A 271,755-nucleotide genomic window follows, 5' to 3' on the forward strand; every position below is an offset into this window, starting at 1 on the left:
ATCAATTTTGTGTTCACAAAAGGTTGAAGGAAGGACAGAAAACTCCCCTCCCTAAAAGCCACAGGAGCAGCTGGCCAGCAGGGGCCAGGGCGGTGACTCCTCCATCAGCAGCCACTGAGGTAGGGTCCCAGCACCACACATGCTGATGCCAGGCCCATGACTTCCCTGCCGGAGGCCATCATGTCACAGGGACATACAGGTGCCTGGACCCGTGGTACAGGCCAGCAATGGAGCACAAAGCAGCACATCCAGCAGGCGCACATACAATTAAATAGCATGTTTAATCATCTCACAACAGACTGTAGTGCAGTAGTATAAACTGTAAGTTTCTTTTTAAAAAGCCACTCCCCCAAAGCTCCCATTCCTCAACACCCAGAAACCATGGCTGAGGAAACCAGTGACAGGGCCGGAGGGATTCAGGAAGTTTCTGTTCCATGAAGCTGAAAGTCTTTCCAGGTCAAGGTTGCCTTATGAGTAGCCAAGAGCCCTAGGAGGAGTGATGCACACACACTCACTCTAACACACACACACACATACACATACACACACACACACACATATGCAAGGGACACAGAGAGAAGACACTCGGACAGATGGACACAGAGGAGACCGCCGTGGGACAGTCACACACGTGCACTCTCATGCCGTAACATTCCAGTCTGTTGGTGGCTATCTCCTCTGGGCACAGGGAGTGGTGGCCTGATCCCTGAAGCAGCCGGGGTGGTCAGGAGGAAGAGGGTGGCAGTCTGGGTCCAGCCTGGCTACTCCGACACAACCGCCCAGCAGCCTGAGGGGCCCCTCTGCATTCCTGAAACAGCCAGCCCTCCCCTAGCCCAGCAGCGGTGGTGAGGAGGGGGCACCACCTCTTCTGGGCCCAGCAAGAGGGCGCACTCAGTCCCAAAGACGAGAACAAAGAACATGCCTGCAGGCGGGCTTCTGGAGCCCGGGGCCGGCGGCGCTTGGTGCCGTACCCAGGTGTGGAGGACACAGCCAGGCCTCGCTGTGCAGATGCCCCGGAAGCAGCCACCCTGCCAACAAAGAGCTGGAGAGGAGGCCAGGAGCTGGCAGTGTCCATCCTCGGAACAGAGGAGGGGTTCCAAAAAGGGAGGCCCTGAGGTGAGGACATTTTGTGGGACCTACCAGACGGGTTTAAAGAGGAAACCTCTTCATTCACAGCTTCATTCAGGGGTTCCCGGAGAATGTCTCTGGATTCAAGTACCAGCAGCTCTAGTTGAGGGTATTAGGGTGGAGTGACCAGCAGACGCTGGGAGAACAGCTGCCCTCAGACATGGGAGGTATGAGAACCAGCCTGGCAATGCTCTGCACCCTAGCACTGCCAACCCCTCACCTGAGGAGACAGACCAGGTGGCTACAAGATCTCCTCCCGTGGGCTCCTGGCCTTAAGCGGGGTCTGCCCGTTGGGCACGGAGCCGTTCTGACCATGCAGGAGCTTGCCCTTCTCTCGGTCTGGCCATGTGAAGATGGCGTCATCACTGTCCAGCTCCGACTCCGAGTGCATCAGGCTGCTGCTCAGCATTGGGCCTTTATGTTTGACACCTGCAAGGGAGTCAAGGAACCCAGCGTCAGGAGCACAAATCTTTTCTTCCTTGAGCCACACCCTGCACCCTCCTCCCAGCCTGAAGAGGAGCCGAGGGGCAGGGACAGTCACGGTCCCCTCTCCTGAAAAGGAGGCTTCCCAAGTCCTCCCAGCCCTGGCTACACGGAACAGCCCATCAGGGAAGCCTCGGAGAGCGACTGATCAGGTTCCAATGGGGATTCTTTATTTTCAGCATCTATTAGCTTTGGTTAGTGCCACCCAACAACATTCTCTTTTCTCTCTTTTAAATGTAGAATGTTTTATCATCTCCCTTTATGCGGAGGGTGGAGTTCTGTGGGGGGCAGGAAATACAAGGAACAAGAACTTAGGCTCTAGAGAATGAGCTTTGTCACTGTACCCTGGCTCAGTATGGATGTAAAGTGCCTGCCAGAGGTGCTGACACTGAGTGAGGACACAATTTCATTCTACGTAGACGTTTACTCTGGCTTCGCTGAGAGGGTACCAGGGGTGGGAGAGCAGGCATGTGGCCCGGAGAGGCCTCTGCTGCAGAGCCTGACTGAAGCAGGGACTGTCCCAAGCCGTCAGCTGGTCAGAACACACAAACGAGGACCCATAAGAAGCACCTGAGGTCAGAAAAGACGCCTCAGATTTTTTTTTTTTTTAATAAATTTATTTATTTTTTTATATTTATTTTTGGCTGTGCTGGGTCTTCGTTGCTGTGTACGGGCTTTCTCTAGTTGCGGTGAGCAGGGGCTACTCTTCGTTGCGGTGAGTGGGCTTCTCATTGCGGTGGCTTCTCTTGTTGCAGAGCACGGGCTCTAGGCGCGTGGGCTTCAGTAGTTGTGGCTCACGGGCTCAGTAGTTGTGGCACACGGGCTTAGTTGCTCTGTGGCATGTGGGATCTTCTCGGACCAGGGCTCGAACCCGTGTCCCCTGCATTGGCAGGCGGATTCTTACCCACTGCGCCACCAGGGAAGTCCCAAGATGCCTGAGATTCTATAAGTCACTGTAGTTACCTTCACTACTCATCCTTATGGCTGCAGAGGCCAGACCATACCACGAGGTCTGGTAATAGCTTTAGGGCAGATGCCATCCAATAGCAAGATGGCTGCCCTCTGGCTGGTACAAATACTACTCCAGAGTAAGCAAAAGGTAGGCTGAGACAGCAGAACTAGAAGTGGGAATTGCCAACATCAAGAACCCAGCTTGGCAGTGTTCTGGGCCTGGCATTGCCCACCCCCAGGACCTAACCTACCTCCTTTCTTAAAAAGGGGACCAGGGCTTCCCTGGTGGCGCAGTGGTTAAGAACCCTCCTGCCAATGCAAGGGACACGGGTTTGAGCCCTGGTCTGGGGAGATCCCACATGCTGTGGAGCAACTAAGCCCGTGAGCCACAACTACTGAGCCTGCGCTCTGGAGCCCCCGAGCCACAACTACTGACGCCCGCGCGCCTAGAGCCCGTGCTCCGCAACGAAGAGTAGCCCTCGCTCACTGCAACCAGAGAAAAGCCTGCACACAGCAACGAAGACCCAACACAGCCCAAAATAAATAAATAAATAAAATAAAAATAAATAAATTAAAAAAAAGAAAAGGTGACCAGTCAGGTGAGCTGTGTTTGAACCCTCATCCTCCAACAATCACTCTCCCTCCCCCTGGTCCCATCCAGATCCCCAGTAAACACTGAAAGAAGGTCCTGGGATGATTCTCAGGCATTCTGCCCTTTCCTGGTCAGACATGACTTCAGGCTGTGAATGATGAGGGCATCTAGACTCTGACTGCACCTGTCACTCGGGAACCACAGCCCCACAGACCTTGCCCGTGTGCTGGTCGTCTGTGCAGTGTGCTCTGGGGCCCAGCTTGTCCATCTCAGGGGCACAGTTCTGGGACACAACTCCCACTGATTCTCAGGACGGCAGAGCAGCAGGGCCAGAGAAGAACACCAGCTTCCCAGGCTTTTCCAATGTGGTAGGGGACAGTGGCAACATAAGAAGCGTCAAGACCAGGGGAGCGTCAAGGTTCTCAAAACCTCTGTTTTGCCCCTATAGATGAAATACCCTTTGGGGGCTTTCTCCTCCAGCATCCAAGCACTTGAAGCTTCCCTTGTTCCCTAAAGCCCTTCTGGGCCATAGGTGCGGAGGACAGGAGCCTGAGGGGGGACGTGTTGCTGGCTCCAAAGTACACAGCACTCACCCGGGCCCTCCTACCTCTAGCTCCCGCTCTGCTTGAAGAACTGAGTGGGATTCATCCACTAAGCAATACAAGCTGGGAAGCTGGTTATATCAGTGGGTGCTGAACTCATACATCTCCTCTGACTCAGCCATCCCGTTCCTAGGTCTACACCTAACAGAAGTCCATGCACAGGTCCACCAAAGGACATGGGCAAGAACGTTTACAGCAGCACTCCCCATCATAGCCCAAAATGGAAAGAACTCAACTGCCCATCAACAGTATACCTGACAAATAAATATATTCCTACAAAGGAAATTACTCGGCAATGGGAATGAACGAACTATTGCTCTACCTAACAACATGGATGGATGTCCTAAATGTAATGTTGAGGGACAGGCGCCAAGCCCAATGATTCCATTTATATAAACTACTCCAAGATACTAGAAGTAAATTGGGGGGAGGCAGTGACTGGAAAGAAGCACAAACGGGGCGCTTCTGGGGGGCTGATTACATGGGTACATTCACTTATGAAATGTGCTTATGATTTTCTGTACACATTAGACTGAATCACAGAAAACTGCTATTTTTATAGGTCAAAAGTCAATTATCAGTAATCTTATATGGTTCAATCTAATAGACTTCAATAGAAAGTCTTGAAAAAAAGTCAACAGAATAGCAAAACCAAACCAAACCAAAAACCACAACTGCTGAATGTAAACCACGTCTCCTGAGGGTGGGCATCTGTCCCACTCCGCCTGCTGGTCTTCGGTGCCAGTGGCTCCGAGCTCACTCAGGTGGGCCCCAGCCACTTCCAGTTCCTCTTCCTCCCAGCAGCATCCGTTTCAGCTCACTTCCACACACGTCACGCTCCACTAAATTCACTCTTCTTCCAGCTGAACTTCTTCAGTTCCAGACCTTATACAGCTTGGTCCTGAATCCCATTCTCCTCATCCTACTAGTGACTCTGCTCTGGGTTGCACCCACTAATCCACTGCAGAGCCCAGAACAACAGCCGGGACTTCTGGCCTGGTCAGACCCACACCAGATGCAAGGCGACTCTCACCGACCGCCTCCTCGTGTGGACACCGCGCACAGAAGGGCCTGCCGACCCTCATCTAGTCTCATCTTGGTTACCTGGGAGCAGCTGGCCACCTGCAGCCCTCCCCGCTCCCTCCCTTCCCCCACAAGTCTGCCTTCCCATCCTGCCGTCACCCAGCAGGCATCTTAAGTCCTTTACCCACTACTCCCTCCTTCCTGCGCAGGAACCTCACCTCTATCTTCCGCACCTCTGCCCGCAACGTGCTGCTGAACCCCATCCACCCTGTCCTGAATCTCCACTTACTTGCTCAACTTCGAAAAGGACTTTTAAATATTTAGGGCCTCCATTGTCTCACCACCTACGTACTTCCTAAATAAACTGCACTTTGACTTCTGCCATGTATCACTCACCATCTACTCCAGTTCTTTAGGTGACCAGAAACTTCTCCAGTGTCGTCACTGCCGTCATCAACAATTCTTACCCTTTTCTTCTGCAGCAGCAAACATGCTGACTCCTCCCTGGTGACACCCCTCCTCCCTCACCTCAGCTCCTTAGCCCTGGACTCTTCTTTTGTCCCTCGACACTCTCCCCAGAAGGGATGTGATCTACTTTTGCGGAGCCGACCGTCACCAGCATACAGAAGATTCCTATCCAGTCCTGTTCTGCTGAGTTCAATTTAATTCGTCTTCTCTTACCCAAACTGCAACGACTGTCCTAATTCTGTCGTCAGGGCTATCAGTCCCTGTCTCTCATGTCAGAAGGCAGCCTGGACCTTTCCTGTCCCTCCATCCCACTGATACCAAGCTGTCTGAGCCATCATCATCCCTCCTCGGACCATCGCAAGAATCTCCTTGCTGGCCTCCACCTGTAATCTCCTCAATGAATGAAATGTTGTCACTAGACTAATTTTACTATGCCAGTATTTTCAAGATGTCACTTCTCATCACCATCAGAATAAATGCTTAACTCCTTAGGCTGATGTTCAAAACTCCCCATAATTTCATCCTCCAGCCTCATTTCCTCAACCCCATTCATAACTGTTCTAAACCAAATGATCTTCTCTAGTGCTTCTCCTGCAGTCTTTTGCATCTAGGGTAATAAAACCACCCAATCCACAGATGCTCAGAGAAGATGCTTGGGCACCATCCTTTACTTCTCCTTTTCTCTCACCACCCCTTGGAAAACATATCATGAACCTCAGCAAGCCTTCCCCCAAAATGTATCTGGAACCCATCTGCCTCTCTCCATCTCATCATCTCTCCACCATAAGGGCATTCTATCTAATCTCCTCTCACCCACTTTTGCCTCTCCAATTCCTTCACATAGCAGCCACAGTTGTCTTTTTAAAATGTAAATCCAACTGCACCATGCACCTCCTTAAAAAAACTACCCATGGCTCCCCATTGCTCTTAGAAGGAACCCACAGCAAGGTCCCTGCTCACCTGTCCAGCCTTGTGCCACTCACTCCGTGCTCACCATGTCTTCTTCAAATGCCCTCTCCTCATTCCAGCAGCTGCGCCTTCACCAGCTTTGCCTGCAATCCTATTTCCCAGAGTCTTCACGTGCCTTACTCTCCTTCTCGTCGTCCCTTGGGTCTCAGCTTAAGTGTTATTCTTTACAAAGACCTTCCATTATCACATTTTGTATATTTGTGAATTTGTTTGTTTAATGTCGGCCTGACATAAACTACACAAGAGCAACGTCTTTCTGTTTAGTTCACTGTAATATAACCAGTATCTGGCATAGGGCCTGGCACACATGTGGGAGAAAGAGAAGCACGACTTTGATTGGCAGGTTAAGGGAAGGATGAGAAAGTGCTTTCTGGACAGAAATATGAACCAACAAAATTTGTTTGGAAAAGAGAGATATCAGCAAGGAGGAGGATCTCAGAAAAGCACAGTGACGTAAGCTCACCAAGGCCATGTCTACCCGACCAAAAGTAAGTCGCGAATGACTTCAAGGAGTGGAAAAACCTTGCCAGAGCAACATGAACACAACCTTGGCTACCTTGCGGACGGTGCTGTGCAACGTTCTCCCCTCGAGGCCTCATCCTCAGTATCCTGTGTGGCGCTCTGGCTGCACGTCTGTGGTTCACTAGGCCCCAGCCTCCAGGCACCGCCCCACAGTGTTCCCTAACCAAGCTGCCTGGGTGCTGATAGAGCCCAGACTGCCTATGAGCACTTATTCTCTTCTCATATGTCTTCTCCCTCGCTACAGTGAAATTCTGAGGGCAGAGCCTATGGTTTAGAACTCTCTATAGTCCCCTTACAGCCTCTCCTAATACAAAGCTTTAAGTATGAGAGACGTTTAATAAATACTTTGTATAAAAACAGTTCTACCTGCAGAGTGTTCAGGAATAGCTCTATATAGAGTCCAGCTCCCATAAAGAGATGAGGCCTGTCCTGTGGCATCCATGATGAATGGGAACCTCACCAATGACCTAGTCCAGACAAGGACGGAGGGCCCTCTACCCACCCTGGCCCTCCGAGCCCCATCACTGAAAGCCGTCTTAGTGCTTGTGCAGCTGGAAATTCTTTGGCAGATGAGCCCAGTGCACCTGGAGCCAGCAGGGGAGCTGCCCTCCACCTGCTCTAAGACAGTGATGGAGCCTGTGGATCTACCTGACAAACACTGGAGAGAGGAAGATGGGAGAGGATGGCTGGCTGGCAAGGAGGCCAGCTGGCAGACACTGGCTTTGATCTCTTCATGGCCTCACCTTGTCTGCCCAGAAAGGACAGACTGATCAGGAATAAAAGACCAAGGTCCCTGAGCCCGACTGCAGGGGCAGCTTGAAAAGCTCAACTCCAGGCAGGAACCCTGAGGGGAACGAGCAGACAAAGGAAAGCAAGAGGCTGAGCCCCTCGGCACAGTCAAAGGACCACTAAGAAGTGAGCCCTGGAGTCCGAGCTTGTCCAGTGGGCAGCTTCTGCCCCAACAGGGCAAAGCCGACCCTGAGCCCTCATCAGGGAGGGGACAAGATGCTTTTCCAGCACAAAGAGCTGCCAGCAAAAACACATTTAGGAGGGACTGGTGATGCTGGTGGCTCTTCAGGGAGAGTGCACCAATCTAGACGCCCCCGGTTCCCAGTTCCCGGGGCCACTACCTGCTCGGGAGGTTGGCTTCAGTTCCAGGCTTTCCTGATCCGTGGCATCCAGGATCCTGTACTTGCTTTTCCTCTTAGGTTTTCCTTTTTGCCTGAAAAACACAATCCCCTGCTCAGGAAAGAGGTTCTGTGTGAGGTTCAGGTAGCCCACCACAGGGTGGCAGCCAGACTGCATGCAGAGCCCTGTCTTGGGGGATGCTGCTTAATGGAAGGGCTGTTTCTCCTTGTTTCTCAGCTGGGAAAGGTAGCAACTGTGATTTGTTATTCAAACAGTCCTCACCAATTTGGGAAAAGGTAAAGGAAACATTATCATTTTATCATGGACTCACCACTCCACAGTGGCAATGAAGGAAGGATAGATGGGTTAAAAATGTAAATAAAATGACACTCCTATGCTTGAAGGGTAGAGAGTGGAGGAAAGCATTAAACCAGCAAAACGTTGTTAATGGTGGTTGTCTTAGGCTGGTGGGAATTTTTAAAAATTCTTTTAATTTTCTAAGTTTTATTGTGAGATTATATTGCAGGTTGAATCTCAGTTCTGCCATTTATTGACTGTGTGTCCATGGAAAATGTCATTTTCCTGAGAAAAGGCTGTTATGCATATTAAAAAAGATATTACACCTATAAAATGTATAAAGTGTTATACAGGGGCTTCCCTGGTGGCGCAGTGGTTGAGAGTCTGCCTGCCAATGCAGGGGACACAGGTTCAAGCCCTGGTCTGGGAGGATCCCACATGCCGCGGAGTGACTAGGCCCGTGAGCCACAACTACTGAGCCTGCGCATCTGGAGCTTGTGCTCCGCAACGGGAGAGGCCGCGACGGTGAGAAGCCCGTGCATCGCGATGAAGAGTGGCCCCCGCTCGCCGCAACTGGAGAAGGACCTCGCACAGAAACGAAGACCCAACACAGCCAAAAATAAATATAAATAAATAAATTTATAAAATGTTATACACATTTTATACATTTTTGCTTGGTACACAGTAAACATAGAAATGATACCTATTATTAATAATTAAAAACATAATAAATGTTACCATTAAATATTGTAAGACTAGATAGGAAGACTAAATGAAAAAACCTAAATAAAAAAAAAACTAAATTAAAATAAAAATGTAAATTAAAAAACTAAATGAAAGACTTAATCATGACTAACTTAAGTCTACAATTATGTAAAAACATGTACACGCGAGAATCCCAAACTGAAAGGGAGGCAGACAAATTAAGAACCCATGTGCTACAGCTACATGTAAAAGAATGAAATCAGAACACTCCCTAACATCATACACAAAAATAAACTCAAAATGGATTCAAGACCTAAAGGTAAGACCAGACACTATAAAATTCTTAGAGGAAAACATAGGAAGAACACTCTTTGCCATAAATCACAGCAAGATCTTTTTTGACCCACCTCCTAAAGTAATGAAAATAAAAACAAAAATAAACAGATGGGACCTAATGAAACTTCAAAGCTTTTGCACAGCAAAGGAAACCATAAACAAGACGAAAAGACAACCCTCAGAATGGGAGAAAATATTTGCAAACGGAGCAACGGACGAAGGATTAATCCCCAAAATATACAAACAGCTCATGTAGCTCAATATCAAAAAAACAAACAACCCAATCAAAAAAATGGACAGAAGACCTAAATAGACATTTCTCCAAAGAAGACATACAGATGGCCAAGAGGCACATGAAAAGCTGCTCAACATCACTAATTATTAGAGAAATGCAAATCAAAACTACAATGAGGTATCACCTCACACCAGTCAGAATGGCCATCATCAAAAAATCTACAAACAATAAATGCTGGAGAGGGTGTGGAGAAAAGGGAACCCGCTTGCACTGTAGGTGGGAATGTAAATCGATACAGCCACTATGGAGAACAGTATGGAGGTTCCTTAAAAAACTAAAACTAGAATTACCATAAGACCCAGCAATCCCACTCCTGGGCATACACCCTGAGAAAACCATAATTCAAAAAGACACATGTACTCCAATGTTCATTGCAGCACTATTTACAATAGCCAGGTCATGGAAGCAACCTAAATGTCCAACGACAGATGAATGGATAAAGAAGATGTGGTACATATATACAATGGAATATTACTCAGCCATAAAAAGGAACCAAACTGGGTCATTTGTAGAGATGTGGATGGACCCAGAGACTGCCATACAGAGTGAGGTAAGTCAGAAAGAGAAAAACAAATATCGTATATTAACGCACATATGTGGAATTTAGAAAAATGGTATAGATGAACCTGTTTGCAAGGCAGAAATAGAGACACAGATGTAGAGAACAAACATATGGACACCAAGGGGGGAAAGGGGTGGTGGGATGAATTGGGAGATTGGGATCGACATATATACACTAATATGTATAAAATAGATAACTAATGAGAACCTGCTGTACAGCACAGGGAACTTTACTTAATGCTCTGTGGTGACCTAAACAGGAAGGAAATCCAGAAAAGAGGGGGTATATGTATTCATAAAGCTGATACACTTTGCTGTACAGCAGAAACTAACACAACAATGTAAAGCTATATCCCAATTAAAAAAAAAAAAAGAACCCATGTGCTAAGGTGGTGAGGCTGAGGTGTGGAGTATTAAAGGCCACACACCCTAGAGATAAGAGCCAGGTCCACACCCCAGGCCCTCCCACTCCCACTCCAGCCACAGCCACGTTTTCCAGGTGGCAAATCACTGCAGTGACAGCCTCTCAGCCTAAAGGAGTGTGCTTCTGCCCTCAGGAGTGTCAGAGGTAAGGAGAACTTTTCTGTGCATGCCGTGGGTGGGCCATGGCATGTAACAGTGACGGGAAGGGAAGAAACCCAGGACGCAGCGCCCTCAATGTAGAAGGTGCCAGATACCTCTCTAATGAATAAATATGTAATTAGAAGCCTGAACAAACTTCCAGGCAAAGTCCATCTTACCTCTTACAACAACAGATTACAGTCCAGGAGAGGATTCCCAAGGCAACAACAATGACAAAGGAAGCAATGATAACATACAACACGCTCCACTCTGCCAAGAGAAACAAAATATTAGGGCAGTGAAGAGAGAGGCTATAAGGGAGGTCTGGGCTGCCCACCTTGGGCAGGAGATGGCTTCGCTCTGTAAACAAGGAGGCCCCCGGGGCTCCCCAGGGAAGGTGAGACTTTGGAGTTAAAGGCAGCTGAAACTTTAAACCTTATGAATTGCCCCTGTTTTCTAGCTGGTGCTCTGAGACCCTGGGGCAGTGGGGCAGGTTGTAAGGAGCTTTAACAGAGGGAAAGGGGGGAATGGAAACCTATGGGCTTCCATGGGGCCAGAGTAGGCACTCCAAAAAGACAGGAGGCCTTGCAGCTCGTCTGATTTAGGCTGCATTTTGTAGTTGGTTTGATTTAAGCTTGTTTCTTCTTAAACAACTGCTTCAGGGAAATTCCCTGGCAGCCCAGTGGTTAGGACTCAGCGCTTTCACTGCCAGGGCCCAGGTTCCATCCATGGTCGGGGAACTAGGCAACTAAGATCCCGCAAGCTGTGCTGCGAGGCCAAAAAAAAACAAAAAACGAAAACAAAAAACTGCTTCAGAGCTTTCCTCTAACCTTGAGCGAGTGTGGAGGAAGGAAGTAAAAGTCCTCTGCAAACAGAAAATACGCAAAGTTCTTCTCCTTGCTTTTGCTCATCTGCCTTGGAAACACCGACACCCACCCACTCAACTCAGAGCCACATTCAACGCCAAATCAGCTGGCACAGTTCCAAGCAGAAAACTCACCACAGTTGCTATCTCCATCCCTCAGCTGCACCTTGATGAAATTCTCCATCCAAAAAGGGTCACAGATACAGCGTTTGGTGAATGAATCACAGTGGCCATGGTCAGAACAGTTCAACTGGCATGCTGAAAGTAGCAGGAAAGGGAAAAAAGTCAACGGGAGTCAGAGCTGGGGGTTGACCAAATTCCAGTGCCCATGAAGATACGAAGGGATCCCCTGCTCAATGGCCTGTGATGACATTTCCTGGAGACCTGCCCCAAGAACCGTTATAGCTGGACACAGTGCCCATTATTATCATCATGGATAAAACTGGAGCAGTTAGAAAGGCTCCAGATTGTTTTTACTTGCTGTTTCTCCACATCAGCAGTTCTTAATCTTTCATGTCCCACAGACCCCCTTCTCTGAATAAATGCCAAAATAAAACACATAGTATTACAAAGGAAGGCAATTATACTATACATGTTTTTGAAGTATTTAAGAATACAAAACTTTAAAATAATATGTGTCTTTATTAAAATATTAAGTAACAAGATCTAGAAGTGTGTCTAACAACTGTCATAATTTTGAAGTGGTGATGAGTAAAAATGCTATTTCATTATGTAGTATGATACAAAATTATCTGAGATTTCTATTGCCTTAAAGTCACATGTTCTGTTAATACTAACTGAAGTTTCTTGCCTACCTTCATGATTGAGGAAAACAATAAATTTCAGTTAGAGGTTCGTGAAAATAAAGATGTAATTTTTTTCCCATTCAAACTCACAGCCCCTCTGAATGCTATCTCAGGGGCCCATGGAAGGTTAAGAAGCTCTGCAACGAGTCGAGACTCTTTCAAAAAAAAATGGTAGTTGAGGCAAGTGATTATCTCCTTGTTCCCAGAGAACAGGAAATGAAGCCCAAGGACAGCAGGGACTGACAGGTGAGCTGTGGACACTGGGTGGACTCTCGTTCCCGACTTCCCAGAATTACTCACTGACAGTATTGATTTCCAGGGCTCTGAATATCAGAAAGTCTGCCTTTTGCTTCCGCAGCTCACTCTTGAGCATCACTGCCACCTCATGGCCTTTGAAGATCTGGTGAGGAGGCTCATTTTGAACAAAAAATACCATCTTGGTGCTGCAGAGACACGCAACAGTATGAATGAGCTGAAGCTGCCAACACGATAGCAGTAGGTATCATTTGCTAAGTGCCTTCTGTTTGTGCCAGACCCTGTGCTAAGTGTCATACACATCCTCTCACAGGAAGCCCGTGAGAAAGGGGTCATCAGCATCATCTCCATTTTATAGAGGACAACATTGGGGCTCAGAGGGGTTAAGTAACTTGCCCAAGGTCACACAGTTAATTATGGCAGAGCCAGATCCCAACCCTGATATGTCTGACTCTAAAGCCTATGCTTTCAGAAAAGGCCTAAGCTGCCCCAACTAACAAGAAGACCTATTCCAAAAGGTAACTGGAGGCCAGAAAAATGGGGATTTGGTTATGGGTACATCCCTGCTGTTAGCCTTTTAACAGCTAAGAGTGTGGTGCTGTTGGGTTTGTGCCTGAGTTATCTGTAAGACAAACCACAGTGCTTTGTAAAATATAAATTGTTGGACAGCATCAAAGCATTATCCATAGGTCAAAACATAGCCAAAATGATCATTACTATGACAGCAACAATAAAGACCCTACACAATGGTGTGGCCGGTGCAAGATTATGTTATTCTAGGCCCAGAATCTGTTTGCTGTCTGACCGTCAATTTCTGTCCAAGGTAGACCATGTCTGAACTCACTTCTGGGTGGCACAAAATCTGTTCTCTCTGTCTTGGTCTCCATTTTTGGCAGCCTGCTTCGTGACTCCGTGTTAGTCTCACAAACTGAACTTTCCCAATCAGTGGGTCACACTGGGTTTATAGGTGAGCCCCAGGTATTGATCCCCACAGCACACAGGGTGGCTGGGTGGGACCTGGGTATCCCAGAGGCCCTGGACCAGCTGCTTCCAGTATAATTGTCTATTTATCCCAAAGTGCCATATAAACAGCATCATTTTCTATGGGTGGATTGACATGAAAGTTTGGGAAGCCCTGTCCTAAAAGACTTTTAAAAGCTTGCTGCATAGTGAGGCTAACAATGGGGTATTATAAACTCCAGAATCAAGAAACAAACCTTTTCCATAAAAGATTTGTGGTCATTTCTCATATATACACTACTACATATAAAACAGATAACTAATGAGAACCTACTATATAGCACAGGGAACTCTACTCACTGTTCTGTGGTGACCTAAATGGGAAGGAAATCTAAAAAAGAGTGGATATATGTATATGTATAACTGCTTCACTTTGCTGTATAGCAGAAACTAACACAACACTGTAAAGCAACTATACTTCAATAAAAATTAATTTAAAGAAATACGTGGTCATTTCTCATATTTTCTCCTAGTTACCTAATTCATGCTTACAGTTTCAATTTCTGTCTATATACAAATAACCCTCAAATCTTTGTCTCCTCTTCCTATGTCCCTCCTGAGTGACCAAATCTGTATCTGCAAATGCTTGCTAGAATATCTATACCAGATCTTCCACAAGCATCTCAAATCCAAAATGTTCCAAAATAAACTTATAATAATCACTAACTCATTATGTGTTAGAGACTACACAAACATTATCTTATGTAATCTTCAACAACCCTGTAATATGGGTGCTAGCATTTTTATAAGTGAAGAACGGGTTCGGAGAGGCGCAGTAATCTGCCCACTGTCACAAAGCTGCCACTAACAGAGCAGGGCTCAGAAGCCAGGTCTGCCAGGTGTGAAGCCCATGCTCTTTCCCACTGTAACACACTATCTCCCTCCAATCATATCTTCCTCCTGAATTCCTCAGCTAAGCCAATCTAGGCCAAGCCCGAAACCCAGAGTCACTGCGATGCTTCTCTCTTCCTCGTGTCCCAGATGCAGTGACGGCAAGTGTGCAAGCAAACCCTTCCGCAATGCTCTTACCCGCACTCTCGCTAGTGTCTTCCACTGTTTTGTCCCAGCCAATTCCCACCAGCTTGATCGATCCCAGCAGCCACCTTCCCTTTTCCTATTCCCAGGCTGCTGAGCAGAGGTTAAAAAGAAAGTCCTAAACATCATGCTGTCTCTGACCCAGTGAACCCTGACTGATTATTAGATTCCCTGGGGAGTTTTAAAATTTTAGGTGCCCAGACCTCACTCCAGACCAACTGAATCATAATCTGTGGGGGTGAGGCTTGGGTAATGGTATGTTCATAAAAGCTCCAGGTGATACTATTATGCAGCTGGAGTTGGGAATCGCTGTTCTCACCTCATGTCTCTAACCTTGGTTGAGACCCCAATATTGCTCAAAGCCAGCATCCTTTCCTGGAGCTGCTGTTCTCAACCTTTACCACTTTCCTCAGGCTGCCCACCTCATTCTCACCTCCTCAAAGCAGATGGCCTTGCCTCCAGTTTCAGAGAAAAAACAGGACGTTGGTACCAATACTCTCAAATTTCACCCTTCTCTACTTCTGAATTCACCCATAATAGCACATCTTCCCTCCTTTCCTCCTACCTCCAGGGAAAGTCCTGCTCCTGCTCTGCCCACAGCCAGCGCCCCAGACCTACCTCCATTTATAACCCGCCTCCCCAGTCTCCACCATCTACCTTTCCTCTGCACCTTCCCCTCAGTCTATAAAAATGTTCAAGTATTTCCTATCTTTAAAAGGTGTTCTTCTGAGCTTGTCTCCCATACTGTTTTCAACACCAGCCTCTTCAAAGAGGCATTATACTTACCATCTCTGTATCCTCAAACTATGAAAAAAATTTTCTCCCAGCATCTAAGTAAAATGATCTCACTATAGTTCTGATGATCTACTAACTACAAACCCAAAAGCCTGTTCTGCGTGCTCACCACACCTGTCTCTATAGCACCTGAATCCTTTGGCAGCCCCCCCTTACTGCCAGCTTGTCCCTTAACTGCCAGCAGACCGCTCCCACCTGGTTTTCCTCCCATCTCTCTGACGGCTGTTTCTTAGTTTCCTTTGCTGGCCCTTCTTTCCTTGCCTCCCCCTTAAATATTGATGTCCTCCAGAGCTCTGTCCTCAACCCTCTTGACACTCCCCAGTGTGACTCATCCGTCCTCATGGCCTTAATGCCTGCCTGTATGTAGTGACTCCCTATCTCAGGCCGTTCCTTCCACCTCAAGTTCCAGCCTATACGTGCTACTACCTGTCCCTATGTAACCCATAAGATACCCCAAATAAAACAATCAAAACTGAACTCATTATCTTTTCTTTGAAACTGGTTCCTTTTGTATCCCTAGTCTGTTAATGGCATTCACCATCTATCTAGGCATCCAAAAAAAATCCTTATATTTGATGGCTCACTCACTTTCATTCCACAAAGGTCACCAAGTCCTACTGATTTACCTCTGAATTTCTTTTAATTTCCTCTTCTCTTCTGCCATTTCCACTGCCACTACCTCAATTCAGGTGTTATCACCTTTTTTACTAGACTAGTCCAAAAGCGTCCTGATTGGTCTCCTAGCCTTTGGTCTCTCCCTACTGTTTTTTTTTTTTTTGTTTTTTTTTTTTGGCCGAGCTGTGCAGCCTGTGGGATCTTAGTTCCCCGCTGTGTGCCATGCGGGATCTTAGTTCCCCAGACCAGGGATTGAACCTGCACTCCCTGCAGTGGAAGCGCGGCGTCTTAACAAATGGACTGCAAGGGATGTCCTGATCTCTCCCTATTTTAGTCTAGCCTCCACACTACCGATCTCCCTAAGGAAAAAAAAAATCTAATATCCTTGCTTCAAAAACAAAACAAACAAAAAATTCACACATATAAAACCAACTAACTTGAGTCCTCCTATCCAAAGTATTAAAACTAAACTGCTTGGCTTGCTTATGACTGTTCTCAGTCTACAGAGCCAGCCTTATTGTCCCCCATATCCTAGGGCCCAGTAAATGCTCTGAACCCCAGGACTTCTTCCAGAGGAAACTCCATACTTTCGTACCACAGGATCATTGCTCATGCTGTTCCCCTATTCTGAATTTCCTCCTAGTCCTTCTATGCTTGATCAGTGCAAGTTTTACTTCTGGAAAATCTTTGGACTACCTCAACCCTCCTGGAAGAATTAATCGCCCTTGCCTGTGTCTCCATGATTGTGTTACCTGAAAACTGGGTTCTCTACGTGGTGTTGAGCCAAAAGACACAACCAAGCCAAAAACGAGGAGAAGGAAGACTTTTATCACTTGCGGCAAGTAAAGAGAACACCGGGATCTTTCCCAAAGCAGTGTCTCCGTGAGCAGCAAAACTGCGGAAGCTTTAAGCTCAGGGTACATGCATATTCGTGAAGGGGCTTGAGCAGAGGAGAATTCAGCATAGAATTGGGACAAAAGTCAACAGAGTCCAAGCTTTAGCTGAGGGTCATGAGGGTCAGAAAAGGTCAATATCATCATTCCTTAGGTTCCAGTTGATCTGGTTGTCGAGTACTTCAGGCTACCTTTACCACTGAAACAGAACTGGGAGTCTTTACAACTGACTTACTATTTTTGCTATTGTTACTTCTCTTGCCTGAAAAGAGTCATTTGTTCCTGCATTCTTTTTTGTTTTGTTTTGTTTTGGCCACACTATGCGGCTTGTGGGACCTCAGTTCCCCAACCAGGGATTGAACCAGGGCCAAGGCAGTGAAAGCCTGGAATCCTAACCACTAAGCCACCAGGGAACTCCCTGTTCCTGACTTTTTTTTTTCCCTTAAGATCATTCATTACTGAGACCTGTTCAAGGGCAAGTACTGTGGCCAGGCTTAGGTCACAAAATGGCTTAGGCCAAAAATGGCTTTGCTTACGTCAAGAAAGCCGTGCCTGGTTCTCTTTCCCTGGGGAACCCCTACACTATCTGCTTACAATAGCACTTATTCTGTCAAATTCACCCTGTACTGATGCTATATGTTAACTTGATTATCTCCCCTACTAGACTATGGTCTTCAAACATCATAGACCTCTTCTGACCTTGCACCCTGCTGCAGTGTCTAGTACAGAGCCCATTACCTGTACTAGAAGAGTACATTTCTTCTTCATTAAAAAAATGAACACCATGAGTGGTTCCTGGTCAGAGAGCCCACCCTTCTCTACCTACCCACACTATTTCTCAGCTCAGTCAAGAAGCCCAGGGGACCCCCTGGTCTTTCCTTTTCTCCCCCCATTCATTGCCCAGCTACCTCTGCTCCGTGTACGGCTGAATCTTTTGCACAATGATGTCGGAATCCAGCACCCCCAGGAGGACCCCAATCTGGCGGATGAACATCCCCTTCAGCCTCTCAGTTAGCTGACTGACGTTGACATCCAAGATGATCTCCACCAGGTTGTTTTTCCTGGGATCTGGAAAGCATGTGGATCAGTCATGGCTTTAGAAGTAGGAGAGTTAACATAGACCTGCCACTGTGCATGTGCTCTGGCCCAGGAGAGAATGTGGTGAGAGCATTCAGAAATGCAACTGCCCTCCTTCAAAATGGAAAGGCACAACAGTGAATTCCCCATTGCTTTGTCCTCGTCCCCAGCAATCTGGGGCTGGCTTGGAGAGCTTCGGAAGCATTCCTGGTCTCTACACCAACCTGGCAATTACCACACATGTGCTGGGGACCAGGCCGAAGTGATGGGGTTTAGTGAAGGAAGTGGGGAACAGAGAAACACTTCAAGGTTTATTTTAAAAGTCTCTGCCCAGTTGGCTTTGCTGAACTCTCCAGGCCAAGTGGCAGGTATCTAGCAATCTCTCCTGATCCAATCTGATTTTCAGTAACTTGCTGTACTTTGTCTACAACAATGGGAGGGAAATTTTCCATCTCAACAATCTTATGGGAATGCATCTGCCCTACAGTGTTGAAAACCATAAACACAAAGGAAATACAGGCGGCCAAGAAACAAGGATTTCCTTAAAACAACATCACAACTGGACGATGTTTTTACAACTCTAGAACTATAAGACCATTGTGCTTTACACTTTTGATTAAGTCCTAAAGACTATTCTACACTTGCAAGTTAAAAGTGACTATTCAGAATACCTATTCACATACTTGGATGCACCATTTGCCTGTCCTGATGTATAATTTATATAATTAGTAGACTATCTGTGATCTGATTTTAAACACAGAAGGGACTTTACAGTGTCTTGGCTGTTGTCCTTCCGAGAGGTAGGACAAGGACTGGAAGACCTGCCAAGATCCCTTCCCATCCAAGACATCTGTACATTAGCTTGGCCTAGATAATAAAGAGTAGGTTTAAAGTTAGTACCTTCTCATCAGTTGTTCAGGAATTTATAAAGCTCTACCTCACCCTGTACTCACTTCCTCCCTATTACCAAATTAGCCTCGATACAAAACAAAAACATGGTTCTATTTAAGAAAGAAATTTTATTTCTGCAAATCTTAAAAATGTAAAGGATGCCAGCTACTTTACCTTCCCTGGGGGTTGTCAGATAAAGCCTGAGGCTCAACTTACAAAAATAAATCATTTTCTGCAGCTGGGTGCTGAGAAGACATCATGACTCAAGTTATTCCTGTGCTCAGATTCCCAAAGCACACTGAGTCCTCTCTCATCAGTCACACGTAGAGGAGAAAGTGCTGGAGTAGGGGCCCAAAGGCCTGGCTCTGACACAACTGCTGTGTGAAGCTGAGCAAGCCCTGCCCTCTCTGAGTTTCTGTTTCTCCATCTGAGCTAAGTAGGGGGAGGTCCATATTTCTGCGTGGGTAGGAGAGGTCTTGTTGGAACAGAAAGTCTCTAAGGAGTTCTTAGCTTGGGGGTTCTAGATTTTTTTAAAGCTGGATATGCCATCTGGCTCTGTCCATGCTGGGGGAAGGGTCTCAAGATCGAGGCCCTGCTAGGCTGATCCAGCAATTCCACTCCAACCCCTCACTAAATGAACTCACCAGGTTTCACCTCCACAGTGGTCCGGTCTGTGTCACTCTCACCCTTCGCATCAGTCACTTTCAGGTGAAATGTGTAGGTTCCCTCGACCAGGTTGGAAAGAAAGAGGACAGGGTGGTGGTCAGAGTGATTTAACACCTCCTGTGGGGTTGAACGACATGGCTGTGTGGCAGAACAAAACCACACTCCTTTCGTGGAGTCAGCTGTTGCATCTGTCATAACTAAGTCCCCTCTGGGCTAGACGGCTTTGACTCGGGGCAGTTCCTGCTCTATGATGGCACTACAGCCCACAGCAACCAGAATCAGGGAAAAGAATCACATTCTGTTCCACACTAGCTTGAGGGGTGACCCTAAGCAAGTCATTTAATCTCCCTGGATTTCAGAGCACAATCCAGGTTTGACATAAGAGACCGCTTGGTTAAAACAGATACTGGAGTGTTTAGCTCAGCCTCCTCTCCTCATCGCACCACACTGACCTGTGTAGCTCTCCACCTGCTGGCACACTCACCCCTGCAGCTGGGCTCCCCTCGTCTCGAGTCCAGAGGTAGTTGACTATCCCCTTGTCATCTGAGGACTTGGAGCCGTCCAGCTCTGCTGTGTCTGTGGGCAAGGTAATTACCACATTCCCAGTTATCTTGGCTGTAGGTGGTTTGTTCATTTCTAAACAAAGAGAAACCATGGAAAAAAATGTAACATTCAGAAAAAGAAGAAATGCTTCTCGTGATGCTTATAAGGAAATTAAACTTCAAAATTATCTTAAATGGAGAACTGTTTTAAGTGCTTATCCATGCCAGCAACTAACAGTGTAGAGTTAACGCCACCAGTGCCACAGGTCCTGAGGCTCCAGTCCTACCCAGAGAAATGTTCCCCTGACATCAGTACAGTAGAAGGGACAAGTATAGTTTCCTCTTGTATTCTCATAGCAGCCTCCCCCAAAGGAATCCATTTCTCTGCTTGGGGATATATGATGATTGGAAACGAAGGCCTAAAGTGGATTAAAGCCCTGAAGTTCAGGTTTCATCAGCTGATACCACAAATTATCTTCAAAATATGGCTGAAAATGTTATTCTCTGAACATCTTTTTTGACTCCTTCCTTAGCACTTTAATAGAGAAAAAGAAGAGCGACACTTTTCTTATTCTGGGCCCCACCTGCAGCTCTGTGTACTCAGTGTGTGCTCTCTACTCACTGAGTTCAGTATACTGTGTTTGGGGATCACCTGCATATCTGATAGTTTTTCCTACCATCAGCTTATAGACCTCTCCCAAGACCATCACTGATCACTGTGCCTGCAAACCAGAGCAAGGCCAATCCACTTGCGTTCAGGTTGGCCTCAGCGTGCATGCTCCTAGGATGCGCATAGGAAGCTACAGTGCAGGGCAGTCATTCTAAGGTCTGACAGCAGGTGTCACTGTAGCCAGCAGGAGAGTCACAGAAACCCCAGCAGCAGAGGCAAAATAAAGATACAGGGCTTCCCTGATGGCGCAGTGGTTAAGAATCCGCCTACCAATGCAGGGGACACAGGTTCGAGCCCTGGTCCGGGTAGATCTCACATGCCACGGAGCAAGTAAGCCCGTGCGCCACAACTACTGAGCCTGTGCTCTAGAGCCCATGAGCCACAACTACTGAGCCCAAGTGCCACAACTACTGAAGCCCGCGTGCCTAGAGCCTGTGCTCCGCAACAAGAGAAGCCACCGCAGTGAGAAGCCTGCGCACTGCAATGAAGAGTAGCCCCCGCTGGCTGCAACTAGAGAAAGCCCACACGCAGCAACGAAGACCCAAGGCAGCCAAAAATAAATATATTAATAAATTTATTTATAAAAAAATACAAAGGAAAAAAATCTTAATTCTTTCCCTATTCAACTGAGAAGGAAGGGAGGGAAAACAAGAAGTTAAAATTCACCTTAAAAGTCGAGGGCTTCCCTGGTGGCGCAGTGGTTGAGAATCTGCCTGCCAATGCAGGGGACACGGGTTTGAGCCCTGGACCGGGAAGATCCCACATGCCGCGGAGCAACTGGGCCCGTGAGCCACACCTACTGAGCCTGTGCGTCTGGAGCTTGTGCTCCGCAACAAGAGAGGCCGCGATAGTGAGAGGCCCGCGCACCGCGATGAAGAGTGGCCCCTGCTCGCCGCAACCAGAGGAAGCCCTCGCGCGGAAACGAGGACCCAACACAGCCAAAAATAAATAAATAAAATTTATTAAAAAAAAAAAAAAAAGTCGCTCACTCAAAGGCTGTTGTAGAAAAGCAACTAACAGCTACCCTAACCTCTAACTTCCTTCCCTACTTTGTCTCTAATCAGTTTCTGCAACCAAACAAGAGATGATGCATTCTTCAGTTATCTGACCCAGAGGCTGCTGCACCAACCCAAGGCAGTGAGGTACCTTCTTTGACAATGACATTCACAGAGCTCTGGCTTTGCAGGTTCCTCTCATCCTTGACGGTCAAGGTGAACACGTAGGTTCCCACTTGCAGCCCAGTCACAGTGGCGACACTGCTGTTAGCATTCTCAAGCTGTACCCCGTCAGGTCCCCTGGACAAAGAGAGAAACCAGAGGGTGGAGTTGTACCTGTCTACTGCTCTCCTGTCCCCGCAGGAGCAGACGATTATTGCCTCAGCTAAGACATGAACTATTGTTTCTCACACCTTGAGAGGGCATGTTTAAAAATATTCCATTTGGACAGAGTGTCATTTGGCCCCAAAATACAGGCTACCTGCTGATCAGAAAATTCCATTCACCAGCTTTCAAACACATCTAGCCTTATCCTTTGTAAGAGCTTCTAGAACATTCAAACTCTTTGCTGCTCCAGTAAAAGGAAGAAAGTGCTCTGAGCAGGTCTCTGATCAAAAGAATGATTTAAGAGTGATGTTTCTGAAAAGCATTTCTGGCCCAGTGGTTGGTTCAGCTCTTGCCAGAAAAGAAGCAAAATGCATTTCTTAATCACATGCCAAACTCCCTCTTGCTGAAAAGTCAGGGAAAGGAAGTGGGCCAAAGCTACAGAGGAACTCTCCGGGAAAAACCATCCTCTTCTTAGCAGTTCTACAGGCAAAACTCCCTCCAGCTCCTGGACAGGGGCCACAGAGGACCCAGGATGCCCCGTAGCTTTCCTTCTCCCCCGTGGCCTCACGCTGCAGCAGGTGAGCGAGCTCTGGGCCAGTGTGTAGGCACAACACTGCACATGTACCAGAAAGCCCTTCTGCTCAAGGGTCAAAATGCCTCGGAGCTTTTCTTGACACTGCAGGACAACCAGAGAAACCTGTAGACTCCCAGGTTTTGCTCTGTTTTGTTTTGCTGTTTAAATGTATAACCCTGACCCTAGCAGCCCCCCCTTGAAACAGATTCTCCTCCAAGAAACTATGCTAAGGATTATTTCTGCTGTAAACACTAATAAAACTCAACTAAAAGGTTTATCTGCTGTATCTTCAATAAACAGTTATAATTAAAACATGCTGGGTTGAGGAAAATTAGGTTCTCCAAAAGATAGAAACGAAAGCTAAGGAAAATCATTTCTAGAATCCAACTCACTAATCGTAAGTCAAGTGCTTTTACAAGTCAAATTACAGCCCCTCCCCACCCATCTCTAACATCCTAGTCAAAAACAAAAGCAAAAACAAAAAACCCAGTCTGTCCTATGGTTGCTACCTTTGGAAATTGGGAATGCTTTTAACTCTTCCTTGGAATTGCTTCCTGTGGGATCCTGCATATAATCTGAGTTCCATTTGTTATGGTTTAAAGGAGCTGAAAGAAACTGTGAGAACCAGGAATGGTTCGATTAGGTAATTAAAATTTAATTAGTATTATTTTGGTTATTGCCTTTGGCCTCTGGCTGACATAAATGGTATATGGTATCTTCAAGGAAACAATAACAGAGTAATGCTTTCATTTTGGAGATGAATTTTCAATTCTTCTCAAGAGCTGCTCTGTCCCATCCCCCTGACAGCCTTACGCAATTAATTTTGAGCAACAGTATTTTTCTGCTCCATTACCCCTTCCATCCTGCCTCTCAAGTGTAATTAAACTATGCATTTCAGCAAATGGATTGTACCTGTAAAAGCACCAGGACCACAAAGTACTACCTGGGGACAGCTAATGGTAAGCATTCTTTTTTTTTTTCTTACAAAAATTATATTTTTCTTAGAGTTGAAGTTTGGGATTGCAGATATTTCTTTCTCAGTAATCCCCCTTGGATAAGCTAATAAGAGAAAGTAAACTCTTAAAAGCAAATAAAACCTTGCTCTTCAAAGGTCTGGAGCCCTTGCATACATAAGGATTTTGTGTCAATACTCACTGTGTTTTTTCCCAGAGATATGAGATAATTTTCTGATCATCTGAGCTTTTGCTGCCATCCAGGGTTGTGCTATCCATGGGAAGGGTCAGCTCTTTATCTGGACCTGCATCTGCCTGTGGAGGCTTGTTGTTTTCTAGAAGACAAGAGACCTGGAGTTCAAAAGCAGGCAGTCCCGCTGGGAAAGGAGAGGAACCAATTGGGACATATGTTCTGGAAGCCTCAAGGACTCTGCTTCTCCACTCATAGAACTGTCAGATACTGTGTGAGGTAAGGGTATGGTCAGGGAGCTCGCATGAAGAATATAAGACTGAAACGTATAAAACAACTCTGAAGGAACATGGAAGAATATAATGAAGCTACAGTTCCATGCTAAATTTGAAGTATAATGCTATAGGAGTTCAAATGAGAGGGTCTGAAAGATAAGGCAGGGCTTTCTTGAGGAAGTGGGCTTTAAGCTGGCCCTTAAAGGACATGGTGGGAGGAGTTCCCTGGTGGTCTAGTGGTTAGGATTCGGCGCTTTCACTGCTGTGGTCCGGGTTCAATCCCTGGTCGGGGAAGTGAGATACTGCAAGCCGCAGCCAAAAAAAAGAAAAAAAATAGGACATAGTAAGATTTGAGCTGGCAGAGACTCTATCTGCTAGCTCCCCTTGAAGGCACAATAACTAGCCAAGAGCAAGGGCACAAGCGAGGCTGTGAAATACTCCTTCTCTCTAGCTATGAAGAAAGCACTAGGGGAATGGACAATAGCAGCTGCCAGGGGCTTGGTGGATTGGTAACTCCCACTTCCACCCTCATAGAGCTCAGAACCCAAGCCCTCTTCTCCCCACAAGGGCCAAGGGACCAGCCAACAGAAGAGCCTGCACCACAAGGTTAGAACTTACCAGGCTGCACAATAACAGTCACTTGAGCGGTGGCCTGCTGTCCTATTGTGTCAGTCACTGTGAGTTGGTAAGTATAGTCTCCTTCTTGCATGGCAGACAGCTGCAGGGTCGGTGTTCTAACACCCTGGGTATATAAATACAGACAAGTGGGCTCCCGGAATCACATCATACAAGAAGTCCTACTCTGGTCTAAATGGTTTACCCAGTTTTCTAAAGCTAGGTTGGTAGTGGGCCATTACCTCCCAATTCAACATAATTACTGAATGCTCAATCAGACACTGTGGGACATCTTGTTAAAAGTTTCACCCTTCAAGGAAATAACCCTCTGACGCAGCAACAGTTTCAAATAAAGTCAGAGCTCTCACAAGGTAGGCGAGTACAGGAAAATGTGCAGAGATAATCAAGATCCATTTCTATGACCCAAGCAGAAAGAAAACCATGAACATATAGAAAAATAACACAATTTACAAAACAATGTTCTTCCTACTGAAGCCACACAGCGTGATCCTAACAAAGCTGCCTCGATAAAACATGGCAGCAATGACTCAAGATGCTTTGTAATGCTGTGCGTGCCCTTACAGGTCTGTACAGATTCTGCAACAGCGGAGAAACCTAACCTAATACCTTGCAGACATTTTATTTGGCCTTAGGGTTCTTAAAAGTTGGAAAATTTCACATAGAAGTCTAGGTTTCTGTCTTGTCTTGAAAAGCTGGAGGACCTAGCAACACGGGGACGATACTCCAGCGTGGCAACAACCAGCCTGACTGGAGGGCTGCTGACCCCTTTGGTCAGGGCTTACGCCCTCCGGTTTGCCACAGTCCCCATCCAGTTTTCTTCATTTACTTATGTTACCTGCCTGGTGACAGATCTAGTCTCTTCTTAAATATCTCCAGAGAGAAGATGCTCACCATCTAGTCAGGCAATCTCCTCCAATTTGTAATAGAGCTCACTGTGTTAGTTTCTGCACCCTTCAGCAGAAACTAACACATTTTAAAGCAACTATACTCCAATAAAAATTAATTAAAAAAAAAATTTGCACCCTTGTAGCTTCTAAAGAATTTGACTCCCTGAAATTATCCTAGAGCAGCTACCAGTCTTTTCCTCTAATACTAAACATTTAAGATAAGGTTTTTGCTAATATGTTAACTAAAGGCCCCTTAATCTTTCTAGATTTTTTAAAAAATTCAAATGTTCTATTCACTAATCTGACTTTGGTTATTAAGATGGAGAAAAACAAGCCTTGGATGGGTGACCCAGTCCAGCAGCTCTAATTCCCTGGGCAAGAAAAGACAGAAACTATTCCCTCCTACCTGCATCTCCATCACTTTCCCTTTGCTGTTTGGGCTGAGTGACCACTCATAGCTGGTGATGCCGTGATCATCAGTGCTCTGATTCCCAAAGAGGGTGATGGAGTTTTGGGGCAGGGTGATCACTTGGTTGGGGCCTGCATTGGCCACAGGGGGGTAATCCACAGCCTTGTTCACTGTCAGGCTTGCAGTGGTAGAGTTGGTAGCTCCATCAGAGTCTACTACAGTCAAGCTATCAGGAAAGAGAGAGGAATGCAATCAGGGATGGTCTTAAAGAAAGAGGAATAAACATGGAAGAAATGAAAATCAAGGCTAAAAAATACCAATGTAGCAGGATTACCAATCGGTAACCAATTCTAACCCATTCTTTTTGGAAAGTTAGAATAATACTAGAAGCTAACACTGACTGAGGGTTTACTGTGTGCCAGGCACTGTTCTAAGCACTTTATATCTCATTCAATCCTCACAACAGCTCTATAAAGTACTATCCCCATTTTACTCCTTATACATATGAGGAGACCGAGGCAAAAAGAGGTAAAGTAACTTGCCCAAGCTTGAAAGCTTGAAAATAGTGGAGTCAGGATCTAAATCTAGACAATATATCTCTAGCACCATTTCACTCTGCTGCCTGCATGTGTCTGTGGCTGGGACCTTTATAAATAAGCATTGTCTGATCTGGCCCTCACAACAATCATATAGAATAGGTATCATCAACCTCACTATTATAGAAGCATTAGAGAGGTAAGAAACCTGCCGAGAGCTAAACAGTGAGCCAAGATGCAAGCCCAGTTCTCTGACTCCAAAGCCCAGAACCAAGTCTTAAGAAGCAATAATCCCTGGCCACTATTCCTATGGGGTTCAAAGACGCTACACTAAATAAAGCAAGCTCTGACTGCAGCAGGCTCTCCTCCCATCATCCTGTTTTGGCTGTGTACACAGCACAAGAATGGACTTCCTGGGCAGACAGCCTCTAGGATGGACCAGGAGGGCTAGCTCCACTAAGATAGGAGCCTGAGATGGAAATGAATTCTCCTACGCAAGCATCCCACAGTTTGTGCCAGTGTGAAAAAGAATTTGCAAGAGAAAAAAAAATGTTCATTTGTAAGAGCAGGCTTCTACCTAAATGATGCCTTCCAGCTGAACAGCCTAAAGCTTCTCTTGCCACCTCAAAATGTGAGCATAAGCAAGCAAGGAGGTTTGGGCTGCTTCCATTTTGCTGACAGAAAGAGGAAAAACATATAAAAGACATGTCGTTTGTTTAAATCTCACAACCAGCCACAGAAAGAGCCAGACATCTGTGGGGTTTTTATCCCACAATCTCACTTTTTACCTATGGTCTTAAGGGGACTTCTGATATTACAGCCTTTAGAAAAAGAACACAAAAACATCAGACACACAGACATGTGCAAATCAGCAAACATCTGAAAAAGAAAAATCCACAGAAGTTTTCCTCTCCTTCCAGTTTCTCTGTTTTCAGTTTTTTATTTTTTATTTTTTAACATGTCTTATTTGTCTCCTATTTCAGAACAAAAGCAAGTTATAGACAGATGGCAAAATGGCAGCTGCCCATTACGCTGACTTTCACCTCAGACAGTCCCTGGCTTGCACGCAAAAGTTCTGGAACCAAACAGCAGCTGACCACAGGGCTGGGGAAAGAGGCCACTGCCATGTAAAAGCAGGGGAGAGGAAAAGGTAAGTGGAATCAAACAGATTGGACCTTAATGCTAATCAAACCCAATCCCATCATTTCATGGACTGAGGCTTAGAAAAAAAGAACTGCACCCAATATCCCATTCACCCAAAACGCTCTAGGTTAACATTGTGGTTAAAAGCTCAGACTCTGGAATCATACAAGCTGTGTGACCTTGGGCAAGTTACTTAACCTCTCTGTGACTATATTTCCTAATCTGTAAAATAAGAGCCATTATAATATCAGGTACAAGGGTTAAATGAGCTACTGCGTGCAAAGAGCTCAGAACAGTACTTAAAACAGTAAATGTTCAAGAAGCAGTAGCTATTATTGTTACTATTTCAAAACGGATCATCATCGCCCAGGCTAAATTCCATAAATGTTAAAATTCCTATATTAGAAATCCAAGGCGAAAACCAACTCACATTTCCATTTTAACTCAGTGAGAAGGCTCCTACCTTGTTGTAATGGCAGCTACCCTTCATTCACTTGAAGTCTTGAGTCAATGAGAGGGCTGCTAAGTCAGAACTTGTATATTTATTTATATGGTAGGTGCTGTGCTAGGACATTCCTTGCTGCGTCTCTGGTAGTGTCTAAAACGTGATTAATCTCAGATCCAGTGGGGAAGACAGATACCCATGAACAAGCCGTTGCACCATGGCAGGCACCACATAGAGGCACAGAGTGCAACAGGGAAAGAGGAGGGACATACCCTCTCCTCTCTGGAGGGATCTCAGAGAGCCTCACAGAAAACTGAGGAGGTCCTTAAAGATAGGCGGAGTCCCAACAGATTGAGAAGGGCATTCAAGGAAGCATAAACAAAATATACATAGGCCAAGTCAAGGAGCAGAGTAGAATGAGTCCTGACTTGGGGATTAGAAAATCTGCATTTCAGCTCTAGCTGTGTGACCTCAGAGAAGTTAGTAAATACACCGAGCCTCATTTTTCTCAGATGTAAAATGAGGATGGTATAGTGTACATATGGTGTTTGCGTGACACTCACGTACGAGTGCTTCGTAGCCTACAATGAATAATGCAAATATAAGGAGGATTACTCTAGGGTCAGCCTCACACTCATTAATCACAGTCTAGTATATCAACACTAGTTCCCAAAAGAACTGACTTTGAATCAAATTCTCTGAAAAGCCCCAACAGAGAAAGATGCTACAAATCATATTCAAATAAACCACTAAGTCAAAAGTAAAGATTTGGATATATCCTAAGTTGAGGAAGCATTTCCCAAAGGGGAGAGATGAGAGTAGATTCCTTCTAGATTTTTCCAGAGAAAAGGCAAAGGAAGATGGGCCCTTTCACTTAATGACAGAAATTCTAAAAAAAGGTTTGGATATATGCCAAATAAGGCTTTGAGAAGGATTAGCTGTGTGGATCCTGATCTATTATGCAAGGACCTTTGCCCTAAAAAGTTATCACTACTGTGACCACAGTTACAACATGGCTCAAAGAACCAGTAGAACCAAAGGCTATATTATCAGCCAACTCTACGGGGAATTTGACATCTGTCAGAGTGACTCCTATAAGAATGTAAAACCCACAAGGGGAAAAAAATGGCCTATGGTAAACTTGAAGGATCCAGATTTACCTGAAAGTGTAGTTCCCAGGGACGAGCTTACTTAGTTTTAATATGGCCGTATCTTCAGAAATCTTCTCTTCTCTCAGAGGTCCCTTAAGTTCTTCCCAATGGTACTGGACGATTTTATCATCATCCGTGCTTTCTTGAACATAAAGAAATATCAGTTACAGCATGAGAGCACTGGGTCTTAGCACTTATCCAGTTTACACAAACCAGGGCAACTACCCAGAGATTTGAGGCTAGGAAAACTTCATGAAATTACAGACTATCTCTCCAGAGTGTTTCTTCCCTCGGATTATTGGGTCATTCTGCCTCTCTATGAATATTCCACTGCGTAGTTTTCCAAGGACTCCAACACAGGCAACCTCTGGTTAAAACGTTACTGTATTAAGTATATGTATAAAAAAAGGAGAATCAAAAGGTCTTAAACACATGAAAAGATACTCAACCTCACTTAAAAAAGAAATGCAAATTTAAATTACACTTGAGATAGCATTTTTTTAACCTCTCAAATTGGTAAACACCAAAGTTTCACAACACATTATGTGGGTAAAAGTGTGGGGAAAGAGGCCCCCTCATAAGTCATAGTGGAAGCATAAATTGATACAACATCTATAAGGAGCAATTTGGGAAAATTTATCTGTGTCCCTGTAATTCCTCTTCTAAGAATTTAATCCTTCAGATATACTTGCACTTGTGTTGTGTATCTGTAGGACATTTAATATTTGTGTTAAATGTCATGCTTACAAGATTATTCACGATAACGTTATTTGTAATAGCAAGTCAAAAATAATCTAAATGGTCATCAATAGAGATTGAAAACAAGTACATATTCATACAATGAAATCATATATTCATGTCATGGAAGGCTATGTAATCATTAAAGGAAAAAAAGAATGAAGAAGTATTGCATGTATTAATTCAGAAAAATTCTCCAACATATAGAAACAAACACTGTACGTAACAGTGCGCGTAATGTGTGTCACAAGGACAGTATATGTATTTTCTCATATACGCATCAAATATCTCTGGAAAGATACATAAGATAATACCATTGGTTGTCTGGAGGAAAACTGGATAGTTGGGAGACCGGGAGGGTAGTGATTCTTTTCACTGTGTACCTTTACATATTATTCAACTTTGATCTAATCAAAAATATAAAATAAAATGGTACTAAGTGAACCCTTTCTGCCACTCTCACAAGTGTTTCTTCCTATTCTGCCTCTTCCTCTTGGCCTGCTACTCTTCTGTCCTCCTCTTCTGGCCAGAATCACCTACATGAAAGGTTTAACCCGCTGGAGGTCCCTCTGCTAAAGCGGCAGCTGCCTCTGCCACAAGCCCCTGTTGTGCCAAGACACTCAGAGGTGACAGGGCCTTAACGGGCCTCCAGAGAGACCAAGCCAATGCTGGAGGGCGACAGGCCCGAAACCTCTTGCACACACAGAGCCAAGGCCCAGAAATCCTCTCATGTCACCCATCAGGTGACACTACTCTGAAGGGTGACATGTTAACAATGGGCCCAGGCAGGGGTGTGTGCTCCATTCTGTGAGTCTCTCCAGGAGAAGGCTGACGAGAATCTTGCTAGGCAGTGATGGCTGAGTGAGAGCTCTTTGTCAAGACTCTCAGTTACTTATCTTGTCATGATAGGAAGGAGCTTTGTTTCCATAGCTAAGGATGGCAACTCCAGGCAAGCGAATTTGAAAACCAGCAAGTTTCAACTAAAATAATGCTAAATACATGAATAATCCTACTTTCTTACCATCTCAGGGCAGAACTATTACTGCAGACAGCCCACACGGGGATTTTAAACAGGGCCTGTCTGGTTTTTACTTCCTAATCAATTGCTTCAGATGGTTGGTCTTCCCCTAACACGGCCAAGAAGACTGGCCTAAACAGTATGACAGTAAGACATAGCTGGCCCCAAACCTTCTACCAGTACACAGTGAAGGCTCTTCTAAAACATCATGCCTAGACAAGTACTCACGGCTGCCATCAATGACTGTAGAAGTGGTTGGCAGAGAGATCTCCTGGAACTGTGGTGACACAATGGCAACAGGAGGCCGATTCTTACGGGGCTCTGCAAGAACATGACCCACAGTAAATTGGAAGAGGGTCTTTATAAATTATAGGAGAAGCAGGCCATATCTGGGTGGAGCATAAGTCAGTTTCTATTACATAACTGAGAGCTGAGCATCACCAAATGGGAAAGTCACAAGATCAGGCTGCCATTCTAACCTAAGACACCTGGGAGTGTTAAAGCCTCTTCTAAACCTGACGACTGCTAAGGCCATGCCCTGCGCATTCTTTCAATGCTCATGTCCTATCTACTACATCAGAAGTACTATAGCAGCAACTGCCTGCTTTCAAGCAAGCTGAGCAGAGGTGGACAACAAACAAGCTTTGTGAACTAGGAATTGCCCAATATGTAAATATATTACAAAAAAAGAATGAGAATTTAAAACCCCTAAAATCAAATCTCCATCTCCTTGGGAATCCTGCAGAGGGAGCAGTGGAGACACGGCCAGGGCTGGGTAACATACCTGGTTTCACTGTCACATTCACATAGCCTTCCCCGTGGGCATTTTGACCATCTACAATCACTTTGAATTCATACAGGCCTGGAGTGAGCTGCAGAAGTGAGAGAAGATCTTTTAGACAACCACAAACAGCAGCAATTATATTTAAAATAACATATATATCTGAATTTTCCAATGCTGTTTCTTGAATTCTCCTCTTCTTGCACCATTTCCAAAATGGAGAAAGTAAACTAGCTGAAGATATGAAACAATGAATTATAAACTAAAAAACCATAGGTTTTCATGTGAATCTCATTACTAGCTGACTCGGAACAACAGAAGGGATTTCAATATCTCTGTACTCCCATTTTCTTTTCAGAAGAACATTAAGGGTCCAACCATCCTACTTCACAGTTATGAAATTAAAACAATCATCTCTGCAAAGAAAAACATTTTGTAAAAACACCAAATAGCTCTCAAATATCTGAATATTTCCCCCTCCTGATTTCCACTAACTGTACGAACATAACGTAAAAAAAAATAACCCACAATCCCATTGTCCTAACACCCCAATTAATCACATTTTTCTTATTTCCTTCTAATCTTTTACCACATCCAAAAAAAGAGCTATAAACAGTACATCTGTTCAACAAACATGTATTGAGAATCAATTATATGTGGTCATTGTCCTAGGCTTGGGGTTTGGAGAGGAATTAGATAAGGTCCCTACCTTTGAGGAGCTCATATTTCAGTGGTATTCAGGGCCTAGCTAAAATCACGATATATCAAACTTTTTATTATTCTTTCTTCCATTCATTTAGCATGAACACTTTCCCTATTAGAACAGTCTCTTAGTCATTTTAATTTTTTTAAATTAATTAATTTATTAATTAATTTAGTTTTGGCTGCATTGGGTCTTCGTTGCTGCACACAGGCTTTCTGTAGTTGCGGCGAGCGGGGGACACTCTTCGTTGCGGTGAGCAGGCTTCTCATTGTAGTGGCTTCTCTTGTTGCGGAGCACGGACTCTAGGCACACGGGCTTCAGCAGTTGCGGCACACAGGCTCAGTAATTGTGGCTCACGGGCTCTAGAGCGCTGGCTCAGTAGTTGTGGTGCACGGGCTTAGCTGCTCTGTGGCATGTGGGATCTTCCCGGACCAGGGCTCGAACCCACGTCTCCTGCATTGGCAGGCAGATTCTTAACCACTGCGCTAACAGGGAAGTCCTTAAATAGTCATTTTAATGGATGCAGAAGAGTATATGAATAAATGTGCCATAATTCACATAAGCATTTCACATTGTTGGATATTTGGGTTGTTTCCAAAATTTTACTATTATAACTAATGCTGTGGTGAACATCTTTCAGCTAAAATGATTTTTTTCTTTCTTTTGAATTATCTCCTTTGGGTAAACGCTAACTGAATGCATGGAGCATTTCTGACCACTTCCTTCTTCTTGTAATGCTCTCCTTCCTTGGCTTTCACTTCTAGGCCTACTCCTCATTTTCTTCCATTTCCTCTTCCTTCCATACCTTTAATGACAGTGTTCCCCAGGATTCCAATTGCAATCCGTTTATTACTTCACGCTACACACTCTCTGGATGTTTTCATCTATTCATGGCTTCAGTTGTCAACTATTTGACGCTGGTGCACAAATTTATCTCTCCAGCCCAGACTTGCATCCTGATCTCTAGCCCCTTACCCGCAACTACTTATTGGTCCCTCCACTCAAATGTTTCACAGGTACCTCAAACTCACTCTGTCCCAACATGAATTAATTATCTGCACACCTCTTCCAAACCTGCTCCTCTTTCTATGTTCCTCATTTCAGGGAATATCACCACAAATATACCAACATCCAATGAGGTGTCTAAGCCAAAAGGCTAAAATTATCCTGGACTTCTCTTCCTCAACACCTCCACCCAATTAATTGATCACCAAGTTGACCTCCATAATATTTCTCAAATCCACCCACTTCTCTCCATTCACACTGTCATCACCTTAGTTTTTAACCATTCATCATAGCACAGTTGTTAAGAGCATGGGCTTAGAGATGGAAAGTTCCAGTTCAAATCTACCATTTAATAGCTTTGCACACTTTGGCCAAACCACTTTGTTTTTCTAATTTTTAGTTTCGTCATTTGTAAAACAACTATTAATATTTACATCTTGGGGTTGTTAGGAAGATTAAATGAAATAACTGCATAAAATAATTAGCACTGTTTCTGGCACATGGTAAGAGCTCAATAGGTGGTTTTTAAGTTTTATTTTATTTATTTAGTTTTTTTTCACTCAGACTATTATCATCTCACACCTACATTTTTCAATAGATTCCTCCCTGGTCTCCCTAGTTTGAGTCTTATCTCCTCCAATCTGCAGTCAGGGTGATCCTTCTAAACTGAAAATCTGAACATGTCATTCTCCTGCTTAAAACCTTTCAAAGGCACCATATTCCCTCTGGATAAGAGTCAAAGGCCTCACTCTGGCACACACAAGGCTCTGTGCAATCTGGCACCTGCATCTCTCCAACTTACTTGTGCCACTGTTCCTCTCATACCATGGGGTCCAGTCAGAATGAACCACATAAAATTCCCTTTTTCCCACATTTCTCTCTATTATTTGGCCCAGTAGGCATATTGCTTCCTCTGCTTGGGGTATTACAACTCCACCCTTTACCCAGTAAGCCAGTCACCTTTCATGACCCAACTAGGCCAACTCTAAGAAATTTTACTCTAACTCCCCAGGGCTTCAATACCCCATGCACTGACCTAGTGTACTCCTGTTATAACTACCTGCTTCTGGTCAGTAGCACCTACTAGACTGTATTTTCCTTAAATGTTAATATTATGATTAATTCACTAGTAAATCCCCAATACCTGCCACATAACTAGTATACAATGAACAGCTGTTGAAAGAAAGAGAGGAAAGAAAGGAAGCAAGGACGGACAGAAGGAAGGAAGGAAGGAAGGGAGGAAGGAAGAAAGAAAGAAAGAAAGAAAGAAGGAAGGAAGGAAAAAGAAATTGCTTGGCCAAAGAATATGAACATTTTTATGGCTCTTAATAACTACACTGAATCCTAAAAAAAGACTGAGCCAATTTACACAGTCATGTGGCCACAAATAACCTAGCTTATCTCCCAAATTCTGAAATCCTTATGTTACCCTTAAAAGCTGTTTAGTGTGTATTTTCAGCTATCACCACTATGCTTATACAATATTCTCACCATAAATGAAAATTTGAGAATCACACACTAACAAATACTGGATGTCAGCCAGCCAGACTTTTGGCGGATTTGCTTCTGAAAGACTGTTCTTAAGTTAAGTGTGGACAGAAAATTCTCTATTATACATGTTAGAAAATGGTCAACACCTCTACCCCATCCCTGCAAATGAGAGGAGGCAAATTCACCTTGGATAGTTTGAGGATCTGGGAATGTTTCCCTTCCATTTCTCCACTGTAGTCTTTAGGATGAGTAATCAGTTGCCAGTCGTAGGTGTAGGTTTCTCCTATAGAAGGGCAGTTACAAAAATCATGAAAACACACACCTACACACAAAGAGGGCAACCACATAGCCTGCGAATAACAAAATTTTTCTAAGTCTTGACAAGACCTTAGTTTTCAAGATTTCACCCCAAAGCCAAAGGGAAAACAAACATTCTGTTGAAAGAAAAGGTGGATTCTGCTGACTCAACTACAGTTAGGGCTTCTTCCACTCTCTCCCAGCAATGCTCATTCCTGCTCCATACCCATGCTGCTTTCAGCCAATCCTCCCCAAAATACCAGGTTGCTCATGGTATGGCATCCCAGTGAAAATACATGCCCTACCAACCACTATGGATGAACTCATTGGGAATAAAGACCATTTTCTTGCAAAACTTCTTTTGCAACAAAGAACAGCAATGACTTTTAAATAACATGGTTCAAAAATACCTTTTTAAAGAGTGCTGGGCTTCCCTGGTGGCGCAGTGGTTGAGAATCTGCCTGCCAATGCAGGGGACACGGGTTCAAGCCCTGGTCTGGGAAGATCCCACATGCCACGGAGCAACTGGGCCCGTGAGCCACAATTACTGAGCCTGCGCGTCTGGAGCCTGTGCTCCGCAACAAGAGAGGCCACGATGGTGAGAGGCCCGCGCACCGCGATGAAGAGTGGTCCCCGCTTGCCGCAACTAGAGAAAGCCCTCGCGCAGAAACGAAGACTCAACACAGCCATAAATAAATAAATAAATAAATAAATAAATAAATAAATAAATAAATAAAGAACGTGAATTTCTTTAAAAAAATAAATAAATAAATAAAGAGTGCTAACAATGCTCGTCTCACTGAGGTCATCACACCCTGGTGAGTTAAAAGAGCCACTTCATTCCTGCTGAGCTAAGTAACACACTGCGGAAGGTGGTAAGGGATGGCCCATTTAAAACAGTCCCCACTGAAATTAATTAAGATCAAATGAAGCATTAAATGGTCCTCATTTGTAGCTCAGACTGTATGACTGGGTAGGGTGAGGATAGAATCCTGTTATCTAAATGGAATCCCTACCCAGTTAAAGTGGTCTTAAATATTTTTTGGAACAAGATGCATTTATGGCTAGGAAAGGGTGGGATTTGGTAGGAAGGTTTCATTTAATTTACTACCCAAAAAGGGAAAAATAAAAGGCAAAAAAAAAGAAGTCTCAAATGCTTACAGAGAACTGGTCATCTTTTTCTTACTTCATGAGTTCAAAAGTTAAAGTTAACACACAGAACTTAATTCCAAACAGTCTTAAGACTAGATTTTACTTTATAAGCCTGAGATACAAGATCTATTACTCTTCCTTCCTCCAGAGAATACTAGCTTTGTTTTGGCCAGTTGTCAGCCCCAGGCAGCTCTCATAAATGTATACGTAGAAGTTAGGTTAGGTGAGGAGCAGGAAAGAAGAAGTAGAAGTAGGACTGGTGCTAAGAGATGACATTTCTTGAACTGTAGTTAGAAATTTTTTTTCCCACACAGAAAACAGACTCACACTAGCTTGGGAATTGACAATTTTATAACATCTAAGGCTAGCAACACAAATTTCAACAAATGACAATACTCTTAGAACAGAAAAGCTCAGGGGACGAATTATGCCTTACAGACAGGAATTTGCCCAAGGGTAGGAACAACTGAGTATAAGTCTGTTAGACAGAATGCTGGTTTTAATGATTTAGGGCAGTGGTTTTCAAATCATGCCTCTGAACCCTAGAGGGATCCTGAGAGGTGCTGCAGGAGCTGCCATAGGAGATGAGAGGGATGAAGAACAAGCAGAGCTGGTCCTGCCTCATCGTCCCCAACCTTTCAAAGTTTGAAACCATCCATCTCATGTATCTGATTAAGACTGAAGAAACTGGGGAGCGGAGAGTTGCAAGAATCTGTTTTTGAACTGATGTGTTTTGGAATACTGATATACAAGGTGATATCAACTCACAGAAATGTATATGCAGATAGGGGTTAGAAAAGAAAATACAGTAGAGCCAGGATATCTTTCACAAAAGAGTGGAAGCAACTGCAGCTCAAAGCAGTTCTTTCTTTACCTGCATCTTCAAAGGCCACCAAATCCATTCACCTTAACTTAGCCCCAGAGGAGGAAAGGAATATGTTTCTCTATAGGAAGGTGGAATGAACTGATAAGGAAAACTCAATGTGAGGGCAGAAATAAAGAACAGAGAGGGCATTTAGGTTCTGGAAAAGTACTTTTTGCATAAATACACTATTTGGTACTAGGCCCAGAAAGTAGGGATATTGTGTTGGAAACATGTGTACCTAAAATGGAAGGACCCCATCCTGAATACAGTAAGGCATTTTGCTTAACTAGCCTTACAATGAGCTACTTGACTAACCTTATAATGAGAGTTAACACAAAGCCAATGCAATCATTTTCCATCAACATATGCTTCACTTCATGTCACAGATAATCTTAAGAGAATATGTGTTTATAAGTCAAACTTTGTTATATTAACATGTACTTCAAAGGTTAAAGGGATGCGCATATTACAAAAGTTTTCTTAAGTAATAAATTAATCATCCCCTAATTTATATATTTTATAAATTTGAATATTGTATATTACATTGGGCTTGTCTTTTTTTTACGTGACAAATCTATTAGTAGTAGTCTTGAATAACTTCTCTACAAGTTCTGTATCTGCTACTTACTAGTTGTTTGGCCAAAATAAACAGGTTAACCTGAGTCTCAGTTTTAAATGGGCATGATAAAATCTACATTTAATGAGCATCAGCTATGTGCTAGGCACTGAGGTATATAGGTACGTTATATACCATTTCATTTTGCCCTTAAAGTAACCTTATGAAGTAGGGATTATTATCCTCATTTTACTGAGAAAGAAATGGAAACTTAGAGAAGTTAAATAATTTGCTTAAAATCATTCAGCTAGGGCTTCCCTGGTGGCGCAGTGGTTGGGGGTCTGCCTGCCAGTGCAGGGGACACGGGTTCGAGCCCTGGTCTGGGAAGATCCCACGTGCCGCGGAGCAACTGGGCCCGTGAGCCACAATTGCTGAGCCTGCGCGTCTGGAGCCTGTGCTCCGCAACAAGACAGGCCGCGATAGTGAGAGGCCCGCGCACCGCGATGAAGGGTGGCCCCCGCTTGCTGCAACTGGAGAAAGCCCTCGCTCAGAAACGAAGACCCAACACAGCCATAAATAAATAAATAATTAATTAAAAAAAAAAATCATTCAGCTAATGACTTGGCTGAGCTCAGATTTGAACCCAGCCTTGACATCAAAGCCCATGATCTCAAACATTATATTGCCTCTCATATCACATAAATATTTGTGCATGTTCAAGCTATATCTTATTCTCATAAGACTTTTACAGAGAGTAAATGTATGTAGATTCCATTATGAATTAAAACATTACACAAATATAAGTGGATGTTTTACCTGCATCTGGCTCTTGGAGAACATATGCATTTAACTGAACTTCATTCTTAGGCAAGGTAATCTGGACACTGTTTCCAGCAGATACCACCAGTTCCTTTATAACTGGAAACGAAGAAAATACACAAGAGATAAGAAATTAGATCCAGACTATCTCAATTCTCTCCTTCCTTTTGTGGCCAAATTTCTTCTATAAACAATATTCAGCTACTGCCTTCATTTCCTCATTATTTACCCACTCTCTAATCCCCTGAAATGTGACTGTGCCCCCACTTTTCCACCGAAAAGGATCCTTAGAGGTCATCAACAAACTGCTCCTTAGCAAATCTAATAGCTGTTTCTCAACCCTCATCCTTCACCTCTGTGGTATCTAATACTGCTGACTGCCTCCATCTTAAAACTCGTGGTTGGGCTTCCCTGGTGGCGCAGTGGTTGAGAGTCTGCCTGCCAATGCAGGGGACACGGGTTCGAGCCCTGGTCTGGGAAGATCCCACATGCCGCGGAGCAACTAGGCCCGTGAGCCACAATTACTGAGCCTGCGCGTCTGGAGCCTGTGCTCCGCAACAAGAGAGGCCGCGATAGTGAGAGGCCCGCGCACTGCGATGAAGAGTGGTCCCCGCTTGCCACAACTAGAGAAGGCCCTCGCACAGAAACGAAGACCCAACACAGCCATAAATAAATAAAATAAAAATTAAAAAAAAAAAAAAAAAAGGACTGGCGAACTTATAAGAAGAGGAATCTCTGTCCTCTGTCTCCCTCCTTAAAACAAAACAAAACAAAACAAAAAACTCGTGGTTATCATGACACCATATTATTCCACTTTCTTCCTTTCTCTCTGGGTTTTTCTCCACTGTATTTTAACTATGATCTTTCCCTAAGCCCTCTTTATATAGTACTTTCCACAAAATTCAATAAACAGAGTTCAACTCTGTTTCAAGGATCATCTTTACGCTGATACATAACTTTCTAGTAAAATACATATATAAAGTTCCTAGAGGAAAAGGCAAGTGTTGGCCGCAAGGCCAGCCTTAATTTTCTTTCCATTTCAATTGATACAGCCATAGACTTAGATAATTCCAAGAATCTTAACTGGTCTTCCCTCTGCTAGCTCTCCCCATTCTAATCTATTCTGTCTCCCTAAAACACCCATCACCATGAATTTTTCTAAAATACTCACCCACCATGATACTCTCCTACTTAAGACCCCCACTCCCACACCATGTTTCAGTCCAAATTCCCAACCTGGCATCAGAGATCCATCATCATCTGATCACATCATCTCACCCTTCCACCCGATTCTGCCTCTAGTTATACTCATTTTCCCTCTTGTGCTCCACAGAAGTCTACTCTTGGGGACTTTGCTAAAGCTTTTTTCTTCAGTTGGGGTGTGTGCTTACTTTATTATAAATACAGTACTTTGTTTCTAGCTTAAAAGCCAGGCTTCTCTCCAAAAAATCTTCCCAGACCATTTCAGTTCGAACTGATCTACTTCCTGAACTACTCTAGCATTTTTGGAACATCCATATCAGCTAATAGCTAGATACTATATTTCTGCTTTTCACCAGCTATTCCATACATGTCAAAGTTTCTCAACTATGGCACGACCAATTCTTTGGACCAATTCTCTGGACCACGACATTTTGGACCAATTCTTTGTGTGTGTTGGGGTTGGGATGGGGGGAGATTGTCCTGTGCACTGTAAGATGTTTAGTAGTATCCCTAGTCTCTACCCACTAGATGTCAGTAGCACCCCTCCTCCACAGTTGTAACAACGAAAAATGTTTACAGGAAGTTGAGAACCACCGATTATATAAATCTTATTTCTCTAACAATAATTGTTCACTAGGTATGAGACCTAGGAACTAGAGAGCTTAAAGCAAACAACTGGCTGGTTCACCCATATTTCAAGACTGGAAGGTGAAAAGGGTTTCCTAGACAAATATGAAATTTGAGATTTATCTGTCTGCTTGGGAACACTGCACTTGGGGAGAAATGAAACCATCCATTATGGAAGCTTCAGCATTTAGACACTCCAGGAGGTGGAATAAGAATTTCTGCAGTAACTTTCAAAAAAAAGAAAAAAGAAAGAAACCACTATACTTAGAGAAAGTATAATGGTCAAAAATACAGCGCAGGCCTTCCCTGGTGGCGCAGTGGTTAAGAATCCGCCTGCCAATGCAGGGGACACGGGTTTGAGCCCTGGTCCGGGAAGATCCCACATGCTGCGGAGCAACTAAGCCCGTGCACCACAACTACTGAGCCTGAGCTCTAGAGCCCGCGAGCCACAACTGAGCCTGCATGCCACAACTACTGAGGCCTGCATGCCTAGAGCCTGTGCTCTGCAACGAGAAGCCACCGCAATGAGAAGCCTGCACACCACAACGAAGAGTAGCCCCCACTCACCACAACTAGAGAAAGCCCGCATGCAGCAACAAAGACCCAACGCAGCCAAAAATAAATAAATAAATTTATATATAAAAAAAAAAATACAGCGCAGCCCAAAACTTTCACAATTACACCAAAAATTACAACCATTCTGCCTGAATACAAAAATTACTTTAGTGCCTCAGGATTGAAACACTAAAATTTTATGTTATATTACCACTGAAGGAAACCTTAGGAAATTAAAAATTGGCAAAAATTCATTTTCACTGGCTTTGCTTCACCCTGTTGACTTTTTCAGGGGATAAAGATCAACTTAGTTCCCTTGATTAAGCATTTCCTCCTAATGCCTTAGAACGGAACTTATGAAGCAGACTTGTTGTTAAGGCAACACTGTATAAATCTCCTTCCTATGAGTTGCTTTAAAAATAAAGATGCAGAATTCCCTGGCAGTCCAGTGGTTAGGACTTGGTGCTTTCATTGCTGTGGCCCCAGTTTGATCCCCGGTCAAGGAACTAAGATCCCATAAGCCGCATGGCACGGCCTAAATAAATAAATAAATAAATATTTAAAAAATAAAAATAAAGATGCTATCGAAATCACAGACAGAAATATCTGACCCACAATCACCCATTCAGAAGGCAAACAGTTATACAGATCCGACTCTTTCTTCCCAGTGGCCTCTGCTTGCTTGGCTCCTTGAACATTACTTAATTGAATCTAGGCACAGTGGAATTTGGCTCTCGAAAGAGCCTCAAAATACCCATAGGCTGGAGCTTATTGAAAAAAGGATTGAGAGACCAAGTCCTATGATTACAGGGACATTAACAGGATTATTATTTTTTTAACCTACAGTATTTAAAAGTCATGCCTCCCTCCTTTCTTTCCACGGAAAGGGAACACTTTGATCAAAATCTCTATTTCCCCGTCCTATCTCCAAGGACAGAAGAAAAGGGCCTCACCTGGGTATGGTGCTGAGGTGCTCTGGAAAGAGGCCTGGGGGGTAGGGGTGGCATAACTGTAGGAAGGAGCCACTGGCAGAGGGGTAGCAATTGAGATTTTCCCAGGGATTTTTACTTGCTGAATGGTAGGAGTAGCACCCGGGTCCTCTGATGCCTCAGGTTGAACTGGTACACTTGGCCAACCAGGAATCTTCGCAGTCAGATCTGTGGTTAAGGGATTAGAAATTGTATCTGTGTTGTGGACCTAGAGAAATGCAAAAATTCATTTGAATAGGCAAAGGTTATACAGCCAGTTTTTTAGGTCATGTCTCATGAAATAACTGCATGTTAAATTTTTTTTTTGAAAAATGCAAAACTGTCAAAAATATTAAAGAAGCTAATCTTACCACCCAAAATGGTGTTAAAATGTTGATATAAATCTTCCCAGTATTTTTTTTCTACGCGAAGAGTTTTGCTTAAAACAAAGTAGTAATAATTACACTATGTATACTTTTACCTTCTTTTCTCACTTAATATTTATATTCAATCTTTCTACAAATATGTATTAAGCACCTATTACAAAACAGGCCTGTGGATCCAAAATATAATTAAAACATAATCAACAAGTACATAATCTAGTGGGGAAAAAAGGACTAGAAACATAATAAGCCAAAATGGTAAATATACCTATAAGAGCTATGACTGAACCAAAGAAACTTCAGAGTACTTCTCTTTCTTGGAGAGAGGAAGCATGAGAAGAAGGATGGTTTAAATAAATAAATCAAGACCTTCTGGAGGTGGAGAGTCCTGAGATGCATTTTAAAGGGTAAACTAGGGGAGAGGCTGAGGGGAGAGATGAGTATAAGCACAAGAAATGAGATTAACATGGCTAGTGTTGGGAAATGAGAGTCATAAGCAAAGTGAGAGGCAGGGAGCAATAGAAGATGAGCTGGAAAGACAGTGAGGGGTCAGACTAAAGAAGACATTAGATGCTACTTTAAGAAGCCAGATGATGATGACAATTAAAGAGTTATATACAGGGAAGTGACAAGGTAGGTCAGGTTTTTGTTTTAAATGAATCATTCAGGTTGCTGCACAGTGTATGGGTTTGAAGAAGTAAGACAGCAGCAGGAATACCCCTTAGGAGGTTACTGCATTCATCCAAATGAGAAATGATGAGTGGTTAAACAGGGTGGTTGTATGGATTTTTAAAAATCAACTAATTGAAGTGTAATACACAAAATAAACTGCACACATTTAAAGTGTATAGGTCAATGAGTTTTGACAAGTGTATACACCCATGTAACCACAATCAAGAGAGAGAACATTTCTATCAGCCACAAAAATTGGTTCATGCCACAGACTAATTTCCAGTAATGAAATTATTAAATCAGTAATTAAAAAAACTCCCAATGAACAAAAGTCCAGGACCAGACAGCTTCACAGGTGAATTCTACAAAACATTTAAAGAAGAAGTAACACGTATCTTTCTCAAAATATTCCCAAAAATTGAAGAGAAAGGAACACTTTTGAACTCATTCTACAAGGCCAGTGTCACCCTGATACCAAAAACAGACAAAGCCACCACACAAAAAAAGAAAATTACAGACCAATATCACTGATGAACATAGATGCAAAAATTCTCAACAAAATACTAGTGTACCAAATTCAACATTACATGAAAAGGATCATACACCATGAGCAAGTGGGATTTATCTCAGCAATGCAAAGATGATTCAATATCCACAAATCAATCCATGTGATATACCACATTAACAAACTGAAGAATAAAAATCATATGATCATCTCAATAGATGCAGAAAAAGGTTCTGACAAAAATTCAACATCCATTTATGATAAAAACTCTCTAAAACTGGCTATAGACAGAACATACCTCAACATAATAAAGGCCATATATAACAAACCCACAGCCAACATCATACTCAACAAAAGACAAGGGTGCCCACTCACACTACTTTTATTCAACATAGCATTGGAAGTCCTAGCCACAGCAATCTGACAACAAAAGGAAATCAAAGGAATCCAAACTGGAAAAGAAGAAGTAAAACTGTCACTGTTTGCAGATGATATGACACTGTACATAGAAAATCCTAAAGACGCTACCAAAAAACTATTAGAACTAATAAATGAATTCAATAAAGTTACAGGATGCAAAATTAATACAGAGAAATCTGGTGCATCTCTATACACTCATAATGATCTATCAGAAAGATAAATTAAGAAAACAATCTCATTTACAAGTGCATCAAAAATAATGTAATACCTAGGAATAAATCTAAACAAAGAAGTAAAAGACTTATACTCTGAAAACTGTAAGACATTGATGAAAGAGAAAAGGGAGCCCTCGTACACTGTTGGTGGGAAGGTAAACTGGGGCCACCACTGTATAAAACAGTATGGAGGTTTCTCAAAGAACTAAAAATAGAACTTCCATACCCAGCAATTCCACTCCTGGGTATATATCCATAAAAACAAAAACAAGGGGCTTCCCTGGTGGCGCAGTGGTTGAGAATCTGCCTGCTAATGCAGGGGACACGGGTTCGAGCCCTGATCTGGGAAGATCCCACATGCCGCAGAGCAACTAGGCCCGTGAGCCACAATTACTGAGCCTACGCTCCACAACAAGAGAGGCCGCGATAGTGAGAGGCCCGCGCACCGCGATGAAGAGTGGCCCCCGCTTGCCGCAACTAGGGAAAGCCCTCCCACAGAAACGAAGACCCAACTCAGCCATAAATAAATAAAAACAAAACAAAACAAAACAAAAAACAAATTCGAAATGTTCAATGCAGCATTATTTGCAATGGCCAAGACATGGAAGCAACCTAAGTGTCCATCAACAGACGAACAGATAAAGAAGATGCGGTATATATATACAATGGAATACTACTCAGCCATAAAAAAGAATGAAATTTTGCCATCTGCAATAACATGGATAGACTTGGAGGATATTATGCTAAGTGAAATAAGTCAGACAGAGAAAGGCAAATATTGTGTGATATCACTTATACGTTTATGTGGAATCTAAAAAATAAACTAGTGAATATAACAAAAAATAAAGTCTCATAGATATAGAGAACAAACTAGTGGTTACCAGTGGGGAGAGGGAATGGGGGAGGAGCAAGACAGGGGTAGGGGATAAAGAGGTTCAAAATTCTATGTATTCTATGTATAAAATAAATAAGCTACAAGGATATATTGTACAACACAGGGAATATAGCCAATATTTTATAATAACTATAAATGGAGTATAACCTTTAAAATTGTGAATCACCTGAAACTTATACAATACTGTACATCAACTATACCTCAATAATAAATAAATACATAAATAAATATTATGAGGATAAAAAAAAGACATTGATAGGAATTCCCTGGCAGTCTAGTGGTTAAGACTCTGCACTTCCAGTGCTGGGGGCGTGGGTTCGATCCCTGATCAGGCAACTAAGATCCCACATGCAGCACGGTGTGGCCAAAAAAAAAAAAAAAAAAAGACATTGATGAAAGAAACTGAAGATGACAAACAAATGTAAAGATATCCCATGCTCATGGACTGGAAGAATTAATATTGTTAAAATAGCCATACTACCCAGAACAATCTACAGATTCAATGCAATCCTTATCAAAAACAGAACAAAACAAAAAACATTCATTTTTCACAGAACTAGAACAAATAATTCTAGTATTTGTACAGAAACACAAAGACCCTGGATAGCCAAAGCAATCTTGAGAAAGAAGAACAAAGCTGGAGGTATCATGCTCCCTGACTTAAAACTATACTACAAAGCTACAATAATCAAAACAATATGGTACTGGTACAAAAACAGATACACAGATCAATGGAACAGAACAGAGAGCCCAGAAATAAACCCATGCTTATATGATCAATTAATCTACAACAAAGGAGGCAAGAATATACAATGGGGAAAAGACAGCCTTTTCAATAAATGGTGTTGGGAGAACTGGACAGCTAAACACGAAAGAATGAAACTGGACTACTTAATCACACCACATATAAAATTAAACTCAAAACAGATTAAAGACTTAAATGTAATACCTGAAACCATAAAACTCCCTGAAGAAAACACAGGCGGTCAGCTATTTGACCTCAGTCTTTTTTTTTTTTAATTGGGGTATAGTTGGTTTACAATGTTGTGTAAGTTTCTGCTGTACAACAAAGTGAATCAGCTATATGTGTGTATATATATATCTATATATATATATCTATATCTATATATATATCTATATATATATATCTATATATATATATATATCCTTCCTCTTGGACTTCCCTCCCACCCCCCCATCCCACTCATCTAGGTCACCAAAGAACACCGAGCTGAGCTCCCTGTGCTATACAGCAGGTTCCACTAGCTATCTATTTTACACATGGTAGTGTATATATTGACATCGGTCTTAACATAATATTAATATTGATTTTTTTTGGATATGTCTCCTCAGGCAAGGGAAACAAAAGCAAAAATAAACAAATGGGACGACATCAAACTAAAAAGCTTTTGCACAGTAAAGGAAACCATCAACAAAATGAAAAGGCAGCCTACTGAATGAAAGAACATATTTGCAAGTGATATATCTGATAAGGGGTTTAATACCCAAAATATACAAATAACTCATACAACTCAACATAGAAAAAAAATCCAATTAAAAAATGTACAGAGGACCTGAATAGACATTTTTTCCAAAAAAGACATACAGATGGCCAACAGACACATGAAAAGAGGCTCAACATCACTAATCATCAGAGAAATGCAAATCAAACTGCAATGAGATACCACCTCACAACTGTCAGAATGGCTATCATCAAAAAGACAACAAATAGCAGGTGTTGGTGAGGATGTGAAGAAAAGAGAATCCTTGTGCACTGCTGACGGAATTGTAAATTGGTGCAGCCCTTATGAAAACCAGTATGGAGGTTCCTCAAAAAATTGAAAATAGAACTGCCATATAATCCAGCAATTTCATTTCTGTGTATTTACCCAAAGAAAATAAAAACACTAATTTGTGCCAACAAACACATGAAAGGACGCTCAACATCACTAATCATTAGAGAAATGCAAATCAAAACTGTAATGATGTATCACCTCACACCAGTCAGAATGGCCATCATCAAAAAATCTACAAACAATAAATGCTGGGGAGGGTGTGGAGAAAAGGGAACCCTCTTGCACTCTCGGTGGGAATGTAAATCGATACAGCCACTATGGAGAACAGTATGGAGGTTCCTTAAAAAACTAAAAATAGAACTACCATACAACCCAGCAATCCCACTACTGGGCATATACCCTGAGAAAACCATAATTCAAGAAGAGTCATGTACCACAATGTTCACTGCAGCTCTATTTAGAATAGCCAGGACATGGAAGCAACCTAAGTATCCATCGACAGATGAATGGATAAAGAAGATGTGGCACATATATACAATGGAATATTACTCACATAAAAAGAAACGAAATTGAGTTATTTGTAGTGAGGTGGATGGACCTAGAGACTGTCATACAGAGTGAAGTAAGTAAGAAAGAGAAAAACAAATACCGAATGCTAACACATACATATAGAATATGAAAAAAAAAAAAAAGGTTCTGAAGAACCTAGGTGCAGGACAGGAATAAAGATGCAGACGTAGAGAATGGACTTCAGGACACGGGGAGGGGGAAGGGTAAGCTGGGACAAAGTGAGTGGCATGGACATATATACACTACCAAATGTAAAATAGATAGCTAGTGGGAAGCAGCCGCATAGCAAAGGGAGATCAGCTCCATGCTTTGTGTCCACCTAGAGAGGTGGGATGGGGAGGGTGGGAGGGAGAAGCAAGAGGGAGGAGATATGGGGATATATGTATACATATAGCTGATTCACTTTGTTATACAGCAGCAACTAACACAACATTGTAAAGCAATTATATTCCAATAAAGATGTTAAAAAAAAACCCACTAATTTGAAAAGACATATGCACACCAATGTTCACTGCAGCATTCCTTACAACAGCCAAGTTATGAAAGCAACCTAAGTGTCCACTGATAGATGAATGAATGAATGAAGAAGTGGTATTATATATACAACGAAATATTACTCGGCCATAAAAAATGACATCTTGCCATTTGTGATAACATGGATACATCTAGAGGGTATTATACTAAGTGAAATAAGTCAGACAGAGAAAGGTTAGCATCATATGACCTCATTTATATGTGGAATCTAAAAAACAAACAGATAAACAAACAGACTCACAGATACAGAGAACAAACATATGGTTGCCAGAGGGAAGTGGGTTGAGGGGTGGGGGTGAAAAGGGTGAAAGGGATCAAGAGGTACAAACCTCCAGTTATAAAATAAATAAGCCACAGGGATGTAATATAAAGCATAAGGAATATGATCAATACTATTGTAATAACTTTGTATGAGGACAGTCTGTCACTAGACATATCGTTCCATAAAGTATGCAAATGTCAAATCACTATGTAATACACCCAAAACTAACGTAATACTATATGTCAACTATATTAAAAAAACAGTTGGTACATGCCCCTTTGCAGTATATTCCTGCCTCCAGCCCCAGGCTCAGACAACCACTGATTTGTTTTCTGTCACCATTAGTTAGTTTGGGCTTTTTTTGTACTTCATATAAAAGGAATCATATACAAACTATTTTTGTTTCTGGCTGCTTTCACTCAACATAACATTTTTAAGATTCATATCAGTATATCAATAGTTCACTCCTTGTTATTACCGAGTAGTATACCATTATAGAGATATACCAAAATTTCTTTATCCATTCATCTACTGATGGAGGTTTAAGTTGTTTTCAGTTCTCAGCTCTTATAAATAAAGCTGCTATAAATGTTAGAATACAAATGTTTCTATAAACATATTTTAATTTATCTTGGGTAAATTCTTAGAAATATTTATTGCTAATTACATATATGTTTAACTTTATAAGAATCGGTTAACTATTGTCCAAAGAAGCTGTACCATTTTGTATTTCCACATGCAATGTATGAGAGTTCCAGTTGTGCCACAAGTTCACCAATACTTAGTATTCTTGGTCTTTTTTCTTTTTCCTTTTTTTGTCATTCTCATGGTATCTCACTGAGATTTAACTTGTACTTTCCTGATGACTAATGAGGTTGAAAATTTTCTCATATGTTTATTGGCCAGACATATATTTTCTCTGAAGTTTATTCAAATCTTTGTCCATTTTTTTTACTTTATTAAGATATAATTGACATATAGTAAACTGAACATATTTAAAGTATACAATTTGATAAAATTTGACATGTGTGTACACTTATGAAACCATCACCACAATCAAAACAATGAACATATCCATCACTCCCAAAGATTCCTCACGCTCCTTTGTAGTCACTTCTCCTCCCCACTCCCACCTCCAAACAACCACTGCTCTGTTTCTTGTCACTACAGATTAGTTTGCATTTTCTAGAATTTTATATAAGTGGAATCACACAGTACATACTTTTTTTGTTGGTCTGGCTTCTTTCACTCAGCAAAATTATTTTGCTATTAATCTGTTGCTGTGTGTACCAACAGTTCTTTCCTTACAGTTGCTGAGTAACATTCTACTGAATGCTACAAGTGAATATACAAATATATTTATACAAATAAAATATACAAATATACAACTATATTTGAATATACAAATATATTTTTTCGTTCAGTAATGATGGACATTTGAGGTGATTCCAGCTTTTGGCTATGACAAATTGAGCTGCTATAGATATTCCTCTACAAGTCTTTGTATAAGCATATCCTTTCATTTCTCTTGGTTAAATATCTACAAGTAGAATGCTTGGTCATATGGAAGATGTACCTTTAACTTTTTAAAAAACTGCCAAACAATTTTCCAAAGTTGTGCCATTATATAGTCCCACCACCAGTGTGAGCATTCCAGGTTCTATAACCTTGCCAGAATTTGTTATAAGTCTTTTAATTTTAGCCATTTTAATTTGCATTTTTCTAATGGTGAATGATGTTGAGCACCTTTTCATGTACTTTCTGGACACCTGTATAACTTCTTTGGTAGACTATCTGTTGAAATCCTTTGTTTCATTATTAGTTTTCTAACTGAGTTACAAGAGCTCTTTGTATATTCTAGAAACAAGTCCTTTGTTAGGTATTTAATTTGGAAATACATTTTCCCAGTCTGTTGCTTGCCTTTTCATTTTTCTTAATGGTGTCTTTTAAACAGCAAAAGCTTGTAATTTTGATGAGTTCCAATTTATCAGTTCTTACTTTTATGGTTCACGATGTTAGTGACTTATTTATTTATGTATTTATTGACAAGATCACAAAAATGTTTTCCTGTTTTCTTCTACAAGTTTTATAGTTTTAGCTCTTAAATTTAGGCCTACAATCCATTTTGAGCTAGTTTTTCTGTATTGTATGAGGTAAGGGTCAAGGTTCATGTTTTTCCATATCACTATCCAATTGTTCCAGCACCATTTATTGAAAAGATTATCCTTTCCCACTGAATTGCCTGGACACATCAACTGGCCATATTTGTGTGCGTGTTTCTCTGGAGTCTATTCTGTTTCAGTGGTTTAATCTACCTTTACACCAATGCCACTGTATTTTTCCTAGCAGGCAAGTAACTTATCTGGATTTAATCTGTAGAGTTTGCTTCCCCTGCAATGTGCAGAAACTGATATCTCTTTGTAATTCTTGCAGCTACTTTTTCAGCCTGGTCCCCTGTAGGTTTTCTTGTGAATCTGGTAATTGGCCAAGAATTTGGCCATAGATTATACTCACATTCAGGGCCTGTTCTGACTGAGATTACTCCCTAATTTTTCAGTCTTAGAGTCTGTCCTCTGATACCTCAAGCAAATAAAACATCAGATTTCTGCCACCTGAGTTACACATGGTTGGGTAATGAATTCAGTTAAAAAAGCAGCAAACTCACAGAGCTCACCTGGTTTAGGTTCTGTCTTTCAAAGACAGGACTCTGCCTCTCTGATCTCTGTATGCTTTTTCACCAGGCCCTCTGGAATTTCTCCATGTAGGTGTAGTTTAGACGTTCAGCCAGGGGATTTTAGTGGGGTTTATGGTCAGGTTACGGGTTTCACCTTCTTCTGTGTTGTTGGGTTTTTTTTAACTTTCAAGAGCTCCTCCCCTTATGTTTCCAGGTAATTTTTCTACCCTGAACTCTGTTCTTTGCCACCATAAGAAAGTAAAACTGAGGTTTTCCACTGCCACTTTCCTCTGCTATGGGGGTTGATGAATGCCCTCAGGCAAAAATTTTAAAAAGCTGCAAACTCACAATTCTTATCATTTCCAGTTAGTGTTTTTCAAGAGTAAACTCTCCTCTAGCTTCTTTCTGCTTTTGGATACTTTCCACTTTATTTAAATATATTTTTTACATATTTTATAATTATTATCTGTGGGAAGGTTCAGGAGACTGCTTTACTCTCCACCATTACTGGAAATTCCCCCTGTGGGATGGATTTTAAAATATTAAGAATCTAATATTTATGAAGCTGAAATGTATCTTGGGCTTCAGGAAAAAAATCTAAGGTGAATCCCACGTTTCTACAAGGATATTAAAATCATTATTATGATTGGATTCCATATGTTCAAAAAGCTTTAGGAAAGACTGCATATATTAAGTAGAGACATGGAAGATATATTTTTAAAAGACCCAAATAAAGCTTCTGGAGATGAATATTACACTGTCTAAGGTGAAAAATACACTGTAAGAGATTTAATGGCAAAGTAGACAATGCAGAAGAAAACTCAAAGACATATCAACAGAAACTATTCAAAACAAAACACACAGAGAAAAAAAAAGACTGAAAAGAAATGAACAGAACATCAGCAAATTGTAGAACAAATTCAAGGGGCCAAAATGTTTCTAATTGAGTTCTCAAAGGAAGGAAGCACAGGGACTTCCCTGGTGGCGCAGTGGTTAAGAATCCGCCTGCCAGTGCTGGGGACACAGGTTCAATCCCTGGTCCAGGAAGATCTCACATGCTGTGGAGCAACTAAGCCCATGCACCACAACTACTGAGCCTGCGCTCTAGAGCCCATGAGCCACAACTACTGAAGTCCACGCACCTAGAGCCTGTGCTCCACAAGAAGAGAAGCCACCACGTTGAGAAGCCCGCACATTGCAACAAAGAGTAGCCCCCACTCGCTGCAACTAGATGAAGCCGATGCGCAGCAACAAAGACCCAACGCAGCCAAAAATTAATTTAATTAATTAAAAAAAATTTTTTTTAAAAAAGGAAGCACAGAAAAATATTTGAAGAAATAATTTCCACATATGATAATAACTATAATTTGAACCCAGATTTGAGAAGTTCAACAAGTTCCAAGTATAAGAAACATAAAGAAAACTACAAGTAGTAATATAATCAAATTTCTTAAAACAGTGATAAAGAGAAAATCTTAACAGGAGCAAGAGAAAAAAGACACATTATACATAGAGGAACAAATGTAAAAATTACAGCAGATTTCTCAATAAACACAAGCAAGAAGAGATTGCTATCATATAATATCTTTAAAGTACTGAAAGCAAAAAAAAACAAAAACAAAAACAGAAAACAACAAAAAAACCCCACAAAAAACCAAAATCCCTGCCAACTTAGATTTACTTAAATAGTGAAAATATTTTTCAAAGACTAAAGTGAAATACTGAATTTTCAGACATACAAAAGTTGAAAGAATTTATCGCCACAAACCTACACTACTTGAAATGATAAAGGAAGCCCTTCAAGATGTAGAAAAATGATACCAGACGGAAACCTGAATCTATACATAGTAATAAAGAGCACTGGTAATAGTAACTAACTCAGTGTATATTTTTCTTATTTTCAAATCTCTTTAAAAGATAATTGATCATAAAAGATAATTGACTGTTTAAAGCAAAAAAAGTAACAATATACTGTGGAGGCTATAACATATATAGAAGTAAAACGTATGATGACAATAGCACAAAGGCCAGGAAGAGAGAACGGAAGCATACTGTTGTAGGGTCTTTACACTATACATGAGCTAGTAAAATATCAGTTGAAGTTAGTGCTTGATAAGCTAAAGATGTATGCTACAAACTTCACAGCAACCGCTAACACGGTAACACGACATAAAGAATTATAACTATGTATTAATTTCTTTGTTGTTGCTGTAAAAAATTACCACACACGTTAGCAGCTTAAACCACACAAATTTATCATCTTAGAGTTCTATAAGCGAGAAACCCAACAAATACAGATCTCACTGGGCTATACCAAGTGGTTGGCAGGGATGTGCTCCTTTTTGGAGGCTTTAGGACAGAATCCATTTCCTAGTCTTTTCCAGTTTCCAGAGGCCAGGCACTCTCTTTGGCTCAAGGTCCCTTTCCTCCATCTTCAAAGCAAGTAATGTTACATTTCTCTGTGTCCTCCATACATCTTCCTCTTCTACTTTTAGAAGAAGGACCCTTGTGACTAAAATGGGCCTACTCAGAAAATATGATAATCTCCCTATTTTAGAGTCAGCTGTTTGAAAACCTTAATTCTCTCTGCAACCCTAATACCTCTTTGCCATGTAACGTGACATATTCACAGGTTCCTGGGATTAGGAAAGTGACATCCTTGGGGGTGAGGGGCGGGGGTCATTTTTTTGTTTTGTTAATTAATTAATTAGTTTATTTATTTGGCTACGTTGGGTCTTCGTGTTGCTGCACACGGGCTTTCTCTAGTTGTGGCGAGCAGGGGCTACTCTTCGTTTTGGTGTGTGGGCTTCTCATTGCGGTAGCTTCTCTTGTTGCAGAGCATGGGCTCTAGGCACACGGGCTTCAGTAGTTGTGGCGCGTGTGCTCAGCAGCTGTGGCTCATGGGCTCTAGAGCACAGGCTCAGTAGTTGTGGTGTACGAGCTTAGTTGCTCCATGGCATGTGCGACCTTCCCGAACCAGGGCTTGAACCCGTGTCCCCTGCATTGGCAGGCAGATTCTTAACCACTGAGCCACCAGGGAAGCCCGAGGTGTCATTTTTTAACTATCACAACTAATAAGTCAATAAAAAGAGGTAAAATGGAATGAAAAATAATTAATTCAAAGAAAAGCATAAAAATAGGGATAAATGAACAAAGAACACATGGGACAAACAGAAAACTAATACTAAGTAGGTAGATTTGAATCCCATCACATCAATAATCACATTAAATGGTCTAAACACTCCAAGTAATTGACAGAGATTGTCAGATTGGATAAAAAGTAACACCCAGCTCTACGAAGCCTATAAGAAAGCCACCTTAAATATAAAGACACAAATAGGTTAAAGGTAAAAGAATGGGAAAAGATATATCTTGCTAATACTAACCAAAGAAAGCCTGACTGGCTATATTAATATCAGACAAAATAGATTTCAGAGCAAATAATACTACCAGAGATAAAGAGGATAAATTTTATCATGATAAAGGGGTTAGTTCATCAAGAAGACACAACAATCCTAAACATTTATACATCAAATAATAGAACTTCAAAGTACATGAAGCAAAAGCTAATCTAACACTAAGGAGAAACATATATCTACAAATATAGTGTGATATTTCATCACCTCTCTAAATAACTGATAGAAATTAATAGAAAATAAGCATATAGAAGATCTGAAGAACACTAACCAATTTGATCTAATTGACATTTATATAACACTTGCCCAACAATAATAGGATACATATTCTTTTCACGTGCACTTGGAACATTTACCAAGATAGACCATATTCTCAGCATTGAAACAGGTCTCAATAAATTTAAAGAGATTCAAGTCATACAATGTTCACTGGCTACAATGGCATTAAATTACCAATCAATAATACAACAACATCTGGAAAATCCCCCAAAACATTTGGAAACTACATAATATACTTCTAAATAATCCAAAAGTCAAAGTAGTAGTCAAAGGGGAAATTTAAAAGTATTTTGATCTGAATAAACTGTAAACACAATATCAAAATCTGTAGGATGTGGCTAAAACTATACTTAGAGGGAAATTTATAGCACTACAATACCCATGTTAGAAAAGAAGGAAGCCTCAAATCAACAACCTCAGATTACACCTTAAGAAACTAGAAAAGAGCAAATGAAATCCAAATTAAATAGCAGAAATGAAACAATAAAAATTAGACAGAAATCAATAAAATAGAAAATAGAAAAGCAATAGAGAAAAAGAAATGAAACCAAAGATTGTCTTTGAGAAAACCTAGCCAGTCTGATCAGAAGGAGGGAGAGATCCATTTCTTAGCCTTTTCCAGTTTCTACAGGCCACGTACTCTTCTTGGCTAATGGTCCCCTTCCTCCATCTTCCAAGCAAGCAATGTTACACCTCTCTGTGTCCTTCCATAGTTACATCTTCCTAAGATACAATAAGTAATTGTATTGCTATACACTAGCAACAAACAGAAACTGAATTTTTAAAAATATCAATTATAATAGTATCAAAAATGAAATACTTAGGGATAATTCTGACAAAAGATGCATAAAATCTGTACCCTGAAACACACTGCTGAGAGAAGTTAAAGATGACTTAAACAAATGGAAAGATATACTGTGTTCATGGATCAGTAGACAGACTCACTATTATTATAAGGCTATGAATTCTCCCCAGATTGATCTACAGCCTTAACACAACCCCAATCAAAATCCCAGAAAGCTTTTTAACAAGAAATTGACAAGATGATTCTAAAATGTATATGGAAATATAAAGGACTTAGAAGAGCCAAAACAATTTTGATAACAAAGAACAAAACTGTAAGATTTACATTATCTGATTTAAAGACTTATTACAAAGCTATAGTTAACAAGACAGTGTGGTATTGATGTCAATATAGACAAATAAATCAGTGGAACCAAATAGTGTCCATAAATAGATTCATAAACATATGGTTAACTGATTTTCAATAAAAGTGACAAGCAATTCACTTGCTTGAAAATGGATGGTAAAAATACGGTGCTAGCACAATTTGATACTCATATGCCAAAAAACAAAACAAAACCCTCCCATCCACAGCTCTCTCCATGCACAAAAAAAATTCTAGACCTAAATTTAAAACCTAAAACCATAAAACCTTTAGAAAACTTAGGAGACCTCTTTCTTAGATACAATATCAAAAGCATGATCCATAAAAAAAAATTGATACACTGGACATCATCAAAATTAATATCTGCTCCTCAAAAGACACTGCTTACAAAATGTCCATTGACAGATGAATGCATAAAGAAGATGTATACAATGGAATACTACTCAGCCATAAAAAGAACAAAATCATGCCATTTGTAGCAACATGGATACAACTAGAGATTATCATACTCAAGTGAAGCAAGTCAGAAAGAGAAATACAAACACCAAATGATATCACTTATATGTGGAACCTAAAATATGGCAAAAATGAACCTATCTATAAAACAGAAACAGACTCACAGACATAGAGATCAGACTTGTGGTTGCCAAGGGGAAGGCACGGAGGGAGAGGGATGAACTGGGAGTTTGAGGTTGGCAGATGCAAACTATTACATTTAGAATGGATAAACAAGGTTCTACTGTATAGCACAGGGAGCTATATCCAGTCTCCTGGGATAAACCATAATGGAAAAGAATATTAAAAAAAGAATGTATCTATCTAGCTATCTATATCTGTACATATATAGATAGATAGATATGTAAAACTGAGTCACTTCGCTGTATAGCAGAGATTGGCACAACACTGTAAATCAACAATATTTCAATTTAAAAGTCAATTTAAAAAAAAAGACACTGCTTACAGAATGAAAAGCAAGTCACAGGCTGAGAGAGAATATTTGTAAATCCCTTATCTGATAAATGACTTACATGCAAAATATATATGTGTGTATATATATATATGAAAACAGCCCAATTATTTTTAATGGGGGAAAATATGAACACTTTACCAAAAACATATGGATGGCAAATAAGCATATGAAAAGATGTTCAACATCATTAGTATTTAGGGAAATGCAAATCAAAACCATAATGAGAATATGGGGATATAGGTATACATATAGCTGATTCACTTTGTTATACAGCAGGAACTAACACAAAACTGTAAAGCAATTATAATCCAATAAAGATGTTAAAAAATAAATAAATAAAATAAAATGGCACTATAGAGATACCACAAGGGAATAATGAAAGAAGCATTAAAAGTACTAAAAAGCAAAGCTTAAAAAAAAAAAAAAAAGAGATACTATTACACACCTATTGCAATATCTAAAATGAGAAAGACTCACCATACCAAGTGATGGTGAGAATGCAGAGCAACTGGAACTTTCATACATTACTAATGGGAATGTAAAATGGTACAACTGTTTGGGAAACAGTTTGGCAATTTCTTAAAATATTAAATATAGACCTATAATATGACCCAGCTATTCCACTCCCAGGTATTTGACCAAGAGAAATTTAAACATATGTCCATACAAAGACCACACAAATGTTCACAGCAGCTTAAAAAATCTGGAAACAACCCAAATGTCCATCAACAGGTGAACAGATAAACAAACTATGACATGTCCATACAATGGAACACTATTCAGTAATTAAAAGAACCAACTACTGACACATACTACAACAACGATGAACATCAAGACATTATGCTAAGTGAAAGAAGCCAGACACAGAAGACTACATGTTGCATGGTTCCATTCACATGAAAAGTCCAGAAAAGGCAAAATTTACAGAGACAGCAGATTAGGGGATACCTGGGGTTAGGGGTGGGAGTAGGAATGGCACAAGGGAACTTTTGGGCAAATGAGCACCAGGGAAGTTTTGGGGGTTATGGAAATGTTAACTAACTGGTTGTGGTTACGATATACAACTCTATACATTTACTAAATTGACTGAATTGTACACTTATAAGGAATGGGTTTTATGGTACGTAAATTATACCTCAATAAAATTGTTAAAAAGAAGAGTACAGAGGGGACTTCCCTGGTGGCGCAGTGGTTAAGAATCTGCCTGCCAATGCAGGGGACACGGGTTCGAGCCCTGGTCCGGGAAGATCCCACATGCCACGGAGCAACTAAGCCCGTGCGCCACAACTACTGAGCCTGCGCTCTAGAGCCTGCGAGCCACAACTACTGAGCCTGTGTGCCACAACTACTGAGCCCACGTGCCACAACTACTGAAGCCCGCACGCCTAGAGCCCATGCTCTGCAACAAGAGAAGCCACCGCAATGAGAAGTCCGTGCACCACAACGAAGAGTAGCCCACGCTTGCTGCAACTAGAGAAAGCCTGCACGCAGCAACGAAGACCCAAAGCAGCCAAAAATAAAAAAATAAAATAAATTTATAAAAAAAAGAGTACATAATGTAAATATGATTCTGTTTATTTAAAAACCCTAGAAAATCTATAATAACCTAAAGCAGATCAGTGGTTGCCTAGGAATAAGGGAGGGAGTGGGAAAGACATTACAAAGGGACAAGAGAAAATTTGGGGGGTAATGATATGTTATCTTTTTTGTGGTGATGGTTTTATGGGTATATACATATGTCAAAAATAATCAAATTGTACTCTTTAACATATACAGTTTAGGGAATTCCCTAGTGGTCCAGTGGTTAGGACTCTGCGCTTCCACTGCAGGAGGCACAGGTTTGATCCCTGGTCAGGGAACAAAGATCCCGCAAGCTGCACAGCGTGGCCAATAAATAAACAAATAAACCATTAAAAAAAAAACATGTAAAGTTTATGATATGTCAATTATACTTCAATAAAGCTGCTTTTAAAAAGTATGGTATCCACAGAAAAGCAAACATTCCATTCAGTGTAGCTGGAGTGGAAAGTAGAAAGGAGTAACAAAAGAGCCATTCATGCAGCCAAAAATGTATTGTTAATGGCTGCACTATGTCACTTTCCCCTTATTAGATTGACTGCTTCCACTTTTTAATTAAATAAATACCAGCTCACCATTGTGAGTGAAGCTCCTTCTTTATTAAGGAATTACTGCTTTAGAATAAATTCCCAGAAGTAGAAGCAAAGGAATATTTTTAAGTAGGGCAGGCAGATTTATATTTTTAAAGAAAGTTTGTTTATTATTATTATTATTTAGTTATTTTTAAAGAAATAGGAAAAGGAGATATGGAGCAAATTATTTTACTTTAGAAACTATGAAGTAATACTGAAAATTTTCAGAAATGGTATAGGGTCAGGGAGACTTGGGTGGAATTTCCTTGGGACAATTTTTTCTGGCACTTGACAGAAATCATAAAAACTAATCCAATTGTGAACAAACCATAAGTCATAAATCATGCCCCAGATGGATACACCTGTTTTTTCTTCAAGGAAGCTTTATTTAGAATGATGCGGCTTCCCTGGTGGCGCAGTGGTTGAGAATCTGCCTGCCAATGCAGGGGACACAGGTTCGAGCCCTGGTCTGGGAAGATCCCACATGCCGCACAGCAACTGGGCCCGTGAGCCACAATTACTGAGCCTGCGCGTCTGGAGCCTGTGTTCCGCAACAAGAGAGGCCACGATAGTGAGAGGCCCGTGCACCGCGATGAAGAGTGGCCCCCGCTTGCCACAACTAGAGAAAGCCCTCGCACAGAAACGAAGACCCAACACAGCCATAAATAAAAATAAATAAATAAAATTAAAAAAAAAAAAAAAGAATGATGAAAGGTTTCTATTCACATTCTTTTTCTCCATCTCTTCATTTCTCTCTCCCTCCTTCTCCCTCTTCCTCCTCTCTCCTTCTTCCCTGCCTCCACTCTGGGGCTACCCTCTCCAAATACAGCAAGCCAGCCCCAGTGATTAATACCATAATTCAAAATGACAAAAAATATCCTCCATCATGAGCTATTCTGTTTTGAGTAGGAGCCTGCAGGGCACACACAGGATGTTCATGCTTATCCAGGTAGTATCACCACAGACCAGGTAGGAGCCCTCCTTGGTAAGACACATGCTACACTAGTGCCTACTTAATATTAAAAAATGACTCACAAAAATTCAGCTTTCAACATATTTTTATTTGAGACACAATTGTATTAAAATAAAACAAGGGACTTCCCTGGTGGCGCAGTGGTTAAGAATCCACCTGCCAATGCAGGGAACACGGGTTTGATCTCTGGTCCAGGAAGATCCCACATGCCGTGGAGCAACTAAGCCCATGCACCACAACTACTGAGCCTGCGCTCTAGAGCCCGTGAGCCACAACTACTGAAGCCCTCATGCCCTAGAGCCCGCGCACACAACTACTGAGCCCACGTGCTGCAACTACTGAAGCCCACACACCTAGAGTCCGTGCTCTGCAACAGGAGAAGCCACCGCAATGAGAAACCCGTGCACTGCAACGAAGAGTAGCTCCCACTCGCTGCAACTAGAGGAAGCCTGCATGTAGCAATGAAGACTCAATGCAGCCAAAAACAAAACAAAACTATTATTGTCACTAACAAAAATCCTACTAGAGGAAAGACAGTATCTTTCTGCAGTAGCAAAGCCAGTGGAGCTGAATGATACATCCCAACCCAATTCTCAATAACATCCCAACCCATATTCTCAGAATATGGCAGGGTTTATCTTTGTAATAGTTAGTTACAAAGTTATGTCTTCTCAGAATCTCCTTGAGAAACTAAGACCACCCATGAAAGGAGAAAGGGGGAGGGAAGACAGGAGTGTTAACTAAGATATGGCTGGTTTTGAGACTGTTTTTCCTATGGCTCAAGTTCTGCCAATTAGCAAGGAGCTGTTAATGGATCCACAACAAAACCCTCTTCACTTCATAACTTAACTTACAAAGTAGTCAACAAACACATTTTCAAATTCATTTCAAACAGTAAAAAAAAACAGATAATCACATCAACAAAAGACAAAAAGCACATGATCATCTCAATAGATGCAGAAAAAGCATTTGATAAAATTCAACATCCATTCATGATAAAAACTCCTACCAAAGTGGATATAAAGGGAACATATCTCAACATAATAAAAGCCACTTATGACAAACCCACAGCCAACATAATACTAAACAGTAAAAAGCTGAAAGCCTTCCCGCTAAATTCTGGAACAAGACAAGGATGCCCACTCTCATCACTCTATTCAAATATATTGGAAGTCCTAGCCACAGCAATCAGACAAGAAAAAGAAATAACACGTATCCAAATTGGTAGGGAAGAGGTAAAATTGTTATTATATGCAGGTGACATAATACTCTATATAGAAAACCCTGAAGACTCCACACAAAAACTATTAGAACTGATAAATGAATTCAGCAAAGTAGCAGGATACAAGATTAATATACAGAAATCTGTTGCATTTCTTTACACTAACAATGAAATTATCAGAAAGAGAAGTTTAAAAAATCCCATTTAAAATCACATCATGTGAAGACCAGATACTATAAAACTCTTAGAGGAAAACATAGGAAGAACACTCTCTGACATAAATTGCAGCAAGATCTTTTTTGATCCACCTCCTAGAGTAATGAAAATAAAAATAAAAATAAACAAATGGGACCTAATGAAACTTAAAGGCTTTTGCATAGCAAAGGAAACCATAAACACAGCGAAAAGACAACCCACAGAATGGGAGAAAATATTTGCAAACGAAGCAAACAACAAGGGATTAATCTCCAAAATATACAAACAGCTCATACAGCTCAATATCAAAAAAAAACAAACAACCCAATCAAAAAATGGGCAGAAGACCTAAACAGACACTTCTCCAAAGAAGACAAACAGATGGCCAACAGGCACATGAAAAGATGCTCCACATAGCTAATTATTAGAGAAATGCAAATCAAAACTACAATGAGGTATCACCTCACACCAGTCAGAATGGCCATCATCAAAACTCTAAAATAATAAATGCTGGAGAGGGTGTGAAGAAAAGGGAACCCTCCTACACTGTTGGGGGGGGGATGTAAATTGGTGCAGCCACTACAGAGAGCAGTATGGAGGTTCCTTAAAAAACTAAAAATAGAACTACCATATGATCCAGCAATCCCACTCCTGGGCAGATATCTGGAGAAAACCATAATTCAAGAAGATACATGCACCCCAGTGTTCACTGCAGCACTATTTACAATAGCCAGAACATGGAAGCAACCTAAATGTCCATCGATAGATGAATGGATAAAGAAGATGTGGTACATATATACAATGGAATATTACTCAGCCATAAAAAAAGAACAAAATAATGCCATTTGCAGCAAACATGGATGGACCTAGAGATTGTCATACTGAGTGAAATAAGTCAGACACAGAAAGACAAGTATCATATGATGTCACTTATATGTGGAATGGAATCTAAAAAAAAGGGTACAAATGAACTTATTTACAATACAGAAGTACAGTCACGGATATAGAAAACAAACTTATGGTTACCAGGGGATGGGGAGGGGGATAAACTGGGAGATTGGGATTGACATATATACAACATCTTATAATAAACTATAATGGAAAAGAATTTTAAAAAGAATGTAGATACATATATTTTTATATATATATATATGTATAGATATATACATTTATACATAACCAACTCACTTTGCTGTACACCTGAAACTAACATGATAAATCAACTGTACTTCAATAAAAAAAAAAAAAACCCATATAATCAGATAAAAGAACCAGAAGATGTAGAAGATTAGAGGAGAAAGTGTGCAGGTATAGTGAGAAAAAAATAAGGAAAAAGTATTATGGTTCAGGCACTAATACTTTTGAAAAAGGAAAAGTACAATAGCAGGGATTTTTGCATACCCACACACAACAAGGAAACAGGCTGCCCAGTTTTTCTCTTGATGCAACAAGCCACTCATGTAAGATTAGAAAGGCGGGGGTTGGGGGGTGTTGAGGGAGCACTTAGTGAATATATGCACACAGTACAGGAAGGGCCTAGGTCAGTGACGGGTGAGAAACCCACAAAACTTGTCCAGGCCAGAGGGCTGGAAGGGGGTCTGGGGCTGAAAAATCTTTGGTGTCTGCTGCTCAGATAACTGAGAATGAGAATCTGGAGAAAACTAGGTCCTGAGAGATTCCAAATTTGTCAGGAAGTAATAATAGCCAGAAGAATAAATGAACCCTTGGCAAAAATTTCACAAGCCTAAAGGATTAAAGGGAAGATTTTAAAACAAAAACCAAAAGAAAGCAACCAAGCAAAAAACCTTAAAAAACAAACCAAAACAAAACAAAAATATAGATGAAGGGAAAGAGAACTGCTTGGGTTTCTGTCCTTGGTTATGCAAGGCTCTTCTCTGTTGCTGCCCACACCCCACGCCTCTACCTTGGGGTAAGAGGTAAGTAAGTTCCAACCTTCTGTAAAGTCAGCACAAGAGTTTTCCTTGGGGATAAAAGGCAGCAGAGAGGTGTCCAAGAGCTTGGCCCACTTATCCTTCTCAGTCATCTGTTCTACAGAAAGCCACCGGCTTGCAGGGGTTGAAATGCTGTAATATTGACTAGAAACGGGGAAATGGTGCCAGTAGAGAAGGGAGCACCTCAGTCTTTCTAAAGTCAAACCTTACGTGTGGGGATACCTAATTGGACCTTCATTCCCTGGGCTCAAAGAGAACACTCCTCCTTTCACAAAGCAGGATTGGCAGCAATTAATTGCCAGTGGCTCAACTCCTCATACTGTAAATGTGCCAGTACCCAATTAACAAGCCTTCATGCTCCTGCCGCCAACAATTCAGAGGTTCATGATACAGAAAGGATGAAGTACTTAAACCAAGCAGTACAAGCTTCTCCTTCTCTAAGCTGAGAAAGGGGAATAAATTGATGACATTCCTTTCCACTTCTGGAATTGCTGAAGGTCCACAATACCTACTCTTGAATGCAATATATATGTTTTCAAAAGAATGAAAAATGCTACTGACAACCCCATGCGTTTGCAACTCTGCAGGTATTTCAGGCAAGACAAGAGTAATTCATGATACAATTTCTTCCTCCTTTGGATGCAGACTTGACTTACCTTAGTGAAAACAGTACAAACTAAAATTTTAGTACAAACTATTGCTGCTAGTCAGTCATCCCTAATTAGAAGGAGATCTGCAGTGCATACATTTCTTTTACTCTCCCTAATGTATTGAGCAGAAGTTTGAACTCCAAGTCCTCTCCTAAAAGAAATGCCTAGCAATTAACTATTCTGAATGTACAAGGAGTTCCTACCACCCTTCCAGAGCTATCCATGGCCTTCAGCATGAGAATCAAGCTCCTAAGCATGGCATATAAGGTCAAATGTAACTTGTCTGGATCTGAAGACTTCACTTTGCCCCATTTTTCAGCAATGCTTGCAGTTCCCAACATGTGATGCCAAATGCCTATGTGCGACACTGCACAAAGACCACTCCCACTCCTAGGGCTTCAAAGTTCAAGTTCAATATTCCTCCCCCCATGTCCACCCACTCTCCATGTTAGATCATAAAGCCTGAGATCCTGTTCACTAGCAGCAATTTATTGCCACTGCCTATGACTGGTGAACAACAAGAAAAAGAACTCCCCAGCCAACACAACTTCAGGATCCTCCCTCCAGCATATACCTGAATTTCGTAAGGCCTAAGTTTGAGTTTTTATCATCTTCCAGAAGACCGTCAGGCCTAAATCTACAATAGTTCTAATTTTACTGGTCCAATTTTATTGATCATAATTATCCTGTAGTGTGCTAGAGCCAGGTCATATGCCGACTGTGTTCATCTCTGCCAACTCTGTGCTCAGTGACTTCATGTTGGTAGCTTGAAACTGGTCACGGTGGTAGTATTTACACCATGAAAACTGGCAAAGTCTACAACTCAGGGCTTGACTTTGTTTTCTGGGGGAAAACCCAGTTGTGAACCATTTACCACACCACACTGTTATCCCTACAATGATCTATACTTCCTCTCCTTTAAAACCCAACCTCCTTTTCTTCCAAATATTCAATTCAAATGATCAGAAAGTCACCTTGTACGCTCAATCATTTCATGTTTTGTTCCCTATACCTCCTGCAGGAGAGGCTACGTAAATTTTCAGGATCTGGTGCAAAATGAAAATGTGGGCTTCCATGTTCAAAAATTAAGAATTTCAAGCTAATGAGAGTAGAGCATTAAATCAAGAACAAGGCCTTTCTAAGTGTGGGGACTGCACAGGTCACATGCCCATAAAGTGATCCCTGACCTCCTACTTTTTTTTTTTTGGCCGTACCACATGGCACGTGGGATCTTACGTTCCCCGAGCAGGGATCGAACCCAAGCCCCATGCATTGGAAGCTTGGAGTCTTAACCACTGGACCACCGGGGAAGTCCCTGACCTCCTATTCTTAAGTGTAAGCCTGCCCTCCCCTGAGGATATTGTTTCCCATCTATCTCTGCAATATGATGGCTACTTATTCTCCCACGTTTTAGGATTAAAGGTAGGTTGCTATTTTATTTGCTCCCCTTCTCAATGCCTTTGCAAATCATTACTCTTCTGTCTTCTTTGTAAAAACCTCTTCTCCTTTGCTATCTTGCTGCACAATACTTCAACTCTCATCATAGCTGTCATCTCTCAACTTACTCATTACTCCTTCTACTTTACTGATGGCTTTGACATCTGGATCTCAAAATTCCTCTTCACTGCAAGTCTTGCCTCAAGAGTAAGCAGATTAAGAAGACAGACTCTGGATAGAATCAGACTGCTGGGTTCAAGTCTTGGTACTACCACATATAGCTATGTTGCCATGTTCCTTAACCTTTCTTTTCCTGAGTTTCCTCATTTATAAAATAAAGATGGTAATAGTAATTCACAGGATTTGTTGCACAGATTAAAAGGGTTGATTCATGTAAAGGGTTTGGAATAGTACCTGACATAGTACTAAGTACATAGTACTTACTAATAGTAGTAAGTACTCAGTAAACATTCGCTACTACTGCTGTCATCATTATCATCATCCTTATTAAAGTCTATCTCAATGTCTACATGGATAATTCATTCAACATGTTCTATGAGCTCCTGTCACCAATAAATTTCTTCTCTGCTCTACCCCAGCAACTCTCTTCCATAGCTTCACCCTAGATCCTCTAATCACCATATCTTCTCCACATCCAGAATATTAAATTCAAATATCTCACTCTCTGACGACTACCTTCTGTCTTTCCAGCACATTTACCTGTCCCCCTATATCTGCTTCCCATCATCGAAACCTCTGAATGCCAAACTCCTCTACTGAATGTCTTTCAGCCCCTCCTATTTTTGTCTCTTTTCCTTTCTTCTTATATCTCTCTTTCATCCACTCTCTTGACAACAACCTCAGTCTCAACGCCCCAATTTCCTTCTATACAAAATTGGCAAAGTTCTAATCTTGGATGAATCAAACTATCAGCCTTTTCTTGACAGGTTTGCTGAGAGCTACTGAGGAGAATCATACAACTATAATTATAAATTCATGGTCTCCACCTTCAATGCCACCCAGCAATCTTTCTATTTCCTTACCTAGTTTACCATCTCCTGCCCCTCACAATGGCCATTTCAGGCCTTTACCACTCTCTCCAGACCGCTCATTTTCCTGCCTACTACCCACCTAACCCCACTCCACCTACCTCTGCTTCTACTTTCAATAAATGATCTATCCCACTTCAGAAAAAACAAGAATGAGATTAGAACTACCACAATTTCCTCCTATCAAACCTAAAAGTCCACCTTAGCCGCATCTATATCCACCCATTTCTTCCTTCCTATCACAATGAAGGAGATGTCTCTCCTCCTGCTTAAGGCTAATCTTGTGCTCTGTGCTCTGGATTCTTTTTTTTTAAATAAATTTATTTATTTATTTTTGGCTGCATTGGGTCTTCATTGCTGCACGCAGGCTTTTTGTGTGTGTGCGTGTGTCACGCACTGCCTTTTTTAAAACTTTTTATTTTGCAAAGTTGCAAACATAGTACAGAGTTCCTAAATACTCTTCACCTTGTTTCTCCTAAGGTTAACATCTTACATATATATTGAAGCCAGAAAATTAACATTCATATAGTACTGTTAACTAATCACCTTATTTGAATATTGCCTGTTTTCCACTGTCTTTTTTCTTGTCCATGACCCATCCAGCATCCAACACTGCATTTAGTTGTATCTCCTTTGTTCCCTCCAGTCTATGACAGTTCTGTCTTTCTTTTTCATGATCTTGACATATTTTAAGACTACTAGTTTTGTAGAAGGTCCTTCCATTTGGGTTTTTTTTTTTTTAACATCTTTATTGGAGTATAATTGCTTTATAATGTTGTGTTAGTTTCTACTTTATAACAAAGTGAATCAGCTATACATATACATGTATCCCCATATCTCCTCCCTCTTGTGTCTCCCTCCCACCCTCCCTATCCCACCCCTCTAGGTGGTCACAAAGCACCGCGCTGATCTCCCCGTGCTATGTGGCTGCTTCCCACTATCTATTTTACATTTGGTAGCGTATATATGTCCATGCCACTCTCTCACTTCATCTCACCTTACCCTTCCCCCTCCCCGTGTCCTCAGGTTCATTCTCTATGTCTGCGTCTTTATTCCTGGTGCGCGTGGGCTTTTTCTCTAGTTGTGGTGAGAGGGAGCTACTCTTCGTTGTGGTGCGGCGGCTTCTCCTTGTGGTGGTTTCTCTTGTTGCGGAGCACAGGCTCTAGGCACGCCGGCTTCAGTAGTTGTGGCTCACGGGCTCTAGAGCACAGGCTCAGTAATTGTGGCACTTGGGCTTAGCTGCTCCGTGGCACGTGGGATCTTCCTGGACCAGGGCTCGAACCCGTGTCCCCTGCATTGGCAGGCGGATTCTCAACCACTGCGCCACCAGGGAAGCCCTGTGCTCTGGATTCTAACCCACCTGCCTTATAAGGCATGGTTCTCAAAGTGTGGTTCCCAGACTAGCAGCATCAGCACTCTAGGAACTTGTTACAAATGCAAATTCTCAGGCCCCACTCTAAACCTACTGAATCAGAAACTTTGGAGCTTGGGCCCAGCAATCTGTTTTTAACGAGGCCTCCAAGTGATTCTGACACTTGTTAAAGTTTGAGAACCTCAGCTCTGAGGGAATATTTATCATTTATCCCCTTTCCCGTATCTTCAACTGCCTTCTTTAGTGAGATGGTTCCCTTGCCTGAAGAGCCTCCTACTTGATTGCTCCATGTACATTCTTGCACTTCTCCAGTCTACTCACCACACAGTAACATATCTGATCATTTCATTCCCTGCTTAAGATAAACTAATACTTTAAGAAGGTCTCAAGGTTCTGCACACCTCTGAAGCCTGTTCTTTCTCCACTAGCTCTCCTGCTCTGTCTGCCAAGCAAGACCAGTCTCTCCCAACTTCCTGATCTTCCAGTGTTCTAGGGCACCTAACAGACTTTGAAATTGTTATTCCTTCTGCCTGAATTACTCTTTGCCTGTTTCTTTTCCGAACTCCTACTTCTACTTTAAGTATCAGCTTAAGCTTTCCTTACTTAGGGTGGCCTAACTTTACCCCTCAGTCTCGATTAGGTCTCCATTAGATGCTCTTATAGCACTCCACTTACCCTCTCATAATGTGCATCCAGCTTATAATTATTTAATTATCATAAATGTCATGTCTATTTTCCTTGTCAGAGTGTAAGCTCCATTAGCACAGGAATCATGATCTTATTTGCTATAATATTCCTAGTGCCTTGCTTTTAGTACAGGACCTTGCAGATAGTAAATGTGTAACCAAGCCTTTGCATACACTGGATCTCCCTCCAGAATGTTTTTTATTACCTTTAAACCCCTAGTGAAATCCTACACATGCTTCAAGAAATAAGTTAAGCATCTCAGTGAAGTCTTCCCTGTACATACACATCACCTGCCTGCTCAGGAGGATCACTTCTTCTTTTGTGTTCCTACTGTTCTTAAATCAACTAATGCAATAATTATATACTACCATAAATACCCATCTTCATGCCTGAGTCTCCACTAGACTGTAAACTCCCTGAGGGCACAGATCATGTCTTGTTTACCTTTATATCTCTAGCGCTTAGAAAAGTACCTGACATTTATAATAAATGTCCATAAATGTTTATGGGCATGTTGAAACTAACACTGTATCTCTAATATTGCACTGAAAGATTTTTTCTTAATATTAAATCTGGGTTCCAATTCTAACTTTGTTATTCATTAGCTGTATGATCAAATTGTTTAACCTCTTTGGGCCTCAGTTCCCTCACTAGTAAAACGAGGCTAATAATACACACTTGGAAATACTGCTATGAAAATTAAACAAAATGACATAATATAATGATTAGCACACACAGTGCCTAGCATGTAGTAGCCTCCCTACTATGGCTTCTACTTGATAGAGACAACTAGGACAAAAAAATACAAAAATTAGTCACAGCAATCAAGGGAGAATGAGCACAGAGTGAGTCATTCCTTTTAATCATTCGCCCAGGAAGATGAACAATGAAGAAACATAATAAGCAGAATAAACTCTACCGGTGGTATCTCCCTTGGCATACAAAGCTTGGTAAGAATTCACCCGAGACCTCTTGGCTAATGGCCACATCCAGTTCCCCAGCCCGGCAGGTCAGGTCTTAATCTGCAATACCAGGCATGGTTACTTCAGAGTGGAATAGAAACTACCTCATAAGGAATGTGTTTACAGGAGGGAGATGGGGGAGGAGGAGGAGAACTTGACTGCAACCACATCAATCAAGTGTTTTGCAATCTGGCAGAAAACACTGCAGAATTGTTGGTGGAGACTAACACCCACACAACTGCACTTACCTGTAGCCAAGAACCAGCTTAGACTAGATAATGAGCAGCTTTCTGCTTTTACCAAAACAATGGTCAGACTTGCATGGAAAGAACATCTCTAAGGTCAAATTACCTTGAACATCTGGGCAGCACCACCTACCAAGATGACACCAAGCAGCTTTATACATACACTCCTCAGCCTATGAGCACTGCCCACAAGCACCAGCTTCATAGCTCGTGTATGCCAAATGTAGAAGCAGATTAACAGTTTCTTTGCTCCTTATTCATAATATGCTTACCTCTGCAGAGCTAGTGGTATTCAGATCACCTCGTTCATTCATTTTAGAAGGCTGTGTCACTGTAGCTACTTCTTCACTGGGACTCTCTCTCTTCCGAAGCTTCCTGATGAAGCTCTGTTGGTCACTGGAAGATAAAGTAGGTCTGAGTGTAGTTCTGGGTGGGCTCTGCCTCCTCCAAGATACCCTGCTCCAACCTAACCCCAGAATATGTGGTACATCATCTTCAGGTAGAAAGTCCAAGTCATCTGCAATTTGGAATTTTTTTAAAAACACCAGCATAGAATTGGAAGAGTCTGTCCTAAAAGTCTGGCAGCTCTGGGGCGTGCTGCAGTCTGCCTGAATGCACATCCCTTCTAACCACCAAAAGGCATGACAGGCAGAGTCCTGGCAGCAGGCAGCCCAACATGTCTGGAGAGAGGGGGTTCCTTCAAGAAGCCAGAGGTGATTTTCTCCCCCAGATCTCAGGCCAACTCCAAATTGTGTCTTCGCCTGCTGGCACCTGCTCTCCTTGGCATCTAAAAACAAAGAAGGAAAACATTTAAAAATGAAATAAAAACAGAGACTACAGCTCTGTAAAGAGTCCTGAATACCAACATTTGAGGCTATTTTGAAGACTGGTTTTTAAGAGGGTGGGAAAGCTGTCTAGTAAGTGGAATAAAAGACACAAAAGAGAGAGTTTTTTGGCTCAGGATATTTTAGCTTGTAGAAGTACTGCTCCACATTCATCACTGGCTCCCCTCCTCAATGAGTCCCTTGCATGTAGACCTTTTAAACAGAACTCCAGTTCATGAAACAGAAAAAACAAAACAAAAGAGCTCTTCTGATGTAAGTGTACTGAAGGATGGGGGCAGAGTCCCACCACTTGACCTCACATTCACCTCCAAGGCATTTCTCAGGGACAGTATGAAGATTATGGGACCAGAAGAGCAGCCAGCTGAAGAAGATGGAGTACTCTGCCCACTGAACTGGTAGCAACACAAATTGAGTACTCTTGACCTATTGCAGGATTCAGGTTCATCCATTCTCTAATCAATGGTTTGCCAAAGTCAGGTGGTTTTGCATATCACAGCATCAACCAGAGCAGTAGTCAGTCAAGCTTACCAAAAATTTTAATCATGAGAGGTATTCTGCTAGAATGAACTTCTTAATGATAAGCCGTGTCATAATAAGAAATATTGGAGGCTAACACAACATTGTAAAGCAACCATACTCCAATAAAAATTAATTTAAAAAAAAGAAAAAGAAATAAAGGAATAGAAGTACAACAGTGACCTACTGTGGTTAACCTAGATAACATGGGCCAAAATTCCGGCTAACGTCGCTTACAGATAAACTTTTGAGCCATTGAATGTTTTCAGGCATGGTATTGATTTTCCTGAAATATCACCTCATTTGTGTTTTCTTAGACGAAATAAAGTCAAAGCATGCTCTGAATTAAAGTTTTTATACAGAGTTCATTTTAAGGTCTCAGTTATATAGGTGTCTGTAACCAACTATGGTCAGGGTTATACAAGGCCAGACCAGGATGAGGCAAGGGAGATGCCTCGGGCACACTCTTAAGAGTACTCACTCTTAGAGTCATGAAGTGATCACTCTTAGAGTCATGTAAGTGCAGGGCTGGCCTACCCCCACCTTTTTTTAAAAAATATTTATTTATTTATTTATTTAGTTGCATCGGGTCTTAGTTGCGGCATGCAAACTCTTAGTTGCTGCATGTGGGATCTAGTTCCCTGACCAGGGATCGAACCCGGGCCCCCTGCATTGGGAGTGCAGAGTCTTAGCCACTGGACCACCAGGGAAGTCCCAGCTTACCTCCATCTTGAGAGTGTTTCCTGAAATTTCATACCCTAGGTACCTCTTTCTTCACCCTAGCCCTCGCCCTGGGGTTATAACATAAAATTTTATTGTAGAATTACATATAGAAAATATGTAGTAGAATCAAACCACTGAACAGATGGATAGTCATGTCTGCATGTATACATAACTGAAAAAGGGCTATGACTGACTAAAGCAACAACTGGATAATCTGCCAAAGCCATCGTGACTCCCAGGAAACAATTACTAAATGTGGACACTAGTCAACTGAGAGATAAGAGAAAAATAGGCAGCCTTCTGGATTATGGAGTCAAGCACTATGGAAGCCAATCTGCCATTGTTCTTTCTTTCTTTTTTTAAATTTATTTATTTATTATTTATTTATTTTTGGCTGCGTTGGGTCTTCGTTGCTGCACGCAGGCTTTCTCTAGTCGCGGTGAGCGGGGGCTACTCTTTGTTGCAGTGTGCGTGCTTCTCATTGCGGTGGCTCCTCTTGTTGCGGAGCACGGGCTCTAGGCACGCGGGCTTCAGTAGTCATGGCATGTGGGCTCAGTAGCTGTGCTCGCAGGCTCTAGAGCACAGGCTCAGTAGTTGTGGCGCACAGGCTCAGCTGCTCCGTGGCATGTGGGATCTTCCCAGACCAGGGATCGAACTCGTGTCCCCTGCATTGGCAGGCGGATTCTTAACCACTGTGCCACCAGGGAAGTCCCTGCCATTGCTCTTTAAACAAAAAGAGAGAAACATGGGCACCAACCTAACATCAAACAAGACAATTTAGAGGCCAGAAAAAAATAGAACTTACTTAAGAAAAGATGAATAAATAGAAACTATGAAAAAAATGAAGTTACCAAAAGCTATGGAAATGCTCATTTCCTCATCCACCTTCCTAAACAATAACCAATGGTATGAATCTTGGTAACAGCTGAGTGTACAGAGTTTGTTGAAATCAGTAAATTGTTACATCACTAACTACTGTCAGTTACCTTTATATCAACTTCCCATCATTCATCTCAGAAAAAGTCTCTCATATTTAATATAGTGAAAAGGTCCACAAAGATGAAAATAACTTGCAGTTTTCTATAAGCCACTATTTTTTTTTTATTGAGATGATCATATGGTTTTTATTCTTCAATTTGTTAATATGGTGTATCACATTGATTGATTTGCGTATATTGAAGAATCCTTGCATCCCTGGGATAAATCCCACTTGATCGTGGAGTATGATCCTTTTAATGTGTTGTTGGATTCTGTTTGCTAGTATTTTGTTGAGGATTTTTGCATCTATAATCATCAGTGATATTGGTCTGTAATTTTCTTTTTTTGTAGTGTCTTTGTCTGGTTTTGGTATCAGGGTGATGGTGGCCTCATAGAATGAGTTTGGGAGTGTTCCTTCCTCTGCAATTTTTTGGAAGAGTTTGAGAAGGATAGGTGTTAGCTCTTCTCTAAATGTTTGATAGAATTCAACTGTGAAGCCATCTGGTCCTGGACTTTTGTTTGTTGGAAGATTTTTAGTCACAGTTTCAATTGCATTACTTGTGATTGGTCTGTTCATATTTTCTGTTTCTTCCTGGTTCAGTCTTGGAAGGTTATACCTTTCTAAGAATTTGTCCATTTCTTCCAGGTTGTCCATTTTATTGCATAGAGTTGCTTGTAGTAGTCTCTTAGGATGCTTTGTATTTCTGCGGTGTCTGTTGTAACGTCTCCTTTTTCATTTCTAATTTTATTGATTTGAGTCCTCTCCCTCTTTTTCTTGATGAGCCTGGCTAATGGTTTATCAATTTTGTTTATCTTCTCAAAGAACCAGCTTTTAGTTTTATTGATCATTGCTATTGTTTTCTTTGTTTCTATTTCATTTATTTCTGCTCTGATCTTTATGATTTCTTTCCTTCTGCTAACTTTGGGTTTTGTTTGTTCTTCTTTCTCTAGTTCCTTTAGGTGTAAGGTTAGATTGTTTATTTCAGATTTGTCTTGTTTCTTGAGGTAGGCTTATATAGCTATAAACTTCCGCTTAGAACTGCTTTTGCTGCATCCCATAGGTTTTGGATCGTAGTGTTTTCATTGTCATTTGTCTCTAGGTATTTTTTGATTTCCTCTTTGATTTCTTCAGTGATCTCTTGGTTATTTAGTAACGTATTGTTTAGCCTCCATGTGTTTGTGCTTTTACGTTTTTTTCCCTGTAATTCATTTCTAATCTCATAGTGTTGTGGTCAGAAAAGATGCTTGATATGATTTCAATTTTCTTAAGTTAACTGAGGCTTGATTTGTGACCCAAGATGTGATCTATCCTGGAGAATGTTCCATGCGCATTTGAGAAGAAAGTGTAATCTGCTGTTTTTGGATGGAATGTCCTATAAATATCAATTAAATCTATCTGGTCTATTGTGTCATTTAAAGCTTCTGTTTCCTTATTTATTTTCAATTTGGATGATCTGTCCATTGGTGTAAGTGAGGTGTTAAAGTCCCCCACTATGATTGTGTTACTGTCAATTTCCTCTTTTATAGCTGTTAGCAGTTGCCTTATGTATTGAGGTGCTCCTATGTTGGGTGCATATATATTTATAATTGTTATATCTTCTTCTTGGATTGATCCCTTGATCATTATGTAGTGTCCTTCCTTGTCTCTTGTAACATTCTTTACTTTAAAGTCTATTTTATCTGATATGAGTACAGCTACTCCAGCTTTCTTTTGATTTCCATTTGCATGGAATATCTTTTTCCATCCCCTCACTTTCAGTCTGTATGTGTCCCTAGGTCTAAAGTGGGTCTCTTGTAGACAGCATATATATGGGTCTTGTTTTTGTATCCATTCAGCCAGTCTATGTCTTTTGGTTGGGGCATTTAATCCATTCACGTTTAAGGTAATTATCGATATGTATGTTCCTATGACCATTTTCTTAATTGTTTTGGGTTTGTTTTTGTAGGTCCTTTACTTCTCTTGTGTTTCCCACTTAGAGAAGTTCCTTTAGCATTTGTTGTAGAGCTGGTTTGGTGGTGCTGAATTCTCTTAGCTTTTGCTTGTCTGTAAAGCTTTTGATTTCTCCATCAAATCTAAATGAGATCCTTGCCGGGTAGAGTAATCTTGGTTGTAGGTTCTTCCCTTTCATCACTTTAAGTATATCATGCCACTCCCTTCTGGCTTGCAGAGTTTCTGCTGAGAAATCAGCTGTTAACCTTATGGGAGTTCCCTTGTATGTTATTTGTCATTTTTCCCTTGCTGCTTTCAATAATTTTTCTGTGTGTTTAATTTTTGCCACTTTGATTACTATGTGTCTCGGCGTGTTTCTCCTTGGGTTTATCCTGTATGGGACTCTCTGCGCTTCCTGGACTTGGGTGGCTATTTTCTTTCCCATGTTAGGGAAGTTTTCGACTATAATCTCTTCAAATATTTTCTCTGGTCCTTTCTCTCTCTCTTCACCTTCTGGGACCCCTATAATGCGAATGTTGTTGCGTTTAATGTTGTCCCAGAGGTCTCTTAAGCTGTCTTCATTTCTTTTCATTCTTTTTTCTTCATTCTGTTCCGCAGCAGTGAATTCCCCCATTCTGTCTTCCAGGTCACTTACCCGTTCTTCTGCCTCAGTTATTCTGCTATTGATTCCTTCTAGTGTATTTTTCATTTCAGTTATTGTATTGGTCATCTCTGTTTGTTTGTTCTTTAATTCTTCTAGGTCTTTGTTAATCATTTCTTGCATCTTCTCAATCTTTGCCTCCATTCTTATTCCGAGGTCCTGGATCATCTTCACTATCATTATTCTGAATTCTTTTTCTGGAAGGTTGCCTATCTCCACTTCATTTAGTTGTTTTTCTGGGGTTTTTTCTTGTTCCTTCATCTGGTACATAGCCCTCTGCCTTTTCATCTTGTCTATCTTTCTGTAACTGTGGTTTTTGGTCCACAGGCTGCAGGATTGTAGTTTTTCTTGCTTCTGCTGTCTGCCCTCTGGTGGTTGAGGCTATCTAAGAGGCTTGATGGGAGGCTCTGGTGGTGGGTAGAGCTGACCTATAAGCCACTATTTTATTTAATTTTTTTTTAATGTACTGTAACCTCCACTTCTGCCCTTGAAGGAGAAATTGCCATAGGACTTGCTTTCCTACCATGAGAAACTAGAAAACTAGACAAAATATATGAAACAATTGTTTTTGTACACTGAACAACATGTGGTCTGGGGCTGTGATCCCAGAGAGAAAGGAAATAAACAAGGGTGAGCCCTAGGACCACCTTGGCTTTCCGTTTACAGGATAGGCATGCTGCAGACTGTGGAACAGGAAGAACCCAAGCAGAGTAGAGTGGTCTTGCTGAGTTGAGGAAACAGAGTTCAGGGTGACTATGATAGCTAGAAACTACCGGAAAGGAGGAAGCTACATAGAGAAAGACCTCCAGACAGCTGGATAGTGGTTCCCTTGGTATAATACTAATTTACACCAAGTGTAGGTTAAAACTGCATGAAAGTTTAGAAAGTATTTTGAACTAAATGAAACTGAAAACAGAACATATTAAAATTAGTGGGATGCAGGTAAAGCAACGTTTAGAGGGACATTTATCGCTTTAAATGCTTATTTTAGAAAAGAAGAAAAGTCTAAAATCAATGATCTAGAAAGACATATAGGGAGAATGCCATGTGATGACAGGAGTGGAGACTGAAATGATACAGCTGCATGCCAAGGAAAGTCAAGGATTGACAGTGACCACCAGAAGCTAGGAAGAGTCAAAGAAGGATTCTACTCAGAGTCTCAGAAGGAACCAACCCTGCCAACACCTTGATTTTGGACTTCTAGCATCCAGAACTATTGGCCTAAGCAGCGTTCTCTGCCCTTGCATGGAAGAATACTTCAGAAGACAGATGGCTCGAAGACTACCAAGAGCCTAGATCTAGGGATCCTTGACATTTGGGGATGAGGCTATGGCCTCTACCCAGATTGAATGAAGACACCTGTGTGCCATTCAATGGACATGTACAGAGATATAATGTTGGCAAACTATAGGAATCTGTTGTTATGGGGTTTTTCTCTCTTTCAAACCAAAATTAATAGCCCAACTGGAGCAAGGGGCAGAGCCCTGAATGGAAGTGTGAGAAGCTCCACCAGGTACCTGTGCAGTCCAGGCGTACTGGTTTGAAACAAAGATGTCAGCCCTAAAGCAAAATACTTCTGAACCGTCTGCTCTGAAAGGGCAAACAAAAAGTGTCATAATTGATATAGGCCTGAAGTGGGAGGACAGAAGCTCCACAGAGAAGTCGTACTATAATGTAGGAAAGTCTTCAAATATAATTCCTCCTTTATTAGACACCAGAGATATCATACTGGTAAGAAATCCCATAAACATAAACAATGTTTGATAGCCATTATGAACAGCTCATTTCTTTTAATCATCATAAAATTCACATAAGAAAACAACCTTATAGATGTACTGAATGTGGGAAATTCTTCAATAAGCATTCAACAATTATTAATCATTAGAGAATTCATTCTAGAGAAAAACCCTATAAATGCAATGCATGTGGAAAAGCTTTCAGAAAGAACTCTATCCTTTTAGGTCATCAGAGAATTCAGACCAGTCAGAAACCCTTACAAATGTAAAGACTGTGAGAAAGTCTTTGCTCAGAAGGTAGCCCTTACTCATCATGAGAGAATATATAGTGGAAAAAGGCCTTTTACATGTAATGAATGTGGGAAAGCTTTCAGGGATAACGCAACTGTGTTGGAACATAAGAAAATCCATACTGATGAGAAACCATACTGGTATGATGAATGCGGAAAAGCCTTTAGGAAGAGCTCAACTCTTATTAATCATCAAAGATGCATACAGGAGAGAAACCCTATAACTGTAGTAAATGTGGAAAATCTTTCAGGTATACATCCTTTGCTGGACATCAGAAGACTCATAGTGGAAATAAACCCGACTGATATAATGACTGTGGGAAAGCCCATATGAAGAGCTCAGTTCTTACTGGACATTAGAGAAACCATACCAGAGAAAAGTTTTATAAACAAAATTAATATGGGAAGACTTTTCCCCAAAGTTCAGCCCTTAAACAACATAAGATAATTCACAGCAAAGAAAGAGCCATGAAATGTAGTTATTGTGGTAAATCACATAGAAATAGTTTATTCCTTCTGAGCATCAAAGAGAAGACATTCAATAAATTATACATCTAACAAAAATATTCTGTGTACCTCTATCCTGGAGAACTTCCCACTTGTGAGGATTTCATTATAGTATAGTTTGTACTGTAAAATATTTGAAGAACCTAAATGTCTATTAATATAGAAATAGTTACTGCAGAATACTATACAGCAAGTGAAAAGAATTAGGTAAGAGTTCTATATGCAGCCAAAGAAATATCCCCATGATACCTTGTTAAGTTAAAAAAGCAAGTTGCAGAAAATTTATATATTATGGTCTTATTTATATTCTCTAAAATGAAGCTTTTTTGTTTGTAGATATATGCATTCAAAAAGATCTGGAAAAATAAAGGCCAAACTTTAACAGGAAAAAAAACAATGATCTTATGCTTTCATCATAAAAGACAGAAAAAAAAAGAGTAAATTATATCGAAAATAAGCAGAGAAAGGAAAAGATAAAGATAAGAGTAACCACTGAAACAGAAAACAAACAAAAAACAACAGAGAAAAATCAATGAAACCAAAATCTGGTTGTTTGAAAGGTCAATAAAACTGAAAGCTCCAGTCAGACTGATAACAGAAAAAAAGAGAAAAGTTACAAATTGACAATATCAGGAATGAAAGAAGGGTTATCATTACTGATTCATTAAACCAGGGGAGCCAACTATGGCCCAAGGGCCAACTCCAGCTGCTGCTTATTATTGTAAATAAAGTTTCACTGGAACATAGTCACATTCATTTATTTATGTATTACCTATGGCTGCTTCTGTTCTAATGGCAGAGTTAAGTAGCTGCAATAGAGTTATCTTAAGACCAGTAAAGCCTAAAATATTTACTATCTGGCCTTTTAAGAAAGTTTGCCAACCCCTGGTGTAAGAGAATATACTTTTGTTTGACTTACTATTTACTATTGAGTAGAGCCTAAATTTACATATTAACTTATAGAAGAGATAAGTTCCAAATGACTTTGATTTTTATAGAGATGCAAATTATTTCTGTCTGGTGTGAAAGATAACCTCAAAGCTTTAACTAATAAGGCGCCCTTACTTCCCATCTAGCTATTATCCTTATCTCCTTATTCATTCATCCATTCAAAAAAATTTTTGTTTTAGCTTTTTTTTGGTCGCACTGAGCAGCATGTAGGATCTTAGTTCCCTGACCAGGGATTGAACCCGAGCCCCCTGCAGTGGAAGCACGGAGCCTTAACCACTGGACTGCCAGGGAAATCCCCAACAAATATTATTGAGCATCTGTTTCATGCTAGGTATCTCTTTGATGGAGCTTATAATTTAGATGGGGGAGACAGTGATTAAATAGACATAATAAACGTAGAACTGCAAACTAATGGAGTGCTATGAAGAAAAGAAATTCAGTCTTTACAGAATAAAGGTAGCTAACTTTGGAACTTATTTATCAGATACATTATCATATATGTGACATGATATCAAAGATAGTTACTGTACATTGTTTGAAAGGAAAAAATTGGAAATAACTTATGCATCCCTCAACAGAGAACTGGTTAAATAAACTAAGGAAGATTTATGCAGTTGCTGGGATGAATAAGGCCACTCTCTATAGTCCTGATATGAAATGATGTCCAGGAAACATTAAAACATTATGTGGAAAAAGAAAGGTACATAGCAGTGTGTACAGTATGTACAGTATGCTACAATTTGTGTGTGGGGAAAAAAGAATACAATTTTGTGTGTCTGTGTCTGTGTGTGTGTATATATATGCATAGACTATTTTTGGAAGAATATTCAAGAAACTGGCATGGTTGCCTTTAGGAGGGGAAACTAGGTAGATGAGAGACTTGTTTGTTCACTAAATACCCTTTTATACCTTTTGACTTTGTACAATGTATATGTATTATATCTGGAAAAATAAATTTTAAAAATATTAAAATTTTCAATGGCTTCACTCACTTGAATGAATCAAAATCCTTAACATAACCTAAAAAGATCTTGTATGATCTGGACTCTGCCTACCTTTCTAGCCCCACCTTGTATCATGCTCTCCCTCCTTCATCATGTTCCACCACCAGACTTCATTCATTCCTCAAATGGACCACGCTCCCTCTCCTAACTGGGCTTTGTACATGCTGCCTCCGCTATTTGGAATTTTCTTGCCTCCTTTCTTTAACCAGTTAACTCCTCATACGAGGTTGCAGTTCAACCATCATTTCCTCAGAGAAGCCTCCATGCTAAGACAGGTCTCTCTAGTACACCCTTTGGGCCCTGTTGCCTCTCTCCTTCAAAGTAATCATAGCACTTATAAAGTTACATGTATTTGTGTGATCATCTGTTCAATGTCCTTCCCCCACAGCTTCACTGTAAGCTCCAGGATGAGAGGACCACATCTGGCTTTTTTCCCCCCTCACCACTGTATCTCCAATTCTAGCATAGGACTCGGCACATTACATTGTAAGTGATCAAAAACCCTTTTTGAATGAATGCACAAATAAATGCATGTATGCATGAAGGAAGTATTGAAAGAATGAACAAATGAACTGTCAGATGGCCAGGTATTGAGAGGGTCATACTGAAGACATCCAGGCTGATGGCAGGATTTTTTTTTTTTTTTTTTTTTTTGGCTAAGTTGGGTCTTTGTTGCTGCGTGCAGGCTTTCTCTAGCTGCAGCAAGCAGGGGCTATCTTCACTGCGGTGGCTTCTCTTGTTGCGGAGCATGGGCTCTAGGCGTGCAGGCTTCAGTAGTTGTGGCTCACAGGCTCAGTAGTTGTGGCACACGGGCTTAGTTGCTCTGCAGCATGTGGGATCTTCCTGGACCAGGGCTCGAACTCATGTCCCCTGGATTAGCAGGCAGATTCTTAACCACTGCGCCACCAGGGAAGCCCTGATGGCAGAACTTTGAAAAGAGACGAGGTCCATATGCCACAATAAATGAGAGAGGGTGAATGACAGTTGGTAGATGAGTAATGATTAGGGGTAAGAAGTGTTATAAACCTCAAAAAGAAGACGTTTTTACATGAAAGTGGAGGAGTAATGTTCAAGAAATAACAGTGAGGAGTCAGCTCCACCTCCAAACTCAGAGGTAAATGGGATATCGGAGAATGAGCAACCACTGCCTGCAGGCTAGAGAGAGAAATAGGTATTTCCCCAAGAGAAAGCCAGGTCTCAGAACATTCTCTCTATCCAAGGTCCTGACTGACGAGTTAGAGTATAGAGAGGGTTTAGTAACTCAGTGGATTCTTGTCACAGTTAAAAAGTTAGGAAGGGAGGGGTGGTAAGTGCCAGTGAGTTGAAAAGCACAAATTTATATGGGAACGTCAAATCAGACTCACACAAATCGTAATGGTTAAGGCACGTCATAGCAAGAAAAAAAGAAGACGGAAAAATATGATGAGGAACTGATGACAGGATGGCTGCCTATCCATCCTTGGTATAAAATGGTGAAAGCTTTCAGGCAAGTTACGGAGGATGTCTTACCAATGGAATGCAGGGGAGAGGGGAACATATTTAGACTCCAGGGAAATGGTCAAGGGGATTTATGGAGATTACAAGGTCGAAGAGAAGGTAGCAAAAAATTCTAATTCCCTAGTTGTTACCAGCAGCTCTGGTTAAATTAAGATCTTGAAAGAGGAGGAGATAAAAGCAGGTGGGGAGGACTTCTTTTGCTTCCATGGCTCCGCAAAGAATGTCGCATAAGCTATACAACTATCTGGTAGTATAAAAGAGAAATGTTTCATAACCCAAACACTCTCCCTGCTTTGTGAGGTGACCTGGAAGCCTCAGTTACAGATCTCATCCACTACTCTGGGCTGGAGAGAACATGTTCAACGAGGGAAGGAACAACCTGCGGGTTCATACAGGATGTTCCAGACTCTCCCTACTTCACTTATATCTCTTGATTTCCATATTCTCAAAAGTATTACTAAAGCTTAGTAATGGGTAAGATCTCTGATTCTTGTGAGTCTTATCTGACAATTTGATCCTTTGTATTAGCTCAAAGGAATAGAGCCTGGGAGAGAACAGATGATCAGAAGCACTTATATCTTCAACAGTGACCAGGAATAACTGATGAGGAACTGATGACAGGTAATGTCTGGGGGAGGTTAGCTGGCTTTAGTGTTGCTAAAAAAATTAATCCCAATAGTTCCCAATAAGGGGAGCAGGTACTCTGATCTGTTAGTTCATATGTTCAGTTAGTGGGAATTTGAGGGTTTTTTAAAAATTAAATGTTATTTAATGTCGCTCCATTATGTGTTCAATAACAAAAATGCGGGAGAGGGAGCAGTTCTTTTTCATCTATTCAGTGGATCATAATTCTTCCTCTTAGATTAAAAGACAAGGGTTCTAGTTTCAGCTCTAGATCTATCACTTACTAGTAATTTAACCTCTGAAAAGTAATTTAACCTCTCTGAGATTCAGTTTTCATTATTGTTACTCTTGAGAAAAAGGATGCATCAGAGGAGGAAGCAGGGAAGCAGTGGTAGAGTCAATATTGGATTCTAGAAGTAACTTGGATAAAAGGTAAGATGAAAATAAGCTCCAATTTTAGATCAGTTCCTCTCCTGCCCACACGGCCATAGCCTGGCTCTGCTCCCAGGGCCTAAACAAAATATTAAATCCTTACCAAAAAGGGCTTACAGTTGGTAGAATCTTAGACTTTTCCTTTGGGAAAGTCTAGAACTCACTGTTAGTAGGAGCACACAGAAAGCTTACCCAGGGTGAAAACAGGAAGGCAGAGCCAATCCCTTTCTTTCTAAAGTCTTGACAAAGCAGAGAATACAGGTCTCTCATATGAATTACCTGGAGGATCCCCAAAACAGGAGGCTCTGGAACTAACAATGCTTACTTAATATTACCACCTCTCAAAAGACAGAATTCTAATAATCTGGCACAAAATCTAGACCAGGTTTCAGAATTCCAAGCAGCAGAGTAGAAAAGCCTATAGAATATAAGAATTATTGCCAGAAGGAAATTCATCAAATACTTTTAGAAAGCTGTGAACAACTCTGGAAATATTTAGACAGTGCTGTTGCCTCCAGCATTCTTAAATCGCAGGTAACAAGCTTGACTTCTCCAGCTAACTTGGAAACTGTGCTGGCTGGCAACCAAGAAGGAAGTAGAGACAGAATGCCTGCTATCTTAGGAACTATACGGTTAAGGTCATTTGGGAATTCATACTTTAACCAAATTCATCAAATAGTATCCCAATGGAAGGTCTGAGATGGTGGGAATGGGAGTAGAGAAAATGCCCCACTGGTATTATTTGAAAAAAAAAGAGCAGCTGATAAATTCTCCTGGGAACTGGGGGTGGGGGGGTGCAGGGGGAACCAAGTTTCTGTGGAAAACTATACACAGTTAAGATATTTTATAGGCAAAATTTGCACGTACTTTTTTCTTGAGGGGGGGAATTGCATCTTTATTTTCAATTAAGGTATGAAAGCATTTCCATTGATTATGAATATAGACAACAAATCACAGTAGTATCAGATGTGTGACTTTGTCACCAAGGGAAACCACAGATGTTCTCATGTTCCAATTGTCATATCTCAAAATATTTCATTTCAAAATTACATTAAAATTACAGCAGTTATCAGACCTAAAGCTACATCTTTTTTGTTATTACTAGAGCACACATACTACTGTATCACAAATTAGGCCTTTGAATATTATGCTAACTGTATATGACAAATTGGGTTATTTTCTATTTTCATTAACTTTTTTTTTATTGGAGTATAATTGTTTTACAATGTTGTGTTAGTTTCTGCTTTACAATGAAGTGAATCAGCTATATGTATATATATATATATATATATATATATATATATCCCCTCCCTCTTGGACCTCCCTCCCACCCATCCCCCATCCCACCTATCCAGGCCATCACAGAGCACCGAGCTGAGCTCCCTGTGCTATACAGCAGGTTCCCACTAGCCACCTATTTTACACATGGTAGTGTATATATGTCAGTCTTCATCTCCCAATTAGTCCTCCCCCCTCACCCCTCCGGTGTCAACATGTCCGTTCTCTATGTCTGCGTCTCTATTCCTGCCCTGGAAATAGGTTCATCTGTACTATTTTTCTTTTTTTTAATTTCTCTGTCTACCTATCTACTTATTTATGGCTGCGTTAGCTCTTTGTTGCTGCACGTGGGCTTTCTCTAGTTGCATGAGCAGGGGCTACTATTCGTTGTGGTGCGTGGTCTTCTCACTGTGGTGGCTTCTTCCGTTGCGGAGCACAGGCTCTAGGCGTGCAGGCTTCCATAGTTATGGCACGCAGGCTCAGTAGCTGTGGCTCGCGGGCTCTAGAGTGCAGGCTCATTAGTTGCGGCACACAGGCTCAGTTGCTCTGCGGCATGTGGGATCTTCCCGGATCAGGGATCGAACCCACGTCCCCTGCACTGGCAGGCAGATTCTTAACCACTGTGCCACCAGGGAAGTCCTGCACTATCTTCCTAGATTTCACATATATGCATTAATATACAATATTTGTTTCTCTCTTTCTGACTTACTTCACTCTGTATGACAGACTCCAGGTCCATCCACATCTCTACGAATAACCCAATTTCACTCCTTTTTATGGTTAATATTCCATTGTATATATGTACCACATCTTCTTTATCCATTCATCTGTCATTGGACATTTAGGTTGTTTCCATGTCTTGGCTATTGTAAATGGTGCTGCAGTGAACACTGGGGGTACATGTGTCATTTTGAATTATGGTTTTTCTCAGGGTATATGCCTAGTAGTGGGGTTGCTGGGTCATGTGGTAGATCTATTTTTAGTTTTTTAAGGAACCTCCATACTGTTCTCCATAGTGGCTGTATCAATTTACATTCCTACCAACTGTGCAAGAGGGTTCTCTTTTCTCCACACCCTCTCCAGTATCTACTGTTTGTAGATTTTTTGATGGTGGCCATTCTGACTGGTGTAAGGTGATACCTCATTGTAGTCTTGATTTGCATTTCTCTAATAATTAGTGATGTTGAGCATCTTTTCATGTGTCTCTTGGCCATCTGTACGTCTTCTTTGCTGAAATGTCTATTTAGGTCTTCCGCCCATTTTTTGATTGAGTTGTTTTTTTGATATTGAGTTCCATGAGCTGTTTGTATATTTTGGAGATTAATCCTTTGTCCGTTGCTTCGTTTGCAAATATTTTCTCCCATTCTGAGGGTTGTCTTTTTGTCTTGTTTATGGTTTCCTTTGCTGTGCAAAAGCTTTTTTTTTTTTTTTTTTCCTTTGGAGATTCCCTCTAGGTCCACTTTCTGGAGAGTTTTTATCATAATTGGGTGTTGAATTTTGTCAAAAGCTTTTTCTGCATCTATTGAGATGATCATATGGTTTTTATTCTTCAATTTTTTAATATGGTGTATCACATTGATTGATTTGCGTATATTGAAGAATCCTTACATCCCTGGGATAAATTCCACTTGATCGTGGTGTATGATCCTTTTAATGTGTTGTTGGATTCTGTTTGCTAGTATTTTGTGGAGGACTTTTGCATCTATATTCATCAGTGATATTGGTCTGTAATTTTCTTCTTTTGTAGTATCTTTGTCTGGTTTTGGTATCAGGGTGATGGTGGCCTCATAGAATGAGTTTGGGAGTGTTCCTTCCTCTGCAATTTTTTGGAAGAGTTTGAGAAGGATAGGTGTTAGCTCTTCTCTAAATGTTTGATAGAATTCAACTGTGAAGCCATCTGGTCCTGGACTTCTGTTTGTTGGAAGATTTTTAGTCACAGTTTCAATTGCATTACTTGTGATTGGTCTGTTCATATTTTCTGTTTCTTCCTGGTTCAGTCTTGGAAGGTTATACCTTTCTAAGAATTTGTCCATTTCTTCCAGGTTGTCCATTTTATTGCATAGAGTTGCTTGTAGTAGTCTCTTAGGATGCTTTGTATTTCTGCGGTGTCTGTTGTAACTTCTCCTTTTTCATTTCTAATTTTATTGATTTGAGTCCTCTCCCTCTTTTTCTTGATGAGCCTGGCTAATGGTTTATCAATTTTGTTTATCTTCTCAAAGAACCAGCTTTTAGTTTTATTGATCATTGCTATTGTTTTCTTTGTTTCTATTTCATTTATTTCTGCTCTGATCTTTATGATTTCTTTCCTTCTGCTAACTTTGGGTTTTGTTTGTTCTTCTTTCTCTAGTTCCTTTAGGTGTAAGGTTAGATTGTTTATTTCAGATTTGTCTTGTTTCTTGAGGTAGGCTTATATAGCTATAAACTTCCGCTTAGAACTGCTTTTGCTGCATCCCATAGGTTTTGGATCGTAGTGTTTTCATTGTCATTTGTCTCTAGGTATTTTTTGATTTCCTCTTTGATTTCTTCAGTGATCTCTTGGTTATTTAGTAACGTATTGTTTAGCCTCCATGTGTTTGTGCTTTTACGTTTTTTTCCCTGTAATTCATTTCTAATCTCATAGTGTTGTGGTCAGAAAAGATGCTTGATATGATTTCAATTTTCTTAAGTTAACTGAGGCTTGATTTGTGACCCAAGATGTGATCTATCCTGGAGAATGTTCCATGCGCATTTGAGAAGAAAGTGTAATCTGCTGTTTTTGGATGGAATGTCCTATAAATATCAATTAAATCTATCTGGTCTATTGTGTCATTTAAAGCTTCTGTTTCCTTATTTATTTTCAATTTGGATGATCTGTCCATTGGTGTAAGTGAGGTGTTAAAGTCCCCCACTATTATTCTGTTACTGTCGATTTCCTCTTTTATAGCTGTTAGCAGTTGCCTTATGTATTGAGGTGCTCCTATGTGGGGTGCATATATATTTATAATTGTTATATCTTCTTCTTGGATTGATCCCTTGATCATTATGTAGTGTCCTTCCTTGTCTCTTGTAACATTCTTTATTTTAAAGTCATTTTATCTGATACGAGTATTGCTACTCCAGGTTTCTTTTGATTTCCATTTGCATGGGATATCTTTGTCCATCCCCTTACTTTCAGTCTGTATGTGTCCCTAGGTCTGAAGTGGGTCTCTTGTAGACAGCATATAGATGGGTCTTGTTTTTGTATCCATTCAGCAAGCCTGTGTCTTTTGGTTGGAGCATTTAATCCATTCAAGTTTAAGGTAATTATTGATATGTATGTTCCTATGACCACTTTCTTAATTGTTTTGGGTTTGTTTTTGTAGGTCCTTTTCTTCTCTTGTATTTCCCACTTAGAGAGGTTCCTTTAGCATTTGTTGTAGAGCTGGTTTGGTGGTGCTGAATTCTCTTAGCTTTTGCTCTTCTGTAAAGCTTTTGATTTCTCCATTGAATCTGAATGAGATCCTTGCCGGGTAATCTTGGTTGTAGGTTCTTCCCTTTCAACACTTTAAGTATATCATGCCACTCCCTTCTGGCTTGTAGAGTTTCTGCTGAGAAATCAGCTGTTAACCTTATGGGAGTTCCCTTGTATGTTATTTGTCGTTTTTCCCTTGATGCTTTCAATAATTTTTCTTTCTCTTTAATTTTTGCCAATTTGATTACTATGTGTCTCGGTGTGTTTCTCCTTGGGTTTATCCTGTATGGGACTTGCTGAGCTTCATGGACTTGGGTGGCTATTTTCTTTCCCATGTTAGGGAAGTTCTCGACTATAATCTCTTCAAATATTTTCTCTGGTCCTTTCTCTCTCTCTTCTCCTTCTGGGACCCCTATAATGCGAATGCTGTTGTGTTTAATGTTGTCCCAGAGGTCTCTTAGGCTGTCTTCATTTCTTTTCATTCTTTTTTCTTTATTCTGTTCCGCAGCAGTGAATTCCCCCATTCTGTCTTCCAGGTCACTTACCCGTTCTTCTGCCTCAGTTATTCTGCTATTGATTCCTTCTAGTGTAGTTTTCATTTCAGTTATTGTATTGGTCATCTCTGTTTGTTTGTTCTTTAATTCTTCTAGGTCTTTGTTAAACATTTCTTGCATCTTCTCGATCTTTGCCTTCATTCTTTTTCCGAGGTCCTGGATCATCTTCACTATCGTTATTCTGAATTCTTTTTCTGGAAGGTTGCCTATCTCCACTTCATTTAGTTGTTTTTCTGGGGTTTTATCTTGTTCCTTCATCTGGTACATAGCCCTCTGCCTTTTCATCTTGTCTATCTTTTTGTGAATGTGGTTTTTGTCCCACAGGCTGCAGGATTGTAGTTCTTCTTGCTTCTGCTGTCTGCCCTCCTGTGGATGAGGCTTATTGTGTGCAAAAGCTTTTAAGTTTCATTAGGACCCATTTGTTTATTTTTGTTTTTATTTTTATTACTCTAGGAGGTGGGTCAAAAAAGATCTTGCTGTGGTTTCTGTCAGAGTGTTTTTCCTATGTTTTCCTCTAAGAGTTTTATAGCGTCCTGTGTTACATTTAGGTCTTTAATCCATTTTGAGTTTATTTCTGTGTATGGTGTTTGGGAGTGTTCTAATTTCATTCTTTTACATGTAGCTGTCCAGTTTCCCAGCACCACTTATTGAAGAGGCTATCTTTTCTCCATTGTATATCCTTGCCTCCTTTGTCATAGATTAGGTGACCATAGGTGTGTGCGTTTATCTCTGGGCTTTCTATCCTGTACCATTGATCTATATTTCTGTTTTTGTGCCAGTACCACACTGTCTTGATTACTGTAGCTCTGTAGTATAGTCTGAATTTGGGGAGCCTGATTCCTCCAGCTCCCTTTTTCTTTCTCAAGATTGATTTGGCTATTCAGGGTCTTTTGTGTTTCCATACAAATTGTAAAAATTTTTGTTCTAATTCTGTGAAGAATGCCACTGGTAATTTGATAGGGACTGCACTGAATCGGTAGATTGCTTTGGGTATTATAGTCATTTTGATAATATTGATTCTTCCAATCCAAGAACATGGTATATCTCTCCATCTGTTTGTGTCATCTTTGATTTCTTTCATCAGTGTTTTATAGTTTTCTGAGTATAGGTCTTTTGCCTCCTTAGGTAGGTTTATTCCTAGGTATTTTAATCTTTTAGTTGTGATGGTAAATGGGATTGTTTCCTTAATTTCTCTTTCTGATCTTCTGCTGTTAGTGTATAGGAATGCAAGAGATTTCTGTGCATTAATTTTGTATCCTGCAATTTTACCAAATTCATTGATGAGCTCCAGTAGTTTTCTGGTGGCATCTTTAGGATTTTCTATGTACAGTATCATGTCATCCGCAAACAGTGACAGTTTTACTTCTTCTTTTCCAATTTGGATTCCTTTTATTTCTTTTTCTTCTCTGATTGCTGTGGCTAGGACTTCTAAAACTATGTTGAATAAGAGTGGTGAGAGGGGACATCCTTGTCTTGATCCTGATCTTAGAGGAAATGCTTTCAGTTTTTCACCATTGAGAATGATGTTTGCTGTGGGTTTGTCGTATATGGCCTTTATTATGCTGAGGTAGCTTTCCTCAATGCCCACTTTCTGGAGAATTTTTTCATAAATCGGTGTTGAATTTTGTCAAAAGCTTTTTCTGCATCTACTGAGATGATCATATGGTTTTTATTTTTTAATTTGTTAACGTGGTGTATCAAATTGATTGATTTGCTTATATTGAAGAATCCTTGCATTCCTGGGATAAATCCCACTTGATCATGGTGTATGATCCTTTTAATGTGTTGTTGGATTCTGTTTGCTAGTATTTCGTTCAGGATTTTTGTGTCTATGTTCATCAGTGATATTGGTCTGTAATTTTCTTTTTTTGTGGTATCTTTGTCTGGTTTTGGTATCAGGGTGACGGTGGCCTCGTAGAACGAGTTTGGGAGTGTTCCTCCCTCCGCAATTTTTTGGAAGAGTTTGAGAAGGATAGGTGTTAGCTCTTCTCTAAATTTTTGATAAAATTCACCTGTGAAGCCATCTTGCACTTACTTTTAACATTCACTGAAACTAAAATTCTTTTCTTGAAATTTCACAATTTTATAATATGGTCAAGAATCCATTCAAAGCATTCCTTTGGTAATTATACCTGCAATGAACTATTACCAAGCAGCAAGGCAAAAGCTTTAAATTTGGTGCTTCAGGCAGTGACTGAACTATGGCTCCACACCATCTGTCTTCCTGAAGCTATCATCAGAAGTATGCATTCTCTCAGAAGCAGTAGGTCTCAGCCAATATGGCTGCCATATGAAAATGAGACCAGCAGGCATATTGTCAATCCAAAAAACAACTCACAGGAACTGTTCAAAAACAAACCACCTCAGGGGGCAGCCTCCACCTTCCTTTTGACTATCAGCATGTCTGTCAGCTGCACACCCACTAATAAACAAATACAAAAATGGTTCCATGTTACTCTCCACACCAGTTCTCTCCTGCAGGGGGTTAACATATTCAGAAAGCAAGGCAGAGGGGGTAACTAAATCCTTTGAAAGGCACAATCAGGTATGAAGTTTGGAAAAAGCCAGGGTAATGCCCATTGCCCTCTCTCTTCCTTTTCAAAAGGGCCAATACTTTTTTCAACTGCATACAAGTTAGATTGAAAGGTGGCAGTAGCCTCACAAAGCAGCCCTTAGAAAAGAAAATAATTACTATCGCCCTTGCTGTGTGCCTAGCTTTGTTAAGAGCACAGTTTGTTAAATGTTATGGTTTAGGTGATTTGTTGGAACTAAACTACTGCTAAAGAAGAATCAATAGTCTTTAAGTCCATATTCTGACTCCTTTCCCTTGACTGGAAAGTTTCCATTTTTCCCAAAGACCATTCTGATCAAAGGCAAACGCTCCATGGAACTAGCTGCCCACCAGGTACCTTTCAGCCACTATTCACATTAACTCTTGATTGTCTGCTAGGTGGAAAAACAAGCTTCCAAGGACTCAATCACAAAACCTGAGCCTTTTAGCACTTCTCTAGTTAAGAATACTTAGAAGAGTAAGTTCTCTTCTATGAGACTGTCAATAAAGAAGCCTCAAAGGTACTGGATTGCGGCAAACTGCTGAGGAGAAAAACAGTACCTTAACGTCTCCTTAGAGGAGGGCAATATTTACAGGCAAAGGAGGGGGGAAATGTTCTTTTTATCTACCTATAACTGTACTTTACAGATTAAAGGAACTATGAAAACCACCCTCATTTAATCTTGGTTTAATAAGAAAATACATCCAGCCTCCAAAGTGAGGTTGGAGGTTCATACAGAACCCTCAGAAAATTACATAAAAACATTTTATATCCAGAAGAAGATCCCATACCAAGATTAACACCCTTATTCCATCGCACCCCATATTCTGACCCCCACCCCACAAGTCTGATTAAGACTTTGGCCTCTGAAATAAGACTGCCTGGGTTTTAATATCAATCCAGTCAACTTACTAGCCGTGTCATCTTGGGTCAAATATCTTGGTTTCTTCATGTGTAAAAATAGGAATGATAACAGGGTTATAATAGATATAGAAGGAGATAAGCTATGCAAAGTACTTAACACAATGCCTGGCATGTAGTTAAAGCTCAGTAATTATCAGCTGCCATTACTATTTGTTGTCGTTACTGCACTTCATTTCAGCTCAGGCACCACTTCTTCCAGAAAGTCTTCCTTGAAAGCTTCACCCAAGATTCCTCTCATCTGCATATCCTACATATACCTCTACCATAGCATTTCTCTCACTGGATCATATTCGTTTGTCTACCTCACACTCTCTGCCCTCTTTAAGTGCTAGGGTTGTATCCTGTATCTCTGTATTTGTAGGCCCAGCAAAATGCTTGGCACATAGTAGGCATTCAAAGAATTATCTGTTAATTTTTAAAGTTTACCCAACATTTAAATAAATTTATGTTGTTTTTTTTTTAACTAACAAAATCTGGCAAAAGACGTCAGTTCTAATACGGAATTACTTAAGTTTTAGTCAGATTCTTAATGTTATTGGCTAAAAGAAGGGAGGGACAGGAGAGAAAAGCAAAGTTCCCAGTTCACTAAGAAATGAGAAAGACCTTTTTGAATCAAACTGGGGAGAGCACTGAATGGGAGGTATGATGAGAGATGTGCAAAATGAGAAACTAACAAAAAGCCAAATGGATTAAAAAGAGATAAAGGAATCTAACATAACCAGCTAGGAAACAGCCTTTCCTGCCTAAACACTGAACTGAAAAATCTTTTCAAATCACAAAACAATCTTTCCTCATGAAAGGACCAACCAAATTTTAGTTCCCTGAGCTATCTACTTCAGACCACTCCACTTCACTCAAAGGCAAGATAGGCTTTCACCATGGAACTTTCAGAACAAAGCAACGGTGGAGAATAACTTCCCAGTTCACCCAGGCAAATATTCATCCATCACTGATGACATCTAGATCCATTCAATTTCCCTTCTCCTGAGTAATGAGGAAAAGTAAAAGAAAAAAACACATCTAAGTTCTGGTCACCTGGATGAAAAATGGAAACCAGTCTATCACAATTCTAATGCCTTTAATTTCTACCTGATACTTATTAATAAATCAGAAGTTTGCCTTAATTGGATATGGTCGCTATAAAGTTTCAAAAGACCTATCTGTTAAGGTTTAGTTCAAAGCCATTTTCACAACCAAGTCATAAGTGAGAATACTAATCGAAACACTGGTATAGCTGAAAATAGCTCTCCTACCATAAAGTCACCTGCTCAGAAATGAGCCAGTCATCAAGGGCTTTATAATATTTAAAAGCAGATTGAAGGCAAATGATTAAACCATGTACTTAAAAAACAAAACAAAAAAAACTGTGACTGGGGGTTACAGTGCTGCATATAATATTCTCAGAATCTCCTGCTTTGCTTTTTCTCCCACCACTTTATGACTAAAAGACTATGGAGAATCCTGTCAGCAAGGAGAGCACGCCTCCAAGCCACAACGTGAAGGAGCCCACACCTCTCTATGAAACACTGTCTTCGTACTTCAAAAAGCACAGGTATCAAATGATAACAGATAAATTTTGGCCTATACATAAAAGTGGTCCTAAGAAGAAAGACTTTTTTTTCTAAAGAGAAAAGCCCCAGGATATGATGTCATGAATCTAGCAATTCCCTATATAGCCCACTTGTAGATGTTATTGTTAAGAACCTGCAGTTGATTCCTGTCTCTGACTGCAGGGCGGATAAATTATTTGCATTCACAATCACACCAGTCTTCTTTGGAAATCCACACAGTAAACCTTGAAACAGAGCACTGTTTTGTTTCGGGGGAAGGTTTTTTGGGTTTTTGGTGGGGTATTCTTTTTTTTGGTTTTCTTTTCTTTCCTTTCCTTTTCTTTTTTTTTCCTGGCTGGTTTTGTTGTTTCTAAAGAGAAGGTCATTTAGAGGGCTGCAGCAGAGATATGTAAATTAAATAAATCAGCAGTAAGCTTGAGAAGAAATAAGGAAATAATATAGCAAACCATGAAGTGTTACTTCAGCAGATATGGCCAATAGAGGAAAATTTTATGTCAATTTATCCATTAAAAATCTCTCTTTTTGGAGTATTATGTAAGTCTCATAAAAAAAAAAAAAAAAAACCTGCAGTGGGCTGAACTGGGACATGTGAGGACTCAATACAACCAAGCTTCAGATACTTAAATATCTCATACCACTTTTTGCTTATAACAAATAAAATGCAGAGCTACAGATGCTTTCTCATCTGTGTGTAAATGAAAGCGAAACTGTACGAGTAGTTAGTATTCTTAGAATTTTTAAGAGCCAGTTTATTTAAATTAAATCAAAGCCAATCTGTATCTGTACAGAAATAAAAATAAAATTTTCTTAGGGCTCTTATTCTCTAGACTTTACAGAGCTGTATATACTCTTCCCTCCACCCCTCCCTCTGCGATAACGAAATGAAAGAGCTTTGCAGGTTAAAAACCACTTCAAATGAATCTGAGAGAAGGAAGTTTAAAGGGATTAGAATATCACTTGTCTCACCAGCCTGCTATAGAGTAGGGTTCAGCTCTTCCCTGCCCCACTCTTTGTGCTCCCATAACACGTCGTGGAATTTACCATGGTTTTTTATGTTTCTACATCTATCTCTGCCTCCATAGCGTGAACACTCTGATGGCAGGAACTGGGTTTTATTTAGCCAGGGACAGCCCTTGTTGACAGGAATTGTATGTACATAACACCTAGATACTAATTATCATTAAGTGATTTGAATTAAGCATCCTAGAGAAGGTATTAAAAATGCAGTAAGCATATTTTAAGGCACTGAATATGACCACACATATAAAGCACCAGAGATCACAAATATTAGAAAAGTGTAATCTAGTTAAAGTCATCAACATAGCGTAGCACTGACATTCAGATAATTTGGCATTGTTTGGTTTATTTACTGCAGATGTATGGCTTTCAATAACTTCATTTTTATGACATGTACATACACGCACACACACAGACACATCATTCTGTCTTTCTCCTATACTTCCATTGTCAAGTTGATTGTAATTCACACATTCCACGGACAGAAATAAAAATCTGGGCAAAGCGGTCAACAAACATTCCTTACTATCCAATTATCTAGTACAGACTCTGTCTAGCCACAGAGAAACTGGCCTTTCCTTATCCTCACCTGTAAAATGGCAATATTTCTCTGCTGCTTAAAAGTGACATTAATTCTAGGCAGGGCAACAAGGATGCCCAAATGCGCCTGGTCTCTCTGTCTCTCTCTCTCACACACACATACACACACCCCGCACAGGCACACAGAGAAACCCCTGAAGACACACCACACACAGAGGGCCTTCATTCTTTGCCTCTCCCTCCCTCCTGACAGAGGCAGCCGCTGCCACATGAGACTCGAAAGAGTGGGGGCGGAAGAGCTCAATCAAAACAGCTTGGGGAAGGAAAGGAGGGTATGCTTGTCAGCGAAAGTCTCCGTGGAAAAGCCAGAAAACCTTCCCTTCCGCCCTGACTATCCTGGGCAAATAACCTTGCTCAAGATCTACTTACTTGAGCTTAGAGGTCAAGCCCTCCCTTTAACCTTTCAGAGAAGAGGTAATATGAAAATTCACCCCATTATTTCAAAAGTGCATTATGAGAAATGTCAGGGTGCAGCTTATACACATACTCTGGGGAGCATAGCTGAGAGCAATTTTGAAAACCAAGCAGTTAGACAGGAAGAGCCAGGATCTTCCGTCAGGCTGGGACAGGGCCTTTGCAAGAACAGAAAATCTCCCTTCTACCAGGTCCAGAGATGGCTGGTGCCATGGCGGCCTCCAGTAACTGAGCAGAGCAAGCAAGCTCTCACAAACAGAACTTCCCCAGCGATACGCCTGAAACTACAGCCACAGGTTCACAGTGGTCATCTCTGGCAATGGGATTCACAGGATGTAGTTATTTCTATCTGGAATAATCGTTTCCTAAACTTTCTACATTAAGCATGTGTGACTTTTATAATCAAAAAAGAAAGGGTTAAAGAGGAAGGAAGGGAGGGAGGGAGGGAAGAAGGAAGAAAGGAAGCAAGCAAGCAAGCTAGAGCAGCCAGAGAGACTGATGAAGTAGAACGCACAGATAGAAGAGAAGCTTGGCACTGCTTCAGCACAGGGGGCTGTTTTCCTTCAGGCCAAAAGCCACAGACTGACCCAGCAGGATGCAACTTTCTCAGGTGGAACCTAGCTCTTCAGCTTCTCTCTACAAGGTTGCTTCATTTATTCTGATTAAGACTCACTCATTCTAGCAGGCCTACTTCCATAAGCTTCCAGCTGACTCAGGTTGCCCACAGTTAAGGACAATAAGCACTGAGTTGTGTAAAAAAAAAAACCAAAAATCAAAAAACAGAGGAGCCCCTTCTTAATAGGCAGAATGGCAGTCCCTTTAAAGTTTTAAACCTAAATCTGAAATTAGAGTACAGAAGTAAAATTAAATCAATATAAACTTCCCATCTCCCAGGTCTGGTGATACGAGTGATTCCCTTTATTACCTAAAAGTGAGAGAATCCATAAGCATTTACTTTAAATTGCTGCTCGATTAGAATCAAAGCATAACGTTTAAGCCAGTTGGAGGAAAGCAAGCATTCCTAAAAATCCTGTCATTTGCTGGGAGAGTTTTAAAAGGAGAAATGGGATGAGCTACACTAGGCATCCATCTTTAGGGGCAGAGTCTGCAGTTGGTGGAGCTGGATAGGCCTTGGCCAGCATTCCTCTCTGCTTCTGTTTCTCCTAGAACAGCACCTGTGACAGTTAACTCATCATTCAGGAACATTCATAATTCCATCTCATCTCAGGGTATTTTACAGTTTCCTTTTGTGACTGACCAGAGAAGTTCAAAATTTATATAATTTGGTGCTTGCCTTGCACTGTAACTGTTCACCTGAGGGCCTAAAGTAACAAACCTGATGCAAAAAATATTTTCAAGAGCTGACTGGCTGGGTATGTCTAATACCCATGAAATCACCAGAGGACACGCATATACTTCCAAATTGGGGCAAGGGCTGCAGCTGTCGCACTTTTTCCAAATCTCCAGATAACCACCTCACTGCTTATTCAGGGATGTGGGTTATTAATGGTGGCAAGAGTGGGTTGGATTGAAAGGAAAGCTGGATATACTGCATTAATAGACAGGGGACTCACCTACATAATTCTTAGCAGAAGGTTACTCTTTTTTTTTTTATTTATTTTTGGCTGTGTTGGGTCTTCATTTCTGTGCAAGGGCTTTCTCTAGTTGTGGCAAGCGGGGGCCACTCTTCATCGCGGTGCGCGGGCCTCTCACTATCACGGCCTCTCTTGTTGCGGAGCACAGGCTCCAGACGCGCAGGCTCAGTAGTTGTGGCTCACGGGCCTAGCTGTTCCGTGGCATGTGGGATCTTCCCAGACCAGGACTCGAACCCGTGTCCCCTGCATTGGCAGGCAGATTCTCAACCACTGCGCCACCAGGGAAGCCCAAGGTTACTCTATTGAGACCAGCTTGAGACATCAAATTCCCTAGTCTCTTAGGATTCTGCAAGTAAAACTGGGTCTCTCCTGTCATTGAATTACCTTGAGACCCTCAGCCTCTTTGAAGGGAACCTTGATACCAGTAACATCGTCCCTCTTGAAGAGAACTTCTGTTCCCTAGTAATGGCTAAGGAATCACTAGACTGCAAGCTCCAAGAGGGCAGAGACCATGTCTTTCTTACCACTGCATTTCTAATGCCTAGGATAGTAGGCACCCAATAAATACATTTTGAAGGAAGGAACTAACTCTGCAAGCTACTTCTGACATAAAATCCAAAAAATGCTATTGAAGTAGCCCCAGGCAAAACACTGCCCTGACTAAAAGACAAAGCCAACCTGGCCTAGCACAAGAGTTTGCCAAACATGGGCATATCATCAGTGTTGGGGGAAGTGAACCAGGGCTGAGGGCCAGATGGTGTCACGGCAGCAGAACAAAGTCCTCTTCCAGAGGAAAAGTATCCCTGGCTGAAGGAGGAAACAAGTAGCCAACAAGCAGTCGTGCTCCTTAGCGGCATGTTACAATTACAGGAAATGCACAACACAGCCCACCCTGTCATGGGCTTCAACCAACCTCAGGCCTGAATGGAGGCCTACTTCTCCTGACAATGCAGAAAGGCCAGCTGCCTACAGTATACTTTAAAAAAATGTGGGGATTGACATCCCACTGGACAGAGGTTTAAGAAGCCAGCAGAAACCTCAAACCTACTGCCTACGGGGTCATCCTGGGATGAGACAAGAGTCTAACCAAAGAGGATTTTATGTCATCACATCATAATGACTACTACTAACATTTGCTGAATTGTTATTTATGCACCTGGGAGTAGGCTAAGCACTTTGTGTGAACATTTCATTTAATCTTCGTAACAATCCTATCAGAGGTACTGTCATTCTTGTTTTGTAGATGAGGAACCTGATGAAAGGTGGGTTTCAGTAATACCACCCAGTATATAATAGAACCAGGACTCAGATACAGGCTTGTCTGACTCCTGAGTCCATGCTCCATGCTCTTGGTCACCCTGTCTCCTGTTTCTTGCTCTATTGATGAACTAGGTAGGTGGTCAAGACCAATTCTTACAACTCCTCTCTAAAACATATCCAGTACTGTCTGGAATCAAAAGTGGCTAAAGGATCTTAACCACACGGGCTGACTTTTCTTATGGAAGCTCTTGGATGGAGGATCAGAAAGAAAGTTCAAAGGGCAGGAGCTGTGCATTTTAACCCAAACCAAGAGCTGTGCATTTTAACCCAAACTCTTCAATACTACTCACCTGAGAAGAGATGTCCAAAGAGTAACCACACACATAGTCTTGATCATGTTCCTGCTGATTCCACACAATGTCTGGACCAAGGCCTTGCTTTGGTCCTGCAATTATTCTGTTTTTATAAATTCCTCCACTACTGTATTATTTCCTCTCTGAGGAATTCCTAAGGAGAGTCAATTTAAGACAGCTTTTAAATTGAATTGGATTTACTGCCCAATTATGCCATTTTCTTAACCCTCTTCACTTTATCACACAAGTTAGGAAATAAGTCTGTGTTTGCATAATGTTTCTAAAGGGCAAAAGAACCCACCAAAATTATAGTTTTCCTAGCTAGAGAGAAGGACTTAAGATGATTATCTTTTACTGAAGAGTATTTAAGCAAGAGACAATTACTTCATTTCATTGGGAGAGAAGCTAACTTTAGATAATTCTGATTGGTCTTACCGAAGTCAATTAAATTGTGATATAAAAAGATCCCATAGACTTGCTCAATGCTAGCTGAATTTTAGAATCAAAAAGCTTGCATGGTTTATGTTAGCAGCCAGAAAACTCTACCTCCCCCAGCTGCCATGTACTCAAGTCATTATCACAATCTGAGGAGACAGATTTAGGATTAATAATTTATTACCTTCCTGTAGTGCAATGCAGTTAAGAATATAGGACAGTTTGGCAGGAGAAAGTTCCTGCTGAAGGCTCATCGCTATGAGGTGTATTCCATTAGTCATCCACCTTAAATTAGGTGCCCAGCAGATACAGAAGAGCAGGGATATAATGCCACCTAAAAAATCTCTGGAAAATGCTTTTCTCCTAAAGATAAGACTGATGCATGTTCAAAATATATTATTCTCTTCAAGGAAAAAAGATACCACTTGGTCTGACTGGTACAACAGGGGCTACAGCCCTCAAAGTACAACTAAAAGGTGGGGGCAAAGGAAGAAAGTGCGTTCAGGTGCCTTCTGTCTGCCAGGGGCAAATGCGAGCAGTTATAAGAACAAAATGGGAATGGCAACTAGTGGGGAAAAGACCTCTTGCTAAGCCAGAAGCTGTCTCTGTCCCATCTGCAGTCTCTGTGGGGGCTGAGGGTGATAATTAATCTCTCCCATCCAGAGTTTAGGACTAACTAAAAAAATAAAACATGGCAGTTAGAGGTAGATGGAGACCAAAATATCATCTCTGTAAGTGTAAGGTGACTGGAGAACATAGCTTAGATGTACAGTCACAAATGGGCTTCCTAATACTTTCCTACACTGAATTAAACTTACCAATTGGACAAATGCAGGCTGTCCTGGCATGGGCAGACCAGTTAGAGCATGGCAGGGTGAGAACACATGAAAATCCTGAAGACTAGCCATTCCACACAACAGAATTCTTTTCCAATATCACCAAACAGAAAAATCGTTCCTCCATTCATGGAGAGAGTCAGAGAAAGGTGGGAAAAAAAGAACAAAAATTACCTTCCTGGGAAATGAAGTGCCCACTTAATTGGCCAAGACTGAAAAACAGAGTATGAAAGATTGATTCTCCTTAACATGTATATTCCAAGGTGGTCCTATTTCTAGCATTATTTTTAGGTTAACCCAACAAACCTTTATTGCTACCTACTACATGCTATATGTTAGGTATGTAACTATGAGTAAAACAGTTTCATGAAGTAGACACATAAGCAAGTAATCATAGTAGACTTCTGCTCCCAGCCATGATGGAGTAACTGGTACCAGACTCACCATCTACCATAAATAACTACGAAACTGGACAGAATACTTAAGACAATTGTTTTCCATAAGAATATAATAGTCAGTGCAAGATTACAATCCCTGGGAGAAGGGAAACTTGAAGTGAGCCCCATAATTGCCCAGTTCTCTTTTAAGGGACAGCTTCTCAACCACAGCACAGAAAGCTGGAACCCAAACAGAACAGAGGGTTCTCACCAAGCTCAAGGAGCAGAGATCTGAATTTGGCTAGAACTTGAGTGGTAGGACACTGGAGAAGGAGCTGTGAAAAGAGGGGATCCCAAAAGGCTGAGGGCTGGGACATAAAGGCACAGGTCTGTCATATACTAGATGTTACATCGATGAGAAGGAAACAGAATCACTAGAGGTCAAGCAGTGCTGGGGTAGGAGGTAGGAGCATTTTAGAATTCCTGCTCTGCCAAAGTGAAGAAATCACATGAACACCACAGACCAGCAGACACTAGAAAGGCCTTCAGGAGTAAGGACCACATTCTAGGGCAAAACCTACTCTGAACCTCTCCTCACAAAGCCTGAAACACAGTATAATATGGCATAATAATAGAAAAATATATAGACACTATGAGAACACTAAAGAACAAGTTCAAATCAAGGCTTCAGGGGAAGCACCAGAAAGGAGCTTATGTTTACCTGAATCAGAAAACATCAGGCAGGGACTTCCCTGTTGGCACAGTGGTTAAGAATCCGCCTACCAGGACTTCCCTGGGGGCGCAGTGGTTAAGAATCCACCTGCCAACGAAGGGAACATGGGTTCGAGCCCTGGTCCGGGAAGATCCCACATGCCGCGGAGCAACTAAACCAGTGCGCCACAACTACTGAGCCTGCGCTCTAGAGCCCGCAAGCCACAACTACTGAAGCCCACGCGCCTAGAGCCCGTGCTCTGCAACAAGAGAAGCCACCGCAGTGAGAAGCCCATGCACTGCAACAAAGGGTAGCCCCAGCTCGCCGCAACTAGAGAAAGCCCGTGCCCAGAAAAGAAGACCCAATGCAGCCAAAAAAATAACTAACTAAATAAATAAATAAATAAAATAGAATTTTTTGAAAAGACCCAACGCAGCCAAAAATAAAAATAAATAAATAAATTTATTTTTAAAAAAAGAATACATCAGACAGAATGGTAATGGCATAGGCAGAGGAATGGAGTACTCTATGTGGAAACATGAAACAGCACTCTATGAAAAGCGATTTGAATGTGGAAGAGAAAAAGGAGTATAGGATGCTTCAGGGATTTCTACCTAAGAATATGAGTAGAGGTGATCTTTGCACCGCTACAGGGAATAAAGGAGGAAGAGGGGTAAAAGATCGTGAGTTCAGTCTTGATATATTAAGTTGGAAGTAGCTGGGAGACATCCAGTTGGAGATGTGTGACATACAGGTGGCTATGTGGTCTGGGGCCCAGGAGAGAAGTGAATGAACACGTATAGACTTGGGAGTAGTGAGCACACAGGTTACAATTATGGGAAAGAATGAGATTGCCCAGGGAGAGCGCACGAGCGCGAGACAAGAAAGGGTAGAAACAGAACCCTGAAGAACAAAACATTTAAGGGACAAGCTGAGAAGGGAGTGAGGGAAGAATTAGAAAGTGCGATGCATCAGCTGTAAGGGAGAGCAAAGAAAAGCATGGTGCAACTTAAGGCAACTGAGGAAAGGGTATCAAGAAAGTAGTCAAAGGTGTCAAATGCAGCAGAGATGTTAAGTAAGGTAAAAAGTAAAGGTGTCAAGCTAGGGAGGTCACTGGTTACCTTGGTAAAAGCCAAGGTTTAGGCAGAAGCCAGACCTCACTGGATTCAGAAGAGGACAGAGGTGGGAGAATAGAGACAGCAAATGTGGTCTGCTCATTCAGAAAGCTTCCCTGGCTGGGAAGGCTAAGCCAGGAACCTGGCTAGAGGTCCCTCACAAAGAACAGTGCCTGGCTCAATAAATATTTGTTGAATGAATAAGCAATAATAATAAAAATACAACAAATAAATGATCTGTACCCATCTGGTTGTTTGACCAGTCCTTGTTTCTAACTGTATCAGTTTGTCTGTCTGCAAACTGGATATGTATTAGGCCCAAGCCAAGTTCCATTTCCTTCACAAAGCCTTCCCTGATTCTTCTAACCTTCAACAACCTCCTCTATGACAATCAAAAAACAGACACTAACAAGTGTTGGTGAGGACATGGAGAAACTGGAACCCTAATACATTGCTGGTGGAAATGTAAAATGGTGCAGCAGCTGTAGCAAACAAAAAGTTAAAGAGTTACCATATGATCCAGCAATTCCACTCCTAGGTATAGATACAATGAAATACTATTCAGCTAGGAAAAGGAATGAAGTACTGATACATGTTACAACATGAATGAATCTTGAAAACATTACCCTAAGTGAAAGAAGCTAGACATAAAAGGCCACATATTGTATGAATCCATTTATATTAAATGTCCAGAATGGGCAAATCCATAGAGTCCAAAAGTAGATTAGTGGTTTCCAGAAGCTAGGGGAGGGAGAAAGAGGGAATGACTACTAATGGGTATGAGGTTTCTTTTAGGAGGTGAGTAAACTGTTCTGGAATTAAATAGTGGTATTATATCTCAATTAAAAAAATAAATAACCTCAGCTAATCTCTTACTACAGAACTCCTAAATTCTACCCATCTACTTAGCCCTACATCTACTGATTTGTATTGAGTAAAATTACTCTCTCCAGTGAGAGAGAGGTTCCTTGAAGACACAGAGCCTCATCAATTTTCTCCTGGACTACTATTTCATTAGCTTCCTAACAGATATCCTTACCTCTAGCCCTGACCTCCCTCCCCTTTCCATCTTTCTCCCATCCCCACCACTACCATTCTTCCATATTCCAGCAAAAATGTTCTAGAAATTTACCAGTATTACTCTTCTGCTTAAAGTTTTCAATAGCTCCCAATTTCCTAAGGCAATGCTCTCCAAAGTAGAGTTTTTGCTTACCAGAAGTGCACAAAACAAATCATTGGGATATGAAAAGAAAATATTAAAACTATTTATATTTGTTTTTGGCATCTCTCATAAACAAAAGACATTAGTACAATGGTGCTTGTTATAATGTATAAACAAACATAAACTGGGGCACATCTTCAACTTTTTTTATGGATATAAGTACATAATCAAGAAAATCTGTAGACCATCTGCCTTAAAAGATTAAAATCAAAGCTTATTTCCATGGCATACAAGATCCTTCATCACCTGGCCACCATCTACCTCTTCAGGAGTTGCCATTCCAGCTTTGTTCTTTGTATTCCAGCAGCACTAAACTGTGTATAGAGTTACCTTTATTTACCAAGCTTTTTCATAATTTTGTGCTTTTGCTCTTACAATCCCACTGCCTGGGAATACCCTTCGAATCCTTCAAATTCCACCTTCAAAATTCTGTTCAGGCATCAGCTTCTCTGGAGAGAATTCTTCAGTTCTCCCCCTTCATCTCTAAGCTAAATGCTTCTCTGGTTGCAGTAGCACTCAGGGCATGATATCCCTCTATCTTTTCACTTACCACATCGTAGTATTTATACATCTATCTCCCTCATTAAACTGGGAGTTCTTCCAGGGCAGGAATTGTGTTGTACTCATCTTTATTACCCTCGTGCTTAGCCCAGGACCAAACTCCTAATAAGTTCTCAAAAATTGGTTCTGAATTGGATACTTTTTCTCTGTACTCAAAATACTTATTAACTAACTCTGTAATCTATTTCCCAGAAGCAAGGGAATAACAGTAAAAGTTTTCATAGCCAATTGTTAGCTTCTGGAGTACATTAGCCTCAATGACCCTCCTTGGTTTAGGTTTCCAATGCTGGTTCCGGCCCTCTCCTGTGCATGCACATATATAACTCTTCAGATGCACACATTCTTTCTTTAGATGTTAAAATATTTGTGAATATTTTAATCAGATCTTGTTGTTCTCAAAGGCATTATGTCTCTTTAAAGTGCCTTCACATACCTCTGCCCCGATTGTGTTCATTTTAAGCTTTAACTCTCAAATGACAGATTGTGTTGATTTTAACGTTTAATTCTCAAAGGACAATTCCCTTATTGCTAACTTATTATTCAGTCAACAAACATTTTTATGGTGCATCTACTATATGTCAAGCCCTTGGTACTTGCTAGGAATAGCTGGCGTGAGCAAAACAGGCAAAATCTCTGCTCTCAAGAAGCTGACAATCTATTATAGGAATTTCCAAATTCTTGGGGTCACTTCATGTTTTTCTCCAGATACTGATAATCCCCAGGTTCAAAATGTTATTTTAAGCCATGTAACAATAAAGTTAGACAGAAAAATAGTAATTCAATGGCTCACAAGGAAAACACAGAGCATCTTTTATCAAACTGTAATCACTGCTTCCTAGCAGTGCGCTCCAGCATTGAACCCAAAGCTGAAATAAAAAATAAGCCCACTATACATAAGTCAATGGGTACCTGGGGCTCTCCCAAAGATGGAGAAACTGCTAAGTGATAAACAGAAATGGGGATAATTGGAGAGCTGCTTTGTTTTGTTTAGTTTTTCAAGAATAATTTCTATAATCCATGAGCTAAAGACAACAGCAAACAATCAAGAATGTATTTTATCAGGGAAAACGTAAGAGCTCAGATAAAAACTGAACAAATTCATGAGTAGATAAATACTGACTCAGGCTACCAACAATAGGTTTTTGCTGCTATTGTTTTGTTGTTGCTTCTTCAGATAGGTTTTACCCCCCCCCCCTTATAAAAAGAGTTAACTTGTACCCTGGAAAACACAGAAAAGTATAAAGAGATAATAATTCCACTACTCAAAAAAATATATAAACATTTAGTTATATATCTTGTTCCAGACTTTCTATTACATAAAAATATTTTTTTCTTTTCATAAAATTGACACCAACTTTGAATATGAATATGCAATTGTATATCATGCTTTTTCATGCTTAACATTAGGAGCATTTCCCATGTACTCGTTCTTCTAAAATGTGAATTTTTAAGTCAGGTAATACTCCACCATGTGGACATGCCATAATCTCACCACTCCTATTGTGGGGCAGGTTGTAGCAATGTTTTGCAACACAGAATAAGTAAGTGTTGATGACTGCTCTCATTCACAACCATCTAAATATGTCCTTGAGGTAAATTCCTAAAGGGGGAACTATCAAGTCAAAGAATATGAACTTTTTAAGGATCTTGATTTATGCCAAAAAGTTCTCTGTTCAAACTCTCCAGCACAATAGGAGGGCAACCACATCACCCCTTGGCAGCACTAGATATTTTTACTTTGATTTTCAACAATATGATAGGTTAAAAAGGATTTCTCATCTTAATCTGCAGCTCTTCGGTTAGTAATGAGAATGAACATCTTTTTTTAATGTTTTATAAATCATTTTAATTTCTTATGATACTCTGCTTATGTCTCATTCATTTTTGCTATTAGGACACTGTGTTTTTTTAAAAATTGATGTAAAAAAGCTCTGATAAATTAAAATACATTAAAAAATCTGTCATGTATTGCTTGCATGTTCCCTCAGTTTGAACACATATGGCTCTTGGTTCTTCCATGATAAAAGCTTCAAACTTTTCTAAAATGGAACTGGTACAGTCTAATTCCCATCAGAACCACTCCTACCAATACCACCTTTGCACCTTTATACTCAATCTGTTCCTTAGGGTGCTGTTTTGAAGCACCAGGCTCAAGGGATACTAAAAACTAGACCAGTGAGACCACAGTACCATGTTTAACCAACTAGCTTGGCAAATACAGAAACACTCAGCAATGCTTCTTCCTCCTCTATACTCAGACTTCCTCAAATAACAAGCTCATCCTGGTTCAGGGCAAAAAAAACTGTCTTTGGTCCTCCAAAAGATCACCTGTGGTTGGAAGGCAGCATAGCAGAAGAAAAAAAGCGTGAGCTCTAGAGTAGAAAAAGCTGCGTTTAGATTCCTGGCTCCGTCATGGTCTTGCTGTATGACCTTGGTCAAGTCATTTTGCCTCCCTGGGCCTCAATTTCCTAAGTACAAAATAAAACTATCTGTTTTCAGGTTATCATAAGGATTAAATGAAACATGTAATGTTTACAACCAGGGGTCTGGTATATGGTAGGTGCACTTCAAAAAGTGTGATTTTCCTACTCTGATGGTGCTAAATCAGTTACTTATTTAATTCAAATGATCTTACATAAAATGTTGGCTTGAAATAGTTAGCTGTCCCAGCAAAGCATCATCTGGGTAAAAAACATTTAGGTCAGCTTTCTGTCAACTGCAATTTCCACTGCTATAATTATGCAATCATCAACCACCACTGCAAAACAACAAAAACCCGAAAGCTGATGTTACTGAAATTGTTAAATACAGTAATTACTTGATTCTCAAGATCACGGCCACCAACTCCTTTTGGAAAGCAACAGAAACTTTTCTAATTATGGGGGCAAAAGACGGATTAGTTGTCCCAGACAGTGGTCTCTACAACAGAAGTCTTTTGGTCATTGCCCAGAACAGCAACATACTGAGAAGTCATTCTCAAATTGCTGTTTCCTCACATTCCATACTCTGAAAGGAACAATGTCAACAAAAGAACCAAAAGAAAAAAAAAGACAGAAAAAAAGGATATTCTTTGAGATTTAGCCTTTGTGGCACTTTTTCCTGGCAAGACGTAATAGACTGTTGAAATAATCTCTAGGAGGAAAGCATACTTTATAAAATCTATCAGCATAACCCCATTCTACGGAAGAAGCAAGGAACACATTCTCCTTCTAAGTATAGAGTGTAGATTCCTTCAGGAAAGGAAAGAAAGCAAAGTATCACTTATGTTCAGAGAATTGTACTACACGCTTTAATTATATTACGTTTTAAATCAAGTTATGAGGTAGGTCTTATGTTTCCTTACAGACAATAGGTAACTTGCTCAATGTTTTATAGTTATTAAGTGGAAAGAAACATCCAGCTCCAGGACCCAGGTCCTTCTAACTTTGAAATCTTTTTCTTTTCATTACATCTTCATCAAATCTCAAAATGATCATGCCAATTCTCCTTTACGAGAAATAACCCAGGGACTTCCCTGGCGGTCCAGTGGTTAAGACTCCATGCTTCCTCTGCACGGGGCACGGGTTCGATCCCTGGTGGGGGAATTAAGGATCCCACATGCCGAGTGGCAGCGGCCAAAAAAAAAAGAGAGAGAAAGAACCCAATTTAAATTTTGGTTTAAAACAAAACAGACAAATAAACCCAACAAACTAAGTGTCCACCTAAAGGATGACCACTTCTGTCAATTAGCAGGTTGCTTTTCTGGCTCCTACTAGTCTTTAAAATGAACTGAAAGACTCACACTGAGCACCCTTTTTTAAAAATCTTAAATATATAAAGAAAATGGTACCTGTTGACAGCCACAGAGCACTGAAGCAGAAGCAAATATAAAACAGGTACAAGCTTCTCAACCACTTCACAGATGTCTGCCAACAAAATCCTGATAAAATCCAAGAAGCACGGCTTGGCTTGATTCCCAGCTTCTCCATGGCCTTCCAGACAGGCAGAACCAGTCCACTAGAAAGACAGAAAAAGAAGAAATTATATGCCAAGTAATTAATAATTGATTCCTCGAAATGCAGAGTGCTAGAGAGTGTGACAGATTAGGGAAAAGGGAAGTTTCAAGTTTGTCTTTCACTGCTCATACCTGCCTATAAATTTCAAAGCTGAGCTTTGGCGTAGCCTATAATTATCAGGATAAAAACATAGCTAGGGATATGAAATGAATCCACTGTAAAACTGAAACACTTTATACTCCATATTTTCTAATCTAACAGTTAATCGTCTATGTGGAACAATGGAAAGCATACCAGACTGAAAAAAAAGATCTGAATTTCAGTTCCAGTTCTGCTACTAACAGCTTTGTGACTTTATACAAATGCACTTTCTTACCTATGAAAAGAAGAGTTTGGAGCATCAGAGGTAAACTAATCTGAAGGCTTTTCTAGCCATGTTTTTTAAAAATTTTAATGTGATTGTCTTTAGGCAGGGCAGGCACTCTCCAGTTTGCTACTGTCCCCACCACTCTTATCTTTAAAATCTATCCAGTTTACACTTTGATGTCACCTCCCTGATCCTTAGTATCATTAGCAATTCCTGACTTAAATTCATATATCCATTCAACAAGTATTTACACAGCCCCTATTTTGTACTAGGCATTGTGCTGGCTACTCTATAATCCAGAGACCGAATGATTTAGGTCCCTTCCAGAAGAAAAAATGACTTTCCATCAGTTTCTTCTCTCTTACACAACTTCCCTATATTGTATAAATTATTATATAAATCTTGGCAGTATTACGAGGGTTGACTGAGTTCTGAAGAAGCAATTTAAAAATCTTCTGTCCCAGACTTCCCTGGCAGCACAGTGGTTAAGAATCCGCCTGCCAATGCAGGGGACATGGGTTCGAGCCCTGGTCTGGGAAGATCCCACATGCCACGGAGCAACTAAGCCTGTGTGCCACAACTACTGAGCGTGAGTGCCACAACTACTGAAGCCCGCGTGCCTAGAGCACGTGCTCCGCAACAAGAGAAGCCACCGCAATGAGAAGCCCACGCACTGCAATGAAGACTAGCTCCCCCGCTCGTCGCAACTAGAGAAAGCCCGCGCGCAGGAACGAAGACCCAAGACAGCCAAAAATAAATAAATAAATAAATAAAAATAAAAATAAAAATAAAAATCTTCTGTCCTAAATATGCACCTGTCGTCCACATCTGGAAAATGGCACAGACTGACAACCCCAGCCCCAGCCAGCACTGTATGGGTTGGATATCAATACTGATTAATACCAGGAAATAGACAAACACACACACAGAACTGCAAAACTAAGGTACAGCCCACCCAAGAAAAAGCTTTCACTGAGCCTTAAGCAGCTGAAGGACTTCATCATTCTCATTCACTTCCATCCATTCTTATTTCTAGCGGTTTGTCATTGTATGTTAGGGAGCAGGGGGCAGAAAGGAAGTGTGCAGGTCAGACACATGCTCAAAAGATTATGAAATGGAGCCTAAGTTAGAAAGTATATCCAGCAACTTTTCTAGCCTCCCAAGATGGAATGAGTGTGCATATGTGCGTGTGTGTGCGCGTGTGTGCGTATGAATCTTACCCAACACATTTCTGCCTACCACAAAAGGATTTTAAATTCAAGGTGACTCAACACCTGTCATCCAGTGTGGCAGGTGGGCGATAGAAGCATCAAAGAAATGAATAGGTTTTGAAATGGGAGTAATAAACACCACTGGATTAGCAGGCTGATTAGAAGGGCAATGTCTCACAAACTATGCATGAGAGAGAGGCAGTTATTTTCATGTGAACTCCCAAGCAGTCATTCCTCTGAAACCTACAATTGCCTAAGGGCACAAATCACTGCTAGGGTCCAGTCAAAGGCTTGCTGACCAGAGGCAGGAACAACACCACATCACCAAGATCCAAATGGCTTGTTATAGAATCAAAGGGAAACAGACCAGGGAGAGAACACACACCCCCACAATACTTGACAAATGAAAATCTAGAAAAGCTTGCAAGAGTTCTGGCATTTAGGGCGTTACAAGTACACCCGAAATAAAAGCACTCTCTGTTGCAGCAGCTGTTCAGACAGAGCAAGGGGTAATGTTTACTTAATGCTTCAGGTTGATGGGGGATGTATCATAGTTCAGTCTGTCAGCTGAATATGTGGAACTCCATTTATGTACCCAGAGATAAGATATGTTTGAACAACGACAGAGCACGTCTGAAACAGCCTATTCAACTGGTATGAGTAATTAAGAATAAAGCTCTTAAAAAAAAAAAAAGTCTCAGATATTTGGGAAAGTTACAGAACAGACTGCCATGAATAGCTTTGCTTATATTTGCAGACACTGTTTTCCAAATAGCTGGAAAAATGAACAGATTGTTCTGGGAGGTCGTGTTTCCAATTTGTTCCTAGCTTCCAGTCTGTTCATCAGATAAGAAAGCACAAGGAGAGTCAGCTAATACTCTTCACCAACTGCATCTATCGTCGATTGCGCACAACCACGGTGAGAGGAAAGAAAGCAAAGCTTTCCTGGAATCTCGCCTGAGGTCTTTTCTCTTGACTTCCTTTATTTCACCTTTGTGCTCACTGCAGCCACCACAGGACCCCTAGGTAGCGCATAATTTCCAAGTCCTGAATAAGGCAGGTTTCGCATCGTAATTTACTCGTAGTGCTCAGCCCCGCCCCCCTCATTCAGCATCAACTTGCTGTCTTGGTGGGGAGAACAAACACCAGAGACTGAAGCTAGGGGCTAGGGAGAAAGAAGGCCAGCAGCGTCTCGCGGCCGGTCTGTCTGTCTGGGGATGGAGGGAGCCGCAAGACCAGACCCGGGCCCGAAAGAAGCGGGGTTCAGCCTGAGACTCGAGCTCCGCACCTGCAAAGACAGAAGCAGCTGGCTGCCCTAGCCGGGCCAGGAGCGCCACCTCCGGGTCCCAACACCCGGCCAGCGCACCCCCAGAAACAGCCCGTCCCGCTTGCCTCTCCCCTGAGATCGTGGTCCTCGGCCCGGCAGCCAGCCGCCCCCGGCCACCTACCGGGGCTCAGGGCCACAAAGCGGGGCCCCGGCTCTCGGCGGCCTCCGCCTCCTCCCGGTCCATGGGGTCGGGGCCCCAACCTTCGCTCCCCTCACCCAGGGGAGGAGGAAAAGGAAGAAGGCAATGCGGGCTCCCCACCCGGACAGCTCACTCTCGCCTCAGCCTCCCTGGACAGCGACGGTGGCCGGAAACGCCGCCCCCTCCCACCTCCCGGACTCAACCCGGAAACACACTCTTCATGCTAAACAAGCCCTCCTGTCCCCCCGGAAGCTCAATTCCAGCCGCGAGCCCGAGGGGGAGGAGGGGTAGTGCTGGGGGGCAGAACTACGCACGAGCGAAGGAACCTGGGTCCCCAGGCTGTCGCCTCCCGCTCTCCAGAAGCGGTCTGCACCTTCGCCCGCCCTGCGCGAGCCCCAGGCCCCAGACTCGGGCAATACCCACAAGCAAGATGGCGGCAACGGCAGCACCCCATACGGCTTAGCGCCCAGCTGTGCCATTGGCTAGAGCCTGGAGTGAGGCCGCCGCGGATTGGTCGAGAGTGCTGCGGGGGTGGGGGTGGAGCTGCAGCAGCCAGGAGCCGGGAGTGGGCAACGCGGCGTGAGCAGCGGCCCCAGGCTCCCGGAGCATCGCGCTCGGAGAAGACTTCGCCGCTCGGGGCCGCAGCCTGGTGAGCTCAGTCCCCTACAAGCCCTCCCTTACATCCCAGCCGGGGCCACTCCGAGCCGGCGCCTATCGATGCCGACAGACCCCGGGGACCCTATCGCGACTCCATCGCGCCATATCGCGACATCATCGTGCCTTGTCGAGACTCCATTTTGCCACAGCCCTTCTCAATATATAGCTATATCTTTTTTAAAAATTTGCCCTGTCATCTTTGGGGGCTGTCCCCTGTCGTGATTTTGCCGTGATCTCTCCGTGACATAACCGCGCCATCGTGAAGTGTGATCTCATCGCCGCCCTGTCGTGACTTCATCAATGTCGTGTTGTGACCTGGCTGCGGCGGGACAGGTGGTGACCGTCAGGAACCCTCCTTCCCTTCTCATCTCCCCATCTCAGCAGCCCCTCTTCGATTATCCGGCTTTTGGAGTCTCCGTTGTCCTGGGAGCTACCCGGGACCCCTTCTTGCTTCTCCAGCCCCTGCCGGCGTCCACAGGCTGGTAGCCGGGCAGGGAGGGTGAGGAGAGGGAGCGCAAGGGGTTAATTCTGCTGCTGCTTCTGCTGCTCTGCTGCTGCAGCTTCTGCCCGAGGGAGGGAAAGGAGAGGAGGCAAGGAGCCTGCGGGGGCGACTGAGAGCCCTGGCTGGAGGGATGGGGTCTCCAGAGGGCCCTCTGAGCTTTCCCTGGTCAGCACCTTGCTTCCCCACTTCTGCTGAAGCTTGTCTCCTGTCTCTCCTGAAGAAGGGAGGGGAAAGGAAACCTAGGATGCCCTTTTCCCTCATGCCAGCCTGAGTCCGGATAATCGAACTTCACCCGTGTATGTCTCCATTCCTGTCTGTCCTCACCACTCCCTCCCTGTACGCCTGGTGGAGGGAAACAACACCTGGCCTCTGGTGCCAGGGAGCAGCTGAGCAGTGGGGCCAGCCCCCTCCCACCCCCAGGAGATTGGTGAGGAGAGCTGTCCAGCTGAGCAGCAGGATACATGGTCCTTCTTTCCCACTTTCTGGAGGTGACCTTGGACCAGGGTCCCTTCTTCATCCCTAAGGACTTGAGGGTCCAGCCCCTTAAAGGGGCTCCCCCAAGGGAGGTCAGTCCTGAGGAGTCCATCCCTCTTGATCCTCCCCTCCCTCTGTGCTAATCCCTCCCTCCCTCCCTCCTCCACTCCCACCCCCACCCCTCCTCTGCAGAGGGATGCTCAGTCCCTCTTGTGTTCACAGTTGGGCAAGGCGGGCATCATGGCCTCGGATTGCGAGCCAGCTCTGAACCAGGCAGAGGGCCGAAACCCCACCCTGGAGCGCTACCTGGGAGCCCTCCGTGAGGCCAAGAATGACAGCGAGCAGTTTGCAGCCCTGCTGCTAGTAAGGAACGGACTGACAGTTGGGAGGTGGGAAGGGCTGGGTGGTTGGGCTCCCTAGGAATGGGGTCAACAAGTCCCCAAGGATATATAGGTGGTGCTGGTAACCCTGGAGGCACCAAAGAAGGCCCAAGGCACCTACCTGTGGACTCATTTTTGCTCCCCTGAGTATGGGAGCAAAGGGGAGAATGGGGGTGAATAAAGCTTGTGGCCCTAGGAGCCTTGGAGGAAGCTGAGTGGGTCTGCTCTCTGGGGCGTCCCAGAGCAGATGGGAGCTGACTCATAGGGTTACAGCAGCAGGTAGTAACTAGTGCAGAATACCTGAGGGCTGGGGATGTTTGTTCTGGAGGTGGAGAGAGTAGCAGGACTGGAAGTGACTGGGAAGGGGTCCTAAGGGATGGCCAGGATGGGTATGTAGGTTGCGGGTGAAGGATCTGGTTCGGGGCTTAGCCCTGGAGGAACCCAAGCTGGGGACAGCAGAACAGGAGCTGCAGTGCTGGGAGGGGGGGGTGGTGAAGGGAGGAGGGAGTACAGCCTGCTTGTTTGCCATGGCAACAGGGAGAAGGCTCCAGAGTCAAGGGCTCACACTGCAGCAGAGGAGGTGTTTAGGTGAAATGTAAGAGGAAATGTTTTGACAGGCAGAGCAGGGAGACACAAGAGCCATTTCCCCTGCGAAGGTGGCGGGAATGGATCAGAGACTTCTCTGGAGAGAGCAATTAGGGAGGGACCCCAAATCCTTGGAGAATTTTAAACACTGAGTTCTAAGCCTCTTCCAACTCAGGATGTGGGCATCTAGCTTAGACATCAGGAAGAACTTCCCAACTAACCAGGTAATGAAACGGTAGAATGAGTAGTTGAGGAGGACCTGACCTCCCTTCCACAGGGATCACAGATGAGGGATCCCAGAGGTCACACCTGTCTGCCTCTGGGGAGAAGGAAGGAGCTGGATGAAGTGATCTCTGGGAGACCTCCTGACCCCAGAGTGAATCTTGTTATATAACCTAGTCCTGCTAATGGTCAACCCCCAGAGTGCAAGGGACAGTCTTTGCCACCCCTTCCTTTCATCCTGCTGATAGCACATACCTCCCTTAGGTGACCAAGGCAGTCAAAGCAGGTGACATCGATGCCAAAACTAGGCGGCGGATCTTTGATGCTGTCGGCTTCACCTTCCCCAATCGTCTCCTGACTACCAAGGAGGCGCCGGATGGCTGCCCCGACCATGTTCTCCGGGCCTTGGGTGTGGCCCTGCTGGCCTGCTTCTGCAGTGACCCTGAACTAGCCGCCCATCCCCAGGTCCTGAACAAGATCCCCATCCTTAGCACCTTCCTCACAGCCCGGGGGGACCCTGACGATGCTGCCCGCCGTTCCATGATTGATGACACCTACCAGTGCCTGACAGCTGTGGCAGGCACACCTCGTGGGCCCCGACACCTCATTGCCGGTGGCACCGTGTCTGCCCTGTGTCAGGCATACCTGGGGCATGGCTATGGCTTTGACCAGGCCCTGGCACTCCTGGTGGGGCTGTTGGCCGCTGCTGAGACACAGTGCTGGAAAGAGGGGGAGCCTGACCTGCTGGCTGTTTTGCGGGGCCTCAGCGAAGATTTCCAGAAAGCCGAGGATGCCAGTAAGTTTGAGCTCTGCCAGCTGCTGCCCCTCTTTCTGCCCCCAACAACTGTGCCCTCTGAATGCCTCCGGGATCTGCAGGCCGGGCTGGCACGCATCCTGGGCAGCAAGCTGAGCTCCTGGCAGCGCAACCCAGCACTGAAGCTGGCAGCCCGCCTGGCGCACGCCTGCGGCTCCGACTGGATCCCAGCGGGCAACTCCGGGAGCAAGTTCCTGGCCCTGCTGGTGAATCTGGCATGCGTGGAGGTGCGGCTGGCACTGGAGGAGACAGGCACAGAGGTGAAAGAGGATGTGGTGACCGCTTGCTATGCCCTCATGGAGTTGGGGATCCAGGAATGCACCCGCTGTGAGCAGTCACTGCTTAAGGAGCCACAGAAGGTGCAGCTTGTGAGCGTCATGAAGGAGGCCATCGGGGCTGTCATCCACTACCTGCAGCAGGTGAGGGTGCAGTGCCCCACCTGAGGGGGCCCAGTGTGGGAGGGGGAGTCAGAAGGCAAGGGAAAGGGGGAAGTGAAACCCCGAACCTGGGTATATGGGGAGACAGAGAAGACGCACCTACCTACCTACGGAGGGCTGATCCTGCGGCACTCCAGGGAGTAGTGTGTGGCCAAGCCTCCCTCTCCTTCCCTGAGCCTCCACACAAGCACCATACCACACGCCATATGTGCACTCCCATCACAGTACACACACGCGCGCACACAACACAGAAACCTCCTACTCACAACCCTCCCCCCAGTCCACACACACGAAAGTGAAGCAGTCTGTTTTGTTCAGTCTCCAGCGTGGCCTTACACACATACACATACAAACTTGTCACAGTACAGGGAAAAGGAGCGGGGCTGCCTGCTTCCTGTCCTCCGTGGAGGGTCTGCCGACTCCATTTGATCACCTGCCCCAACATCCCCTCCTCCCTCCTGCCTGAGAGTCCAGCTCGCCTGTCCTGCAGGGGTTCCCTCAGAACTCCGGCCTCTTCAGTAGCCTGCTCCAGCCGCATACCCCACACACCGTGCCAAGCTCCCATTGTCTCATTCTTTCTGATTTAGCCCAAAGTGGGGCTTCTCTCCTGGCCTCCCACCCCAGGTCAGAGCCACTGTAGAGGGAGTGTTTTCTTAGCTTTGGACCTGTGGGTCTCCTTCTAGCCTAGAGATGCTTTAGAGGCTGAGTCCCAGCGAGTGCAGGGGCATGTTGTCTAAAGTCCAGTTCCCTCAGCAGGCGTGCCCTGAGGGCCTGCTCTGTGCCAGCCCCCCGTTGAGTGTGTCCCAACCATGCGCTGGCTTCTGGGTACACGGGGCCTGCCTTTGCAGGGCTCACAGGCCAGAATTCCCTTCTACTTGTGTTATTCCTAGACTGGCCGGCGTGCTGGCCAAGCAGGGGAGGTTCTCTGGTCCTGCTCCATCTCAGGGGAGTCCTTTGGCAACAGGTGGGGCCAGAGAAGCAAAAGGAGCCCTTTGTGTTTGCTTCCGTGCGGATCCTGGGTGCCTGGCTGGCCGAAGAAACCTCATCCCTGCGCAAGGAGGTCTGCCAGCTGCTGCCCTTCCTCGTCCGCTATGCCAAGACCCTCTACGAGGAGGCCGAGGAGGCCAATGACCTCTCCCAGCAGGTGGCCACCTTGGCCATCTCCCCCACGACCCCAGGGCCCACCTGGCCAGGGGATGCTCTCCGGTGAGTTTGTAGTTATGGTCTGTTCAGCCAGAATGTGCTAAAGGAGTAACACAGGGATACCTCCTCTCTCCCCAAACGGGGCTGTGCCGGGCTTCCTGATGGGGGCATGAGATTTAGTAGTATTTCTGTTTGTCGGGGGTGGGGTGAGGGGTTGTTCCCTCAGGACACCTGGGCTTCCTAGTCTCACTTGCCAACCCCAGGTTACTCTGTAAACAGAGAACTGCTATTGAGCATTGACTGCCTGCCAGGCATTTTACTGTACCCTTTACCATTTTGATCTCATTTGGTCCACGCAGCAAATCTAGGACAGAAGTCTCATCCACATCTTCAGGATGAGGAAACTGAGACTCCAGGAGGTTAAAGTAACTTGCCCACACTCACAGCCCAAGTTTGAGCCCAGGCCTGTGCAACTCCGAAGCTTGTGCTCTTTCTGCAGTGCCTACAGAGATGTGTTCTCCTTCTCCCCTACTTCCCTTTCTCTGAGATGGGGTGCCCCCCCAAAATGGAATCCTGGTGCCTTCATTTCTCCCCACACACATCTGTCCCTTCTACCCCCCCAGGCTCCTCCTGCCCGGCTGGTGCCACCTGACGGTCGAAGATGGGCCCCGGGAGATCCTGATCAAGGAGGGGGCCCCCTCACTTCTGTGCAAGTATTTCCTGCAGCAGTGGGAACTCACATCCCCTGGCCATGACACCTCAGTGCTGCCCGACAGTGTGGAGATCAGCCTGCAGACCTGCTGTCACATCTTCCTCAACCTCGTGGTCACTGCACCGGGGCTGATCAAGTGAGGCCGGGGAGGAATTGGAGGAAGCAGGGGTCCTGCTCAAACTTGCCCCAAATCTCAGTCTCCCACTTTGCTTCCCTGTGCCCATGGGTTCCTATTAGTGTTAGAGTGAAAGGGTCTCAGAATGGAGAGAGAGCCACCCCACACAGGGATTTGGTATATGTGGAAGCCCTCTGGGCATGTATGTCTACCTGCTCCAGCCATAACCCAGTCTCTGCTCCCCAGATGCCACGGATGGGGCCCAAAGTTAACTGTTCACCCTGCTGCCTAATTCCTTGCCAAACCCTGGCCTGGTAAAGCTGGGAGCCCAGCATCCCAGGTTTCCGCAGGGCTTGGTCTGGCTCTACTAATCTCCCGCCTCCCATCTTTCGCTCCCTTTCTCCCCAGGCGAGATGCCTGCTTCACTTCTCTAATGAACACCCTGATGGCGTCGCTGCCCGCACTAGTACAGCAGCAGGGGAGGCTGCTTCTGGCTGCCAATGTGGCCACCCTGGGCCTCCTCATGGCCCGGCTCCTTAGCACCTCTCCAGGTAAGCCCTGGGGACCCAGTCCTAACAGATGGAAGCAGAAGACCTGGGTGGACCTGCTAATGTTCTGGGCATAAGTCATCATTTTCTGAAAATGGTTTTACAGAATTTTCCAGTCAAGGAAATCTCTGAAGTGCACCTCCCTCCCCCGCCCCACCCCACCCCACCCTTCTTCCCCAAATGATAACATTTTCTTCCTTCTGAAGCCTTTTAAGGCAAGGTCTGGTGGGTGTAAGTACAGGCCCGCTCCAAGGCACAGGCATAAGCACCTGGAATCCCCAGCAGCCCAAGGAATCTGAATTCTGTGTTTTCAAGGTGGAGCCGCCCCCTCCTAGGCCTTGAGTCAGAAACATGACTTTTCTCCATTGAGGTTTTTCTGTGCTCAGCACCGCACCTCCCTCGTGACAGGCTTCAGCGCTCCTGTGCACTTACCTTCCCCACCTCCCACCTCACTCTGGCTGCATGCGGTGGGTAGGGGCATCCACTTCAGCCCCCTGCCAGCCCTCTGTGTCTCCCACTTTGGCCGTGGGTGTCTGCTTGGGTCCCTCTGTCCCTGCCTGTTCCCTGTACCCCATCTGTCAGGTTGGAGGAGCTGCACAGATGCCTGGGAACAGGGTGTAATGAGCCTGTACCCTCAGCTGCCTCTGTTCCCTGTGCGGGGGGGCCCCAGTAGGGTACCTGGCAGCTGGAAGGGGAGCACGTCCCAGTAGATCAGGAGCTCCCCTCCTCCCTCTAGCCCCTGAGCTCCCTCAGATCCAGGCTGCATCTCCACAGCCCCTGAGTAGAGCCACAGTGCTGGTTCACCCACAAATGCCACCAGGTTAGCCTAACAACCTCGGGAAAGCATCTGCAGTTCAGGAGGCGAACCCCTGCAGGCAGGCGAGCCAAGCCTGGACCCCAGCCCATGGTCCCCTCTGGCACCCTCTTCTGGCCTGAGAATCAAATGGCTGCACCCTCCTCAGCCTATAAAGTGCTAGGCCCAGCAGAAGCTCCCGTCACTACTCAGACTACAGGAGGGTCCGACCACGAGTTAGTGTCCCAAGATTATTACATTTCATTCTCACGACAGAGTTCTAAGATTAGCACTATTGGCCCCATTTTACTAGTGAAGAAACAAGACCCAGAAAAGTGAATTAACCAAGGTCACACACTGAAGTCAGAGGTAGGGTTTGAACGCGGGCAGGCTGATTCCAGGCTATGCTTCGGCTCCTGAGTGTGCCCACCAGGAAGGGAAGGGGCTGGTGAGGCAGCCGGTTCATGCCCCCCTCCCTCCTTGCCTTCCAGCTCTTCAGGGAACACCAGCATCCCGAGGTTTCTTCGCAGCTGCCATCCTCTTCCTGTCGCAATCCCACGTAGCACGGGCCACACCTGGCTCAGACCAGGCGGTGCTGGCCCTGTCCCCCGACTACGAGGGCATCTGGGCAGATCTACAGGAGCTCTGGTTCCTGGGCATGCAGGCCTTCACAGGCTGTGTGCCCCTGCTGCCCTGGCTGGCCCCCGCCGCCCTGCGCTCCCGCTGGCCACAGGAGCTGCTCCAGCTGCTGGGCAGCGTCAGCCCCAACTCTGTCAAGCCTGAAATGGTAGCTGCCTATCAGGGTGTCCTGGTTGAGTTGGCACGGGCCAACCGCCTGTGCCGGGAGGCCATGAGGCTGCAGGCAGGCGAGGAGACGGCCAGCCACTACCACATGGCCGCCCTGGAGCAATGCCTGGCAGAGCCCTGAGGGGGCATCCACTGGGGACAGAGCCGGGGGCGGGTGGCAAGGAAAGGGGGGAGGAGGCATCTCCCCTGAAGCCCCCAAATTGGACCCTCTCCCCCAACTTCCCCCCCAAACATCCCAGCTTTCTGGCTTTTCCGAGGGTAAGGGCATGGTGCCCATCCTTCAAGTGTAGGGAACCGCGTCACGCCCCCTGGGCCCGCTCAGGGGCAGGGATTGGCTTGGAAATCAGCATGGCTGTCCCCGCCAGGCCGGGGGAGGTTGGAGCAGCCCGCAGGGAGGGGGGCACTAGGTGTCATTGTGCCCGATGTCTGGCTCCCTCGCAGGAGGGAGGCCCCCAGATGGGACAGGGCTGGCAGGAGCTGGCTGCTTCAGCCCATGTGCCCTGCCGGCCAGGGCGTGGGCTCCCCTAGACTGGTGCCCCTCTGGACTTCCAGGTCCACGTCCTTTAAATTGGCCACTTGGTTCTTGCACTTGGCCCCCTTGGGCAGAGAGCAGGCTCAGGCCCTTGACATCACAGTTCTTCCTATCAACTTCAGTGACCCAGGGTCTGAACTGCCCCAGCCTTCCAGAGCAACCTGGGGCAGACAGCCCTGGTGGGGGGGTCGGGAAACCTCCTTCCGCCTGAGCTTCCTTGAGGGGACCCAGGAGCCCTTGGATCCTGGTCTCTAAGCTTTTGTGTTGTGTTGCAGCAGAGTGACAGTGAGGGTTGGGGAGTTATTTATTTTGCCTGCCCTTATCCCTGCTTGGACACCTGAGCATCTGATCCCTGTCCCCTTGATGCCTTCTGGCCTGGCTGGAGCCAGGAACCGGAGGGATGCTTTCCCAGAATCCGCATGTTTCCCTAGTGACTGCACCCCATCGCCATCGTGGTGCCTGGCTTTAACTCCCACCCCTGCTTGTGATTCCTCTCTGCAGGGAGACGCGACTGGCGGCTCCAGCAGGGACTACCTTTCTTATGAACCTGATCCCTTGCTTCCCTCTCCCCTTCCCTCCCCCAGTGCGTTCTGTGATCGCCCAGTTCAAAGCTGTGCACATGTGGACACTCAATAAATGTTCATTGGTGACAAGATGGCTCCCGTGTGGTTTGTCCTGCACCTTGTTCCTTCCAGGCCCCAGCAGCTCACAGCACACATGCTCTGCGAAACACACTTCACAAGTGTGATCTCATTCAGAGATGACAAGAATCCAATCCTCCCAAGAATCCAATGAAGCAAGCGTCATCCTGATTCTCCAGGTGAAGAAACTCAAGCAGGGGTAGGTGATTTGTTCAAGGTGTTACAGCCAGTACGTGCCAGAGTCAAGACTCCATGTGGGCCATCCAACTTCTCAGCCCACACCCTTCAGTGCCAGATCAGGTGGCAAACTCATATGTTGATGTGGCAAGGCCTCTGCGGGGGCTCTTGTGCTCCTGTGTACAAATGAAGTTCCGCCCCTCCATGTCAGCAGATTGTGGCCAAGTAGCACTGCCACATCCTCCAATGTTTAACAGGAAGTCAGAAGTCTTAGTGTTTATGTGAAATCTGATTTTGAATGTTGATATTTTTAATTAACTCAGTACTACCCCAACAGAACATCTGCAGGCCAAACGTGACTTTCAGGCAACCAGCTGTTTACTTCTGTTCTATGCCAAGTGAGAAGGGGAAGGGTCTGAGAGCTTCGGCGGAGACTGGACCCAAGTACCCACTGCCTCACCAGGCCTGAACCAAAGCTGTAAGTCTGGAGCCAGACCAGCCTCTGGCCCACGTTCTGCAGACTCTTTTCCACCTAGCCCCTCAAGCCTACAAGCATTGGTTGAGCACATCCTAAGTGCCTACCTGTGGTTGGCTATGCATAGACAGGAACATTCATTTATCTATTGGATGTACTGGAAGTCATGTCCTCGGCATGGAGTCCCTGAAATCCCTGAAAAATATGCCTGGTGTGCCAGGCTAATCAGTTTGGATGTGGGGTCATGCTGAGACTGTGGATTTTTGAGCAGGTTGAATGTGATCCATTTGCATTTTAGAAAGATGACTTCGGCTGCAACAGGGATGACTGCGTCAGGGAGCTCAGAGAGGAAGTAGTAAGTCTGAATTGAGCCAGTGGCAGTGAGGGTGGAGAAAGTATAGGTCAGAGTTAGCTAATTGGGCTTGTGATTAATTGGAAGTGAAGAGGGATAAAGAGGGAAGGATGACTCCCAGGTTCCTGATCTGGGCCAGTGACTGGATAGTGGGGCCATTCACTGTCACAGGGAACACTGAGAGAAAAACAGGTTTGTGTAAAATATAAGCTCATTTTGGTAAATGGTGAATGCATATAGCTTATATCCAGGAGGAAGTTGCTCTCTGCAGTCTGGAGCTCAGAGAGAGGCCTGGGCAAGTGACAGATTTAGGAGTTGTCAGTATAGGGGGTCCTTAAAGTCATGGAAGTGACTGAGATCATCTGGGGAAGTGAAAAGGGAAGAGAAGGGCCCCATAGCCAAAGGCAACTACCCTTGGTCCTTGCTCTCAAAGTACTCTCCCTTGTGCGGTGGGGAGGAAAAACCCTGCATAAAGCCTCAAAATGCAAGGCAGACTGAGCTCTGTACTTTGGTGAGGGATGGTCAGAGAGTTCCTGGCTCTGGAATGGGGAGGGGACTAAGCTAGCAGTGTAAGACCAAGTTTGCTCCTGGTAATTCAGCAGCAAGGGAGAAAGGGGGACCTGAGCTGCAGTTGTGAGATCTAACCACGAGGTGGCGCCTCAGCATCTCCTTGTGCCTGATTTCCCCCACCCTGCAAACAGCCCGGCCCAGAGCAGAAGGTTGTCAAAGGCTGGGAGGAGGGTGGCTGTGTCAACAATACAGGAGGCCGGCCTGAGTCTTTTCTTAACATAAAGTCCAAATGCAAACTCAGGGCTTCCCTGGTGGCACAGTGGTTAAGAACCCGCCTGCCAATGCAGGGGACACGTGTTCGAGCCCTGGTTTGGGAAGATCCCACTTGCCGCGGAGCAACTAAGCCTGTGCGCCACAACTACTGAGACCCGCGTGCCTAGAGCCCATGCTCTGCAACAAGAGAAGCCACCACAATGAGAAGCCTGCGCTCCGCAATGAAGAGTAACCCCCGCTCACTGCAACTAGAGAAAACCCGCGCACAGCAACAAAGACCCAATGCAGCCAAAAATAAAATTAATTAATTTAAAAAAAAACCCCAAAACAAATGCAAACTCACTTTTTGAAAAGAGAGGGAAAGATTTGAGCCTGGGAGAAGAGCAATAGGCCAAGTATGCCAAATGGGAGCCCATGTATGTTTGAACATGCATGCCTATGTGTCAATATATGTCCTGTGTTCCCATGTGTCCCATAAGTGTCTCTGTGCCCTCTGTGTCCAGCAGTGTCTGCACAGGTACCCCTGTGCACATTCCAGGGCTCCACATGTGTGCATGTGTTCCAGAGAGTGGGCAACCAACAATGCCCACCTCCATGCCTCAGAAAGTGAGGCGCCCCTTGGTCCTGAGCAAGAAGGGCAATAGAGTCTGCAACCACAGGACCCGGAAGCTTGAGGAGCCCCCAAAGCAGCAGCAGACCATGCAGAACATCCTAGTAGCCATAAGCGAAATCATTCATTTATCAGGTGACTTCCCCAGATTATACCTGGGTTCTATGTCTAGCTACCCAGGGTCATGTTCACATGGAGGCTTCCTAAAGGATCCCTCAGTAGGCTGAGGGATTCATAAACTCATTCATTCATTCATTCGTCATTTATTAATAAGCGTTTGCTGAGCACCTGCCATGTACCAAGCCCAGCGCTAGACTAGACATATTTTCTCTTTCTCCTTTCATCTTCTTCTTGTGAACTGGTTCATGAGGCAGGAAAGGAAGATTAGGTTCAGCTGCAAGGAGCCTAAAATGCTGGTTACGGTGTTTAAAATCTTTTTCCCCAGATGAGCCATGAGGAGCCGCAGGAGAGTTTTCAGTCAGGAGGTAACATGGTCCAGTCATTTTTGTGGAAGAAGAGATATGAATGAAAGCAGGAGACCATTTGGGGGTGGGGGGTTGTTGCAATGGTCTAGGCAGTGGTTCTCAGACTTGACTTCGCTTCTGAGCCACCTTACAGGCAATGCCTGGGCCCCACTCCCAGAGTTACTGATTCAGTAGGTCTGGGTGGGGTCCACGAACTGGCAAGTTCTTCTAACAAGTTCCCAGATGTTGTAGGTGATGCTGGTCCAGGGACCACACTTCGAGAACTACTGGTCTATGAGGAAGAGTATGGTAGCTTAAGATGCTGACAGAGGATGGAGAGAGATGTTTAAGGATTAGAAATGACAACACTCTATGAGGATTAGCTTATGGAGGTGAGGGAAAGGACAGAGGCTGGGATGGCTCTTCTTAATTTGAAGGATGGTGGTGCCATTTAAAGAACTATAGAACACAGGAGGAGAGGCAGGCTGGGGTTGGTGGTGGGGGCGGAGGAAATGTTGAGCTCAGTTTGGGCCTTGGAAAGTCTCAGATGGCTGCAACAAGGTGTCTGGAGGAAATATCCAGCTGGCAATTGCATCTATGGGTCTGGATTTTTGGTGAGAGATACAGACTGGAGATAACAAGGTTGGGAGATAACAGCAGACAGGTAGTCATTAAAGTCTTGAGAGGGGATGAACTCACTAGTGAAGAGTGTAGATAGGAAGAAAAGGCAGAAGCTGCAACTCTGGGAATGAATAACTGACCTTAAGGATGTGGGTGAAAAGAGGGGAGATAGAAAAGGAGACTGGGGGACTTCCCTGATGGTCCAGTGGTTGAGAATCCACCTTCCAATGCAGAGGACGTGGGTTCGATCCCTGGTCGGGGAACTAAGATCCCACATGCTGCGGGGCAACTAAGCCCATGCTCCACAACTATTTAGCCTGCGCGCTCTGGAGCCCACGCCACCACTAGAGAGAAGCCCGCGTGCCTCAACGAAGATCCCACATGCCACAACTAAGACCCAAAGCAGCCAAATAAATAAATAAATATTTTTTTAAAAAAAGAAAGAAAAGAAGACTTAGAAATGGTCAGATTAGAAAGGAGGAGAAAGAAGCAAGAAGAGGTTGTCTTAAGCTGCAGGGAAGTAGGGTGAGGAAACCTAAGGAAGTCACTGGGCAGGCAGCTCTTCCTGTCATTCTGGCCTTCCCAAGCCTACTGGAGAGAGCAGGAGAGCCCCAGAGCTAGGCACAGGCATCATCAACCTCGCTGCTCCTGGACGTCTCCCAAAGGGGTCCACCGACCTGCATGCATTCACTGTCACACATACACCAGTCCTGGAGCCTGATGTCTAATGTCCTGTGGCTGAAGTTGAGGGTCGGGGGAAGAGGGGTCTCACCATTGACTCACATATCCACACATATAGACACACACACACACACACACACAAACATACTCTTGACCTCTGATCTGTCCTAGGCATGAGGTTGCAGAGCTGCCCAATTTTGCTTCGTTTACCACCCTAGCTGGTGGTTCCACCTTCTGGAAAGTTCTTAGTGATGAAACCTTGCCTGCTTCTAGCCTCCTCATTCCCCCAAAGCCTCCCAGGCTGAGATGACCCAGACCTGAGCTCTGCAGCTGCCGTGTGCCTTCTGGGATGCCCTCCTCAAGTCTCTTCCACATACCTCCCATGGGTTAATGGTGTCACCTCTATCTCCCTTTCTCCTCTAATTTAGCTCAATATTTTTACCTTTACTTTCTCATCTTCCACTTCATTAGAAAGGGGCCTAAGAAAACATCTCGTCCTCTCTTCCTTCCCATACCTTTTTTTTTAAATAATTAAAAAAAAAATTTTGGCCATGCCGCATGGCGTGTGGGATCTTAGTTCCCTGGCCAGTGATTGAACCCACGCCCCTTGCATTGGAAGCACACAGTCTCAACCACTGGACCGCCAGGGAAGTCCCCCTCCCATACTTTTTTTTTTTTTTAAAATGAGGATCTTGAATCAGATGCGTATGTTTGATTTATTTATTTATTTATTTATTTAGGCTGTGTTGGGTCTTCGTTTCTGTGCGAGGGTTTTCTCCAGCTGTGGCGAGCGGGGGCCACTCTTCATCGTGGTGCGCGGGCCTCTCACTGTCGCGGCCTCTCCCGTTGCGGAGCACAGGCTCCAGACGCGCAGGCTCAGTAGTTGTGGCTCACGGGCTTAGTTGCTCTGCGGCATGTGGGATCCTCCCAAACCAGGGCTCAAACCCGTGTCCCCTGCATTGGCAGGCAGATTCCCAACCACTGCGCCACCAGGGAAGCCCCCCTTCCCATACTTTTTTATTGTTATTGTTGAAGTTGCAGAAACTGAGGTCAGAGAGGAAAAAGGTCTTGCCCAGAATCACACAGTCCATCGGAGTCAGGACTAAATTCTAGGCACCTGAGTCTAAGGCAATATAGAATAGTAATTCTGAACCCAGAAAGAGGCTAGAGGCAGACTACCCCAGCTCTGCCACTTAACTAGCACCTTGATCTTGGGAAAGTCACGTCACCTCTCTGTGTCTCACTTTTCTCAACTGAGAATGAGGGTGATAAGGGTTTCTATCTCATAGGGCTGTTGTGAGAGTTAAATAACTCAATACTCATCAAGTACTTGGCATAGAGTCTGGCACACTCTGTAATGTTTGCTGTGATTATTTCTACTCTGCCCTGGTCTGAGCCTCTTCCTTTTTTTAATTTTTATTTTTATTACTTTTTTTTAGCACCTTCCATCTGCTTTCTTAATTCCCATTCCCCTTAGCATTCCTCTCATTTCCCTTTCTGTAATCCTTGTCCCTCTGTTCCTTAGGAAGGGAGGGTTGGGTTTTGAAGGAAAGAAAGATAGAGTGACGCAGGAAGTGGAACATGCTTGAGAGCCAGCCAGTGCCTGCCATGGTAACACACAAACACACAGCCTGTGCATATTAGTGTGATGATAGCACACGGTCCACATGATGTCAGTTACACACAGCTTCACTCAACATCCTCTGGGTATGACCAGCCCACACTCAGTCAGTCCAGGCCCTCATGGCTTCAGAAATATCTTGAGCCCTTCTCAGGTGGAACTCATGATGCCCAACCCCAGTGTCAAGCAACTCTCTCTGTCGGGCCAGTTTGTGTCTCCAACTTCCTCAGACCTTGGCTTGGCAGTGGGAGTTACCAGCTGGGGGAAGCCTGAGTGAAGTAAGCACCCTCAGAGGGGCTTTGATCCAGAAACGTGCAGAGAGGCTGTGATGGCCCCCAACTCACACACACACACACACACACAGGTACTGACATATGTGTGCATATGAGCCAGCAGGCTTGAGTCTGCAGCTCACAAACTTCTTCCACCTTCAAGACTGCCCACCTCATCCATAATCCGGTGAGGCGGTCAGAGCAAGGACTGATACCCATTTTACAGACAGGGAAGCTGAGGCCGAGGAGGAGTAGTGCTTTGCTCAAAGGCAAAGGTGCAATAGAGCCGAGAGCAAACTAGGGCCCTTATGTCCCAGCCTCGAATCCTTCTCTGTTTCAAGGTGACTGGGAGCTTCGAGCCTAGAAAGCGATCAGACCAGCGCGGGTTGGAATCACAACCCTATATCTTTCCCAGGGGGTTGCGCCAAAGCCACGCCTCCTCTTGGGCTGTCGCTGGGGAGCTGGGAGAAAGCGGCCCTAGCGTGTCTCTTTAATGCGCGCCCCCGGAGGCCCGGCGCGCCCCCGCCACTATAACTGGAGTGCATGGAGCAAGCTGCGTTCAGAGGAAGAAGGGCGGGTGCTGGGCGCCCATTGACCGACTTTTCCAAGTGCGATCAGCGCCCGTCCGGCCCACATCCCGCCCCCATGGACCCGCCCAGGGGCGCCCACTGCTGAGGACCCGATGCCTGTTGGGCTCGGGGCTGGGTTGCACCCCGCCACCGCAAAGTGACCCCCCGCGGGCCGTGCAGGCTCCCAGCACCTCTTCCCGCAGAGCTCGCCGTCGGGCGAGGGCTCCGCCGCCGCCACGCCTCGCGCCCCGCGCTGCCCGCCCCATGCTGGTGCACACTTACTCCGCCATGGTGAGTAGTCTCGGGCCCGGGGACACCGGGGCGTACCGGGCCGGGGATCCGGGAGCCTGAGTGCTGAACCTTCCGAACCTCCTCCTCCAACGAAATTTCGGAGGGAGGGGGCCACAGCGACTCCGCCCGCTGAGAACTTTGCGCGCCGGAGACCGCTGTCCCCAGCCCAAGGCTCCCGCGCCCACGGGTCATTCAGAGATAGACCTCGGGCCCCGGGAAGCGGGCAGGACGGCAGCTGGCCCCTTGGGAGCTGCGGAGGGTCCTTTCGGGCTGGGTCCTTTCAGCTGCCGATGGGTCGCCTAACGCGACGCTCTTCTTCCCCAGGAGCGCCCCGACGGGCTGGGCCCAGCGGCTAGCGGGGCCCGCCTGTCGTCGCTGCCCCAGGCGGCCTACGGGCCGGCGCCGCAGCTCTGCCACACGCCGACCGCCACCGCCGCTGACTTCCAGCCGCCCTACTTCCCGCCGCCCTACCCGCAGCCGCCACTGCCCTACGGCCAGGCGTCCGACGCCGCTGCCGCCTTTCCCCACCTGGCCGGGGACCCGTACGGTGGCCTGGCGCCCCTGGCACAGCCGCAGCCTCCGCAGGCTGCCTGGGCCGCGCCCCGCGCCGCCGCCCGCGCCCACGACGAGCCGCCCGGCCTGCTGGCGCCGCCCGCCCGCGCCCTGGGCCTCGACCCGCGCCGCGACTACGCCGCCGCTGTGCCGCGGCTCCTGCACGGCCTGGCCGACGGCGCGCACGGCCTGGCCGACGCGCCCCTCGGCCTTCCCGGGCTGGCTTTGCCGCCGGGCCTGGAGGACCTGCAGGTGAGGCCCGAAGGGTCCGGGATGGGCCAGCATCCGCTGCGGTGACTTAGGACCTGGCTGGAGGCAAAGAGTGACCAATGCAGGAACCCGACTTTTCTCGCAGCCTGCCACTTCTTGCTCGTGACTCCCAGGATGCGTCCCACGTCCTGAGTTAGACGCTGCCTGGCCTTTCGGGCGGCCTGGCACTGAGTCCGTGAGCAGGTGCCTGGATGGCGGCGACCCTTCGCCGAGTAAACGGGCAGGGGCTGAACCACTTCTGTCTCTCTCCGCTGGGCAACGTAGGGCACCTATGCCCAGTCGTGGTCTACTGGAGCAGCCTGTGCCTGGAGCGAAGCGAAGTGGAGGAGTTGCCTGTCTAAGGTTCAAAAATGCCCTTTTTGCACGGCATGGCGAGGCACCCAGGGCTCCAACTCAGCCGCAAATGGTGGAGCGCCGGTGAATCCTGGTCCCGCCCGTCGCCGGCCGCAGGCGACGGGTGGTGCGCGTTGGGTGAAGCAGACAGGACAGGGAGCGGGGACAGCAGGGGCTTGGGAAGCGAAAGGAGACTAGATCTACAAGCGTCCTTACCACCACCCTGTCCTATTTGCAGGCCATGGACGAGCCGGGAATGAGCCTCCTGGACCAGTCCGTGATCAAGAAAGGTAAGGAATGGCATGCATCTGCCAGGGCAGAACCGGGCGAGATGGTGCAGGCCCCGGCACACAGACCCAGTTTCTTCCCCTGTGGCGTGTCCCTCCTGTGTGTCGCCAAGCTCAGTGGCCACCGGTCACTCTTTACGGCCCAGTGGAGGGGCTGCGGAGGCTGCAGGCCTGGCCAGAGCTTGGGCACCTGCGGTGGTTGGTGAGTTGGCCCCAGAGCCGGCAGTCTGAGGTGGGCGGGAGCCCCACCACACTCACTTGGCTGGCCTGGCCTTTCCCCACCAAGGTGAGGGCACTCTTTTGGATCTGGAGTTAATTTGCAAAACGAGTTAAACCACTTCTCTGTTTCCTAAGAGGTGTTAATGGGAGTGCTATTCCCATGGATGTTGTTAAATGATTTCCACTTTACCAAGCCTTACCATTTCCTAGCCTGTCTGGTGCTTTCTGCCCCTCCCTTCCTAGCAGGACCTTGGGGGGCCTTGAGGTTCCCCCCTCTTTTAGCAGTTTAGGATTAGGGGAGCTGGTGTGTGACTATTGTGTCGGGCTGTGTGCAGGAAGGTCAGGGCCTGGGTGTTGGTGTCTATGTGAGTTTGGGATCCTGTACATGTCTATATGTTGCTTTCCTAGTATTTCTTGGTGTCTCTTGCTGTGAGTGTGTGACGAGTGTCTGTTATGTTGGTGTAACTTCCATGTGTATGGGGGTCAGGGTCCCTGTTGTATCCCAGAATTTGTTCTTTGGCACTGAAGATCTTTAAGCATGTAGGGTTGCTCCCTGTGTATTTTCAGGATGTTTGTGTCTCTCTGACCTTGGAAAAGCTAGGGGTTTGAGATGTGCCCTCCAGTGGATTTTCGGGCTTGTGAGTTCTGACTGTGACAGGGAAAGGTGAGAAAGACAGAGATTCAGAGAGGCCCAGTGATAAATTTGGGGCAGGTGCAGAGAGGAATATGGAGGCACAGACCAGCCCGCTGTACCTGGGGCAGGCACTGCTCCCCCCGGGATTGGCTCAAGTTGTTTTTCAAACGAGTGAATTCAAGCCTGGGCTCTGTTTGCCCTCCTTGAGTCCCGGGGAGGGGTTGGGGGGAGCTGGATTTCAGGAGTTGAGGCTGAGTTACCTGGGGCTGGGAGTTAGCTGGACCACCTGGTGTACGTGTGGGGAAGATGAGGAGACAGGCCTCCCAGAACTTGGGAGAAGGGGGCTCCAGGTATTGGGGCTGTTACCTGGAGCTGGGGGTTTGGGGAGGCTGCCTGCGGTCCGGGCAGAGGTGTACACTCAGAGCCAGCTCCTTGCTGGCGGCCGCTGCCTTGCTTTAGTGGATTTTTTTGAACCCAACGGGAGAGCTCGGTCTGCAGCGGCAAGAGCCTGCCGCTGTGCTGTCCACCCGGAGATTCAACCATGGTCTTGATCCCCAGTTCTGACTCCTGCCCTGGCTCCGCAGGCTACGGGGGCTCGGGCTCACTGACTCCCTCCGGGAGGCCAGGACCTTGCATTTTGGGAAGGAGCTTGGGGATTTCTGCCCTGGGGGAGGGTAGAAGGATCAGGTGAGGCTCTGAGTACCTTAAACCCCAATCCCCTGGCCAGAGCCAGGACAAAAGACTGGCTACCAAGAAGGAACCAAAATTGCCTCGAGTTAGTTTCTCTCAAAGGACATCAGCTTTCATAAATCCCGGGTCCTAGGGGTGCGCCGGGATCCCCAAAGAACACAGTGAGTGCAGCCCGGACTGTCCCGAGTGCTGCGCACAGGCTCCGGCGGGTGGGGGGTGGACGTGGGCGCTGGTGCTGTTCGGGATGTCGCCGACACGGGCGCGTACACCGGCCGGACACCAGTGTCAGCCCGTCGGTGGCCCAGTGGAGCCTGGCGACCTGAGCTGGGGACTGCGCCCTGGGGGCCCCAACCCGGACGTCGAGTCACAGCCCGGAGCAATGCAGCAAAGGGGGAGGGGCGAGAGCCGGGGGTCCCAACGGCAGGAAGAGGCTGGTTCCTGAGTCTCGAGCTTGTCCTTCGGCTGGCGTGGCGAGCCTTTGAGGAGGAGAGAGGGTCATTGCGGCAGAGCCAATCTGCGAGGTCGGGACCTCGGGGCGGGGTGCGTGGGCAGGGGACCCAGCTGTGGCTAAGCAGGTGGCCCGGTTGGAGCCCTGCGCCCTGGAGCCTCCACGCCCCACGCGGCGGGTAATTTTCGTTCGGGCCCTCCGCAGTCACTGCGGAACTCCGGCCACGCCGCCAGCCACTCGGGCGCAGTTGATTAGCGTCCTTCTTCGCCCTCAGGCCCTTCTGAAGGCATCGGGAGCCCCGGTCAAGTCCTGAAGTCCTCTGGCACCTGCCAGGGGCGGTGGAAGACCATCCCACTCAGACCCGGGCCCTGGAATTATAGAAGGTCGTTCTTGGCTAGCTGAAGCAAAGGATTCATTCCTCCAGCTCCTCCCGGCCCTGGCGGGAGGGGCAGCTGTGTCACGGGCGGTTGGAGTCCTAGGTTGTGAAAGGGAGGCGGCCCCAGCCCTGCACCAGAAGCAGCCTTGCTACCGCAGGGAGGCCTCGGGTCTCGACTTCGACAGTGCGTCCAGGGAGGTTGTAAAATCTTCGCTACTCCACGCAGGGGAGGGGAGGCGAAGTCCCCGCCCCACCACACACTTCCAGGTCGGCAGCCCGTCGTAGCCAGGGTTGCGTGGGGCAAGGATGGCAGATGGGGCTGAGGCTGACCCGAAGGGAAGTGGGGAGCCCTCAGTTTTCTGCCCACATTTGTCACTTTCAGTTTTGTGACCTGTCCTAGGGGCATAGAAAGCAGGCGGGACTGGCCTGAGAGACAGACATGGACAGGAATATTTCCCAGCCAAGAAAGGCAGTGAACAGGGTCTGTATACCTTGTAGTAGGAGCTCAGAAGAGGAGCAGTGAGTGCCTGAACTTGGGAGGCTTCCTGAAGGAGAGACAGCAGGGGGCTCAGTAGGTGCTCAGGAGATTTGTTGAATGAAGGTTTTGAAGTCTGAGTGCATTTGGAGAGGGGGTGTACAAAGGACCGAGCTACTTTCACTCCATTAGGAACAGCACGTGCGTATGCCCTCTCTTTGGAAGGCCAGACAGGTTTAAAAAGGTTAAAAATCTCCGTGGGTTTCAGGCTATACAGTCACAGCTGGAGGGGAGTGGTTTGGGGATGAGAATTGAGATAGTCCTCCTTTCCTCCGAAGAGAGGAGGTAGTTGCCTAATTGGGGGTGGGGAATCCCTCTCCGCTGGGCTCTGTTGTCCAGTCTCAGGACAGGGGATGATGTATTCTCTGCTCTCCCTGGATCTGAGGAAAGAAAAGGGAGATGGGGAGTTTCTGGGATTCCAGGTGAATCTACAAGCAGGGCCAGGACTGGGGTGAGGTAAGTGAGGAACTCACTTGAGGCAAGATTTAGGAGGGCGCCTAAAAGCTCAGTAATCAAGATAAATAATACATCTTAGTGCAATATGTTTAAGATTTTTTAATGCAAAAAATATCCACAATAAACGAAATATCAAAATTTTACGTAAAGACGGAATCTGACCCTGCACTTCTACAACCCTGCCTCACTTGCCTCCCAGGCTACCGTTGGCGCCAGAATGAGACTAAAAAACCGGTGCCCATGCAGATAGACTGTGGACTGTACCTGAGGGCAGCATAGAGCAGGGCAGTGAACCGTAGCAGTTATATTTAAAAGAAACCCTCTAGGGGAGAGGGAAGAGGGGAGGTGGAAGATAGGAGTAGGGGATTAAGAGGTACAAACTTACTATGTATAAAGTAAATAAGCTTCAAGGATATATTGTACAACACAGGGAACATAGCCATTATTTTATAATAACTATAAGTGGAATATATCTTTAAAAATTGTCAATCATTATGTTGTACACTTGGAACTTATATAATATTGTACATCAACTATACCTCAATTAAAAAAATAAAAGAAACCCTCTAGCGGTTGGTGAGAAGGAAACTTAACCAGCAGGTCCCACTGGGGAGATGAGGGGACTCAAGTGGGCTGGGAGGAGGGTCACGACCCCTCCTGTCTGCCTTCCCCCTTCCCCCCAGGCTTTGGACCAGTGGTACCTTAAGTGTGATCTAAGGGACCACATGCATCAAATCCCCAGGGGTGCTTGTTAAAAAATGCAGATTTCCTGGACACCATTTCACATCTCCTGAATGAGAATCCCTGGAATTATGGCCCTGGAACTTCATTTCTTTAACTGATTGATTGAAGTAAAGTGTACATACCTGAAATTCACCCATTGGAAGAGTACAGTTCGATGATTTTTAGTAAATTTATAGAGTTGTGTAACCATTACCACAGTCTGTTTTTTTTTTTAAATGAATTTATTTATTTATTTATTTATTTTTAAATCAACAAGTATTTATAGCCTCTTACAATTTCTTTCTTTTTTTTTTTTTTTAAATCATCACCTTTTTTGACCAGGATTCTTTCTTTCTTAATTTATTTATCTATGGCTGTGTTGGGTCTTCGTTTCTGTGCGAGGGCTTTCTCTAGTTGCGGCAAGTGGGGGCCACTCTTCATCGCGGTGCGCGGGCCTCTCACTATCGTGGCCTCTCTTGTTGCGGAGCACAGGCTCCAGACGCGCAGGCTCAGTAATTGTGGCTCACGGGCCTAGCTGCTCCGCGGCATGTGGGAGCTTCCCAGACCAGGGCTCAAACCCGTGTCCCCTGCATTGGCAGGCAGATTCTCAACCACTGCGCCACCAGGGAAGCCCACCACAGTCTGTTTTAAGACATTTCTAACACCCCCCAAAATTCCTCCATTCCCAATTGTAATTAATTCCCACTCCAGCCCTTAGGCAACCACTGATCTGCTTTCTGTCTACATGTTTGCACATACTGGACATGTTATATAAATGGAACATATAAATATGCTGACTTTTGCATCTAGCTTCTTGTACTTATAATGTTTTTGAGGTTCATCTGTGTTGTAGGCTGTATCAGTAGGTCACTCCTTTTTTATTGGTTAGTAGTACTCCATCATGTGGATGTAACACATTTTGTTTATTCATTCATCAGTTGATGGACACTGGGGTTGTTTCCACTTTTTGGCTAGGATAAATAATGCTGCTATGATCATTTACACACATGTCTTTGTGTGGACATAATGTTTTCACCGCTCTTGAACTCCTAGGAGTGGAATGTCTGTATTTTATGGTAAGTTTGTCTTTAATTTTTTAAAGAAACTCCCAAACTGTTTTCTAAAGTGGCTGTACTGTTTTACATTCCCACCAAGAAAGTGTGAGAGTTCCAGTTTCTCCACATTGTCATCTGCACTTGATATGTCTGTCTTTTTGATTATAGCCTTCCTGATGGTACCTCAGTATCCTTTTAATGTGCATTTCCCTAATGACCGAAGATGTTGAGCACTTTTCCATGTGCTTACTAGCCATTCATATACCATTTTAAGTGAAATGTCTACTCACATATTTTGAACATTTTCTAATTGGGTTGTGTATCTTACTATTGAATTATAAGAATTCTTTATGTATTCTTTATGTACTCTGGATACACATCCCTGATAAGATACAGGATTTGCAAATATTTTCTTCAAGTCTATGGTTTGTGTTTTCATTTTCTTAATAGTGTCTTTTCAGGTGCAAAAGTTTTTGATTTTGATGAAATCCAGTTTATCATTATTTTCTTTTATGGATCATGCTTTTGGTGTTATATTAGGAACTCTTTGCCTAACCCAAGGTCATAAAGATTTTTCTCCTGTATTTTCTTCTAGAAAGACTTGCAATTTTAACCAACTTTCCAACAGAGTCTATTGCACACTCCCCAGAATCAGTGGTCAGACCATATGTACCACCTGTGGACAGAGTGTGTAGACTTGTGTGTGTGTGAGAGTCTTGTCTGATAGATTGGCTAACTAGGAGCTCTGTCGGTAGGACAATCCTATGTCTGTAGGAGTGTGTACATGTGAATGACTTCTGTGTTCATGACCAGGGGGACACCATGGGTAGACCACTTCAGCTTTAGGACTCACTGTGGTGTGGGAGACAAACACCGGTCCCTGCTTTGCAATCTGCGCTAGTTGATTCCCACCTTCATGACTGCTCCTGTCCCAGGCTACCTGCTTCCCTAACCCTGGCCTCCAAACCTCTGTCATTTTTGAAGGAAGAGGCTCTGAGGAAAAGGGTACAGACAAGTGGGGAAAGTAACAAAGTCTGTAATTCGTATACGCAAACACATGTCCACCTGTCATGCGCTACATTAGCCGCACCTATGTTTGCATAAATCTGGCATATACTCTATGTTTAAACATATCAACAGGAGCAAAAGCACTTGCAGATATCCTTACGCGCGTTGCCACATTCTTGCAACAGTCAGGCAGAGCCTATGTGTCTGTAGCTGGGGCTCAGTATTTGTTGTTGAGTAAGTGTGCATACGCACAGTCTCACCCTCAGTGCTCTATGGCAGGGCATGTAGTTTTTATGTATAGACGTTTGTGTGACACGTGTGCTCACATATGTCCCTGTTTGTACATGCACCAACAGCTTCACCCAGCTTTGATCTCTCTCCCCTCTCACAGTGCCTGGCCTCAGGTGTCCCCAGATTTTAATAAAAGCTGGATAGAGGAGGCTGCTGGGGGAGAGAAGAATTTTCTGTTTCTCTGACCATTCCCTCTGGCTAGGAGTCATGGGAGAGAGGACAGTCACTTTGCCCTTCTTGTTAATTTATTAATTCATAGTTTTAGTTTTTTAAGTCGAGCTTGAGGTATAATTTACATATAGTACAGTTCACTCTTTTTAGATGTGCATTTCTATGAATTTTGACAAATGTAAACATATAGTCAAGATATGAAATATGTTAGAGAATAGTTCCATCACCCCAGAAAGTCCCCTCAAGGCAGAGGGACACAGGTGATGAGGGAGCCCGTGCACGGGCCCGGGAGACACTGGGTGGGGGTGGGGGGCATGGCTGCTATTGCGTGTCCAGTGTCAGTGTGTCTGTTGGGTCAGGACATTCTTGCTCTTCACTCTGGGGCAGAGGCTGGGATTAGGATAAGGGGAGTGAGGCAGGGTCGTGCAAGAGCAGGATCAGAGCCTGCTTCTATGTAAATTTGTGATATTGTGTCACCGTGGATTTTCACATTAAATTTTTACTTTTAAAAATATTGCATTAAAATACTGTTTGTCTTGATTGCTGAGTTTTTTGGTGCCTCCTTAAATTTTGCACCCAAGACAAGCACCTCACCTGCCTCACCCTAGTTTTGGCCCTGCTCTGGGGACAGGGAACTTGCCTGGGGTAGGGTGTGTGCTGCTACTCTCTCCACCTCCCCCCACCTCTCCACTTCTCCCACTCAGCCCCATCCACGACCTGTTGGCCCTTCGCTGGTGCCTGAATAGGGACGACCCAGGGAGGAAGGGCAGTTTTACCATCAATTGCTAAAAAAGGAATGAGGTTCCCCTACCCACCCTCCCCCACCCCCACCCCGTGCATATATTGGCTGTGAGCCTTCACTCTTTCTACCATTCCACGTTTCAAGGGCCCTTGCTTCACTCATTTATTCCACATTCACTGACACCCCCTTGTGCCAAGACCCTGCTCTCAGGCACTCCCAGTTGGTGGGGGAGACAGAGGAGGAAGCAGACATGAGGTTCAGTGTGGTAAGGACAGCGACAGGGGGTGAAAAGGAGCAGAGGGTGAGAGCTTAGGAAGCTTTGCATTGGGGGTGGTGCCCGGACTGAGGCTTGAGAAGGAAGAGGCCCTGCTTAGTAAAATGGAGAAGGGCGCCTGAGACAGACAGCTAGCAGTTCTGCGGGGCTTAAAGAGCCCACACACTGGTGAGCTAGTCGTCCCGCATCCCAAGTGGTGCTTCACACGTTCCATTTGACCTGTCCTGGGTTTTTAAATTTTTGAATCAGTTGCCAATGTTTAAAAATCCAGGGACTTCCCTGGCAGTCCAGTGGTTAGGATGCTTCCATTGCAGGGTACATGGGTTCAATCCCTGGTCGGGGAACTAAGATCCCACAAGCTGCACAGTGCGGCCAAAAAATAATAGTAATAAAATAATAATAAAGTAAAAATCCAGAGATTTCACCTAGAAATCTCAAATCCTTGTCTCACCAGCAAAAACAGAAACAAAAAACAAACAAACCAAGAGTTACGGCAATGTTGGTGTATCCTGCATGGTAACACTCGGCCAAGTAGCAGGTCTCCCACATCTCACTTACTTATGTTAACTCCTGTGCTCCCCCCTTTGAAGTCTAGAACTGTGCTGTCCACTGTGGGAGCCACAGGCCACGTGTGGCTATTGAGCACTTGAAATGTGGCTAGTCCGAATTAGGATGGGCTATAAGTGTAAAATACGTGTTGAATTTTGAAGACCAAGTACAAGAAAAGAATGTAAAATAGCTCATTAAGGGATTCCCTGGTGCCGCAGTGGTTGAGAGTCCGCCTGCCAATGCATGGGGCATGGGTTCAAGCCCTGGTCCGGGAAGATCCCACATGCTGCGGAGCAACTAAGCCTATGCACCACAACTACTGAGCCTGCGCTCTAGAGCCCACGAGCCACAACAACTGAAGCCCGCGCACCTGGAGTCCGTGCTCCACAACAAGAGAAGCCACTGCAATGAGAAGCCCGCGCACTGCAATGAAGAGTAGCCCCCGCTCGCCACAACCAGAGAAAAGCCCACGAGCATCAATGAAGACCCAACGCAGCCAAAAATAAAATAAATTAAAATAAAAAATAGCTCATTAATAATTTTTAAAATATCGATTGTATGTTTCAGTGATAATATTTTTATTTTTTATTTATTTTTAACATTTTAAAAATTTTTATTCTTTTTTTTTTTTGGCTGTGTTGGGTCTTTGTTGCTGCACGCGGGCTTTCCGTAGTTGCAGTGAGCGGGGGCTACTCTTCGTTGCGGTGCGCGGGCTTCTCATTGCGGTGGCTTCTCTTGTTGTGGAGCATGGGCTCTAGGAGCATGGGTTTCAGTAGTTGTGGCTCGCAGGCTCTAGAGTGCAGGCTTAGTAGTTGTGGCTTAGTTGCTCCGCGGCATGTGGGATCTTCCCGGACCAGGGCTCGAACCCGTGTCCCCTGCATGGGCAGGTGTATTCTTAACCACTGTACCACCAGGGAAGTCCCGATAATATTCTTATATATGCGGTAAATAAAATATATTAAAATTGGTATTAACATGTTTCTTTTTAAAAATAGGGCTACCAGAAAATATAAATTTATATATGTGGCTTACAGTATATTTGTATTGGTCAGTGTGGGTCGAGAGCCTAAACGGCAGATGGAGGACCAGGCAAAAGGGGTAGGCAGGGCCGGACCACAAAGGAGGGTGAAGGAGGGCACTATGACAGTTAAGAATGTGAACTTTAAAGTCCATTGTCAGAGGTCAAGACCCACGTCTGCTCCTTATTGCTGCACTATCTTAACTTCTTTGAACTTTTAGTTTCTTCGTCTTGAAATGGGGACAGAAAATAGCATCTCCACAGAGCTGTTACTGTGAAGCACTTGGTATATAGTTGGCACTCACTGAAGGACAGGCAGCATCATTCTGCTCAGCTGTGGAGCTGGAATTTAATTCTCAGGCACTGACGGGTTCTAGGCTGGGGAGTGATGGGTGTTTCAGAAAGATCCCTCTGGCGCAGGGGCTGTGCAGAAATTCAGGTGGGAAATGAGAGAGCGTCCCAGTACACCTGGAGAAGTGGCTGCATCCAGGGCACGCGGAGAAAAGAAAGCCCTACTACATGGTGATGGATGGGATGTGGTGGGAGAGGGCAGTGTGGAGGGCCTCACTGAGGTTTCTGGCTGGGCGATGGGATGGAGGGTTTAAATGTGCATCCAGAGAGGGAAACACTGGAGGGGCTCTGCCAGGCCAGGGACTGGGCCAGCCTTGCTTACCTCTGCCTTCCCAAGGCTTAGCACAGTTCCTGGCACACAGGTGCTCAGCAAATATTTGCCAAATGACTGGAGGGCCAAGTGCTGCCTTTGAGACCATAGTCCAGGGCTTGCTACTGGTACTAAGTCTACCAGCTGTGTGATCTCAGGCACATTCCTTCACCTCTCTGGGCTTCAGTCTCCTCATCTGTAAAATGGGAATAATAAACATAGCCCCCTGGTGGGTTGTTCTGAGGATTCAGTGAGGTTATCTGTATGGTGAGTGCTCAGTGACTATTGGCCTCAGGCTCCCCACTTGATCCCCCTCCCCAAACACACAAGGCCTGCCTTTTCTACCAAGGCTCTCACTTCCTTGAAAGAAGAGAAGCCCAAGGGGAAGCAAGTGCCTCAGTCATTCTCCCTTCCCCCTGAGGCTTAGCAGGAGAATGGAGGTTAGACTGCAGGAAGAACTTTCTTTTAGAGCCAAGAGTGTCCAAATGGGTGTTAAAAAATAAACTCAGATTTCCTTCCCTGTCCTTCATAGATATCAGTAGATAATTAGAGAGCATTTGGGGAGGGGGGTGATAGGGTGTGTCTCTTCATTCTTGGTCTCCTTGAGCATCCATCCCAGAGAGACTTGGCAGGAAAGGGGCCAGGGCTGGAGGCCTAATGGGGCCATAACCTCCCTGTCCCAGGGATGTGGGAGTCCAAGGCCCCCAGGGATCTGGGGTTGTGGGTGAGACATGGGGATCACAAGTGAGCGGGGGTAATCAGGGATTGCTTGTGATTGCACAAATCTGGCTGGGCTCTGCTGCGGTGACCCAGGAATCCTGCCTCCAGCTCATACTCCATTTCCTTATTTCCAACTCCCTCTCTGATTACACATGGCAAAACTCCAAGACTGCTGAAGCTGTTTGAGTTTTAACAGGGAACCAGCCTGACTCAGTGAAAGAACAGGGGTTCAAGAGCCAGAGAACTTTGGGTTTAATGTCTACCACCCATTAGCTGAGTGAGCTAGAGTGAGTCACGTTAACCTCATTGTGCTTCAGTCTCTTCCCTTGTAGAGCAGGGATAGTAGAACCTCCTTCTGAAAGGTGCTGGGACATACAGATGCAGCTGTGTGTGCACAGCATGCTAGCACGGGGCCCAGCACACAGCTGGTGCTTCAGCAATGCGCTCATGCCACAGCTGGCTAGTGCCCGTGTCCGGTGGCCCCTGGCTCAGTGTTGTCTCTCTCTCCCTTGCTCTTGCTTCTGCTTCACAGTCCCCATCCCCTCCAAAGCCAGCAGCCTTTCGGCCCTCTCATTGGCCAAAGACAGCTTGGTTGGCGGCATCACGAACCCCAGTGAGGTCTTCTGCTCCGTGCCAGGCCGGCTCTCTCTGCTCAGCTCGACGTCCAAGTACAAGGTGACAGTGGGGGAGGTCCAGCGGCGACTCTCACCTCCCGAGTGCCTCAATGCCTCTCTCCTGGGTGGTGTCCTTCGCAGGTAGGAAGGCCAGCCCACAACTTCCTGCACAGTGCCAAAGCTAAAATGTGTGGTCGTTTCAGACTTTCTCAGGGGATCGGAGAGGGGCCGGCCCCACCCCAGGCCACAGGGTCATCTCCACCTCAGTCTCCCTGGGGAATTGTGCATGCTCTCTGGGCAGGCCTAGGTCTTCAGCAGCTCCCATGGGTCTGTGGGCTTGGGGGTCGGGGGTAGAGAGGAGCCCTGGGTACAGAGAAGGGATGGAGGACTCACCCACACTGGACACGATGGACAAGGCTGGGTCTGGGGAAGGGAGAGTGCCATCTTCACCCCATCCCTCGGGAAGAGGATCCCCAGGACCTAAGGCCCATTCCCTGTGTCAGTATAGGCCTCTCTGATGCGTGTGTTTTGGGGTGGGGAGCATGGGGTCCATGGTTTGTCTTCATAGTTGTGTCTGTCTCTCTCTGTGCATGTCCTTGTGCCTGGGTAGGGTATTTCTGCTTCAGGGCTATGAGCTTTGATATGTTTGAGGATAGTGTTTGTGTGTATGCATGTGTGCATGTGTGTGTATATGTGGTGCAGGAGTGGCCAGGAGTATATGTTTCCGTGAGTGTGAGTTTCCTGTGTTACCTTTAGTGAGATGTGTCGGTTACAGTGTTCTACTCTGTGTGCGTATGTTGTGTGTGTGTGTGACTGCATGCACACGTGGAGCTAGACATACGTGTGTTTACCTGTCTACCTTTGTGTGGGGCTGCATCTGTGCAGGTGTGGGAGTATCTCCTTATTCCTGGTCTCTTTGAGCATCCCAGAGCGGCTTGTATGAGTCCGTGAATGTCTGTACAAATGTCCCTGGGATCCTGACTTGGTGTGAACATGTGTCTCTGACTGTGTCCCTGGGTGTTTGAGTCTGTGTGTCTGTCTCTATTGGTGTGTGTGTCTCTATTCTTGGCCCTCAGTGTGTGTTCATCTGTGTATGTGTCTATGTGCCCCTGGGCAGCTGTGTGTGTAACAGTGTCTCCCCATGTGTGTGTGTTTCCCTGTGTGTCCCTGGGTAGCTGTGTTGGTGTGCTCAGGTGGGAAAAAGGACCCTAAGATGCTGGTCCATCCTGCCCCACCTTGGGCTGTCCCTGTTATTGAGAGGATTAGGGAGAAGTGAGGGGTTCCTGGAGCTGCGTGCTAGGCCCCCCATTCCCGTCTTGGCTGCAAAACCAGTGAGATTAGGAGGAGATTGGGATCAGGTAAATAGAGACCCCAGAGTGTCCCCAGGGCCAGACCCAAGCCTCAGCAGGGTTGGTGGAGGCAGCAAGGCCCTGTTGGGTCACTTAGCATACATGCTTCATCTTGTCTTCATAGTGTGTGTCTTTCTGTGTGCATGGCAAGGGCCAAGTCCAAGAATGGGGGCCGGTGCCTGCGGGAACGGCTGGAGAAGATTGGGCTCAACTTGCCAGCTGGTCGTCGCAAGGCCGCCAATGTGACACTGCTGACTTCACTAGTAGAGGGTGAGGCCTGAGGGGACCTGTGTCATCCAGTGTGATTGTGTGTGGCTGTCTCTAATGCAGGAGGGTGTGTTTAGTCATGTGTGTGTTCTCTGTGCACCATGTATAAGTAAGGGGTGTGTGTGATATATGTGTACAGTCTTTAAGTGTATATGCAAGCACACATGTGCATGTGCTGGTGCAGTAGAGAGCGTGTGTGTGTGTGTGTGTGTGTGTATAGGGGGAAGAGTGGCCAGTGTTTGGATGTGGTAAAGAGATGAGGGGGTCAGAGTCCCTTCCTTGGAGGTTGGTGACTCTCAGCTCGATCATCTTGAGTTCAGCCTCTGGGACAACTGGTGGGCTCAGCTCCCACCCCTGAGCTCAGAGCCCATCTGAGGTAGCCCCAAGGGAGGGCAGCGGGGTTGCGTCTAGAGCTGAGAGGGGAATCAAGAGAAGATATATATAGAAGCAGGATGGCGCCGGTCAGGGGTTGGAGGGTCAAGGCCGTGCTCCAGGCTCAAAGGTACACCTGGCTGTAGTGACGGCTCATCTCTCTGCCTCCCCTCCCTCCTAGGAGAGGCCGTACACCTGGCCCGAGACTTTGGCTACGTCTGTGAGACCGAGTTCCCAGCCAAGGCAGCTGCCGAGTACCTGTGCCGCCAGCATGCTGACCCTGGGGAACTGCACAGCCGCAAGAGCATGCTGCTGGCCGCCAAGTGAGTGAGGGCGCCATGCACCGGCTGTCATGGGTGCCGTGTACAGGCACATGTTGGTGCAATGCACAGACACAGACACCAAGCATGGGCACAATGGATACCACTCGTGTACATGTGATGTACACATGGTACATGCGGCACTGCACACAGGCACACCTAGGCTCCATGCTGTGCACGTGACAGGGCACACATGGATACATGTGAACATATCTGGATTCTATACATCAGCACAGTGTCACAGACAGGCTTACATAAGTCCATGTGTGGGCACCACCAGCCCCAGTCCTGTCATGGGTCTGAGGTTCTCTGGCCTTGCTCCCCCTGCCTGAGCCTTGCCAATCAGCCCCTCTGCTCCAGTGACCTCCATCAGGGCACCAACACCCACCCAGACCCCTGGGTTGACCCCCCTTTGTCCTTACTTCACACCTGACCCCTCTGCAAGTCTCACTGATGCCTCCCTCACCACCACTTTCATGCCACCTCAACTCTGGTCTCCCAATCTCACTCCTGGACGTTCACCCCAGCACCCCTCTGTTCCCCCAGCCTCCCTGCACATGCACTGATCCCTACCCAAGAGCCTTCAATGGCTCCCACTGCTACTGCAATTGATTTTCAAACTAGGTTCTGTAGGGATGCCGCAGGGCCTGTTTAATGAACTCGTGTTCCATTAAGATTTAGTTTTTAGAAAGGGTCCCATTGCAAGAAGAGACAGACACGGGGGCGGGTTTGAAAACCACCATTCTATTAAGTCAGACTCCTTTGAGGGCCCCCATAATCTGGTCTGCACAAACTCCACCCACTCCAACTGACCCACTTGCTCTCTCCTGCCCTCCTGTCCTTGGGCTTGCTCTTCTGCTTAGAACACCATCCAGTCCCCCACCTAACACAGTCCTTCAAATCACAACTCCATCCTCCCGCCTTCGAGGTTTCCTCAAGTCCCCTAGGCAGCATTGGAATCACAGACTCATGGGACTGCCATGACTCATGGGGCCTTTGAGGCTGCTCATATAGGGGCTGGAGAAACGTATCTAGGGCAGGGCTCACGTCACTCATTAATCAGCTAACTCATCAAGCACTTCCTGGGTCCCAGTCATGTCTAAGTTGCTGACCAGGTTCCTTGGTGATGCACAGGTGAGACACAAGTGATTCTTCTGCCTGAGCCACATACAGGATGCACAGAGAAATGAATAATGGCTGCAAACTGGAGATGGATTCAAATCCCAGCCTAGTCACTTGGCCAGGTCATCTAACCTGTCTGAAACCACCCAGTTTCCTCTTCCGTGTGATGGGAATGATAATGACAGTATAGATTCGTTGTGAGGATTAAGTGAGATGATACACACAGTGTGCTTGGCACAGCATCCAGGCCTCAATTCATGTTCACTGCTAGCTATTATTTCAGTTATTTAAGGCAGATTCTGGATTGTTCCCCAAAAATTTCATAGACAAACCTCTTGAAGCACTGGCTGTTTTGGGTGGGGGTGGCAGTAGGAGAGGGAATCAAGGAAAGTTTCCTGGATAAGGTAGGAGTTGAGCTGGACTTGGAATGTGGGCAGGACACCCACAGAAAAAGAAATCGTAGGGTATTGGCATGTGCTATTTATTAGCTGTGTGATATTGGGCAAATCAGTTAACTTCTCTGAACCTTAGTTTACTTTTCTCTAACACGGGTATGATCATTATTTGTAGACTATTGGGTCAGCAATCATATATATAATGTATATAAAGTACCCAGTATGTGGTGGGTCCTTCCCTGGACTCAGACCTTTGTCCTCTAACCTCTGACCCTCCTTCCCCCACCAGGCAGATCTGCAAGGAGTTTGCAGACTTGATGGCGCAGGACCGTTCACCGCTGGGGAACACCCGCCCAGCACTCATCCTGGAGCCCGGAGTGCAGAGCTGCCTGACACACTTTAGCCTCATCACCCATGGCTTCGGCGGGCCTGCCATCTGTGCTGCCCTCACTGCCTTCCAGAACTACTTGCTGGAGTCACTCAAGGGGCTGGACAAGATGTTTCTAAGCAGTGCAGGCAGTGGGCATGGTGACACCAAGGCTTCGGAGAAGGATGCCAAACATCGGAAGTAACTGCTTCCCCCACCCCATCCCTAAGGGGCTCCCAAGGTTTGAAATGAGGTCTCTGCTCCTGGGGGTGGGCCTGACAGGATTAAAAAGTGGGGTTGGAGTCAGGCCACAAAGAGAACATTCCTCCAGAAACCCATGAGTTAGGGGTCTGGGCTGGAGTAAGGGGAGGTGGCCTCTGTGGTGGTTTGTAGATAAGGGCCCAGGCGTCTGCCTCGCGTGTGCAATTTTCTGACCCTTGACTGCTCAGAAAGGCTTGGACAGGAAATTGCATGGAAAAGCCTGATTCTTGGGGCCAGCGCTGCTCACTAGGGTGCCCATTAGGGTGATGGGTGCTCCTAGAGGCCAAGGCCTTGCTGTTTTTACTAACAGCAGGAGAGGAATTAACAAACCAGAGGTGCTACTGAGGAGTTGGTGCCCTTCATCCCAGAATCTCCTACCCCCAGAAGAGGGGTGCTGGCGGGAGGCCCCAGTGGGCTCTTTGGACCCCTGCCACTCTTGGAAAGAAGTGGGCAGGAGGGGCCCTCAAGGAACAGAGAAGATAAACACAAATTGGATAACTTGAATCCAGGCTGTGCTTCAGTCCTGTTGCTGTCTGTCCTATTTATTTATGTTGTAATTTAAAGTTTAAAAATGTTCAGTGCAACTTATTTATCCCAATGAGTTGAGGACTCTTGTTTCAATGTCTTCTGCTCTGCACCAAGATGTCCAGCTGGACCAGGATGGAGAGGGTGTTTTTGCTCGCAAAGGGCTGTTGGTGGGCCGGGAGGGAAGAAAGATGTCAGGGACCCTGAGGTTGTTGCTGGGATTTTGTATTTGCTGTTGTTTCTCTTGACCCTGCAGTCAATGTACCTCCCCAACTCTCAGATTGCTTTCTCATTCTCTTAATAAAACCTTTTCATTGGATATGAAGCTCTCCCTGTCCTTCTTCAGCCCAGGCCTGGATTTGCCTCCCAAGAGGGCAAGGTCACGGGGGAGAGGCAGGGCCTGGGAATTGGGGGTGGGGGGTTGGGGGGGGGTAGAGTGGTAGGGGGACTATAAGGGGGAAACCTCGGAGTGGGCTGTGGGCACCTGTGTGTGAGGGGATACAGATGGTGGGTCTATCTGGCTTCCCAGTGTGGCTACTGTGTGTGTGTGTGGTGTGTGTGTGTGTGTGTGTGGTGTGTGTGTGTGTGTGTGTGGTGTGTGTGTGTGGGGGGTGTGTGTGTGTGTGTTTGTGGTGTGTGTGTGTGTGTAGTGAATCCTGGGGGGGGCTGTATGTGTATTACTGTGACTTACTGGGCCTGTGTGTGAAAGTGTCAGTCCAGCTATTAGGTCTGTGTGATGTGTTAACATGACCATTGGTGGTGGGTCTGTATGTGTGTCAATATGAATGCTGCTGATGATTATGTGTGTCTATCTGGCTCATTCAAATCCAGCTCTTTTGTCTCCTTGAGGATTTCATTCTTGAGGTCATTTTTCTTTCCTGCACCTTATTCTCTCTCTACTGAATCATCTATACTAGATCGTTTCCCAAAGGACACATATTCTATGATCTCTTACCTCACAAAACATAAATCCTTTCCCCATTTACTTCTTTTGCAGTTGGAGAGTTTTTAAAAGATTGCTACACCCCTACCTCCACTTCCTCACCCACCCTCAATTCACTCCTCAACCACTTTAATCTGTCTTCTATCCCTACCAGCCTATGGAAATCCACTCAGCAAGGTCATCAATGGCCACATGTCAAACCCAAAGGCCCTTTTTCTGGACTTAGCAGCATTTGACATGGCTGACCACTTGCTCTTCTCTGAAATTCTCTCTTCTATTTATGTCCAAAATGGAGTACTTGACTCAAGTACTCAAATCTTGACCTCGCCACCTTCTTGACCCAGTTGCTCAAGCCAGAAATTAGGGAGTCATATTTGATTCTTTCCCTACACCCAATCCATCAGAAAGTCCACATCCTTTTCTATCTCCTCTGCTACCACCCTAGTCCTCGAGACTATTACAATAGTCTTCCAACTGGTCTCTCTGTTTTCACTGGTACACCTTCATACTAAAGCCCTGCAACAATCAAAACTTTGCCTACTTCTTCAACCATATCTTAAACTATTCTCTTCATCACTCACTTTGCTCTAGCCACACTGGTTTCCTTTCTGTTCCTCAAATTACCACTTTTATGCCTCAGGGCCACTGCACTTACCGTTCTCTTTGCCTGGAATTCTCTTCCCCCAGTTCTTTGTAGGTGTGCTGCCAGAGACAGATGGTCAGGTGTTTTGCAGAAATGAAAGGTCTGGGCGTCATCTCCCAGGGGAAAGGTCCAAAGATGTGATTTCTTCTCCCAAGAAGTTTCCCTGCCTCAGCCCACACATATGAAAGTAGGATTGGAGGAAAGGCTGAAATTATGTTCTGCTTTAACGAAAGCCGTGGGCCTGCAAGAGACATTCTACTACTAAAATTATTTTAGACTATGGGAAGTTGAGGGGATTAAATGAGGTAAGACATATGGCACTTAAACTATTTCAGCACCCTCTTCCATCTCTTAGGGGTTCCTTGTCAGCCTCCCTAACCTCTTCACTAGTCAGAGCTAAGCTTCCCTACCCTAAGGCAAAACAGGTGCTCTCTTCTCCAACCTATCCCCTCTCACCCCAAGCCTGGGAAGGAATAAATTGTTTTCTGTGTATTAATCACCTGAAAGCAGATGGGAACCAATCGGGAGACCATTCTGAGCAGTGTTTGGCCCGGAGTGTTAAAGCATCGGTGCATTCCCAGTGTTTTTCAAACTTGAGGAAATTGATTTAGGACATAGCTGGCATTAAAAAAAACAAAATCTGGTAGAAGAAAACAGATTAGAAAATATCAGAGTGCACTACATCACGACTCAATCATACATATATACATACCTGTAAGAAAAGTTCCAGGAAGCAATGCTTACCCTTCTTACAGTAGGTATATATATATACAGGTGTGAAGTAAAAAACGTATGCTGAGGCCATCATCAATTCAGTTGGGTCATGGCTTTATGAGGTACAGAAGAGGGAAAGGAAATTGGGGAGCTGGGTTGGTAAAGGATTATGAAATGTTTAGCATGTCAAACCAAAAAGGTGGGCTTTATTCTATAAGCAATGGAAAACCATCAGAAAAGTTTTAAGTGAGGAGAGGAATGGATGATCCAATTTTGAGAGTACAGAGAAAAAACTGGAGAGGGAGGAGATTAAAAGTAGAGAGAAGTTAGGAAGCTGTTAAAATAGCCCAAGAGGGACTTCCCTTGTGGCCCAGTGGTTAAGAACCCACCTGCCAATGCAGGGGACACAGGTTCGAGCCCTGATCCGGGAAGATCCCACATGCCACGGAGCAACTAAGCCCGTGCGCCACAACTACTGAGCCTGCACTCTAGAGCCCGCAAGCCACAACTACTGAGCCTGTGTGCCTAGAGCCCGTGCTCCACAACAAGAGAAGCCACCACAATGACAGCCCCGCACACTGCAATGAAGAGTAGCCCCTGATTGACACAACTAGAGAAAGCCTGCGTGCAGCAACAAAGACCCAATGCAGCCAAAAATAAATTTAAAAAAAAATCCAAGAAAGGGAGTTCCCTGGTGGCCTAGTGGTTAGGATTCCAGGCTTTCACTGCCTTGGCCCGGGTTCAATCCCTGGTCGGGGAATTGAGATAATGGAGATGGAGATTTTCATTAAAAGATTTAGGAAGGTAAAGCAAGCATACTCCAATAAAACTTAATAATAATAAAAAAAGATTTAGGAAGTAAAACTGCCAGAACTTGGTGACTATGTGAAGGCTGGAGATAAAGAAGGCATCAAAAATGATGCCCAGCTAAATGCAATATAGTATCCTGGATCATATCCTAGAAGAGAAAAAGGACATTAGTGGAAAAATCAGTGAAATCTGCATAAAGGCTGGAGTTTAGTTAATATCAATACTAATGTGCCAACCAATGTTGGCTTCTTAGTTTTTACAAATGTTAACATGTTAACATCAGGGGAAACTAGGTGAGGGGTATAAGAAAACTCTGTGTTATCTTTGCAACTTTTCTGCAAAACCAAATTTATTGCAAAATAAGCTTATCAAAGATAAATGATGCCTAGGTTTCTGGCTTGGGCACTTGGGAGCTGGGGGCTGATGGTAAGGCTCAGATTTAGACATGCTGAGTTTGATGTCCCTATGACTAGAGGGTGAGATACCTAGAATTAAGTGTATCTTGAGCTCAGAAAAGACATCTGGATTGGAGAAAACAGACTGGAAGTCAGGGTGGGCTGGCGGGCTTGCCTATGAGACTGCCCTGGGGACACTTATATTCAAAGGCAGAGAACAATTTCATTCCTGGTGAGGCTTGGATGTAGAATAACAAGTTTACCAATAATTATGTACTTATTGAGCACTTACCACATACCAGGCCCTGTTCCAAACGCTTTATATTTGCACATGGAATCCTCATACAATTTTGACCATTCTACAGATGGGAAAACCATGAAGCAGGACTGCTCATGCCTTAGTAGTGGCACTCAACTGGGGCAAGCAAAAGAATCACCTGTGGAGCTTTAAAATAGATGCCTCGGAAAGAGATTCAGGAATCTAGCCAAAAGCCCACACCTATGCATACTGATGGTGGTGTTTGATGATGAACCAGCTGTGGTCATGTGAATCATCTCTTTTGCCCATTTATTCAATGATTAGCTTGCTTCTTATGGTACAAATCATTTACCATTGGTGTATTAAAAAGTGTACGACATTCAATTTGATATTAATCCAATACTGTTAATACAAATGTGCTGATCTATACGGAGAATCTTAGAGAGATGATATATCTCGCCTCAGATAAACCAAAAACCTATTGTATGTGGTATTAAGAGTAGCACAGAACGGAATAAAGTAGGGCTTACCTTAGTTTAAGACCAAATGGTGCTCACAGTATGGTTCCCAGACCAGCAGCATCAGCATCAATTGGAAATATTAGAAATGTAAAATCTCAGGCCACACCCTAAACTACAGGAGTAGGACCCAGCAAGCTGTGTTTATAAGGAAGTTGGGATGCATGCTAAAGTTTGAGGACCACTGCTCCAAAAAAGCTTCAATCTGGTGGTTCTCTATCATCACCTAAGATTAGAAGCTTTAAAAAAATATTCCTAGTCTAGGCCCCAAACCTGTTCGTTAGAATCCGGGAGTGAATGCAGCCTAATCATGTAGACTGAAAAAGAAAACTCCCCAGGTGACTCATACATACATCTGGTTAAGAACCACTGTTTTAGTGGCACCAATCAAAAAACATCTACATTACTCATTTCCAAAAAGCTAGGTTAGGAAGTAAAACAGATACCTGGTTAACCACCTACAGTACACCAATTTCATGGAATATTATGCAACTGTCAACAACAATAAGGTAGCTATTTAGGTACTGATATAAAAACAATCTCCAACAGAGTGTTAAATGAAAAAAAGCAATATGCAGAACATTTAAAAATATTTTTTAAAAGGGACATGTACATGCATATATTTCATATAAGAACAGCATATCTCTTAAAGGTTAGATAAGAAATTAGTAGCTGAAGTTTCCTCTGGGAAGGGAAGATGGCGATTAAATTATAGGGATGGGAGAAACATTTTTACTGTGTGTTTTTGTACTGTTTGCATTTTTTTTTAATGGCCCAATAACAATTACTTTTTTTGGGGGGGTTCTTCTAGATGTTTTACAGTTTTACTTTTTATTTATGTTTCTTTCTTTTTTTTTTTTAATTGGGGTACAGTTGTTTTACAATGTTGTGTTAGTTTCTACTGTACAGCAAAGTGAAGTAGAGTTCCCTGTGCTATCCACCTGCTTTTTATTAGTTACTTATTTTATACATATTAGTGTATATATGTCAATCTATAGGTACATGTATTACCTATTCAAATTAATTAAGTTAAAAATGTTTAAGACTAGGGGCAATAAAGAACCACTGCTTTAGAGGGAATGAAACATTAGCAAGCAAGCTGTCAGCTGCTAAAGGACAATCAGAGCATTAATGAAGGGAAAGGGGCAGGAGGAAAGACAGTCCTGGCAAAAAGTCCCATGCAGGTAATCCTCCCTCCACGTCCTTCCTGAGGTTAGGTACACTGAGACTCAACCCAGAGCGCTCAATTTATCCACAGTCAGCTTTATTCTGAAATAACCATCTATGGAGAGCACACGTCAAAAGAGTAGAAAAAAATAAAGGAGCCCATCAAAAAAAGTTCCCTGGCAAGTGGGAGGGAGGGCATGACGTTAGGAGCCCTGTTTAGGGAAGGAAATGTTGTCCAGGTCGTGGATGCCATTCTTGTCAATGATTCGAACACTGAAGGCTGGCAGATTCAGGATGAAGCGTTTCTGGAGCTGCAGAGAAACATGAAGGAAATCAGTCAACAAATTTTTATTGAGAACTAACTGTGGTCCAGGCTCTGTTCTAGGCACTGGGCATATCAGCAGATAACGATCTCTGCTTTTGTGGCGCTGGTATCCCATTGGAGGCAGTTGGCACTAGGACCCTGAGGAAAGCCCCAACTGCAGGTGGAGGCTGACTGGAAGGTAGTGAGCAAGAGCTGAGGGCTTGACTCTGGTCAGCCAGCTGATGAAGAATGAGACAATCTAATGCTCTATTCCTCACAATTTGCCACCAATTAGCCTGGTAAACACAGACTTCTCTTTTAAAATGTCTCAAGGTAACAAGCCAACCAAGGAGCGACTGCCCTAGGAATAAGCTTTGGACCAAAGCCATGTACTCCTAGGTCCCAAGAGTTTGCTCCAGTCACCCGCCCACATTATAAGGACCAGATGTGTGTGTGTTTGTGTGTATAGCTGGGGGGTGGTGGGAAGGATGGCCTCAGAACTACTCTTGGAACAACTCCTGCTTCTGTCTCCTCCAATACAAGCTAACCTGTCATTAAAGAAACACCTCTGGACTTTCATGAGACTCTCTGCTTGAGAGGCTGTTCCAAAGGAGCTGTGGTCTATGTGCATAAAACCAGACGGCCCCATTAACCTGGCTGGAGATTACTGAGAAACACAGCTGGAGGAAATCTTTGCTTCTGTGGGCGACTCTTCCTGGACACCTCACTTAATCTCTAGATAGAAGGCACAAAGCTCCACGTGCTCCCTTAGGGGCATATCCTGGAAATGTACCCCTCTCCAGGCCTAAGCCCTCCCTCTCTTGATGTTTCCCATCTCCTTTACAGATGAGGACTGGACAGCAACAACCATGTCCATTTCTACAGTCCTCTCTGGCTGATGACTCCTGTGTCCAGAAACAAGCTCCAAGATCAAGAAAAGGTGACAATAAGGAAATGTGGGTTTATAAAATAATCATATTTAGGATCGTTGGGGAATAAAGTCTCAAAGCATTCAATATTCCAGTGGCTTCTTCCTGGCAGCTCCTTGCAACACTTGGGGCTGCTGGACTAATACGGCCTCTTGGCTGAATGGTTAATAAGAAAAGCACATGAGTTTATTCTCAGCTTCTGCTTTGGAAAGGGGATTTACAAACAAGAGGAAAAAGGGGCACTATGGACTGAAAATGACAGGCTTGTGTAAGAGGCAAACTGACATTACTGTCCAATGCTACCACCTGCTCTCAACCTCCTACTCTCTTCTCACTAGACCACGAATTCAAGTTCATCCTTAGGCTACAAGAACAGTAAAAGAATTAAAAAGCCTACAGGAGCTGCTTTCTTTTCCTCCTCATCTTCCATTCATACCCCAGAGCCTTAGACTCCTAAGAGTAGTATTGGAATGGGCAGGGCCTGTGTTGCTGGCCTCATAAACTAAGGGCTACTCTCCCCTACTGCCCAAAGCCTCTTAGTTTCCTCCTATGGCCTCCTGAATTCCCAGCAGAGGCTTTCCCTCCCAAACTTATGTACTGTTAAGGGAGCAGACTTTTTTTTTTTGGCTGCGTTTGGTCTTCGTTGCTGCGTGCAGGCTTTCTCTAGTTGCAGCGAGTGGGGGCTACTCTTCGTTGAGGAGCAGGGGCTCTAGGTGCAAGGACTTCAGTAGTTGTGGCATGCGGGCTCAGCAGTTGTGGCACATGAGCTTAGTCGCTCCACAGCATGTGGGATCTTCCCAGACCAGGGATCGAACCCGTGTTCCCTGCATTGGCAGGCGGATTCTTAACCACTGCGCCACCAGGGAAGTCTCCAAGGGAGCAGACTTTATGACAACTCCAGGTAGCACAAAAATAGAGCAGGTATAAAATCTAGCACAATAGTTCTTAAAGTATGGCCCCAGTTACCACCACCTGCAGCAAAATCACTTGGGACTGCTGGTTAAAATATTCTCAAGATCTACACCAGGACCACTGAATCAGAAGTGGGTGGGGAGTGGGGTGGAAAGCATGAATCTGCCTTTTTTAGGAAACAAGCTCCCCAGATGATTCTTATACATGCTAAAATTTGAGAACCACTAGTCTGGATGAACCAAAAGGAAAATTAATTAAATTATAAAATTGACATTGATGAGAAGGTGACCCATGAGCGAAAAAATAAGCTTGTTATGTACCAAACTCTACCCCTGGTAGCAACTTCACATCTGGTTAGTGGATATTTATTATACCTTCCGGCAAGGATCAGAAAAAATGCAACTGAGGAATGGGAACAATACTGGCAAACAGAGAGACAAAACATTCCTTTCAGGATCCCATGGGAGCTACTCACCTCCTCCAGACATTTCCTAAGAAGCTCCACTGCCTTCTCACGTGAGATAGCTGAAAGAGAACACAGAGGCCAGGCACTCAAGGTGCTGACATTAAGTCCAACTCTCTGCTGCAACTTTTGACTAAGTTTCAAACTTTTTCAGGTCAGCATGCCACACAAATGCCACACAACAGAAAAGGCAAAAAACCCAAAATGCCTAGCCTTCTGGCTTGCAACAAACTTATTCCATATGCAGTTGAGGGTGCCCCACACCCAATGCTCAGGCAGCCACAAGCCATTGCAAATTGATTTGCTACAGAGAAGGGAGAGCATGACGGAATTCTGCCTCCCATGGCCAGGGCTTGCCTCTAGAGAAGTCCAGCGGCCTGCCTCTTCTTTATAGCCCATCCCCCAACTCCCAACGCCCCCAGCCCCCCTTTAGACCAGGGCTTAAATCAGCTCCATCTGCCCTAGCCAGCTGCAAATCAGGGAAAGGGAGGACAGGGCCAGTGTTTTAGCCTCACTTTGCCAGCTGGGCCTCAGTTTAACAATGGAAAGAGAATTCATAGGATGGGGCTGAGTCTCTCATAAAATAGGAGCCAAAGGAACTGTCCACAGGCATGGCAAACTGGGATGACATATTATGCAGTTAGGCTTCAGGGGTGGTTGGTGGTTATTTTGGTGGGCAAATCAGCTGTATTACTGACAGATGCCAAATCAAGAAACAGTCACTAGGAGGCCAGGCTAATTCTTTTTAGGATGTGGCCTGGAGCTCTGGCATGGCTGAGGTTGAGTGAGAGCGCAGCACCAAAAAAGGAATGAACAAGACAGATTCTTACTATACTGACAGGGACGAATGGAATGTAAGGAGAAAACTGGTTATCTGTGCTACATCTATAGCTTGTAAAAGCTGAGAATCCCAACTGCCTATTGCTCACAGTGGCTGAAGTTGAGGTTAGGATTGGGGTCAGAAAATAGAACTTAACACAAAAGCATCCCAGTGTCTGGAGGTTTGCCAAGCTGATGGTTCATGGACGAGTAGAGAGCCAGCTTTTTCTCACAGGAGGGGGTAGCCATTAGGTGATAAGAACCAAGGGAACAGCTCAGGCTATGGCCTTAGAAAGCTTTGATATTTAAGAAAAGAAACCCTCAGTTGTCATGCTGGAGACCTGTTCATTACCACAAGCTCAAAACAAACCTACAAACCCCTTGGTTTACTTGCTCATTCTTTACACCTGAGAAGCTAATGAGCACCTAACTAGGGCAAAATGAGTGAAAAAACTGAACTTCTGTAACTGAAGAATTATAGTTTTACTCCAACCCCCCTTTAAAACAAAACAAAACCCAGCTCTGGGCATGTGCAATACCTCGTTTTATCTGGCAGAAGAGGGACTTCGATCAGCTTTTCCATAACCCTAGTGACCTACAGGAGAAAGCTTCCAGAGGGCACCTGCAGGTGCTTCTTAGGATCCATCCTCTATTCAAGCCCTGGCCACCCAACTCCAGGGGGTTGTGCACAAAACCAGGAAGCAGCTGAGGACAGGGCTCTGCTACTGCTCCCTACGCTTAGAGAGCTGAAACTTACTTGGTGTGTAATACCGGTCCAGGATACTGAGAGTCAGGAAGGCACCGTAGCCGTGGGCTGCAAAAGGGGCTTTTGCCAAGGCTGCCAGGTAGTCCATGTAGTAGAGTGCTGGACCCTCATGCTCATCATAGCCAGCCAGGAGGAGGTTGACATGATATGGGGTCTGCAAAGGAAAGACACTGCAAAGTGATGGTCAAAGCAATAACACCAACACCTCTCCTCATGGAAATAGGAACGTTCCAACTCTTGATAAATAAGAAAATAGCAGCAGCTGAGTAAATCATGATGAAAGTAAAGATTCAGACAAATCTAAAGGACCCAGAGTGTGGTCAGAGGTAAAGGGAGGTCAGCTTATTTTCTCTGAACAGAAGAGCATTTGGAGCACTTTAAGGTATGTGAAAAAGCTGCTTCTTAAAGCCCACGGACCAAAACCTGTTACAAAAGCATTTCAAAGGCAAAGCATGGGTGTTCTTGCATTGTTCCTAATAGCTGAAACCAACACACACAATTCTGAGAGTGTCAGGCCACAGGCTAAAGAAAGCTGCAGCTCCAACCACATCATCCAAAATAAGAAGGCTCAGTCTGGACAACTGGACCAAAATCTCAAATGGTAAACTGTATGCCTCACTATTAAGAAACAAGTCTTGGGCTACAATTAATAAATGCTGGAGAGGGTGTGAAGGAAAGGGAACCCTCCAACACTGTTGGTGGGAATGTAAATTGGTGCAGCCACTACGGAAAATAATATGGAAGTTCCTTTAAAAACTAAAAACAGAGTTACCATATGATCCAGCTATTCCACACCTGGGTATATGTCCAGAAAAGACAAAACTCTTAATTCAATACACGCACCCCAATGTTCATAGCAGCACTATTTACAATAGCCAAGTCATGGAAACAACCCAAATACCCATCAACAGACGATTGGCTTAAGAAGATGTGGTACATATATACAATGGACTATTACTCAGCCATAAAAAAGACTGAATTATTGCCATTTGCAGCAACATGGATGGACCTAGATAATATTATACTTAGTGAAGTAAGTCAGAGAAAGATAAATATTATATATCACTTATATGTGGAATTTAAAAAATAATACAAGTGAATCTGTATACAAAACAGAAACTAACTCACAGACATAGAAAATAAACTTATGGTTACCAAAGGGGAAAGGAAGCCGGGGTATACATTAGGAGTACGGGATTAACAAACTACTACACATAAAATAGATAAGCAACAAGGATTTACTGTATAGCATAGGGAACTATATTCAAAATCTTGTAATAACCTATAATGGAAAATAATCTGAAAAAAAAGTATATATAAAACTGAATCATTTTGCTGTATACCTGGAACTAACATAATATTGTGTATCAACTATAAAAAAAGAAAAGATTAAAAAAAAAAAAGAAAAAAACAAGTCTTGCGGTAGGGAAGGGTAGAAAGTCTCAAATACTTAAGTCAAATCACTAAACTTTTTTTTTGGCTGTGTCACACAGCTTGCAGGATCTTAGTTCCCCGACCAGGGATCGAACCCACGCCCCAGGTGGTGAAAGCTCGAAGTCCTAACCACTGGACCGCCAGGGAATTCCCAAATCACTAAACTTTTAATGTAGACAGTAATAATGGAAGTTCATAAATACAAAGAAATGTGGTAACTCTAGAAGAACTGTAGATTTAGGTGAAATGCTAATATTTTTCTAATACAATAAGGCTCTGCTAAGGTAACTAAGAAGTAATTTTTATCTGTGAGATAAATAAACAGTACTTATAATAACCTATTTATAGGTATCCTTTCTCTGTATTACCTGCAAGTCTAAAAATGCAAGTTTCTACAGAGAACCTTAACTAAGCCTGCCTTGCTCTTCATCTCCAAATGGATGATTCTTTTTCTATACCAGGTGGGCCATTTACCATGGCCTGTCTATGCTCCCAGGCGTCAGTGGTGAGACTCCCATGTAAAATGACTTCCTTTTTCTCTGCAAAGTGTGTTTTTCCTCTTGCATTTGCCACAGTGGCTAGTGAGCAGGCCTTGCCCATGGTTATATGCCCGTCCCTAAACTTATACATTCGATTAAATGCACATTAAATGAAATCAAATACATTTATGCATCCTATTATGGGGCATAAAGTAGTAACAGCTAATGGTCTTAAAAGTGATGTTTTGTATTCTTTGAACACTGATTAACATGGGCACTTGGCAGCCTGAAGAAACATTCTAACCCCTGTTAGAAGAACACATGAAAATATCATATACTTACTTGGAATTCCAAGCCAGCTGTGCTAAGTAATATTTCCCTTAGACTACAGAGTAGCCCTAACCTGCAAACAAGTTTCTGCCTTGGGGATAAGATGGTGAATAGTCTCAGGAGTTAAGAATTGACCAGCAATAGTCAAGTCTTTAGAGAAAATAATCTGCCTATCACATTTCCCAGTAAGTAGCGTGCTACACTTTGCCAGGCTCTGGAATTCTCTGCCACATTCTGTGACGACATTCTTAGTAAGTCTGACCTTAGGCAAGACACTTAACCCCTATAAGCGTATGTTTCCTCATGTGTAAAACTGAGTTAATTAATCCTTCCCCTTTCTGTCTTCTAGGAAATATGGTGAGAAAAAAATAATAGAGGTGAGGCATCCCAAACTCTGGAAGAAAAAAATGCTACCTAAATTCTTAGTATATTAGCTACACCCCAGTCTCCTTTTGATAGCTTACCACTTTAAACAACAACAACAAAACTGTCTGAATTACCTAAAAATAAAAAATATATAATATATATTTTTTTAAACTGTGAGAACAGTAATGCAAAATCAGGCAGAGAAAGAATACTGTAGTGTTCTTATAGTTAAAATTCGAATAGCAAAACAGAGAGAGAAATATATAGCAAGGAGATTCTAACTGGTTTCCTTCCCCAAGAGGTTTAATAATATAGTTTCTTACCTATCACAAAGTAAGTTCATCTTTTTGCTAAGAGGATAACTCTACTCTTCTCCATTCACTGGAGAATACTCCTTTTACAGCTAACCAAAACAATTTTATCAAGTTGCAACGGCATGTTAAGGATCCACCCAGATAACTAGAGAGCTAACCAGCAGAACCTACATATGCTCTGTCTCCAGTGAGGCTCTTGTCCACACTTAAACTGTGTTTAAAACAATTAATGTGATCTTTAAAAGCCACCGCCAAAAAATTTTTACATGAAGATGTCAACGGAATTTCAGAAGCAAACTGTATTGCTTATCTGGTCTATACGATATCATTTATTTATGCTTAAGCATCTGACACACACACACATCACATCAAAGCTGGTATTCAGAAGCTATAACACGTGGTATAGAAGATAACTCATAAATTATTGTGTGACTTCGAATCACCAACTTTTGCATGTGTGAGATGCTTAAGCATAAATAAATGGTGTTATCTAGACTAATTAAATCAATACCTCTGTGTAACAACTTGCAGTTTCTGAAATTCTTTTGACAATGCTCCATCAAAGATCTCTGGCTCACACTTTTTTTTTTAAATTTCAAATAAAGTCTCGTATACTGCCACTCGCTTACTCCTCTAAGAATCATGACATTCAAAGTGACAAAGCCATAGTAATGGGTTTCTTGACTGTTACATTTCCTCATATTCTTGATGCAATAGCGTTTTCCTAGAATAAGACAAATTCCAAGCCATTCGATTTTGTGAAACTCTTACAGCATATACATGTGTGACTGTGGTGTGTTTAGGGAAACACATAGTATGTGTAAGACACAATCCACCTATTCAAATATTTATACCAATTATAAACTCCATGAAGGCAGGATTGTGTCTGGCTTGTTCAATGATGTATAAGCATATAGTATACGTTCAGTAAATATTTGCTGAGTGAATAATAATCATACCAGAAGGCATTATATATGTTTTAATACATATGTGGCTAACGCCTAATATCACAAGAAGAAAGATTAAGAAAATCACTAAACAAATGTCAGAAAGTGATAGGTCCTACTTCTGAGAACTGGTTGAAGTTCAAGTTGACTGCCAGTATCCTATGATTGCACATAATATTGCTGCCTTTTTCTAGGCTCCTAGGTCCTTCTCTTTCTACTTTTCTTTAGACATAGGTTGCTAAGTAAACAAAAAAATTATGCTACAGGCATTTAGAATTAAATGAAGAGGAGAACAGTAGCTTAAATAAATATCTCAGGAAGAAACAGCTGGGCTACATTACAGTTAGACCTGAGTTTGAAATCCAGCTCTATTACCAGACATGTAGCTTTAGAAAAGTTAGTAACCTGACCTCTCTGAAAATGTTTTCATTGAAAACATGGGATAATACCTACTACAAAAAGGCTGCACTGAAGACTCAAAGAGATAATGCATATAGACAAGCATAGTACCCAAAACATAGTAAAGCCTCAGTAAATGCTAAAATAATTACTAGGGAAACACAATCACCTATGAAGTTCACTATGTCCATGAAATAAACAGGGCAAGCACTCAAGAGAAGCCCATCCACTCCTAGCACTGAGATATAAGATAAATTCCTCATATAGTCAAATGTACACCAAATAGCCAAAACAATCTTGAAAAAGAAGAACAGAGCTGGAGGAATCATGCTCCCTGACTTCAGACTATACTACAAAGCTACAGTTATCAAAACAGTATGGTACTGGCACAAGAACAGACACACAGATTAATGGAACAGAATAGAAAGCCCAGAAATAAACCCATGCGCTAAAAGTCAATTAATCTATGACAAAGGAGGCACAATGGAGAAAAGACAGCCTCTTCAAAAAGTGGTGCTGGGAAAACTGGACAGCTACATGTAAAAGAATGAAATCAGAACATTCTCTAACACCATATACAAAAATAAACTCAAAATGGATTACAGACCTAAATGTAAGACTGGATACTATAAAACTCCTAGAGGAAAACATAGGCAGGACACTGACATATTGCAGCAATATCTTTTTGGATCCGTCTCCTAGAATAATGGAAACAAAAACTAAAGTAAACAAATGGGACCTAAACTTAAAAGCTTTTGCACAGCAAAGGAAACCATAAACAAAATGAAAAGATAGCCTATGGAATGGGAAAAAATATTTGCAGAAGATGCAACCAATAAGGGATTAATTTCCAAAATATACAAAGAGCTCATACAACTCAACAAAACATGGGCAGAAGACCTAAAAAGACATTTCTTCAAAGACATACTGATGGGGGCTTCCCGGGTGGCACAGTGGTTGAGAATCTGCCTGCTAATGCAGGGGACACGGGTTCGAGCCCTGGTCTGGGAAGATCCCACATGCCACAGAGCAACTAGGCCCGTGAGCGACAACTACTGAGCCTGCGCATCTGGAGCCTGTGCTCCGCAGCAAGAGAGGCCGCGATAGTGAGAGGCCCACGCACCGCGATGAAGAGTGGCCCCCGCTTGCCACAACTAGAGAAAGCCCTCGCACAGAAACGAAGACCCAACACAGCCAAAAATAAATAAATTAATTAATAATAGTAAAAAAAAAGACATACTGATGGCCAAAAAGCACATGAAAAGATGCTCAACACTGCTAATTATTAGAGAAATGCAAATCAAAACTACAATGAGGTACCACCTCACACCCATCAGAATGGCCATAATTTTAAAATCTACAAATAACAAATGCTGGAGAGGGTGTGAAGAAAAGGGAACCGTCCTACACTGTTGGTGGGAATGTAAATTGGTGCAGTTATGGAGAACAGTATGGAGGTTCCTTAAAAAACTAAAAATAGAGTTGCCATATGATCCAGCAATCCCACTCTTGGGCATATATTCAAAGAAAACTCTAACTTGAAAAGATACATGCACCCCAATTTCACAGCAGGACTATTTACAATAGCCAAGATATGGAAGCAACCTAAATGTCTATCAACAGATGAATGGATAAAGAAGATGTGGTGTGTGGGGGTGTGTGTGTGTGTGTATATACACACACACACACACACACACACATATACATACACACATACAATTAATTATTAATCAGTCATAAAAAAGAATGAAATAATGCCATCTGCAGCAAAATGGATGGACCCAGAGATTATCATACTAAGTGAAGTCAGTCAGACAGAAAAAGACAAATATCATATGCTATCACATATATGTGGAATCTAAAAAAATGATACAAATGAACTTATTTACAAAACAGAAACAGACTCAGACACAGAAAACAAGCTTACGGTTACCACAAGGGAAGGGGGGGATATATTTGCAATTTGGGATGAACAGATACAGACATATAAGGATCTACTGTATAGCACAGGAAACTACATTCAGTATCTTTTAATAACCTATAATGGAAAAGAATCTGAAAAAGTATATATATATATATATATATATATATATATATCTGAATCACTTTGCTGTACACCTGAAACATTATAAATCAACTATACTTCAATAATTTTTTTTAATTTTTAAAGGAAAATAAATAAAATTTTAAAGGAAAATAAATAAACACCTCATATACATCTTCCTAAAGGGATATGGTGGGATGTTTATAAAAAGTGCCCAGCACACTGCCTGACACATGGTAGAAATGCATGACAGTTTCCTCCTCTCTCCTTCCTGGACTCTTGGAAGGAGCCCTAAGGTGAAGGTATTCATTGTCACAAACATTCATAAGCAATGACACTTAGAGCATATCTACTTCACAGTACACCCACCCTAACCTATCTTGAAATTGACACAGGCACAGAGACAGTTTCCTGGAAGCCTGAAAAAACAAAAACAACAAATCCTACATCCAGATTTGCAGAGCAAATTACCACTTATTAAGTACCTTCATACTATTTCCACCCTTACAGATATGTCCATCCTGAGTGCTAAGCCTCACTTTCTAGATACTTTTTCATCAGTTCCCTTCTTTCCCATGATCAGTACAACATGAGAATTTGCCAATTAACCTGAAGGAATGCGAACACTAATCAATCATGATAAAATTGCCAGGAATCTTGTATCTTTTACGAAGTAATCCTTATCCTGTGCATGATATAATCTGTCTTTGGTTGTCTCCACTATTCTAATTATTTATATAGTAAGTCTAAGTAATAAAGCAAAGTTATGAGGTCTCCAAGGAGAGGAACAGTATCTATACATAATTCTGAACTAACCTAAACATCCGAGTGACCAATAAATGAATTTAAACATTTAGCTGAGACACTCTCTGTCCAATGGCCATGAGGATCACCATCAATGGTTTGCAGCACAAATGCCAACGTGCTTAGTTTTAAAGTTGTATCTAACTGACACACAAAGAAAAAAATTTAAATGAACCATCCTGGGAACTCAAAATGAACTTTAGTTTCTAAAATAAAATACCACCAAAATTTTGCCTCTTTTTACAAGTAGGGAAAGAAGAAGAAAAAGAAAAAAACCTAGATAAACTGGTATCTCTTCCTCCCTTAAAAAAATACATGAGGTAAGCTTATTTTTAAAGTGAAGAGCTTTAAGTCATTTTGAGATTTCCTCATCTATACAACAGGGATGATAAGAGTATCCATCATTACAGGGTTATGGCAAGGTTTAAATAAATAAATGTAAACTGCTCAATGAAATGCCTGTTACATAGTAGTAACACCATCATCACCACCACCACCACCATCATTTTTAGGATCTGACCGCATTATTAACAGATCTGATTAGATAATAATAAGATCAAGAAGATGTACCAGGGAATTCCCTGGCGGTCCAGTGGTTAGGACTCCGAGCTTTCACTGTCAAGGGACTGGGTTCGGGTTCAATCTCTGGTCGGGGAACTAAGATCCCACAAGCCGCGAGGCGAGGCTCAAAAAAAAGAAGAAGAAGAAGGAGATGTACTACCACAGAGTGCCAATAAATTATCCACCTTTTTTTGGTTGCTAAAAGGAATACAATTTAAGCCAGGGAAATTAGCCAATAAGCACATCTCTTATGTCCCTCTCCCTGGGATTGAAATGGACTTCCTAAGTACCTCTGAGCCCTGCAGAACTGAGTTCAGTTTCACTTTGTACATCTGAGCTCAGTTCCCTTGTACATTTGGGAGTGGGGGGTGTACACGGCACACACATGCAAACTTCCCTTCAGTTTCATGGAGCATTTCCTTCCCTATAACTCTTGTGCATACAACTCCTTGTATATTCCCTCTCTCATGAAAAAGAAACACTGTAGTGATTAAGAAGAGTGTGAAATTCCATAAATTTTACAGCTCAAGAGAACAGTTGTGATAAATACACTGAAACAACAAAATCAGTGAAGAGAGTCTGGGCGGTGACAAGCAGCGGTGTGACATCTGGCGGAAGCCAAAGTCACAGCAAGGGGGAGAGAGGTGGGCGTGAGGAAGCATCCTGCCGAGCGTGGACACAGAAAAGGAGAGGAATTGACAGTCTTCCTTTGGAGCCAGGCCAGCCTCTGCCACCTCTAATTGAACAGGACGACGTCGCTATGAGTGAGGTGCCTCGGAGAACGATGCAGTTTCTTTTGAGATGTGCTGCACACCTTGGAACATGAAGCGTGTGAAGCATAATCCCATTCCTTGTGGGTCGGGAATTTGGTAGGAGAGGCAGAACCACCAACGGGACAAAGGATTTAGCTAATGATGACAGTGTTTCAATAAACAGACTTCTAAACAGAGACTGGGCTTTGAAGGAAACAGTGCCTGCTATTTCACTTAGTCCAGCTGATTGCCAAAGCTGCCTAAAATTCCATCTTTGGCACCGAGAATATTTCACAAAAATGCAGTTTACAGAGTTAGAAGGGATCTAAGAGCTCATCTAGTTTATCCAATGTCCCTCTCACAAATGTGGGGACTCGGGTTCAAAGAGGGGACAGTGACTTACCGTAAACCACAGGGCTAATTAGAGTCAGGACCAGAATTCAGGCTTTCTGATCCCAAGACTTGTGTGCTTTTCTAGGAAACAATGCTGCCTCCACAAAATGGAAATTAGTGTGAAAATATGATTCAATATGTAAATGTCAGTTTCACACTCAAATAGTTCAGAATGTACTATTTCGCATACCAGCATCTATTGTCCTCTATTTCATGTATTACATCTTATATGACCAATAATATTTTAAGTTTTAAAAGGGCAGGTTTAATGTCAGACCATTATGACTCCTCTAAAGGGTCTACAACTATGCAAGATATGTAGTAGGTACTAAATAAATATAAATAGATGCCAACACCTTAACTGCTTTGCCAATGCCCAATTTTTCAACTTTGTTAATAAATAAAATGGATCCACTGTTATTTTCTTACACTGGTGCTCTGAACTCTCAATCAGGAGCTTGTGTCCAATAACCAACGGAATTTATTAGCTATCTGCTTTGGCTGGGTTTGGTCGTATAACTTTAAAATTTCAATGTCAATTTTGCCATTTTAATTAAAGAAAGACTTTGTACCTATACTGGAATTTCAGTGTTCACTATTTCAAACACTTTTAAAAAATCTAAAAGATTTCAGCAGCTTCCAACTGTCCTTGTGACCAAGTACTTTTCCCAGCTCTAAGAGATTATGGTTCTATGGATGGGGATAGGGCTGGGCGGGGGAAGAACTACTTATCCCTAATGCCTAAGCAATACAGAATCATTTGCACCTTGATTTTAATCCTCTCTGACAGAGTCCTTTTTAAGCAAACCCATCAATCTCTTTTTCTAATAACAGTGGTGACTATGCCTTAAGCAAAAACATAGAGTTTACAAAAGGCCTCAACCAAATCCTGCAAGAGTTCTCCGAGACTGCACAGGATAATTATGAAATGAGTGAATGCCCCAACCAACTTCACTTTTGCATGTGGAATGTGAATACATTATAAATACAATAAATGTTATCGAGCATTTACTATGTGAGAAGCATTGTGCCAGGTGATAAAGATGGAAACCTGGATCTGGAAGGAGCTGAGAAGGTAGACTGGAGTAGGAAAGATTTCAGATGGAGGAAACAGCACGTGTGAAGGTAAAGAAACATGGAGGAACATGGAATATTTGGGTATTGGTGAATATGGGACATGTATACTTAGTGAATTAGGTGATTTCAGTAGGAAGCAGAGAGGAAGTGGGATAACAGGAATTGAAACGATACTGTCACTGGCTTCCTAGACTAAAGAATATGAACTTCAGGGGAGTTCCCTGCTGGCCTAGTGATTAGGATTCTGGGCTTTCACTACTGTGGCCCGGGTCCAATCCTGGTCGGGGAACTGAGATCCTGCAAGCCATGTGGCTCAGCCAAAAAAAAAAAAAAAAGAATATAAACATCAGTATGGAAACCATGGAGAAACCAGTGAAAACTGCTCCCATTCCCATGACAATACAAGTCTTTTTCATGTGTTAGAACATTGCAGAAGCAGTAGGAATGGAGGGGGAGATATGGAATATAAGATATATCAATATTTAGAAAGTAGAATAGATAGGAGTTAATGAATAGTAGAATAGAAGATGAAGGAAAAAGAGGAGTTAAGAGAATGCTCAATAAAGGGAAAGGTGGAGGAGCAATGTAAAAAACTCAACTGAGACCCAATGAGGCTTAAGTTGAGCTGTTCAGAAGTAGCTGGAAAGAAAAAATAATGTATAGCTGAAATCATGAGACTGAATGAAGAGTCAGCCAGTTGGGAGGTTTTATTTATACAGACACACATTCCTAAGTTCACATGTGGAAGACAATAAAGGAAACAATTACAACAGGACACTATGGCACAGGTATTTGTAGGTTGCCATGAGAGCACAAAGAAGCTCTCATGAGTGACGAACATATGTGGAGAAATACAGTTTCCCTGGAAAATGATGAATTGAGTTTTAACCAGCAATTAAGAGTTAGCCTTCGGAGACGCGGAAGTACATTCAGGGGAGAATGACCAGCAAAGTGGTGGAGTAGGCAAAGGCAGAGATACAAGAGAGAACACACAGCAGGTTAGGGGAAGTACAAGTAACTCAGTATGAAGCAGAGAATGCCAGTGAGAAAGGGGTGACAGGTAGGTCTGGAGACAAAGCAGAGGAATAAGTGAAAGAAGAGGGATGAAGCAGAGAGGCTAATTTCGAAGACTGAACACCTAAGTTGAAGAGAGCAGTTCTGGGAGCTGAGAAAAAACCGGCCTATTGCTCCTTCATGATCACAAGCTGGGACCAGTCCTGTTACCTACTATTGCCACTCAGAGGAAAAAAAGGAGGTACAATGTTGGAAGTTGAAAATAGTTTCCTCTTAATCTTGTGATGGAAAAAATAGTATGAGTTTAAACTGATCAGAATCAGAATACTATACTGAGCTTCACCATAGAGAAGTTAAATTAAACTGACTGAATTTCCTTGTTCTTTCCCGCTTCAGATACACTCATCTTCTGTTGCGCTAAAACACAAACCAGCCCATGTTTATAAATTCTCACACTAAATTAAAAAATAAGGAAGCAAGTGTGCCTCAAATGAAGCAAACCTTTTATTTTCAGAAGCCCAAGACAAAATAAAAGAAACTTACTCTGAAAATGAGAGACTGTCTAACCAAGGTTTCCCATTTCTTTTGTCCGCCTTAGTTCATTCTCTGAAAGTGTATTTGGCATACTCGTTTGATGCTGGCAGATGCAAAAGCATAATATAAAAATTGTCTTCATTCTCCTTTAACAATGATTAGCTCATGTTCAAATATTTTTGCTTAACACACTGGCAAAAATTCTTATAATGGATGATTTCTTGAACTTAAGCTCAGGAATGTCACTGCATTTACAACCAACATTTTCCCCCCCACCCCACTATTGTTTTTTTCTTTTCTTTTTTTTTTATTAATTTATTTATTTTATTTATTTTTGGCTGCGTTGGGTCTTCGTTGCTGCGCACGGACTTTCTCTAGTTGTGGCGAGTGGGGGCCACTCTTCGTTGCGGTGCACGGGCTCCTCATTGCGGTGGCTTCTCTTGTTGCGGAGCACGGGCTCTAGGCGCGCGGGCTTCAGCAGTTGTGGCACACGGGCCCAGTAGTTGTGGCTCGCGGGCTCCAGAGTACAGGCTCAGTAATTGTGGTGCATGGGCCCAGCTGCTCTGTGGCACGTGGGATCCTCCTGGACCAGGGCTCGAACCCATGTCCCCTGCATCGGCAGGCGGATTCCCAACCACTGCGCCACCAGGGAAGCCCCTACAACCAACATTTTATTTTATTTTATTTTTATTTTTGGCCGCCCCACGCAGTTCCCTGACCAGGGACTGAACCTGTGCCCCTGCCAGTGAAAGCAGAGCCCTAACCACTGGACCGCCAGGGAATTCCCACAACCAACATTTTAAACTTTAAAAGCAAAACACCTTTTAAATTATTATTTGAAAAACCTATGTTTTTAAAATGCTGTTAAGTGAAAAGTTAGGCATGTGTTTTTGTGAAAAAAAATAATAAAGGCTCAAGGTCAAAAGTGGCTTTATCGTTTTACAGTTGTACTACAAAAGACAGTCCACTTGGCCTTGAAGTCTCACGTGCCCCATCTGAATGTGGAGGACAGTATTGCTTGCCTGATAGCTGTGAGGAATGAAAAGTACTCATCTGTGTTAAAGTTCCTAGGAAGTTCCTAGAAGGCCTAGGAAGTAGTAGGTGCCCAATAAATGTCAAATGAATCTGAATTTTAGGAGCAAAAAATTAAACATTGTGTATATCTCAATTTTTAGCAAAATTATATTTGAAAGTTACCCCTCAATAATTATGAAATTTCTGTAAATGTTACTTTCTAAAACCATCACTAACCCCAAGTTTGAATGGTTCTTCTATGAAAGTTGTAATCTTCTCGTAATTAGAAGTTTAGAAATTTAATGAGTTGAAATGCAACAAGGCACAGATGCCTTATTATACCAACGAGTTAACACAGTATTTGTTTTCTACATTAACTTTACTTGCTAATCAAAAATACTGCTTTCTCCCAAATAACATCAAAATAAAATTGCTGATTGTGCAATGGTAAAACCAACAATACCATGTCTGCAACAAGGCCACTTGAATTTTTTTTCATGAGCTGGCAGTTTCCAGGGAAAATATAAGACTCCATATACCTTTAAGTCAGTTCTCAAAAAATTCAAGTGCAGAAGCCATGCTCTGTACACCCTAAGGCATATATATTAAGTTGTACATGCTAAGCATGCCCATGAATATCTTTGTTTTTGGGTTTTTTTTTTGTTTTTTTGGGGGGGGTCGGGAGTTTGGCTCTGCCACTCGGCTTACGGGATCTCAGTTCCCCAACCAGGGATTGAACCTGGGCCACAGCAGTGAAAGTCCAGAATCCTAACCACTAGGCCACCAGGGAACTCACACCCATGAATATCTTTGCATGTTGAACATCTGAGCTGATTCATCTCCCTGAGTTAAGAAGTTAAGTCTGCTGGAAAAGACTATTTAGGACTATATATAATTGTATATGTTTTCAGATGTCCGTAGCAACTAGGAAATCCTGGAGAAAAGACTATTTAGAAGCCCTTCTAGGGACTTCCCTGGCGGTCCAGTGGTTAGGACTCTGTGCTCCCAATGCAGGGGGCACAGGTTCAATCCCTGGTCGGGGAACTAAGATCCCGCATGCCGCACAGTGCAGCCTAAAAAAAAAAAAGCCCTTCTATTAGAACACCGTGCTCCCCATTAGCAGCCTAGGTCCAACACAAGTTACTCCCACCTCTTCAATGGACATGAAAGCTCCTCACTGGTCTCCCTGCTTTCTTCTACTTTCCCTAAATGCTCTACCAAAGAGTAGCCAATGATCTAACCAAATCTCATCTGATCATGTTAACCCCCTCTTAGCCAACAAGCTTCCAGGGAGGCCCATTGCTTTTAGCACAATGCTTTTTCATCAAAGTCCTCGTAACATGGACTACCTCTCTAGCTTCAATCTCTTACCATTCCCCTAAAACCCTGAGCCACATTTAACAAACTACTTTAGATTATGGATTTTGTATATGTAAGTGTTTATAGTAAAAACTATATAAGGATATTTATTTCTATTTGTTTTCCCATCAATAGAGCCCTACTTTGTATTCTGTACCCCACTAGTTAAAACAGATAAAAACTTAGGAATAGGAGGCTCAGAGAACTATTTGTGCCTACCCCAAACATCATTAGAAAATCACTGTGCCTAACCTAACCTACTCTCTCATACTCCTTCAGGTCTGCACTTCCAGTTTTCCTTTCTGTTGCATCTTTGCTTTAATGACAGCTGGTCCTTCAAAGCTCAAGTTAGGCTCTATTCGCAGAGCAACTACCTGTAAGGCTACTGCAGTACTTGTCACTCTGCAGTACAGTTGACTATTTACTTCTCTGTTGCCCCATCTGAAGGCACACACTGAGCTCTGCACCTCTGTTCCCTCAGCCCTAAGGACAATGCAGGCTGTAGGTTTGTTGAATGGATGGTTATCAGCACCTATGGAACTTCTCAGCTGTACGGAACTGTACAAATTAGGAGGCATCAGAAAGGGAAATGTGGAATTCTGGCAGGGCATTTCAGTTTATAAAGATTCAGAGATTATTTCCTCTCCCTTCCCTTTTTCTTTCCAATCTAGTTCATGCTATCTGCTCTATTGTCTACACTCAAAAGTAATGGTAAATCTGAACTTTTTTTCATTTTTAGCTCTTAAAAAATGTGTTACGTTTTCCTACCCCTTTACTCTTCCGTTTTATTCTCTTAAACTTTTTTGGTGAAACAACACACTCACATAAAAGTACATAAAACATACATGTACAGCTTAATGAATAAAGTGAACATACATATAACTACAACCAAGGTCAAGAACTAGAACAGTCAACTATTTCTTCCTCCAAAGGCTTCCTATTCCCCTTCATTTTAGATAACTGTGGGAGAGAATAAAGAAAACCTCACAGTTTTTTGGATCAGCCCCTGAATTCATATCTCTGCACGATCCTGGGCCATGGCAGGTAAAGAGAAGCACTAAGATGCCAGGGTACATGTGTATTTGTATCTGTAAGTATGTGTGAGGGCATGCCCTCACAGGCCAAGGCACTGGTGAAAAGCAATCTTAAAAGGTAGGGTAAATCTATATTTCTAATGGTAAACACTCTGCTGCTTAGTAAAACAGTACTCTGCTGCTTACAGCTTAAACCAAACCTTAACAAACAGGAAACCACATAATTTTCAAGACACAAGTTTCAAAACAACACAAATTTAAGCCCAATTACCTATATTTGCTTCACCCCCATTGTGGATAGGAAAGATGCTTTAAGTGAAAAGTTGGCATTATGGGGTCACACAATCCCAGCCACCCAATAGGCTCATTCCATTCAACCAGAAGAGGGGTTCTCTATGCTCACAGCAGGCATACAACAGGGTAGCACATATATGCTCTCTGAGTGAGAAAGCAACACCTTCTCACATACAACCCCCTGGAGAGAGATGGGGAAGGGGAGGGGGGAGGACTTTACACCTGCAAACTCCTAACTCTATCAGCGCTAGGACTGGGAAAAACAGCACATATTTTAAAAAAAGAAAAAAGGTTTCCTGATAAAGCCAGTAACTTTTAAAGAAGGATGTTCTTAAGCCATTTTTTCCTAGGAGACTAGTAAGTGTAATGACTCAACATCCAAGTCTTTGTCTCCTTAATGGACTGAGTCAAGCCCTAATGACTGTATAAGCAAACTGCTTAAAAGGGCAGCTGTCAGAATTCTTATTCTTCTTGGCAGAAAAACACTATAAGCACAAAGTGTTGTCATACTAATTAAGGCATCTCAACTTCAAGGCACATCTGTCCCTGGGCCTTTGGATAATCAAAATGACCACTAAAAATAGAACAGTGGTATCTCCAATGGGGCAGGTATGAGCCACTCCCAATCCTAAGAGACTCCAGTGAGAAGTGACCTGGGATGCACACGTCTTACAATACCATTGAATGTCCATCTATATGTAGCCATATGTTTTAAGTTTTTACTTTATGTTCTATTAAGGTTAGCAGACAAAAGTAATTAACAGACATATAACTCTTGGCCCATAGTGAAAATCCAGCTAGCTGACTAGCTAACTGAGGTCTGGCAGGGAAGAAAACTGCTCTCCAGGTCTAAAAAAAACACTGCTTGCATTGAAACTCCATGAGTTTCATGATGAACATCTTGGTATTTTTTTTCAATTTCCCCATCACCAAAAGTAAGCCAGCTCTGTCTGTCAAGATGCCCAGGCTGCACGGCAGCAGTGTCAAAGGCTGCCATTTGCTTCAAGGCACTGCCATATGCAGGAGCACAACATTTTGTCTCTGGAAAATAAACACATCTGCCTTTGCCAGTGTCCTCCCACTGTGCCGCCCATCTGGAGCAGGTGAGCTGGAAGGCAAGCCTGGGCATGGGTGAGACGGGGGTGAGCAGGGGAGATGAGGCCTCAAGGGAGATGGCACATGGAGGAAGAAGGCACTGCTGTGTCATGTCACATCCTGCTAACCACATTTGCCAAAAAGCTTGTGAAATTACCCTTATTAGTGATATTTTAATCACATGTAACAAATGGTTGGTTGTTTTTAGGGGACAAGACCTGCAAAGTCAAGGTTCCACCTGGGCCATCTGTTCACAAGGTCACATGACCTCACTGATACCAATAAACAGATGATATCTTCGTGCCAGCCACCAAAGGCACGAGGACAATATTGTCCTTTGGATAGAAGGCTCAAAGCAACAGGGTTCTTCTAGGACAGGACCACACAATACCTGCCTACTATTAACCAGACCAAACACACTCAAATTCAGGCCAGAGTGCTGAGACAAGTCACTTCTGGAAATGACTGATACCTGAAATTCTTTCCTTTATATTCTTTCCCTTTCACTGAAAAAAATAAATTCAAGTCTGGTTATGGTCTTGACATCAGATCTTTTTTTTTTTTAAATTGAGTATAGTTTTGATTTACAAGATGGTATTCATTTCAGGTATACAGCAAAGTGATTCAGCTATATATATTTTTTTCATATTGTTTTCCATCATAGGTTATTACAAGATCTTGAATATAGTTCCCTGTGTTATATAGTAAATCCTTGTTCCTTATCTGTTCTATGTAGAGTAGTTTGTGTCTGTTAATCCCATACTTCTAATTTAACCCCCACTCGTCCCCTTCTCCTTCAGTAACCATAAGTTTGTTTTCTAAGTCTGTGAGTCTGTTTCTATTTTGTATATAAGTTCATTTGTATTATTTTTTTAGATTCCACATATACGTGATATCATAAAATATTTGTCTTTCTCCACCTGACTTACTTCACTTAATATGATATTCTCTAGGTCCATCGTTGTTGCTGTGAATGGCATTATTTCATCGTTTTTTACGGTTGAGTAATATTCCACTGTGTATATATACCACATCTTCTTAAACGAGTTGTCTGTTGATGGGCACTTGGGCTGTTTCCATGTTTTGGCTGTTGTAAATAGTGCTGCTATGAACATCGGGGTACATGTATCTTTTCGAATTAGGGCTTTTGTCTTTTCTGGAAATATGCCCAGGAGTGGGATTGCTGGATCATATGGCAACTCTATTTTTAATTTCTTAAGGAACCTCCATAGTGTTTTCCATAGTGGCTGCACCAATTTACATTCCCACCAACAGTGTACAAGGGTTCCCTTTTCGCCACACACTCTCCAGCATTTATTATTTGTAGACTTTTTGATGATAGCCATTCTGACTAGTGTGAGGTGATACCTCATTATAGTTTTGATTTGCATTTCTCTAATAATTAACAACGTTGAGGGCTTCCCTGGTGGCACAGTGGTTGAGAATCTGCCTGCCAATGTAGGGGACACAGGTTCGAGCCCTGGTCTGGGAAGATCCCACATGCCGTGGAGCAACTAAGCCCATGCACCACAACTACTGAGCTTGTGACCTAGAGCCCATGAGCCACAACTACTGAGCCCGCGTGCCCAGAGCCTGTGCTCCACAAAAAGAGAAGCCACCACAATGAGAAGCCCGTGCACCACAACCAAGAGTAGCCCCCGCTCGCCTCAATTAGAGAAAGCCCGTCCGCAGCAACAAAGACCCAACACAGCCAAAATTAAATAAATACAATAAATAAATTTATAACAAACAAACAAACAAAAAAACAATGTTGAGCATCTTTTCATGTGCCTGTTGGTCATCTGTATGTCTTCTCTGGAGAAATGTCTATTTAAGTCTTCTGCCCACTTTTTAATTGGGTTGTTTGTTTTTTTGATGCTGAGTTTTATGAGCTGTTAGTATATTTTGGACATTAACCCCTTGTCAGTAGCATCATTTGCAAATATTTTCTCCCATTCCGTACTTTGTCCTTTTGTTTTGTTGACGGTTTCCTTCACTGTGCAAAAGCTTTTAAGTTTGATTAGGTCCCATTTCTTTATTTTTGCTTTTATTTCTTTTGCCTTGGGAGACTGATCTAAGAAAATATTTCCACAATTTATGTCCAAGAATGTTTTGCTTATGTTCTCTTATAGGAGTTTTATGGTGGCATGTCCTGTATTTAGGTCTTTAAATCATTTTGAGTTTATTTTTGTATGTGGTGAGAGGGAGTGTTCTAATTTCACTGATTTACATGTAACTGTCCAGCTTTCCCAATACCACTTGCTAAAGATTGTCTTTTCTCCATTGTATATTCTTGCCTCCTTTGTCATCGATTAATTGACCATAGGTATGTGGGTTTATTTCTGGCTCTCTATTCTGTTCCATTGATCTACATGTCTGTTTTTGTGCCAATACCACGTTGTTTTGATTACTGTAGCTTTGTAGTATTTGACATCAGATCTTTCAATCATGCTATTTGGGAGCTGGAAGAAAGCATAAAAATTACCCATATGCTTTTCCTCGCAAGGTTTTTCATCTAGCTCATGGGAGAGCTAGTGCTATACCTCCTGCAGCAGGGATCTTTCAATTTTACTAGTTTTCAAACTTCAGTAGGAAAGGGACAGAGAAGTCACTTTTTCAAATAAAATCTTACATGGAATTCCTATATATAAAATAGATAAAAGTTGGGAATTCTCTGGTGGTCCAGTGGTTAGGACTCGGTGTTTTCACTGCCAGAGCCCGGGTTCAATACATGGCCGGGGAACTAAGATCCCACAAGTCATGCAGCACGGCCAAACAAAAAAAAAAAACAAAGCAAAAAAATTAAAATAGATAAAAGTTGAGCTGATCTATATGAAGCAGAGCTAAAGTTTCACTACACTGGTCTTCCTTGGTGAGTTTCCTGAGGCAGCTTCATGTAATAAAGTTTGAAAACCACCATACCAGGCTGGATGATATTTTTCCAACATTATTTCTATTGTTTGCTTGCTAAGCATTTACAGGTATAGCCCCATAAGAAGATAAATTACCAAAGGCTCATCAAGCACTTCAGAAAATGTTCTCTGAAAACACTTTGGCCAGTGAATAGCAGCAGTAAAGCCCTGAAGATTACACACCATGGAGGCCAGCATTCTACTCTAAGCCTTGTCACAAACTCTGCGTTCCCCAAGGATATCAAATCCGGCTGGTTCATCTCTCAGTCCCCACATATGTAAAATGGAGATATCCATGGATAATAACAGATAATTTTAGGGCATTCATATGGACTACACCAAATGTGCCACATTTGACCATAGGTATGTGGGTTTCAAGCAAGAAATAGCTCCATAATTAATCACTCTCCCTTCTGTAGTCCTTTAATCAAATCATAAGGATAATTTAAACAAGCATCATGCAAACTATGCCTGTAAGTCATTACAAATTTTTCAAAATAATCCTGTTAAAAATCTAGCAGCTCCTTAATGATGGAGTCATTTATTAAATACTTATTATCTTTCAGGGAGTTACCATTCACTCATTCAAAATATATTTTATTAAATTTATTAAACCAATGGCATACATAATTTGCCACAATTGATCACTCCTTCCTTCTTAATAGATGAAGAAAGTGAGGCTCAGGAAACATAAGTAACTTATTCAAGATTACACAAGCTAGTACATACCAGAGAAGAGATCAGAACTTTGGTATATCTGACTCCAAAATCCATGCTCAAAGAAGCCTCATAAACATTTAAGATTGGGGGAAAAAAAAATATTTGAGATTGGGGAGTCAAACCTATAGCAAAAGCCTAATAAGCCCTTTCTCTGCTCGTTGGGGCTAACCAGGAGCTGACCAACTTAACTGTACACATGAGTCTAAATAAAAACTAAAACGAAGGTTCTTGATTTTTTCCTCCAATCTGTGTGTCTTTTTCATCTTCTCCTGCTGATTTCATATCTTTAATTCTTACATGAAGTAACACCTATTCATTAAGAATACTTTAATAAAATTCCCTTCCAGTGTATAAATGCACAATAACATTTTCAATGGTATATGTGGACCTAACTGGATGACATTTATTCAGCAAACATTTATTGAACACCTACCATGGGCACATATTTATACCTTAACTATATAATCCTATGTGGGGATCTTGACTTTTTAGTAGAACTGAATATTTCATGCCTCCCCAAATGAACAAGCACACTTGTACATTAGTCCAGTAACTAATAAAGGAGACAGTACGAAAGAGTATGGTATTTGAAGTTAAGAGTCTTACTTCAGCCTTTTATAGCTGATATATGTGCCTCTGGTATACTTGGACACATAAGAGGAATATTTAACCCTTCTATTAACCAGTCTTAGCATCTCTGTAAGCAAAATGGGACTAACTCATCTTATGGTATCATAAGAAGCACTAAATAAGGTCCCATATATGGTTATCTAGGATAGCACTGTCCAAGAAAACTTTCTATGATGATGAAAATGCTCTATATCTGTAATGTCCAATATGGTAGCCATTAGCCACATGTGGCTATTGAGCACTTGAAATGTGGCTAATGTGACTGAGGAACCAAAGTTTTTTAAAGAAACAAAAGTTTATTTCTCTTTCAAAGTCCAGGAGACTCTCACCTAGGAACTGAATTTTAAATTAAATTGAAATAAAATTTTTTATTGAAACATAGTTGATTTACAATATTATATTAGTTTCAGGTATCTAACACAGGGATTCAATATTTTTATACATTATACTCCGTTTAAAGTTATTACAAAATAATGGCTATATTTCCCTGTGCTGTACAATATATCCTTGTTGCTCATTTATTTTATACATAGTAGTCTGTATCTCTTAATGCCATACTTCTATCTTGCCTCTCCTCTCTTCCCTCTCCCCACTGGTAAGCACTAGTTTGTTCTCTGTATCTGTGAATCTGTTTCTGTTTTGTTATATACATTTGTTTGTTTTATTTTTTAGATTCCACATATAAATGATAAGAGTACTTGTCTTTCTCTGACTTATTTCACTAAGCTTAGTATCCTCTAGGTCCATCCACATTGTTGCAAATGGCAGAATTTCATTCTTTTTTACGGCTGAGTAATATTCCATTGTATATATGTGTGTGTGTGTGTGTGTGTGTGTGTGTGTATATATATATATATACCATATCTTTTTTATCCATTCATTTATTGATAGTTTTAATTAATTTAAATTTAATTAGCCACATATGACTAGTGGCTACCATACTGGACTGTGTCAATCTAGAAAAAAGCCTAGCACATAATAGATGGTCAATGTTGGTTTATTTCTATTTTCCTTATCAATATCAGTATCCCACTCTTTACCAGCAAATCAGTTCAACTAAAATAGCACAACAAACAATCTCCAATAGGAAACTAACTTATAGCTATTAAATTGCTTCTTCGACCAAACAGTAAGAGCAGCATAAAAACAAAAGTGAATTTATTAGTTAGTTAGGTCTATGTGCCATACACTGTGCTAACAGCTTTGTGTGATTACCTCATTTAATCTTTATAATAACTCTATGAAGTAGGTGCCATTATTCTATAAGTAGGGAAATTAAGCTTAGAATTTGTCCAAAGACACATAGCTAGCAAGTCAGTGGGCAAAGATTTAAACCCAGGCAGTGTAATTCCAGACACTGTGTTTAACCAACAAGCTAAACCACCTGCATCTTAAAGAACCAATTTACATAAAATTGGCAAACAGCACAGTACACAACAAACTGGAAATCAAACAATTTGAGCTACAGACACAAAGTTACACATGCTAACTAGCTGACTCAAAGTAAGTCTCATGTGTCAACTGGTGTGACTATATAAATGTACCAAATCTAGTGACTTTTTAGTTATTAGGAAGACTGAAAAACTACCATCACCTCTCTCCCCATAATAAAATGACTGAAATATGAATTAGTATTTTAGAACTAACAATCTATTTTGACTGGAGGGTGGGGGAGCAGGGATTGGACCTAGAAGCACAAGGCAGAGGTAATCAATATTTACAAGAGCCCCATGTCACTGTCTACAAGGGATATTTATTTGTTAAGACATCAAACATCTCTGCTAGGAGATTAACCGGATTCACTACATTTGCATGAAGCACACTGCCACTCTTATCTCAATTCTAAAAGAAGCTTAACTCACTTATGTCTGTAGCATTTAAGACAAAGTGTTTACTGTGCCCAAAGCTGGAATTCTTATTCCAATTCTGCCTGACAAGTCAGAGGAATATTTTACACAGCAAGCCACAGCACACTCTTTACTGAATACCACAGGAACTTCTAAGTGGCAGGAAAGGTCATATGTGATTCATTTTCCTCTCTCGTGGAGAAATGAACAAAAAAGGCCACTGACCTTTCACCCAGATCAAAACAATGCATGTAAATTTGTCTCCTCTCCCCTATCCATCATGTTTCTAGCCTCTCTTCAAACTTCATAATCCTTCATATTGCAGAAACCCCTTGGTCAAAGACAGCAAAAAGAGATCCTATTTATTGAAGATAATTAATGAGAACCTACTGTATAGTTCAGGGAACTCTACTCAGTGCTCTGTGGTGACCTAAATGGGAAGGAAATCCAAAAAAGAGAGAATATATGTATATGTATAGCTGATTCACTTTGCTGTACAGTAGAAACTAACACTACATTGTAAAGCAACTATACTCCAATAAAAATTAATTAATTTAAAAAAAGAGATTCTATTTATTGAGAAGTTCTCAATTCAGCATTATTAGGCACTAGAAAATAAACTGCTTTAAAGATCTGTAAAAAATAACTAAAATAAACCAAAAGCCTGTACTTGTTTTGATTTCTATCATAACTCAGCTTAAGCAAGTCCAGATGGAAAAAAAAACCCAAAAACCTATGTTCCAGAAACATTACTGAAAAACCAAGGAGCTGTCAAGGCAGAACAGGCAAGTAATTATGGCACCATTAGTGTAGCTTTTGCCTGACCTGCTGTGTGACCTGGAGCTAATCCCTTTGCCACTTTATGCTTTTCATTCCGTATCATTGATAGAGAATTAACTGCTATATATTTCAGCGGACTAGTGAGTAGATTAAATTATTAAGCAAAATGCTTTGGGCAAAAGTCATATGAATGTTAAATATTACGATTTACAAGCATTCATTTTCCTAGCACTCCTGCGGCGTTAGGAAGTTATCTCGATTTCATAGATGAGTAAACAGGCACGGGGGTAAGGTCACATGGTAAAGCTCTGTTTACAAAGTCCCTGTGGGAAGGGAATAATACACACCTGTAGCAATCATACGAACATTCTTAGCACATCCTATACAATCTTTAATACAGTCAATCCTTTTTTTCCCCTTCCTTTCTTTTTTCATTCAATCCTTAACTTAATGTTGCATCTTTTAACATGCTGTCAGTGGAACAGTGACAGCTCTAAGGTAACAACAAGGCCAGAATAAGTGAGAAAGAATAATTCTGTGTGCCTAGGCAAGAAGAGTCATTGAAAGACACAGTTAAGGGCTTCCCTGGTGGCGCAGTGGTTGAGAGTCTGCCTGCCAATGCAGGGGACACGGGTTCGAGCCCTGGTCTGGAAGGATCCCACATGCCGCGGAGCAACTAAGCCCGTGAGCCACAACTACTGAGCCTGCGCGTCTGGAGCCTGTGCTCCGCAACGGGAGAGGCCACGACAGTGAGAGAGGCCCGCGCACCACGATGAAGAGTGGCCCCCGCTCGCCACAGCTGGAGAAAGCCCTCGCACAGAAACGAAGACCCAACACAGCCAAAAATAAATAAATAAATAAATAAATTTATTTAAAAAAAAAAAGACACAGTTACTCTCAAAATGAAATTTGCATTATTATTTTTAAGGTTTTATCTCTACTACCGAGTAATTCAACCATGGGAAATAAGAAACATGGTTTGCTATGAAAACACTGAAAAAAAATTAAAAGGCCATCACAGGGCCTTCCTGTTGGTGTACCCCATCCAGATTCTCTGCAATGTATAGTCACCCTCTGGGCTTTAATTAGCAACTATGCAGAAAGAAAAAACAAATCCAACAAGACTGAAAAATAACAAGTAGCAATGGTAAGGGCTCAGGAAGGCCAAACAGGGCAAAAATACTACTCGTGTGTAACAGGAACAGAAAAGAAGCACAGACTTCTCTGCTCCTAAGGCTGCTTGTTATATTGCTTACCCGACTCCGAAGATAGTCAGCCAGGTTTCGGCGAGTGAAATTAGCTGCTGCTGTGGGAGACAATTCATAACCTGGTATGAAAGATAAATAATCACATTTAAAGTGAAGCAGAAGGAATATCAGTACCCAAATCCTTCCACTGCTCCTGTTCTTACAGCCTACCACCCTCTGGACATTCAGAGTATACACTGAATAAAGAGTACAATCATACTTCTTCTCAACGGTTGTGAAATAGCTAGTTAGTACTGGCAGTAATTACTGTTCATAAAACAGAACCAACATAACTATTCTACAGTGAGATCAAATTCATAGCCTTGCTCAAGCTATTCCTTCAACAGACTGTGGTTGCCTCTGTAGAAGGAAAGAGGTACAAATACACAGGTGTTGGAAAAAAAAAGAAAGAGGTCTTGAGATGACAATTTTTAAAATTTATATAAAAAGGGATATCGGGAAAAGAGAGGCTGGAAATTAGGATAGCCTCAGAGACATACTTTATGAGGTTTTCTTTTCTTTAAAAAAAAAAGACATTTTATTAAGAAGTGTATTATTTTCAAAAGTACAAGCCACAGGGAAAAAATGTTTCTATCACTATCTACAATACTTTAAAAATAGAGGATCTCCAGCATAAAACCTCTAAGTAAAGTTGTAATGCCAGCAAAAGTACAGCCCAGAGGAATGGCGTCAGGTGTGCATTAACAATGCACTCGAGAGCCTCCCATCAAGCCTCTTAGATAGCCTCAACCACCAAAGGACAGACAGCAGAAGCAAGAAAAACTACAATCCTGCAGCCAGTGGACCAAAAACCACAGTTACAGAAAGATAGACAAGATGAAAAGGCAGAGGGCTATGTACCAGATGAAGGAACAAGAAAAAACCCCAGAAAAACAACTAAATGAAGTGGAGATAGGCAACCTTCCAGAAAAAGAATTCAGAATAATGATAGTGAAGATGATCCAGGACCTCGGAATAAGAATGGAGGCAAAGATTGAGAAGATGCAAGAAATGATTAACAAAGACCTAGAAGAATTAAAGACCAAACAAACAGAGATGACCAATACAACAACTGAAATGAAAACTACACTAGAAGGAATCAATAGCAGAATAACTGAGGCAGAAGAACGGATAAGTGACCTGGAAGACAGAATGGTGGAATTCACTGCTGCGGAACAGACTAAAGAAAAAAGAATGAAAAGAAATGAAGACAGCCTAAGAGACCTCTGGGACAACATTAAACGCAACAACATTCGCATTATAGGGGTCCCAGAAGGAGAAGAGAGAGAGAAAGAACCAGAGAAATTATTTGAAGAGATTATAGTCGAAAACTTCCCTAACATGGGAAAGGAAATAGCCACCCAAGTCCAGGAAGCGCAGAGAGTCCCATACAGGATAAACCCAAGGAGAAACACGCCGAGACACATAGTAATCAAAGTGGCAAAAATTAAAGACAAAGAAAACTTTTTGAAAGCAGCAAGGGAAAAACGACAAATAACATACAAGGGAACTCCCATAAGGTTAACAGCTGATTTCTCAGCAGAAACTCTACAAGCCAGAAGGGAGTGGCATGATATACTTAAAGTGTTGAAAGGGAAGAACCTACAACCAAGATTACTCTACCCGGCAAGGATCTCATTTAGATTTGATGGAGAAATCAAAAGCTTTACAGACAAGCAAAAGCTAAGAGAATTCAGCACCACCAAACCAGCTCTACAACAAATGCTAAAGGAACTTCTCTAAGTGGGAAACACAAGAGAAGAAAAGGACCTACAAAAACAAACCCAAAACAATTAAGAAAACGGTCATAGGAACATACATATCGATAATTACCTTAAACGTGAATGGATTAAATGCTCCAACCAAAACACACAGGCTTGCTGAATGGATACAAAAACAAGACCCATATATATGCTGTCTACAAGAGACCCACTTTAGACCTAGGGACACATACAGACTGAAAGTGAGGGGATGGAAAAAGATATTCCATGCAAATGGAAATCAAAAGAAAGCTGGAGTAGCTATACTCATATCAGATAAAATAGACTTTAAAGTAAAGAATGTTACAAGAGACAAAGAAGGACACTACATAATGATCAAGGGATCAATCCAAGAAGAAGATATAACAATTATAAATATATATGCACCCAACATAGGAGCACCTCAATACATAAGGCAACTGCTAACAGCCATAAAAGAGAAAATTGACAGTAACACAATAATAGTGGGGGACTTTAACACCTCACTTACACCAATGGACAGATCATCCAAAATGAAAATAAATAAGGAAACAGAAGCTTTAAATGACACAATAGACCAGATAGATTTAATTGATATTTATAGGATATTCCATCCAAAAACAGCAGATTACACGTTCTTCTCAAGTGCGCACGGAACATTCTCCAGGATAGATCACATCTTGGGTCACAAATCAAGCCTCAGTAAATTTAAGAAAATTGAAATCATATCAAGCATCTTTTCTGACCACAACGCTATGAGATTAGAAATGAATTACAGGCGAAAAAACGTAAAAAAGACAAACACATGGAGGCTAAACAATACGTTACTAAATAACCAAGAGATCACTGAAGAAATCAAAGAGGAAATCAAAAAATACCTAGAGACAAATGACAATGAAAACACGACGACCCAAAACCTATGGGATGCAGCAAAAGCAGTTCTAAGAGGGAAGTTTATAGCTATACAAGCCTACCTCAAGAAACAAGAAAAATCTCAAGTAAACAATCTAACCTTACACCTAAAGAAACTAGAGAAAGAAGAACAAACAAAACCCAAAGTTAGCAGAAGGAAAGAAATCATAAAGATCAGAGCGGAAATAAATGAAATAGAAACAAAGAAAACAATAGCAAAGATCAATAAAACTAAAAGCTGGTTCTCTGAGAAGATAAACAAAATTGATAAGCCATTAGCCAGACTCATCAAGAAAAAGAGGGAGAGGACTCAAATCAATAAAATCAGAAATGAAAAAGGAGAAGTTACAACAGACACTGCAGAAATACAAAGCATCCTAAGAGACTACTACAAGCAACTTTATGCCAATAAAATGGACAACCTGGACGAAATGGACAAATTCTTAGAAAGGTATAACCTTCCAAGACTGAACCAGGAAGAAACAGAAAATATGAACAGACCAATCACAAGTAATGAAATTGAAACTGTGATTAAAAATCTTCCAACAAACAAAAGTCCAGGACCAGATGGCTTCACAGGTGAATTCTATTGAACATTTAGAGAAAAGCTAACACCTATCCTTCTCAAACTCTTCCAAAAAATTGCAGAGGAAGGAACACTCCCAAACTCATTCTATGAGGCCACCATCACCCTGATACCAAAACCAGACAAAGACACTACAAAAAAAGAAAATTACAGACCAATATCACTGATGAATATAGATGCAAAAATCCTCAACAAAATACTAGCAAACAGAATCCAACAACACATTAAAAGGATCATACACCACGATCAAGTGGGATTTATCCCAGGGGTGCAAGGATTCTTCAATATACGCAAATCAATCAATGTGATACACCATATTAACAAATTGAAGGAGAAAAACCATATGATCATCTCAATAGATGCAGAAAAAGCTTTTGACAAAATTCAACACCCATTTATGATAAAAACTCTCCAGAAAGTGGGCATAGAGGGAATCTACCTCAACATAATAAAGGCCATATATGACAAACCCACAGCAAACATCATTCTCAATGGTGAAAAACTGAAAGCATTTCCTCTAAGATCAGGAACGAGACAAGGATGTCCACTCTCACCACTATTATTCAACATAGTTCTGGAAGTCCTAGCCACGGCAATCAGAGAAGAAAAAGAAATAAAAGGAATACAAATTGGAAAAGAAGAAGTAAAACTGTCACTGTTTGCGGATGACATGATATTATACATAGAGAATCCTAAAACTGCCACCAGAAAACTGCTAGAGCTAATTAATGAATATGGTAAAGTTGCAGGATACAAAATTAATGCACAGAAATCTCTTGCATTCCTATACACTAATGATGAAAAATCTGAAAGAGAAATTATGGAAACACTCCCATTTACCATTGCAACAAAAAGAATAAAATACCTAGGAATAAACCTACCTAGGGAGACAAAAGACCTGTATGCAGAAAACTATAAGACACTGATGAAAGAAATTAAAGATGATACCAACAGATGGAGGGATATACCATGTTCTTGGATTGGAAGAATCAATATTGTGAAAATGACTATACTACCCAAAGCAATCTACAGATTCAATGCAATCCCTATCAAATTACCAATGGCATTTTTTACGGAACTAGAACAAATCATCTCAAAATTTGTATGGAGACACAAAAGACCCCGAATAGCCAAAGCAGTCTTGAGGGAAAAAAACGGAGCTGGAGGAATCAGACTGCCTGACTTCAGACTATACTACAAAGCTACAGTAATCAAGACAATATGGTACTGGCACAAAAACAGAAACATAGATCAATGGAACAAGATAGAAAGCCCAGAGATAAACCCACGCACCTATGGTCAACTAATCTATGACAAAGGAGGCAAAGATATACAATGGAGAAAAGACAGTCTCTTCAATAAGTGGTGCTGGGAAAACTGGACAGCTACATGTAAAAGAATGAAATTAGAACACTCCCTAACACCATACACAAAAATAAACTCAAAATGGATTAGAGACCTAAATGTAAGACTGGACACTATAAAACTCTTAGAGGAAAACATAGGAAGAACACTCTTTGACATAAATCACAGCAAGATCTTTTTTGATCCGCCTCCTAGAGTAATGGAAATAAAAACAAAAATAAACAAATGGGACCTAATAAAAAATAAAAAAAAAACAATGCACTCACTTTGGGAATTAATACCCCAGTAAAATGGGGCTAGTGCCAAAAGACACAAGAATGACCGACAATTCAGTAGACCCACACAGAATATGCCAGTTTGGAAAGACAGCATGTGGTTATTTCCTACAACATTCCAAACACCAGTGTCACAGCAGGTAAGATGTAGATTAAAATTCTAACAAATATTTATACAACAGCTACTATGTTTCACGGTCTATGCTAGGTGCTTTCACATACGTTACTGAATTTCATCCTTATAAAAAGTCTACTAGTACATGTTAAACTATGATGGAAGCAATTCTGAATAAGCAGGAATGCTTTTCAATTCTCTACCTAACCCTCTATAAACAGCACTAAGGATTTGACAATTATCTTAAAGGCAGAAAAGTCTGATGCCTGACCATCTGCATTTAGATTTTTCTTTCTTTCCCTTATTTTGGCTTAGTTCTTAAATTTTAATATGCATAACAGTTACTGTGTAGGGATACATGCACAAAACTATACTTGCCAGGTAACTTAAGGGGTTTTTTTTTTTTTTTGGTTGCACCACGCAGCATATGGGATCTTAGTTCCCCAACCAGGGATCGAACCGCGCCCCCTGCATTGGAAGCGTGGAGTCTTAACCACTGGACCACCAGGGAAGTCCCCGGCTTAAGGGGTTTTAAGGGCAATTTTAGTCATATACAATTTTTGGTTTATGTGCTGACTTTAGACCCTGACAGCTACGTAACAGAAGCTCTCTTGTTCATTCCTCCTCCCTCTCCTGGGACAGGACAGTGAAGTATTGCTCTACTGACTGTACTTCAGAAACACTGGCATCCTTCGCAGGCCATGTAGGCAATAAGTAGAGTCGTTAAAAAATAATTATTAAACTATTCTGAACTTGCTTAAACCTAAACACCATGTACTTTAAGTTCCTGAATGGCAGGAACTGAACCATATTCATCTTTGAATTCTCTGTGGTACTAGGCAGAGTGCTTAACATACATGAGGCCCTCAAAAATATTTACAGAATCGAATGCATGATGCTAAGTCTGCTGCCTAAAAAACTATACAAATAGATCATACCTAGTCATTTTACACATACAATTATATTCAAATTAAGCTCCTTCACAGTGCCACATTATAGCAGTGCTGTGTATAACAGTATTATTACACTGTGAAGTAAGTAACTGGAAGGAAGGTTCTTTCTGCTGGAGCATCACTATAAACTTCCCTGGATCAGAGGGCTAGTGGCTAGTATTATTTCACAGGGAGGCTTTCCCAGTGGATAAGAGTTCATCAGCCGCAGAGAGAGCTCACAAAATATCTCACAAAAATCCTAATTATCTCCCTAGACAAGAACCTACCAGAGAGGCAAGGCAGAACCCTTTTATGACACAGTAAATCTCCTACAATTACACAGAGTTTAAAGTTTGCAAAGCATTTTCATACATATTATTCATTAATATTATTATAATACCATTTTATTTGTTTGTTTGTTTGTTTTTTGGCCATGCCACACGGCTTGCAGGATCTTAGTTCCCCGACCAGGGATTGAACCCGTGCCCCCTGCAATGGAAGTGTGGAGCCCTAACCACTGGACCACCAGGGAATTCCCAATAATACCATTTTAGAGATAAGGAAAATAAAGGTTCAGAGAGGATAAGTGATTTGTCACATAAAAAAAATAGTAAAACCAAGTTTAACTTAGGTCTTTTAGCTCTGAGATTTCAGATATACTTTAGCTCAAATCACATTCTCTAACACTTAAAAAGTCTGATATTAACATGCTCATTTTTCAAGATGGTATTAGTTTTACCCCCCAAGTATTAGTGTTGTAATGGTTCTCTTTTCTGCTCTGGGATTTTTGTAGAAAATCTTTAGGATCAGAAGGAGGATCTAGCTAAGGCTTTAAAAATAAGAAGACTCAAATAAAAATAAGACCACATTGGTCTGCTCATGTATAGAACTGCCAGTAGAGAATATTCTCTTTCAATACAAATTTAAAGACAAACCCACCAAAGCCATTTTCTAAGTATTACCCACCATTTCGCATCTTATAGAGCTGCACGTTTTTCTGAATATATTCTGCAAACTGTACAGTGTCTCCAGCCTCTCCAACACATAGGAGTAAGATTTTTTCACTCATCTTAAACATCTTGTCATGATCTGCTCAAAGAAAAAAACACAGTGTTAGAAACTGCCTTATCAGAAATTTATTCTTATTACATAGGCAACCACAAACAGGTTTATCAATTACTATACTGAATAATTTTATGAATCACTGTTTTTAGAAGACTTTAATGGGCAACTGTATCAATTACTCTCTTTCACTCTGCATGTTAAATTCATCTGCATATTTTATTAATATCAATTTCAGCTGGAGAATATATGTAAAAGCTGATAACTGAAAATATACATAAAAACGTCAAGGCACTTGAAATGCAATGAACAACAATTAAAGAAACTGAAGGAATCAAGCCAATGGCCATTATCTTTAGGCTCATGATTACAAAGCCCTGAAATGTCTCTACAAATACAAATGTTATTACATATACACATACAAAAACATATATGAAAACTACCAGTGCTACAATTAAGGAACCATGTCAAGAAAGAACAAAAAATCAACTGAGAATATAAATCACCGTAGAAAGTAAACCAACTCTATTTCCAAAGCAAAGAGAAAGTTAAAATGAGTGCCAAAGCAAAAATTCTAACAAATATTGTAATACTAAGCTATTTAAAAATACCTCAAAAATCCCAATGCTCTAATCTTATCTAAACCAGACTCATTCAGATTAAACAGATAAATAAATATTCAGAGAGCAATTAATGCCCAAGGAAGAAAACTCCATATTCAGTCTGTAGCTTCAGAAAAAGGCTAAATCTCCCTATCTTACTCTCACTTTCACTTTTCATTTTTCAAATAGTGCTGAATAATCTTCCCTGGGAGACATGCTTCCTGTTTGAAAGCTTCTGAAATGTCAAAATCTCTTAATAGGATTTAAAAAACAGAATGCTACAGTTAAGTACTTTACAAGTGTTTGAGAGTTGTAGATACCAGTAATTTGGTTTCCTAGACTTTGCCGGGGGAGAGGGGGAACCACATAAAATGTGCCTGTAGATAGTATCAAATTGCCTTGAAACTCCTATATAAACACACTTTTATTTGTTATAGGCTACAGGAGATTTAAAGACTATTAATTTGCAAAACTGTTTATGAAAGAAAAAAATTCACTTATAAATATATTATCTATGCAAAGAAAAAGAACCAAAAGAGAATTAGATGCCATTGGCATCTGAGTTCTTGCCAGTGGCAAAAGTACAGGCAATTTTTATTTCCTTCATTATGCTTATGAGTATTTCCTAAAATGTCTATACCTAATATGCATCATCTTTGTAAGAAAATATTACTTAATAAGTTTACGTTATTATCATAATGAGAAAAAAATCTGTTCTTATTTCAGGGGGGCAGGGGAAGCTTGTTTATAAAGAATTTATGTTACAATTAGAAGAAATGCTAAATTTTGAGACAGTAAACTGTTCAATTTTGAAATGAACTTAATTCAAGGCCAAAAGTGTTTTTTAAACATCTATTGTGTGGCCAGTGATTGGTGAAGGGGGATATAAAAAAAAAAATGATAGATGCTAATTACTCCTTGAGTTATGCAGGAAATAGCCTATGTAGCTCTAGGAAATTTCTGATCCTTGACAAAGAACTTACAAGATCCACATACTTGATACAAACGGACAACAAAATAAGCAACATGAGTGTACAATACTCTAGACTGGAACCCAATAGACCTTGGTTATAATCTGGGTTCAGCACTCTGAACTCGGGCAAATTATTTGCCCTTTCTAAGCCAGTTTCCAAGTGTGTAACATGGTAATACTATCACTGACACCTGCCTAACTCATAGGTGGGGAAAACTGTACATGTACAATATTATCATACTCAGTGTGAGACAATGTAGTTCAGATTATACATGTTACAGGAATTCAGAAAAAAGAGCAATCTGTGTGGGCTGAGGTACTGTAATTTAAAAGCAATTCTATACAGGCCAGAAGAGAAATGAAATGTGGCATATAACCAAACTGAAGAATTGTGCCATTTTAATAAGCAAGCGATCTCTGGGAAATATCTTCTATATAGTATCAAAATATCTTACAAAGTGACAAACCAAAAAACTGATTGGAAGTATCACTCTCATTTTATATCTGGAGAAAAATGAATCTCAAAAGGTTATTCATTTTCAGCATTCTTGCCTACTCTACACAGTTCCTTCATGAAAAGAAAGGTAGGAAAAAGTCCTCATGCTACTCCGAAGCTTCTACCATAAACATTTTTATATCGGAAAATCAGAGCTGCGTACAGTTATTTCCAACCATTTTTCAAGAACTAACTCAAATTCATCTTTCTTCTACAGACCACAGTGATTTCTTTTCTCTGAATACCATAAGGATTTACTTTTGAAACCACTGATTTAAAAACTAACCTAATACTTACTAGTGATACTTCCTTCATCATACAAAATCATCTTGTAGTATTTATTTCCTGGTTTTTTAATGTCTTAGATCCCTTTATGGATTATACCCAATACACTGCATACCCTATAACACCTAGAAGTACTATGTACGTAGGTAGGCTTAAAACACATTTTATTTTTCATAATGATTTCATATTCATTAATGTAATGAAACAGAACACCTATAAAGGTACTGACTTTGTTATAGCTCTATCTAGACACTACTTCATGCTAAACTCACTTGCATGTCAAAGGTCTTAATATTCAAAATAATGGACAGATTTACCCTCAAAAAAACAAATTGACTGTTTTGAAAAACATGGTTTACAAATAAACTTCTACAAACTAATCATGGAATTTCATAATTTGACTTGAGGAACAATCCATACCATAAATGTTTTAAAATTTAATAATTTTTCTTTCTTTAAGCCCAAAATGAACTGTTATCTGCCCTCAAAGCTTTCCCTAGTCTCTACAACTAGAATCTCTTCTTCCTCTGGAGTACCTAAAAACAACTCTGCTTCCTCTGCACTACCTGAGAAGCGTGACTGCACTTTTCATATGCAGCATCATTTTCTAGCTTGTGTCATAATTATTTGTACACATATCTGAATCCCTTATTAAATTGTAACTTCTAAGATAAGGGCCGCATCTTATTCTTCTTTGCATCCCTTCAGCACCTAGCACTGTAATGGACACATAGGTGCCCAAAACCTATTTGTCAAATGAACATTAAATCATCTGAGCCAAAGAATAATACTCTTTTAACAGCAGTATACCTATGATCAATCACAAAAACCCACTCTTAAATTCCACAGATCAGCAACAAAAATCTTTTTAAAATTATTTATTGAGTACTTACGGTAGGGAGACAGTATAGTATAGCAGTTATGGCAAAAGATATGGAGTCAAACTGCATAGGTTTGAACCTGGGTTCTGCCACTTGCGGCCTTAGGCAAGTTTCTTAACCTCTATGCCTCAGAACTGTCATCTGTAAAGTGGCAATGTAATAGCACCCATTTCAAAAGGGTAAATGAATTAATGTAAATTGCTTAAAATAATACGTACATAAGTGCTTAGTATGTTTACTACTAAGTATTTGGCATGATGTTAAACATTTGCACAAAACTTTTTCACTCATTCCTCCCAACAAGCTTTTGAGGTTGGTATTACTAACCTGATTTAGCAGATGAGGAAATCTGGGCACTGAGAAACAACTTGTACAAAGTCATAAAGCAAATAAGTGACAGGGCTCCAGTTTCCTAACTCCACTAGCTACTTAAGTGTAAGGAAAACTAGGCAGCCAGTGCCCTGGAAAAGAAGGATCAGAGCTAAGACTCGGGAAGATACAGGCCGCGGAAGGGAAATGCCGGGTTTCTAGTCCCACAGTCTCTCACTCTCCCCAGGATCCCACCTTATGCGGCCAGCAAACTAACGTCATCAGCCCGACAACAGGAAATTTATCAGAGATTGGATCTAGGAATCCTGGAGCCAGGCTGGCGCTTAGACACTTAAAAACTTAATTCCCTTAAGCAACTCTCGCCCAGCAAGCATTCAGCAAAAGCCAGAGAAGAGTACTGACCCAGGAGCCCTGGGAGAGCGAAAGTCAAGGCCCTAAACTTGTCTGCCTGTTTCCTAATTCTAAAACTAAGCAAGTGCAGACCAGGGCAGTCGGGGTTCCACCTCCCAGACCTCCCTGGTACTCACCCAACCGCCCCCCCCACGGACTTCTACCGGCTGCCCCTATACCCAGGCCCGGGCCTCCCCTGTTTCCTCTCACCGTCCTTCATCTGGACAATATTGCTAGCGGCCACCCGGTCGGAGGCGACAAGGACATAGTCGGGGCCCTGGATGCCGATGAGGTACTCCATGGTGGCAGGAGGCCGGGGACTGCAGGTTCGATGGAGCGCGGGACTGTCGAGCTTCCCAACCTCACCGGTGAGACAGCACTACCGAGCAAAGATCCGCGCGACGCAGACCGCGCGACCGTCCCGGCCAACGGCGCTCTGGATGACGTACAATTGTCGCGAGAGTTTGGAAAGTGGGCGTGGCGTTTGGTGTGTGAAAATCTGTCTTCGCTTTTTGGCCCTGTCCAGGTCTCTGGCAATCCCGGCAGTACAGACCACTTAACTTATGTAATGCATAGTTTCTTTATTTATAACTGAGAGTTTAAAACTCGCTTGAGGAGGGAATCATGCACTATATGTAAAGTGCCGAACACACGTGTGTGCCAAAAGGCATGCGTCTCTAGATGGCCGTTTCCCTTCGGTGGTCGGTAAAATATCGCCAGAAACCCCTTTCCTGCAAGCTAGTAGAAAAAAAAAAAACTTGAAAGGACCCCTTTTTACATGTTTCATAAAAGTAAAATATGAATGAGTTAAAGATCTAAGCATGAAGACTAAAATCGTAAAAGATCTTTTATGTTCCAACCTCAAATTACATGTAGTTGCTACCTCTGGTAACGGTGATTTGAAAGGAGCACTTTCACTTTTTATTTTGTACACATCTGTATTATTTGAATGTTTCACAATGCTCACGTGTTACTCATATGTTAAAAGGAAAAAGCACAGCCATCCCTTTATATGTTGCAGCCCTTCTGGGGAAAGCTGATATATTCCATGATTAGTTTCTGACATTTGAATGGTTTCACAACTGAGTCTTCATACTAGCCATACTAGCTGCCTCAGAAATGGAAAACCGGTTGCAATTGTATCTCCAAACACAACTATGCAATTCACTTGCTTCTGCAGAAATGTGTAGTCCTTACTCCCTTCTGAATGTTTCTTCCAGCTCTCTGCCCATGAAGGAACATAGAGCCTGAGGAGTTTGGGGCAGCCCATCTATCACGGGATGATGCCAGAGGCAAGTGAGGTCATTAAGTCAAGCATTCCACTATGAACACAGATGCATCCATCATCCTAGAAAGATCCTTTTTTAAACACCACTGGGAAAGAAGTCTCTCAAGCCTCTTTCCCTTTCTCTTTATCTTTCTCTGTCATTTTGCTTGCGTTTTACAATTGCAAAAATTACATAGTTATACTATACACACACATACACAAATAATACAGAAGCGAAGGGTGAAATATTTCTCCTCCTCCCACTCGAAGTAACTACTCACCAGATGTCTGTATCCTTCCAGACCTTTTTTCCTTTGTATATACCAATATTCATTCATTCATTCATAAAGGCTGCAGAATTCTGAATTGGAAAATCTAATTTTTAAAAAGGACCCAAGTATCTTTTAAACCGGCTCTTTCCTCCTCCTCCCCAGGACTCTTGAAATCCCCTCTAGCTAAGTCAAACTAGAGAGTCTCTAACTTCTCATTAATATAAAAGAAAGTAGATTTTCAAGACATAACTTGTTCTATTTTACTAAGAATTAGGGAGAATCCCTCCTTCAATTAAAGTCTTAGAATAACCAAATCTTAGACTAGAAAAAGTGTGTGTGGAGATTCCAGAAACAGCATGATGTAGTCAGTTTTTCTGTAAAGGGCCAGATAGTAAATATTTTGGGCTTTGTAGGCCATAAGGTATCTGCCACAACTATTCAATGATGCCATTGTAGTGCAAAAGCAGCCATAGCCAATATATAGATCAGTGAACATGCAGTGTTCCAATAAAACTTTATTTACAAAAACAGGTGAGGGGAAGAGGTGGATTTGGCTCATGCAACATAGTTTTCAGACCCCTGAAGTAGTGGGAGACCTGTAAATCAACAAATAACTCTGGTCCCAGCTCCACCTCTTCCAACCCTGGTGCAAAATCCATTGAGCCTCAGTTTCCTTATTTATAAAAGGGACATTTAGGAGAGAGATTTGCTTTGTATTTCTCTTGAGATGGGAAGGAGTTGCAGGTTTGGTTGGCTCCATGAGTATAAGAAATCATATCCTGCTCCTTCATGAACCCTGGGAAGTTTAGCAGGACCATAAAGAAGAATGACCACATTGTACCTAGGGAATGTGGCCATACTACAGGAGGCTACCAGCCTTGCCAAGACTCCCAAGCTTGACATGGAAGCATCAGCGCACCCCATACTCAAAAGACTCTGTGAGCTTAGATAGTAAGGTTGGGACAAAGATAGACTGGAGATCAGTGGCCCACCCCTAAATATTCAGGGATGTTAATGTATCAGATACTGTTGATGCCCTGCCCATAACCTTTTTACCTACTTATGGTAGCTACCATCCCCTAGCTGCTGTAAATCTTGATTAATAACAACTCACAGCTTTGCCTTTCTTCAGAGAATTTCCCTCAACCACATGAGAAGCATCTTCGCCTGCGAGGCTATGCACCTATTCCCACTCCCCAGCCATTGACTGACTGACACAGGGATAAAAGGTCACTTCCCTTAACTTAAAGTGGGATATAATTTGTCCTCCAGAGTTTCCCTGTGGATCAGTCTAAAGCTAAGCTCCAGCCAAGACCACATTCTTGCTTAGCTTTATTCCCTGCCCTATCTTGCTTCTGTTACTCCCCTTCTCCTACTACAGAAGCTAAAAGGAATTCTTTAGCAGATATTAATGTTAACAAGCTGCTGTGTCTAAAGTCCTTAGGCAAGAATCTCTTATAGAACAGAAAAACAAAATTATGGAGAGGTTCACATATTACATCATAGGTACACAAAATCTGGCCCCCAACTTCATATTTTACATGAAGTAACATCACAGGGAAATGGAACAATTTACATTTAAGCTAAAAGAAAACACAGCCTGGCTATCTAAGGTAGACTCAAGGAGTTGTTTGAACATGTTTTCTTGGTCAGGCCTGAGAAATCTTGGATCACATTTCTCCAGTGACCTCAAAATTCCCTTTATGAGTTTTGGCTGAGGGAAAATCAAAAGGGAAAACAGAATTTAAAAGTTCCCACATTATTATGAAAAGACTGATTGTTTTCTGAGGTGATGGTATCAAGCAAGAATCTGTTTCAAACCTGTCTAATCAATAAATGAGAGTTCTATACCCTTGGTAACAAATCACCAGAAGGGTTTTTCTAATCAATCAATATTGATATATCAATTACCTAATGAACACGTTTTTGCAAGCCAACCACTCAGTGACAACTCCTTATCTCTAAAAGTCAGCCAATCAAGATTTGACTGATTCCAATGAACATACTTCTGAATGCCAACTAATGAACAGACTCACCCAAGTAACCACACTTATTAGGATTATGTCAACCCCCTCATGCCTCTGAAAATCCACCAATCTCTGAATTCCATGCTTTCCCAAAACTCTAAGATCAGCAGTCTGCTCTTCTTGGAGAAACTAAGCCTGATCAGCATGTACTTAAGTAAGCAATAAATTAAGCTTTGTATTTTTTGTTTTAGTTGTTGATTGGTGGTCTCATCTATCGACATGTGGAGGGTCTCTAGCTTTGAGTGGGTCCAGAACAAGAAAGTACTCTGCAGCAGTGTCAAGCTACAATATAAGCAGCCTGGCTACTTGGGCCATTTGCTCCCAGTTGACCGCATGTTACTAGAGTTGTCTTTGGTAAAGAAATATGCCATCTGGAACTTCTGTTAATCCACAGTGGGAGAGTTGTAGCTCAGACCTCTATGATTCTAGAGCAAGGGCATACCATCTCGGTAGAAGCGTCTGACCATAGGACATCAAATGACCATACAGTTAGAACTCCTCATTATGAGCTGAGTTCTATCTAACCCCCCAGATTATAAGGTGAAGTGGGCCCAGCAGGAATACATCATAAAATGAAAGTGATACATCTAGGATCACGTCTGAGCAGGTCCAGAGATCACAAGTAAACTGCACAAATAGTTTGGCAGGGATAATTGATCCTAATCATCATGAGGAGATAGGGCTGCTGCTGCATAATGAGGGCACAGAGGAATATGTTTAGCACTCAGGTGATCTACTGGGGCATCTCTTGGTACTCCTATGCCCAGCTGAACTATAAGTGGGCAATTATAGCAACCATGGCCTGGTAAGGGTCTGGTGACCAGGAGACCAGACACCTTAGAAATGAGAGTGTGGACGTCTATAAAATTATCACATTATACACCTTAGACTTAAACAATATTATATGTCAATTATATCTCAATGAAGCTGGAGGGAAAAAGAAATCAGGATGTGGATCAACTTACCAGGTAAGCCAAAGGGGAGGGAGATCTAAAATGAGTGGTGGTGGGACTTCCCTGGTGGCACAGTGGTTAAGAACCTGCCTGCCAATGCAGTGGACATGGGTTCACGCCCTGGTCCGGGAAGATCCCACATGCTGCCTAGCAACTAAGCCTGTGCGCCACAACTACTGAGCCTGCGCGTGTGGAGTCTGTGCTCCGCAACAAGAGAGGCCACGATAGTGAGAGGCCCGTGCACCGCGGTGAAGGGTGGCCCCCGCTTGCCGCAACTGGAGAAAGCCCTCGCACAGAAACGAAGACCCAACACAGGCAATAAATAAATAAATAATAATTAAAAATGAATCTCTGCTTATTAAAAAAAAAATCACCTCCGTGCAAAGGCTCTGTCTCCAAGTATAATCACATTGGGGGTTAGGGCTTTAACATACGAATTTTGTGTGGGACACAAACATTCAGCCCAGAACAGCTACCCTCTCTTCTAGAGAACTGTCTTCCCCTCACTCGGGAGGCTGCACCCCACCTTGAGCAATAACTCATTGACACAGGGTTACAAAAGACTGGCTCTTTTGCCTCAATGGGTAACTAATTCTGAGTTCTATTTTGTGCTCCAGAGCTTTCTTGTAGAATCAGCTGAGACCACATTCTTTCCAGCTCTTAACTCTCTGTCCCATCCTGCCTCTCTCACACCCTCTCTCCAGAAATCACTCCCCGAATAAGTCACTTGAACAAGAATCCCTGTCTCAGACTCTGCTTCTAGGGAACCTAATCCAAGCCAGTGTACATTGCTCAGAATTTTTGTGTGGTCTTAGGGAGAGGGAGAGTCCCCAAAAACATTTCTGAAACTGAATTTCTTATTAACCAGGGTGAGTGAGGGCTCACGTGATATTTATCTAATGTAGAAAAATGCACCGCTTCTTACGTGTGACAGTTGTAGGGTAAAATTCACACCCATTACAGGTGTATATCTCTTGTCCTGTGGTTTGCACCACACCCCTTCCAGCAGATGAATTTATTTTGAACAAGGTACATCCTTCCATTGCCAGATGCAAGTCAGCACTTTTAAAACAATCCACAGTGTGATAGGAAACTGTCTCTTAATAGCAAGGCACCAACTACCAGAACCATGCTTAACTGAATGACTGTCCCCCTCTTCAGTCTTCCATGTTTCCTGTTTCATTTGCTTCTGCCAATCAGAGCCCATTCCCTTGGCACATTCTGACTGACCTTCAGTGACTATAGCTTCCCCTTTGGCCCTACCTTTGCCTCATAGGCTGGTCGTGATATTCAGCCACTGATATTCATTAGTTGTCCTTGGCTTCACCTCTCAATGATGCCCTTGACTCCTTGATTACATCTAACATATGCTACCTGCCCCTCTGGAATGGGCCCTGATACTCCCAAGGTTCTGGTCTTATCAGGCCCACTCTGTATAAACCACTCTCTTACACATTCAAGTCCCATTCTTCTCAGCCTTGGTGGTACCTCTGAGGTTGTCCACCCCAGATGGATAAATATGTCATTTAAATAGTTCATTTATTTGTCATCCATATTTTATTGATGATTAGACACTTGAAGTCATAAGCAGCATTTCTAAATCCTCTTCCTTTTCTACAAGGCACCTTTCTATATCACATCTTTGGCCTTCATGGTATCTACTTTTACTTCAGCCTGGATGTTCATCTCTCCTCATCACATTTCTGTTTAGCACCTTCTGCATCAGGTCAGGAAGATTTCTTCCAAACATACGTTTCCATAAAATGGTCTCTATGCTTACCACTGATGTTTGTCACGTTCCAGAAAACCCAATTCCTCCAACTTGGATAGACAGTGCAAATGGTGGTTAAAAGCTTATATTTAGAAATAAAACAAACCCAAGTTTCAATCCTGGCTTTACCACTTACTAGCTGGATGACCTTGACCAAGACGTTCAACTTTTTTGAATCTTAATTTCATTACCTATAAAATGGGGAATGAACGTGATAGTACTTACCTCAGAGAGTTGTTGTGAGGATGAAATGAGATAAAACAAAGTGTTTAGCCTAGTGTCTGGCATACAGTATGCATTTAATAAATGATATTATTATTACGTATTCACCATCTTCAAAGGCAGCTGTTCAAGTCCCAGAGCTGTCTGGTAGTTATGCAAATGGCCAATCAATGCATAGTAAGAACTATCCATCAGAGCCATTCACCACTGTGGGAGGTGGATGTACCAAGGATGTACCAGAAGGAAGTTCATTACAGGAGAGGTTGGGCCAGAGGGGAGTCAGTCCAGACAGAATGCAGGGTACCAAACCAAGGCATAGAAGGCGGAAGGCAGCCCACCCAAGCCTCAACTGGAGAGGCAGGGCAGGGGAGAAGGCCAGGGGTGAATGAGGGTATGTTTGGGGTAAACAGAGAAAGATTAAAGTACAAATGGGTGAACTGCACGGATTTGGAATGAAAACCCCGAAAAGCAATGTCCTTCCTGGGCAAGGTACCCTGAGGTGATAGAAGCAGTCTTAGAGAAAAAGATGCAGGACAGATAAGCACCTTCTCAAATTTCAAATTCTCTTTCCTGCTTTCCCACTACTGACCTGGGAAAAAGAAGTTTCGCTTTCAGTTAGAAGGCTTTGGGATGGAGCCAGTCCTAGGGAAGAGGTTAAATTAAAACTCAGGAACCTAGAGATTGGACAGACTCTATGAATACATCTTGTGCTCCAGGCCTTAGCTTTTCCATCTGGAAAGAAAGAATTTTCCCTGGAAAATCTCCCATACCCCCCAATCCCTGGGTTGTGTGATTGGCCTAAAACACAAACACCAGGGCTGGCTGGTGTTTTCAGCAGCAGGCTCTAGCATCCTGGAAGCTGTCAGACAAATGACACCTTTCTCCTCCTTGCATTACCCCCAGGGACCAAAGTGGTCACATCTGCTGATGGCCAAAAACACAACTCTTCTTGTAGGTCCCACAGGAGCTGACGCATCCGCAGTAGAATTGAAGTGGTCCATAATCAGAGACCTGTTGCTGTCTTGTACTGTCTGAAACTGACAGCACCAAGCATGTCACTGGCACATAATTTCTATTTACCACCCATAACTGTTTTAACCTCTTGCCCAGAGGCAGGGGAAAGGACCTAATGACTTTCAGAGAATTCCAGTGACCCAAGAAGGCTGTAATCATTAAATACAGTGATTCTGGGATCCTTTAGGAAAAGTCATAGAGGACTTATGAGAATTCTGCATAAACATCAGAAGTATCATTTGTGCCATCTGATTTTTGGTCCCCAAGGAGATTAAACAGAACCAGGAAGCCTGGTGTACCTCCTCCCAGGGCTTGGAAAAATAAAGGAATTCAGGACCATGTTAAGCTCTGCCTTACCTGTCCCCCTCCCATTCTCATCCCAAATCCATCTTCCACCTGGAGCCCACCCCTAACTATCCCATCACCCACTCAGGATCTGAGCCAATGAAAGTTGATGAGCTCTCTTGATTAGGGCCCTTTAATGTAATGGTTCCTGCTCCAAAGCACCCCCTTCTATATTCCTGCTCTCTGATATATCTAGGGCTTTGGACTGTGGAGACAAGAGTAAGATACAAATGCGCCCTGACTCCAGCCACCCAGAACTGATGTTTGGATTGTTGAGACTCCGGGCTGAAAGCCCATCCTAAGCCTGGTCTTCCTTGCTGCTCATCTTCTGAAAGCATTTGCTTCCCTGATGCTTCTCCTGCCATGAGGAAGTATGGCAGGCCAGCTTGCTGCTGGCACCTGCCACACTGTAGCATAACACAAACACTAATGGCAGAAATAATCACAGTGACAACGGCTTGGTCTGCATGCAGAAGGTACTTGTCATCTCCCCAGGAGCCTCTTGGCCTAGGGCTCAACTGTGATGATGTACCTGGCCCCTGGCCCACACTGTCATAGTCACACACCAGATTCATCTGAATGGTTGACATTATCATTACTGTCAGCACCATTCTTGATAACTATTCATTTATTCCTGTGAAACACATTTGCCGAGGACAAACTGCCTGCCAGGTACTGTGCAAGATTCTAAAGGAGTTACAAAGACGAACAGTTTCAAGGAGGAGGCCCCAGAGAAGAGAGAGATCAACAAATAATTCCAATATAGGATTGTACAGATTGCTGTTGTAGGTGGATGGATTCTCAGTGCCTAGAAAAATGATTGGCCATAGTGAGTGTTCAATAAATATGTTTCAATGAAGAATGAACGAATGAGTGAATGGATTGATTGATTAATTAATTAACTGGTTAAGAACATGGAGTCTAGATTCAGAGTGCCTGGGTCTGAATACCAACTCTGTGTGGTTTGGGACAGGTTACTTGACTTCTCTATGCCTTAGTTCCCTTATCTGTAAAATGGGTTAATAACGGTACCTTCCTTATGGGGTTGTTGTAAAGATTATTTGTAAGGTGTTTAGAACATAGCACTATTACTGCATAAGTAGTAATACACAATACTACATAAGTGTTTGGTAAATAAAAACAACTGGCTAGGAACTCATCAGGTTGACAGGGTAGAAAGTCAAGGGTGTAAAGAAAAGCATTCCAAACAATGTAATGGTATTGAGGTTTCCAACAGATGGCATCTTCAAGAAATGTTTCCCCTAATGGGAACATCCTAAAGGGAGGCATTGCTTTTAAAGCAAGAGCATGACTCAGTCAAGGATGCATTTGAGAAAAGTTGTTGTGGCCATTGTGAAGAGGAAGAATTGGAGGGAAAGAGAGTTGACCCCAGAAGACCAATGAGGGGGCTGTTAGCATCACCCGGTGGGGAACAATGCAGTCAGGACAGAGGCTGAAAAGGAAGGCATGGATGTGAGAAAACTTCTGAATCAGAGCAGCTGGTGATAAATGCTCTGGAAGAAAAAGAAGCAAGAGCACATTCAGAAGATGCAGGCCCTGGGCTGGGCAGGCTTCTCTTTGAGGCATTTGCCAAGCAGCTATCCATGTGAGTGATTTAGCATCTCTCACCAGGAAGCTCCCTGGAGAGATCAGCATGCTGGCAGATCTGGGGAGTTCAGATGGCTGTGCAGAGCCCGAGGTAGGACGAGCAGTGGCCAGGGCTCCTTTCCAGTACCCTAGACCCAAGTTTTGTGCACTGCTTTGGCTCCAGAGGTGGCTGATGGAGCTCTCCGCTCTTCATGACCTGTTAGATCTGCTCAGCTTCCTGTCTCTCATTTGGGGAAATGGGCCCAGGTGAGACCAGGGGAATTGATGCAGATTCATCTCTGACTTAGGATGTTATTCATTTGTACTAATAGTATGATGTAATGGTTAAGTGCATGGGTGATTAGCACCAAGCAGACTGGGTTCAAATCCCAGATTCAACACTTAACTGTGTGACCTTGGGTAGGTTACTTAAGTTCTCTGTGCCTCCATTTTCTAATCTGTAAAACAGAGATGAGGGCTTCCCTGGTGGCGCAGTGGCTGAGAATCTGCCTGCCAAAGCAGGGGACACGGGTTCAAGCCCTGGTCTGGGAAGATCCCACATGCCGCGGAGCAACTAAGCCCGTGAGCCACAACTACTGAGCCTGTGCATCTGGAGCCTGTGCTCCGCAACAAGAGAGGCCGCGATAGTGAGAGGCCCGCGCACTGCGATGAAGAGTGGCCCCGGCTTGCCGCAACTAGAGAAAGCCCTTGCACAGAAACGAAGACCCAACACAGCCATAAATAAATAAATAAATAATAAAAATAAAGGAATTCCTTTAAAAAAAAAAAAACAGAGATGATAATAGTATCTACCTATAAGGATGATGTAAGAATTAAGTGAGGTAATTTGTTTATGAAGAGAACCTATAACAGCTTTTAAGATATATTAAGTCCTATGTATGTATTTAAATTGTTTGATTATCGTGTTTAAATTAAATGTGTTTTGGTTATTTAATACTGCTACTATTTCCATTTTCTGTATGAGAAAAAGTGAGCCCAACAGAATGCAAGCTTCATATGAACAGAGTTTGTATCGCTCCTGTTGTATCCCCTGTCCATAGTACGGTACCTGGAACCATATTACTTGGTATTTACTGAATACTTTTTGAATGAGTGAATGATTGGTACTCCACCTCCAGGATACGTGGGGTGTACAGATGCTAATTCAGAAGCACTTTGGTAGAACCGTTCCACGGCCAAACAACTTCCATTTCGGGGCTTCCCTGGTGGCGCAGTGGTTGAGAATCTGGCTGCCAATGCAGGGGACACGGGTTCGAGCCCTGGTCTGGGAAGATCCCACATGCCGCGGAGCAGCTAAGCCCGTGAGCCACAACTACTGAGCCTGCGCGTCTGGAGCCTGTGCTCTGCAACGGGAGAGGCCGCGACAGTGAGAGGCCCGTGCACCGCGATGAAGAGTGGCCCCCGCTCGCCACAGCTGGAGAAAGCCCTCGCACAGAAACGAAGACCCAACACAGCCAAGAATAAATAAATAAATTAAAAACAAAAAAACAAAAAAAACTTCCATTTCGGTTTTTGGTAATTGTCCCACTTAACGTGTCAATATTAGCACTAGGTGTCTAAAAAAGAAAAAGTTAAAGCACTAGTTGCACACTTGAGGTCTGCTCTAGAGGGCTATTTGGCAGCAAGGAAGAGAAATCTGCCCAATCCAGCTTAACAAAGTGTTTTTTACATTGGAAGAACACAGGAGAAACTCATTGAACCCACCTCCAACAAGTCCAGTCGATATGCTTGGGAACTAAGAAATCATCTGGCAGTAACTCCCCCCCATTTCTGTCTCTTAGAGCCTCCTAATTTCCTGCCTCTCTGTTTTTCTGCATGTCTGCTCCATTCTTCTCTCAGAGACTGGTTTCCTCTGTTTCCACATACACTATTATGGCTGCCTCAATACACGTGAAGCGAGAAAGAATCTGCCTGGCCCGTCTTTAAGCAACTGTTCCCTACCCCCATCTAATCATCTATGACTAGGAGGTAGGATTGAGGGATTCAGAGGACTCCTGCTTTTGGAAGAGGATATCCACGAGAAGAATAAGTAAGGCATCTCTAGAACATGGTCCTTTCCCTGGAAATTAAATAAAACTGATGAGTACTGACAAAGTATCTGTCCTTATGGGTGAGCTTTCTTTTTTGTGAGCAGGATGTAAGCCCAGAAATTTACCCAGAGTCCTAGACACATCCTTTCCACAGGCACTCCACCTGGCTTAGCTGAGTTCAGCTCCTGCCTGCCTGGTTTCTGGTACTTCCAAGCTCAGTTTCCAGAACCCAGTGACCCTCACCAGAAGGTCTGATCATGCCAGGAGAACAAGGACCCAAGAGCTGTTTTTGACTACTTAACATAACCCAAGAGAGGAGATAAACCTCTCATAGAGCTGTGTCAACAGACCTTCCCTCCCAGAATTGTCAGATCTCAAGGATAGGGCTTGGGGTGAAGGGGGAAGACCAGGTTTGGGAAAATAACCTATTCTTCTAGCCTGTGCTTTATGTTAGCTACATTTTGCAGTGTTTCCCAACTTTACATTCGGTAGATATAGCTGGGATCCTCACAATGACCCTGCAGATCTGAAATTTTTATCCTCATTACACAGCTGAGAAATATTGAAGTTGGAAGAGGTGAGGTGACTTAACCAAAGTCACACAGTTAGGTGCTGATCTGAGACTGGAACCCAGGTCTGTTGGATGCCCAGCCCAGAGTTCCACTGTACTGCTACCTGGCAATGGTTTGGGGAGTGAGATTGTATCTGGGGAAAATATAGAGAAAGCCAAAGCTTGCAGGTGGCTGGAGATGAAGAGAGTTAATTCAGCATCTCAGCCCCTCAAGGATGGATGGCCTGATGAAGCTGGTCAGGGACTGCAGAGAATGAGGAATTGATCTGCCATTTCATGTGAAAATGGATTGTAGCCCCAACCTGTGTGTGTCAATGGAGCTGATTAGCACTTGTGTGAGTCTCCAGCCATCAATTGGCAGGTGAGAATCATTCTGGGAGCAGCAGGGAACTCTCCCACCTCCATCCCCACCAGCTTCCTCCCTCCACAGAGGTTTCCTCCCCCTCCCTGCTACCTGAAGTCTCCAAACCCCCTCCAGCTGCCAGGCCTAATGTGTGCTCAGAGCTCCTCTACCTGCTTTTGACCAAAAGAGGAGGCATGGCTGGTACTTACCTCATTCAGCTATGCTAGGTGCAGCTGTGAGAAAGGCAGCTGGCCTTTCCAAAATGCACTGCCTGCTTGGAGGATAAAGTGTACTCGAGTGAGTGGGTGCAGGGTTCAAGTTGGAGCTTACACCATGCAATGGAAAAAGCAAGGGCTCTGACACATATTGACCATGTGACCTTACGCAAATCATTTACCCCTCTGGGCTCCGGTTTCCCTATGTATATGTGTGAAGGTTAATTTTGTGTGTCAACTTGACTCGGCTAAGAGATGCCCAGATAGCTGGTAAAACATTTCTGAGTAAGCCTGTGAGGGTGTTTACAGAAGAGATTAGCATTTGAATCAGTAGACTGAGTAAACAAGATCTACCTTCACCAGTGTGGGTGGGCATCATCCAATCTGTTGATAGGCCCAAATAGAACAAAAAGATGGAGGAAGGGTAAATTCTCTCTCTCTCTCCCTTCTTGAGTTGAGACATCCATTTTCTCCTGCCCTTAGACATCAGAGCTCTTGGCTCTCAGGCCTTCGGACTCAGGCTGAATTATACCACCAGCATTCCTGGTGCTTCAGCTTGCAAACAACATATTGTGGGACTTCTCGGCCTCCATAACCACGTGAGCCAATTACTATAATAAATATCCTCATATATATGAATATATATATCCTATCGTTTCTGTTCTCGGAGAACCCTAACTAATACAGTATGGGATAAAAATAGCTTTCTCACTGGATTGTTTGGATTAAAAAAGGAAGTGTGTGGGGGCTTCCCTGGTGGCGCAGTGGTTAAGAATCCGCCTGCCAATGCAGGGGACACGGGTTTGAGCCCTGGTCCAGGAAGATCCCACATGCAGCTGAGCAACTAAGCCTGTGCGCCACAACTACTGAGCCTGCGCTCTAGAGCCCGCGAGCCACAACTAATGAGCCCACGTGCCACAACTACTGAAGCCCGTGCGCCTAGAGCCCATGCTCTGCAACAAGTGAAACCACTGCAACGAGAAGCCCACGCACCACAACGAAGAGTAGCCCCCGCTCGCCACAACTGGAGAAAGCCCGTGCACAGCAACAAAGACCCAATGCAGCCAAAAATAAATAAATAAATAATAACATAAATTTATTTAAAAAAAAAAAGGAAGTGTGTGAAAAAGTATTTTGCAGTCCTTGACACACAGTAGGAACTAAAAATGTTATTTGGAAATTGACTCTCCACTCTTCTCAAGAGGGAGGCACCCACTCTGGGAAACCTTCTCTGGTTGATCCAAATTCTATCTCTCTTTTCATCATTTGAGTGTCATGCACAAGTGACAACAAGAGCCTCAGTGTTTTCCCTGACCTGGAGAAGTTCTGCCTTCAAGGCAGCTCAGCCCATAGTATTGAGTTGCCTTTGGGTGAGTGAACAGTCAAGTTCCAGCAAGGGAACCAAACAGGCTCAGGTTCATCACCCCCACCCACCACCCCCCCCCCAACACCAGTCTATCTGGACTTAGAGGTTCTATCCTAAGCTTGTCACATGGTTTCTAGGGATGCCCTGGGCATTCTTGTACCTGTCAGGCTGTGACCTCTTTCACTGCCTCCAGGTGTACTTGGTCCACATGGCAGACTTCCTTCATTAGTTTTCTCCCCTGTTCCTCCAAGGCTGGAGCTCTGCCCAGTTGGTAGTGGCCTTGATTTTCTGCCTTGATCTTGCCAGACTTCTCTTTAGGGGCCTGGACTTGCCTACTGATGGCTGGCCTTCTGCCCTAAGTTGTTTATGCCTTCTGTAACCAGAGCTTGGCCTCAGCCTTGCCTGAATTGGGCACTGCAGGACCATCAAAGGTCTCTGAAGCTACAGCCAGAGAGTGGGGGGTGGGAGTATCTTCTTGAGTTCCCAAATTTGGAAAGTGTGACTAAACTCTGTTACTGACTCCTAGGGCTGTAGTGGTAAATGAGGATTGTGGTCAGGACCATGGACAGAGCCCACAGTGTCCAGGGTGCCTGTGGTTGAGGATGAATTTCATGGCCCTGACACCATGCTGAAGAAGTGAATAGGGGCACACAGTCAGCACCACGAACAGATGTCAGAGGCTCTGTTGTCCTGGAAGCAGTCTTTAAGACGGTGGATTAGTCAAGATTCTTCTGACTACAAGAAATGGAGACCTATTTCAAACTAGCTTAAGCTAGTTTTTGAATGAGCCAGATGAGTGAGATGGTGGCACTGAGTGCTGAGACTTGATGCAACAAACAGTGGGAAGTAATAGGCACATCCCCTTTTACCTTAAAACAAGATGAGTTTTCTTTAACAGACATGGGGCTATTCAAGCTATCTATTTCTACTTGAGTAATTCAAGGAAATCGTATTTTTATCCAAGTTGTCAAATTTATTGGTGTAAGGTTGTTCATGGTACCCCCTTATTATCCTTTTAATTTTTCTAGGATTTGTAGTGATAACCTTTCCCTGTTTCCTGATATTGGTGTTGGTAATTTGTATACTCTCTCCAGTTTTTCTGATTAGTCTGACTAGATGTTTATAAATTTCATTTATTTTTTCATTATTCCTGCCACTGCCTCCATCGTGCCAGTTTAGAACATTATCATTTCATTGTGGCAACCTCCTAAGAAGTGTTTATGCCCCAGCCTCCCACTCCAGTACACTCTTCATACTGCTGCCAAATGAAGCATCCTAAAAGGCCTTTCATAGGAAGATTTTCAGTGACTCTACATTGCTTTTGAATAATTTCCAGGCCCCTTCATTTGACATTCAAGGCCCTCCCCCGCCATCTGACAAGTATTCACATCTCCAGAGTTGTTGCCCACTCCTCCCCTGCATGAGTCCTCCTCTTTTCCAGCCAAACAGATCCATTTGTCATTCCCATTAAATCTAGGTGATTTCTCAGCTCTGTGCTTCTACAATTCTTCAACTGTCGGCTGCTGAAGGAAGAACACCAGACTTGGAGTCTGAAGACCAAGATGGGAATCCCATTTATGGGCTATATGGCCTCAATTTCTTCATCTGAAAAATGGGATAATGCTTGTCTTGCAGAGTCATTCCTAATTCGTTCAGCAAGTACTTGAAGGAATATGCCCTGAGACTTACTGCATACTTGTGTGCATGTGTGCGCACATGTGCACATGCATGATGAGAAGTAATGCTATTGCTCCAGCATGAAAGGATGTGCCCTGAAGACAGATACAGAGAATAAAATATATAGCATTTATTGAGTGCTTACTGTACTTGTTTACTGAGTCACTACTATACTAGGTTCCAGGGATATAGCAGTGAGCAACAGACAAAACTCCCTGTTCTCTTGGAGTTTACATTTAATCCCTACATTCTAATCCTACACTTAACCTTTTGGAAATCTAAGTCAAAGGCTGCATTCTTTATTTTAATTAAAAATTTATTTGTAGTAAAATATATATAACAAAATTTACCATATTAACCAATTAAAAAATTACTTATATTTTTTACATTGTGGCAAAATAAACATAAAATTTACTATCTTAATCATTTTTAAGTGTACAATTCAGCAGTATTAAGTACATTCACATTGTTGTGTGACCATTACCACCATCCATCTCTAGAACGCTTTTCATCTCGCAAAACTGAAACTCCATACTCATTAAACAATAACCCCATTCCCCCTGCCCCCTAGCCCCTGGCAGCCACCATTCTACTTTCTGTCTCTGTGAATTTGACTACTCTACCTCATATAAGTGGCATTACACAGTATTTGTCTTTTTTTGTAACTGACTTATTTCACTTAGCATAATGTCCTCAAGGTTCATCAATATTGCAGCATTGTCAGAATTTTCTTCTTTTTTAAGGCTGAATAATATTCCATTGTATGTTTCTTTTTCTTTTTTTAAAGCAAATCAATACATGTACATAGTTTTAAAAAGCCAACCAGTACTACAAGTCTTATCACAAAAGACAGTAGTCCATACCCCACACACAAGTCTTACTCCTCAAGGCAACCATTTAAAATCACTTTAGCTGTGCCTACTGGTATTTACCTCTGAGCATCTAAATAATATGCTTTTTATGTTAGTTCTTAATCTACTATGAAAGATAATAATTTAATATTCTTGTAGCACACCCACACCTCTCCCTCTTGCATCCTTCTAGTATAATTATGTAACAATTTTCATCAAATCAATATTCAGGATTTGCCTTATTGATTTTGCACACATGGTTCACTGTCAAAACTAATATTGTATAACCTTTCTTGTACAGATTTTTCTGTCTTCCTTTGTTAATGGCTTTTTTTTCTTTCTCCCATTTTCTTTTTTTTAAAGATTCTTTTTTTAATTTAATTTAATTAATTTATTTATTTATTTTTGGCTGCACTGGGTCTTCGTTGCTGCGCGTGGGCTATCTCTAGTTGTGGCAAGCAGGGGCTACTCTTCGTTGTGGTGTGCAGGCTCTAGGCACATGGGCTTCAGTAGTTGTGGTGTGCAGCCTCAGTAGTTGTGGCGCACAGGCTTAGTTGCTCTGCAGCATGTGGGATCTTCCTGGACCAGGGCTCAATTCCGAGTTCCCTGCACCGGCAGGCAGATTCTTAACCACTGCATCACCAGGGAAGTCCCTCTTTCTCCCATTTTCTTAGTTTTCTATATCCTTATCATGAATTCTTCCCAAACTCCTTAACAGAATGCAAAACCTTCTAAATGCAAATTTCCACATGGTGAAACACATCAGGTAATCTATTAATTCCACCGTTTTGTTTCTCCTAAAGGCATCCTTCCTGGAGTCTTCCATCTCCCTGCTCAATGTGTACAGCTATCCCTTGGTATCCTTGAGGGATTGGTTCAACCACCCCCACAGATACCAAAATCCACCAATGCTTAATAAATGGCACTGTATAAAATGGCACAGTATTTGTATTTAACCCATGCATATTTCCCACATACTTTAAATCATCTCTAGATTATTACCTTAATACAATGTAAATGATATATAAACAGTTGTAAATACAGTGTACATGCTATTCAGGTTTTGCTTTTTGGAACTTTTTGGAACTTATTTTTTTCAAATATTTTTGATCTGCAGTTGGTTGACTCCACAGATGTGGAACCCACGGATATGGAGGGCTGACTGTAGTTACTCTCTGGGCCTTCTGCACAGCCATCATTCAGGGGATTGTCTTTGTAATTTTTCTGGGCTGTATCCCCTTTTTCAGAACCCACAACTTTTTTTTTCCTTGGTTTAGTCCTTCATTTTGATGGAGCACATCCTTCAGTAACTTCCTGAGAAAGGATAGATGAAAAGTAAAACATTTAAAATCTTGAATTTCAGAAAATTCTTTATTCTACCACACGGTTGATTCATAGCTAGGCTGGTATAAGAATTCTTTAGAATTTGGAAGGCATTGGTCCAGTATGGCTATTGAGAAGTCCATTGCCATTCCTGGCTTTATGTTATACTTTGTGTGTACCCTGTCCTTTCCGTATGGAAACTTTTAAGATTTTATCTGTATCCTTGCCCATCTAAAAGTTCAAGCTAATGAGACTTGGTATGCGCCTATTTTCATTTAATTTATTTGTCACACCTTTTGTAGGCCTTTTCATTCTGGAAGCTCATGTCTTTGAGCTCTGAGAAATTTTCTTCTATTATATCTGTGAATCTCTTCTCACCATTTTATCTGATCTCTTTTAATATCTAAAGATATTTTCTATGCTCAGTTCCTCCGGTGAAGAATCCACCAGTCCCCACCTGAGAGGTTATGCACCTGAGCATGAGCATTCTAGACACCGTGTCTCATGGGCCCTAGAGCCTCACTATTGACATTCCCCCCCAATGTCCCTCTTTTTATTATGACATTCTCCCCTGATTTCCACTGTTCCCAGTGTTCCTGGCTGGAATCTTTGTGGTTCACTTCTTTTAAATTGAAGTATAGTTGATGTACAATATTATATGTTACAGGTTTATAATATAGTGATTCACAGTTTTTAAAGGTTATACTCCATCTATAGTTATTATAAAATATTGGCTATATTCCCCATGTTGTACAATATATACTTGTAGCTTATTTTATACATAATAGTTCGTATCTCTAGTTCACTTTTTAAGCAGAATAAAACCTCCAGTCCCTGCCAGGGTGTGGAAGATATATTCAGCTGTCCATGCGTGATAGGGAAGGGACTTGCTTCTTATGCAGACTTTCAACCCATTCCCATGTTCTTAGCCCCATGCCTCATTCCCACCTTCTGTGATAAATGTTGTCTCCAATTCCTTTGTTGTTCCACTGGTCCTGGGTCTCTAATTGGCTGACTCCTCTTTGGCATCCTTTGCTGTAGCACTTAGTATGTAGCTATCTCAGCTCTGCCAACTCTTCCATCCACTTGCCATCTTCCAAAAACGTGTTGACATCTGTGGTTCACCATGGCCTCTTTTATATTCCTTTACTTTTATTTTAGTGAGGTTTTTAAAAAGGAGCAGATATAAATGCATGTATTCCATCTGCCACATTTAACCAGAAATCCAAGGACTGCACTCTTAATTACTACGCTATACTGTCTCTCAAACGAGACAGTACCTCTGGGATCCTACAGCCCAATGAGGATGAAATGAGACTACACATGTGAGCATACTTTGTAAGCTCTGAAGAGCTATGTGAACGAGAGGGTCTATATTAAATTCCTCTACAAAGTGCCCTCCTTCCTTTTCTCTGCTCTCTGATTCTTCCCCTTCTCCAAGGTACAACTCAAGCTTTTCTCCTCCTTGGGGCCTTCTCTGATCAGCCCAGCTAACAAGGATGGCCCTGAGCCCTGAGCCACCACAGGAGTCTCTGTGCACCTCTCTTGGCCCTAAGCAAAGCTGCTTTATTTGACTATGGGCACAGAGTTCCTGGCCAAGATACATAGTCAAATTTGGATCTTTCAGTGTGCAAGAAAAAAGCTTTTCTTGGACACCAGGTGTGTGCGCCCACAGAGGAAATGCCATATGAGGACACAGCGAAAAGGCAGCCATCTGCAAGCCAAGGAGAGAGCCCTCAGGAGAAAACCTTCCAACACCTTGATCTTAGACTTGATTTTGGATCTTGATCTTGGACAGAATTGAGAGAGAGGAACCAAGATGGAGGAGTAGAAGGACGTGCTTTCACTCCCTCTTGTGAGAACACCAGAATCACGACTAGCTGCTGGACAATCATCAACAGGAAGACACTGGAACTCACCAAAAAAGATACCCCACATCCAAAGACAAAGGAGAAGCCACAATGAGACAGTAGGAGGGGCGCAATCACAGTAAAATCAAATCCCGTAACTGCTGGGTGGGTGACTCACAGACTGGAGAACACTTATACCACAGAAGTCCACCCACTGGAGTGAAGGTTCTGAGCCCCACGTCAGGCTTCCCAACCTGGGGGTCCGGCAAGGGGAGGAGGAATTCCTAGAGAATCAGACTTTGAAGCCTAGTGGGATTTGATTGCAGGACTTCAACAGGACTGGGGGAAACAGAGACTCCACTCTTGGAGGGCACACACAAAGTAGTGTGCACATCGGGACCCAGGGGAAGGAGCAGTGACCCCAGGGGAGACTGAACCAGACCTACCTGCTAGTGTTGGAGGGTCTCCTGCAGAGGCAAGGGGTGGCTGTGGCTCATTGTGGGGACAAGGACACTGACAGCAGAAGTTCTGGGAAGTACTCCTTGGCATGAGCCCTCCCAGAGTCTGTCATTAGCCCCACCAAAGAGCCCAGGTAGGCTCCAGGGTTGCCTCAGGCCAAACAACCAACAGGGACAAGCCCAGCCCCACCTATCGACAGTCAAGTGGATTAAACTTTTACTGAGCTCTGCCCACCAGAGCAACAGTCAGCTATACCAGCCACCAGTCCCTCCCATCAGGAAACTTGCACAAGCCTCTTAGATAGCCTCATCCACCAGAGGGCAGACGGCAGAAGCAAGAAGAACTACAATCCTGCAGCCTGTGGAACAAAAACCACATTCACAGAAAGACAGACAAGATGAAAAGGCAGAGGGCTATGTACCAGATGAAGCAACAAGATAAAACCCCAGAGAAACAACTAAATGAAGTGGATATAGGCAATCTTCCAGAAAAAGAATTCAGAATAATGATAGTGAAGATAATCCAGGACCACGGAAAAAGAATGAAGGCAAAGATCGAGAAGATGCAAGAAATGTTTAATAAAGACCTAGAAGAATTAAAGAACAAACAAACAGAGACGAACAGTACAATAACTGAAATGAAAACCACACTAGAAGGAATCAATAGCAGAATAACTGAGGCAGAAGAATGGGTAAGTGACCTGGAAGACAGAATGGGGGAATTCACTGCTGCGGAACAGAATAAAGAAAAAAGAATGAAAAGAAATGAAGACAGCCTAAGAGACCTCTGGGACAACATTAAATGCAACAGCATCGCATTATAGGGATCCCAGAAGGAGAAGAGAGAGAGAAAGGACCCGAGAAAATATTTGAAGAGATTATAGTCAAAAACTTCCCTAACATGGGAAAGGAAATAGCCACCCAAGTCCAGGAAGCGCAGAGAGTCCCATACAGGATAAACCCAAGGAAAACACGCTGAGACACATAGTAATCAAAGTGGCAAAAATTAAAGACAAAGAAAACTTATTGAAAGCAGCAAGGGATAAATGACAAATAACATACAAGGGAACTCCCATAAGGTTAACAGCTGATTTCTCAGCAGAAACTCTACAAGCCAGAAGGGAGTGGCATGATATACTTAAAGTGATGAAAGGGAAGAACCTACAACCAAGATTACTTTACCCAGCAAGGATCTCATTCAGATTTGATGGAGAAATCAATAGATTTACAGTGCCTAGAGCCCGTGCTCTGCAACAAGAAAAACCACTGCAGTGAGAAGACCAGGCACCGTGACAAAGAGTAGCCCCGGTCGCCACAACTAGAGAAAGCCCATGCACAGCAACCAAGACACAATGTAGCCAAAAAATAAATAAAATAAATTTTAAAAAAAGATTTACAGACAAGCAAAAGCTAAGAGAATTCAGCATCACCAAACCAGCTCTACAACAAATGCTAAAGGAACTTCTCTAAGTGGGAAACACAAGAGAAGAATAGGACCTACAAAAACAAACACAAAACAATTAAGAAAATGGTCATAGGAACATACATATCAATAATTACCTTAAACATGAATGGATTAAATGCTCCAACCAAAAGACACAGGCTTGCTGAATGGATACAAAAACAAGACCCATCTATATGCTGTCTACAAGAGACCCACTTCAGACCTAGGGACACATACAGACTGAAAGTGAGGGGATGGAAAAAGATATTCCATGCAAATGGAAATCAAAAGAAAGCTGGAGTAGCTATACTCATATGAGATAAAATAGACTTTAAAATAAGGAATGTTACAAGAGACAAGGAAGGACACTACATAATGATCAAGGGATCAATCCAAGAAGAAGATATAACAATTATAAATATATATGCACCCCACATAGGAGCACCTCAATACATAAGGCAACTGCTAACAGCTATAAAAGAGGAAATCGACAGTAACAGAATAATAGTGGGGGACTTTAACACCTCACTTACACCAATGGACAGATCATCCAAATTGAAAATAAATAAGGAAACAGAAGCTTTAAGTGACACAATAGACCAGATAGATTTAATTGATATTTATAGGATATTCCATCCAAAAACAGCAGATTACACTTTCTTCTCAAGTGTGCACGGAACATTCTCCAGGATAGATCACATCTTGGGTCACAAATCAAGCCTCAGTAAATTTAAGAAAATTGAAATCATATCAAGCATCTTTTCTGACCACAACGCTATGAGATTAGAAATGAACTACAGGGGGAAAAAAAACGTAAAAAAGACAAACACATGGAGGCTAAACAATACGTTACTAAATAACCAAGAGATCACTGAAGAAATCAAAGAGGAAATCAAAAAATACCTAGAGACAAATGACAATAAAAACACGATGATCCAAAACCTATGGGATGCAGCAAAAGCAGTTCTAAGAGGTAAGTTTATAGCTATACAAGCCTACCTCAAGAAACAAGACAAATCTCAAATAAACAATCTAAACTTACACCTAAAGGAACTAGAGAAAGAAGAACAAACAAAACCCAAAGTTAGCAGAAGGAAAGAAATCATAAAGATCAGGGCTTCCCTGGTGGCACAGTGGTTGAAGAATCTGCCTGCAAATGCAGGGGACATGGGTTCGAGCCCTGGTCTGGGAGGATCCCACATGCCACGGAGCAACTAGGCCCGTGAGCCACAACTACTGAGCCTGCGCGTCTGGAGCCTATGCTCCGCAACAAGAGAGGCTGCGATAGTGAGAGACCCGCACACCACGATGAAGAGTGGCCCCCGCTTGCCGCAACTAGAGAAAGCCCTCACACAGAAACGAAGACCCAACACAGCCAAAAGTAAAAATAAAATTAATTAATTTAAAAAAAAAAGAAATCATAAAGATCGGAGCAGAAATAAATGAAATAGAAACAAAGAAAGCAATAGCAAAGATCAATAAAACTAAAAGCTGGTTCTTTGAGAAGATAAACAAAATTGATAAACCATTAGCCAGGCTCATCAAGAAAAAGAGGGAGAGGACTCAAATCAATAAAATTAGAAATGAAAAAGGAGAAGTTACAACAGACACCGCAGAAATACAAAGCATCCTAAGAGACTACTACAAGCAACTCTATGTCAACAAAATGGACAACCTGGAAGAAATGGACAAATTCTTAGCAAGGTATAACCTTCCAAGACTGAACCAGGAAGAAATAGAAAATGTGAGCAGACAAATCACAAGTAATGAAATTGAAACTGTGATTAAAAATCTTCCAACAAACAAAAGTCCAGGACCAGATGGCTTCGCAGGTGAATTCTATCAAACGTTCAGAGAAGAGCCAGCACCCATCCTTCTCAAACTCTTCCAAAAAATTGCAGAGGAAGGAACACTCCCAAACTCATTCTATGAGGCCACCATCACCCTGATACCAAAACCAAAGATACTACAAAAAAGAACATTACAGACCAATATCACTGATGAACATAGATGCAAAAATCCTCAACAAAATACTAGCAAACAGAATCCAACAACACATTAAACGTATCATACACCACGATCAAATGGGATTTATCCCAGGGGTGCAAGGATTCTTCAATATACGCAAATCAATCAATGTGATACACCATATTAACAAATTGAAGAATAAAAACGATACGATCATCTCAATAGATGCAGAAGAAGCTTTTGACAAAATTCAACACCCATTTATGATAAAAACTCTCCAGAAAGTGGGCATAGAGGGAACCTATCTCAACATAATAGAGGCCATATATGACAAACCCACAGCAAACATCATTCTCAATGGTGAAAAACTGAAAGCATTTCCTCTAAGATCAGGAATGAGACAAGGATGTCCACTCTCACCACTATTATTCAACATAGTTTTGAAAGTCTTAGCCACGGCAATCAGAGAAGAAAAAGAAATAAAAGGAATACAAATTGGAAAAGAAGAAGTAAAACTGTCACTGTTGGGCTTCCCTGGTGGCGCAGTGGTTGAGAATCTGCCTGCCAATGCAGGGGACACGGGTTCGAGCCCTGGTCTAGGAGGATCCCACATGCCACAGAGCAACTAGGCCCATGAGCCACAACTACTGAGCCTGCGCGTCTGGAGTCTGTGCTCCGCAACAAGAGAGGCCGCGATAGTGAGAGGCCCGCGCACCACGATGAAGAGTGGCCCCCACTTGCCGCAACTAGAGAAAGCCCTCGCACAGAAATGAAGACCCAGCACAGCCATAAATAAATAAATTAAATTAAATTTTAAAAAAAAACTGTCACTGTTTGCAGATGACATGATACTATACATAGAGAATCCTAAAAATGCCACCAGAAAACTACTAGAGCTAATCAATGAATTTGGTAAAGTTGCAGGATACAAAATTAATGCACAGAAATCTCTTGCATTCCTATACACTAATGATGAAAAATCTGAAAGAGAAATTAAGGAAACACTCCCATTTACCATTGCAAGAAAAAGAATAAAATACCTAGGAATAAACCTACATAGGGAGACAAAAGACCTGTATGCAGAAAACTATAAGACACTGATGAAAGAAATTAAAGATGATACCAACAGATGGAGAGATATACCATGTTCTTGGATTGGAAGAATCAATATTGTGAAAATGACTATACTACCCAAAGCAATCTACAGATTCAATGCAATCCCAATCAAATTACCAATGGCATTTTTTACGGAACTAGAACAAAAAGTCTTAAAATTTGTATGGAGACACAAAAGACCCCGAATAGCCAAAGCAGTCTTGAGGGAAACAAAGGAGCTGGAGGAATCAGACTCCCTGACTTCAGACTACACTACAAAGCTACAATAATCAAGACAATATGGTACTGGCACAAAAACAGAAACATAGATCAATGGAACAAGATAGAAAGCCCAGAGATAAACCCACGCACCTATGGTCAACTAATCTATGACAAAGGAGGCAAGGATATACAATGGAGAAAAGACAGTTTCTTCAATAAGTTGTGCTGAGAAAACTGGACAGCTACATGTAAAAGAATGAAATTAGAACACTCCCTAACACCATACAGAAAAATAAACTCAGAATGGATTAGAGACCTAAATGTAAGACTGGACACTATAAAACTCTTAGAGGAAAACATAGGAAGAACACTCTTTGACATAAATCACAGCAAGATTTTTTTTGATCCACCTCCTAGAGTGATGGAAATAAAAACAAAGATAAACAAATGGGACCTAATTCAACTTAAAAGCTTTTGCACAGCAAAGGAAACCATAAACAAGACGAAAAGACAACCCTCAGAATGGGAGAAAATATTTGCAAACGAATCAATGGACAAAGGATTAATCTCCAAAATATATAAACAGCTCATTCAGCTCAATATTAAAGAAACAAACAACCCAATCCAAAAATGGGCAGAGGACTTAAATAGAGATTTCTCCAAAGAAGACATGCAGATGGCCAAGAAGCACATGAAAAGCTGCTCAACATCACTAATTATTAGAGAAATGCAAATCAAAACTACAATGAGATATCACCTCACACCACTTAGAATGGGCATCATCAGAAAATCTACAAACAACAAACGCTGGAGAGGGTATGGAGAAAAGGGAACCCTCTTGCACTGTTGGTGGGAATGTAAATTGATACAGCCACTATGGAGAACAGTATGGATGTTCCTTAAAAAACTAAAAATAGAATTACCATATGATCCAGCAATCCCACTACTGGGCATATACCCAGAGAAAACCATAATTCAAAAGGACACATGCACCCCAATGTTCATTGCAGCACTATTTACAATAGCCAGAACATGGAAGCAACCTAAATGCCCATCGACAGACAAATGGATAAAGAAGATGTTGTACATATATACAATGGAATATTACTCAGCCATAAAAAGGAATGAAATTGAGTCATTTGTTGAGACATGGATGAATCTAGAGACTGTCATACAGAGTGAAGTAAGTCAGAAAGAGAAAAACAAATATCATATATTAACACATGTATGTGGAACCTAGAAAAATGGTACAGATGAACCGGTTTGCAGGGCAGAAGTTGAGACACAGATGTAGAGAACAAATGTACGGACACCAAGGGGGGAAAGCCACGGGGGGGTGGGGATGGTGGTGTGCTGAATTGGGCGATTGGGATTGACATGTATACACTGATGTGTATAAAATTGATGACTAATAAGAAGCTGCTGTATAAAAAATAAAATTAAATTAAATTTAAAAAAAAAAGCTTTCCTTCTTCTTCCTATGGGTAGGAGCTTTGCTAAACCATGATGAGCTTTGGGAATAGAGAAAGAAGTGTTTTGTATCTTTGGTAGTGAGTTTAGGGGTTAAAGTGGCTTCTGTTGTCCTGCAGTCTGAGCTGTGGCCATGGCCCTCAAAGCTCACCTTCTTACTCTTGCCTCCTCTTCCCTCTCCAGTCTTCTCCTCCAAGCAGTGGGGGCAGTGTCAGTGGCTACACCAAGTCTGTGCCACTGGTCCAGAGGCTGTGTCCTTTCACTCCTTCCCTTTTACCAGAGCTTCCATGTGCATTCTGAGAGATTCAATTCATATTCGCAGAGAGCTTAAGCCAGAGTGGCAGTGGAAACAGATGGGTCTCTGGCTAGAAGCAGTTGATATTTGCCTCAAAAAAAAATTCCTGATTAGCTTTTTTTTTCTTATTTATTTTTTTATTTTTTTATTTACGGCTGTGTTGGGTCTTCGTTGCTGCGCAGGCTTTCTCTAGTTGCGGCGAGCAGGGGCTACTCTTTGTTGTGGTGCGTGGGCTTCTCATTGAGGTGGCTTCTCTTGTTGCGGAGCACAGGCTCTAGGCGTGCGGGCTTCAGCAGTTGCAGCACGCAGGCTCACTAGTTGTGGCTCGCAGGCTCCAGAGCGCAGGCTCAGTAGTTGTGGCGCACGGGCTTAGTTGCTCCACAGCATGTGGGATCTTCCCCGACCAGGGCTCGAACCCATGTCCCCTGCATTGGCAGGCGGATTCTTAACCACTGCGCCACCAGGGAAGCCCCCTGATTAGCTATTATTGACAATAACTAAAATGTGAAAGCAAGCCAAGTGTCCACTGATGGATGAATGAATAAACAAAATGTGTATATACATATTGGAATATTATTCAGCTTTTAAAAGGAATGCTACAACAGGGAACCTTGAGGACATTATGCTAAGTGAAATAAGCTGGTTACAAAAAGACAAAAACTGTATGATTCCATGTATATGAAGTACCTAGATTAGTCAAATTCATAAAGACAGAAAGTACAATGGTGGTTGCCAGGGGCTGGGGGAATGGGGAGTTATTGCTTAATGAGTAATTGAACAGTTTACAAGATGAAAAAGTTCTGGAGGTGGATCATAGTGATGGTTGCACAATATAAATGTACTTAATACCACTTAACTGTACACTTAAAATTGGTTAAGATGGTAAATTTTATGTTGTATATTTTTTACCACAATAAAATAATTGGAAAGAGAAAAGATCCTGATTATTTTCTAAGAGACAAATTCCATCTGACAGTCCTTACAGAGCATTCCACTGGAGTGAAATATGCCATCTCTTGTACATTGCCTGATATGATTATTATGAAGGAAACAGCTTTTCACAAGGACTGCAGCTGCAGGGAGCTCTCTGAGGGTCAGTGCTCATGTCCTGGAGCACCCCTGAAACACACAGGTGCATAGATGCACTCCCACTCGCAGACAACAGGGCACAGCTCTGTGTATAGCAGTGGCACTGCCCTGCCCCATGTTGTATGCACCAGGGCAGAAATCCGTCCCTCTGGAATCTCCTCTGTCCTTCCCAGACCCTTCATCTTGGAGACCCGTGAAGCTAAGGCTGATTGGGCTGGAAATTTCCAGGAGGCGCAGCTAGGTGGGAGAATGGCCAAGGAGAGAAAGACAATGTGGAGGTCATGTCACTTGGGTCTGCCTCCACCTTGCTGCAGACTGCCCCAGGGCTTAGGATCTCAGCCCCCCACTTTTTTTCTGTCTAGAGCTGTATCGTCCAATATGGGAGCAACTAAGCCTGTGTGGCTATTGAGCACCTGAAATACAATTATTCCGAATTGAAATGGGCTGTAAGTGTAAAATACATACCAGAATTTAAAGACAATGCAAAAAAAGGTAAAATATCTCATGAAAAAATATTTTATATTAATTATATGCTGAATGATAGCCTTTGGGTCAAATAAAATATATTACTAAAATTAATTCCGTCTGTTTATTTTTACTTTATTTAATTACATTTGTGGTTTGCATTACATTGTTATTGGAAGCACTAGTCTGCAGCCTGTCCTGATCCCAGACTGCTTGGCTGGGCCCTGATCCCCCACTTGAATCTTATTCCTTTCCGCACAAATGGGACCCTTGTCACTGCTGGGCTCCCTTGTTGAATGGAATAATAAATGGAATAATGTACCCACCTGATATGACATCACCTCCTACCTGGACTCCTTCCCACTGTTCCTTCTGGTTTGGGGGCCAGAGCACTCCCTCCCCTCCTCCCCAGTATCTATTCTGTTTGAAGTCCCAGCAGATGCAGGGTTGCTGGACTAGACACAGGTCCAGAACTCTCCAGGAAGCCCCCTATAGGCTGGACCCACCTATTTGCTAGGGTAAGGGCAGGTGGCCAGAAAAGCCACGTCTTTTTCTTATTTTTCCTCCTTCCCTCTTATTTGCTCTCTCCTCCTCTTTTTTAAAAGTCTAATTCTGAGCAGCCGGCTCTGTTCAGCCTGACTGGTTTGTTATGGCTTATAATCTGCGCCAGGATTAATTAGCTAATTACTGACAAACATCCGCTGGCAAGATTCTGCTCCAGCTTGTCAGCTTGAAGTGTTTAATTATTTTAATCATTTACTTTCATCTTCAAAATTTATGCTGCCTAGAGAGTTGCAGGGCATCATTTAATTATGATTTGCAGTTTCTGCTGGGCTACGTTCTGTTCCTGGGGATAGGGGATATTATTTTTTTTTTACTAGTCTTCCACCGAGGCCTGAACACCTTCTACCCCAGAGCCTGGAGTCATGCTCCATGGATGGGTGGTGAGGAGGGAACCCAGATCATCTCTGGACACCACCCCTTCTGTATCCCCAGAACACATGCATGGGAGCATAATGTAAATCTGCATTTTGTAAGTTGCTATTGTGTGTTGGACACCATGTTAGTCATTTCTTCTTCTTTTTTTTTTTTAATTTATTTATTTTTGGCTGCGTTGGGTCTTCGTTGCTGCGTGCGGGCTTTCTCTAGTTGCGGCCAGGGGGGCCTGCTCTTTCATTGCGGTGCACGGGCTTCTCATTGCAGTGGCTTCTCTTGTTGCAGAGCACGGGCTCTAGGCGCGAGGGATTCAGTAGTTGCAGCACACAGGCTCAGTTGCTGTGGCTCACGGGCTCTAGAGCACAGCCTCAGTAGTTGTGGTGCATGGGCTTAGTTGCTCCACGGCATGTGGGATCTTCCCGGACCAGGGCTCGAACCCGTGTCCCCTACATTGGCAGGCAGATTCTTAACCACTGCACCACCAGGGAAGTCCCTAGTCATTTCTATTATTTCACATTTGTGAGCATTTGTGAGCACAGAGAGTATGGAAACGGCCTGAAGGCTGGACAGAGAGGCCTGGGGTGATCAGTGGTGAGAAGAAAAGTAAGGAATGGGTTTATTTACTTGTTTGCCTATGGCCTAATTTAATTACAGTAAAGTGAGACTATCTTAAATGTAGAACTAGGGTATACATATGTGTACACCCCCCACCAGATCAAGGTAGCCTAGAGACTCCCTCATGCCCCCCCCAAAATCAATACCTCCCAAAGGTAAGCACTTCTGACTCCTTTCACCATAGATTTGTTTTTTCTAGTCTTTCACTTTCATATAAATGGAATTATATGGTATATCCTCTTTTATGTGTGACTCTTTTCACTCAACATTTTGACTGTGAAAGGAAAGGTTCTTTAATATAAATCATCTTCCCTGACCAAGGTTTTGGTTTGGGTCCAGCTAAGAGATTCAACCCAAGTCTTTAGAGACTTTGCCTCTGACTCCTTGCTTACTAGCATGGCCCTGAAATGTTTGGATGTGACTTTTCTCCCCCATTCCCTCTCCTTCTCTACTTCTTCTTTCCTCTCTTCCTCCTCCTCTCCTTTCTCTCCCCACTGACAATAGACATGTCTATCACCATGTTGTACTAGGAAGTCATTTCTGAGCTTTAGTTCTTGCCATTTTGGATGCAAAGGATGCAAAGGTGTTTCCTAAAGACACACGGTGTTCAGAGCGGGATTGAGAAGGGCAAAAGATTGTCCCCTGTTATAGGTTGGATTCTGTCCTCCAGAAGAGGGATGTTGAAGTGCTAGCCCCAGTATGTCAGAATGTGACCTTGTCTGGAAATAGGGTCTTCACAGAGGTAACCAAGTTAGAAGGAGATCATTAAGGTGGATCCTAATTCGGTATGACAGGTGTCCTTATAAAAGGGGGAAATTTGGACACAGACACACTCAGGGAGAATGCCATGTGAAGATGAGAGCAGAGATGGGGTGATATTTCAAGCCAAGGAATATCAAAGATTGCCAGCAAAGCATCAGAAGCTGGGAAAGAGGCATGGAACAGATTCTCCCTCACAGTGCTCAGAAGGGACAATCCTGCCTATACCTTGATCACAGACTTCTAGCCTCCAGGACTCTGAGACCATAAATTTCAGTTGTAGAAGCCAGTTAGTCTGTGGTACTTTGTTAAGGTAGCCCTAGCAAACTAATCTACCCCCAAAGGGAGCTCTGATCATTTTTTTCTAAATTTGTGTCATGGGACCAACAGCAACCTCTGCAGAATCCTCTGTGCTGGAGCCACCAAACATTAACTCAGCCCCAGGATGGGAGTGACTGAGGCGACAGCTCAGAGCTGGGAGACTGAGGAGAGGAGAAAGATCAATTTAATGAGCTCAGCAATGCCATTAATGAGGCACCAGGCAACATCCAGGGGGCTTCTGTGAAGGCTTACACCAGGGCAGGACAAGCTGAAGGATGCCATGAGCCAGGCCATGCCGGGTTCTGATGTGATGTGATCTGTCCTCTTGATGCCTTCCTTCCACAGGGCCCAGGATGGAGATGGGAGTGGACACAGAAAGTCCAGATGCACTGGGACTCCCGTCCCATTCTCTGGATTTGGGGCCTGGCCCTGTGCATGACATCACACTCTCTAATACATCTCATACCTGAGTCCACCCTCATACACACCTGCACGCAACCATGCCAGGCTTGGCAAAGGCAACTCTGCTCTATATGTGTTTCCCTCCTCCCACTCCCACCCACCTTTGAAGTTCCATCTGGAACAGTTTGCTTCATAGGAGTGTGACTGAGTATCTTGCTAGCCTGTCTGGCAAATGCATAGGGAGCTTCCTGCCCAAATCCTACACCTTCTTTTTTTTTTTTTTAATTTATTTATTTTATTTATTTATTTTTGGCTGTGTTGGGTCTTCGTTGCTGTGCAAGGGCTTTCTCTAATTGCAGTTAGTGGGGGCTACTCTTTGTTGTGGTGCACCGGCTTCTCACTGCGGTGGCTTCTTTTGTTGCGGAGCGCGGGCTCTAGGGACGCGAGCTTCAGTAGTTGCAGCACGTGGGCTCAGTAGTTGTGGCGCACGGGCTTAGTTGCTCCGCGCATGTGGGATCTTTCCGGACCAGGGCTCGAACCCGTGTCCCCTGCATTGGCGGGCGGATTCTCAACCACTGTGCCACCAGGGAAGCCCTACACCTTCTTTCCCTGCTATTTCATACTAGAAATCCCCCCCCACCATCTTCTACCCCTAAGGTCAGAGCCAGGTCTCACTGCTTTCTGCCAGAGCCAAAGACTCTGCCCAACAAGCTCCCTCCTCACCTACAGCTAAGGGCTCCCCCTATTCTGTCCCTGAAGATCTGGGTGGGGTCTGAGTCCCTGTCTCAGGCTGTGTCTCCTGTAACTAAATCTAGCTTATGATGATTTGCACGATGAGGGGGCGTGGGGCAGACCCCCACCATGAGCTATCTTAGAATCTCAGTCACTGGTGAGCCTGAGGCCTGTGCCTGGGGGCCTTATAATGAAGTAAGCAGTGAGGAGAGAAGCAGGATGGGACCTGAGTTCTAGCCCTGGTTCTGCCTTTAGGGGAAGCCACTTCCCTTCTAAGTCTCAGATGATTTCTAAGTCTCACCTGGAAAATTAGGACAATAATCTCTACTATATAGAATTATGCAGATTAAATAAGTATATAAAATATAAGTTGCATGTGGTATACACATACAGTAGAATATTATTCAGCCTTAAGAAGGAAGGAAATTTTGACACATGTTACAACATGAATGACCCTTAGGGATATTATGCTAAGTGAAATAAGTCAGTTATATGAGGTACCTAGAGTAGTCAAATCCATAGAGACAGGATGTAGGATGGTGGTTGTCAGGGGCTGAGAGGAGGGGGGAATGGGGAGTTATTGTTTAATAGGTACAGAGGTTTTTATGCAAGATGAAAAGAGTTCTGGGGCTTCCCTGGTGGCGCAGTGGTTAAGAATCTGCCTGCCAATGCAGGGGACACAGGTTCGAGCCCTGGTCCGGGAAGATCCCACATGTGGCAGAGCAACTAAGCCCATGCACCACAACTACTGAGCCTGGGCTCTAGGACCAATGAGCCACAACTACTGAGCCCACGTGCCACAACTACTGAAGTCTGTGCACCTAGAGCCCATGCTCCACAACAAGAGAAGCCACCACAACGAGAAGGCCACGTACCACAATGAAGAGTAGCTCCCGCTCGCTGCAACTAGAGAAAGCACATGCGCAGCAACAAAGACCCAACACAACCAAAAATAAAAATAAATAAATTTATAAAAATAAAAAAAGAGTCCTGGAGCTGGATAGTGGTGATGGTTACATGACAATGTGAATATGAGAAAGGGGAGTGGAGTCCAATAGGAACAGGATAAAAGTGTCCAGATTGCAAGTGAGACATCTGGGCAGCAGACAGACTAGTGAGTTGGAAGAACATGACTTGGACATAGATGAGATTTATAGATAAAAGGAGAAACAAATTGGAGCCTACCCCAATATTTGAAGGGTGGGTGGAGGAAGTGGAGCACAGGACCAAGAATGAGGTCTCACAAAGGAGGAAGAGGATGAGCATAGAGCATTGTCATAGAAGCTAAGGGAGGAGAGGGTCTCAGGAGAAACACAAGCATCTGCAGTGTCAGATGTTTTGGACAGGTGGTGAGAAAGCCCATCAGGATGGATATTTGTACTTGCTGGCAACTCTATCAAGAGTGGTGGGGCAGAAGTCAGGTAGCCAAGTGTGGAAGAGAGAATGGAAGGGGAGGAAGTGTATCCATTGACCGCAACTATTCTTGCAAGAATTTTGGTAGCAAAGGGAAGGGGGGGATTTGAAATGATGGCTTGAGGAGAGATAAGCCTGTTTGTAATGGAGAAAACCTAGGCAAGTTTATAGGCTAAAGAAGAGGCAGTAGATCAGGAGAAGGTGAAGATACAGATTGAAGGCACAGAAGAGTAAAGGGTTGACCTAGGGCCAGATATGTCCAGGCTTCCTACAAGCATCCCCTGCCCACCCTGTGTGTGCAGTGAGAGAATCCAGACCAACCCAGGCTCCACCTGTGCTGACAAGAGGGTACCCCTTTGCTCTTTGACAAGGACAGATGTGGGTGTGTCGAGACTATGAAGGGGTGTGCTTGTGTCCATGGCTACACCGTCCACACTGAGATTGACCACATACACCCTCCCTCCCACACCCGGACTCACATATACCCTTTCCAACACACTACTGGTACATAGTAGACATAACTAATTTATGTGGGATTTTTGTTGAATATTCTATCTTATGGTCTTCACAAGGTTGTGAGGATCAAGTGAAAAGCATATCTAGAGCTTCCCTGGTGGCGCAGTGGTTGGGAATCTGCCTGCCAATGCAGGGGACACGGGTTCGAGCCCTGGTCTGGGAAGATCCCACATGCCGCGGAGCGACTAAGCCTGTGAGCCACAACTACTGAGCCTGCGCGTCTGGAGCCTATGCTCCGCAACGGGAGAGGCCGCGACGGTGAGAGGCCCGCGCACTGCGATGAAGAGTGGCCCCCGCTCGCTGCAACTGGAGAAAGCCCTCACACAGAAACGAAGACCCAACACAGCCAAAATAAATAAATAAATAAATAAATAAATAAATAAATAAATAAAAATGAATAAATAAATAAATTTTTTTTAAAAAGTATATCTTTGGGAAAAAAAAGCATATCTAAGTGCTCTGTAAAACTATGAATAATACAAATATTAGGAATTATTATTAATGAGAAACACGCTTCACACACGTAAGCCCATGAACACACACTGAGGTTCTCATACATCAACCCTGCACACACAGACTCACAAGCTCATACTGTTTGGCTAGGGCATGTATGCTCACATGGATCCATGAATCCACTAAGACATGCTCACACACTCCCCTGTAGGCCTACACAAATATGTTTGGGCTCATACACACAGTCCACCAAATTGCCCTACAGACTCACACACACCCAAGTTCATAAGCACGCTCTCACAGACAAGCACACTCATATATGCCCACTTAGGTTCACATATGTGCACGCGCGCACACACACACTCACACACACACACACTGGAAGAATGAGAATCTTCCAGCCCGAAGAGGGCTGAGTTAACTCGACATCCATGAGCCAAAGGAGGACTTCTCAGTTAGTAAATGATTTCACCAACCTGCTGCTTTGCTCCAAGACATCGGTATCAGCAGAGAATCAATCTGTCTGGGGCCAAGGCAGGGAGGCAGAAAGAGAGGAACGGGTTTGGAAGAACAGACCTCTCCCCTCTCCCTCCTTGTCTGTCTCTCTCCAGATGCCCACGGCACCTCCCCCCATGTCCCTGAGCAGAAGCTGGGGGTCCTCTGAGCCACAGTTCCTGTCTTTGGAGAGCCCTCAGCCCTCAGGCCAATGCCACACTCATCAAAAACATCTCATGGGACATCTGCACAAACTCAGCTGCCCCAAGCCCCTTTCTCCTTTCCTGGTTTCACTGCTGCGTGCCCCACAGGTGGGCAGTGCGCAGATGGGTCCCCACTGGGGTGATGCAAACATTGAGTTCGGGAAGAGGAAGAACTTTATCCAGGGAACACGTGTTTGTTGTGTTGTCATCAGGGCCTCAGCCTTGCACATGGCCTTTCACAAGCCCCAGTCAGTTACCAGCCATTCTCCATAACAGCTGCTTCAAACCCTCTTGTCAAGCCCACATCTCACCACCTCCTGGCTTCACTCTCAGGACCTCATTCTCTTGAATGATGAGAGAGAACATCACCTCTTTCTTTACAGAGAGCATAAATAGATTAGGGACCATCAGAAGAAAATTTTTTAACTTCCTGAACCCCTTCCAGTAGAAACCCAGTCCCATTCGTTCTCATCCTTATCTCCGCCCCTCTCAGCAATGTCCACAGCTAATTGCTTCCTGTTGCTCTGTATCCCACTCCCACCTCTTCCAGAAACTTTCTCCATCAACTATCCCCCTGTCTCCTGTATCTTCAGTCTCTTTCTCTTTATTAGATCTTCCCCTTCACATATAAATATGCTCACCATCTCTTCCATCTTAAGAAATAAGTTATTCTTCTATACAGCATTTCACTATCTGTCACTCTGTCTCTCTCCTTCCGTTCATTGACAGTATTCTTGAGTTGTCTCCACTCACTTCTCCTCTTCTTACTACACTCTTTCTTTTCCCAAATCACTGCTGTCTTCTGCACAAGATCCCATCCCCTTTCCACCCACATACAACTGCCCCTCCAAGGGTACCAACCATCTCGTTTGAGTTAGACCCAGTGTCCACTTCCCAGTCCCTATAGTTGGGACCTCTTGGCGACATGGGATATTGTTGACCATTCCCTAATTCTTGAGACTCTCTCCCCGCTGGCTGTTTTCTCTCTTGGCAAGTACTGACTCTTTCTCATCTTCTTCTTACCTCTCTGACCACCCATTATTGGCCTCTTCTTCCTCTACCTTATTCTTAAACTTCCCATATCCGATCAATATTAATTCTGTAGCTTCTACCTTCTAAAGATTTCTAAAAGAAGTCCACTTCTCTTCTTCACAACTGAGACTCTCAGCTTTAACCTGAAGTCAAACAACACCTCCCTAACTGGGTTCCCTGGACACCCTCTTGCCTTTTCTAACTTATGTTTGCGGGATCTCAGTTCCCTGACCAGGGATTGAACCTGGGCCATGACAGTGAAAGCCCGAAATCCTAACTGCTAAGCCACCAGGGAACTCCCTAAGCGATCCTTTTAAAGTGCAAATCTGGGACTTCCCTGGTGGCGCAGTGGTTAAGAATCCGCCTGCTAATGCAGGAGACACGGGTTTGAGTCCTGGCCTGGGAAGATCCCACATGCCATGGAGCAACTAAGCCCGTGTGCCACAACTACTGAGCCTGTGCTCTAGAGGCCGTGAGCCACAACTACTGAGCCCGTGTGCTGCAACTACTGAAACCTGTGCGCCTAGAGCCCGTGCTCTGCAAGCCCCTGCTTGCCGCAACTAGAGAAAGCCTGCGCACAACAACGAAGACCCAACACAGCCAATAAATTAATAAATAAATAAATTTATTTTAAAAATAAATAAATAAAGTGCAAATCTGACTATATCTTTTGCTGCATAAAATCTTTCGTTTGCCCATAGGATAAAACCCAAACTCTGAGAGAGTGCTTAAGGAGACCCTCTGTTCTCAGACCCAACCTTCCTCTGTACCTCATCTATCACACCTACCCCTTTGCCTTCTACATGCCTTCTCTGTTCAGCTGAACCGTTTTCATCTCCTCAAATACAGCAGGATTTGGGCTTTTAAACACTTCTCGGCATTTAAACATGGTATTATCTCTGCCTAGAACACCATCCCCTACCCTCGCTTCCCCTCTGTACCTAAGTATTGTCCTTCTGGGCTCAATTCAGCCATCAACTCCTCCTTAAAGCCATGCCTCCCATCCATCCATTTATTCACTTGTCCATTTATTCAGTGAGGGTAGCCACTTGTAAACTTTAAGAGCCTCAAGAAGAATGCTCAGTCCACCCATGGACCCTCTAGCGACGTGAGGAAAGTGGAGGAAGAGGACTGTAGGGTCCTAATAATTTGACGGGAGTCAAAGCTACTGAGAAAACAAGGGTTCACTGAACATAGAATGATAATACTACATAGAAAAATAGAAAGCCAATAAGGAGAGCTATGGGATCCCTCCTGTGTATGTTTTAGTTAAAGGTTCTCCTCTGGCTGTAATGAACTTACAAAGGGCGTAGAGAATCCTACACTGACCAGGAAAGCAGATTTAATAACAAGTCATAGTTATTGGGCACTACAGGTACTAGACGAAGCGTGTAATGTACATTATCTAACAATCCTTGGGACAAGATAAGTATTACTATTCTCATTTTGCAGAGGAGGAAAGTAAGATTCAGAAGGTTAAGTGGTTTGCACAAATTCTCACAGTGAATTAGTGGCAGAGTCAAAGTTCAAATGTAAAGTCTCTCTGAACCCAAAGCCAAGTTCCTGACCTTGACATTCTTTTGCCTGTGATTACTTACCGGGGTGGGTTTGGAGGGAGGTTCAAATATGCCAAGGAGATGGGGAGCCCATCGGTAGTTCCCACACTTAATGTCCCCATGGCATCCATCCTGTGTGTGTTGACAGTTTGACAACTTACACAGCTGCTGGTTTGCTTGGAGGAGATCTCTGTTAATTAAAATAGCACAAAGAGAGAGCAGCACACAAACCATGTCAGCGGGTAATTAATGCAAAGGAGGGCCCAGGCACACAGAAATACTCAGCCTTTGCCTGCCAGAGCCCATCTTCACTAGTATCTCCCAGCCTAAAGTTGCCACTTTGTCCCTCTGGCCATGAGCTGCTGCTTGCTTGCCTACCTCCATGGATGGGGAAGGGAGGACCTGTCCTCTGGGGACAGAACCTGGGCTACTACTCTTACTGGACTCTGACCCCTCAACCTCCTCTTAACTGTCCATGTCTCCCAGGAGATCCAGAAGGACAGGATGAGCCAGAGATAAGCCATCCACGGCCCAGGGCTTTGGGGCATCATTTCTGAGGAAGTGTTAGTCTCTACCTGCCCCTGCCCCATCAAGAAGGTCACTGCCTTATCTCCCAGGGCAGGGGTCCTGAGTCAGCCTGCTTCTGTATACAGTGTATTGGGATGAACTGAACCCATCTTCTCCACTGCCTCTGCCAGAGTTTGTGCTTGCTTCCCTACGGGACCTACAGCCTGGTCCTGAGTCTCACTGCTCTGCTGGGGTCCTGACCTCCTTCCTGTCTCTTCTCTCATTTCATTATCACCAAATCCCCAGCAGGTACACTGGGGATGTGTACACTTCACAGCAATGAAGACCCAACGCAGCCAAATAACTAAATAAATACATAAATAAATTAATTTTTTAAAAATCCACCTTCCAGTGTAGGGGGGCATGGGTTCAGTCCCTGGTGGGAGAACTAAGATCCCACATGCCACGGGGCAACTAAGCCTGCTCACCGCAACTACTGAGTCCCTGCACTCTGGAGCCCACACGCTGCAACCAGAGAGAAGCCCTTATGCTGAAACTAGAGAAGCCCACGCGCCGCAGCTAAAACCTGACACGGCCAAATAGATAAATAAATAATTTTTTTTTAAGTCTTTTGAAACATCAGTTTATAGATGATAGTTGAAAGCATTTGTGTGGATATGATTGCTCAAGTAGAATCAGAAAAAAAAAAGACAGAATTCGAAGGAGCAACAATATTTAAGAAGTAAATAGAAGAGCAGTCTGTCAAGAGGTGAAAAGTTTTTTTTGATATTTGGAAACATTTTTAAAGTTATTGCTCTTGCATCCTACACCTCCTTTCTGGATTTAATGTCTTTCTTGCTGACATATATCCTTTAATAATTATTTTAGAAAGATTGTCTTTGTCTTCATGTGACTGAAATAACTTTATTTTGCTCTCACCTTGCTGTGACAGGTCAGTGAGGTATAGAACTCTAAGTAGACAGTTGTTTTCTTTCAGCACTTTGATATTATTCCATTGCCTTCCAGCATCTATTGTTGCTGTTGAGAAGTCTACTGTTGGTCAGATAGCCATTCCTTCCCACCCCCCACCCCCGGCCACGCAGGCGGCTTGTGGGATCTCAGCTCCCCGACCAGGGATTGAACCTAGGCACAGCACTGAAAGCGCCGAATCCTAACCACTAGACCACCAGGGAACTCCCATGATTGCCATTCCTTCTTATATAATATATTTATCTTCTCTTTTTGGTAGCTTTTAAGATTTTCCATTTTTTCTTAATGTTCTCTAGTTTCACTGCGATGTACTGGGTATGACTCTGTATTCATTTATCCTGCTTGAGACACAATGTTTAATTTCAATCTGAGAATTCATGACATTCAACCAATTCTAGAGAATTATTAGCCATTATCTCTCCTAATGTCTTTCCTTCATTCTCTCTGTTCTCTCCTTCTGGAGTTCCTATTAGATGTATTTTGAAGCTTACCATCCTATTATCTGATTCTCTTAACTTTTTTCTCCAGATCTTTATCTTTTTGTGATAAATCCTGGTTTTTTCCCACTGATCTATATATTAGAATTCAACAATTCTCTCTTGAGTTATGTCTAGTCAACTGTTTGACTCACTATTGAATTATTTTTTTCAAAGACTACAATTTCGATTTTTAGAATTTATTTCAAATTCACTGTTAATTTTTTTTTTTTGGCTGCATTGGGTCTTCGTTGCTGCACATGGGCTTTTTCTAGTTGTGGCGAGCGGGGGCCACTCTTCGTTATGGTGCATGGGCTTCTCATTGTGGTGGCTTGTCTTGTTGTGGAGCAAGGGCTCTAGGAGCGCGGGCCTCAGCAGTTGTAGCATGCAGGCTCAGTAGTTGTGGCTTGCGGGCTCTAGAGCGCAGGCCCAGTAGTTGTGACACACGGGCTTAGTTGCTCTGCGGCATGTGGGATCGTCCTGGACCAGGGTTTAAACCCGTGACCCCTGCATTGGCCGGCAGATTCTTAACCACTGCACCACCAGGGAAGCCCCCACTGTTAATTTTTTATAATGTTGTATATATGCCTCAAATATTTTCTTTCTCTCTTTGAACACTTAAAAATCCTATTAGATTATTGTATTACCTCTGCTTCGCAGACTATCTCTTATGATATTTGATTTCCTTTACTTGCTTTGTAATTTTTATTTATGACATCTTCTGGGAAATTTTCTCCCATGGGAGTCTATAAACACCCTGGGTTGTGCACTAGGTTGTGGATTACCTATGACCAAGGTGGTTCATTGGATCTGGATCAATTTTTTTTCTTGGGCTGGGGCTATTTTGAGGTTAGGCTTTCTGTATCAGGAAGGTAACGCAGAATTGTAGTCCTCTACTCACATATTGCTCAGGCCAGGGGTTCAGAGTTCTCAGGGTTGACATGAATACCTCACCTAAGCTGGACTAAGTGGCCCATTTCCATTTCTGTCCATATCCCCCAGGCAATGGGCAGGTAGAGAGTTTGTAAGTCCAAATTAACAGACCGTACAGCCCTTTCCTGCCTCCAGCTTTACGCAGAGGGCCCAATTCTCACCTATGGTCTTGCCTCCTGCCCCAGCATGTAGTGTTGTAAGCCCAGCCCCAAAGCTTAGATCTCAACATCTTCATGGGCAACAGAGTTTTGGCTCCAACTCACCCCTGAAGTAATTGTAGTGTTGTTTTGGTATTTGAAATTTTGCCTTTGTTGCTTTCAAGCTCAGCTATACACTCTTTATAATTGGAAGGAAAAAAAAACTAAAAGCTTCTGTCTCACATTTCTATGTTTTTGGAGCAAAATGCCAACTCAGTCTGACATCTTAAGCAGAAATGCTAGGAAGAAACTATTACAAAGGTATGGTAAGAACATGGAGACAATGATGTCCCAGAAGACAATAGATAAAAAGGTTTCAAGAAAGGGAATCAAATGTATCATATTGAATATTGCATTGTGGACAAGTGAAATAAGGACTGAATGAAAACCATTAAATCGAAGACATGAAGGTCATTGATTACCCTGGTGAGAACCATTTCATGGAGTAGTGGGAGACAAAAGCCTAATTAATTGTAGTGATCTAAAAAGTGAAAGGGAAGCAATAGAGAGAGGGAGATAAGAGGTTCTTCTGAAGTGGGACTTTGCAGAGAGAAGACTGGGCTGGTGGCAGTGGGACGAGGGGGAGCAGGAAGGTGTTTTTGGGCTGAGGGAAGGAAACAGTGGAGGCAGAAGATACAGGAAAGAGAAGAAGCCCACAAAGGCTAGAGAAGGCAGGGGTCAAATCCAAAGTTGTTGGTGGCCTTTCCCAGAAGGAGAAATCAGGATCCAGAGGGAAAGAAGGATGGGGAGAGCACAAAGATCATTTGATGGGGGGACCGGGGGGGTCAAGGGGTTGGGCAAAGTGGGAGCTTGGCCCTGGTTGATGGAATGAGGAGGAGCAGCATGGGTAGGGGCGTGGGGAAGGTCTGAACATGTGGAATGGTGTGGGAATAGGAGAGGGAGCATCCCTGAGCGCCCCTCAAGAGCACCCTCCCACAATCCTCAGTGGGCAGCCTAGTGTGGATATTAGTCAAGCAGGTGTTGCAGGAAGCCAAGGGTGAGGGAATTTGGGTGGTAGTGAGAAGGTAGAACCAGTACAGGTGGGGCTGGGTGGCATAAGGGTTCAGAAAGAGAGAGAGAGAGACAGGGGGTGTGGTACAAACCATCCCTGGGCAGAGAATGGAAGCAAGAGAGGGAGTATTGGATGAAAGTTAAAGTTCCCAAAAGTAGAGCTTGGAAATTTTTTCTTATATGTAAATTGTTTTGCAAGTCTACTTGACTGGGGTTTGATCAGTAAATGAAGAATGAATGAATGAATGAAAAATAATAGATCAAAGGAGAACACGGAGAGAGAGAAGTGGGGAAGAGAGACAAGCAGGTGGGCAGGTGGCTGGGAGAGTAGGTGAGTATAAAATAGCTGGACCGACAGACCGACTCTTTTCTCCCTAAACTTGATCTTTCTAGACCCAGTTATATTCTCTGCATTTCTCTTCTGTTTCCTTCCTCTGTCTACCGCTATTCTCTAGGAGCTCAGCGCCAAGGCTGGAGTGGGGCTGGGAAGTTATTTTGTGAAGGGCTGGTTCTGAGGGCTGGCACTGGGGTGGGAGGGAGCAGCTTCAGGGATGCTGGAGTGTGGTAGGCAGCTGAGGCACAGAGGGAGAGGGGGAGGGGAGGCAGAGGTGCCCTAGGCATGGAAGCTGCAGGGGTGTCAGAGACAGAGACTTAACCATGAGTCCGAGGTCCACCTGCACAGATGAGCAGGGCTGGGAGGTGGAAGCTGTGGGGAAACTGGAAAAGGGACACATTCATTTTTCAGTGCACTTCTCTCTCCTTACACACCACACACACACACACACAGACACACACACACACACACACACACACACACACACACACACACATATCTTTAATAAAGAGCCAGAGGCTTACTCTGTTCTGGCTGTCACTCCATTTCCGCAAAGGACCCTCTGGGAAAGAGGCTGCAAAAAGGGGCCAAGAGGGTCTTGGGGAAGGAATGGAGCTGCTCTCTCCCCTGGGCTTTGCCTGTCTATGCACCTGCCTGGGAGAGACCCAGCCAGTCAGGTCTCTGGTGAGCTGGGATTGCGGCGGGGGAGGGTTAGAGCACCCAGAGCAAGGCCAGGAGGCTGACCAGGTGCTCAGCTCAGGCGCAGGCACTGGGCCAGAACCCTAAGCCTCTGGAGCCCCAGCTCAGGCCCTCAGAAGAGGCCTAACTGCAGCCTGGGAAGCTCCTCAGTGCCCCTCCCCAACCCTAACACACTAGCGTCACGGGAACCCAGGACACCCACTGAACACAGGGCCATTAGCTTTTGTTCTGGGTCCTCCTTCTCTGACCCTGGAATTGGGACAGTGGGGGCAGGGCTGAGCTAAACCACTGCACAAGGGAGGGGCTCAGTTGCCTCTAAGGTCAGGGTCTCAGGACCCCAATTCCAAACCTCACAGCCCACAGTCATTCACATCTGTTCTGGAAGAGCGACTAATCTATGGGAGTTGTACAAACACCATCCTAACAACCAAGGGTGTCACACCCAGTTCCTGGCCCTAGAGATAAAGACTTTCCCTCTGCTCTCACCTGCTTGAGGAGGGGTCCAGCAAATACACATCTGCTCACACATAAGCTGGAGACTCCCTGATGTAACTACCTGTGCCTTCGAGGCTATATTCAAATAACAATAATCCCAGCCCCTATCCTGGGTGACCACAGAAGTCCATCCCCTTGCTCTTGTATTTCTGAGCTTTCTGGGAAGTGTTTACATGTTCCTCTAACTCATTGCTGGCCACTCAGGGAGCTAAGTATGGTTGTGAGATTGTGGACTGTACAACTCTATGCACCATTCACATAGACTATGATGATCATATAACCATCTTTGTACTTCTTCCCATCACCACTGGCCGTCAAGTCCACTGACACCAGTTCAGGTTCTTCTCTCTCTCTCTCTCTTTTTTTTTTTTTTTTCCCAAAAGGCACTGATTACCCAAGTCAAAGAGGTGAATCCTTCCAAAATCAGAATTTGAGTTTTTGTAACACCTGATTCAAGCTGTCCATGCTCATTACTTGTAGACTTTTTTTTTGGTAGTGGGTATAAGTTAATTATTTTGTTAGTCACCAACCACAAGTAATTCATTTTTCAATTATGACTTATAAAGTGCCACATCACCTATAGAGTTTTTTGGTCCCTAAGCTCAGATGGCTGGTGTAACTTGTGTGCTACTTGCTTGCAAATTGTGATGATGCTGAGTGTGGATTGCGTGAGGTCACTTAGGTCTGATTGGTCCAGGCAAGTCAGGGATGGATGCACTCTCACAAGAGTGGAGCTTGTGGCAATCACGTTTTTGGTTTGTTTTTATGTGTGTGGTAAAATACACATAACATAAAATTTACCTTCTTCATCATTTTTTTTATCTTAATCTTTTTTTTTTTTTTTTAAATATGGAACGCTTCACGAATTTGCGTGTCATCCTTGCGCAGGGGCCATGCTAATCTTCTCTGTATCGTTCCAATTTTAGTATATGTGCTGCCGAAGCGAGCACTATCTTAATCATTTTTAAGTGTACAGTTCTGTGGCATTAGGTACATTCACATTGTTGTGTAACTAAAACCACCATTCATCTCTAGAACTCTCTTTTCATCTTGCAAAACTGAAACCCCTTACCCACTACACAATAACTCCCCATTCCTCCTGCTTCTTGGCCCCGACCAACCACCGTTCTACTTTCTGTCTTTCTGAATTTGACTATCCTACATTATCTAAGTGGAATCATATTTGCCCTTTAGTGACTGGTTTATTTCACTTAGCATAATGTCCTCTAGTTTCCTCCGTGTTTTTGCATGTATCAAAATTTCCTTCTTTTTTAATGCTGAATTATATTCCATTGTACGTATAGACCACATTTTGTTTATCCATTCACCCACTGATGGACACTTATGTTGCTTCCACCTTTTGGCTACTGTGAGTAATGCTGCTATGAACGTCTTTGAGTTCTTGCTTTCAATTCTTTTGGGCACTTACCCAGAGGCAAAATTTTCTGGATAGTATGCTAATTCTATGTATATTTTTTTGAGGAAGTGCCATACCATTTTCCACAGCAGCTGCACCATTTTATATTCCCATTAGCAATATACAGAGACTCCAATTCCTACACATCTTCACCAACATTTGTTCTTTTCTGGTTTTGTTTTCCAAATTCTGATGAGGTCAGCCTCTGCTGACTGTAGGGCCTAGTGCAGGGAAAGGTAGGACAATCAGTAGCCTGGAGAGACTTTTGGAACAGGCTTCATATTTATGAAGAGCCTAAATTTTGTTCTTTTAGTTCCAATGAGATTATATATAGGTTTGGGGTTTTTTTGGTATCACTATTAAAATAATTAATTTATTAATGGAAGCATTTAAATTATATCACATTTTGGGAGTTCCCTGGTAGCCTACTGGTTAGGATTCTGGGCTTTCACTGCTGTGGCCCAGGTTCAATCCCTGGTCGGGGAAATGAGACCCCGCAAGCCTCGTTGCACGGCCGAAATAAATAAATAAAATAAACCTTTGGAAAAAAACAATAAATTATATCACATTTAAAGCACACTGCTTTGGTATTAGACATTTTTTAATGTACCCTGGACTGTCATAGAAACAAAAGTGGCCTGGGCTCAGTCTGGGCTCGGAGAGGCCCTGATTGGTGGCCCTTTAGAAAACACTAGTCTCGAGCTTCCCTGGTGGCGCAGTGGTTAAGAATCTACCTGCCAATGCAGGGGACACGGGTTCGAGCCCTGGTCTGGGAAGATCCCACATGCTGCCGGTGCGCTCCGCAACAAGAGAAGCCACCGCAATGAGAAGCCCGCGCACGGCAATGAAGTAGCCCCTGCTCTCTGCAACTAGAGAAAGCCCACTTGCAACAACGAAGACCCAACACAGCCAAAAATAAATAAATTAATTAATAAAAAAGAAAACACTAGTCTCAACTTATGTTGTCATGCCTCTGTTCCCTTTTCTGTATATTCTTCCTTTTCCACCCCCTCCATGTAGGCCTTTATTCCCTCAGATGCAGCCTCTGCTCTCTGGCCCCTCATCTCCCATCATCTTGCCCACTGCCCCACGTCCACCTTGATACAACAAACAGTCCCCAAATCTTCATCTCTCAAACAAACTTTTCTCCCAAGCCCAGATATGTGCTTCCAACTGTCTAAAGTTGGTTCCCTGAAAATAGAATCTGAGGCGGAGCTCTGCAAGCAGGAAGTTTACTGGGGAGGGCTCTTGGGGTCAACATCAGTGGGGAAGGGGAGGAAGTAGAATTGGGCAGATGAAAGAACCTAATGGTCAAAACAAAAGCCACAATCAATCCTAAAATGAGTTCTGGAATGTGGTCCTGCCTTGAGCAAAGGTGCCTGGCCTTTGTATCCCCACGTTGGTCAGTCGTTGATGTTGGCTGCCTGGGAAGGCAGTGTGACCTTGGGCCAGGTGACTCTCTTAGTGGAGGACAAATACAGAGAGGGACTCAGCTGAGAGCTCGCAGCCACCCACACTTCCAGAAACGGGGGAATGACTGTTTTGGCCCCGAAAGAGGGATCCAGGGGATGTACCACAAAAGTCACCACTTGGACATCCTTGGGTACCTCAAAATCGATATGCCCCAGATTGAACTGAACCTGCTTCTTTTCTGGGTTTCTCTCATGTTATGACCAGACTCCTAGGCTTGTCAGGTCTGAGCCAGTTATCCTCCCTCGCCGTTACCCTTCATCCAACTGGTACTTCATCTCAGAGAGGGTATTAGACTTTGCCTAAAGTCTCTTGAATTCATCCCCATCTCCTCCTTTCCCACTATCACTGGCCTGACTCAGGCCCTCACAACCTTACGGCTTCAATTGCCTTCCAAAAGGTTCAGTGGAAAGAGCCAGTTAGCACAGAATAGGTGCTACATGAAAGGTTTATTGGGATACTGTTTAAAAAAAGAGAGATACTCAACCTCACTAGAAATCAGGAAGGAAGGAAGGGAAAGAGGAAGGAGGAAAATTAAAATAACAGTTTAATAATATATAGTTAGCTGTAGTATTATATATAACAATATGTAATATAGTTTATTAATTGTTACGTATACAATCATATCTAATATTATTAATTTGTATTCATTAAATTTGCAAAGATGTCTTTTTTTTTTTTTTTTTGGCTGTGCCACAGGGCATGCGGGATCTTAGTTCCCCAGTCAGGGATGGAACCCGTGCCCCCTGCAATTGAAGCGCAGGGTCTTAACCACTGGACTGCCAGGGAAGTCCCTGTAAAGATGTCTCTGAAAATGACTTCACGATATCTCTCAAGAGCAAAAAAGACACTTTGATCCAGGAATTCTAACCCTGAGGATCTACCCCAAACACAGTTGACGCTTGAGCAATGTGGGGGCGTTTCGTGGCATTGACCCTCTGAGCAGTAGAAAATCTGCATGTAACTTACAGTCATCCCTTCCTGTTCATGGTTCCTCTGTATCTGCAGTTTTTTTGTTTTTTTATTTATTTATTTATTTATTTATTTATGGCTGTGTTGGGTCTTCGTTTCTGTGCGAGGGCTTTCTCTAGTTGCGGCAAGTGGGGGCCACTGTTCATCGCAGTGTGCAGGCCTCTCACTATCGCGGCCTCTCTTGTTGCGGAGCACAGGCTCCAGACGCGCAGGCTCAGTAATTGTGGCTCACGGGCCCAGCTGCTCCGCGGCATGTGGGATCTTCCCAGACCAGGGCTCGAACCTGTGTCCCCTGCATTGGCAGGCAGATTCTCAACCACTGCGCTACCAGGGAAGTCCCTACAGTTCTTTTTTTTTTTTTTTCTGCAGTTCTTCATGAAGGGATTCAATCAATCACATGGTCCTGTAGTATTTACTATTGAAAAAAATCTGCATTTAAGTGCACCTGTGCAGTTCAGACCTATTTTGTTCAAGGGTCAATTGTAGTTTGAAATATGAGGGGCAGCATGAGGGAAAATAGGAACAAAGATGTTAATTATAAGCATTATTCATTATAGTGAAAAAAAAATGTTGGAGGCAACTTAAATGTCTAATAGAGGATGAGTTAAGTAAGTTCTGGTTTGTTCTATGTAATGTTATAAAATCATTAAAAATAATGGTCAAAAGTCTGTACAACAGCATGGATAGTGATTACTGCAAGGTTAAGCCAAAAAATTAGGATTCATCATGCTTATACATTACGATTGCATGTAAAAAACTACGATCGGGGAAAACAATCTGAAAGAAAATACACCAGCGTGATAAGAGTCCTTGTATTAGAGAAAAGTCATGCCTGGTATCTTTAGCCCCTCTCCCCTCACCATAATCTCCCCCTCATTCTTAGATGTTGACAACATTGTTTTCTTAGTATGTAAAGTACTACAGAAATGCAACTTCAAGCCATCTGTATGGAGCCATCCATAATCCTACAACCCTATTTTTCAAACTTGTAGTTGGTGGTCTTATTACTTTTATAATATGAGATGATATGATATATAATGTAATATAATTATAATATAATAAATTAAAATGCATCAATATTTTTTATTGCTGGGCAACAGTCCATTGTATGGTTATGCCACATTTGTTTATCCACTTATCAGTTAATGGACATTTGGGTTGTTTCCACTTTTGGCTACTATAAATAATGCTGCTATGAATATGAACATTCGTATACGTGTTTTTGTGTGAATATATGTTTTCAGTTCTCTTGGGTGTTTATGTTCTAGGAGTGAAATTGCTGGGTTGTGGAATCATGGTAACTATATGTTTAACCTTTTGAGGAACTACCAGATTGTTTTCCAAGCAGCTGCATCATTTTACATTCCCACCAGCGGGTCATGAGGGTTCCAATTTCTCCACATCTTCACCAACGTTTGTTATTATCTGTTGTTTTGGTTATAGCCATCCTTGTGGGTGTGAAGTGATTATATCACTGGGGTTTGATTTGCATTTTTCTGATGGTTGATGATGTTCACCATTATTCATTTGTAACCAAAAGCACTGTTTTTTTTTTTTAACAAAAGAAGGTTGAACCCCTACCATTATAAAAGTAATTCATGCACATTATTAGATATTTTGGAAAGAGATTTTTTTTTAAATTAAACTACACCCAAATAGCACCATCTACAGGTAACCACTGTAAATATTTCAGTGTATTTCCTTTGAATTTTTTTTCCTCTCTATTCTTTCTAGAATATGGTTGAAGTCATATAACATTTGCAATTTTGCTTCTGGCTTTTTCACCTAATATGATAAAATGGGGATTTTCCCAACCTCTTCCTAAACATTACTAGATGTTACAACTTCCTTAGCCATTCCCCCATTGATGGACCTTGGTTGTTTCCAGCTGTATTTAATACTGCAAATAATGCAAAAATACAGTGTTTTGATATTGCTCTTTTTGATCTGTGTTCCATCTGTCCAGTAAAGCTGAGATCTTTCTCTCCCCTTTCAATCCATCCACATCCTTCCAGAACGGTACTTGGTACAGAGTAAGACTTCTTTTTTTTCTTATTATTGAGAGATAATTGACATACAACACTGTATAAGTTTAAGGTGTACAGCATAATGATTTGGCTTATAGACATCATGAAATAAGTTTAGTGAACATTAAGTTCACCATAAGTTTAGTGAACATTCATTATCTCATATGGATACAAAATAAAAGAAATAGCAACAAATTTTTCCTTGTGATGAGAACTCTTAGGACTACTCTCTTAATAACATTTGTTTAGAACATACAGCAGCATTAATTATATTTATCATGTTATACATTACATCCCTAGTACTTATTTATCCAATAACTGGAAGTTTGTACCTACTGACTACCTTCTTCCAATTCCCACCCCCCCCCCCACCTCTGGTATCCACAAATCTGATCTCTTTCTATTAGTTAGTTAGTTAGCTTGTTTTTAAAGTATAATTGACCTACAACACTATGTTGGTTCCTGGTGTGCAATATAGTGATTCAGTATTTCTGTACATTTCAAAATGATCACCATGATAAATCTAGTTACGATCTGTAACCATACAAAGATATCACATAATTATTGACTATATTCCTTACACTGTACAGTTCACACTCACGAGTCATTTTGTGACTGGAAGTTTGTGCCTCTTAATCTCCCTCACCTATTTCAGAGTAGACTTATTGAGTCCTTACTACAGGTCAGGCACTGTTCTAAGCACTGGGTATATATCAATGCATTTAATTCTCACAACTTCCCTGTGACGTAAGTAGTATTATTATCATCCCCGCTCTATACATGAGGAAGTTGAGGTGAAGAAATTTGTCCAAGGTCATCAGCTAGAAAGGGACAGAAGTAGAATTTGAATCCAGGTAGCCTGGCTCCAGAGTCTGAACTCTTAACTGTCAGCCATACAGCTTCCCTATGATGGTGGAGGTAACGGGAAGTGCAGATAGGATGACAGCCAACAGGGCTTTGGGGATGGGTTGGTCCCAGGTTTGAAATTTGGCACCCAAGCTCTGTCCTTTAGTTGGGAAGGGAAGGTCAGGAAGGCTCGGGAGAGGGAAGCGATTCAGGTGCAACTCTCAGGACAGGAGTTTCCAACAGTCCCCAGCCTGGCACCTTCCTATTAGCCCACAAAGCACCAGGGTGGTCTTCCTCAAACGCAAATCTGATCCTGTCACTTCCCTGCTTAAAGCTCTCTATTGTCCTTGGGATAAAACACCCAAGCCCTTAGCTGGACTGCAAGGTCCTCATTAGCTCCATCTGGACTCCCCACCTGGCCTCTCCTCTCCACCTGGCTTCTCCTTTCTGCCTCACTTGGGGTCCTGCACACTCCACCACACTGCATCTCACTCTTGTACCTTTTGGACCATTGTCCTAGAGAGCTCTTCCCTACCTCACCCCTACTCACCCCACTTTGGCCCTGCTCACTCTAAGTCTCTGCTTAAACACTCCTCTCTTCTAGAAAGCCTGCTCCAAACCCCTCAGACTGGACTGCGTTCCCCTGCTAGACCCACACTTCCCTTCTAACACTCACCACATTTCTTGTAATTGCTTTTCTTAAAAACAACAATACTTTTAATTATAGAAAATTCAAATATAAGAAAAAAAAGAGAAAGTTTTCACCACACAACTTCAGTTATTAGCTCACACCAATCCGGTTTCACCTGAACTCCCAACAACTTCCCTCCTCCTGTATTATTGTTAAGCAAATAATACAGATCATTTAATTTCATCTGAAAATGTTTTATTTAGCCAGTGTTTCTAAAAGATAAGGATTTTTTAAAAATCTTAGTTACAATATCATTATCATGCTTTTAAAAAGCCAATTACATTTTTTTCTTTTTTCAACGTTTTATTTTGAAAAATTTCAAGCCTACAGAAAAGTTGCAAGAATAATTCAATGAACAAACCTAAATTTCTCACCTAATTTACCCATTGTTAATATTTTGCTACATTTGCTCACCGAACCATCTGAGATTAAGTTGCAAATACGAGATTTTACCCCTATACATTTCCATATAGATTACCCCCAAACAAGGAGACTCTTCTATGTAACCATAATATGATGACCATACTCAGACAATTTAAATAGATACAATAAAATATGTATAATACAGGGACTTCCCTGGTGGTCCAGTGGTTAAGACTCTGCTCTTCCACTGCAAGGGGCACAGGTTTGATCCCTGATGGGGAATTGGGATCTTGCATGCCTCACGGCATGGCCAAAATTTTAAATAAATAAATGGTTAATTTATGTTAAAAAAATATGTATAACGCAATCCATATTCACATTTTGCCAAACGTCCCAATGCTGTGCTTCACAGACATTGTCATTTTTTTCAATCCAGTATCTGATCCAGAATCATGCATTGCAGGTTTAGTTGTCTTGTCTCTTTAGCCCATTTAATCTGGAACAGATCATTCTTCTTTCATGACATTGATATTCTAAAGAGCCCCTGCCAGCTGAGCCTGACCTTGAGTTTAGGTCTGTCCTGTGGTTTCCCTTCTGGTATTTCATTCCTCAGATTCTGCATCTTTGGCAGTTGTGCTGCCTAGGAGATTGTGTCCATGTTAGGGGGTGGATGTCCATTTTATCTCACTATGATGACATTGATTTTGATTGCTTGATTAAGGTGTCTTCTAATTGCTTTTCAACTTTTAAATGGTCTGGGGTTTTTTTCCTGCTAGACTGTGAGCTTCATGAGGGCAGAAGCCATGTCTGTTTTCTCCATCTCTGTATCCTCCAACCACAGCAGGTTTAAACTGGAAAGGTGCACCTACTCTGCGCCGGCCCCGTGCCTTTCCCTCGGTTCAGCCTCACTGCAGCCCAGGGAAGGACTAATTGAGATCTCATATGAGGAAAATGAAGCTCAGAAAGACGCAAACCCCGTAACACAGTGATTTCCTCAAACTTCTCCCTGAGCTGTTCCCTCCCTTTTAAGACTCTCCCTTTGGATGGCACCTGGGAAAAGCCCCCCATCCCCCTTAAAATTGGTTTCAATGGAAACAGAAATTCCCAAAAAGAAGGAATCGCATTAGCTGTCCAGGGCCTTGGGGCTGAGGGAGAGAGGTGGGAGGCCTTATTTGCATTTTTTCCATTAACAAGCTGGAGTTGAGCTAGTTTGCCTGGGGAGATAATTTGAGAGGGAAATCTTTGCATATTTTATTTAAAAGCACGCTGCGATAGGCGGGTAATAACGCAGAGTGTGGCGATTAGGTGAGGCCTGCAGGGGGCGGGGGTGGGGTCCTTTCCTTTCTCTCTCTATCAACCGCCCCTCCCCACCCGTCACTGTCCCTCCCACCCCCACCCCCCCACCCCCGTTAGTCCTGGGAACCAGCCTCCTTAAAGGAACAGCCTCCTTAAGCCTCAGAGCCATGGGGCTCAAACCTCAGTAACTCTTGACGTTTTCTAGCTGATAGAGTCCAAGAGGGAGGTGAACTGCCCTGGGAGAAAAGAAGGATGGCAGGGGGTGGACAATAGAAAGGGGGCCAGTGTCCAAAGCTGAGACCATAGCCCTGTGGTTCTAAGTGGTGAGGAGAGAGAAGTGGGAGGGATACTACCCCTATAGGGGGCTTTAAAAATATGAGGGAGATGTTTTGTTCGTCTCAATAAGTGGGTAGGCAGTCCTATTGGTATCTCATGCCTAGGCGACAGGGCTGCTAAATTGGGACCCTGCATTGCCTAGGACAGTCCCACTCAAAGAATTATCCAAATGCCAAGGCACTCCCACTGAGCCAGTAACCCTCCCTGCACGCCTGAGCAACCCTTTCCTTTAAGTCCTGCCACATTGTTGCCGTGGGATTCAAGGCAGACCTGTGTGAGACCTGGGCAGTTGAGTGTTTAGTTGAAGGAGTAGGGTCCTTGCTCCACTGCAAGCTGTTCAACTTTGTGCAAGACACTTAGCATCTGTGACTGTCTATTTCCTCTTCTATAAAAAGGCACACCATTGCTTACCTCCCAATGTAGTCATGAGAAAGCAATGGGGAAATAGAGGGAAAGGTTCTGTAAACTATAAAACTCTGATCACATATAAGGGGATATTATCACAATGGGGAGCAGAGCCATAGGCTGCTAATTTAGTAAGGGACTTCTGAGGGTAATTAACCTTCTCTGGGCGAAGTTCATTAGGCGTGATGTAGCCATTCAGACTCCCCATTCCCAAAATGCACATGTGCATGCACAAATGCACACACACAAACTAGAAGATCTCAGTAATCATTAGGGGAGTATCTGAGTGTCTCATATAAATGGAGTTTCATTATGGAGATCAAGGTGGTGACTGTACCTGAGACTAGTTAGGGGAGGGGAGGTCAGGAAATCAACCTAGAAGATTCTGCTCCTATCTGGGTGAGTTTTGGGGGTAGGAAGGAATTCAGGGGTGAGGGGGTTTGTGAGTCCTGGGAGGCCGTATGAGGATTTCAGGGACTCTAGGCACAGGAAGTGGAAGAGGTAGCACCTTCCCTTCCCTCCATTTTCCCATAAGAAGGAGGAAACAGGCATCTGGAACATTAACTGTAAAGCTGTAGCATGAAGCAGATACCTGCTTTCATGTCTCCCTTCCCTTTCCATCCCAATGGCAACTTCCCACCTCTTGCTCAGTTGCACTGAACTTAGTCCCAGGTGGGTCATGGGGATGCTCCCTATCTTAGAGAACCCTTTCTGGGTACAGATCAGCCTGTTTCTCAGGCAAGGAGCCTGTAACCTTGTTTCTTTCTCGTAGGCATTTGAGGGGAAATGTGAGAATAGAGAGTACTGTGTCTGTCCTGCCAGAAATGGAACCTACCTAAGGAAACTTTGGCTTATTCACCTATAAAATAGGATAATAAAATAGGGTGAAATGGCACATAGGAAGGCTTGATACAGCTTGGTCATTCTTTTCTCACCTGTATCCCTTCACTGTTCTTTATCTCTACCTTGTTCCCATCCAGTTCTCCATCCTCTTTCCCATTCCCCATTCCCATCTCAGCTCCTTGCCATCCTGTCCTAGAGCACCCTCATTCACAACCGTTCCAGTTTTAGGACCTCCCGTGGAAAGTAATCCCAACCTTGTTAATACAAGCAACATTTACTTTTCTTTTTCTTAAATTATTAATAATCACAAACAATAAAGATTACCAGTTCAGTAGCCTCCATTAAAATTAGTTTCAAAACAGCATAAGAATTTCACTGTTTAGAAAACAAATGGTCAATTACTGAAATTAAAACATTTGCTTCTAGAAGGGGTAAAAAATAATATCAAGGCAAATTAACAAAACAACAACAACACACTGGGCTGTAAAATATTTTGCAATTTACAAAGCAATTTCAAGAGCATTATTTAATACTCACAGCAATCCTGTAAAGTAGATGGTACTTGCTTTCTTACCCTTTTCAAACAGATGAGAAAACTAAGGCTCCAAAAATTTAAGTGAATGTATCTCTTGTTCAAAGCCTAGTGAACTTGAAAACAGACTCTAAAGCCAGTTTTCTAAGGGGTACAAGGAAGAGGAAGGGAATAGGAATGGGGAAGAGTCAAAGGTTGGGTGGGGGGTGAGGAATGGGTATGAAACTGGGCATGGAGTAAGTGGGATGGGATAATATGTGCAGGACAGGATGCTAATGGGAATGAGATTGGGATGGGGATAGGGTAGGAGAATATGAAGATGGTTATAAAGGCAGGTGGGGAGTGGTTGTGGGGCAACGTGGAGTTGAGGTGGTGAGAGCACTGATTCTGCAGCCAGACTGCCTGGGTTTGAATCCTGGCTCTGCCTCCTACCAGCTACGTGAATTTAAGCAAGTTGCTCAACACCCCTGGCCCTCAATTTCTTCATCCGCAAAATGCAGATGATAATAGTATCTTTCTCCTAGGGATTAGATGAGTTAACACAGGTAAAGCACCAAGAACACTGCCTGTCCTGACACAAAGTTAGCACTCTAAGAAAATACTCTTCTCCTACTCCCCTCTGCCTTCTCCTCTTCCTTCTTCTTCTTTCTCTTACTGCTGTTGTTGTTAGGACGATGCTTTGGGCTGAAATAGAGAAGTGAGTTGGGAAAGATGGTACTGAGAATGGGGAGAGGATGAGCTGGCTACGGGGATAGGAATAACACACGGATGCAAGTAGGAATACAGTTGGGGGAGGGGAATGGGGAGTATGGCATTGAAACCCACCAGACCCACCAGATAAAAGAAGCTTTGAACTTCTTCACAGGGGTTTGGACACAGACATATACATCTGTGTACACCTTCATGTTCTGGACTGAGCCTATGTTGTTGGGTTCCTGCAGAACCAAGTTTAGCTGATATTAAGCAGGGAGGGTCTTTTGCGGGAGTATTGTTGGTTCCCATAATGGAGCCCAGTGGCCTGGTGCAGAAGCCCTTTCTTCAGAGGACTGGCTTCTGGGGTTCCCGGTCTGTACCTATTACTACCCCATATACTCCCAAACTCTGAAGGTTATCAATGTACCTGAAGACAGAGGCTTGTGTGGCTCACAGACAAGTGGGATGCTTTACTGAGTTTATTATACTGCCCAGCATCCCAGGAAGTGATGTGATGTCTCAGGCCAACCTCATGAGAGCAAGCATTCATAACAGTTGTACAGGTAAAGCCTCGCTCCTCATTGCAGTTGCCAGCTCAGAGAGACTCCTCTGTCTCTTGGACAGTGCCCTGCTTCTGAACTCTTGGAGGCTCCTGGTTCCTGGGTCCCCAGGGTAAGTCCTCTTCACTTTTCCTAGGATGCTGTTTACCTACTTTTACTCATCCTCCAGGTCACATCCTCCACATCAGCTCCTCTGTGAACGCTTTCCTTTTTTTTTTCTTTTTTCTTTATTTTCTTTTGGCCTCCCCCGAGTGGCTTGCCAGATCTTAGTATCTTAGTTCCCCGAACAGGGATTGAACCCGTGCCTTCAACAGTGAAAGCGCAGAGACCTAACCACTAGACTGCCAGGCAATTCCTTGTGAACACTTTCCTGATCATTCCCTTTGAACCTGGAAATCTTTTACTTGCCACCTATTGGAACATGTTTAGAAAGTGCTTCCACAGCACCATGGACAGATTTGTATTAGCACTTATCACACTGCACTCTTATTACCCATGTCTGGGTCTCCAGGAATTGACTGTGAAGTTCCAGTGGGCTGGAACTGTGTCTGATTCATCTGAATCACCACTGCCTACCAGAGGGGCTGGAACGTGGTAGACAGTAATAAATATTTGTTGACTATAGGAATTTCCTGTCTGACTAAGATGGGGGCTTGAGAGCATCTTGGAAGCAGGTTCCTGGGAGGAGGTGTCTGGTGACAATGGTGACAGGAACAGTGTGACACAGACATACTCACAGACTGTGGGGTTCTGAGCCCTCTGGGGATGTGGTCCATCCTGAGAGATCTGGGACAGAGACAAGGGTGTCCAGCAGCCCTGAGGATTCATGCACCTGGAGTGGCCTCTGTAGCCATGGTGGCCTGAGGAAGCCCAAGGAAGGGCAGGACCACATCAGCTGGGGAGGAGCCCTGCTGTCCTGCGTGTGGCAGGCATAGTGTGGGCAAGGCTGAGCCAGCATGCACTGTCTCTGGAGGATCTGGCTTCCCACTGCCCTGTAGTTCCCTGGACCTTGGGGCTCTGAAGGATGGTTCTGTGAGGAACAAGGCTACTCAGAGATTTCATGAGAAAAAATCTCCATGAAGGCTCTTGAGAAAGGTCTTTGTGGACTAGACAGTAACTTGAGAACAACAGACCCTGGGGAAAGATCAGGCCAGTGAGGATGTAGGAAGCAGTCAGAGAAGGCCTTGCAAACCAAGCTAAGCAATTGGAGAGCCTTGGAAAGGTCTTAAGTTGGAGGAGTCTTATGGAAGCCCACTCCAGAGCAGTGTGGTGAATGGAAGGGAGGGAGCCAGGCTAGGAGCCCTTCCAGTTTTCTGGGTGACAGATGACAGTGGCCTGAACCAAGATGGGGAAGCTGGAGTGGACAGGAAGGCAGGGGCTAGAGAAGCGTTTGGGAGGCGGAAGGGACAGGACCTGGTGACGGGTGTGAGGAGTGACCAGGGGGACCAAGGCTTACACCCCAGATGACTGAGTGGGGTGAGCAGGTTTGTGGGTGAGGAGATGAGCTCAGTTTTGGACATGGGAGGTTTGAGGTGCTCTGGGTCATCCGAGTGGAGCTGTCCAGTGCGCAGTTGGAGGCAGAGACCCTGCTGGAGTCCAGAGGATGGGCAGGGGCCAAGGCACAGAGTGGAGGAGATCCCAGGAGGAGTAGAGACAGGAGGTCCCAGGAAGCCCAGGGAGCATCAGGGTCTAGGGAGTTTCTTGCCCTGAGAGCTGTCTGATCACTGAATGTTGGGGGCTGGCCAGAGGAGTCCAAGAAGCGTGAGTAACAACCCGGGTCCCCTCCAGTCCGCTAACTTGCACCCGCTCATACGTGTCCCCCTACGGTTCCAGTCCCACATCTATGCTCTCACTTGCAGGCCCACATCACTCGCACAGCCCTGCATTCGCAGAAGGCGCACCCCTCAGCCCTCTCTCTCTCTCTTCCCTCCACAGTCCCACCTCTCCCTGCAGACCCTGGGGTTAATCCTCCCCCTCCCCCAGATTAGGGGCACTGCCCCTCTTTGTGCGGCCCAAGTGCCCGAGGCGAGAGACCTGGGAGGCTTGCGGCCATCCGGGCAGCTGAGTTGGGGAGGGCGGAGAGGGGCGCGGGGGAGGAGACACAAAACGGGGGAGGGATCCCGGCTGCAGCTGTCCCGCGAGGGGCCGGGACAAAGGGCCTGCTGGCAGGCCCGCTGGAGCCGTTTTCATGCTTGTTGGGATTAGGCGCAGGAAACGTCGCTCGCAATCGTGCGGATCAACAGTCCCGTGAGCGCCGGCGCGTGGGGCGGGCTCGGCTCCACCCGCCTCCAGCTTTGTGCTGAGCCGTCGGCTCCAGGCGGCGCAGGGGTCCGGGGAGGCCGCCCCTTTGTCCGTGCCTTTCGGGGGACGAGCCCCGCCCGGGGACCGCTGGACTCCAGCTGAACGCCGGCCTCCTGCCCTCTCCTTCCTCCCCAGCACGGAGCAGTAGGGCTCCACCTTGCGCCCCATTATGGGGCAAGCTCACGGTCCCCCAAGCACCGAGCCCCTCGGACTGCTCCCATCCCCACGGCCCGAGCCCTCTTTCATCCCCGGTTGGGGGGGGGGGCGAGGTACAGGTCCTTGGGGGACCTAGCCCCACCCCCGGCCCTGACCTCAGTATGATGATTCCCCCTTTTCCCTGAGCCACCTCCCTCCTCCCGCCGGCCAGTCCCACAACCAGCCGAATCTCTTCTCAAATCTACTGGTGATAAAAAAGAGTGGAGCATGTAGAAGATCAACCGCCTCTGAGCCTAGGGGTTTGGGAAGAGGAGCGCGGAAGGATAAGGTGTGGCTAGAAGCCTTCAGGACTGGAGACGGCGGAGCAGACACATTTCTGGCTGTCCGGCGCTGGGGCTGGGAGAGTCTCGGGGGTCCGCTGGGGTGTGCAAACCACCCCCCACCCCAGGCTGGGTGCAGTTTTATTTCTGAGAGGGGTTGGGGAAGGAGGAGGAAGCACGCGTGTGGGTCTGTGTCCAGGAGTGTGTGTGTGCACGGGCGCAATGCGTAGGCATGGGGTCTAGTGCCCCTGTGTCTGTGGGTGCCTGGTGGGTGTGGGCATGTATATGAGTGTGGATTTGAGGTCTGATTTGGAACACCCGCATCTCATGCTCCTCACCACCAGCATCCCCATTAAACTCATAGGTCTGGGAGGCCCTTTAGCAATTTTTAATATACAGCACAACTGCCCAGCTGCATCTCCTAGCTCTGATGACCTCCCCATCCTCTCCTAGTCAGATAGTAACAGCTGACATTTGTGGACTCCTTCCTATGTGCCAGGCTCAGCTCTAAGCCCTTTACATGTGTAAACTTATTGAACTCTCACAAAATGCTGAGAGAAGCACTAACTGCCCCATTTCACAGTTGAAGAAAGTGAGGCACAGCTAGTTAAGTGGAAGATCCAAGACACCTGGGTCCAGTCTGCACTAGGAATCACTATCCTTTGTTGCCTCAACTTCTACTCATTCTCCAGGCTCTTCTTCCTCCAGGAAGTTTTCCTTGATCAGGTGTTCAGAGATCTCATTGCTTTCCTGTTCTTGTTACCTGTTCTTGTTACCTGTTCATGCTGTGATTAGGAGGAAACACTAACACTGGGTTTGGGGTGAGGCCTGTAGGAAACAGAGGCTGGCAGACATGTCACAGGCTGCCATCAGGGGCCATTCAATCTCCTTAGAGACAGCCACTACAGACCTTTCTCCACTTAACAATGGGGTTCCATCCCAATAAACCCATTGTAAATTGACAGTATTGTGAGTAAAAAATGCATTTAATACACCTAACCTACCGAACATCATAGCTTAGCCTAAATTACATTAAACATGCTCAAAACACTCACATTAGCCTACAGTTGGGCAAAATCATCTAACATAAAGCCTGTTTTATAATAAAGTGTTGAATATTTCATGTGATTTATTGAATACTGTACTGAAAGTGAAAAACAGAATGGTTGTGTGGGTACAGAATGGTTGTAAGTGTATCAGTTGTTTACCCTGATGATTGTATAGCTGACTGGGAGTTGCCACTGCCCAGCATCCCAAGGGTATTGAGAGACTGACTATCATATCGCATATCACCAGCCTGGGGAAAGATTAAAATTCAGAATTCAAAGTAGGTTTCTACTGAATGCTTATCAGTTTTGCACCATCAAAAAGTAAAGTCAAAAAGTCATAAATCAGATTCTCCTAGGTGAGCTGGGGAGTGAATCTGGCATCTGGCCCTCCATCCGACACACCAGGGAAGAGGCACCAGAGACCATCTGTGGTTCCCATGCACAGGAGTCTTCTTCCCGGAGTAAAAATGGGCCAGAAGGAATGAGGATAATGAGAAGGATTAGTGAGGTACAGGGGATCTCCAGCCCAGACATTTGAAAAGAATTCAGAGGCCAGCCAAATCCGTGAGCTGCAAAAATTCTGTGGAGCTGCAGAGGATGGTAGCCCTCACAGCCGAGGGCTGCAGCAACACCGGCTTTCAGAGTGATGAAGACTGCTTTGAAAACCAGAACACATCAGGAAATGACAACTCACTAAGGAGTAGAGTTGTGCAAAACAGAGAGCAAGAAAAGGGCAAACAGGGGGAAGAGCAAGTCACCATTGAGCAGGATTCTCCAGGAAAGGATGAAGATGAGGAGGATGATCAAGAGACGCATCAAAAAGGGTGCCTGGACAGGAAGTGTGGTCCAGTTTATGATTTTTGTAGGGAACACAAAACAACCGTTAAGTATATCATCTGGGGCATTTTAATAGCAAATTACCTGGCTCTGGTGATTGTGGCCTGTGTGCTGAACTTTCGCAGAGCCCTTCCTCTTTTCGTGATCACGGTGGTTGCCATCTTCTTTGTGATCTGGGATCACTTCATGGCCAAATGTGAGTCTCAGTTCCTGTCTCCTGGCCAAAGTCTTCTGGGCAGCCATTGGTTCTGGCTGAAGTGGGTGATTTGGGCCTGCCTGATCCTGGGAGTTATTTTCTGGCTGGTCTTTGACACCACCAAATTGGGCCAACAGCAGCTGGTGTCCTTCGGTGGACTCATAATGTACATTATCCTGACATTTCTATTTTCCAAGCACCCAACCAAAGTTTACTGGAGGCCTGTCTTCTGGGGTATTGGGTTACAGTTTCTTCTTGGGCTTTTGATACTAAGGACAGAAACTGGATTTATGGCTTTTGATTGGTTACGGAAACAAGTTCAGACGTTCCTGGAGTACACTGATGCTGGCGCCTCATTTGTCTTTGGTGAGAAACATAAAGACCACTTTTTTGCATTTAAGGTCCTGCCCATCGTGGTTTTCTTCAGCACTGTGATGTCCATGTTGCACTACCTCGGATTGATGCAGTGGATTATTAAAAAGCATTCCTGTGTCCACATCGAAGCAGGAAGGAAGGAGAGAGGATGCAATAGGAAGTCCCCATTCTGAGGAGGGCACCACAGTCTCTGGTTGGAAGGACCACTACAAATTGGGACCATCAACCATGTTTGTTTGAGAGGTTGGATGGGTAATGCTAGTGACTATGGGAACATCTCCTGTTGAATCTGTAGTTGCTTCTGGCAATATATTTGTTGGACAGACAGAGTCTCCACTGCTGGTCCAGCCATATTTACCATACGTCACCAAGTCCGAACTCCACGCAATCATGACCACTGGGTTCTCTATCATTGCTGGAAGTGTCTTAGGTGCATATATTTCTTTTGGGGTTTCATCCTCTCACCTGTTAACTGCTTCAGTTATGTCCACACCTGCAGCACTGGCTATTTCTAAACTTTCTTGGCCTGAGACAGAAACACCTAAAATAACCCTCAGGGAGCATCCTCATCCATTTCCCTGGTGGCGACCATCGCTGTGAATTTGATTGCCTTCCTGGCCCTGTTGTCTTTTGTGAATTCAGCCCTGTCCTGGTTTGGAAACATGTTTGACTACCCACAACTGAGTTTCGAAGTAATATGCTCCTACATCTTCATGCCCTTTTCCTTCATGATGGGAGTGGACTGGCAAGCCAGCTTTATGGTTGCCCAACTCATAGGTTATAAGACATTCTTCAATGAATCTGTGGCTTATCAGAAACTCTCAAAATTGATCCAATTAAGGCAAGAGTGTGGACCCAATTTGTGGATGGTGTGCAGCAATATATGTCGATTCGTGCTGAGACAGTTGCCACTCATGCTCTCAGTGGCTTTGCCCATTTCGGTTCCCTAGGAATAGTGATCGGCGGACTCACATCCATAGCACTTACCGGCAAGCACTTCTGTAGACATCAACTGCCATCATGTTTTGGAGAATGCCTTCAACTCCAGCTCAGTTAGAAACACAACCAATGTCGTATCTTGCTGCCAGAGTCTACTGAGCAGCACTTTTGCCAGGGGTCCTGGTGAGGTCATCCCAGAAGGAAACCATAGCCTGTATTTGAAGGACTGATGTAATTTGTTGAATCCACCAACACTAAACTGCAGTTGGGTTCCTAATGCATTTTGAGTTCAGCCACTTCTCCAACAGAACTCTAAGTACAGGTGCTGAATTTTCTGCTTTGGGGAGGAAAAAAAAAGCTATTTCCACAGATTGATACTTCTGTCATGGAATCAGCTTTAATTGGAAAGAAGGAAAACAGGAGTGAACACTTCAGTCTCCAGTCCCAGAAATGTTTTCTGTCTCAGAAGGAAATTCTAGAGACAATGCTGAGATGCTTTTTAATGAAATGCTCATCACCAATGCTCTTAATAGCATAAAGACTACGTTTTATGAGAAAACACAAACACTAATGACTGGAATAAAAGGGGATTCATACAAAAGAAAGAATGTGAAAAAGGTTTTGGAATACCTTAAGTAATTTATTTGTGTTTTCATTTTTGTTTATGCACAAGAGTAATTTTTTTTTTTAAAGGTGTAGGCTTATTTATTTATTTATTTTTTTGGTTGTGTTGGGTCTTCGTTTCTGTGCGAGGGCTTTCTCTAGTTGCGGCAAGTGGGGGCCACTGTTCATCGCAGTGTGCAGGCCTCTCACTATCGCGGCCTCTCTTGTTGCGGAGCACAGGCTCCAGACGCGCAGGCTCAGTAATTGTGGCTCACAGGCCTAGTTGCTCCGCGGCATGTGGGATCTTCCCAAACCAGGGCTTGAACCCGTGTCCCCTGCGTTGGCAGGCAGATTCTCAACCACTGCGCCACCAGGGAAGCCCTGCACACGAGTAATTTTTTTTAATCCATGTGTAAATAGTTGATTTGTGTTTGTGTGTGTGTGTGTGTGTGTGTGTGTGTGTGTGGTGATGGTGGTAATGATGAAGTAGGGATCTAAATGCACAAAGGACTCTTTATCTCCGAAGTACAATATACTAGGATATTTCTAATTATTTTTTTTAAAAATCATAAATCAGGGACTTCCCTGGTGGTCCAGTGGTAAAGAATCCACTTTACAATGCAGGGGACACGGGTTCGATCCCTAGTCAGGGAACTAAGATCCCACATGCCGCGGGGCAACTAAGCCCATGCTCCACAGCTACTGAGCTTGCGCGCCTCAAGTAGAGAGCCCGCGTGCCGCAAACTACAGAGCCCACGTGCTCTGGAGCCTGCACGCCACAACTAGAGAGAAGCCTGCGCGCCCCAAGGAAGAGCCCACGTGCCACAAGGAAAGATCCCGCATATGCCTCAATGAAGATCCCACGCAGCCAAAAATGATTAAATAAAATAAATAAATAATAAATAAATCTTCTTTAAAAAATCATAAATCGAATCATCATAAGTCGGGCACCATCTGTACACAGAGCCCGATATGATATGCCACGCCTACAGGGCTTGGGAGCCCACCTACCTTCTGCAGCCTCCTTATCCCCGTAACTCCTTACACTCCTCATTCCCACTTCACTCCCTGCCTCCCTGCACCCCAGGTTTTAATCCCATCCCCTCTGACAACACTTGATGGTGCAGACCTATTTGGGGTCCCTGGAGAGAAAGTTTCCATGGACCCAGAACTTTCTTCTCCCCAGAGGACCCAGGCTTGCACTACCTCCCTGCCAACCCCTTCTATGCTTCAGTCCTGGCCCTCGGGCCTGCTCAGGCCTCTGCTGTGTGCCTTGACCTGTGGGTCTCTGGGTCTCAGCCCCAACCTCATCCCTCATTCCTCCTATTAAGCAAGTCTCCTCAGGTAGGACCAGAAACCTGAGTTAGACTTCCCTGCTCCTGGTCATGGGGTTTCACTCTGGCAGGAAGGGGGAGGTGGCTCGCTGGCTAAACCCCTCCCTAGTGCATGAAACTTCCCCACTCTCCTCACTGTCCCAGGGACTAAGAAATTCCCACTCAGTGACTTTAAAACAACCTCCCAAGTATAGAAGTCTGAGGCAGAGACCTTCACAGAGGGCAGCCGCAGCTCCCCCCTCTCCTTGGCTGAGCGGATAGTGCATTAGTCTTTTGGATGCAAGTCTTATCTACCTGTGCAGGCAAGACTTGCTCAAGGGCAGGGCTGGCACTGTAGGGCCCTGTGCAGGGGGACCTTGATTGTTTTAATGCATACAAAGCATCTTCAGACCCATTTCCTCGTTCAGTCTGTACAGTTGCCACAGGCAAAGAAACAGAGGCAGTCTAGACAGTCTCTGGACCAGGTCTTCCCCACACAGGTACAACAGTAGCCTCAGAGCTTCCCGCTATCAGGTCTGATGGCCAGCGTGCCTGATTGGAAACAGCAATTCTTGGCTGGGTCAGCTCATCCACTGGGGTCCTGCCTCAGCATCCCGGCCCCAAGCTCTGCTGGCCTGGCTCCAGCCCTGACTGCCTGCTCTTGTCAAGCTCCTTCCCTAACCCACCACCACACCAGGGGCTGGGTCTGTCCCTAAACCCAGGATTGGCAGGGCTCCTGTCAACGTGCAATTCACCACACTTTTTCCTTGGTCTGGCTTTCATCTTTTTCTCAGCTCAGAAAGCTCTCTTAGGGAGAGGAATATTAGGCAGCTTTATTTTTTAAAAGGCTTTTTAAAATGATGTCTTTTAGGGGCTTCCTTGGTGGCGCAGTGGTTGAGGGTCTGCCTGCTAATGCAAGGGACACGGGTTCGAGCCCTGGTCTGGGAGGATCCCACATGCCGCGGAGCAACTGGGCCCGTGAGCCACAGTTACTGAGCCTGCGCGTCTGGAGCCTGTGCTCCGCAACAACAGAGGCTGCGATAGTGAGAGGCCCGCGCACCGCGATGAAGAGTGGGCCCCGCTTGCCACAACTAGAGAAAGCCCTCGCACAGAAACGAAGACCCAACACAGCCATAAATAAATAAATAAATAAATAAATAAATAAAATGATGTCTTTTAAATTTTAGATTCAGACTCCTTAAGGAAAAATTTGATTGTTTTTCTGTGAAAAAGTTAAGTGTGCATCACAAAAGCACTATCTATAATAATTATAATTTTCATTAACATAGTTTACTATGTGCCAGGTACAGTATTTTGCATATTATATATCCATTTAACCCTTGCAACAATCCTATGAGGTAGTTACTCCTATTGTCTTCATTTTAAGATGAGGAAACTGGAGAACAGAGAAGTTAATTGATTTGCCCAAGGTCACAGAGACAGAAAGAAGTGGCGCCAACATCCAAATCCAGGGGTCTGGCTTCTGAGTCTGTGCTCTTAACCACCGGTTTTACTCAGAAAAGCCTTCACACATTCAGGAAAGGGGCCTTTTCTGAAAATTCACCCTCTTGTGCTCTGAGGGCTTGATGTTGTCTTGTTAGAAATCCTCACAGTTGAAGTTATTCAAATTTAGCTATAGCCCTTTGCTAGAACGACGTCTCTTAATAAATGGAATTTGTTAAAACTGGTCCAGTATCGGGACTTCCCTGGTGGCGCAGTGGTTAAGAATCCACCTGCCAACGCAGGGGACACGGGTTCGAGCCCTGGTCCGGGAAGATCCCACATGCCGCGGAGCAACTAAGCCCGTGCACCACAACTACTGAGCCTGCGCTCTAGAGCCCGTGAGCCACAACTACTGAGCCCATGTGCTGCAGCTACTGAAGCCCACGCGCCTAGAGCCAGTGCTCCGCAACAAGAGAAGCCACCACAATGAGAAGCCCACACACTGCAACGAAGAGTAGCTCCCGCTCACTGCAACTAGAGAAAGCCCGTGCGCAGCAACGAAGACCCAATGCAGCCAAAAATAAATATTAAACAAATAAATAATTTTTTTTTAAAAAAAAGAATCCACTCGCCAATGCAGGAGACACGGGTTTGAGCCCTGGTCCGGAAGGATCCCACATGCTGCAGAGCAACTAAGCCCGTGCTCCACAACTACTGAAGCCTGCACACCTAGAGCCCATGCTCCGCAAAAAGAGAAGCCACTGCAATGAGAAGCCCGCGCACTGCCACGAAGAGTAGCCCCTGCTGTCCACAACTAGAAAAAGCCTGCGCGCAGCAACGAAGACCCAACGCAGCCAAAAATAAATAAATAAAATAAATAAATTTATTTAAAAAAAAAGAAAAATAAATAATGAGACACACCTTAAAAAAAAAAAAAAAAAACTGGTCCAGTATCGTTTCTGTTTAAATGTCAAATGTCGAGATAACAAGAATTATTAATGTCCTGGGTCACTGACTATTTCAGCAAGAAGTATACTTTGTGAGGTTTAAAATATATATACCTTGTTGGGGAGGGATAAAAGGAAACATTAGATTTCTCTGAAATGTTTCCATTTTTAAAAGTAGAATTAATTTTTATTTGTATAATTAAAAACAATCAGTAAAATATGCCTTTATCTGATCAATCAAAATATGCCTCCTGTAGCACGCAGCCTCTAAGATGGCCCCTGATGACCCCCCCTCCCGGTTCTCAGAGCCTTGTGTAATATTCTCCCCTTAAGCAACTTATTTTTAACCAATAAAATATGGCAACACTGAGGAATGTCACTTCTGTGATTAGGTTGCAGAAAACTGTGACTTCTGTCTTGTTAATACTCTGTAACTTTCTTGGCTTGCATGATTTGATGAAGCAAGCTGCCCACATGGAAGGAACTAAAAGTGATCTCCAGCCTACAGCCCTCCGGGAACTGAATGCTCCCAACAAAGGAGACCAGGGACCTTGGACTGACATCTTGATTGCAGCCTGGTGAGAGAGTCCTGACCTACAGAAGTGGTGATTGTTTTAAGTCACTAAGTTTTAGGGTAATTTGTTATGCAACAGTAAATACTACAGTACTACACCATCCGCAGTTGGTTGAATCCAAGGAGGTAGAACCATGGATATGGAAGGACTGCATATATGGAGGGCTGATTATAACGTTACACACAAATTTTCTACTGCATGGTGGGTTGGTGTCCCTAACCCCTGCGTTGTTCAAGGGTCAACTGTAATATACTTTCTTTATAAAAGTATTGAATTTTTGAGAAACTAATTTATGAATCATCATACAAACTAATGTAAAATAGAAGATCTAATCTAGATTGGCATCAACACATATCTGAAGTCATGTACATGTATTATAACTACATCTGTGTCAGAACCATCTAAGGACCCTAACTCAGTCTTTCACAGTCAGATCCCCCTTCAGGGAAGTGGTGGCTCCCCGGCAGACTGAGTATGTGAGTGTGATATATGAGTGTCGGAGGTGCATATGTGTCCCTCACAATTGACGCCCCTCCCTTTCAGGCCCAAAGGTGCCTTAGGACAAGGACAAACCCATATGGGGCTCTTGGGCAGAGGCCAAAGTCTCCCCTGTCAGACTGAGAGGCCCCTGAAGAAAGATTCCCCCCCACATCCACCTCCCCATATCCCCCATGAGACTGCCAGCCATAGCAGACTGAATTCCTCCCCCCAGTGTCTTTCCCAACACCCGCGCCCCAGCTCCCAGCCCAGAACCCTGCTCAAAAGGGGAGCTCAGACAGTGAGGAAAAGAGGTCACCTAACAACAGGTAGAATAGAAACACAAACCCAAGAAATGAATTTCTTTACCCCAGTTTATCTTCGTTGGTCCAGAGGCCAGGTTCACACTCAACATGCAAAAGTGAGACACAGGGCCATTGCTTCAGCCTCACTCCCTATACCTTTCACCTACGCACCCACACATTTTACAGATAGGGAGGCAGGGCCAGAGGCATCAGTGACCTCTGTGTCACTGCTCACCTATCAGGATTTTGCATCCTCTTGGCTCCCAAAAGCAAAGCAGGGAGCTCAACTACTTCAGTCCTTGGTTCTCTCCAGAACTCACCCGCTCTCCACCTCACGGAGCCTCTGCTGGGGCCTGTCAACCCCATGCAGTCACAGAAGAGTGTATGGCCCAGCATCCTAAGAGCTTCCAGTGGCTGGACTGACACTGCCCACTGCCCACTCTGGAGAGCCAAACTGTGGCTCCTCTTGGCCCAGACAGTCTGATTTCAGGGAAATTGACCAAATTAATTTGACACCTAATGTTGCTACAGCCAGAGAGGCACAGCAAGTAGAAGCACAGAGAGGGAAGTAAGATTTTTCTCCAACAGCCTTGGAACACCTCTCCACTCCTTGCAAGCTTAGAAAGCACACATTCCTTTTCTTTTTCTTTTTTATTGAGGTGTAGTTGACATATGACATTATATTAACACAGATTCCTTTTCATCAGAAGCTTAAGTCAATATGGTTTGCAACAGCTCCCTTGCAGAGGAGAGGTGTGATTTGTTTGGAACTGGTATTGTAGAATTCCCATTCTCCTAGTCTTCTCAGGGTTCTGTCATCGTCATCTCCCCCATCCCCATCTCCCACGTGCCCAGTGGCAGAGTTCAAGTGGGACAGTCCCCTATCTTCTTCTCTGATCCCGCCTCCAAGCCTGCCATGGTGTCAAACACCATTCTAGCTCCCTTCCCTGATACCAGTTCTCTACCAATTGCCTTGGCAAAATTGCAGCCAAAAAGCCATAGTAGGCCAGAGTAGCAACCTAACTTCCTACAGCAAATCCACCATCAGGGACAACAGCCTTAGCAGAGCAAGATTTGAGAGGAGTGAAGGGGAGGGATAAGGAGAGGTAGCCAAGAAATCCAAGAGAAAGGATCAGCCACAACCTTCAGATAATGAGAGCAGGCTAGCCCTCTCTCCAGGGAGCAGTGGGACCCTGTGGAGAAAAAAGGCTAGTGGAGACCACGGGTAACATAAGGTATAGATGGATGCCCCACGTGTGCAATTGAACATATATTTGCACACACTTGCTCCTGAGTCAGCCTGCAAATATACATGCTCCTAATGTATACATCCCATGCACGCACCTGCACACATGCACCCCTACACATAGGTCTGCACACACAAGGGCTCACTCACAAACACCCACAAATCTGCACGCTCAAACTCACTCATACATAAACACACATTTTTTGCATACATATCTTCACTCATGCACATATACACACACCGTGGGGTACCCGTCCACACATGCATATACAAATTTACTTCCTCCTACATACATACTATACATACACATATGTATATACTCACACATAGGGCTGCTGATTCTCACACGGCCTGTGCACATCTCCCTACATGTTAGCACTGACATACTCACTTATGCTTCCCTGCACTCATACCAGCAAATAATCTGTAGTTGCTTGTGTACAACCACACACATGCCTGCAAATATATACATAAACCCTTGCACCCCTGTACAGAGACACCCTTAGCCCTGGTCCTGGGGTGTGGATGGTGCTGCCCTCTGTTGGAGACAGCGGATAAGCTCCTTCCGGTTGTCTAGAATGGTGTCAAAGCTCTCCTGCAGACGGGCCTGCTGGTCAACCAACTGGTGCTGCAGGCCCCGGATCCACTGGAGCAGGGCCAGGCGACGGTACATCACCAAGTGCACATGGTGCTTCTCCTTCTCCTGCTCTTTATAGCGCTCTTGAGCCTGCAGCTGCTGTACGGCCTGGGCCACCGAGGGCAGAAGGGGAGCTGGAGGGCCAGGGCCGGGAGGGGTCCCACAGGCAGGCTCAGGGCTGCAGCTAGGGCTGTCAATGCTCAGGGAGCTGCTGGCATAGCCGTTGTCCTCCAGAGGGGAGCAGACTGTGCTGGCACCACCCAACTTCTCAGGCCCAGCTCCAGGGATCTCTGCCCCCTCTGGTGGGCTGCGGACCTCCCCCTCAGGGAGTCCAGGATCCTGGAAGGCCTGGTTGTCAGAGGGCAACTCGGAGAAGCTCCTCAACAGTATGGGTTCCACTTGGCCTGGCATCCCATGCCAATTCTCATTGGTATCTTTGGCACTTGCCATGAAGTTGGAGTTGCTGTCTGGCTGAAGCTCGGGCTGACATACTCCAGGAGGCGGGTCCCCCAGGAACTGCCCCCCTTCAGCTTCCCCTGGCTGGATGGCAAACATCTGGTCTGTAAAAGGGAAGCAGAGAATGAGTCAGGGCAGGACAGGGTGGGGTGCCTGAAGTCGAGGCAGCCTAGCAGCAGGGACAAGGCTGCTCCTTTCCCTTGGCTCTGGTAGCACCTCCCTCGGTGGTTTTCCTCTTCCCTCTCTGACTGCTGATTCTCAGTCTCCTCACAGGGTTTTCCCTCAGCCCTGAGGCAGGCTGTCCTCTCCTTCTATGCGCTTCTCCCAGATGACCTCATCCTCTGCTATAGCTTCCAGAACCACCATGTGTTGGTGACTCTCAGATCTGTCTCCAGCCCAGATACAACTGCTACCAAATTCTGCATCCAACCTTAGGCCCCTCAAATTCTACATGGCCCACCCCACCCTCCCTCTTCAGTGTCCTCAGCAGAACGGCCCCACTCTCCAGTCAGTCACACCAGCCAGAAACTGAGAGCAGCCTGGACTCCTCATTCGGCTTCTTTCCCCCTCTCACTGGCCATCAAATTTGGACACTTCTTCCTCTTAAAAACCTTCGAGTGTACATGTGTGTGCACACACACACACGCACGTGCATGTACATACATCTTCCCTTTCTCTTGGTTTGGGCCATTTCTAACCTGGATTACTGACTGCTATGGCTTTTTACTGATCTCTCTGCCTCTAGTTAAAAATGTAAGTTTGTCACGGCTCCCTCCCTAACCTCCTGCTAACCCTCTTCCTGGCCTGTGAGGCCGTGCTTCATCTGGCCCCTGCTCACTGCTCCAGACTTGCCTCTTGCCACTCTGCCTCCACACTGCTCAGAGATCTCCAGACACACCATTATTCTCCTCATACAACTCCCTGGGCCTATAATATCCTTCCTCTCCCCTTCCCTCCAAGCTCTTCCCTTCTGCACCCAGCAAATTCCTTTTCATACTTCAAAACGCAGCTCTAATACGCCCACTTCCCTGAAGCCATCCTGATATCCTCCCCACTGACCCAATATACACAAACACACACAGTTAACTATGCCTTCCTCAGGATCCCCACTGCCCTGGGTACATGCTGTCTTATTCATGTTTGTTTCTTGTCCCCGGCACATAGTTTATGATCAATAAATGTCTATTCAACTTTTTTTTGTTTTTGTTTTCTATCTTGTAATAGCAGCTTACTGGCTCCCTAGCTAGACATGGAATTCCTCTATATACCCTCCATCATATTCAGGAGCCAGCACAGAACGTGGCACTAAGCAGGCATCAGCACATCCTTGCTGAGTGAGTAAGTGAATGGGGGAGGGGGACTGCAGTGGGATATCTATGCTCAGGGAGACGGGGCAAGAGTAGCAGAGGCTACTGCTGACTGCCCAGGGCTGGAAGAGCTGGGTTGGGTTCCCTCCTCTGCCCAGTGAGGAAGCCCTTCTCCCACTGACAAGCCTCTCTTCTGACCTTGCCCCTTCCCTCCATGTCTAGTACTATCCCGGGTCCCTGCCTCTAGCTTGCTCCATCCTGAGGCCCTAGAGAGAGAACACACCACATTATTCTTTCCTCCCCAATAACCGACTTCTCCCAAAATAAGGGGTTAAATTGACAAGAAGTTCCTACTGACCATAAATTACTAGGATTAGAAAAACTGGGGATCAGTAAGAATGAGGGAGAGTGTAAGTGGAGGTGGCAGGGACCCCCCCCCCCCACATCCAGTAGTGGGAAGAAGTCCTGGGGGCAGTGGTAGGGACAGTCCCTTCGCAACCTACAGACTCCATCCCGCTAAGCAAGGTGCCTGGAGATCGTCCCCGCCCAAATGTTTTCTATTTTCTAAACTTGGGCGGGGCCGTGAAGGCAGCTGGAATGAGGTGGGGGTCTTGCTGAGGATCTAGGGGTTCTCGGAGACGGTAAAATGGGAACCGAGACACCCCAGGATCAGGCTTCTCTCTAAGCTAATCCGCAATTTGTGTGTGGGAGAGCGCTCTGTAAGGATGGGGGGAGGCGGCCTCCCTTCCTGCCTAGCCTTGCGGGAGAGGGAGACTACCCCCAGGAGACAGAGGATACTGACCGTCCATCCCTAATCTCTCCAAAAGAGGCAGCTGGGCAGAGGCTGTGACCCCCGCCCCCTGCTAGGGTCCAAACCCTCCCGCTCCGGGCCCCGACTCACGGCCTGGAGGCGCCGCCCCGCCCGGCTGGCTCTGGTTCCGAGGGCCCCGCGGCGGGAACTCGTCCCTCGGGGCTGCGAGGAGGGGGGGGTGGGTAGAGGAATCCCTAGGCTTGGGCGTCCACGCGGGCCGGCGCGTGGGGTGTGGGATCCCGGGCCGTGAGCCCAGCGCAAGCCGGGACTGCCGAGTCAGGTGGCGTCAGCGCCGCGGGGCGGGGCAGCCTGGCCCACGTGTGCCGGTTTGGTTTTCCGCGGAGCCGCGCGCCTGCCGGAGAGTCGGAATCGCCTCCCCCGCCTTCGGCAGCCTGGACTGAGGCCTTGCAGGTCCTGTTTAATTCCCTAACTGCATTTACTGGATCTCTCCGATCGGTTTTCCTCACTGCACATGCAGTGACATTTTCAGAATGAAAATCTGGTCATGTCACCACCCTCCTGCCTAAAACCCTTCAGTGGCTTCCGCATTGCAGGGTAAATCCTTAAGGCTGCAGCCGCAGGGCTCTGAGCGTCCTGCTCTGTCTCTCCAGCTTCAGCCTTTGCCCTTCAGTCTCTGGAACTGGGCCTCACGCTCCTTTCTGCCACACTGTTCCCTCTGCCTAAAATTCTCTTCCCCCTCTCATATTTAAGATCTCTTTTCAGATAAACCTTCTCTGACCTCCTAGGCCAGATTAGTTCCCCCTTTTATATTATCCCAGGGCATTCTGATCCTTTTCTTGATAGCATCTATCACAATTTGAAGTTATATGTTCATTTTGTGCTTATTTAATTAAAGTCACTTACTGAACAGAGTAATTGCTGACTCTAAGGATAAAACCAAAAAGCACTGGTTGCTGTTAGGGAGACGCAGCCCCAGAAAGAAGTCTGGGACAAGTTTAGCCTTTAGGGCACATGAGCTTCCAGGAGGTTCCTTCCGACCCCCCAGCTTTACTGAGTAAACCAAGCAATTGGCTATACCTTCCTCATGCTACCCCCTCCATGCCACCAATTAAAAACAAACAAAACAAAACTCATATGGATTCATCTTTGAATCATAATACATTAAAAAATACCCTTGTCTTTCCCTCCTCCCTTTCTTTTGCTTTTTTTGTTTTAAAAGAAGAATTTGAGTCTGATCTCCATAATGAGGCATCCTCTTCCATTTCCAACTTAATTCCAATTTACCATTCTGCAACCTAGAGATTAAATGGCAAATTAAATCACACCAACAAATCCTATATACAAAATAAGGGAAATGGAAGAGAAAAAAAAAAACATTTCATGATTACGACAACTCCTATTTTAAGAGGGAAAAGGAAATAAAAAGGAAAAGGCAGAAGTAACTCAAGCTTTGGACACTCCCCCAGCTAAAAATATATATGTGGAGACCTCAGCCCCATTTCTACATCAGGTCCTGAGGCCTAACTAGTCTCCCTTTTCCCTTATCCACTGCAAGTTCCCCTTACCTTCAGCTGGAGTTTTTTTCCTTATGAGGTGACCCAAATCCTCACTTGTAAAGTCTCTGAGCTTTGGTGGTCTGCACTGATACAGGTCTTCCTATGTCATAAAGTCACAACAAAATCTAATTGTTTGTTTGGTGGGCCCTGAATAGCGCCTCCTCCTACCTCTCCTGTCTCTCCCAGCTCTAACTAGGTGGGTCATATGGAAGCCTGATGAATCTAGAAATAGGACTCCCACTCTAGGTGTCAGAGTCCTTCTCTGGGACTTTTTGAAATAAAATTAAAGGAAGACAAAGCAGGGAAGATGTGAGCCTAGGGCTGTAACAATCACATTTCCTGCCAAATAGAAGTCAGTCTGTAGTAGGAGAAGATAGTGCTGACATACAGACACAGAAAGACAGAAGTCCTGGTGATGGTCCTGTCCTGTTTCCTGAGGCCTAGGTATACCTTGCAACAAGGCCCTTATTTTGCCAAGCCTAACTTGAGTGGAATTCCTTTCACTGGCAATCAAAAGAATCTTGATTAATACAAGAGCACAAGGTTGTCCCCTGGGTCCCACTGACGCACCTCTCAGCGCTCATTAAGTAGTAGCAACTCTGTTTCCCCTTAATAGCTATTATCAGCCTACAAGTGTGACCTCCTTTCTTCTATTCCTCTAGTATTATGAGGAGCCCAAAACGCAGTGGAATCCTCTCTGCATTCCCTGGTTAGAAACATTTCTCCCTAGATGCTAAAACCTCCTGAACTGCAGAATGTAGAATGTCAGAGACAGGAAGCAAACTCTCTGAGAAAGTCATTAGGTACAATCACATAACATGCCACACCTACCTCTACCTCTTCCTGTGTATTCTGGTTACAAAAAAACAAAGAATTATATACTGATTGTTGATCTAAAGCCTATATTATACTCAGCATGCAATAACCTGACATAGCTGAGTCATCAGTTGGTCACTCCATTGTTCTATAAAGCTGATATTTCTAAATAACATAATACCTGACAGGTAAAGTGAATTCCAAGGGCATCAGAATGTAGCTTCTCTTTTCTTAGTCAAGGATAATCTTGGGTGGGATACTGTAGCACGTATAATTAATGCAGTAAGTGCTCAGACAGTGGTCCTGGCAGCTCCATGACTTTCAGAGAGCTGGGAGCCTGGAGAACAAAAACCCCCAGGAAGGCAGGAGCATCCATGACCACAGAAAAGCAGATATACAGATGTCTGTTATTCAGTCACCAGAGGCTTCCTCAGTCAGGATGCCAGGGAATCAGTCACCCCAGGTGAAGGGGTGTCTGTGTCTGTGTCCACCCAGCTACATAGATTGCAGGGACTTAACTGGCAGGGACACAGAAATCACCAGAGGTGGACAGTACCAGCCCGAACAGGGCTCTGCAGACGGCCAGCCCATCATGAAGATCTAGCAGTGGGCAGTGAGTCGCTATCTTGGTGAGCAGACAGATGTCAGAGCCAAGATTGGCTAGCAGTGAGTAGCCAGATCCAGGCCCTAGGGGCCTGGGATGTTAGGCAAGGAGACAAGGGAGGCTGAGAGGAATTTCTACTTCAGGGAATAGGACCGGCATGAGTTCCTCTATAGGTGGATAATTTCTCAATGTCAGTACTCCCAGGAAAAAAGAGATGGCTAGGATCAAGGTGTTTTAATCTCAAGGACCTTGCCCCTTCCCATTCGTTTATTCACATTCAGGACACAGCTACACAGGGCTACTTTGTGCCAGGTAATGTGCTGAGGATTAAGAGCAGAATCAGAATTGGTGGTGGCCTCGGAGAGCTCTCTGTTTAGAAGGGAAATAGAAAAGAGTGGGCTATACAACGTGATAGGTCCTACAACAAAGCTAGGGGGCAAAAGTAATGAGCCCAGAGGAGGGGAAGGAAAAGGCTTCACAGAGGTGATATTTGAGCCAGGTTTTGAAGGATGAATAGAAGCTCACCAAGAGAAAGCCGAAGGCAGCGGAAACTGTATGCAGTGTGCGTATTCAGATAACACAGAGGAGGCCAGTTTGGCTGGAGCTTGGGAGGAAATGGAGATGGGAGATGAGGTTGGAGGATAAATTTGGCCCAGTTGTGAAAGGCCTTGACCAGCATTCCAAGGAGCTTGGGCTTCATCCTGTGAACGTCAGGGAAATAACTGAGGAAGCCCCCAAAGATTCCACATCAAAACAAAGCACAGGCATCTAATCCTGGGGGACAAGCTACATTGTGACCTGCTTTCTTCTCTTTTCCTGAGCTCATATCATCTGTCAACTTCCCACATGGCTTTGGGAACTTGGACAAATCAAAGCATTTTAACCTTTTTAGGTTAAATAAAGATAATATGCCTTGAACATTGTTAAATAACATTAAAATTGTGAACACTGTTACTTGGGCTCCTAAGGCCAGGCAGAGCCCTGGAGGACCTTTGAAGTACCTGAGAGCCCTTAAGGCAGAAAAAAACTATTCCCCAGAATTAGCTCAGCTCAGGAAATGAAGGCCTAGGAAGTTGGTGACCTAGTTGTTTTGTTCATCCATTTCTCTACCACCTCTTAAAGGTAAAGTGTCACTCTAATCTATCCAGAAATTGATGTGTGATCACCTTAGGTAAGATGTGTCCCTTCTCCACCCCCAACATGGCTGTTTTCTCAGCTGTAAAATGAGGGGGTGGTACATCAAATCTGAAGTTTTAAGGCTTTTTTCCCCTTAAGCCTTAGAATCGTCCTTTTCCAACAAAATCTTTGTAATATACCCAGTTTGAGATCTCTCCTGCCCTGAACCATCCACCCTGAACAGCTCCTGAGGGGCCTCCCAGGAAGCTTTTAGAGCTCAGTGGGGCAGTTCCAAATGCACTGCTCCACATGAACTTAGGAGATAAATTTCTCTACCCAAGCCCCCCTGCATCCTCCCTCCTGACCCTGAAGGGAAAAAGGAGAAACTGAGGGGTGTTTTGGAGATGCTGGAAGCCTGAAAGGTAGTACAGACTCTTTCTCCCCAATGCACCCAAATGGTAAATAGCCTCTCTTCCACCAGCAGCCCAGAGAAGCCAAATCCAAGGTCCCAGAGCCCACAACAGAGTAAGGTAGAGAAGGCGATCTGAAGGGAGAATGAGAGAAGGGAGTGCCTGTTCCACCCCCTTCCTAGCAGCTGCCTCCATGGACTCGATAATCCCCCTGCCCTCTCCCCCACCCCACCCTCGGGCCGCCCACCTCTCCTCCACCCACCCATTCATCAGTAGGAGGGCACGCTATCAGCACAGCCTTTCAGGGACTGACAGGTCCTTTCTGGGTGCCCCCCACATGTAACCACTTAACCTCCAGCACAAAGGGCCAGGCTGAATGGGCTTGGAGCCGGTGGCTCGTGCAAAGGGGGAGGCCTCAATAGGATTTGGGGAGCTGGGTGTATAAACTGCTCTGCTCCAGCAGCCCTCAATGGAGGAGCTGGAGTCGGGGCATGTGCCGAGGGGAGGAGCCCGGCAGCTGCATCCCACCCCTGAACAATGATTTATTCATTCTTCTGGCACACACAGAGAAAACAGACTGGGGGAACGTGGCTTCACAAATCGCCCTCGGCCTCAGCGGATTCCCTTGGCAATCAGGCAATCACCGTGCACCGTCCCACCCTGCCCCTCCCGGTCTCCGTGAGGAAGTAGAGTACACCAATGGGAGGCCTTTTGTAGCCTGAAGGTCAGGCAGGCACGCTCTTTGAATAGGCTCCACTCAATCTCCCTCTCTGAAAGCTTCCTCGTCAGGTTTTCCTCATACCCATTTCACAGCCAGAGAAACTCTTGCAGGGAAAAAAAAAAAAAGCACGTAGCTTGGCCTGTCTCAGGACTGCCCCAGGGGAAGGGCTGAGAAAGAAGCAGGAAGTTGGGGAGCTTAGTCTAGAAATAACTGACTAGTAATGGGAATGCAATAAAGGCGTGCTGATAAGTTAATGGCATTCCCTAGCCACATCTGGCTCCAATTCCTGGAAGAATCATTGGGAGAAATTTGGGGAGTAGGGAACAGAATGAAGGCAGGTAAGCAAAGATGCTAAAACCAGTAGACCAAAAAAAAAAAAAAAATGTCGGGTGGGTGGTTTCAGGAAGCTAAATTGTGACAAGAATAAATTCGCTTTTGCCCTCTTACCTCCATACCTCATGTCATCAGAGCCAGTTCACACAGAAAAATCATCATAATAAATAAAACTAAAAAATCAATAATGTTAGCAGAACAGGGAGAACCAGACTGAAGTGACCATCCTCAGACTGGCCCCTAGGCCTCCTATCCTCAAGCTCATAATTACCTTGTCACACAGAAAACAAATCTATTGTGGATGGTGAGTGTGGAGAGGTGGGAGATCCTGGGCAAGGAGGTTGCCCACTGAGGAGGGGGATGGGGTCCACATTAGGAAGACAGATTGGCCTTGGCACTGGGGTGGGAGGGGGCCGTGTTGAGACTGACAAAACTAAGGCCTAGACAGTTTCCCAAAGTTTTCTTCCCTTAGGAGGGTGATCCTGCCTAATACTCAGTACTAGGGGTGGGAAATTGGAGGGGGCTGGGGGAAAGACCTCCAAGCCCACCCCACTGAGCCTCAGGAGGACAGGTTGCTATGCTGCTGCTGCCCTCTGGTGGACATAAAAAGGCAGCATGGACACCTCCAACGCTGGAAACAAATGCTGGAAACTGCAAAGGGGTCTCTGTCCTTTCCTGTCCTAAAGCCTTGGCCACCAGGACTAGCACACTCATAGGCTGGATTCCCCAGGAAGCAGACTCAGACAGTTTAGGACGCCGGATATTTCCTAAGAAGTGCCCTTGGGATCAACATCTGTGGAAGTGAGGGGAAAGGAGATGAACTACCCTACAGGTCCATGACAGCCTCAGCCAACCACCCAGGGAGCTCTGAAGTGAGAATGGGCCCTTTAGAATTGTCCCAAAATGAGCTGAGGTGGCCAGGCCTTTACCCTCCTGTCATCACTGGATGTGGGCTGTGCTGGAATGGGGCGTGAGCGTTGGGTAAGGGGTTCTCTGCAGCTGAGGCCGTCCCCTCACTGAAGGCCGTCTGCAGCGGGGCCAGCAAAGCCTTTACTAAAGGGGATAGGGTTGTGCATCACGGGGTCTACCCCACACACCACAGATACTCATTAAACATGTGTTACATGAATGGCAGGGTTAGATCATGCCTCAGGCTCCAGGCTCCACAGGACAGCCCACAAGCCTGTTATTCGAGCTGTTACACACTGGCCTTTGGAAATGGTCAAGGGAGCCTTAATGCTCCAATTCACGGATTCATTCATTCAACAAGCACTCACTGAGATTTACTATGTGCTGGACCTGGAGGCAGACACTTTACAAATTTCTCAAATTTAATCCTCACAACTGTGGTGCTAGTATTAACTCAGATTACACAGATGAGATCAAGTTATTAAGTGGCTTTCACAGTCAGATGGCACTGTGACAATGGGTGAGTGGGCCGGGCAGGGCTCAGTGACAAATGACACTCAAAATGGGACAAGTGCTCTTGCTGCTGCCAAAGATTCTTCAGGCCAGAAAGGGTCTTGGCTCTGTTCTGTGAGTGTGCATGTGTGTATGTAGAGAGAGGGCTCTCTCTATGCTTTCAGCCAGAACATTTCCTCTATTGCAGCCAAGAGTCATGCCTCCATAGCCTCCTACTTTAGTTCCTTCCTAATAATGTTGCTGCCCAGAGGTAACAGAACCACAAGCTTTAAAAATTCCTGGTTGTAGCCACAGAGCTAGCTCCTTCCCTGGATATTTAATGGACAGACAGCCCTTAACCCCCAGTGTTCTTTGGCCATAATATCATCACAAAGTTATGAAAGGGTAAGTTCTTCCCCTAATGTCTAACTTCCATAACTGCTGTGATCATTTTGGGATGATAACATTGAAGGGACAAGAGGTGGACCAGATCTCTGCTCTAGAAACCTCTCTGTACCCTGACACTCTCACTAACCCAATGGATCTGTGGGAGGAGGCGAGGGCAGGAGAGCTACAGAAAGCCGTCGGCTGCTGTTCTGCTACAGCCCTGACATGTTCTCTTTCTTGGCCAATTAAACCTTTCAGCACTCCCAGCCACCAATATAAAGATTTTAGTTTTCTCATTTAGATTGTAATCATAAAGAACTTGAAGGAAAAAGAGGGAGGGGGAAAGCTTGGATGTTATGGAGGGATTTCCGGGTCTGACTACAGAGACATAAAGTACTTTCAATACTCCTCACCCCCTCCCAACCATACACACACACACACACACACACACACACACACACACACTCATACGCTTTTCCTCCTGGGCCCCCAGAACCTAATTTTTCACGTTTGGAAAACCCAGATGATTTTTGCCTGGGTCCATCTGGTTTTCCAAATAACCTGTCTTTTTGATAAATAACATAAGTTAGACAAGACAAACAAAGAGAGGGGTGGGCAGTCAGCTTTTTTCCTTCCTTCAGCCTCTGAGAAAAAGATGGGGACTGAAAAATCTACAGGACTCACTCCCAATCCTGCCCCTGCACCTTACACCCCTTAGATTGGGCCCAGTGATTCTCCAGCCTGGAGCTGGGAGCTGCCTCTTCACCCCCACCTCTACCCCACCAGCCATCAAGAATACTTGACTGTGGTTCCTTCTAAAATGAAGGGAGGACTTCCCTGGTGGTCCAGTGGTTAAGAATCCACCTTCCAATGCAGGGGATGCGGGTTCAAGCCCTGGTCAGAGAACTAAGATCCCACATGCTGTGGAGCAACTAAGCCCGTGCGCTCTGGAGCCCTCGCACCGCAACTAGAGAGAAGCCCGCGTGCTGCAGTAAAGAGCCCAAGCGCTGCAATGAAAGATCCCATACGCCACAACTAGAGAGAAGCCTGAGTGCCGCAACTAGAGAGAAGCCCACATGCCCCAACAAAAGATCCCACATGCCGCAACTAACACCCGATGCAGCCAAAAGATAAATAAATAAAAAATAAATAAAATTTAAAAAAAAAAGAAAAGTCCATTTGAAAAAAAGGGGGGGAAGGCTCTGAAGCTTTGTGTAATGTGAATGGAGAACAGTGGATGATAGGAGGTTGGGAGGCACAACTATATCATGGAGGGTCTTGTAGTTTGAACTTAATCCTGAGTGCACTGGAAGACAGAAAGGTTTTGAGTGAGGGAGTGGCATCCTCCAATTTAATTATGCAAATGTCGCCCTTTGGCTGCTGTGCACAGATTGGATGGAAAGGAAGCAAAAATAGGAGTGGGGAGATCAGGAAGCTACTGCCAACACCCTGGCAAGAAATTATGGAATCCTGGATTAGGGCATCGGCTATAGAGGTGATTCAAGATGCAATCTGGAAGTAGAAATAAGACTTAGAGATTGCTTGATTATGGGAGTAAGGAAGGAGGGGTCGAGAATGTCCTTTGGGTTTCCAGCCTGAGTGACTGGGTACGTGGAGGTACCTTTTACTGAAATGGGAAACACAGGAGGAAGAGCAGGTTTTTAGAGAAGGAACATCACATTTTTAAAGATGTCAAGTTTGAGATGCTTATGAGACAACAGGCCTTTGAGGAGTGGTCCCCAAAACATGATGCAGTTGTAATATTGGCAAATCCATATGCTTGCAGAGTAGTGTTCGACATAATGCATCCACATACATCTTCCAACAAGCCTCACAGCAAATCTGAGACAGGCATGAATGATTATCCTCATTTTATAGATATAAATGGAGGCTCTGAAAGGTTTGCTATTTTTCATTCACCTTTTACTGGGCAATTCCACATTCCAGACCATGTGCCAGGCAGTGAGTAGGACACAAAGGTAGAAGATATAATGCCATCTCAGGGATACCATCAGAGAGCATCATGACAATATTCCTCCCAGAAATACTCTCCCCTATTCTGAGGTGTACAAGCCTCGGGACAGGAAGCCCCAAGAGATATTAGATCTATCTCTGGGAGATAAAACCCTGAAACACTCACATTGAGCCATTAGAGATTCTCAAAGTGGGGTAAAGTTTGTAGAGAGGCAGTTGAGAATTTGCACAGGAAGCTGAGTGCCTTGTCTCTATAGCGCTTTGGTGAGTATAACCTGATGCTTTATGGAAGAGACCCTAGTATGGTTTGTGCAGCTGTGGACTGAATTGTTTAAATCAAGTAAATACCACATGTCCCTATCCCAGCGTGTGGAACACAGAGGAGGTGAAAGGACTGACACTGAGCACCCTCATCTCCCAGGCTCAGGCGCTCTCATCCCTCCAAGCAGATGATTTCCAAGCTAGTGAAGCTGAGTCCTAGCAGGAGCCACAGCACAGGCCCTGGGCTTCAGTTTCACTAGAATGGAGCTGAAGCTGGAGGCTGAGTGCTCTGGGCACAGGTCATATGGTCAGGTCCCGACTCTCCACTTCAATCTTATTACCAAGGCTTAGCTTGCCTTCTGACAGCTACAGTGACATGGGGAAAAGCGACCCAGAGCTTAAGACAACTTTTCTTTCTCCAAAGAGTGCTTTCTTTCTGGAGCCTAGAATAGAAACCCTTTGCTCCCTAGATTTCTCAGGCACTGATTTTCTTATCCTTAGTGGTCAATCCTAATACTCTTCTCCATCTATCCCTGCCAAAAGAGGATATGGGAAAGCAAAAGGGGAGAAATATCCAGCCCTCCTCCCTAGTTCTCTATTGCCTAGAAAGGGCTGCTTAGCCTTGGCCACTGTTTAGAGAGCTCAAAGGGAGGGGCAATAATGCTCACCTTGGACCCACGTCTGCCAATCAAAGGGCTATAACAACAGGCACCATTTATGTAAACTCTCCTCACCTGCACTGAACCCAAACCACTTGGTTAGTTAATGCGATCAATTCACCAGAGTTGAGAAGACAGTGAGGGGACAATGGCAGCAGCCTCTCACTCCAGGCCCAGAGGCCTCCCCTGAGAGACAGATACCCTGAAAACAAAATGCTCAACATTAGACAGGCTCTGACCTAAGAATGAGCATTCAATCTGGACAGCAAATCCTGCCTTCAAGGCATTGGGATTTATTGAAAAACTACATACATATTAAAACATCTTTATATACATTTTCACCGTTACAAGATTACAAATATACAAATGTAAATTCCATCAAAATCAGCATCTTGCATATTACAAACAACTGTAGAAAACCTATATCCTAATTCCAC

The 271,755-nt window shown here is 43.7% G+C and overlaps 5 protein-coding genes, 1 non-coding gene and 1 pseudogene across 10 annotated transcripts; 3 read left to right on the plus strand and 4 right to left on the minus strand.

The window, feature by feature from the left end:
• Positions 1-262: 262 nt before the first annotated feature.
• KIAA0319L (KIAA0319 like) lies at positions 263-110,655 on the minus strand. Of its 4 annotated transcripts, none has more exons than XM_068539489.1 (21): positions 110,557-110,655; positions 107,033-107,199; positions 69,976-70,490; positions 42,036-42,279; positions 38,695-38,796; positions 35,194-35,291; positions 31,813-31,900; positions 31,257-31,349; positions 29,282-29,414; positions 25,995-26,223; positions 24,684-24,807; positions 23,803-23,935; positions 21,898-22,046; positions 20,024-20,175; positions 19,518-19,656; positions 17,814-17,973; positions 12,593-12,735; positions 11,622-11,744; positions 10,801-10,891; positions 7,869-7,960; positions 263-1,557 (listed from the first exon to the last, which is right to left on the minus strand). In XM_068539489.1, exons 2-21 carry the CDS (start codon positions 107,169-107,171, stop codon positions 1,370-1,372), a joined length of 3,135 nt encoding a protein of 1,044 aa, XP_068395590.1. In that variant the 5' UTR covers positions 107,172-107,199; positions 110,557-110,655; the 3' UTR covers positions 263-1,369. The 4 variants fall into 4 exon arrangements, with proteins under 4 accessions (XP_068395590.1, XP_068395589.1, XP_068395591.1 ...); XM_068539488.1 differs by lacking the exon at positions 110,557-110,655 and adding an exon at positions 110,225-110,420; XM_068539490.1 differs by lacking the exon at positions 110,557-110,655 and adding an exon at positions 110,320-110,414.
• On the plus strand, positions 110,500-119,616 carry NCDN (neurochondrin). 2 transcript variants are annotated; one of them, XM_068539493.1, is made up of 7 exons: positions 110,500-111,232; positions 112,098-112,238; positions 113,327-114,295; positions 115,278-115,519; positions 116,080-116,304; positions 116,692-116,834; positions 118,116-119,616. In XM_068539493.1, exons 1-7 carry the CDS (start codon positions 111,200-111,202, stop codon positions 118,550-118,552), a joined length of 2,190 nt encoding a protein of 729 aa, XP_068395594.1. In that variant the 5' UTR covers positions 110,500-111,199; the 3' UTR covers positions 118,553-119,616. The 2 variants fall into 2 exon arrangements, with proteins under 2 accessions (XP_068395594.1, XP_068395595.1); XM_068539494.1 differs by lacking the exon at positions 116,692-116,834 and having other exon boundaries at positions 118,116-118,538.
• A 6,877-nt stretch (positions 119,617-126,493) lies between these two features.
• On the plus strand, positions 126,494-143,543 carry TFAP2E (transcription factor AP-2 epsilon). The gene is made up of 7 exons (XM_068537870.1): positions 126,494-126,520; positions 126,845-127,324; positions 127,914-127,965; positions 139,065-139,287; positions 140,647-140,765; positions 141,316-141,457; positions 143,261-143,543. Exons 1-7 carry the CDS (start codon positions 126,494-126,496, stop codon positions 143,541-143,543), a joined length of 1,326 nt encoding a protein of 441 aa, XP_068393971.1.
• Positions 143,544-149,649: 6,106 nt separating this feature from the next.
• Positions 149,650-189,508, minus strand: PSMB2 (proteasome 20S subunit beta 2). The gene is made up of 6 exons (XM_068537871.1): positions 189,300-189,508; positions 185,037-185,159; positions 178,156-178,226; positions 153,758-153,920; positions 152,194-152,243; positions 149,650-149,884 (listed from the first exon to the last, which is right to left on the minus strand). Exons 1-6 carry the CDS (start codon positions 189,388-189,390, stop codon positions 149,777-149,779), a joined length of 606 nt encoding a protein of 201 aa, XP_068393972.1. The 5' UTR covers positions 189,391-189,508; the 3' UTR covers positions 149,650-149,776.
• A 43,710-nt stretch (positions 189,509-233,218) lies between these two features.
• LOC137763252 (U6 spliceosomal RNA) lies at positions 233,219-233,325 on the minus strand. Its single transcript, XR_011073795.1, has one exon. It is a non-coding gene; the product is annotated as a U6 spliceosomal RNA (small nuclear RNA).
• A 14,557-nt stretch (positions 233,326-247,882) lies between these two features.
• LOC137760549 (solute carrier family 28 member 3-like) lies at positions 247,883-251,286 on the plus strand (annotated as a pseudogene).
• A 6,038-nt stretch (positions 251,287-257,324) lies between these two features.
• Positions 257,325-261,405, minus strand: C3H1orf216 (chromosome 3 C1orf216 homolog). The gene is made up of 2 exons (XM_068537872.1): positions 261,210-261,405; positions 257,325-259,105 (listed from the first exon to the last, which is right to left on the minus strand). Exon 2 carries the CDS (start codon positions 259,098-259,100, stop codon positions 258,411-258,413), a length of 690 nt encoding a protein of 229 aa, XP_068393973.1. The 5' UTR covers positions 259,101-259,105; positions 261,210-261,405; the 3' UTR covers positions 257,325-258,410.
• Positions 261,406-271,755: the final 10,350 nt, after the last annotated feature.

This window comes from Eschrichtius robustus, chromosome 3, assembly GCF_028021215.1.
Source record: "Eschrichtius robustus isolate mEscRob2 chromosome 3, mEscRob2.pri, whole genome shotgun sequence".
Taxonomy (NCBI): domain Eukaryota; kingdom Metazoa; phylum Chordata; class Mammalia; order Artiodactyla; family Eschrichtiidae; genus Eschrichtius; species Eschrichtius robustus.

Bases quoted from the DNA above. Each gene is read 5' to 3' on its own strand.
- NCDN (XM_068539493.1), top strand. From the start codon at position 111,200: ATGTCGTGTTGTGACCTGGCTGCGGCGGGACAG. The intron at 111,233-112,097 runs GTGGTGACCGTC...TTGTGTTCACAG, and splicing joins ACCTGGCTGCGGCGGGACAG to TTGGGCAAGGCGGGCATCAT. The intron at 115,520-116,079 runs GTGAGTTTGTAG...CTACCCCCCCAG, and splicing joins TGGCCAGGGGATGCTCTCCG to GCTCCTCCTGCCCGGCTGGT.
- C3H1orf216 (XM_068537872.1), bottom strand. From the start codon at position 259,100: ATGTTTGCCATCCAGCCAGGGGAAGCTGAAGGGGGGCAGTTCCTGGGG.
- TFAP2E (XM_068537870.1), top strand. From the start codon at position 126,494: ATGCTGGTGCACACTTACTCCGCCATG. The intron at 139,288-140,646 runs GTAGGAAGGCCA...GTGCATGGCAAG, and splicing joins CTGGGTGGTGTCCTTCGCAG to GGCCAAGTCCAAGAATGGGG. The intron at 141,458-143,260 runs GTGAGTGAGGGC...TTCCCCCACCAG, and splicing joins AGCATGCTGCTGGCCGCCAA to GCAGATCTGCAAGGAGTTTG.
- KIAA0319L (XM_068539489.1), bottom strand. From the start codon at position 107,171: ATGGAGAAGCTGGGAATCAAGCCAAGCCGTGCTTCTTGGATTTTATCA. The intron at 38,797-42,035 runs GTGAGGCCCTTT...CTTCGTTTCCAG, and splicing joins CACCTCAGCACCATACCCAG to TTATAAAGGAACTGGTGGTA. The intron at 17,974-19,517 runs GTGAGTTCATTT...CATGCTTTCCAG, and splicing joins CACTGTGGAGGTGAAACCTG to ATCCCAGGAAAAACAACCTG.
- PSMB2 (XM_068537871.1), bottom strand. From the start codon at position 189,390: ATGGAGTACCTCATCGGCATCCAGGGCCCCGACTATGTCCTTGTCGCC. The intron at 178,227-185,036 runs GTGGGTAATACT...CTTTCATACCAG, and splicing joins GCTCTATAAGATGCGAAATG to GTTATGAATTGTCTCCCACA. The intron at 153,921-178,155 runs GTAAGCAATATA...TTTCCTTTGCAG, and splicing joins CTGACTATCTTCGGAGTCGG to ACCCCATATCATGTCAACCT.